General features: G+C 42.0%; 5 protein-coding genes and 1 long non-coding RNA gene across 20 annotated transcripts; 4 read left to right on the top strand and 2 right to left on the bottom strand.

Annotated features, from left to right (window-relative positions):
* Positions 1-9,678: 9,678 nt before the first annotated feature.
* Positions 9,679-11,695, bottom strand: LOC106034024 (beta-microseminoprotein-like). Its single transcript, XM_048069184.2, has 3 exons — positions 11,557-11,695; positions 10,924-11,026; positions 9,679-10,034 (listed from the first exon to the last, which is right to left on the bottom strand). The coding sequence occupies exons 1-3, from the start codon at positions 11,678-11,680 to the stop codon at positions 9,905-9,907; spliced, it is 357 nt and encodes a 118-aa protein (XP_047925141.1). The 5' UTR covers positions 11,681-11,695; the 3' UTR covers positions 9,679-9,904.
* Positions 11,696-22,322: 10,627 nt separating this feature from the next.
* On the top strand, positions 22,323-58,688 carry WASHC2C (WASH complex subunit 2C). Of its 6 annotated transcripts, none has more exons than XM_048069164.2 (31): positions 22,323-22,459; positions 22,533-22,646; positions 22,790-22,954; positions 26,570-26,635; positions 27,187-27,360; positions 27,991-28,084; positions 28,471-28,529; positions 29,314-29,361; positions 30,589-30,678; positions 31,213-31,300; positions 32,546-32,614; positions 32,980-33,092; positions 34,818-34,890; positions 35,681-35,737; positions 37,662-37,823; positions 38,225-38,358; positions 39,817-39,909; positions 40,416-40,520; positions 41,826-41,942; positions 42,748-42,911; positions 43,343-43,454; positions 44,382-44,564; positions 45,558-45,743; positions 47,017-47,145; positions 47,358-47,453; positions 49,494-49,595; positions 51,204-51,266; positions 51,948-52,160; positions 53,683-54,294; positions 54,907-55,081; positions 58,204-58,688. In XM_048069164.2, exons 2-31 carry the CDS (start codon positions 22,533-22,535, stop codon positions 58,338-58,340), a joined length of 3,993 nt encoding a protein of 1,330 aa, XP_047925121.2. In that variant the 5' UTR covers positions 22,323-22,459; the 3' UTR covers positions 58,341-58,688. The 6 variants fall into 6 exon arrangements, with proteins under 6 accessions (XP_047925121.2, XP_047925126.2, XP_047925127.2 ...); XM_048069166.2 differs by having other exon boundaries at positions 22,324-22,459; positions 45,564-45,743; XM_048069169.2 differs by lacking the exon at positions 51,204-51,266.
* A 1,634-nt stretch (positions 58,689-60,322) lies between these two features.
* On the top strand, positions 60,323-82,228 carry ZFAND4 (zinc finger AN1-type containing 4). Of its 5 annotated transcripts, none has more exons than XM_048069173.2 (10): positions 60,323-60,458; positions 60,957-61,259; positions 68,461-68,536; positions 68,632-68,699; positions 70,318-70,504; positions 73,277-73,424; positions 74,299-75,480; positions 76,085-76,139; positions 79,205-79,322; positions 81,329-82,228. In XM_048069173.2, exons 2-10 carry the CDS (start codon positions 61,076-61,078, stop codon positions 81,462-81,464), a joined length of 2,154 nt encoding a protein of 717 aa, XP_047925130.1. In that variant the 5' UTR covers positions 60,323-60,458; positions 60,957-61,075; the 3' UTR covers positions 81,465-82,228. The 5 variants fall into 5 exon arrangements, with proteins under 5 accessions (XP_047925130.1, XP_047925129.1, XP_047925132.1 ...); XM_048069172.2 differs by lacking the exon at positions 60,323-60,458 and adding an exon at positions 60,506-60,664; XM_048069175.2 differs by lacking the exon at positions 60,323-60,458 and adding an exon at positions 60,506-60,664 and having other exon boundaries at positions 79,208-79,322.
* A 12,134-nt stretch (positions 82,229-94,362) lies between these two features.
* Positions 94,363-187,856, top strand: MARCHF8 (membrane associated ring-CH-type finger 8). Of its 6 annotated transcripts, none has more exons than XM_067000862.1 (8): positions 94,364-94,573; positions 116,513-116,691; positions 164,244-164,294; positions 175,116-175,195; positions 175,498-176,343; positions 178,275-178,455; positions 182,375-182,522; positions 185,036-187,856. In XM_067000862.1, exons 2-8 carry the CDS (start codon positions 116,596-116,598, stop codon positions 185,338-185,340), a joined length of 1,707 nt encoding a protein of 568 aa, XP_066856963.1. In that variant the 5' UTR covers positions 94,364-94,573; positions 116,513-116,595; the 3' UTR covers positions 185,341-187,856. The 6 variants fall into 6 exon arrangements, with proteins under 6 accessions (XP_066856965.1, XP_066856963.1, XP_066856966.1 ...); XM_067000863.1 differs by lacking the exon at positions 94,364-94,573 and adding an exon at positions 99,582-99,950; XM_067000864.1 differs by lacking the exon at positions 164,244-164,294 and having other exon boundaries at positions 94,363-94,573.
* LOC136791291 (uncharacterized) lies at positions 178,641-180,277 on the bottom strand. The gene is made up of 3 exons (XR_010832943.1): positions 180,142-180,277; positions 179,394-179,452; positions 178,641-178,773 (listed from the first exon to the last, which is right to left on the bottom strand). It is a non-coding gene; the product is annotated as an uncharacterized lncRNA (long non-coding RNA).
* An 8,112-nt stretch (positions 187,857-195,968) lies between the features above and the next one.
* ALOX5 (arachidonate 5-lipoxygenase) lies at positions 195,969-227,028 on the top strand. Its single transcript, XM_048069179.2, has 14 exons — positions 195,969-196,919; positions 204,365-204,563; positions 206,371-206,452; positions 208,318-208,440; positions 210,413-210,519; positions 213,627-213,799; positions 214,545-214,691; positions 214,789-214,992; positions 215,221-215,307; positions 215,701-215,879; positions 219,746-219,867; positions 222,160-222,260; positions 224,272-224,442; positions 225,703-227,028. Exons 1-14 carry the CDS (start codon positions 196,770-196,772, stop codon positions 225,880-225,882), a joined length of 2,025 nt encoding a protein of 674 aa, XP_047925136.2. The 5' UTR covers positions 195,969-196,769; the 3' UTR covers positions 225,883-227,028.
* The last annotated feature ends 25,487 nt before the right edge of the window (positions 227,029-252,515 follow it).

Below are 252,515 nucleotides of genomic sequence, written 5' to 3' on the forward strand. Positions count from 1 at the left end.
GCATGTCACAGTGTGACAACTCATAGGGGCAGCCTTAGCTGGCTTTCAGCTCCATAAGCTGGGTAAATTGTCACCACAGCATAAGAAGACTGTTTTTGTAACTTCTTTTTTTTTTTTTTTTTCCCCTTCCGAGCCAGGGAGGGGAGGGGGTGTGTGCTTTTCTTTAGTTACCAGACCTTTCTTCAGAATGGGAGAAAAGAGATAAAGAGTTTTCAGGTATTTTTAGGTTTGATAAAACTGCCCAGAATCAGCTTTTAATTAGTAAGTTGGATTTGGCAATGTCAATGTATGCACTGTCATGAAATGGCTAGTACCGCAGCCACATGGTTAACGCCCTTGAGCTCTAATCACTAATAAATCAACAGAACATGTTAGTCTATGAGTATAGGCACTGGAAATTTCTTTACTGACATCAGCAGAGTACAAATATCCCCTTTGGATGTGTCACAAACATATCTGAAACCAATTTCACGGTGTCATTGCGGTTTGGGATAGTTTTTCAGAGAATGTATTCCAGACCAGATGCATTGTTCTATTAAAGGAAATAAAACACTCGGTAGGTTAACACAGTTATATATCCTGATCCTTGGCCAACGCCTTCTTTTGTGTTGGTTACAGTGAGAATGGAGAGAGTTCACACTCTCACTTCCATTGTCCTGTTGCTATGCTGCCTGACCTAATTGCTTACGTCTGAGATGGCTGAAGACAGGTACTTGTTTTGCTTGCCTGTACTTTGCAACTTCTACGTGGTGGGTAAGTAACTATTTCACCTTGGCTGAGAAAGCTGTGGGAGGTACAAAGGTAAAGGAGCAAGTATTCTGTGACAGTTCATAAGAAAAGGACTATCAAATTATATCATCTTGATTCTGTTAGTGTTACCGAGACATTTATATTTTTTCTCCTTCCATGGTGTGGAAGCTTGCACGCAACATTTTGCTTGATGGGTGACCTGCAGCAGGTTTTGTATGTGAACAAAACTCACCGCCAGACACACTGCAAATTGTGATGCAGGTGTGCTGGAGTGAGACCCCTGGAATCTGTTACACCCAGGACCCATTAAACTTGCTAGTTTGGTGCTGAGTGACAGAGAATGTGTTTATTACTCTAGCTCCAAAAAACACAAATCCAACCAACGGGTGTGTGCACTCTCTGTCAACCTTTCAGACAAGCATGGACCGCCCAGCCGTCCCCATTGCAGGGCCCTTCCCTGATTTTTAGGCACAAGCTATGCCAGGAATGGAGAGAGGCTCTTGCAAGCAGCTTTCTTCGGAATGCAGCAGGGACTGATCTGTCTAAGCCTGTGCAATGTCTAGGGACAGTGAAGAAGCTTTTTGCATGATCTGCGTACCTCAGGTGACCCTTAAAATATGCTGTGTTTCTGAGACCACTCAGAACAGCAAATTCTGTGAATAGTCCATTCATATATGTTTACTGAGGTCGTTGTATATGGCCCATACCATGTTGCATTTCTTCTTCACGTTGCTTGTGTGCAGGATGATAGATGCCATGCTTGTGTGGGGAACGAACAGACATCTACAGCAGATATTGCTCTGTTGAAATTTCCTGTTGTCAACTCAACCTGTTTATTTCTTCTCAAAAACATTCAAAGAATATATCTGTGTTCCACCCAGTTCTGTGCCCTCTTTGCACTCATGCTGATGATCAGAGTATCCTGTTTCTTCCTCAGGAAGGGGGGGAAATCTTGGAGACTTTCTTGAAGATCTATCTCACTATTTTAGTTGCTCATTCTTCACCTGGGGTTTCTGGTTATATGTCACTGATGACCACTGAGACAATTAGGGTAATGCAAGGCCACCGGCCTTGCTTTTTTTCTGTATTCTTCAGTGCTAGGCAGTCAACAGAGAAATACAGCATGATTTCAGAGCAATAATGTTCTTAAACAACCAATCAACCAACCAAAAAAAAAAAAGTTAATATCCATGAACAACTTCAAGATAAAAGGAAAGCAGCCCAGGAACACTGTTTCTTAACAGGTCATTTCAGTACTGCCCTCACTTTCTTTAGAATGCCCTGCTTTCTGCAGGGGAGAGAGTATGTGCTGTACTCCTTATGGAAGACGAGTTCACATATCCAGTTGCTAAAAGCAGTAAGTTGACTGGCACTGCCATTCGAAGGGAGAAAGCAAGAGGAAGTGTGAGGCGTGTCAGCTCACAGATCATAAGTAAACACAATTTTACAAATAAATTCGTGGTGATCTTAAATGGACAATGCTAGGTGTAGTGTATGTTGGCTGTACAACTGTTGAATGATGATGATCTTCCACATTTGCATGCGAGACGGGACAATTGTTTAAGGAGAAGCGTAGTTAAACAGCAATAAAGAGTATGGTGCGCTTTTGAAACAGTAAATCTGTTAGAAGGAAGTTTTCTCTTGGTGGGAACATTTTTGTTAACTCTGAGGCTTATACACCCACAAACCTCAAAACCTGTACCCTCAGATCCCTCCTGTTCTAAGCATTGTTAAAGAGCTGTATAAATGTTATAGTCAAAAGACTAATGGTGTGAATGGCTTTACCAGGATGGCATCTGGCAAAGCAGAAATTTCAATTGAGGTCTCAGTTCAAGCTGGAAGGCCTAAGCTGGAGTCAACAACGTCATTTCTTCCCTGACTTGAACACCCCTGTCTCCTTCCATATGTAACAGAGTCTCCACCACTGGGCCAAATTTCAGTTTGAATTCAATGCAGTTTCAGAGAGGTGAGAAACACTTCATTTTCTTCCTGTTTAGTTCTGTGGGAAAGTAAAGATCCCTCTTGCGAAGGCACATGTTTTAAAATGCATGGTAATTCTTCAGCTGGTCCAGAAAATCCTGTCCTGTCATGATCCCAAAAATAAACAATCAGTGCTAGGTAAAGAACATAAGGACAAGAAGATCTAAAGGACCAGCTGTAAAGCCCAGGCTGTGCTTGCAAGAAGGCTACCTCTGTCTCTGCAGTGTGGGCAGCACTGGGGAAGATAACCACAAACACTATGGCAGCAAGGTTAAAAGTCCAGGAGCAGAAAAACAGAATAGTTAAGACTGGCATAGTCAGCCAAAAAAAGAGCTTGAATTTATGGGAAATGCAGTATTTCCTACACAGCTAATTTTCAGCTCAAGCCATGTGGTAACAAAAAGATCATAGAAATCTTCTGCGAACCAGAAAATCAAAGAAAAGCTTATTCCAGAAATGAGAAAACACAGTATTTTCATACACAGATTGTTATCCAAACTCTGCAGTTGATTAAGCAAACGAAGATCATAAGTCTATGAAAAAGCAAAGATTTTTGATGGAGGTGTGACCTAAGCAGTCAGCTATGGGAAGGGTGGCAGTCAAGGTTTATGCTGTCAATTACTTAGTTCAGTGACCTCCGGGTTTGGGCCATTTTGGGAAAAATTAGTTAATTCTGTTTATACTCTACCTACACTACATTTCATCTCTATTTTGAGAGACTTGAGCTTGTTTCCATTTTTTAAATCTGTTAGTCACTGATTCCACGAAGATAAAACTCATTGTTTGGATATTATTGCTGCATGGACTCATAACAGTCTGGGGTGGGGAGGGCAGCCACAGAGTGCTTCAGTCAAATTCATGGGATATCTTGGCTGTCTGGATGTTTTCTCTTTTCTTTCTCTGCTGTTTTCCACTGTAATGGATAAAATCCTGCTTCATCCCATTTCCTGTTCTGCACACTTTCTCTCTGTTTCCAGTGGGTATCAACTAGAAGAGAGTAACCTAAGGAGGGCTGTTGTGGCTCTTGTGGCAATTTTCACCAGAACTGCTCCTGGGCTATTTAGTTCATAATAACAGTATACATTGCATAGGGATGTCAAGTAGCCAAAGGCAAGAAGGAAGCTGAGGAAACATTGCTGTAAAAAAACACATACGGTGTCTGTGACTGTTTCTAGGAAGTATCTTAACAGTGAAAGCATACTTGTGCTAGAAGAATTGTTTTCCCTCTCTTTGACAAAGAAAAGGGGATGCATCTGAAGGGTAGGACTTGGGACACTACTCTAAGCTTGTGAAAGTGATAGTACGATGCATATCTTGCAATGGTAAAGAACAGCGCTCAATGACTCAGGATATCATCTCTTCCAGCCCTGTCTCCATTCACCATCTTGCCACTTCTTACATACACTTTGAACAAAACCTGCTGCCTATCCTGCAAAGCTTGCAGCTTCTGAGATCCATCCATGCTTATGGCTGTAAATATATTGAGAATGTTTTACCTGGCATAAACAACTTCACTGAGAATAATAAAGGAATGCAAGATGAGAAATGGATACTGAAACAACAAAGATATGCGAAGTACTAGTAGTCACGTACAGTGTCCTCCATCAGCAACTTGAGTGCCTGAATCTCAGTACCACTAGTCTGCAGAGTTTTGGCAAAGTTCCCTTTTTCCCAAAAGAGAAAATACCAGTCATCAGAGTCTTTGTTTAAAAACACAGGTGTAAGCAAATGTGTATTTAATGTGTATAAAATAAATAATAAAATGTGTATTTAATAGAGTTTGTGCGTCTGTTTTCACAAACGCACAGTTAGCATTTTATTTTTGTTATTCCTTCAGATGTGAAATGGTTGCAGTTCAAATGCATGTACAGTGTTGGCATCACTGATCACATACATGTTAACAGGTGGAGTGCTATCAAATCTGAAGAATCTGAAATTTAGATTTGGATCTGAAATTTGGAAAAAGGCAAAAATGTATTCTTCAATGTCTTAGCAAATACAGTGAAGTGTTGACTACAAAAATATTTCAGTTTTGGAGAAGTTCTGTTGAGATTTCTGAGGGAGTTACTGAAATTTGACTAGCAGTTTTAGCACTGCAAAGGATAGTAGACTGAAATGGTATCTCTGCATGTTCCTGTCCTACACATATAGTGCTTGTCTTTGGTGGTACACAAATAATAGCAAATATTCAAACCAGAGGGTAAGTGGTGTAACATCTTGCTTTTCTACAGTAGGGTCATCTTATGAATGCAAAAAACATTGTCGGCAGCATGCTGTTAAGCATTTCCCCTCCCAGCAGAAAACCCAATACAATTACATGTTGAAACCAAAAGACTTCTCTTTAAGAAGTCTGGAGGGAATTTGTGGGTTTCAGTGAAGCTGGATGATTCTCTGGCACCTCTAGGTCAGTTTCTACATTTCCTACGTTTCCTTTGCCCAGTAAACTCACCAGAATCCATTTCCTTGCTTCTCTGGTGTCAGTTCTTGTTTGTGCTGATTCAGTTTCTGCCTTGAGTGGATGTGGTGGAGGAGGTGCCCTTGCAGTGGAAGATGGGCCTCCCCACACATGGGGGGCTTCTGGGAAGAGATATACTAATTATGAACCATGTTCATCAAATGTGCTGTTTCTTCCCAGTCCCATAACATTAATGTCTATATTAAGCTGGAGATCCAAAAGGTGTGCTAGGTTTCTTGCTCCAGTCACTCATACTTTTACTGGTATTGTCAAAACATTAGAAATCTTCTTGCAGTGAGAAAGTCATCTTCTTGTGTAAGAAATTTTGCACCTAATTTCTACAGAAACACTTGGGACTTTAGGAGGTAATAAAGCTCCTAATTATAAATAAATAAGGATCCAAAAAAGGTGATATGTAGAATTAAATTCTACTTAATTTCAAAGTAAACTAAACATCTGCAAATCACTTAGAATCTGAGGTCTTGCTGAGGAACTACTCATATTAAGAATATGAATGTGACCTCATGAGATAATAAAATGTTTTTCATATATTTCAGAAGAAAAAATGTAGTCTTACTTTGTAAGACTATGGTAAGGCAAAACTTGAAATTCAGAAATAATTCCTTTATGGTATGGCACAGTTCCCAACCGCGACAAACAGGTTGTTAATGCTGATGTGTACAGTTCTCAGTGATATGAATTAAAAAATAATCCATAAGAAGCTGCCATGTCACTTTTGTTAGCGATGAAAAGATTTTTAAAACTGTCATTTAAAAAAATAATAATATGAAAACTGATTTTTCTCAAGAAACCGTTGTATGAGCTATGTAAGTAGGAAGTCTCTGAATCTCCATGCTCAAAGTATTTCTTCTGCTAAGAAGCAACAGCTGTCTGCTTTTTAAGTGAGAAGGTTCACATAGGTACCAGTTGAGGCTGTGCTCTTTATGATTTTGACATGAGCTGTAAGAAAAAGGAATAAGCCATTCAGGACAAGTTTCAAAACTCTTCTTCTTCTGCAAGATACAAAATCTCTTTGGAGAAAATTTACCTTCAGCAACATGAGAACATTCATTTCCATATGCATATGGTTTTCCTTTATGGGGAAGCAAAAGTTTGAGGAATAACATGCTTAAATCAGTGGATAAAGGTCAGGTTTAAAAAAAAAAAATCATATGCAAATGTACATGCTGGAAAAAGCTGAACTGACTCTATTTCTGGCCCCTCACATTTTCTTCAGCTTCACAGGCAACAATTTTACAGAAACATGGAATTATTGACTGATAACCAGCCCACAGTGCAGAGGACTTTAAAAGGCTAAGAATGTAATACTGATGCTTGCAAAACATTTCGATGTTTTTCCCAAAAAGAGGTATCTCAAATGAAGCCATAAGAAAGCTTAAAACAATGTTCATAGGCAATTTACCAAAAACAAAGCCAGAGAAAACATTCCACATTAAATCCTTCTGATTTTACTAATGGCTGGCAGAGCTTGTCACAGGTTTTCTTGAGAAGCTAATACCTCTGCTGAATGAACATAGGGAGACAATTTATTTTGGGCCAAGTGAGGATCCCTGTCCCACCTAAGAATGCTCATTTTTACAAGACAACAGACTCTCCATGACTGTGAAGTATCATTAAACAATGCACTTACCCTGGAAGATGTGTTTGTTTTCAAACCATACACCGCTTAACCACAGATTTCTTTTTTTTTTTTTTTAATAATCAGTTTTGGAGATAAGAGACTGTGCAGAAGCAGCATTTTATAGGGTATTGTTGCCTGGTCTCCTATTTGTGGGCAGATGTAGGCCATTAATGAGTGGGAGATTCTGTTAGAAGCCCATCAATGGCTGAAATTCTAACCCCAGTGATAGGCAGAATCCAAACTTCTGGATTGCAGAAACACAGGGATTTGGGAGGCCCCAGGCAGGAGCTTTGCATGTAGCAGGAAACTGGGTTTGGGGTGGCCTTGGCAATGGGTTCACAGGCAGGACAGGGGAGCAGAAGCTGGTGTCAGGGCATAGCACAGCTGTTCAAATGAAACAGAGGCAGGAGAACACCTGCTGTCTCGGGAGGGTAAGGCAGTCTCAAGGTCTCATGATAAGAAAAGAAAAAAAGAAGAAAAAGGAACAAGAGAAATGAAGCTATCATTCCAGTACAGAGTGCAAATGGTGGCAAGGCAGAATAGCAGCAATGCCCAGTACTGCCTACACTATACAGGAAAAGGTTGCCCTTGGTGAACCTGTGGTACACAGTGGATTAACTCACCTTGCAGCATGTTTTTCTAGCTATTTCCCTTGTCAAATCCCAGCCAATCCTTGATTTTGTGTTAATTTGTCCATTCACGCAGACAGGAATTTACCTCCCCAAATTCCAGCCAAGTGTAAGTGTCATTCAGCAGAAGTCCAAGTTTGAGTTTTATAGGAGGAGACTCTTATTGTTCCAATGGCTACATTAAAAACCCGGAGAAGACATTCTCAACATGTTACACAGGACTCCAGCACACAGCTGCGTTGGTCTGTAACTTGTCCTTGCAACCTACCCTGTCAGTCAGAAGTTGTTTCCACCTCTCTGCTATTTTGGAGATTCTCCAGTACCAAATTGGTCCTAGCACCTGCAGGCTGACTGAGTGTTTGAATTAACAAGGACTGCTGTGTTTACCATTTTTCCTTCCAGAAGATAGAACATGGAGCAGTGACTGGGAAGACACAATTCATACCTTGTCAGAAGTGGAAAATAAGATTAACTCCACTCTACTTTCCCATCTGAAGGGCACATGATGGATGCCAAGTCTAAATCTATTGCAAATGTGCATGGTGAACATATTTAGGCACACAGATTCACTCTTTTTAGTGGGAACTGTTCAGAAAGAAAATCCTTGTTTCTTATTGGCAAGGAACTACTTGCTCATAGAAGAAACAACTATGTGTGCCCCACCATAGTCATAATGTCTGTTCTGTACACAGCCTACAAAGATCTGCCTTTTATTACTACCTCAGGCTCTCCAGCTGCCATGAGGAAGCTGTGGCTCAGCACGTCTCCAGGCGCTGACCCAGCTCTCTTCCAGTGTGGGCAAGAACCATTAAGCAGCGCAGTGTGTACAGGCTTCAGGAGTGGAGCTTGGAGGAGGACACCTGGCAGCGAGTCAGAGGGGGCTGTGGGGAGGAACAGTGGCTGCTATTGGGCGGTGATGTTGCTGGAGAAAAAAGCAAGAGAGAGAGGGAGGGGGAGAAAAAGGGCAATGATCTGTCATCCTCACTGATTTTTCAGAGGTCATGGGTTTTAGCGGCGTGGGTCTTGCCAAAACTCCTGCAGCAGTGCAAATGACCTCCATGGGCAGTTATTGAATGCTTTAGGGAACTAGGAACTCACAGTGTGTACTTGTCCAAGCTACAAGGTCCATTTTGTTATACAGCTTGTTACTCCCCGGCTAGCCTGGCTGCAGTTCCTGTGAACTGGAACCAGAAAGTAGTTTGTCAAACTGAAGCAGGCCATTGTTGAACACTCACAGCAGCAGACCTAGGTACTAGGTCCCCTCAGAATGAGCAGGGCAGGTGGAAAGGATGTTGCCTTGGCAAGTGAGTACCTGGCTTTGGGCTGATCTGGGAGTTAACTGTCAGAGTAGTGGCAGGTTGTGAAAGAAAACTGGTTGCTTCTCTCTGCAACCTCTTCTATCTCCTTGTGTCCAGAGTCTGGCTGAAATATGGCAACGAGTCAGGGGGAAATGTGTCTCCCTCTACTCAGCAGCCATTCTTAATGCCCCAGAAGAAAGAAGATGTAGTAGGAAGACAATGGCTCAAAAATCAGATGTTTTCTACTTGATCTGTAATCGCTGGTGCTTTGCCTACTACGTAATAGAAAGGCTTGTTAGCTTGGCAGACTGTGACTCCCTCCCAAAGAATTACACTGTAGTTTGAAGGCTTGCACTTCTGGCTGTAGTGGTAGGAGAGTATATGTTTAATTTAGCAAGGTATTTTCTGGATCCTGGCAGTAGATAGTTCATCTGCGTGTCCAGCTCTGGCAAAGACGTGATACAGGCTCTGCATCCCAAGAGCATACCTTGAGACAGCTAAGATTATTCTGGCATTGGGTTCTCTTCAAACTCTGTAGATTCTGAGTGTCTGGCAGGTGGGATCCAGTTGTGCCAGTCACTAACAAGAAGCTATTGAAAGGTTACCACAGAGACTGTGACATGAAGCACACCGAAGGGAATCTGATCCAGTGTCCTTCTCCCTTCCCTAGGCCGCTGTGTGCCTGGAGTAGTAGCTGTGGCAGAGCATACTCCAAACAGTGCTTCCCCTCCAAATTTTGACACCTGGGGAGCTAGTATGGCTGCTCTGATGCTTGGCAAGAACAGAACCTGCAAAGCATGAGAGCAGCTTCTGCCAGGGCACTGGTGTATGGCACATTGGAGTACTGAGATAAATGCGTTCCTCTCTCAAGGAAGGTGATGTTCCCAAGCATTGTAACATAAAAAGAGCCATCAATATGAAGCATTTCTGGATGTTTCATCTGGATTTATTGCATTCAGCAAAGCTCAGTGATACCAACACAAGTAATGACAGAAATAAGACTTTGTATCTGATTATGCATCTCGTTTACTGAATTAGAATAATTGGGAGATTAAAAGTGAGCTGCTGAAGTACTCTCTTTTATAAGATCTCCCATGTCTTTAAGCATCTTTGATGGCAAAGCGTCTGTAGGCTTGGAGCAGGTGCATTGTTAACCCACACGACTGTGGACAAAGCAGTCCTTGGAGGGGTCATTGTTCTCCACAACATCATAGTTGCAGCTTCTCTTGTTGAAAACGATTTTACATTTTTCTTTGTTATAACCAACAGGAGTATGAAAGCTATCATTGATAAACAGAAAAAAAATGTTAGACTGAGAGCAATAAAAGATTCAATAATTCAGTGGTTCAGTGACTATATATTGAACTACCAAACTAGTGCAGAGTGAGAAATCTCTGAAACTGTGACTTAGACCAGCCTAGCTAGCTTGAGCACCCACAGCTACAGCTTCCAGTGCCTCAACAGATGTCCTTCTGCAATGACATGCAGATGTACCAGTACGGGGAATTTTGTAGCACAGCACTCTACAATGTGACATAAGCATGGTCTCAGCATGTTTTATCTCTTTTCCATCAATTTTCATTATTTTCAGTATGCTTAGAGTGTGGTTTCTGTTTCCTGACAGTGGGTGTCACCTGAGAAAAGGCAATGATTGTAATCTAGCCATTTTGGCATTTTGAGAAGGTGGGATAAGAGGAAAAGAGGATGTTGGAAAGAGATACTTCAGAGCAGAGCCATGCCACTCTAGTGTCTGCATGTTCAATGTTCAGTGGAGAAAAGCATCTCTGAAAAGGGATTCAGATCATCCTGAGTTCTTTAGAGGATCTGTACTTAAGCGGCTTGTGGAATGAACTCCTTTCTACTCTCCACTTTCCCTGCCAAGGAATGACTTAACCACAGTGTAAGAGGGGTTCACAAGTTGCTCAGCATTAAAGACAAGCACCAACTGGATGTGCTTGGAAGGGCCTGTCTCCACCCCTAGTCAGCAGAAAGTGAACTAAGGTAAACACAGCCAAGGAGTCAAGTCATCTGAAGCCATGTGAGGCTTTTATCCCTCTGTGAGGGGTGAGGAAAGGCTCTCTTGTGCCTTTAGAGACTCATTTATTCCCAGCAGATGGAAACCTGTGGTCTTCCTATGGGCAATGATGCTGCCAGTGAGTTCAGACTTACAGGGAGCAGCAAGATATTTGGTTTTGGGTGCAGCTGCATCGGTAGCAATCATCTGTCCTTGAGATATGTCCAAAGGGGTACAGTTTTCCATTCAGGACACAGCCTGCATAACACAGCAACAAAACAAAAGATGTTCTTTAAGCCTCCACATTAAAGATGAAAGGTTTAAAAATGCCTATATATTTTCTGAAAATGTTTTTCCTGAGAATGATTAAACAGAAGTCATTTTGCCCTCCTGTCTATTACTTGGACTATTTTGAGAGCCTGAACTTGTTTCTTCTTTACTTCTTAGAGATAGTTTCAGTGTTACAGACCTGGGGTGAAAGTGAGCAACCAAACAGCCAGGTCTGCCATCTAGAACCACACTGCATTCAGAAATGCTCCCAAATCCAGCAGCAGCTCCACATGCTGGCATAGCACTAGCAACCCACCACCAATAGCAATAGTATTGCTGCAACTATACCCAGTCCAGGTGAAAATACTATTTTTCCCTAGTTTTGGTATCTTGGTGCCTCTTATTCAGGTCTTTCTGACAACTTCCACCTCCCTGATATTTTGGGCCCTTCCCAGCAGTTCTGCATAGAGTTGAGCCAACAAAAAAATATCAAATGAGAGCACTTTCCCTGTTCTTACCTTTGTCAGACTCCCCTGGCTTGTTTATTTTTGTAAAGCAATATGCATCACCCAGTGTCACAATGATGCCCATTGCAAGAAGGAAGGCGAGAAAGCTTTTCTGTAAAAGAGACATGGAGCACATGGCATGAATTTAATTCAACTTCGATTATCTTTGTTTTGAACAGATAAGTCACTGAACCTGAAACAAGAGTTAGAAACAACCTTATGTAAACAAGAAAATGTTGGAAAAAGGAAATCCAGATACTTCACTGCATTTTCCTTGCATGGGAAGAGACAAAATGATGTAACATAAATGTGTCTGCAGCATCCCTCCCTGTCAAAATCCAAGCTCTAGAAATCACCAAAAGCTTCCATAGTAGACTTAAAAGCCCTGTCAGATTCTTATTAGTGCTTTATTTATTGCCTTTGAGTCATATTTAGCTATTTCTCCTGTACATCACTGTCTGTGCGGCATCCCAGTGTTTCACTTCTGAGCACAGCAATTGCACCAAAATTTTGGCAATCTTTGGATCGCATAACTAATTAGATTCTGATAAGTTTTGTGAAATAGGTGGCTGGATAGAGAAGAGACACAAATTGGTGCCTTGGGGCAGAATCCCAGTGCTGTATATTCTGCTTAGCAGCGTGTGAAACATCTTGTCAAAACATGCACGCACAGGTCTGGTCATCCTTCTTCTTGCCTAGTGGTGGCAACAGATAAACATCTGCAAGAGCTCTTCAGAGGTGTCAGCTGGGACCTGCTGAACACCCAGGACTTCTCTGAAAAGGCCTGCATAACTTTGTAAGGGTACTTTTACTGGGGTAGAGGGTCTGGAGCCCCAGATTATTTTGATGAGTTCCTCAAGCTGGATAACTTAAGGCAAAAGTTTAGAAGTGGCCAGAGAATGAGAAGCAGTGAGGAACATACTTCAGTTTTCTTGATAGCACTTGCAGATCAACACATAAGGATTGTGAAATGAATAGTTGCTGTTCTGAACTCCAGAGGCTGTTGCAACTTGGAAGTGAGATTGAAAAAAACAATGAGAGGCTTTGCTTTTAGACAGCTCTGCTGCTTACCTTGAACTACTTGAATCATAAATGTCAAAAGAGTGAAAATTTCTGAACATGGAGACCCACGGGGAATCTCCTCTGTCTGTGTTGGAAGACCCTTGCTATTTTAGGTGCTTCTTTCTTACAGGGCCGAGGGGCATTTCTGGTGTTGTGAAAGGGAGGGGAAGGGACTATGGACTGGTCTGGGAAAGGTACAATGCTAATGTCCACAGTGGCTCTGCCATTTGGGTTCCTGAGGCTTTGGGGTAGAATAGAGCCAGCTGCCATGGTGAACACCATAGCCAGAAGGAGAAAAGCAAAGAAGAAAGACTGAAACTCTCAAACTTTAATTCCATGGTTTCCAGTCAAAGGAACATTGTCTAAGTACCTCCTGTTCTGTGAAGTTGTAGGAAAGTATACGTAACATTAAAATTGGTCTCTCATAAGGCTTCTCTTAAGGCATTTGAAGTGGATCTGTGGGGCTACTCATGGTGTGCAGCTGTATGGGGCTATGTGAGTTTGGGGACCTGTAGTTTTCCAGAGAGGATCTCTCTCAATAGGCTTGTGATGCTGCTAGCTTTATATTAGTTGTCCAGAGCATGCTGGTGGTGGTGCTTCCTCCAAACCGGTGCAGAGGTTTGCAGCTGCACAGGCTACTTCTATCAGAGGTCTGAGTGCTATACTCATGTCTTTATAGTAATGACTAAAATTTGTCATTTGCTGTCCTGGGCTGTGTTCTGTGAATGTTTTGTCTTTAGTTTGCTCCAACATCTGTCCTTATCTTGCTATTCAAAGAAATGTCAGTTAGGTGAAACCGGGCACGCTCCTCTCTCTAAAGAGCAAAGTTCTGGACCCTCTATTGGATTTGAACAGAAAGAGAAGGGGAAGTGTGTGGTGTTCAACCACTTCTGAACTGACCTTTTTCTGGAACAATCAATGGGTACACCAGCTAAGTAACAATTAGCTAGCAGCAAAGGTCCAACATATAATCAGGCTGAGCACAGAAGATATCAATGAGCAGTGGCAGAAACAATATCCTTTATTAAAAAATAGGTGACGTTATTACTGTCACACTAATGGCAAGGATTTCTAGTTCAACATAAGGGTTGCGTTGTTCTGGGTTTTCAAGAGCATGGCACCTCAAGGAATATTTTCTGCTTGTTTGCTCTCTTAAAAAGGGAATGCCACCAGCCATCTTGCAGAGCAGGATCTTCTGAACTGGATTTAATGGACTTTGCAACTGGATGAATTAATGTGAAATGAGGTGCCAGATTACCTTGTCCAACAAAGTCTTTTCCAACTGACTACAGACAAGACAAGCCCTAAGGAAAGCTTAAGCAAAGAAATAAGTAGATGATAATTTATCCCTTCATCTCCAAATCTACATATACTAAAGAAACTGCTAACTCTTCTTTAAAACTTATGCCATTCCCTAGATTATCATCAGAAGTAGTAATTGATGTCTGTAGTTTTGGGGACTAGGTGAGCACAAATTAGAGGAAAACTGGGCCATAGGGCTTTGTCTATCTATTTAGCAATACCTAACTGTTGATTCAGATTCTGCAAACAGATTTGGAGGTTTGAAAAGCTGAAACAGGACATGTCTTGATAAATCAAAAGAGAAAAACAGAATGAGTACACTGTATTACACATTTTGTTGTAAAGGGGCTATGTCTTATGCTTTATTTCATATCTATACCTTACAATATTCTGAATATTGTCACAAACAATTCTGAGAAAAGGATAACAGCAGGTGAAATACCTAGAGAGATATATATAGTTTGTTTGGTTTTTTTTTTTCAAATCATTACTAAGCAAAACCCAAATTCACAGTAATCTTCATAAATGTGTCCTTCTTTGAATCTTCTGTCAGTTTTTAACAGAATACATCCATATCTAATAGGGATATAGATATAGGCATAATTAGGTGAATCTTTCAAATACCCTTCTTTTGCAGTTTTAAAACATATAGTGATCTGTACCTTCCTTATAAAAAAAGCTAAGCCTTTACTCACCATTGTGTAATGTGTAGCTCCCAAAGAGCTCCAAGTCCCCAGAAGATCTCCACAAGTGCTTTGTTGTGGAATCTGAAAGCAAATGTTCTATGGTGCCTTTATGTTGAGCAATTTATGTCTAGAAAAATAGCTTGCTCAACTCAAATGCACTTATGTTGAAATTCCTGAAGAAATTGCTGAAGTTTTGCCAGCTGGCAAAGTTTGATTCTGTACAGCACTGACGTGAGTAAAGAGTTGAGATCAGAATCAAGTATTGCTCGGAAGCGTTATGATTAGAAAAAATGCCTTTCTGATAAAATTCAAGTATTGCTAGGTAAGCTGTAGGCAGAACTGTACGGTTAGTCCAGGTAATTTTCAGGAGTGGGAGAAATGCACACTGGTCATTTCTTCTATCAGTGGGCTGGAACATGCTTAGAATAGGAAACAAGGAATTAATAGCTTAGAGATCTCTTGCCAGATATTTGGATATGTATATTTAATGCTACTGTGTGTACTGCAAGATAACCAAAGGTACTTGGAAATAGCACTATTAAAACCTCTTAACATTCAGATGTTAATCAAAGCTGGATCAATTGCAACATTTCTCTTTCTCCTCAACTAAAAGAAGTATTTTCTAACAAATCAAAAGCCACCTGCTGTTCTTGTGGGACTGTTCAGGTTTTGATTTGAGTAACTGTGATAGAGTATGTGACCACTTTCATATGTGCAAAATGCTTTCACAAGTGAAAAATGTCAGAGTGCTAATCAAATACTCTGCTTTCTCTTACTCCTGCAACCTCTTTTCAGAAAGAAATAATAAGCTGTGGCCTATGTTTTAAAATAAATACTTAGCTATGGATGATAGCAAGCAATAGAACATTCATTCCCACATGAGACTGATCACCAGATTAAGGAACTTAGCCTATGATTTTAAGATTACATTTAGAAAGTTTGGAATAGTAAATAAAATTCGGCTGTACTGTAAGCTAAATAATTTGGGGTTTATTTGTTGTAAGAGTCAATTAAACTATTCACAGAGTTTTAGATATTTTGGAGTGGTGGAAAGAGAATTTGTCATTCACATACTTCCATGCACTGTGTATTTCTGAGAACTATTAATAATTAATTTAGCTTTTGGATGTGCTCATTCCAAAGAATTCAGCAGGAAAAACAACAACAAAATTGTAGTACATCACATCATAATTCCACGATCCCGTTGGAGTAAATGCTGAAGTTGAAGTCCATGCAGGTTTAATAATCACTTAGGAAAAAATACATAATTCATGAAAAGTTCATAAGCATTCAATTTTACAGACTACACACCTGTCTCTTCTTTGTTGTTGTTCTGCTATAATCACTACGTGTTTTAAAACTTTCATTTCATGAAAATCCTGTTTATGTCACTGAGAAAAAATGAATAACTTTAATTTTTCATCCTTTGCTTCCTGCATACCTGGTAATAGTCTTTTATCATCAAAATCTTCCTCTTGTCTGTGCTTATAGGCTGTCAAGTCAGCTTATAACTTCTCTTGGATGAGTACACTAGTTTTAGCCGTCAGGTGTGTAGTCCTGATTTCCTTTCATTCCTGTAACCCATTTCTGAACAGTCTCCAATTCGACAGTATCTCATCTCAAAACTGAATAGAGAAAAAGACATGGAAGTTTGCCTGTGCTGTGAAAATAACCCCAGATATTAAGAAAAGACATATTGCCTTTGCTGTATCACCACTGCTATGTTAAGCACCATATTTTTCTAAGTACAGAACTTTGGCTTTCCATCCCTGAATTCTTTTCAGACCCACTGATATTCATGCAAAATTCCCATTTCTACAAACTGTAAAAAATCTCTAAAGCATAGATTAAGCAATGCAGTTTATTTCACCATCAGCACAACTTTAATCAGTATTTGACTCATTAAGCATTGTTTGCAAACTCTCCCAACAATGAGTTTATGTTTTCACCCAGATCACTTGATATAGATGAATCATACAAGTGTAGAGGAACTGTTGAGCATGTGTACCCACCTATGGCTCGCACCAGATTTACATTATTCCCTTCCCTTCACCTACCATGTTCAGGCTTTGCTAACCCCAGGTCACCTTGGGCTTGACAAGAAATTTTATGCCTGTCCTTTTGTGGTTTTTCATAGACAGCTCAAAGCAAGACTGGTTTTGCTTTCAAGGCACTTGTTAGGCAGAACACCTTATTCTTCTGTCAATGAGCTCTTGATAAACACGTTGGAGCCCTGCCAGGCGTGTTGCTCATTGTCTGCTGGTAGGCTGGCATTTCTCTGAGTGTCTTTGAACCTCCCGTTTCAGGACACACAGATCTTGCTTTAAGAGAATTGTTTCCCCAGTCTCTTCCTCAAGTCTTAGATCGCGCTACACTTCCAGTGAGATGATTTTAATACACTTTTTGCAAGAATGATTGTTTCCATAATAACGTGCTGATTTGCTTTTCACCTGTTGTCATACAGGAAGAAGAGAGACAAAACTGCCTTGAAGGTCTGCCCAAGGCATCAGGAAACATTTGTAGGGCTTTGTTGGTATGACAACCACTACTTGGACCTTTCCTAATTTCCCAGTTGAATGCTGCTAAACACGTCTGGTCTCTTTCAGCTTCTCATTTCTCAGCACTTTCTCAGAAGTGTTGACACTTGGAGAAATACCTGAAAAGCTCATCCTGCCCAGCTATCATAGTATTATTTTTCTAGATGTTACAAGTACTTTTCTGGGACCTTCCAGCAGGCAGCCCAGTATGACCCAGTATTTATCCAGCCTGCTGTGAGCCAGCAGCAGATACTCAGACCATCGCTTGCCTTTGCCTGGGCAAACTGAGGCTGGATGAGCAGGTCTCCCTGAGCAGCCAGCCCACCCGAGGGGGCTGGAGCAGCAAGAGACACAAGCCAGCAGCAACAGTGGAAAGCAAGGTGGAAGGGATTCAGTTCAAAGGAGCTGAATTCACCTTCTTTCAGGGGTGTATGAAATCCTACCAGACTGATTTGGGGTGATGGAAAGACGGTGATTTGCCGCTATTGTGCCATTCCTGTGTGCAGGATTGATGTATGCACTGCAACAGCAATCTATTAACAGCAATTAAAAAGTCCTTTAATGATCCTTTAATAGTTTTTCAAGCAGTGTTGCTTATATGCATACACAGAACCTAGCATGAATTCTTTGGTATGCTTCTAAACTATCCTGCAGCTTTATTCCCTTTGTAACTGCTTTCAGCTTCTCATCTAAGTATGTATAGTTTTGATCTATCCAAATTCACTTAAAAAGCAATATGCCTTTCCCTTCTTTTTAAATGTAAGCTGCATGTTCTTACTTTCTATCATCAAAGCTTTCACTTTCAGCTCCTGCCCCACCAGAAGACATCTGTCCCTTGTGATGGGCTAATCCTCGATGGAAGAACAAGGATTTTGCAATGTTCACTGCCGATTCCATCTAAGATACATATACCATACAGACAAATATTTGTACAGAAATCACACAGAGAACTAAAGTTTACATATATTGGAAATAGCAGTTTTAGCTTAACTAAGTTCCAAGTCCACCAAAGAAGGCTGGAAAACATCTGTTAACTTCTGCATTCTTCAGATTAGATCTTAGGGCTTGAATCAAGCAAAGCACTTAAATATGCCCCTGGCTTTAGACGTGTGGGTAATTTCATTGTCTCCAGTGAAGCCACTCCTTGTTCTCAAGCATAGGCTTGGTAAAGGCTTTGCTGGATCAAAACCAGGGTCATATGGTGGGAACATAAACTCACAGTTCTCCTGAATCCTCGTTGCTTTATCAAGTATGATATATCAACTGATATGGGAAGTGTGATTTCTCGACCTATTTACAAAAGTGGGAGGGTAGAAATATTTCACTACTCATGTGAGTTTCTTATTTCCATTTTTTGATAAAGAATGAATGGGACAACCATGGGACTATGATTTGAGCATCTTTTTATTTGTTGATTCTAATATTGACCTGATGCATTACTTCGGGTGGCTCGCTTAAGTGTGTTGGAGGTTACAAGTTTCAGAGCTTACTACCTGACTATAGAGGACTTCAGACCTCGGAGATGGAGCCCGATACTCACCTTCCCCTGCCTCCTCACACACTAGGCAGTCCTGCCCTACTGCAAGGGAATTCCAGGGTAATGGTCATCCTCTAAGACCACGGTTTTATCATTAGAGATTAACTTTTAGGAACAAAAACCACATGGGGTAACTGATGAGCCAGCAAAGTCATGTGTGTCTGAGTCCAGATTCTTTTAGAGGGCTAGCAGTTCTGCTCTTTTTCCTTCTTTAGGACTTTTAGTTACCTGAAATGAGTTTATCAGCCCTGTTTTGTTTTGGTTTGTTTTGGTCTGGTTTTTGGTTATTGTTTTGTTTTTCCTGCTTGTATGACAACTTATTTCAGCAAGAAAAATCCATTTAATTTGACTGAGTACCTGGCAGCAAGGACTTTTAGGTAATGGGTAATCACAGTCTGCTAATTTCTGATACGCAGGTTATAATTAATTATTTTAAAGGAAAGGTCAGCTGATTTTGGATTCCCTGAGATGAATTCTCTGATACACAAGTGGTGTGGTCTGTCATGCATTGACCAGCAGAGGAGGAAGTACCCCTGGGGGCTTCAGGCAGGTCCAGTGCATGTGCTTATTTCTAGCTATAGACACTCCTTTCTACACTGTGCACCAGGCACCGAGGCATACTCCAGCCCTGACTTCAGTAGCCAGCCCCAGGTTCTAGTAATTGCAGGGCTTGGACAGCTGCATCTCAATCCATGTCTGTACCAACCTACACAACACAATATATGCAGAAGAATGAGGAGTGGCAGGAAAAATGAAGAACAATGCATGAACTGTGGTGTTGTTTTTTTTTCCTGGCATGATAAAGGAGCTTATCTTTTTATTGTAAATGAACTGTTTCTTTTGTTTGCATCCTGTTCTAAAATTATAAAAAACATATTTACTTTGTGTTAGGAAAGCTGGTTGTGGTATTCTTTTTTTTTTTTTTTTTTAAATAAAAACACTTTGTAAACATTTGTGAGATTAACCAAATGCTGTGTCTGTTTAAGCTTTTGTTAGCATTTCAAATTTAAGGCAACAGAAAGCAGTACTTCTGCCAAAGGTTTTACCTACAAAAAAAAAAATATCCAGGCTAGCTGTATGGCATATCATTACCCTGGATTCTCAAGAAGAGAGAATTATATTTAAATTGATACCAAATTTCACATCAAGATCCTAAATCTTTGTCTACTGTAAGCTGTAAATTCTTCATGAACAAACACTAATATGAGTTTAGTAAATGCTTCATCCAAAGAGTTTAAAAATAAATGAAAGAGAAAAAAATCAGATGATCCTTCTAATAGCCCTGTACCAACTCAGAATATATGTTTTTTTATTTCATAGTCAGCATATGGGGTTTAGAAATTATTCTGTGCTTAAAATAGTTGCTTATGGTCTAGAAGCAAATAAATACAGCATACACAATATCTCCTTAAAGCTGGCCATGTTGCTTTTGGGATATTTTCTGGACAAAGCAACCTATTACTTGCTTTGAGAGTAGTCAGGATCCATTCCAAATGGAAATGTTTGCCCTCGGCTCTGTAGAAGTTGTGCAGAGGCAATAACTGTGGTCATACATACCAAGTGCACACCACTGGCCTTCAAATGATTTTCAAGGTTCCATTATCTTGTCTTTAGCCTTCTGCAGCCATTCTGCAGCTGTGAAAAGTCCTGTGCAGTTCCATGGGCCTGTGGAAATCATTGTGGATGCTATTGAAGATGAGTTGTCAGCTTGTGCAAGAGTGTAAATACTGGATTTTCTCCTTTGCTTTGCAGTTGCTTTTTGTACCGATGCTTGCAGATGTTTCTTTGTGAACACAAAGAACATGCTTTGTGGTTAGGACAACCGACACTTAAACTGGTGGATTAAGGAGTCTTACTGTGCTCTTTGGTCTGGGTACCTCCAAGCATTTCTCATACTTGTCTCACCCTTTTTTCTCCCCAGCCCATGCCTTAGTTTCCAGAGGAAGGAAGCTTAGGGACCTAAGCCAGGAGAAAGTCATCCAGATTGCTACAGCACAGAATACTAATGTGTGCCAGGATGAACCCTCCACTGCTCAGTCTAAGCTCAGCTAATTTCATTATCATATTGAGGAGGCAAACTCCAGACACATATTTACATCTGTGTCTCAAGCTCAGTTGGGAAATCCCCAGAGCCAGCTGTAATTTCATATTCGTGATGCCAAGTCTCTATGTAAGCAAGCTTCTAGATCAGAACAGCGAACTTTCATTGCTATTGCCTCCAGTCCTAAGTGTTGTTTTACCAGAACCAACCAGAAGATTCATCAGCTGGCAGCAGTCTGGGATAGTATATGTTTAGAGACAAGGCTAACAAGCAGTTTCTGGATGGTCAGTGACTTTTTCTGCCATGGAGCTTCACTACAGAAAACAGACTGAAATAGGACCGGGAAGAGGTCCGTGAAAGTTTGTTTCCTCTTGCATCATGTCTGCGTAAATATAGCAACCCATTATACTGTGCTAGTTCTTCATCAGAAACTGGAGGGATGTAACTTCTGTCCTGGTGGCCATGCAGGAAAGAGCTTGCCCCACAGCCTGATTCCAGAAGCACTCTGCCCTGCTCTGGAAGGTCCTAGGGAATCTGAACTACACAAATACAGATCTCAATGTCACATAGAAATAGCAAGCTATGCCACAGAGCTCAGGCATGCCTGTAAGCATGGGTATCAGGCAGCTCAGCTCTGTGCAGTCTTACATGGTCTGTTTCTTAGCATGCAGATCAGTCCCTGATGATAAATGTGATTATTGGTACATTTACATTGTATACTTATATGTAAAGTTCTGGGGGGAACAGCAAGTGCTTTTTCGTGTTGTCATCTTCTCTTTAACCTCTACAAGGAATATAGCAAAATTCTTCTCCAAAAGGAATTTTGGGATTGAAATGTTCTTTGGGTGCCTGACAATAATGTTTAGGTTGGACCTTCATGAAGGCAGATTTTTATTGTGCTCTTTGTAGCCCCATCTGCTCAGAGATTGGTGTACATGTCTCAAAGAAACAATTTTCCCTAAGGAACATTTAGGTTCCATGTTGCTGTCTTTCTTTTTTCCTACTGGAACCTAATCCACAAGGTCCTCAGACCTGAAGCTGCCTGGTTGCAAGACCTTGAATTTTTCAGCATCACGACACATAGAGCATATAAACCCCACGTTTTGTAACGCACAAAGTTCTGTGCCAAGCAGACAAACACTTTGCATTAACAACCAAGAACTTGTTGGATTTAATCCCACATTTCAATAAATATGGAAACTAACTAAAGGCTTTGCTGCTTTTTGGAATGCTGCAGAGGAAGGAACTATGGCAAAACACTGAGAGCCTGGAGAATAATTTTAGATTAATCCCATCTGTGTAGCATTTTTACAACCTTGCTCAGGATGTTGTTGTGAAACGATCCTGAACAAACATTTGTCTACTTGTACTTTTTTTGATTTTCTGCTTTATTATGTCTATTAAAATACTTTAAATGCGACTAAGGCTGAAGGTTTGAGCCAGCTTAGCGACGGTATCTTCTTATAGAACCGGCACTGAGGAGGGCGGCGGGTGCCCGGAGGGCTGGTTGTTCCCCTCAGCCACAGCCACACACACACACCCCGAGGCCTGCGGCCTGCCTGTTGCCGCCCGCCCCTCACCCTGCTCCCGCGGCGCCGCCGCGCCCCCTGCCGCCCCGGGCCGGCCTCACGCAGGCCTCGCCCCGCTGGGGCGGAGGCTTCGGGGCGGGCCGTGCCGGGCCGGGCCTCACATGACCGCGCTCAGCTGACTGCGGCGCCCGGGGTGCGGCGCGGCCCGGCCCGTGGTCACGGTGAGCGGCGGGGAGGGCCCCGGCCCCGGCCCCTCGCCCGTCTGCCCCTCGCCTCACGGCCCTTCTCCCGCAGATGATGAACGGGGCGCAGGACGCGGCGGAGCCGGCGCCGGTGTGGGAGCGGCCCTGGTCGCTGGAGGAGATCCGTAAGGGCAGCCAGAGCTGGTCCTTGGCCTCGGACGCCGGGGTGAGCAGCGGGACCGGGGGACGGGGATGGAGGGGGCCGGGACCAGGCGTGTGCGTGGCGGTGAGGGCGCGATCGCAGCCGGCTGTGGCGCAGGGGGGCAGAAGGAGCTGCCCCCGAGCGCTGCCTTCCCCTGTCCACAACAGCTGCTGCGGTTTCTGCAAGAGTTCTCCCAGCAAACCATTTCCAGGACGCACGAGATCAAGAAGCAAGTGGACGGGCTGATCAGTGAAACAAAAGCCGCGGACTGTCGCCTCCACAATGTCTTCAACGACTTTCTCATGTTGTCCAACACGCAGTTCATAGAGAACGTGAGTATGTTGGTGTGTGGCGTCAAGCTTGTGCTTCAGACCCTGGCGTGTCCACGCGCTGTAACTGGTAAAAATGCTTTCACTTCGTGGCAAGTGTTGGTTTAGAGACGGAGTGGCGTATAAACACTTTATTTTAAAAGGTCTCCCAAATCCTTCGTGAGTGAGGCACAGTCCAAGATGTGCAGATTCCCTTTTGCCTCTTCTGAGTTACTTACCTCCTTGTTTATGTGTGATGTGGCGATTGGGATTTCCTTTCCAGGATTATGAGTGCGTTGGGATCTCTGGGGTGCCTTGGCACATCTTTACAGGTAGCATGAATGTAGCACTTGGTTGTCTAAATATAAAGAATGCTGTACAGTGCTGTAAGCTTGCTCAGTGCTGTTACACAAACTGCGTTTAACGTAAAATTAGAGGTGCTAGTCTGCAGGTGGTTGTCTATTATATTTGATCAGGGATCGCTGCCTGTTAGTGAATCGTACCATTTTGTGAATGTTGCTGCTTTGGAAAGGTTACAAGAAAGATGTGAAAGCCCCTTATGATACTGTATTGCTAATAACAAGTGTGTAATTAAGATGTAGAGCTTTAATAGTTTTACAGATTTGTGGGTTTTGTTTTTTTCCCTAGCACTGGCCTTTATCAAGTATTTTGTTTTGATCAGCATTCCTTGCAGGCCACATGTATCTCCTCTGAAGCCATGATGCCATTATTGGAAAGATGCTGGCAGAGGACAAGGCAATGAAAATCTGGGTTTCCGTTGTGGGTGTTGCTTTTTTTTTTTTTTTTTTCCTCAGTACAGCAGTGTCTTTACTGGCCTACCTTTGCTGTTCAGCTTAACGATTTTGCTGAGAACAGTTTGTACCAAATGTCTTAAGTCTTGGGTACTTCGAAACGTTTGTGCCCAAATTTAAGCCCACAGAAACGGGTCCTCACTTCTAGTTCTCAATTTAGCAATAGAAAGAGCCATGTCTCTTCCAAGGGGATAACTTTGATCTGTGCTTGAGAGATTTGGATTCAAGTTTGCAGATTCAAGGAGTGTTCTTTATTTCCCTGTGTCTCCTTGTAGCTGTTCCTACAATAGAATACCAAAAGTACTGGATGGAGGGATCATCAGAACAAACTGAAGTCTGAGGGAGGCTAACACTAAGTACTCCACTAAACCATATCCCTAAGCTCTACATCTAAACGTCTTTTAAAGACCTCCAGGGATGGTGACTCCACCACCTCCCTGGGCAGCCCGTTCCAATGCTTAATAACCCTTTCGGTAAAGAAGTACTTCCTAACATCCAACCTAAAACTCCCCTGTCGCAACTTTAGCCCATTCCCCCTCGTCCTGTCACTAGGCACGTGGGAGAATAGACCAACCCCCACCTCTCTACAGCCTCCTTTCAGGTAACTGTAGAGAGCGATGAGGTCGCCCCTGAGCCTCCTCTTCTCCAGGCTGAACAAGCCCAGCTCCCTCAGCCGCTCCTCGTAAGACTTGTTCTCCAGACCCCTCACCAGCTTGGTCGCCCTTCTCTGGACTCGCTCGAGCACGTCCATGTCCTTCCTGTAGCGAGGGGCCCAAAACTGAACACAGTACTCGAGGTGCGGCCTCACCAGAGCCGAGTACAGGGGCACAATCACTTCCCTCGACCTGCTGGCCACACTGCTTCTTATACAGGCCAGGATGCCGTTGGCCTTCTTGGCCACCTGAGCACACTGCTGGCTCATATTCAGCCGACTATCCACCAATACTCCCAGGTCCTTCTCGGCCAGGCAGCTTTCCAGCCACTCATCTCCCAGCCTGTAGCTCTGCTTGGGGTTGTTGCAGCCCAGGTGCAGGACCCGGCACTTGGCCTTGTTGAACTTCATGCAGTTGACCTCAGCCCATCGCTCCAGCCTATCCAGATCCTCCTGCAGAGCCTTCCTGCCCTCAAGCAGATCGACACACGCACTTAGCTTGGTGTCATCTGCAAACTTACTGAGGGTGCACTGGACGCCCTCATCCAGATCATCGATAAAGATATTAAAGAGGACCGGCCCCAGTACCGAGCCCTGGGGGACTCCACTAGTGACCGGCCTCCAACCAGATTTGACTCCATTCACCACAACTCTCTGGGCCCGGCCATCCAGCCAGTTTCTAACCCAGCGAAGCGTACGCCAGTCCAAGCCACGAGCAGCCAGTTTCTTGAGGAGAATGTTGTGGGGAACGGTGTCAAAAGCCTTACTTAGGTCAAGGTAGACCACGTCCACAGCCTTTCCCTCATCCACCAAGCGCGTCACTTGGTCATAGAAGGAGATCAGGTTCGTCAAGCAGGACCTGCCTTTCATAAACCCATGCTGACTGGGCCTGATCGCCTGCTTGCCCTGCAAGTGCCGCGTGATGACCCTCAAGATAATCTGCTCCATGAGCTTCCCCGGCACTGAGGTCAAACTGACAGGCCTATAGTTCCCCGGGTCTGCCCTCCGGCCCTTCTTATAGATGGGCGTCACATTGGCTAGCCGCCAGTCAACCGGGACCTCCCCCGATAGCCAGGACTGCCGATAAATGATGGAAAGCGGCTCGGCCAGCTCCTCCGCCAGTTCTCGCAGTACCCTTGGGTGGATCCCATCCGGCCCCATCGACTTGCGCACATCCAAGCTCCGTAGCAGGTCGCCAACCATTTCCTCATGGATAGCGAAGGCCACATCCTGCTCCCCATCCCCTTCCACCAGCTCAGGGCACTGGGTGTCCGGAGAACAACCGGTATTGCCGCTAAAGACTGAGGCAAAGGCGGCATTAAGCACCTCAGCCTTTTCCTCATCCTTAGTAACTAGGTTTCCCCTCGCATCCAGTAAAGGATGGAGATTCTCCCTAGTCCTCCGTTTCGCGTTGATGTATTTGTAAAAGGATTTTTTGTTGTCTTTAACGGCAGTAGCCAGATTGAGCTCCAGATGAGCTTTGGCCTTTCTAATTTTCTCCCTGCACAGCCTCGCTACATCCTTGTAGTCCTCCTCAGTGGCCCGCCCTTTTTTCCAAAGATTATAAACCCTCTTTTTTCTGCTAAGCTCCAGCCGCAACTCTCTGTTGAGCCAGGCCGGTCTTCTTCCACGCCGGCTCATCTTTGGGCACGTGGGGACGGACCGCTCCTGTGCCATCACGATTTCCTTCATGTGACCCTTCTCTGTAAGAACAAGAGAAGGATAGATAGAAAAGAAGGGGAAAAGCTGCTAGATGACAAAACCTGACACATCATAAGTAAATCTATGCTTGATTTTGAAGGCTTCTAGAACAGCTTAATAGAGGGTTAAATAGTGTTGTGTGTATTTTATTTTAAATGTATTTAGGTCAATCTGTGAATGGAATTAAATGGCCAACTTGTCTTCTACTGCAGTGACATTTGCAGTCTTGAATCACCTCAGTTGGCTTGAGAGGCTGCATGATAGGAACTTGATAATGACTGCAATGCATGAAGGAGGCTATGAAGATGCCTGGCATCATCTGTGTTTTGTTTCGTGTTTTAGTATTTCATGAATTAATGTATAGTTTAATCATACATGAACAGTGTATTTTTTGTTGTTGTTGGCAGTGCTCATGATTTAGCCCTTGCAGCAGTATGTTGTTCTTACTTCAGTTATTTGTGCTTGAATTTTTAGCGAGTATATGATGAAGAAGTGGAAGAGCCTATTCCCAAAGCTGATGTTGGAGACAAAACAGAGCAGGTAGTTACCTTAAGCTTCCATGAGTACTTACTTCCATGAGCTTAAAAATCAAACTGTTTAATTTCTCCTTGAAGTCTTTCTGCTTTATAAGCTTATGTCATTCAAACATAACATTGAAAAGTAGTATTGAAGCTTGTGATAACCCGTTAGAGCCTCCCCAAACTCAATATTGTAATCTAGTAGACAAGACTTGTGTTGATTTTTCAACAGCTGTGCATATTTTTTCAGCAAGAGAATTGAGGCCTCAGGCCTTATTGGATTCAGAAGTAGTGAATTAAGGAAGCAGAATCTGACTACAATTCCCAGGGATAAAAACTCAGAGCTTTTTTATATATCTTATAGTTATGGTGTATTATACCACAAAGGTTCCTTTGATGAGCTGGAAGCACAAGTAGGATAGTGCTGTGCTGGTAGGGGTGTTTAGAACATCTCTGTTCACCGCGTTGATAAAGGTGAATTAAGGAAAAAAAGTTAGATTTTCTCATGCATGTTGCAGTGAGATTGAGTCTTTAATAAGATGCAATGACAATGTGTTTTTTTTCTTGTTGAAGGAAAGGACACGGGAACAGAAAGAAGCTGATCTGATCCCCAAAATCCAAGAAGCAGTGAATTATGGGTTGCAAGTACTAGACAGTGCTTTTGAACAGCTAGACATCAAAGCAGGCAACTCTGACTCTGAAGAGGAAGAAAGTAATGAAAGGGTGGAACTGATACTTGAGCCAAAGGTAGAGAGACCTGTTCTTGCTGGGAGCACTGCGTTTGTGTTTGGTTTTGTTGGATTTGCTCTTCACTTCTGCAAGCAGTGTCACTGTGTTGGTATAAAATTGATGTTCTTTATCTAAAAAGAGGATTTGGTGACTGTATCTAAAGCAGAAATGCTCCTTGCTGAGCTATTTTGTGTAGCCTGCTTGTCTTGCAGTTGGGCTTATCGTTAAGGAATGGCACCCCTTAAGGGATTAGTTCAGTGGTAGTGAACTTGGAAATGGAAGTCTGAGTTCTGGGTGGAAGGGCACCTTTAAATGTCATGCTTTTTAGGTACAAACAGTATCTTCATAGTCAGTTTTTACTGTACCAGTAATGAAAAACCCTAGATGTAGGAATTGCAAGGATGTTTTTATGTTATTGTGACATCTAGAAAATGTGCTGGGACCACGCAAATAGAAGTAGCCCATGTTGTTTGACAGTGTTGAAAGGCATAAATCTCAGTTGGCCCACCCCACTTGAAGTGTATGTCTGGTGGGATTCACATGAAACTAGTTTGTATCGTCCTTGCCTTAAAATAAGGATTGTAGGGCTCATTAGCAATGTAGAGCTGTTCCTAGATGTCAGAAAGACTTCATGTTGTCTCTTTCTAGGATCTCTATATTGACAGGCCTTTACCTTACTTGATTGGCTCTCAGCAGTTCATGGAACAAGATGATGTTGGCCTTGGAGATCTGACTAGTGAAGGTATGTGCTAGCATGACCTTTTATTTCTATGGGAGTAACTAGCTCCTAATTTGAGACTTTGGTCTTAATTGTAATAGCTTGTGTGATAGTGCGTAGTGGTTTTGCACATTTAGTTGCATACTGCAGTTAGCTGGGGAAACGTGCACTATGCTGTAACAACCAGCTTTCCAAATATGAGTTGTCAGTACCTTGTGCTCTGTGTATTGGAAACACAAAATGCTAGAATTTCAGCAGACTACAAATCACTTTCAAACCATTCTTTTTTACCTGATATTTAGTTCTCATCACAAAGCCTTTAAAGTCGCAGTAGGTATGTCTGCTGACCAGCAAGCTCTGTGTGCAGATGTCATGTCTGATTTTAACTTTTCTATTTTCATTTAAAATAGAAGGTTCGGTAGATAGTGATCGTGGAAGTGTGATTGACAGCGAAGAAAAGGATGAAGAGGTAAGCAACAGAGTACTAGCTACTTTGCATAAGTATTCGTGAGTTCTTGTTTACCTGCGAGGCCGTTACCTACGTTGGTTTTCCATGTGTGGTATCAAGACAGTATTGCAATGTATGCTCCCTGTGTCAGTTGTAAATGTATTTTCCTGTTCTTACACTATAATTTCCTCTGCAGCCTTTCAGAAGAGCAGTAAAGTGGTGTTGGCTCTAACTGCTGTTATAGTAGAATATTTCAGACTGAAATTTTTTATTCCAGTTTAGTCTTCACATTGTGAAGCAAAATCAGCTTGAAGCTTTTGCAATGAACAATTGAATTGATGGAGGGCAAATTTGTTGTAAGTTACAGTGACAAAGAATGGAGTGGAAACTAACAGGAATAAATTTAAACAGGTTTCAGTGATGTACCTCCAGGCTTTGCCTTATGAATCCACTGCATTGGAATAACAATTTCCGATATTTTGTCTGCCTTAGCTGGAATGTCTCTGGTTTATGGCTGTGTTGTAGAAGCACTCCCTTTTTCCTCAGGAATTTGGTTTTGGTATCTTTGTTCAATTAAAGTTTAATCCCTTTTGAGTTACTGAAATGGAGCTTGCTCTCTTTGCTAACTCAGTGATGCTTTACTGAGCTCCTTTCATGAAGATGGTCAATGGTGGGCAAACAATCGTGTGTTTGCAGTGAGGAGATGTGAATACCCAAACCTAAGCAAGTCTGGAGTTTGAGCCCTATCCCTTAGCCACTGAATGAAGCAATGTGTGATGCTTGTCTTTGGTCTCTTATGTTCCAGGAATCAGATGATGAATTTGGAAACCCTAGTGAAGATGACCAAAAGACGGTACGGTTATACACCTTGGTACCACCTGAAACTCTTTCTGCTTGAGACAGAGTGAGAATGTAATAAAGAGGAAGGAGATCAGAGCTCTAGACAGTTAACTATTAAAAGCCTTATTTAAGCCTGGTTTGTATAACTTTGTATGGGGAGGTTGTCCTGACTAGGGGGCACTGTATTGTGCAATTGAACCTCTACTGGGGTTAAAGACATGCTTGCAAGCCATCATTAGATGAAAAGCATATGTGCAATAGCATTGCCTGATGTGTGTTTTCCTCAGGAATAACTTCAGAGCCAAGAGAGGTGAAAGAATCAACCCTAGGAGAGCTAGGTTCCTGAGAGATTATTGTGTCTGATCAAAATTCTAAACTTGCAAAGCAGGAAGTAAGGAACAATGCAGTCTGGGTATGACAGGAAATCAAAGATAAGAATAGTATGAAACATTTGGAAAGTGTGACTATTTGGGTAACAATGGAAAGAGAAAAATAAACGTTTACGTTTAGAAATTCAAGCCTGATTTCAACTGTTGGTGCTAGGGGAAGGAATCTTATCCATGTTAAATGTATCAGTGAAAAAGGGACTTATAGTGGGGACCCTCTGGCTGAGAAGATGAGGGCCAAAAGAACAGTGTTTCAAAAAGCAACCCTTTTTTAAAATTGTAAAAGCAATCTTACAAAAGCACTCAGATGTTAGTTATGTGAAGTTGTATTGGTCTTCATAGGGTAACTTTGTATGCATGATGTATTTTAAGTACTTAGTAACTTTTAGTACTGTATTTAAGATACTGCTATCTACATTTGGAATAGCTCAAAATGGCAAAATTTTGTAGTAGCTAATCTCAGCGTTCCAGAAATAAGGCATAATTACTAGGTCTTTGGTGGAGAGCAGTTAGTAAACTAAGGGAAGGCAGACAAAGCAGTTCAGGCTTGTGTATGGTAGCAGTACACTCCTTGTGAGGACAGCCTTATTGTCCTCAGTTGCCCCTGATCCAGAAATGTTTGGTGATGCACCACAGAGGTGTACTAGAGAATACAGCAAGTTACTTGCAGCTAGAGGCACTCTGTTTGTACCTCTAAAAAGTTGTGCAGTACCTCAAACTGGCTGAATGTTTCCATCCTTTCAGTAAATCTGCTTTGAATATTTTATCTAAGGAGGTGGATTTTTTTCTTTTTTGCATGTCCTTTTGTATGCCAACTTCAGGAGAACACAACAGGGTATTATTTTTTTTCTTAGAGGACAGCACAGATGAGTGATGAAGACGATTATGATGGTGGTGATCTCTTTGACTCTGAAAAAGAGGAAGATGAGGATGGAGACATAGAGGTAAGCACAAGGATTGTAAGTAAATGTTGACACTCTGTGGGGATAGATTTTTGACTTCCCTCATGAAAAATCTGAAAAGTGTGATTATAACAGTAACTCTTGGTTACGTGAGATGGGATCCTGTAGAGAGGGCCTGTAAGAATCCTGTATGGTCTTTCAACATGATTGTTCCAGTCTTGCTTCTTTAAACTGGTGGAATCCTGCACCCTAAATTAGCATCAAAGCTGTCTTTAAATGTCATTAAGAAATTGTTGCATTTGTGTGCGGTAAATGCTTCTTGCTGGTCATGTTCCCAAAATGAGGTGATATTAAAAACTGTATTATCATGGAGGACTAAAAACGGCTTTTCCTTGATGCACGCATGATCTCCTAATTGCCTTCTTAATAGAAAGCTGCATTGCCTCTTATGAGTGCTTCAATCAAAGTGTAGATAGGAAACTGTACAAATGAGGCTGTAGAATACAATGCAACTGCATCAAACTGGTAACAGAATTGCGTATAAGGAATATGCTGTTATTTTTCCCTACTCCTCAGAAAAAGAAAAGACCGACATCGTTTGCTGATGAGCTTGCAGCCCGAATCAAAGGAGAAGTACTGGTCAAAGAGGATGAAGACCGTTCGTGTAAGATAACTCTCAAGTTTTTATACATGATTGTGAAATAGTGGGAAACTCCTGAGAGTGTTGGACAGGAAACTTTGTGTAACAGTATCTGAAATTACACAGATCTATTTTTTGAGCACGTATTGGGTGAAAACCTGACAGGAGGAATTAAAGACACTGTTATAATGGTTTTGTGCTCTGAGAAACTTTTTGGTCATTACTTACAGGAATGAACCAAAATCTACTGAGTGTTATAGTGGTAAACTTACTGCTTTTGGGTGAGACAGGTCATTCCCCAGGTGCATATATTATAGTACAGGTTTTCTCTCTAATCTGATTCTCCACTGGTATGCAAAACTGCGTGTTTGACCACATGTGCTTTCCCCCCCCTGCTTAAGATAGGTTTGTGGAAGCTGTGGTCTCTATAGTCATTTGGTCTCTATAGTCTTCCTTAAAGCTCTACAGTGGAAAATCCCTCAAGCAACAGTTTGGTGTTTTCATGGGGTCTGGGTGCTTTTTATCTCCCTGTTTGTGGCTTAAATATGCTGTGTTTTCAGGAGCTTGTCCTTACAGCTGTTTTCAGTGATAGAATAAGTGCTACAGTTACTTCTGCTACAATTTCAAATGGAGAGGTATCTCTCTAGTTATTCTTGCAGCAAAGCGGCAATTGAATATAGCTGAGTGAAACTGAGTTGTAGAGTGCTTGTGAGCCTGGTTTTGGCTTGTAATTTTGAGAGCATAAACAGACAAATACAAAATGTATTTGTTCTTACTTGGTTCAAATGATCTAGCTAGGATTTTGGATGGAGTACTAAAAACTATCAGGTTAACTTCTTATTGAGTTACAGGCAGGTCTTCTGTTCATTGAAATAACCTTGTCGAGGGATGAGAGAGGGGATAAAACTTCTGGATTGGTAACCGAATCAGGGCATAGTGTATGTCTGGAGCCATTTGAGGTGCTCAAAGCTTCTGCACGCCCTGTGTGAGAGCTGTACCATCAGAAATGCTGCATTGCTCTCTGGCATCTCAGGTGACACTAGTCACTGTGTGGGCAACCACGTTGAACCTATAGTGTCTCCCAGAATGATGCCATTATGATTTCAAATGTATATTTTAGAACCTGTACTTCATAGAATTGCTTCAGTGGGTTGATTTTATATATATGTGAAGACACACAACTCAGCTTGATTATATTACTTTTTTAAGGTTCTTTTTACCATAAGTTGCAAGTAACATTTCATTCATTTGAACTTTTCTTCTTAAAAGCCCTGCCACCAGAGACCAAAACAAGGAAAACCCCAAAAGAGAAGAAGGAAGCTAGAGTTCCATCGGATGGTAGGATTTCCTCTTCTTGTTTTTTCAGTCACTGGCTGGATTGTAAGACACTGCTTCAGAAAATGTGGTATCTGCTGTAGAAACTGGGTGGGATATCAGTGAACATCCTTCAGGGTGAGTGTGTACACAAATCTAGGTTGTGCTGTGTGTGCAAAACAGGACCAGAAATAGGCCTAGTGAGAGTTTCTGCTTAAATGGGGCATTGTGGAGGAACCAGATACAACCTGATCCATCTACAGCAGCTTCTCTGTATGTATCATCTTTATAAGAGGGAGGGGCTGGAATTATACCAGTTTTTGTTTTGGCTGTCCCTTTATCCCATTTCCTGAAATTAGGTCACAGCTCTTGGCTCTTGTGCTTTCTAGATGATGATGACGACATCTTCAAGCCTCCTAAGCTGACCGATGAAGACTTCACACCCTTTGGTTCTAGGGGTGGACTCTTCAGTGGTGGGACAGGTCTCTTCGATGATGATGAGGTGAGAATGCAAGAGAGGATAGAGATAGAGATGTGTGTGTGTCTTACAAAAAAATCACAACCCCAGAGCTCCATCTCTGGACAGCAGTGAGAAGAAACAACATTTTGTTGCTTGGTAACATTCAGGCATAATAGGACAGTGTTATCTTTCTAGTGGAGAAAGAAAACCACACAAGTACGATGCTTGTGTTCCCCTTGGCGCAAAGCCCTTTCTTCTGCAGTGGTGCTGATAGAAATTCAAATGTTGTCCTGGCATTATGCTAGAGTGGTTCTGATTCCAGCAGAGTATGCTCAGTACCTCACTTCTGTCTGTGGAAGTAAACCATACACCATACAGTTTGTTCATCTTAAAACAAAAGATTTATATTAAAATTAATAAGGTTTAAGAATCTTACAGTAAAGCTGTGTAAAATAAATTATTGCTTCTGATTCTATCGTGCAGCTGATACTGCTAACACTTCAGCTTTGTCCAAAATGGTAGGTAAATCACTGCATTTGCAGCGTGTTATATTTCTAGTTATAACTAGAGGAACAAAAGTTATGTTTTCCTTGGAGCCAAGGAGGCTATTGGACTGAAATTTGGGAGGAGACCTCATGTACAGCTGACTTCAAGCTTACCATGCTAATCTGCTGGAATATATCCAACAAGCACTGGTCAAGGGTGTTGTGTGAGGGGAAAAAGGATAGTTCTGTGCAATGCTTTCCACTCAGATGTGGCCTTTATTTGGAAAACAAAACAACTAGTGGGCTTTCTTTTTAAGTGGCAGCTGACAGCTTTAAAAAAATAATAATTTAAATCTGGTACTGTTAGCCAGCTTTATGTCAGTGCAAATTCAGATGAAGGTATCGTTAAACTCTATTGCTTACTTATTATCAAGACTGTTTTCTTTATCCTGCTAGATAAAGGACAGCCAAGTAGACTTGTCTGAGTGTTGCCTGCCCACATATAAATATTATTTTTCTGTTAGCTGAAAAATGATCATCTAGGAAGGGTAACATATCTTCATTTACCTTATATAATGGAGGAGGCCTCACTGAACCAGAAGGCAGACACAGGTTTCTTCTGGGTTTGGATGTACTAAAAATGGGTTTGTTTCAGTTTAGCTGCTGTTCTGTGTGCTGTAAGAGTTTGCTCCCCTGGGTTGTGAGGAGAGAAGGGGAGTGACCTGTGATGTGTGCTGCTCCTCAAAGACTCTTGTGCGAGGGTCTTGCAATGCTCTTGAGCTATAACGTATATATCTGCACCAAATCAGTGTTTTGGAGACTCATTGGCAACAATATAAATCATTCATCTTATGCACATGAAATTTAGGAGTATTTTTATGTGTGTCCTGACCTGAATTCTTCCTTTAAACCTTACTGTATAAGCCTTTATAGGAAAGCTTGGAGGAGTGTAACCAGGACCTAAACAGCTGTAGTTTAATTAGTGTAAGCCCTTGAAGAGGTGCAGATGAAAGTTCATTCTTTCTCTTCGGTAAACAGATTGATAATCAAAGTGAATTGTAGTGTAAATTAAACTTTAGAAGGCAGAAAGCTACCTTTCTGAATGTCTGTGCTCAGGTTAACTCTTGAGTAGCTAGGTTTAAGTCTGTATGTGCAGACATACCTTTGGGAAGGGAGTGGTGGTTACCTCTGTCTTGGCTCAGAAGTGGATATTCTGCGTGGAAAAGTTGACGTCTGTCTTCTACAACAGACAAATTCACCACTCATTTTTGTCTATTACTAGAGTGATCTTTTTGCTGAGGTACCACAAGGAGAAGAATCAAAACAGCAAGAGGAGCAAGTCCTGATAAATGAAGGTAAGAACCAACTCTGTAGTCCTGTCTATGCTGGGATTTATCACAGCTAGCGGGTAGTGTTTTGTTCTTTCTGAATTGGAAAGTCTGAAGTAGCAATTGTTGGCAGCTCTCTTGCCCAATCTTAATAGAGAACAGCTATATTTTCTTTGAATTTTACACATTTGTTCACTGTGATCGTTTGCACACTCCTGTTCTCCTGGAGCTAAAAATGAGGTCTTTGCTGGTGTTGGCAGAACTCACTGCATACAACGGGTTCTTGTTGCTGAAGAGTACTTCGCAGTGTCCAGTGGTGGGTTTGAGTGGGGTCAGGATTGATCCTCACAGACGGATGAACACTTAAGTTTCACATTAGCTATATAGCCAGACTCTTCAGGAATCTGATGAGCATGCATTCTGTACTAGAGTAGGTTTTGTTGAAGCATTGTATTTGTTGAATTTTCATACATGGCTTTGGAGACTAAGCCATTTTGGTTTAGGCGTTTTGTGTTGAAGTGGTTTCAAATGTGTGAATGTCAACCCTTGTAAATAATTCTGTGTGTAGCTGTATGCCATATTTGTAAGCTTCAGTTTCATAGGCAAGTTTCAATGGACCACAAAAAGCTAGACTGTTCTTATACATATCTGCAAAAAGAAAGAGGTTCAAGGAGAAATGTCTAAAGACTTCTGGGCCGTTGAGGAAAAACTGGAGCTCAGACGACTTCTCAGATTCCTATTTCTATGGTAGAGTTCTAAAAGCTTTGACAGTGTAAAGCAAGTGCATCCATTTGTATTGTACTTCCTATGATTTCAGCATCCTCTACAAAGTCCTTAAAGAAAGTTCCTGCAGGTGCAGTGTCTCTGTTCCCAGGTATGACCCATTCAATAGCAAATTGCTTCATGCACAAAATGCTCTTTTCTTTAAACCATACTAGGGAGCTTTTAAAGAAGAAAGCTATGAAAATACAGCAACACTGCATTGCTTGATCATGTGCTTAATGACAAATACAGGCGCTTCTACCATGCTAAGCCTAACTTGCAGCATGCTTTGTTTAATCCATATTCTGTAGGAGCTCTGAAGGTAGGTGTCAGTGATGGGAGAGAACTCTGGAAGCTGACAGCTGCTGCTATGCTAGCTTACTCTTAAGGATGTGTGTTACTTTAACTAGTAATATGCTGTTTAAATCTGCAGTACACAGTTACACCTTCCCTCTATACTCTGTGAAGGAGAAGCATTTTGATTTTTCAGACTTGTTCATATTCCCTGAGATTAGCAGAAGGACAGTTTAAATACAGTATTCAAGTTCCTCTTTTTGTGACACAAGTAAAAAAAGCATTCATTTTTCTTCAGTTTTGATTGTGAGGATCTGCATACATGGAGAAGGAGCAGATCTGTAGCTCAGAGCTTTCCAAAACCAATCAAACAAAAAAAAAAAACAGAAAAACAACAACAACAAAAGGCTAAGATGCATGTTGCATATACAACTTCAGTCTGAGCCATGAAAAGAAACATGTCCTCAGTCTTTCTGAATCAACTGAGTTACAGTAATTTCTGTCTCTGCGCAGGGTCTTTGCCTGAGTTACCTCAGCTTTAAGTTTTGCACGTTACTAAGAAAGGCCTGGTTTAATATAACAACTTCAGCTAACTGAGCCCTCAGCACACTTTAGAGTAGGAAATATACAAATACAGCCTTTTTACTCCAAGATCAAATGTACATTTCAGCAGTGGTCATTCTACATAATTGTAAGACTTGATAGCCAAGCTCAAAACAGCAAATAGCAATTTTCTTTATCCTTTGTTCTTTCTTGGAGGTACTATTGTATAAGCAGTGAATTTGCCATCATTCTAATCGTGTTCTGTTCATTAAGTGATATGCAGCATTTATTCAAAGTGTTCTGTTGCATCTTTTCAGTACCTTGTAGACAGGCTAAAGTCACCAGCTCATTTGCTCTTCAAAATCACTTCATGAACACACTCCCAGTGAACAGCCCATTTAGGAATGGGAGAATGAATAATAACTACCTAAACAAGTTCTCTGACTGTATTCCTGTAAATCCCGTGGCACTTTCTAATTGTGATTTATTTATTTCTTAAATGATGAACTGCTGCTGTGATTCTAAATTCATGCAATCAGCAGAGTTTTAACCAGATAGCAGTTCTACTCTTTTTACCAGGCTTTCAGTTAGTCTCTTTTCTTCACTGTTTCCAAATATCTGTATTTAAGTAGCAAAAAGATGGCTTAGAACCAGACTGCTTATTTTACCAGAAAGGCTTAAAGTGTTCGCAGACAGTTTGTCTAAAGTATTCGGAGATCTTGGGACCAAACTCATCCTCATAGTGCAGTGGTATTAATGATTTTTGCATGACAAGATCTGCTCCTTAGGAGAGCTCAGTCATCTGCCCTCCCCTCTCCCCAGGTACCTTATCACTTCTGTTTGTCCACTGTTTTGTAGCTTACTGGTTTGTAAAGTAGGATTCTGGTTTGGGAAGTCCATGCAGACAACAGAGTGGGACTGATGGGTTTGCTACCTTTAACATAGGAGCTGACTGCTGTTTTAGGGGAGATGAGCAGGTGTTAGGAAGAAGTGCTTGCAGTGTGAGTGAGAGGCCATCAGTCTGCAACTTGATTTTACCATGAAATTTCTAGTTAATGCTTTTTGATGAGACACTGTTGCAGGAATGCATCAAAAGTTGTTGTGATGGAAACTGTCAGCCTGGCTTCACTTAGGAAGGAGTAGCTTTTCAGTAACTCTGGTAATAATTGTGTGTGTTTTTTCTCCTATCTGACCTGCAGGAGGGAGTGATGTCTTTAGTTCCCCTGTAATTGTAGAAAAAAACAAGAAACCTGCAGCACGGAGCACAGAGAAATCTCCTAAACAGCCTGGGAAAGTTGTTCTGTTTGATGATGATGACGATGACTTCTTTGGGGGAGCAAGTAAAAAGCCTCCAGATCCAGGTATCTCTGTATGTGTGCAGTGGCAGGTTATACATTAAGGGTCATCAAAATTCAAACTGATAGGAACCCAGTGAGTTCAGTGCTCAGCTCCTGTGCTCACCACTACCTGTTAGCAGACTCTGTGCCTTTAGAGGTGCCAAGCTAATGCCAAACACTGCATTCAGGAATTTAGAAGTGTCTGCTGACTCCAGCTCAATGCATGTTGACTGCATTGTCTGTTACTAGTGCTCTCAGGTAAATGATGTTTCATTTTGAGAGCATGCCTAGTTTTTTCTCAAGATCTCTGGTGTTGGTCAGCTTTAAAAAGGGAGCATGGTATATTTTATGACTGCTGTCTCCTCTTGTTCAATAGTGGTTGTTCTGTTCTATTCATTCCCTTTTTGTTTTGTCTCTTAATGCAGTCAAGTCTACAGCTGACCTATTTGATGATGATGATGAAGGTGACTTGTTCAAAGAAAAACCTGCCATTCCTCCTGTGGCTGCCAGCACAACTAAAGAAACAGAAAGTCACAGGGAGACAGTCACAGCAAAAAAGGTAATGGAATATAAATGGATCATATCCTCAAGGTTTGAGGAAAAAGTTATTACTGCAGCTGAAGTCATCTTTCCATGTAAAATGATATGGAAATGCCATGTCTGTGAGGCAGAACCGCATTCATAGTCTTCTGTGACTGAACTGCTTCAGGTGTCCGTAAACGTATTTTGCTTCTCAAACTTGGGGTTTATTTAGGTTGTTTGCGGGGGGGACAATGATTAGAAGAATATTGTTAAAGCAGGACTGAAGTGAGAGCAAAATGAGAAGCCTCAGTTTAAGGACAAAACAATGACTAAAACAGTTTATGAAGTTCATGGCTGGAAGGAAGCCAGCTTGACTTAAGAACCTTTGGTGTCATGGTTCTGTGTAGAGACTGTGCTTGCACTTATACAGACCACAGATAGGAACTTTACTGGTAACCTGTTGCTTGTATATATTTTAGGATGGGAGTGTGGGTGTCACAGTTTTACCGAAGCATATACAAAACTTTGAGTGTTCAAAAAGCTGCTTTTCAGCTGAAAACTGTAAGTTGTAGAAAGCTTTAAATGCTGTCCTGAGGACACGTGTATGGAATTTTTGAGACCCTCCTAATGCACGCTCCACTTTCCTTTTCAGAGCAGTGTCTTGAGAAAAGCAGTAATGCTCTTTGTTTCCGTAACAAACTGTATGTGTTCACTGAATACATACTGACTGTCTAAGCAGTATACAAACATAATGAGCTACAGTGACTCTTCTCCCCTCCGCACTGAGAAGCATACGGAGCTAGGCGTGTGTGATGCAAATTGCTGTAGGACTCTCTCCATACAGCCTTATAAAAAGCACTTGAGCACAAGGCCCAAGGCCAGCTTCTGTTTCTGGTGCACTGCAACAGTATCCGTGGTCAGTGGAGCAGCAGTGATGATGGGAGGTCATCCATAGCCATTGCTCAGATCTGGTAGCACTTAGCTTTCCTGGAGGGAGAGCATGACAGCTGATTCAGCAGCAGTGTCAGGAAGTGAAGTCTATTTTATCTTCCAGGCTTGCTGACAGTAGTGATTGGGTCTGGAATCATTCTGACTTTAATGGCAATATAGCTGGTAGCAGGCTTGGGCTGCACACTGCTAATACAGGAAATGATGATTGGCAGAAACTGCCATCTTTCTTTGCTAAATATGGCTTTAAAAAATAATTTTCCCTTTAACTCACAATGGGGCCTGATCTGAGTTGCTGCACACATGCTCTGCTGAGAAGTAAGGTGGTGGGAGAGGAGGCCTATGCCAAGATCTGCTTGTCACCTTTGCATAGTTCTGGCTGAGGAAGAGCTGCTCACACAGCACGTGGGACTTGAGCTCGTGGATGGCAAGCTTGTGTCCCTTTGACTGCTGGGATGCTGCCCTGTAGAAAGGGACATATAGGGTGTCTGTCCGTACTGACCTTAAATGGGTGCAGATGAAGCGTGTTTTTCTTTTTGTCTTAAAGAGTCAGCCGTCATCAGGTGATGACTTCAAGCCTTTATCTGAAGCACCTCAAAGGAAACAGAGGGGCCTCTTCTCTGATGAGGAGGATTCTGAAGTGAGTATCTCTTAAATCACTACAGAAATCTTTGGGATCTGGGTCACGCTAACTTCAGTTCACTGGTATCTGGGGGACACCTTGTTTACCCATAAGGTTGAGGACATCCATGCATCTGTTCCTGTTCTTTTTGAAAGTTCGTTCTTGCTCCAAGAGTGAAATCTGTCAGAATTTCTTCCCCAACACTAGAAACCTGAACTTGTGTGGTACAAATAGGCATAAATTAAAAGTCTGATGGGGGACGAGGGGAGCAGCAAGTCAAAAGCAAGAATCACGAAAGACTGCATGTGTTTAACCTTGTGTCCTGGACTTGCAGCTAGCAATTAATCTGCAAGGCTGAAGGAAATCCCTGTGGAGTTTCAGGTTGTTGGCACACCTGAAAAAGTCTTTCCTGACTTCACAGACATACTAAATTTTTTTTTAAAGGAAGAACATAAATGTCATTTTTAGAATTCTTAAATCCTTAGCATTGCTTTGCAAAGTGATGTTTCTTTGTTTTTGTGCAGGACTTGTTTTCATCAAGTAAAACTGTGAAGTCGAAAGCTCCGTCTCTCCCCACCAGCAAGTCCATGACAAAAACTCCACTCTCTTTGTTTGATGATGATGAAGAGGTAAGTGCCACTTCCTGATATCGCCTATGTGTGGGAATCCTCCTGCCCAGCCTTGCAAATGCAGCAGAAAATACTCAGGTGTTCAAAAATGCTAAATTTGGAGCACAAAATTGGTGGTCTTACATTGTGTAACAGTTCTGTGCATGTGGACAGCATCAGGGAGGAGAATTGAGCAGATACTCTTGTGGGTTCTTAGTATTTTAGTCACTGCATATCGTTTCTGGACCTAAACACTAAGGATACTGGCATGCTCATGTGGCTAAGGAGCACTGAGATACAGAACTGTTAAGAGCTTAGAGAAGCTGATTTATCCTGGCCTGTGGTAGCCAGCCACATGGGGACTTCTTGCTTCCTGTGTGTCGTGGCTGGTGATTTTATTTTTTTTTTCTTTTCAGTATGTAAAAATTATGGTTGCTAGTGCAGAGATTGAGATGAGAGCACAGTTTCTGCAAGAAGTTTTTCAAATCTGGATTAGTGTGTGCTTTCCTTACCTTTTGTACCCTCTTCTCCCTCGCAAACGCTCTCCAGAGAGATTTCAACTCTGGGCCTGCAGCCTTCATGGTGACTTTAAGGTTATTGTATAGTTTTAACATGAGGTTAACAGGAGACCTGTTCAGAGCCATAAGACCAGGAATGTCTGCAAACTTGAGGTAACAGTCTCCTATTCAGGAAGGGGCTGCTTGCAGCTCACCTCCTCTTTGACTAGGGGTTGTTCACAGAAGCAGCTGGCAGGGTAATGAAACGTTTTCTAATGCACTGGAGTCTGAGGTGTCTGTCAGGAAGGTTGCATTATGGAACTGATGTTCAAGTTGAGTGGGGCAAAGCATAACTAAGTGTTACGTAATGAAGTCAACGTCTGTTTTTGTATGTTCTGATATCTTTATAAAAATCAGCATGCTTATCTTCAGGTGAAAGTTGTGGTTCTTGCTCAGAGGTAGTGGTTCAGCTTACCTATTGCCCATCCTTGTAGAATGGGATTCATTCTCTATATCACTGAATAGATGTAGAAACTGTGCCCCATTTTTTTTTTTTGCTGTTGTGCAGCAGTATTGCTGTGTGGTGGTTTTTGGGGAACCTGTGGGCCAAAATCAGGCTGTGCATTTGCTAGTTTCTGGCCTATCAAATGCTGTGTGCATGGAATTCCCTTAACTACAATGCTGTGACATGCTTGAGAAAGCCTGCAGAAAAGGTTCATGGAAAAGATGTTTCTTTCATCTGAGGAGTAGGTGGCAACAGTGTCTTGCATGCTTATGACTTCTCAGTGAGCTTTCCATCATGGCTTTGTTTTTTTAATTTTTTTTTAAGGATCTCTTTGGTGTGGTACCTGCCAAGAAGCAACAGGAAAAGCTTCTGGAAGAGAAAGCAAAACAGTCAGAGCCACTCAAGAAAGCTTCCAGCTTACTGTTCAGCAGTGATGAAGAGGTAGTGAAGAGTGAGATTTGGATGAAAGGGCTTACAAGGTTTTATTAATGGACAAAGCATAAAACTGTTAAGATAGGAACCACAGCCAGACTCTGCTTCTGTCCATGTGCCATGGCTACCTCATTCCTCTGACTTGTTTGCAGCCAAGGAAGCTGATTCTTGGCTCAAATTAACTCAGGATCTGGGTAACAGAAGTTATGTGGAAGAGATAATCGGTATTTTCAATGTAATTTATAGTAAGGTCAATAATAAATGGAGGAGGCTGCTGCCTGACTTAAAAATACTGAAAGAGGAAAAAGTGGGTTTGCTTTCACTTACTGACTTAATTTCTGTGAGGAAAGTTTAACAGTTCTAGATAGATAGGGTGGGTTTTTTTTGTTTGTTTTGAAATGTGGGGATGGGAAAAATGAAACAAATGACCAGCACTCTATTAGGGATAGATTAAGTGTAGTCCTAAAACTTAATTGAAAATCAGAGGCACTAAGTAACTAAAAAATTGTCTGGAAAGCCTCTGAATTTACTCACATGAATAGTGTAACTGCAGTTTGCACCGATCTCACTTCTTGAGAGCAACTATAACAGTAAAGTGTGTACACTGTTGTGCTGGCAAATACCGTATGCCGAAAGGTGGCCGGGCCCTCTGCAAAGCCTGAACAACGTCAGTGGCTAACACAAAGGCACAAAAAGAAACTGGTAAAGAGATACAAGGAGACTGCCAAGATGCTGAACTGTTTCTGTTTGTAGAGAAGATGTGAAAGTGGCTTTGACCAAGACAAAAGAAACTTAAAGGTTCCTTATTTTTCAGGAACACTGGAATGTCTCCAAGCCACCTAAACTTCCTTCAGAAGATAACCGAAAAGAGGGACCTACAAAATCAGCTAGCACCATCAGTCAAGCTAAAGCTGTGAAGAAGACAAGCCTCTTTGAGGAAGAGGATGAGGAGGATTTATTTGCAATCACTAAAGAGAGGTGAAAATCCTTTGGGGGGAAATGGGAATGCTTTTTCAGAACAATTCAGCACTGTCCTCAAAACCTGACAGAGTCAGGCATATTGAGTGTTGTCTCCTGTTAGTGTTGTTGAGGAGGAAGTAGAGTTGCTTGAGTGGGCTGGGCTGGGCTCTTTCACCTCATTTATGTCTATGATGGATTGTTTTCCTCCCTAGCACTAAACTGGGCACCCCATTTCCCTGCCTTTGATACCTTTCTGACCTCTCTTGTCTTCACTCCTGCAGAAAGCTGTGCAGATGAGAGGGGTGGTGGTAGAATTGTTGACGTGGTGAGGAAACATAGTCCTAGATCTGGGACAAGACCCTGCAAATGAAGTCATACTTAAACAGATGCAGTACGTGGGCCCTGAAACTTTTGCATTGATCTTCAACTTTTCTCTTCCTCACCTGCAGCCAAAGAAAGCCACAGAAAGTATCGCTGCTATTTGAAGATGATGTTGTTAATGGAGAATCACTCTTCAGTTCCCAATCAACACTACTTCCTTCAGCTGCAAAGGCCACAGCGGTACCTTCTCTTTCTTTTAAAAATAACACAGAACACTTGCACAGTGTTTTCATAGGATATCTTCCTTGATAGGTAATGTAAACCCAAAATGTTCTAGACAACAGTAGTTCTAGCAAACTTGGAAGGGGATCAGGGCAGACTGAATTCACACATGTAAAATTTCTAACATCAGCCTAAAAGATTTCAAAATTGTCTTGATCGTCAACCGTACACTTGTCTAATTTATGTTAAATGTGTGCATGTGTAAAGAGCTTTCAGCTGAAAGGTACCACTAACAGGAACAGATGGCTTACTGCTGACTGCGAAGCTGGGATTTCATCCTTTGTGCCACCTCGGCCCAAGCTGACTGACCCTCTGTGGAGAGCACTTATGCTGTCCTTTGTCTTGTGAGCTTAACCCATAGTGTGCTGTCTGGTTGTGCTTTGGAATTGTAAGTAGGAATTGCAGAAGTTGAATTCAGCTGTATCTGTAGGACTCCCTGCACTTGTGTGCCCTCACTCCCCAGTTTTGCCTTTCTGGTTACCAGGAAAACAGTTGCCATAAACATAATTATAATTCCAGACCTTGTCTTTTTCAGTTTGGGTTCAGTGTAGGCTTGGGAATAGAAAAAGAAACAGGCAAGCCGTAGTCTGGCTGCTGGCAGTCTCAGGAACCAGTGCAGTAATTAAACAGGTTTCCCACAGCATCTACTCTAAGCTTGCAGCTGCTTCCTGGCACTCTTCATTCAGTCTTAAGAGCCTATAGTAATAGAAATCAAAAGTCACAAATCAGAAAGCCCCATGGGAAGAAAGTAGGAGGCATCAAGCATGTTGCCAGTGTCCACATAGATCCCTGTAGATAACATACTGTGAGTCTGCTATCCCACAGCATAAGTACTTCCTGTATACCAAGCAATTTTGTGTCAGTGACATTCTCTTAATTTTGCAGGAGAAAGTAAAACCAGCACAAGCACCACCTTTGTTTAGTGACGAAGAAAAGGAGGAAAAGGGAGATCTGCCAGATAAGGCAAAGTCTAACCAGGTAGAAGATACGTTGTGGTCTTTAGAAGAGCCTGCAGCAGTTCCGGTGCCTAGAGGAACAGATGTTGCAGGGCAGCATACAAAGGAAAAAGTGAGCGATTTTCTTACATTAATATGAAGTTTGGCAAAGGTTCAGTTTAAAAATGTAGCGGCGCTGCTTTGGGACAGTTATTTTTCTGGATTGTCTGCTATTGCTAAAGAAAGAATAATTCAATCTTTCTATAGCAGAATCACTTGGTCAAACCAACAGCAAACTGATTACATGACATTTAAATTTGTTTTCCAGCTGGCATACGTGAGAGGTTTCTGTTTTGGGTTTGTTTCTTTCCACCTCCATACTGACCAGGGCAACCTTTATTTGCATTCGCAGAGCTCTCCTTTCAAAAAGCAGGCTATACTAACGCATAGGTTTTGTAAAGCTCAGTAACTTTATTGTTTGAGCATACTGTTTGGTGAATTATAAATGGTTTTGGTAGCTGTAGAAATGTCTCTCAGGATTGTGAGTTTCTTCTGGGCTGCATTGTTTACAAAATGAGATTTGAGTGCATTATTGAAGAAGCTTCAGCAGAACTTACTCTTGGGCATTCTCCTGCTGAGTGATTGTTGGAGAAATACCAGCTGATGGGTTTCCAGGGTGCTATTATCACACTGTTTTCCTGATCACATTCGGTGTTCAGGTAGTGCTGAGATTCTACAAGGAATCTCAGGTTGCATGAACTGGGTGCCTCATAGATAATGTCAAAACAGCTGTATACACTCTTCTGGAGCAGAGACAGCCTGACTTATAGATGGGGAGGAAACCTTATGCAGAAAGCTGTTTATCAACAGCACTGTGGTGTTAGGGTGCCAGGAGGAAGCCTTTGTTCCTTTCAGAGCGATAAAGTGTGATCTTTATACTGAAATCTGTCTTGATAATCTGCATATTGCTATTCTGTCTGCTTAGGAAAAATGAATTGAAATTAGTTGTCTGCAATGGTACCAGATTACAGAACTCTGACCGCTGCTGGCATTTAAACAGTAAAGTTTAGTGGTTTTGGGGGGCAAACCTGAACTAAATAACAGCTTGATGTATTTATTTATTTTGGTGGAGCCTTTTGCAGCAACATCCTTGGAGCCAGACAGCAATTCAGATTTGTTTGCAACGTCACCACCAGCTCTGGAAAAAGATGTCAAGACCCAAGCTAAGAAAGTGTTAAGCTTGTTTGATGAGGAGGAAGAGGAGAGACTGGAAGATGATGGCACTAAAAATGCACAGAAAGAAATTGGTGTGGTGAGTCTAGAGACGTTCTTGAACACAGAAATAATACTTCTGCCTCTATACCTCTTCTGTTCTAGGCAAGGTTTTGTTTTTACCCTCCCTTCTCTGCAAGTCGTGAAGTTTAATCTTTTTCAAATTTTAAACTTCCAAATTCTTGGCTGAGAAATGATTCCTATTCTTCCCTATGATCCCAAATCCCTCAAAGCTTTTCTGGAAAGCATTCAGCAGTCAGCATCTAACATCCATGGAGTGATTAAGGTGCTGAAATGTATGATAATGCAAAAACCACAATAGATGATTTAGGAACCTTATCTTTTTAGTAGGGAAATCTGAAAGGTGAGACTATTTTGAGTGCTTGTCTCAGTCTAGTATGTGTTTTGTGTATGGATGCTACTAGACCTATATCAGGTCTACACGTGTCTAGGCATACACAGCACATCTAGCTCTCTAAAAAATTGACCTTGCTTTTGATGTGAAGTTAAAACTGATGCATGGAAAGGTTGAGAACAGAGCAGTAATAAAAAATGTAGAACAGGAAGAGCAGACCAAATATGATGTGCTGGAAACTGCTTAGATAGCAGCTTTACCGGTTGGCTTGCTGGATTATGGAGGGCTGATAAGGTGCTCTGTTTGACTGTCAACCTTCCCTACCACTCAGCAGCGAAGTTGTAAGTACATAATTTTGCCGAAGGCAGACATTATGTTATTTTCTTATTTATGGGGGTGCTTTTGCTTTAAAGGGAGGAGAATGGGAACACTGTCAACAATAACAGCTTTACAGGACTTTGTCTTTTGTCTGTCTTTTCCTTTTTTTTCCTTTATTTTTCTGAGCTACCTTTAATTAAAAAAAAATTACCCAGATTCTCTTCTTTTCACTTCTGTCCTGCACCTTCATCTGAACAATCCAAGGCATAAAAGTGTCTTGCTAAAATACAAACCTTCCTGTACACTCACGATACCATACTGAAGAACTTTTCTTCCTCCTAGGGACATGTAATGAGTAGGTAATAGAAGCTGGCTCTCAGGTCAGCAGACAGGTATATTTTGGTTAATGTCTTCTCATAAAAATGAACTGTTAATACATGTATTTACTTTGTAGGTTTTGCAAATTTAGTCAAAGTGAAAAATGCAACTGATAGTTAAAGTTGTATTTTTGTTACCAAGGCTGTAGTGTAGCCTTGGGTGAATTATAACCTGCCTTATTACTAGGCAAGTAAACCCATGAACTAGATGCCCTCCGTAAGGAGGGTTTTTTTCATTGTGTGGACCTTTCTCCTCCTCTCAGCCTTCCAAGAAAAGCACTCGTCCCAAAAGCACTGGGGTCTTTCAAGATGAAGAGCTTCTTTTCAGTCACAAACTTCAGAAGGACAATGATCCAGACGTCGACCTCTTTGCCAGCCCCAAGAAGTCGGTGGTGAGTTCAAAGCCCTCCTCTGAACCTTCTGCTTAAAAATGGTCTTTGAAGTGTGCAACCTATGAATGTTGCTTGTTTGTACATAACTTAAAAGTCCCTTATCTCCAGGGATGGCCAAATGCTAAAATCAGTTCAGGCATCACAGGCAGGAGGAGACATGCTTTTGATCAGTGACACTTTTATTTATTTATTTTTATCATCTCTCTCTTCAGTCTGCAAACCGTATCCTGAAACCATCATCTGGAGGTGGGCTTTTTGGGGATGATGATGAAGATGATCTCTTCAGTACTGCTAAAACAAACCCTCCGGTATATGGTCCTCTACTATAAATGACTATTGTAAAAGACTTTGGAAAGAAGTGTATAGAAGGGATTTTTTTTCCATACGTGTTCCCACAAGAAATGAAATGAATTAATCTTTTTTAAGAGAATAGAAATGGCTCATGTGACCCTGAAGACCTAAGGAACAAATAGATGCAGTAGACTTGCAAAACTGGGATGTGAGGAGTGGATTATTTTCCTCTTTGCATGCCACTGGGATTTGTTTAAGTGTTAGAGAATACAACTGAGCAGAAATCGGAGTAGTGGAGTTACATTTCTATTATTCAGGGTCTGACTGGTTTAACAGGTAGGGGGATGGTAGAACTTCAGCTAACAGCTTCTCTGCTCCAAAGGGCAATGAGGTTCTTTAGGCTCAGCATGCTTTGTGGGAGAGCTAGCACAGATGGCCAACCTCAAATCTGCCTTTCCAGGTTACAGATTGCCTACAGATACAGCTTCACAACCAAGCTGTGGAAAAGAGATTAAAAAATTACACTTCCTTCCCTGAGGCATTCACTATTTATATGACAGTATTTGTCTACTGCAATAAGAAGCAGCTTGAGCCACTTCTATAGTAGTTCAGATGAACCTGTTTTAATTTGCACTGTAGTGGACTAGCTGTATAGTTACCCTTATAGATGGATAAGGGCTGTAACCCTATTCTGGTCTATCTTCCTGTGACCAGCTACTTCTTCAAGGTATAGCTACACTTTCAACAAAAAATACTGAGATTAACATACTTGCATATCACTGAGAGGTCTCTTCGAGTAGACTTAATTTTTTTGTTAGTTTCTGACAGAGCGTTTAGATAGAACTAAGTGGTTTTACTAACTTTATAAAGGTAACAAGGGGAAACATCTGTTACTTCAAAATAACCTTTTAAATGTGCAAGAATAGATGTGATTATGTTTTTCTTTTCAATAGGCTTAACAGTTCGGTTAATCATGATTGAATATCTAGTGCAGGAACCGCAGATCATTAGTACAGTGGCAGATTGTTGATCTTAAACTATTAATTGCCTGGCAGCATTGTTCTGGGGAAAAAATAAGCTGACTTTCTTACCCTGAAGAATGCAGACTGTAGAGAGCTCGTGTTCCTTTTTATCTTTACTATTTTGTCTAATAAGTGCAAGAACCCACATTCAATAACTACTGCAAATGCCCTGGTTTTAGAAACAGGCTATTTAACAGAACAAAACTAGATCTCTACCTTAAGACTTTACATCTTTCATTGTGTTTGTCTACCTAATGATATTCTAGTTCTTGCCAACTTGTAATATTAGCAACTGAAGTCTCACTTTCTTCCCTGTGATTCATGCATGACTGAGCCTTACTTGATAACTTTTGTTAAAGACTGCAGATTGGTTTCATTTGAGGTAATGAATGTATTAAAATGTTCTTGATCACTGGATTTTTTTTAGAGTGCAAGCAGCTGCAGTAATGAACTGGACTGTGTTACAGGTGGTTTGAGGTCAAAGTCCTAACATGCATTCTAAACTGCTACTCTAAATGTATTTACAGCTTAATTAAATGAAGCCAACTCTTACTTTAATCTATTTTCAGGTCGTTAGCTGGAAGTTAGGCTAGAAAACTGGCAATATTTCCTGGAAACTGTTTCTCTGAGGACTGTAGAAGGGGTGGTCTTAGCTAATTAGTGCTTGGCAGCTATGTACAGAGCCTGCTTGCTTGAAACCATAAAAATAGTAGTGTTGCTTAGCTATCTTTGTACCTTTATTTTCCCCGCTGTCCTGTGTATGAGGACAGCATACGTATGCATTCAGAAGCTTATCCAAACTCACTTTATTTTTTAGTATAGACAACAAAGCCATGGGTAGGTTAAAAGTATGGTGGAGTGGAAGGCCCTTGCCATTGCAGACCAAAAAGCAATGCCTATGCATTGCAGACTCAAAAGATGTTGGTAGTTTTCTTTGCAAATGGAACTGAGATCCTAAAAGCTTTGCTTACTTCGTTGTTCTGCTGACTGTGCTTTTTACCAATTCATGTGGACTTGTGCTCTTAATGTTTTCAGAAAATAGTGGAGAAGAAAACAGTGAAAGCCAGTTCAAGCCCTCCCTTGGAAAATGCTTTAAGTGCCAAACAAGATGACGCTCTGAAGACAGTAACTACAGAGGCAAGTACTGAAATCTTGTGTCTTGAACAATATGCACAGGAAAAAGAGATGTTTTAAAGTCTCCTGAAAAGATCAAAACTAATGCCTGAATTCACTGACTGCAAAGCTGCAGAAATGCAGTAATACATGGCCATATTTATCTCTGCTTATCTACAGCAGCACTGTTGATAAGCAGAAATTTAAGTTAACTGCAAGAAATTCAAATGCTGTTGATAGTATTTTGTTCTTTATCCACATGCTTATGAGGGCGAAGTGCAAAGCAGTGAAGATCTAGGCTTCAGATGCAGTTTGATACAAAACCGTGCGATTTGATCACTTGCTCATTCTTCAAATTGCCAGTGTCTGATGGAGTGAATGTTATCTTTAAAGTATAAGTAGGCTTTCTCAGATAGGAGATCATGGCACATGGCACAAATCTGTGGCTGTTGAGAATCTTTTCTTGGAGGCTTTATGAGGAGCAAACAAGACTCCTACTCCTGTTCTTAATCTTGCAGAAACAGCGTATCGCAGAGAGGCAGTCTGGATCTGAAGTCTGTCTTGTCTCATCAGAGCTGCTTGTTTGACTTCCAGCTGTAGGAAATGAGCTTTTCATCTTCCGGGAAGGGGGGAGGCTGTTTTTTGCCTCCTGGGTTGAGGAACACAGAGCAAGCTTGTCTTCCCTTTTGGTGAAGTACTCTTTGATGTGGAGAACCACACTTGTCTTCCCTTTTTTTGGAGCTACTGGTAGCCTAGAATGATCTTAGCCTGTGTAAGGTTCAGCCAAATCCCATGTGCATTTAAATGGAGAATAATCTCAGGCAGCAGGGTTCTTCTGTCATGCTATCAAGTCCCCCAAAACAGTGTTCAAATCCTTAGTGACTGCCCACTCACACCAATGGCAGTATGGCCCAGCTCATAGAACCAAGTTAGATCAGACGCTTGCAGTGAGCAAACCCCGGACAAACACCTCTGTTGATCTGGTTTATCCCCGAGTCCTAGAATTGATTCAAATCTTCAGACCACAAAGCTGCTCTTGCTCATTTAGTCTGCTGGTCTTATTTCTGGTACTGACGGTCTGCTTTCTGTAGAGGAGCACTCCCTTCTCAGAAGCTGTTTTCCTTGTGAGCTAAGAGGTTCTATTTTGTAACCCTCTTGGCTTCTATGTGTGCTGCATTAAAGCCTGTGGCCCTATTATAGCTGGTTACAAAGAGAAGTTCATTATATCGTGATCTGGCAGCATGGCCTCAGAGGATCTTAGGGGAGGGAACAAGCAAGGAATAAGGGTGGATGTCAGAATTTGATTTGACAAGAGTCATGTGTGACATGGAGAAGATGGAAGTTGTAGAGTTACTATGGCAAAGCATAATATTGGATAGAAGGAGGGTGAAACAGATGTCATAATGAAGATAAGGCTATGATGTTGGGAACTGAGAAGTTGAAAATTGAATGACTATAGCTCAGGTACTGGAATGTAATGAGATGCCTTGATAACAAAGTATTCCAGAAAAAGCTGGTAAGGAGTGAGCTGGTCCCTTTCTTTAGTTGTATTAAAACGTAAGCTATAGTCTGGTTGAAGATGTTGATATTAACTTGTCCAGCTGTTGTTTAATCCAGTGTAATTTTGTGCAGAAATCTACAGGTCCTGTTCCCATTAAAACCAAAGAGCCCTCATCTCGGATTGGAAAGTTACAAGTAATTACTTTATTGGCATTTTGACTTTCAAAAAAAATTAAAAGAATCTTCCTTGCCTTACTGATGGCTCTCCCTGAAACAAAATCTTTTTGCTTCCCTACCTTACTCTTGCAATTTTTTTCAGATTACATTCTATATTGTTACTTTTTTCTGTATTGCATGTTTAACATTATTTCCCCCTTCTCACCTTTCAGAGCTGACTATGAGCAATGCTATTTAACTCTATTTGGGGGCAGAGGGTGGGCTGCTCGTTGGCCTGCTAATCTACTCAGCACTATTTTAAGTATGTTCAGAGACTCTTAGGGTTTTTGAGTTTTGGTTGCTTCCCTCTCTGATATGAAAAATCTAGTAACTATCTATATGACAATATCACTTTAATGTCAGAACCAGTCTTTTCCTCAGACAGGATACTGAGCTACATAGGTTTTTGCCTGATGCAGAGTGGCCATGCTGTTCTTGAAGCTCTTATACAGGACAATAGTGTTGAGCACTCGACAGATTTAGTGAGACAGATGATGTGGGATATACAGAAGTGAGTAGATGTGAGAGAGGCCAGGTACTCTTAGGAGTAGAATTTGAATGCCTAAACACGCTTGCTGCTTCTCTGGAGCCATGCCTGCTCTTGAGCAGTATTAACGTGACTTCTTTGTGTGTGTTTGTATGTTTTTCTCTATTTTGTAGGCTAACTTAGCTATTAACCCTGCAGCCTTACTTCCTGGTGCAATGCCTAAGGTCTCCAATGTAAAGTCCCCCTTGCCAGTTTTGGACACCCCACTGAATGAACCCAACGATGTACAGAACAGTGAAGCCTTCCCTGCTGCCGGAAGCAATGAGGAACTGGGTGTAAGCTTCGAGCAGCCTATGCAAGCGGATACCTTGCACAGTGCCAATAAGGTAACCTTGGTATTTAACAGGATAGAAAAGGGGATTAAAAACAGTCTCTGTTCTCTTTCAGAAACTTATGTTTTGCCGTGCAAATTCTGCTAACAGTGTAGTCTATCTGAATAAAGGTGTGGAAATCTAATCCACTATACCAGGCTAATGAAGAGAAGGTCAAGTTCACTGCATTCTTAGCTCTGTAAGGGGCTTACGCATATGCCCAATTCAGTCCCTTTTTAAGGCACATGCATACAGCACCCAAATACATTGTTTTTCCCTATAGGTTGGAGGTATTTTAGTCTAACACCTTGTACTGTCTTGAAAGGTGCCAGCCTGAAAAACATAAAGAAGGCATTTCTCTAGGCTAACTATAAAATATGTTATAGACAGCTGCTGTAGCAAGATGTCAAGGACATGTCACTACTGGAGGTTGAGCTTTATCCCTTCTGTGGATAAACACGTCATGCTGTCCTGAACTGTCAGTCATAATTCTTTTTCAGACAAAAGCTCAAAAAAAAGCCCTTAAAAACAAAACTCAAAAGAAAACAAACAAACAAAAAAACGCAACACACAACCCCCCTAAACAAACAAAAAACACAAAAACCAAAAAACAAACAAACCCAGCCACAAGCAAAAAAGTTACAGCTTTTGAAATGGCAGATCTGTCTCCTGGCTCACTTGTTTTTCATTCCTACCTTTTTCTTAATGGACTGCAAAAGACATTCTACTTAAGGATTTAATGGTTCTTTAAAAAAAATCTTGAATCATACAGTTAAGACTTGGTCTGGGTGTTAATAACAGGGAAGATGAGGTTGAACTGATAAGTTTACTACTTGTGTGCCCATGTTGTATATGGTAGAGGCTATAATGGAAACTTGTGGGAGGATGTGCTGTCTTTAAAAGCAATGAAATTAAATGGAAAACGTAATTAGTCATGACCTAGACTAACTGTGCACCACAGAAGTTTCTGGATTAGCAAAGTGTCAGATAAAAGTAGTGCCTAAAGTCAGAGGGTTAGTGTGATTTGCTGACCTGTGTTGTGACTCTCTACCTGCAAGTGCTATTGCTTTTGCACCTCAGTTCTACCTGCTGTGGAATGACTAGCAAAGCAAAAGTCCTGAGTTATTTTCTGAATATTTTCTTGCTGCAAGCTACTCCAAGCTTGAATGTCCAGACCCCTTTCTGCAAAAAACAGGGAGAGTGAATAATGCCGAGATGATGATGGTTCTTGCTACTTCTCTCTCTGAGCAGATAACGATTTAGTTTCATCATTCCTTGCTCAGAATTCACAACTGAACACTTGCTTAAATGTACAGGTAGCTGCTGAAGTTACTTAAACCAGCATTATAAGCAAAACTTTGAGTTAATTTGGTTTCAGTGTGCTAGTGTGAAATGGGTACTGTGTTGATTGGTGGTGTTATGAAGGCAGATGATGTTATAAGGGAACAAAATGTGAATCCTAACCTCTCTTCCATAAATTTGTTATTGTTGCTGGGTTTTTTTCCCCTTTATATATAACCCTGCTCTTTTCTTGCAGACCAGGATCAAGGTTACAGGAAAACGAAGACCTCCTAGCAGAATGGCCCGCCGTCTAGCTGCACAACAGTCTGGTGAGAGTGAGGAGGTGGACAGTGCTAAAGAACTGCAATTCTCGCTACCAAAACAGAGGTCACCAATAGAGAATGTAAAGGAGCCTGTTGTTACTGAAGGAGAGTCCAAGGAAAACGGCTTTCTGTCTGGCTTGTCACTACCGGCTCATGGCAGTGTTCTTTCTGCTGGGACAAACAAAATTGTTCCTCCAGAATCCACAGATGAAGGAGATGATATATTTGAATCAGAAGACCTTTTTGCAAGCAGCTCAGCATCCAGAACAGCTGCACAGTCAAAGCTGAAGAAGGAAATTCCAGACAATGTGGCTAACGTACCCATTAAGGGCAGAGAGAAAAAGCCTGATCTGTCTGTTCTGGGTAATCAGGACAGCAATGATCTCTTCCAGTCTGTACAGAAAAAATCATCATCGAAAAGCAGCCCTATACCTTTTTTGGAGGAGGAGGAAGATTCTCTTTTCACCAGTCAGAAAACTGGAAAGAAGGAGTTGAGATCTTCTGTCCGGCAAGCTGTTGATCCTATTGCACAAGACATCTTTGAGGTAACGGTTGAAGCTTGCTGGAAAGAGTAGGGGTGGAAAGCCTACCATGTTGGCCTTTTTGGTCCCCAGGGCCTTATGCAGAAGTTTCTACTTAAACACAGGCTGAATGGTAGCTGTTGTAGGACTGGGGGTGTGCAGGAGAATGAGTGAAGTAAATTGTCAATTATACTTTGATATTGGGCAACAGAAACCCTTTCTTTGGATGTTCAGCTGTTTATTAGCAAATGTGGATTAAAAGGTGGATTCTTAACACAGAGCAGATGCATCAATGAATGTGCTGTGATGACGTCCCTATGTTTATGACTGTTTTCAAAGTAGTGAAATATTTGGTTCCTTTTTGTTACTTGCCTGTTCAATGCACAGTAGCTCAAATAGATCTTTAAAGGAGGAATGAATTTGGCAGGCTGGAGAGGTGATACAAGCATCTCTGTGTTGTACTTGACCTGTGCACAATCCCACACAAGGGCACTTTTGCTTGGGGACAAGGGACTGAAAATTCTCAGGTTTGTCAAGGCTGTCAGTCTTCTAAACACCTTAGCTGCTGTGTACAGGTAGTGACTATTCTTTTGAAGTGTATTGTGTATTGATGATCTCTCTGTACTTTGCTCTAAGGATGATATATTTGCTACTGAGGCAATTAAACCAATGACGAAAACAAAAGAGAAGATGCCAGAGACTAACCTGTTTGATGATAACATTGATATCTTTGCGGATCTCACCATAAAACCAAAAGAAAAGAACACCAAGAAAAAGGTGGAACAAAAATCCATATTTGATGATGATATGGGTAAGTGCCAAATGTCTTGTTACTAATCTCATAATATTGTCCTGAGTTGTGTTTGTCAGAGATGTTTTAGAACCCTTTGCTTTCCTTAACTATGAACTGCTCTCAAGTCTCTGGATATCTTTGGATTTTACCCCTGGATGAGAACTTCTTAGATCTGTAGAAACAGCACAGAATCTAAATGGCTTAGGAAAGTGTATAAAAGTCCTCTTTTGAGACAAGGAATAGTTCAGTTTCTGTAGAGATTTTCTCATCTGTGGGAATTAGAAAATTTCTCGTCTGGAGTAAGAGAGTAATCTCATCCTGTTACAGCACTAAGAGATACGTTCTCTGTTTAATTTGCACAGCTTCTTGTATCCTGTTTTCAGATGAATCACTAATGGTGTGAAGAGATCGGCATCTTTCCCCACATCCCACCTCAGCCCCCTTCAGTATTGCACAGACTGTCTTGGAGCCCATAAGATTTTGTTTATGTCTATGTGTACCCAAAGCATTTTTGCATATACTACACCTAAGAGCAAAGATTGCCCTGTATAATTAGTTGAGAAAGCAACATATAGTAATATAAAATGGAGCAAAGCATGCTCCTTTCTTGTTCTGTCAGTGGAGGTATCAGAAGTCATTTGATCCCTGACTGCATCTGTTCTCAGTCTTCGTGTTTACAGCTCTCCTTTGGAATTGCACTTATTTCTTTTCCTCTAACAGGAAGAAAAAGAAGTCCCTTCACCTTTAGCTCTGATTCCTGTCAGCTGTCCTTCATTCTGTTCTGCCTATTCAAATCGAATCTGATTTATCACAGTTTTGCTTGTGCTGCTCTTAAGCACTCAAACGTGATGGAATGACCTGGCTGAAGTCTCTAAAGATGTTAGAAAACTTGCCAGAGAATGAAAACGTTGAGATTTCAAAATCTTCTCAATTGATTAAAAAAAAAAATAACCCTTACAGATTTGCAAGTAAGGTATTTGAAATATGGATGGGATCAACAAAAACATGTCTAGTTTTTTTTTCTAGATATAGCCTATATCAAACGAAAGGACTTCTGAAGCAGCTATCCCTTCTAAATACTTTTGCACAAAAAATCAGAACCTCGTGGAAAAACAATTATTGTCATTTGAAAGTAACTTGGAAAATTAGTCACAACAGAGCCTGTTTGTGCTTCTGCTTTTGACATCTACTCTGGTCCTAGAGCTTGTCGTCTCTTACATGTGATGGTGATGCCTACAAGCAGCTACAGCATCCTGTTATCTGATAGACTTTGTTTTCCTCTAGAGTATTGGCTGTTTAGCAGTGCAGCTATAGGTATGCAGCTTCTTAGTGCCCAAAGGTATGGAGTTTCAGAAGCCCAACAGGAGTGTAGGGAAGATAGTTGATAGTGAGGATGCTCTCTTGGATGTAGAACTAGGCTAGTAGAACTGGCACTTTCCTACCAGGTAGGTTAAGGATTGGCTTCAGGGATTGTGGTAGCACTTTATTTAGGCTGAATGTTGCTGTCCTAGGAAATCCTTTCTACTGCAAATAACTGGATGCAGTTTGGAGGAGGCAGGCTACTTGCTTTCTTTGTCCTACCACAACTTTGAGTCATTATTTGGTACATTTGTGGTAAGCTTGTGGTTAGACATTAGGAGGAATTTTATCTCACATCTTTATTCTTCTAGCCTCCTCAGTGACCTTATGGCTGATGACACAAATAGCTTAATCAACAGCCATCTCTGCCAATCTCGGACAGTCCAAGAAAAATGGAGATTGAGCTTTTTTTGTGCACTGACAAATGCTGTTTTCCATGGCCAAAACTCTCTCCTCTTTCCTAAACCTTGTTATAAAATGTGAGTGATACCTCTACTGCTGATGTCACTCACTGTACGTCCCAGCTGGCTGTGAATCTAATCCATGTGATAGGTTTTTGCTCTGGAGTGATGCCAATAGGGGATTATTTATTTTACTGCTGTTCTAAACTGCTCTTGTGCTGAGATGTTGTCCTGGATTATTCCTGTGTAATCCTTTATGATAAGCACAGTAGCAAATGTACCAGAGAGGAAGAAGCAGTGAGGACAGAAAGGAGAGTGTGCTGTGATAGGCCACTTCTTGCTTGGCCTTTGCTCATGGTTAAGATATATGTTGAAGTCTGGAATACTAATGTTCATCCTCTGGACCAGTAAATAGCTACGAACCTCAGTGTAAGGCGTGTTTTCTAAATAGGGATTCATGACTAGCAATGTAAGGGTCTTGTGAATTGCTAGTGACTCAGATACCTCACAGCAACACTTCAGTGTTTTGTACTGGAGAAACGGCCTTCTTCCCTGAGTGTAACCTAGACACCAGCAGCCCTAGCCCCAGCAAGAACTGCAGGCCTGTGGGCTCTGCTGATACAGGGTATCTCTGTCGGAGGGTTTCCTCTCACCTGTTGTTGTCCTTTGGGAAAGAACTCTTTCTTAATAGCAGCGTGAGATTTTTCTACCTTGAGGTCCCATTTATTCATAGCAGAAATGCTAATACTAAGGAAGGTGGGGGAAGATATTGACTGAGGACTGTAGACAGACCTTTTGAATATTCAGCAGGATGGCAGCCTGAGGCAGTCAGAGCAGTCTGCCTCCTTGCATCTTAGCTGTGCCCTATTCTCAAGTGATGTATGCTGTGTTTTTATTCTGCCGTAGGTTAAAGATTCTCTCTTATGGCTAGCAGATGCCACAATAGTCCCTAGCAAGTGCTGTTTTTCTCTTATGATTTTCTTTGACACCAATCTTGGCTGGTCTTGGAGTCTCTCAAGTTCTTCAGACACTCATGTTCTAGATAAGCGGAATGTTATCTGGAACTTGCAAGATGAAACTTATTGTGGAGGTTTAACTTATATTTCTCAAATGCTTCTGAGAGTTCAGACATGTTATAAAATACAAGTATTATTTTGCTTTACTGAGGAGAAAAATTGTTCTTGATTTGACTTACAGCTAACAGCTCCCACGTATGTCCTTACAAATAGATGTAGAATTGCAAGCAGCAGGAAAGCATTTGTTTATCACAGAATGTCCTTGGCAGTCCCTGTTGTGTGCTGGGGACTTTTCTGTACAATGTTACTTCTGTTTAGCAGTCACTTCCCATTAAAAGCATCTTTTTTTTTTCTTCCCCTCTAGATGATATCTTCTCTAGCAGCCAAACCAAGATACCCACTCCCAAAAGTAGATCTTCCCAGACAGCCTCGGAAGTGAAGTCTGAAAGCAAGGCACTGAGCACATTTGATGACCCACTGAATGCCTTTGGAGGCCAGTAGCCAAGGGGAATGTGTTGCAGAGAGGAGGCCTTCCTTATGCTCTGTCTAATACGCTGGATTCCCTAATCCAGTAGAGCTGAAATGAGATAGCTGTGGATATGTAAATGACAGATTACTCATTATAAATAGTTACTATGCTCTTGTACTGGGTTTAATTACTCTTAATGATATATTAAAAAAGGATGGTAACCTCCTGCTATTTTTTTCCATGGTGGCCAGATGAATATAGCCTGTGCAATACCTGCGATGAAGTAATCTAATATACAAAGTATAGTTTGTTTTATTGAACAGATCTATAGAGAAAATCATTGATATTGTTAAATAGTAAATGGAGTCTGTTAAATGAGATCCGTCTGTACGTTTTGCTTTCTGCTTTACCACTTGTTAAGGACATCTGCACTGGGACTGGAAAATAACCCAAACCACTACTATGCTTTGTGTGGGCCAACTGTCAATCTCCTGAGCTAATGTTAGTGTAAGGTGGGATTCTGTCTGTTGTTAAGTATAGCTCTTATATATATAATCCTGCACGTAGAGCAGGAATTGATACCAGGTAGAGACCAGTTATTTCATACCGGCAGCTAATATGGTCTATAAAAATAAATGCTTAAAACTTCTCTGCCATTGTGTATTACAGAAGAGTACCTAGTGTTCTATGAGAACAATAGAAACCTAACGTTGTCTTCTATTCAAGTTGTAAGCCACTAAATGAGACTCTGGCCTGCTTGGATTTGTCAAAGTTTTGCAAATAACACTTTCCAAGCAGTCCATCTATACTGAGCATGGTTGGTCACTTCTGTGTTGACAAGCCTATGTGCATTCCTTAATGCAGCGGCTCACTTGTGCCAAAGGCTTGGATCACCTCTTACTATCTGCTTTTCTTTCTCATCCGTAACACATCGTAGGCTGTTTACAGGAACTTGTTATTTTGTGTAAGCTGTCTAACTCTCTACTGCATTTGGCTTAACCTTCTTGGTTCCCTTATTTTCTAGATTATCCTTGTGGAACGGATGTGATTAACCATATTTCATGTCCAAGCAGAGCAAATGTATAAATTTTACTAGTGACTGCCTGAATTTCTAACTTTTAAACTAGGTGTGCTGTTTTTATGATAGGAATGCCCTACCTTAGCTCTTAGACTGTTCTGTTTTCTGTGAGTTTAAAGCAGGTGCTCAGAAGATCTCTCTAAGAGCAATTCCTACTGTCACTGAAGCCCTTGTTCTGAGACACGTGCTTCCATCTGTCATTACTCAGGTTGGGTCTACTTTATGGGGCACAGAAGCTACTACAGATGGAGCATCTAGCATTAATGAGGGTAAAGCAGAAGGGAAGGGTGGAAGAGGTAAGAATGGAGAAGTATCACGTATTGACTTGCACCATAGGTGAGCCTGGTACTGACTCACGTTAAGTGGGGGGTAAGCTGGGAGTAGCAGCTTGGAGAAGACTGGGGGAGATGTCTGCAAACGGTGCCTACAGTGAAAGCGCTCACAATTTATTTATAGGCACTGCATCTGCTGCATATGCCTCATACGTGCCTCATGCATATGTTTGGACAGCCTCTTTACTCCTTTCTTTTGTGCTTATAGCGGACTCAATGACAGCCCGGGCGGAGAAAGGAGAAAGATGGTGGATTCTTTTCTTTCTTTTCTGCTCCCTTTGCATTAATAATTGACATTAGCATGGCAGAGAGTGATGCTCATGAGCTGAGCACCCTAGGGGCTAAGAGCAGTTGGAGTAGGAGGTAAAAACACGCGTGGCAGGGGCTTGAAGGTTCAGGGGAGAGAAACCTTTGATGGAGCCTGGCACTACGGCCCCGCTCACAGCCTGTCCAACCCCCCCACAGCCTGAGGCATCCCCCTGAGGCGTGGGACTACACTACCCAGGAGCCTCTGCGCTCCTCCCCCCCGCAGCCTGTCACGTGTCCGCCACTAGCAGCGGAGTCGCTGCATCCGGGCCCTTCCCGCGCAGGCCCCGCCCCTTAACGACCACAACAAGCGCCTCGAACGCTCTCGGCCCCGCCTTCCCCCGCCGGTACCGGGAGCACCGCCCCCGGAGAGAGCCGATTGGGCGAGCCGCCGCCGAGCGGCCTCCTCATTGGCCGGAAGCTCCCCGGGGGAGGTGATAAAGGCTGCACCCAGGCGGCGCGGGGGCTGCCGGGCGGCGGGCGGGCGGCGGCGCGGGCGGCTCCTGGCTGCCACCCCGCGGCGGCGGCGGCGGCTCCGTGACGGTGCCCGTCCCCGCGCAGCCGCCGGGCGGGCGGGCGAGCAGCGCGGGGGGAGAGGGGCCGGGTCGCTACCCCTCTGAGGGCCCGGCGGCGGCCGCAGGTAGGTGGGCAGGGAGCGGGCCCCGCCCTGGTGCCCCGGGAGAGCGGCGGGGCCGCGGGGAGAGGCCGGCGTGAGGTGAGGGGCGGCGGGGGCGGGCGGCTGCTGCCCTCCTTTGTTCGCGGCCGGGCCCTGCCGCCGCAGCCCGGAAGGTGCCCGGTTGCCGGCACCGTTTGTTGCGCGATCCAGGTGCTGACTGACTGACCGCCTGCTATCGGCTGCTGGGTTTTTCTTCTCGAACGAACCGGGCCGGCTGTGCTCGGGCGTTGTTAGAGCTGTGCTCGTTTCTTCGTAGGTGGAGGACCCCAAAGATGAGCAGCGACACACCGCACCTGTCCTCCGAGCTGACCTGGCTAGGAGCAGAGCGTAGTTTCCTGACGGATCGTCTTGCGAGGAAGTTATAAATCCTTTGTGATGGCCAACAAGAAGGAGCCTCCCTTTTTCAATGAAGATAACATGGGGCCGTTTCACTACAAACTTCCTTTCTATGAAACTATGGAGCTCTTCATCGAAACGCTCACGGGAACCTGCTTCGAACTGCGAGTTTCTCCCTTCGAAACAGTTATTTCTGTGAAAGCGAAAATTCAAAGATTGGAAGGTACTCCTCTCTGTTATTTCAGCTTAAACTTTACCACTTTAGGGGAAGTCTTGTTCTACAAACGATAATTCCTGAAATCAGAGCAGAAAATTTAAATTACTTATTTAATAATAGGCAAAGTAAGGTGCTCATTTTATGGCTTTGGTTTAAATGGATTTTTTTTTCTATTGTTTCGTTTTCCTATCAGCTCATATCTTAGGCTTCATCGGAATGGGTGTTTTCCCATTTTTTCCTCTTTGTGTGTGTTGTTAGTAAGATAAAGCATAAGAAATTTATGACAAATCATGAATTGTCTTCATATTATACGGCATGTAATCTTTTTGTTGTTCAGTGGATTATGTGACAAAATTTGCTTGTTAACCAGCAAGGGTTTTCAAAACTGAGGTTATAAGCTTGAGTCTCGCAGTATGTCTTTACTGCAGCTCCGAGCACACTTTAAACTTGGTGCTGTAGCTGTTGCTTCTTAGGTTCGTTGGTTTGTGGTAGTTTGGATTGTCCATGATACCGTAATCCCAAGAGTAATTGCTGTGCAGGCCAACCGCAAAGACAGCTTTAAGTTTCTGATTTGAGTTTTGTTCAGGTGACTGATGCTTTGCTGGCAGGTGTCTGGCTGAGTACTGCTTTGTCTTAATGTGATGAACTTGGCACGCGTCTTGTAAAGTGATAATCTCCTTTAATTTATGAGGCTGGTCTGTTGGTCTGGCTAATGAAAGCAGAAAATATGTGTTGAATTAGTCTTCTCTCACCCCTTTCTCAGCCTGCATGGAAGAACATGATTGCGTCTTCTCGCTCTGTAAGCCTAACAGAACTGTGTGACTGCATGAGCTGCCAGTTGCTTATTTCAAAACAAGGGTTCCTGTTTACTCAGTACTTGTCCATGGGTTTTAATGCTTCTGTCTGTGGAAGCCACCTTTTGGGAGACGTAAATACGATGCTTTAGATTAAATTGAGGATACTCTCCTCCTCTTATGGAAATCTGTGCTAATGAACTGAAACATAAGAGTTGCAACAGTAAGGGTGATATTTTGCTAGAGAGATTACATACTAGAAGCTCCGCTATGCGCATAACACCAACTGTACAAGGTTCAACAAGGCCAAGTGCTGGGTCCTGCTGGGGCACAACAATCCCATGCAATGCTACAGGCTGGGGGAAGAATGGCTGGAAAGCTGCCTGGAGGAAAGGGACCTGGGGGGATTGGTCAACAGCTGGCTGAATATGAGCCAGCAGTGTGCTCAGGTGGCCAAGAAGGCCAACAGCATCCTGGCTTGTGTCAGAAATAGCATGGCCAGCAAGGAAGTGATTGTTCCCGTGTACCCAGCTCTGGTGAGGCTGCACCTCGAGTACTGTGTTCAGTTTTAGGCCCCTCGCTACAAGAAGGACGTCGAGGTGCTGGAATGTGTCCACAGAAGGGCAACAAAACTGATGAAGGGCCTAGAGAACAAGTCTGATGAGGAGCAGCAGAGGGAGCTGGGGTTGTTTAGCTTGGAGAAAAGGGGGCTCAGGGAAGACCTTATCTCTCTATAGTTACCTTAAAGGAGGCCACAGTGAGGTGGGGATCAGTCTCTTCTCCCAAACACCAAGTGATAAGATGAGGAAATGGCCTCAAGTTGCGTGGGGGGAGGTTTAGGTTACATATTAGGGAAAATGTCTTTACCGAAAGGGTTGTAAAGCATTGGAACAGGCTGCCCAGGGGAGTAGTTGAGTTGCTGTCCCTGAAGGTATTTAAAAGACACGTAGATGTGGTGCTTAGTGACGTGGTTTACTGGTGGACTTGGCAGTGCTAGGTTTATGGTTAGACTAGATGATCTCAGAGGTCTTTTCCAACCTAAATGATTCTCTTCTACTCTATTCTATAACTAGAGTTTACATTAGGGTAGCGATGTGGACATGCTTTTGTTTCCTGTGGACAAGGCCATAATTAAACATGAGTCAGAGAACGTGTTGAGGAACTCCTGGAGGCTAGAGGTGAAACAGGACAAGGAAAGGTGTTTTTTTTTTTTCTTTTTCTTCCGTGGTTGAGTATAACACCGGGAGAGGTGTGAGCAGATACACGATACAGTGATACAGTCAAGTGAATTGAAAGGGAGCATAGGCAATAGAGTACAGGAAAAGGTAGGCTATAGAGACCATACAGAAGAAGGAAAGAGCTTTAAAGGCTGCATGAAAATACCAGTGGGAAATGTGAGAGAAGAATTTGAATTTCCTGTAGTTCAAAACAGAAGACTGCAAATTGGCACACTGAACTATATCTACAGCCTATTGTTGTGGGCTGGGTGAGCCTAGCTTAAAAAAGCATCACAATTACATGAGATCAGTACTAAGGTTGTAGCTTTGTTTATTAGGAATTTGGTTTACATGTTGTAGTTCTTAGGATGATAAAGCAGTTAGTGACTTAGCTGCCTGCTGTGTTGAATTAATTATTAATAAGTAAATTTCATTAAAACACAGAAGAGTTTGCTGGTGCTTACCACTGAATTGTTAGAAGTCAGATGAAATACTGTAATACTCCAGAATACAATTAAAAGATCTGCAACTTCCCAAGTCATAAGTCACTATACCTTGGAGGGGAGAAGGCAGAAAAAACTGGTTATGTGTGTAACTGTGAAGGGAACAGAGGCTATGACAAATCCATTTTATATTGCATTTGAGGCTACCATTGCATGATTTTAAAAAAACAAACAAAAAACCAGCAGCTTCTCGGTACCGAAGTTCTGCTGTAATGTACAAGTTGAAACAATGAATCACCCATGTGAAGGGAAAATCCTGAAGTAATTTTGTGGTTGTGGTCTAGCACGGGAAGCGGAATGCTTACTTCTGTTCCCGTTGCAGCAGCGATTTTTCACTTTTTATTGCTGTATCGTTTCAACGTTCATGGGCTGTGAACCTCTCTGGGCATATCTGCCTGCAGAATGCCTCCTACGTATACTGCTAGGAGACACTACGGGGCCCTGGGCGTGCGTGTTGTCTCCATGGACTGATCTATGTGTGAGGAGGATGGTAGAAAAGCATGCAAAATAAGTTCTGGAAAATGATTAGTCTTGCTGACGTCTCCAAGCACAAAATTTTAAATCATATCAGAAGTTAACAGAATTGTTCAGTTGTCATCAGCGTCTCTAATTGTATGAGGCTAATGCTAAAACTAAATCAAGAGGTGACCTCTGTCAACAACTGGGATATTGATAGCTGCAGACTGTAATAAGAATGGATAGTATGGGTGTCATGTAAGGAATTTTCAATACTTCTGATACCGTCTGTCATTCTTGGTACCTTTTTAATGATCTGATGGGAAAGGGTTTGTTTAGACAGCTGCAGTAGACGTCGGTATCCTACTAAAAAAGAGCTCCATTACCTCCAGCTGTCTCATTCCAGTTGGTTTTAGCCAGTGGATATGGGTTAAAATGCATTGATGGGTTCTAGCACATCTGAAAACTTCAGTGCAAATCAACTTGTAAATTGGAGTTAAAGCAGACTCAATGTGTGTGTTTGGATGCCATCCAGGCATTTGTCTCAAATATGTTCCATGCAAAGTGAGCACTCGGTTCCCAAAACTTTGGTTTGTTATAATGATGACTTTGGAGCTACCAGTCATCTCTAGTCTCAGATTCACTGAATGAGCCTTTTTAGGTGGTGTACTAGAGAAGAACTAGCTCCCTTTGTCTCTGCTGGTGGCATAAAAGCCAGAATACTCTCAGCCAGCAGCAGGATGTGGTATTGTGAGCAGTGCTGCCTGCTCCCTTGGTTCTACTCAGTATTTTAAATCAGGACCATGTGTTGATGATCATAGGTAGGACGCTACCTGGGTTTCAAGGCGATGAGAGAGTCTGAGATTTAACATAGGAATCGTGATTAAAAATAGCAGGAGTTCACTAGAAGAGGAAATAGCATTTATTTAAATGAGAAGCACTGGTCACTCCCTCAGGTGATCTTTCCTTGCTTCCTCCATTGCACAAGTCTTTGTGGCTGCTGAGCTGGTCAAGGTTTAGTATTCTTCATTCAGAAACACAAGTTATTATATTGAATTTTAAGGAGCATTTAGACAGCACATGCCTAGTGGTGATTAATTTTTTGATCTGTAAAATAATTGTAGATAATACCTGGAAATATGTACGCTAATGTAGGTTACCGTCATGTAAATGACAGCTGGGGATTTTGACAGTTATAAAACCAGTACCTGCTGCTGTTAGTTGTTGGAAACCTTTGCAGCTCTTCCATAATGTAGCTAGGTAATGGGGCAAAATGAAGACCGTCGACCCAGCCTTGCTGTAGGAGGAACACAAAGTAAATGTTTAAGAAAGTCTCCAGCAATTTCAACATTAGATGAAAGATAAGTACACTGAGTTTGAACTTTGACTTTGAAATATTTGTGTTTTTAAGTGTAGTAACCTTCCACCCACAACATAAAATCAAGCTTGCTCTGAAATCTATGGGGTTTTTTGGGGGGTTCAGCCCACATCAGTTTCTATGAGCTTACTTGGCGTGCCAGAAAGAAAAGCAAAGGAGTGAACCTTAAGGGTGTGACTGACAGGATGATTCAGAGACAGAATCAAATCCCTACTTCCCTCTTCTGTGCCCCCCTTGCCACCATTTTAGTAAGTCGTATTTTCTATTGAAATGGCTGCAGATGTGCTGACAGCCTGAAGGAACTTCTTTTCTCCCACAGCATCATTTGGCTTGCCCACTTCCATTTGAGTGTTGAGCTTTAGCTTTTTGCCCTGTTTTCCTTTCTGCTCAGGACCGATTTAGAGCAGACCAGTGATACAGTCATGTGCTGCTTCGGGAGGAGGGGGTAGCAGATGATTATCTTGCAGTTGTCATTATGGTTGCCAATTCCATGCACTGATCCCCTGTGCAAATGTCTCTTCAAGAAAGGCTTACTATAATCCAGAAAAGGAACAGCTGATGCATATTTTCTTGCACTTGAACCTATAAAGCACATACCGTTTCATTTGTGTATAAGTACAGAATTCTTAGAAAGCAGCATAAAATGGAATTAGTAATAAAGACTCGTCTGTTTCCCATTACACCAGAGTATAGTGTTTTCATCTGTTCATCAAAATTACATTGTCATTGTTGGATGAACAAAACCATGCTTCACTGCAGCACTGCCAGTTGCGAGGCAGCCTTTTTAACATAGACTCTCTCAGTTTATCAAAGTAATTGGAAATTGCTCCTTGGAGGCTGCTGAAACCATAACAAATGCAGACAGTAATGACTGTTTGTAATCAGAGGACTACAAAACAACAAAGAAAAGAACTTCACTGCAGACTTGCTGGCTCTTGCCAGCATGTTCTTGTTTTGCTTATGCTGCAGACTTGAAACATAACCAATAACCAGTTATTCAATAGCTGGCAGGGTAACAGCTATTATGTTAGTCTACTATATGAATACATTCCCCTCATAAAAGTCTTGTGTACTTCGGAGGATACAAGACTCGTTCTGACTGCCTTCCAAGTGCAGTAATGGTGTGTCGGTCATTCATAAAAGACAAAATCTAGATGCTAGCTGTGGTGAGAAAAGGACATGACGATCTTCTCTAAAACTTATTAAAAACTATGATAGTTGCACCAAAATGCAATCCGTCTTTTCCATGGGGGTGTCCACTTAGCAGGTTTTCTGCTTGTCTCTTGAATCTGCTTGGACTTTCACCAGAATTTGGCCCCCTTTTCTTCCTTGCTGGTGGTGGGTGTTGGTAGCCTTGTGCCTTTTCTCCGGTGTTAGAAGGGGCTACTGAACTGACCTTTTGCTGCTGCTTGCCAAGCACAGTTGCAAGCCTTGGGAAGCTGAGGTGTTTTTGGCGAAACAACTGGAAGACTCTGATCTTTGGATTCCCCTTTCCCCAGGTGCATTTTGAGAAGTCTGTGTAGTACTGCTACTTACATCTCCTTTTATGTATCTGAGCATGCAAATAAGCAGTGAATGGCACAATCTGACACTAAAGCATCCAAGATGAAAGTATATGATGAGATTACTTTAATGTAACCTTTTGGAAAATGTATTTATAATTTTTGGTGCTTAAGCTGAAGAGTGGTGTTTGGGCCATTTTCAACAAATAGTTCTTGGCCTCTATAGATTCCAGTTTAATTACATTTTTTCAGGAACGCACAGTGAAATCTTAATTACCTGGGTTTCACTAAGCAGGCTGAACAGAATTTACTTCCTTTTGATGCCGAAGGGAAGATTTTATTTACTTTTTTCAAAGGCAGAAAAAGCTGTTCATCTTTGCAGTAGCCCTCATGGTTTTTGGTGGTCAGAAATGTGTCATCCTTTCATAACTGTCCTGGTTGGTACTCTATTCAAAATATGGAAAGTGGCAGCATCCTAATAAAACTGTGTGAAGACCTTGGGTTCTACCTGCTCGTGCTTATTTTCTTTAATGTGTGTTAGATTTGTATTTAAATTACTTGACTGTATAGGTAAGAGGAAATAGTCCTTGTGTAGACTGTAGATCCTTAATAAGGAACAAATATTTTGTATGCTTGCCTCTTTTTAACAGAAGTCATTCTAAATCTGTCCCAGAACTTGAGCTGGAAATGAGTATTACTGGATATAAACAATAAAGCATTCTGATGGCTTAAAAGAACACCTAAAGCAAGTAAAAGTTTTCTAGTATGAAGTTTACTGTATTGTACATGTGAACTTTCAGGTTCCAAGTCAAACAGTAATAAAAACACCTTTATTGCTGTCACCTGAGCTGTTAACCGAGCTGCCACCAGTTACTTAATGCGACCTTGTCTTTACTGTCAGTAACACAGAATGTCAGTCTGATAAACTATTCAGCAGCTCTGTAGTTAGAAATTTTATCCCATTTTTCCTGTAAGTAAACAGAAGACTCTGAGGTACAGATTAACATTTGTATGGGAAGAACACAAACCAACCCTCCCTTGACCAGTGACTGGAAAAGAGCAGGTATTCAATAAGTCTGAAGCAACTGAATGCTTCTACAGACCTCTTGAGCCAAGTGATTGAGCTCCATTTGCAAGCACAAACTTACTGAAAACCCTAACTTTGTTCTTAATAATTATTCGGTAGGTTGGACATCATGACTCGGCTGCAGTCCAAGTGCATGTCCTTGCCCTGCTTCGTTTCTTCTCTTATCTCCTTTCTCACCTCTTTTCTATATACCCCCGTGTTCTTCCAAAAGCAAAACTCCCCCAAAACCCTCCCATCAAACTCTACTTTTAATCTTTTTTCCCCCTTTAGGTATTCCTGTCTCTCAGCAGCACTTAATTTGGAATAATATGGAACTGAAGGATGACTGTTGTTTGAATGATTATAAGTAAGTATAGAATAAATTTGCAATGAATGTTTCTATATGATTGTTAGTATAGGCAATGGAAAATGCTATAAAAATGTATTTATTGTTATTTACAGCATTTCAGAAGGCTGCACTCTGAAGTTAGTTCTGGCTATGCGAGGTGGACCTATTAACACTAGAAGAGGTAGGTGTTAACTTTGTTAAAAATGATTGTTTTCATGTAACATAACTGTAAACAGCTTGCAGCTAGCTGAATTAAAATTTTAAGTTGTATTACTGCAGGAGAATTATGTTAGTCTTTGTTTCAAGAGAACTCAGTGCCATAAGAGGACTGACTGTCACCTAGCAGCAGTTGACAGTAGGATAATTCCATCTCTGAAAGGTTTTCTGTAAATGTTTAGCTGTTCTTCCCGAAAAATACCCTGTTAGGAGTCCTGAGTACTAATAAAAGAATACAGGGATATGACTTAAAGTGACAAACACAATTGGGAAATTACTTTTTTCCATGTAAAATTGAAATGATTGAACTAAAGTACATTTTATTTTATTCTGCAGTGAGAGAATTATCCAAAATTAGGCTCTTCACAGGGAAAAAAAAGGGGGGGGATTCCAGTAATTTTATTTTGGACCCGTTCTTCTGACTCTGAAATAAACTTACCTCTGAAGTAAAAATAATAAATTTAAAAATAATTTGTGGGAGGGGCTGGCCTGCCTCCTCTGTTACTGGTTCTACTTAACTTGATACCTTTGGGTTATACAACTCTAATTGTACCTTATGCTTAATGAACTAGAGGTCTTCCAAGATGTTTTGTGTCATACTTCCCATCTCCTATTTATCTGCAGTAGGGCTTAAGAGAGATGTGTAAAGGTTTGTTCTACAATCACCAATATAGAAAGAATTTCTCCTTTAAGCTTTTGTAAATCAGGGAGGGGCATAATGTGATGATCTTACTGGGCCAGCTATTCAGTAACTTGAGTCGATTTCTTAGGCTATTCGTTCCGTTTTTTCCACACATATCTCAGTGTTGGTGGGACAGATTTTTGTGAAGTGACATCCTATACGTTAATGGAACAAGAAAAGAGAGTGGTAATGTGATAGTAAGGAGGAACAGCTAATTTAACAGAATGAACCGGACTCCTTTAATTCTGAAGTTTAGATTTGTATTTATCAATTCAGCCAGCCTGCTGTATGTGGGAAGTAAAAATACCTCCCAAGCAGTCTCCAGAATATGTGTGGTCATAATAAGGTCGTCTGTTGCTTTTCTGTATGGTTTGGTAGGTGCTGCTACATTTTTTCCTCTTATATCTGTCAGAAAAGCTGAGAGTAGGACAGTTTAGAGTATGTATGAAATGGAATAAATTATAGTTAGGTGATTGAACAGAAAGAAGTTTTCAGAGGATGGATTATTAAAACAATTGGCCTAGTAGTTATCTTCTAAACTAGTTTATTTACAAAGACTTCTTTGTTGTTTCTTAGTCTCTGTTTGCTAATAACTACACTGAAGTGTAGAGTTGCATAACTGGCAGAGAGGGACCTGAGCCAGATGTTTTGTGTGTACCTATTTAAGCATCTAACTTGAATCTAGAGAATGCCACTTACAAAACAGCAGGAATGTTTGAAATTGACTATTTCAAGTTGAATCTTATTGCTGTTGTTTTTCCAGAGGACAGGCCTGTTAAAATGCTTCTGTATCATAACTACAGTTGACTTTAGGCATGGTCTGAAAATGTGAGGGGTTTGCCAGAAATATGGGACTTCAAAGGTGAAATAATTTGGTTTTATTCTGTTTTTCTCTTTGTAGTTCCTGTAGAAGACCCTATAAGGGAAATGGCTGAATACATGGATCCTGGTAGAGATGAGATCTGGGAGAAAGGGCCATCTAACAAACAAGTTACCTTCTTGGTATATCGAGAAGGAGATCAGTTGAATTTCTTCCGTGTGGTAGACCGGGGAGATGGCACTTTAACACCATTATCTGAATCTTTGAGGTAAAGTTGGTTTTAATCTTACTGTTATTCATCAAGATGGGGATGCTGTGTTGACTTTGTCAAAAGAATATCTGGAATTTTGGAAGAATGGTGCCCTAAGGGCTACCAAATTGCAGTAACTGAGAGGCCTAACTACACAGTAGGACTTTATGGTCAGTGGTCATGCTAACTGTTGTCTATTTGTGTGTGTCAGTAAAGTGAGGTAATGCTGACCTTGTGCTTGAGGCAATTCCAGTCCCTTCCCAAAGAGAACTTTACATGAGAGAGTCAACTTGGCCATAGGGATATTAAAAACTTCTGTTAATCAAAAAAAAAAAAAAGCTATAAAAAAACTTTTACATCTTAAGATATTTATTTAGTATTATATTTAGTATTGTATAGATTTCTCTGTTCATGATGTAAATCTTCTTTTCCGTATGGATATGGCTTGACCATAGTTTAAGTCAGGAAGTTTAGTCAGGAAGATAACTGATTAGCAGCGCAAAGACCTGACGGGGTCTGCCTGAAGTTTCAGAAAAACTGTTTTTATTTTTTGTTTTTATATGTACTTAAAGAATTACTAATAGAGCTGGCCCTTGGATGTAACTAGACCTCAGATTAGTTACTGTTGAGACCCCAAACTTGTCTCAGAATGGAAGTACTGATATAATCAAATGAATGAGACTGTCACGTATGCTACCGTGTTACAGTAAACAGACTGCTAGTCTGTTTCTTCCTGAAGCTACCAAAATTGATAAAATCTATTGGAAAAATATTAGATTGTCTTTATACTGCAGCTTTTGGTCAGGTTTCTTAATCTCCTGAAGAACTTAATATTTGTACAGGTGTAAGAAAAGGAGTTGTACCGTTGTAGGGACTATCTGCATTTTCTCCAAGACTAAGGTTTGCAGTGTTTTAAGTAACTCTTCTTGCTCCTGTTTGAAAGCAATGAAAGCAAGGTCAGCTTGTCTCACATTAGCAGAATTCAGTGACTACAATTTATAAATGGTTTTGTTTTATAGTTCTCCAGATCATTTTACTTTGCCTGCATTTACGTTAACGGTTAAAACTTGACAAGGTGTAAATACATTGATTATTGTCTCTGGGTTAAAATAAAATACCTGAAATTGTGGTAGAGCACTGGTGGCAAGAAAAAAGTGTTTTAACAAGATATGGATCATCTTTGAAGCACACGTTTTACAAGCAAGATCTCAGGAACGTTGATACCTGTGGACAAAGTCAATTAAAAAATGGACTATAAGAGCAAAGATCCCTGTCCCAACTCTCATAACTTTACAATCATGTTAAAGGAAAAACTCCTTTATTAGCCCTTTTTTGGTGTTTTTTCTCTTATTTAGTCAGAAAATGCAAGAAAAAGAGTAGCAGTTTTTTTGCATAAAGGGGAAGAAAGGAAACATGACTGTTGCATCCCTTTTCTTTCTATCCTTTTCTTGAATGAAGGGGAGTTCAAAGAATGGGTCTGAGTAGACAGCTGAAGTCTTTGCAGATTTAAAATTCTGAAATAATTCTATAGTGTTGGTTCTTTACCAGGAGAGGTATGTAATGTTTATACTGACCGTTCCCATACAGAGCTGTTCAGTTTCTAGTAAGAAATGACTGGGCTGTTCTGCTGCCATCTTGTTCTTAAAAATCTGTCTCCCAGCTGTGTTGCCTTCTGAATTTTGCTACATTTTAGGAAATGGATTGGGAGAGTCAGTACAAACACACTGGCTCTTGACTAAAGCCAACAGAGTATTTCCAAGAATCAGGTAAGATGCCAGCTTTAATTAGTGGAAAATTTTTTGGTACTGACTTTCCCACGACCCTTAATTCTTCCTTGGTCTTATTTAGAGAGAAGAAACTTTTGTTATATCTCCTAAGACATTTGTATGAACACAAGGGAATTGTCTGATTGTCACCATTTCTAGTTGTTGACAGCCTAATGGAAAAATTAAAACATTCTAAGATGTACTATATACAGTGTTGAAAATGCATCAATTTGTAGTGAATAGACACTCCTAATCGTTCTTTTATTTCTCTGTCAAATGTTGGATGTGTGTTGGTGATTAATGCTTCATAGGAAAAACAATTCAGATAATGACTTTAAAACATTGTCTTTTTCCATTCTGTATTCTAACAGAATGCAAAACTTCAATGTGATGCTGTAAATTTCCAGTGACTGAGTTAAAATATTTTGTCTTAGGTCTAGCAATTCTAATCTGTATAATTTTTTTTTCCAAATGTGAGACTTTTTGGAAACCTAAACTGATCCTTTTTTATTTTTTGTTTTTATTTTGAAAAGGAGAAATAGAATATCACATCCACATGGGTGACCCCTCCATTTCCATTTATGGTGAGAACACCCCTCAGGATGGATAGAAATTTGGACTTTCCTTCCATGCCAGTGTCTGATTAATTGGAAAACTGATCAGCTTGTTGTCTGAATCACACTGTTAACAGCTTTGGCCATACCTTCAGGAGACACTTGTGGAACTGGATATTCCCTCTGTGGGGAAAATATATAGTGAGTGTGAACCAACTGTATATGGTATAAAAACTTCCCAGAAGTGGGGCTATGTTCTGGTTTCAGCATCAGCACTTTGTGTGAGCAGTCTAATAAGGAATGCTTATTTTCTAAAATAAATGGATTTGAAATGTCTCTGCAAACGATTTTACGTAATGCTTTGTCAACAGATCACCTACGGATTTGACTTTCTAGTTGTGAGAATACTCTACATTGAAAACAATTAAATTACTTAGAGGGTGAAAACAAATTTCTTTTATTACTTTCAGTGGTGGTTCAGTGTATAACTTATATGCTGATGATGAAGATGAGACGGAGGCATCACCTTCTGGCCAACAGATTATTGAGAATTCAATTACTATGAATAAAATGAAACTGCTTAAGGCAAAGATGGAGAATATGAATCTAAGTAAAAAGGTAAAGCTATGATTTCAATTCTTTTATCATTAAATGGTTTGTACTTTCCCAATACTGGCTTTTCTAAAAAGCAGGTCAGATACTTTACTGTCTTGGGAAGTAGAGTGATAAAAGGGTATATGGCTTAATATCTGATTAAGAAAGAAGAATGCTATTTTATTAAAGTTCTTCTGTTGTGGGGCATAGCCTTTACCTGGATCAACCTGTCAGGATTCGAAGAATTCACTACTGGTCCTGGATATGTGTTTGTTTTGGTGTTCTTTTTGTGTGTGTGGTTTTTTGTTTGTTTTATATATATTATGTTTTAAGTAGTGTTGTTTTACATCAATCCTCTGGTAGAAAACAGTGTTTCTCTTAAATGGAACTTCTGAACTTGTTCTTAAGTGGAACTTAATTTTAAAATTGCGATTAGAAATACTGTAACTAAAAGGCCTATAAAACTAAATACAAGAATGAGATTGCCTGGCAGATAAAAATACAGGTGGCGTTCAGGAGATCTGGATTAGTAAAATTATTTAATATCTGTCTTGGTTCCCTAGATGTAAGATGAAAATATTACACTTTTTCTTTCGTTGTTGGTCTTGGCTGAGACCCTAAGCTCTTCTGGATAACTTTGATGGCATTCTGGTTTCCCTTTTCTTATTCCTCTGACACGTGGCCTTTTCTGATTGTAATCTTTGATTTTAATATTGTGATGTTACTGTGAAATTTTGGTGGTTAGCAATACATAAGAGAGTAGAGTGAATGATTGGGTGGTCATCTCTGGCCGTATACTGTCAGAATTCGTGGGAATATGATTTCAGCAAGGTCTTTGAATGCTTCCATAATTTAAATACTAACTGTTGTTGTGTGTTTTTTCCTTGTTTTTTAATAGCCTAAAAAAACTGTCAAAGTGAAACCTCGTCCTCCAACAGCTCCTCGACCGTCTAGTGGCTCAGCAGCTGCTGCTCGTCACCGGTTTTTAAGAGTGCTCCCCCATATTGGACAGTCCTGCCTACCTCCTCCTGGGAATTCATATCCTTCGGAGTCTTCCCAAAATGCACTTTCAGCGTTGGCTTCTTTGGCCACTGCTGGTAGAACAATGCCATCCACAACTAATGACTTTCTTAAGGAAGATGACACTTGGCAGAGTGCCTCTTGGTCTCATTCGGTTAGTAGCATCAGGTTACCACCAAAAATATCTCGTGTTGAACTAGAAAATGCAAAAGTACCTACAAATAGTATTCTGACTCCCGTTTCATCTCTGTCTGCAAACTTGGAAAAAGTATCTGAAAATGTGACCTCAGCAAGTGAGGAAGATTCTGTTTTGTATCCGAATCTAACAAATGTAGAACTGTATGGAACAGAAGAAAAACTTCTATCTGAAGCAGATGCTTTTGCTTTGTTAACAGAAGCAAGCACCACCGAGCAGTGTAGTGAGATATATGATATAGGAAAAGTGAACCCAGAACTTGAACTGTCTGATGGAGATGAAGAATCTAAGGTTTTAGAACAGCATAGAAAACCTATTAGTAAAGTGCTGAGCACTGCAGCAATGGGGACTGGACTTCTCAGTACTCATGAACTAAGTCCTCGGAAAAATTCGCTTTTGTCACCTCTTCGTTATTCAGCACAAGTGACACATCACAGTTCTCTGAAACCACAAACACAACCCAAATGCTTTGAGGCTGATAACTTGAGATCTACAGCCTCCCCAAATGTGCTTCGATCTTTGGAAGTCCGTAGTATAGCAGACTCCTCTTTTTCTAGGACTACTAGATTTCATAGCATGAAAGTAGATTCACTTGGCAAGAGACCTGATGTAACTGCTAAAGCAGAAGCTAGGGACATCACAGATGTGACTAACAAGGCATCCAAAGAACCTGTGAGTTCTGTAAATAACTTAGGATTTCTAGCTTCGCTGGCCCGAAGCGCAAACAGGGAAAGTTTACAGAGTTCCTGTGGGACAGGCAGGTTTCGGACTTCTGGTATTGCACTACCTACAAATCTTCAACATTTTCAGGAAGAAAGCTTTAGGAAAACTACTCCTCCAAATGAAGCTGCTGAATATATTCTAGTGAGTACTAATACCCCTAAAGGAGTTGGGGTCTTCCTGTCCCTTCTGGTGTTGGCATTATCTAAGCCGTACTTTGTGTATGTCTATGTGTCTTTTCAGGGAACGCAGATGGGGTGGGGTGCATACATAAATCTCTACTAGTCTAAAACTGTTTTCTAAATTCCTGTTGGTATATTAACTGCATGCTTATCTAAATGGGTCCTAGAAGTAATTTTTCTTAAGAATTAAAGTGGTTGTTTAGTTCACAACTAAAATTATTAGCTATTGTAATGATAAAATTGTGACTGAAGTGTCATCTTACTTCTCCTGCTGCTCGCTAATTGCCACTTAATCCAAAGTTTTCCCTGTGACTGGCACCATATGCTCCTAGCTTCAGATCTCTAATGTACTTTATTGTTTTGTATGTTGTGAAGTACAGGGAGATTATTAATTTGAGTAAGGCTTTATATTGTAGAATTTTAATTTCTTCGTATGGAAGTGTTGGACTGTTTTTGTAAGTCTATTGATTGATACAGCATTGGTTTCAAACAATTTGATACCAGACTGCCTAATCTTTCATTTAATTTCCATCTGCTAGTAATTTCCTTGTGGAATTTTTTTTTAGTCTGCTCATGCGCTTGGAATGAATGGAATTAACGCAGCTGTAGGGAAAAGAGTAGGTAAGTAATATGACTTCAATAATAATTAAAGATGACTCCCCGATATTTTCTGATTTATTACATATTTAGAGGGCAAGGATCATATTTTTGTAAGGCATACGTCTTTGAAAGTCCTTGCTGTGTTATACTTCTGTAGCATGGTATAACCTTAAATATTTTAAGCAATTCTTTAATATACAGATGTCATTCTGATCTTGGATAGATATGGCTGTGACTCTTCCCTAGCATTTTTTAATACTTAATGAGTGCTGCTTGTCGTCGTTAGAAATAAAACATGACTTTCTGCTCTGAAGTTTCCAAAAGACCAGTTCTGCGAATACTTCTGAGTGTACTAGAATCAGAGGGACTATATTCATTGGTAGCATTTGCTCTAGGACTACAGCCTTAGCCAAAACAATTCTGCAAAAGGAAAGCGGGGAAGACATGGATACCGAAGACCGTTGATATGCTGATTTTTTTATAATTTTGCTCTTTCTACCCTAGTCTTGTTAACTGTATTGTGTTTAATGCTTAACATCTACTGAAAAAGGATATTATTTGCCTAAATGTGAACTTATGTGATTATTTCTCTCAGGAGGAATGAAGTTGTCTAGAGGAGCACTAAAAAACTCTTAATCCATATGAGTTGGTCTCTAGCCTGAAGCATCCAGGCTGTATGTCTTGGGTAGAAGAATGGTCGTGAGCCTAGACCGTATTATCTCTTTAGGAGTGTAAAACAGTTCAGGGGATGTATCTCCTGACTTCTCTGTGGAAAAATGCTTGGCCAAGAAAATAATTGTCCTGGGTGTGTTCAAATGCCTATGTAGGTAAAACTGTACTTGCTGAATCTTGTGGTGTTTTTATCCTCTCCCCATGGATATGTTAAACTGGTAAATACAATGATTTGCTTCCACATCTTCTGCAGTCAAAATTAATAAACACATCTGTCCATAAATTCTCCGTGGCCAAAGAGGTGATGCCCTAACAGGCAAATCTGCAGGATGGGGAAGCCTACCTTTTTGTCACCTGCTCCATTTTGGATAGAACAGTGATGAAGAGATTACTCTGGACTATTTTGTCAGACAAAAGTGTATTTTCCAAAAGGTTTCAGGCTTGTGAAAGACTAAGTGGGTGTCATTATGTCCAGTGGAAAGGGACCTGGGGGGATTGGTCAACAGCTGGCTGAATACGAGCCAGCAGTGTGCTCAGGTGGCCAAGAAGGCCAACAGCATCCTGGCTTGTGTCAGAAATAGTGTGGCCAGCAAGGAAGTTACTGTTGCCCTGTACTCAGCTCTGATGAGACCGCACCTCGAGTACTGTGTTCGGTTTTGGACTCCTCGATACAAGAAGGACATCAAGGTGCTGGAGCGTGTCTGGTGAAGGGCCTGGAACACAAGTCCTGTGAGGAGTGCCTGAGGGAGCTGGGGTTGTTTAGCCTGGAGAAAAGGGGGCTCAGGGAAGACCTTATCACTCTCTAGTCACCTCAGAGGAGGCTACAGTGAGGTGGGGATCAGTCTCTTCTCCCAAGCAACAAGCGGTGAGAAAATGGCCTCAAGTTGTGCCAGGGGAGGTTTAGATTAGAGATTAGGAAAAATATCTTCACTGAAAGGGCTGTGACGGGAACAGGCTGCCCAGGGGAGTAGTTGAGTCGCTGTCCCTGAAGGTATTTAAAAGACACGTAGATGTGGTGCTTAGTGACGTGGTTTACTGGTGGACTTGGCAGTGCTAGGTTTATGGTTGGACTAGATGATCTCAGAGGTCTTTTCCAACCTAAATGATTCTGTGATTCAATATCATGCATGCTCTTGGGAGAAAGGTTATTGGTAATAATCACTTATGTAACTGGCCAAAGAACAGGTTTAGTTTGTTATCTTAAGGCCTTGATTTTATTTATAGTTACTTCCTGTTATAATTGCTGTGGGACTGTAAATTAGAGAACAGGTGTAGCATTTTTCTGTTTTGGTATGGCTCACCATGAGGACTGTCTTCAAGCTCTGTCTTTTTCACAAACTGGGCTAACTGATGCTTCTGGGATAGTATGCTTTTAGATGATGAAGTAGATGGCACTGACAAATGTTGCCTGGAAATTGCTATACTGGATAGCAGTGGGATGATAGCACTGTTTGGGAAATAGGACTGCAATGTGTAGTGACTACCTGGTGTTAACTGTTGCATGCAGCTACTGCACCTCAGCTGAGAAACGACTGTTGGGATTAAGGTGCACTGCACAAGGACCACTTCTCAGCTCATGAGGTCATTTTTTGGGCAGCATCCTGACAATATAGTGATTCAAGTACTGAAAAATGTTTGAGAGACTGTGTTGCATGTGTTCATTATCCTAGCATACGGTAAGCATGCATGAGTAAGAGCTTATTTCTGCAGAAGGAAGAAAGATGATTTTTCTTTATGTGCTCACCAGTTCTGAAGCAACAGCCAAGAATTATAGGACAAAAAAGAGAAAAATAAGCTTCTAAGTACAGAAGTCTAAGGAACATCCACAAAGTGCCTTATGAAACCTTAAAGCTAAATGGAGGTCTGTAGTCTAATAATGCACTTTTGTTGCAATCATGGAGTACCGGCAAGGTTTTAAAATGTTGCTATATTTATTTGACAAACTTAGATACTTAGATTGTTAGATACTGCATATACTAGATGCTATGTACTTGAGCGTCCAGTTGATTCTTCGGAAAGCTGTTGTGTGGGGTATTTTCCCAATTGCATTATGTATTTTCATTTTTGCATTTGGGAATAGTATTAGGAATTGTTTGACTTCTGTAACTTTTTGCTTATGTGAATTTTTAACGTATAAAAAATAGTGCATTGGACACCTGCATTGCACTGCCTTTTCCAAAGGTTATCCCGAGTTGGAAGGGACCCATAAGGATCATCACCATAAGGTTCATAGGCTTGAAGTGTGTTCACTGTTCTCGCTTTTGTGGTTTTGCTCCCTGTTTAGGCTTGGGGGTCCCACCTGAAGTATCCTAAGAAATGCAGATTGAATTTGGATTTCAGAAGAACGTTTAAGTAGTTTGTGGTCAGGAATAAATAAAATTAAAATGTCTTTGCTGTTTCTCTACTTCTGAAAGCAGGTGAAGCAACCCATCTTCCACCTGTGAATGGCTCAGTTCAAGCAAAAAAGAAAATTACAAAGCATTGCTTTCTTTGTGGCAAGAAAACTGGATTGGCAACCAGCTATGAGTGCAGGTAGGCTGCGTATATAACCAGCTGTTGTTTAAAATGGATAGCTGGGTAAACCAAAAGGTTTTCTGGGCTGCACGATACTCCTTGAACATAGGAAATCAAAAGAGAATTTACAAAAGAAGTTGAAAGAACTGTTTGCAATTCTCAGTTCAGCAAAACTCCAAGAAATAAAGCTCAGGAATGTTGTACTCGTTCTGCTGTTGAGGTGTACGTTCTTTGAGGAAAATCAAGAAATGCAAGTTATCAGGAAATAATGAAAATAATGAACATGTCATCATTCTTTTTTTTTTGTGATCATATAATACAGAAGACTGGTGAGGGGAGAACTTCCTGCAGATTTATGTCCTGAATACTTTATCAACAATAATTATTAACAACTTGAGGAAAAACTTTTTTTTTTTACAATTTAAGAAAATCTCCCTCAGATTTGGCCCTACTTGTAACACATCTGCACCGTTTGATTGCCTCGTACAAATTTCTATTTGACAACTTGAAAATTCATACGTGTTCAAATTCTTGTGAAACTTCAGTCATCTTTAAGTGCCTCAAAAGCAGAATATAAGAGTGCTGCTCCCCCACGTCATGGTTTGTAGGCAACGTAATGAGATTTGGCGCTTGGTGGTGGGCACTGAGATTAAAAAAAAAAAAGGCAAAAAGCACTCATTTGCTCTCAGTTCTCAAAGCTGTGTTTTTCCTAAGATACTCTTTTCTAAGTGTCATTTCCCATGACCTAGAAAAAGTTAGAAACTGCTGCACTGAGGGCTGCATTTGAAGATGATCTTGGTTCATGCCAAACAGCAGCAAAATAAAAGACTTCTGCCATTGGGGAATTGTGATGGGGAGTTTCAGGGTGAGGAACTACCTTCTTACTGACTCTTCAGTTTTTATGTTTGAAACAGTTTTGGACAATATAAAACTTATTACTGAGCAAATAGATGTAAGTTCTTCTAGAAGTAACTAAGCAGCTTGCTAAGGTTAAAAATGAAGTACATCTCCAGCCATACGACCTCTTACTAGAATGGAACATCAACCAAATGGAGAATATAGTCATATGAGAGAACTGGTGATTACAGGACCAAGAACCAAAGAAAAACAAGTTTGTTACCAGGCACACAAGCCTCAGGAACAGCTGCAAAGTTTATTGTGAACCCAGATAGGTAGATAAATAGAGAAGTGCAGTCTAATAGTGTGATATGTTAAGGTGGATAAGTAATGCTCAGTCTGTTTAAAGAGCATTCTGATTTTGGATGATGTCATTGCTTTACTGTCAAGAAGCAACTTAGTCAAGTACGTCAGGCAACAGGACGCTAATATTGATTTCCAAGCTCAGATTAGGTACAGCATATATGGTACCATTTTTCCTGCTAAGAGTCTTAGCTGGTGAGCTGTCAAAGCAAAATTATCATCTTAACTCATTCAATTTGCAACTGATTCTGGAATGATGCATGCTTAGCCGATCATATAGGAAGCTATGTTCCCTATAGTTCATCTGTCATCTTTACAGCTGACTAAATTGGTAATTACTAATCTGAGTTTATGCCAGGCAGAAATCATGCTGAACTAAACATCTATTTTGGTGGTCTCAATGATGTGGTGTTTTTTATTTGAAATACATTGTGGCTTTCACCTAATGCCATTATTTTAGTTCCACGTTTTTGTCCTCTGAAGTCTACCTACTGATGTTGTGTGAGGTCTTTAAAAAGAAAAGAAGGAAAATAAATGAGAGCCCATCGTTCTTAACTTATGTATTTGTGATCCTTGCTATAGCTGATTCCTGGTATACTGCTATGGTTTAATTTACCAGCTGAAGAGATCGTTGGGTCAAAACTGCAGCATTCAGTGACAACAATGTCATTTTGATTACCAGTTAATGTTATCAGTCAAGGATAATCGGAATCTAAGCAGTTACGTCAAACAAACAAGACGTGATTAAGCCAAAGGGTTCCCAGCATGTCAGAGAGTTAAAAGCTTCTAAAAGCTTGTAACTTCTAATATTCTTGATTCTTCAGATGTGGAAACAACTTCTGTGCAACTCACCGCTATGCAGAGACTCACACCTGCACCTACGACTATAAGAGTGCAGGAAGAAGGTATTTGCAGGAGACCAATCCCGTCGTTAGTGCACCAAAGCTTCCCAAAATCTAACATGGTTTTGCTGCATGTGGCCGTTCTGCCATTGAAGAATTATTACATTGAGAGAAGCACTTGCTTAAACTGCGTAATTTTGCCATGCTCCATATCTAAAGATTTGCCAAGTAACAAAAGCACATGAGGATGCATCCTATCGAAGAATAATGTGAACACTACTGCAGTTAAAACTTTTCTTCTTTAGTGAATGAAAAGTTAGTTTTTAAAAACTTACACTATGAATTAACTGTTACTGCACGTCTTGTGTTGTGTTTTATATTTGGAAAAGCTATTTCACTAGACAAGTCTTTAAAAGATGCACTTTACTAACTTCATTTACTGTATAACCAGACTTGAGGGGGTGTTGTAATGAGGGTGTCATGTAATGTCTTCTGTACTCTTGCGTTTTTTGTCCATTGCGTGGTATCTAAGTTATTTCACTAGAATGATCCTCCTCCCTCCCCTTTCTTCGAAGAGCCTGTTTTGAGATATCCGAGGTGGTAGTGCATTCTGCCCCCTGTTCCATTCAGATTGGTATTCATACACTGTGTATTCATTCTGAAAATAACATATCATGTTAATCACATTTTCTTAAAATAATACTGTTTATATGACAAATTTGTTTTTAAATAGAAAATCTTCCCCGTTGTTGACATTAAATATAAGGAACAACTTATTTTAACTTTTTTTGTAATCCTAGATTTTTTTAAGACTTCACAGCCTGGTTTGTTAAGATGTCGAATGCTGTTACTGGAAGAAATTCTAATAAATATTAAATTTTATTCTGGTTTATGATCTTATAGATGCACAAAATAACTCGTCCTGTTTCAAAGCACATTCCTAAATTAAAAGTTGGGCCTTGTTGGGGTGGGGAGAAGGGGATATTTTTACATCTGTATTTTTCAGAAGCACTGGCTCATCTCTGTTCCCACTGAAGCCACTGAAGTGGCAAAATTCACACCCACTTCATTAGAAACAATGTGACCAACATTGTGTGCTTTAAATGAATTAAATAAACCTCCTGGATGTGGCAGTAAAGGCAAAACGGGTATTCAACAAGTGGCATATTTTAATCTTGCGCATTTATCACCTCCTGCTGATACTGTAAAAAAAGGCAATTCAGTACTTACTTGCATGAGGCACCCCTAATGAGCATGTAGCTACTTCAGCAAGTGGCGTTTGGAGCTGTACCTGCTGAAAGCCTGACCTAAAGACTGTTCTCTTTCATTCCCTTAACATGTCTAGAGTCTTTATGAGCTTATGTTGCCCAAGGTGTTACAGTATGAACGCACATGAACCTCCACATTGCATCTAGACGCTTAAATGTCATGGTCCCTTTTTTAAAAGTTTTCTCAGCTATTTGGTTGTTTCAGGATTTCAAATGCTCTATGCTGCTTTGTAGTCAAACAGTAGCATCTGAGGAGCACAGATGTTAAAAGTTTGGCCAATAAAGATAAGTAGATCAATGAAAGAGAAATAACTTGAAGAATTCTCATCCTTGGAGAAATGCTTTTACATCTGGTCCACCTGCAACTTCTTCCTTTGGAATTTTCAGAAATCAATGTCCTTGGAACACAATTTTCAAATGTATTCTTCTGAGCAGTCACAAGGTAAAATGGTCATTCTGCATGTGATCTCAGGGCTTTTTTCTTATTAGAAAAAGCTGCACTGGGTACAAAAAACTGCATGTAGTTTTTCTTCTTTCCAACACAGGGTAATATTTCACGCTAAAGCAAAAGAATAAGAAACTGGGCAAATATAGTGTTTTCCTAGCAATTTGTTATTTGTGGCTCAGCATCTTTAAGACAGTGGTATTGTTCTCTTGTAGATAAAGTAGAGCTCTGGTAGGAAGTGGAATTAAAATAATGTAGGCTGTTATCACCTAAACGTAATCTGATATTGTTCAAGTATAGTGGCAGGATATTTTTTTGCAGTGCATTAGGATGGCCATACTCAAATTTTACAAAGAGTGTACAACTGAAAGTTGGATCAGGAAGTTTGAATAAAGTCTCAGTTGTGACTCTCACTTTCTACATATGCATAATGACATTCTGAAGTGCATAACCATTCTTTTCAGAAAATATAGTGTAGTAATAATACGTAAATTCTGTATTTGTATCCTGTTATCATTTTTATTATACCTCATTTTAATTATACCTGATAAAGGCTTTTCTTGAGCCTGGTCAACAATACTATGTTATAGGCAGTCCTTATTTCCAACCAGTAGTACAGCCATAAGAGCACTAACATTTATAATTAATTGTTTTACTTGCTAATGTATGATATCAGGTTTTACCAAATCCTGTATTGGACTGTGCTTTTGATTAATTACTGTTTACTGTGTAAACTTGCCTGAATGGTTTGGTTTTCTGAACATTAGTCAGTGCTCTGTGGTGCTGTGCATCTGCTGTACACAACCATTTGGTTTTTGTGTACTTGTTCATGTAACTAGATTGTATCATAAGGCTTTCACACAATGGGAGTTGAACAATGACTTTGTGAGCTCCTCTACTTTCTTTTTGTATTGTTTTTTTCTTTTAATGTGAGGACCTTTGAGGCATAACCAGGCTGGTCTCTTGTTGAATGACCTTCAGAATTCTTGTGTCAAATTATTACATTCTACAGAGGTGTCAGAAGTGTTTCTGAATCTTGAATGAAAGATTTCCTTTCTCTGAAATCTCCTGTGGTGATAAAAGTCTGCCTGCTCGCAATTCCCATCTCTACTCAGCTGGTATTCCCTTGAGATGTAATTGCACTGATGCCTTGCGCTAACAATCTTGTCATAGACAAGGCTGGAATTGTTAATGCTTTATATTATCCAAATGAAGTCTTTCTAGCTTTTTTACACATGAGGAATTAGAATTCTTCTCAAACACTTTCAACTTTTGTAATGGGGCACTATCTCCTGGGTGTAAACTGTGGGTTTGGAGTTGCTTCTACCTCTAGGAATTTGCTTTCACCTACAGCCTTTGTGTTGGTCAAGTTTTTCTAATTTTTATGTAACTCAGATTCATCTTGAAATGCATTTCTTGTTTTCTCTGGCATATCTGTTGGCGCTGAGTCACAGTTACTCATGTGAGAACATTCTTGTGACTAAGACAGACATTTGCAGCTATGGAATAGTTGTGTGAGCTTCCGCTGCTTCTGAATACTGTAGTTCTTAACCTGATTTTAGTTTGGGGTGAGCTTGCAATGTTTGCAGTGGATGGAGTGTTGGAGAGAAAACAACGAAAGAAAGCAATTTCCTTTGTGTGGTTATTCTGTTTAAGATTCTTGCCTATTAAAGTCACAAGATGTGCTCAATAGAAAGATGAACTCTAGGATTTTCCTTGTGAAGCAAGTGTGTTCAGGGCCATTGTGATTTTTTTGGGTAGCAATGCTTGCTTTTTAATACATAGAACTGTAATTTTTTAAATTTTCTTAGGTGAAGTTTCCCAAAACAGTCTCCTGTTTAGCCGTTTTCAATTCCTGTTTTGTATTTTATGTTCCTAAGGTTACTTGAGTACCATTGAGTATTACAAGCATATCTGTACATGAGTAAAGGGATATTCCTTTTTGCAGTATTGGTTTCAATTCCACTTTTCTCTACGCACGCTGAGCAAATATAGAAATGAACAGTTTTGCATGCAAAACTTGACAGCTAGTCAGAAATGCTTTTCCACTCATTTAGCCAAAACAAAAAAGAGCAATTGCTTGAAAAGATAACAAGGGTTGTGTTTCTACTAAGGAATGTCATGCAAAGCCCCTAGGTGTCAGTGGAGATGCCAGTTTGAGCAGATTCAGGATAAACTATTCAAACATGCCTTCAAAATTGGACAGAATCAGGTATTTCTAATAATGCGTAGGTGCTTGCTGTTTTGACCTATTTTATATTCATAGCCTATCTTTATTTCCTCATCAGTGAAGCTTAGATTCTTTTATTTGTTAGCTGACCTTCTTGGGCCAAGCATTTCAGCAAGCTGTTTTTTGTCCTCTCCTTGCTCTGTTTACAGTAGGGTGGATGCTTGCCTTAATTTTTCCTCTTGAGGGAAGTCCACCACTCCCTTTTTGTCACGAGTTTACAGCCGTGGGTTAAAGAAGCAGGTCCTCTACTGTAGTTGTTCTTGTTAGCTCTGGGGACCTGCTGAGATCCTGTAGGGTTATTCCTGATGAATCCTGCCATCCAATAAGAGTTCCACTAAGAAAGTTGTGTGGTTAAAGAACAAGCTACACTTAAAGCCTTTCCAGTTTTTCAAGATTGACGTGCCAGATTTTGTGTATTTCTCTCAAAAGATGTAGCCATGTAATCTCATGTGTGGATTGGCTCCTTGGGCCAAGTCCTTTCCCGCAGCTAATTCCATGAATAAGAAACCCAGTTGTAACCAGTTTATCTTGGGACCACTAGATATGTCTTATTTAGAGTGAATCGAAGGTGATTGTTTCAAAACCATCAAATATGTCAAAAAAAGAATGCACCTTTTAAGAAAAGTGCAGAATCCAATGTACATCATGCTATACCAGTATGTGAAACTCTGTAGCTTAGGTAGGTTCTGTCTATTCCAGCCATTCCTTCTCCCAGCCATAAAACTCTTGGTGACATGGAAGTTTTGTGTTTTCAGCTCTACTGTATTTCAAACTTGGTCATCTTAATCTTTTAAATCATATCAAGTCCATAAATAAGCCAGTATGTTTGGGCTTCTTTATCACTCTTGTCAATGCAACCTTGTATTTTTTCTCTATTTTTAGGGCTATTTTGTGCATATATTACGGAAAATAGGTTATTGCTTAAAGTTTCCCATTGAACAGTTCTTTAGCAAAGAAAAAGAATATGCTTGCATCAGCAGCAATTTAATAGCATATCTGCAGAAGTTTTCAGAAAAGAGGAAACCAGCTATTTCCCTGCTTACTCTTAAGTCATCTTCAGTGCAGTCCGGGTTGGTCTACTGGAACTCCGGATAATTTGGAATGATTTGGTCTGGAAATGTTCAGCATAGGACACTGGTTTTGTTTGTTCTTCGGTATCTTATTAGAATGAAGCTTGCTTAGTAATTTGTTCTTTTTCAGAAGTAATTATAAGCATGCAAAAAAAACTTAGTGTCTAAAAGTGTGGTCAACTGTTTTGCAGCCTAATTTTCCTCTGGAATACAGCCTTTCTGGCAAAGAACTACGTGAGGTGTTAACTTTCTGTATGAAGCTGCAGAAAGGAGACACCAGGGGGCAGCGGAGGATTTAAGAATGGGGGAAATTTTTGGTTTTATCCAATGAGTTTTACAAAAGAAAACCATAGATAAGACAGCATTTCTTTATGACCTTTATTCAGCCCATTCTGAACAGATTTGAGGAGCGTACCTTGCCTTTGCCTAAATCTGAAGCATTTCAAAAAGCTTTAAAAAGAACAGAATGACACAAAAATGTGCTTGAACACTGTTGTTTTTTCTTATGACGAAAACTGTTACCTAATTTTAGTATACTGCAGAATAGAGAGGTTTCTTCTGTTCCTCCCCACTAACCATGCAAATGTGTATTTCAGCAGTGTCTGCTAGCTAAGTTATACAGGATGCTGTATACATAGTAAAAAATATTACCTGTGCCCATAATTTCATACTGTAAGGAGACAAATATTGTTGTCTTATGGATACAGAATAAGAATATGAAAGAATAAATTCAGTGGTATGTGAGGAGTGTACACCAATAACAGTTCAAACAAGCTCTGACTGCCCCTTTCTACTTGTCATTTCTGCCCCTGCAATTTGAGAAGTTTTACAGGTCTTCAGCAACAAGAATTCATTCCTAATCCACGCTTTCAGGTTGTTTTCAATCCTTTTTAAGCCAGTCTTCTGTAGGGTTGATGACTATGTATCTTTAGATAAGGATTATGCATTCTGATCGCAACTAGATGGTGAATTGTTACTGAAATTAGGCATTCTTGCCGGCATCAGAAATTTAAAACAATACCTAATCACTAAAATAGTATGATTTACATGGTATATCATTAAGAGGGTTAATGGGTTGGAAATAAAACCAAAAAGGTTTTCAAAAAAGAAAAATCAAGGGTTTCAAAACACCCTTTTCTTTCTCCCCTGTTTTTTTAATTACAACTTTTTAAAAAAAGTTTTTTTTCTCTCCATAAACTTTGTGCAGACAGTCTTTTTTTTTTTTTTTACTTGAAAATAAGTTGTTTGAACACCACCAGATTTTAGATTTATTTTGCATGAACCTATTTTATACTTAACATCAAGTGCTAGAACTGTTGCCTGTAATGGGCCACAATGGTTTGCTTAAACTCCTGTGCTGGCCAGTGCAACATTACAGTACAGGCATTTGTAATGAAATATCTTTGATTTTAGATGTGATTGAGAGTTGAGTGACAGTATTTCTTCCTAGCATTGCTGGTTTTGCCAATCATCCTAGGTAGTTTGCTTCAGTGGAAACGTAGGACTCATCAAAATAGACTGGATCAGCTTGAGATCAGTCCAGCACGTGTCTCCGGGAGTAGGAGGTAACAGCCACCTTCAGAAGAAGGTGCAAAAATTCTTCAGTAACTAATGTGCAGGAACCTGTTTTCAACACTGGATCTTAATCTCCTGTGCTAGTGACTGGTGAAGAATTTACTGTCTATATCTGCAGTATGATATTAATTTGGAGGTCTATAAAAATCCAAAACTATCTTTGAATCTTAGTACTAATTGTGTGTACTGTGAAAAGCATTTTCTTTCACTGCAGTTTTTACTTTCCTACATTTTTTTAATTGAAATTAATTTGGTCTATTGCTGTGAGAAAGCATGAACAGTGTCTCCTAAACAATTCAATTTGTTCTATGTTTGTATAGCATCTCTTACTCATTTTTTTTTTTTGTGGTACCAATTCACTGTCTTTGCTTTTCCAGGGCCTTAATTGTGCTTGCTGTCTGCTGAATCTCTCTAATTTTGGAGTACACTTTCAGAGATCCTTCTGTCTTCTTCAGTTCCCTGTTTCCAATTTTCCTGTCTTGTATATTAAGCTTCAAGTTGCTCAAGGTAGTGACTGTCAGCTACTAGGTACAATGGAAACCTTTAAAATCATGATTCAAATGGTAAAATATACCCAGGGTTCTTCAAAGGGAGGTCCTATAGAAATGCTTAGTATTAATCTGTCCTCTCTGGACAGGATATAAATAGCAATACAGTATGAGGAGAAAATGTAAGGGGAACATCTAGCTGAGAAGCTCAGCACAATAGCTGTGCTTAAGAGGAAGATGATGTCTGGGTTTTGTTACACAGAAACGGGCTGTCTATTTTTATGTCTTCACCGCATGCATGTGTTGGATGTATGCAAGCTGTTCGTTACAGTAGGAGAGCCAAATCTGAAATACGGATTGCTAAGAGAGGCTTAGCACGGACAAATGTCTTTCCTCTTCATGTTTGAGGTTGGGAAGGGTGAGTTTGCATAACTTTGTACACTCCTCAGGAGTCTGAGTAACAAACCTGGAAGTGCAGCAGACCAGTCAGATCCTTTTTCCAAGTTCCGATCAGCAGAGCATGGAACTTTTTTTGCTTGTTGCAAAGTAGAGGAGAAGAATGGTGAGCCGTAGGCCTAGCTGCAGCACCGTCTGACCTCTGGAGATACATCAGTTCCCACTGAGCTTCCTTTTTTTTTTTTTTTCCTCCCCCCTAGGTGGTGTGTATTCTACCTTGAACAAGCATTAAATTTATTGGGGTGCAAAGAAGGGACCAAGGAGCAGACTTTTTCCTTTCTTTTTTTTTTTTTTCCAGATACCAGATGGCTTGTAGTGCTATAAGCCTTAATCAAGTGTGATGCCTTAATGTTGTGGTTTGGATTGCCCTAGAGCCGGTTCACCCCTACCTAGACTTTATCTAGAGAAATTGCCTTAAAGGTCAATTTGTTGCATTTGCCAACCTTTTCCTTAGTTTTGAGGTTCAGTAATGAGAAAATCCTTGTTAATACTTCTACAGAGGTTAGCATTTATGAGGCCTGGGTTAGGCTTTATGACTGCAGAAGCTTATCTGCTCTGAGACAGATTCAAAGCTGTATCCCATCTCGCCAGTCTTCAAAGGCACCCTCACATGACTGTAAGGCCTTGCTGAAGCCTGCTGGAGTGTGTAGCTGTACGCCTGTTTGTCACGCACCACGCCAGATTAAACCTGCTGCGTGTAGGGCTGGCTGCAGTCATTGTCTGCTGACTGCACAACGTACCAGGGTCTTTCATCCCTGTACTGGGAGAAAGCTTACGATTTGGTTTGCAGGCAGGAATGCTTTTTCTTCTGGTTGCTTTCCAAGTGAAACTTTAAGGGCAGATGCCACTCAGTCTCAGAGATGGATGTCAAATGATCTCATCCTAGTGATTTTCCAAGGCCGGGTTTTACTGAAATGTATTACTGTACTGCTAATTTATATCTGGCATCCAAGACAGAAGAAAATCTGATAAGTGCCTGAAATTTAGGAATACACTGATTAAGATGTCTGCAAATCACCTACTTGGAGCTCTGGCGGTGTTTTTATTAAAGGTGATACAAGCTTTGAAATCTGGTGCCTCACTGGCTAAAGCTGTAAAGCAGTCTTTAAACAGGCTTTGGTGCATTCTGCTGGGTGCAAGTCACATAGACAAATGTTGCTCCCAGACAATCTAAGAAAGTGAAGTGGTTTACTTTACAGTGACTGCAGCTCTGGATATGTTGCCTGTATATATTTGATGAGTAACCTCACTTCTGGACTTCCTTTCTTAGCTCTTTTCTTACAAACAGAGTCAGTGCTTTAACACTGTGTGGTTCAGTATGCAGTATCTTTCACGTGCCTGCCATGCAATTCTCATGCATCATCTAAATTCTTTCGTTTCTAAGCTGTTACCCTTTACTGGAGCAGAACAGTTTTCAGACAGTGAGCGTCTTTCAGTCATCGTGTGTCTGAGCACTGCTGGTTATAACATTGATGTTCTGGGCTGGTGAAGAAGGGGAATGGTACTTGTTCCTTTCCTATTCTTGAAGGAATTAGGAAAACACCAACTTCCTACATTCTTGAAAAAATGTCAGCAAATAATATTCATCTTAAAATTGTCAAGAAAGGTGCATCTAGCTTTCTTGATGTTCTAGGGGAGAGAATGGCAAAAAGCATTCCTATTTATCCCACAGAGCAGACTGAAATGTTGCTGTGTGAAGCACACGGGTAACAGGTGTTAAGGAATTCCAGATGTTAGAGAGGTAAGTAAGGTGGTGTTTCGTTGTTTGTTTTTCCTCCTTTTTCTTTCAGAACCGGAAATCATCTTTGCATGGATAAAAAGATGGTCAGAAAGGACATAAATGTTATTTTTATTTCCTTCAATCCTTCCACTTAGATTTGTCATTCTTCTTACCTTCATACTTTTTCCTTCTTTTACCAGAATCTGTTTTATTCACCTAGCACAGGCAGATAATGCAGAGACAGCAGTGCAGGAAGGAGTCAATCCTGGGTTCATCTGCACCAAGGGCCTTCAGAGAACTGAAGAAATTCCTCTTTTCTCTGCAAGTAGTGTGCATAGGCGAGAGCAAACAAATGGGGGAACACAGCACAGGATATGCAGGTGGAAGGAAGTAGAGGAACTGAGCTGACTTGGAGAAAAGCTAGCAAAGCAGGTTTGGGAAGACATCCTGTCTCATCTGCATGCTTGCATTTGTACATACAAGCACATACACCGAGGGAGGCTTGCATGTTTCTAGCAGCCTGACAGGGCACTGTCTAAATTTAAGGCTTCCAGGGCACACATTCTTTTCTTTTAGTTGTTATTATCCAGTCTAATAGATCTGCTGCTTTACATTTTTCGTTAATACCCACAGACGGGAGAGGTGATTCACATGCATGTGAAATGAATGAGCATGTGTGTACTGGAGTGCATGAAGGTACTTACACCTGCCTATTCTTTTCCAAAGGGTCTTTTGGGGATGAGGTGACCAGAAGGATTTATGGGAATTAGTCCCCCATCTGCCCCTCGCATTTGTGTGATCTCCTGCAAGACGTCTGGGGCTGCTTCCAGTCCTGAGCTCCTAATAGCTGTAACACTAATTAATTACAGTATTAACATATTGCATGCTTTTGTGTAGAAAGCTGCAAGAAAATGTTTCAGTTTCTTAAGATAACATAGACTGGTATAGCTCATTAAATATGTGGTAGCAATAATTTCAATTTATATCAGGAAACAGATTTTACCCGGAAAATCTGAATAACTTTGGAGACCCAAACCACAGTGGAATTCTGAAGTAATCCCCTAAAGTCTTGTGCAGTTGCTATGGAAACCTGCAGGTGCTCAGGCTGAGTTTGTGGAATAAAATGATCAGTTATAATTATTTGGGAAAAATGATTCTTTTCCACATAAGAACTGCTGTATGTGTTCTCATAACTGAAGACAAAGAGGAGTGCACAGTTGTCCAATGCATATTTTTTAGAATTCAGCGTTTCTGCCCCACAAGACTTATCAGGCCTTCCCACTGAAAGGAGCAAAAGTATTTCTGGAAAGAATAGTCTTAACAACTATGTTAAGTCTGTGCTGCACCTGCAGAGAATTGGAGTCTCATGGGCACAGGGATAATTCTGTTATTGTGACTTTAAACAAATTGTATTTATTGTTAATGGCAAGTATATAAAGGCCACATCAGTATGCTCACAGTCCACATCCCATCTGCAGGGCATCGGGACAGCCCTTTTCTCCAGACCCATCAGTATCTTCAGCTAAGCGTGACATGCATTTCTAGGAATATGTTGCCCAGCTACAGTTTCCCCTAAACTTTGAGCCAGTGGTATCCAATTAACGAGGTGGAGATGTTTCCGTGTTTTGTTGTGTGGTGGTGTTTAAAATGTGGGATCATCAACAGCAATGCTAGCTGGAAGAATTTAAGTTTTCCACTTGACTAATGGCCTTAAGTTTATAGTTTCTTCCTTATTTTTTAAATTAGTTGCAAATTTTGAGGGAAAACATTTGCAAGGGCTCGGGTTTGCATTTTCTACTGAGGGTCTGTCAGGCATTGAGGGAGGATGTTCCAAATAGTGCTCCTCAGGACCAAAGCCTTGGTGCTGGCTCTGCAGTACTGCACGCGGGGTGCTGCAGGGACTTTTAACTCCAGAACAACAACACATTTAAAATACTAGACAAGCATTCTGGGGAAACAAAAAGACTATGGTGTAATAGTTGCAAAACACTGGGAAGGCTTAGATCTGCAAAGGAATTTAGGCACCTTGCTCTTCTTTGGAATTAAGGGTGTTGTACTGGTGGTTTATGGTGGCTTCTTTCAATTCAGGCCTTAACTTTTGTTTTTCTTTATCCAGTTTGTCTGGAAAATCTGCCCTCTATGCACTGGGTTTCTGTGTAATTTCTATTTAGCTGTGTCAACACTCACCCTTCCTAGTCTGGCACACTGAGTACTGGGTGGTGAGCTGTGCTGAACCCACAGTGAGATACAATCCTACCCTGAAAAGTAATTAAAAAACAAAAGGACTGGAAGTATGAAGGAAGAAAACAGCCTCCTTTGAGATTTCCCTGTGGCCTCAAGGTAAGCCAGCAGCACATCTGAGAACAGAAACTGGTTCTCTTTACAAGCTGGTGTCATACTACACTGTCTACTAACAGGACACGGTTATCATCACACAGACATCATTACCCCCTGTCTCCTAAAGGGATATAAACTAAGTCTGTTTTTTTGATTTCAGTCAATGTAGGACTAAATGGGAGCTGTAGACACGCTCTCCTTCTCCCAGGAAGATGCCCTGTGTACTTGTAGGTGGTGCTTCTCACTCCTTCACTACATGGGTGTGCTGGGTCCTAGCTCTGAAGCGTAATGACAGAATTTCAGCCTGGCATCATTGGTCTCTGAAAAACCTATCGTGGCAGATTTTTATGTAGGGGGTGGTTGTGCTCTGCATGAAACAGGGTTGCCTTACTCAACTTATTCTTTCTCACTGTACTCTAAGGGTAAATGTAATCTCCCAGGAGCCCTGTAAATTATTGACGTGAAAAAGTGCAGACTCGGGAGATGAAAAACTTTGACCAGATTCAGTGAATGAACTTGCATGTCAAGTCGGGAGCTCTCCTTGTTTTCTGTCTGGTTTGTCTCTTACCACCTGCTTTCCTGTCTGGGCTGCACTGATGGGAACAGTTTAGCAGCGCTGCCCATATTCCTGTTCTTTTTCACTTATTCCCGAGTGTGATACGTGCTATGCCTGGACAGAGGAAGTCTCTCCCTTGGCATTTTCTCATAAAACTCTCATTTTTTTTCTCTGCATAGCTCACCTCTGTAGCATATACAGTTCACCTGCTCCTGCATATAACAAGCAGATGTTTATACCCAGTTTCTTCTTTGGGAGGAAACGACTAAACTTGCAGCATGGAAGCGTAAAATAGCTACAGCGTCTGGCACCCAGACAGAGCTCTGGGGCAAGTTTCATTAGTACTTGAACCTTTTCATTTACATAATCTTGTAAACGATAAACTTACAAGATAAATTAGGAAGTCCCCGTTAATAATTAGCAACACCGTCAAGGTGGCTATAAGCCGTCGTCAGGCTTATAGCATACGTAAAATAAAAGTTATACGGCAGCTCGTGAAGGCTCGTGAAGGCGGCGTAACGCCTTGGAGCCCTGCCGGAGCCCCGGCCGAGCCGCGCTGCCCTGAGGCAACGCCCTCAGCACCTCCGCTGGTGGCCGGGGCAGGCGAGGCCCCCCGCGCCCACCCCGCGGCTCCAGGTGAGGCTTCCCCCGCCTGCCCCCGGCCTCCCCGCCGCCCCTGCTCCGCTCCGCGCCCGGCGGTGAAGCTTTCTGCGGGCCGGGGCGAGGGGGCAGAGGGAAGCCGAATACAGAGAGCTCCTCCCGGTCCCTGCCTCCCCCGGGAGGGCTCCCCGCCGCCCCTGCCCGGCCTCGCTTCCCCGTCCTCCCCCGGGCCATGGCGGCGGGGGCGGGCCGGGGCGGGGCGGGGCGGTGCGCTGACAGGCAGCCCGGCCGCCCGCCGTAAACAGCAGCCGGGCGAGGGAGCTGGGGCTGCCCCAGCCCAGCCCAGCCGGAGCCTCGCAGCCCCCCCGGCCCGTCGGCAACGACCGCGGCTCGGAAGCCTCCCAGGGGCATGGGCGCGGGCACGGGCAGCAGCCGCAGCCGGAGGAGGAGCCGCCGGGCCGGGCCCTGCGCGGGGCACCGAGGTAGGCTCGGCCGCCGCCCCGGCCGCGGGGAGCCGCCGCCGCTTTCTCCGCGGGGGCCCAGCGAGCCCCGCCGCCCCCTTAGGGCTCGGGGAGGCCGGGCCGGGCGCTGTGGGGCTGCCCCCCGGCCGCCGCTCGTCCCGGCCGGCCCCGCGGGGCCCCGGGGAGGCGGCGAGCAACAGGCGGCCGGGCCGGGGGCTGCGCCGAGCCCGGGGGTGCGGGCGCCAGGTGCAGCGCTAAGAGGCTTTGCCCGCTGCCGCCGGCTTTGTCTGCGCAGCCCGACCTCGTCCTGCGGCGGGGGAGGGCGCCGGGGGTGTTAGCGCTGCTCAGGGGGAGCGGGGAGCCCGGCAGCCGAGGGGGAGAGGCGCTGGCTTTGGGCTGCGTGCTCGGTTCCGAGGAGGACCCCCGTTCCCGTCCGGCTGGCGGTGGGGAACGGAGGCGGTCGGGGAGAAAACTTTGTGCGAGGTGCGCTGGTCGCGGCGTGACCGTGACGAGCCGGCAGGCAGAGAAATGGGGTTCTCTGGCGGCTGCAGGAGCTGGCTGGTGGGTGTCATCCTCCGGTTGTCTCCCAAGTGTAACGCTAACTCCAGCGTGCTGGAAGCGCGAGCAAAGCCAGACGTGTAAGATGCCCGTCTTCCACGCAGCAGTGTGAGACAGCACGCCTCTGGCTCTGCAACTGGCACAGTCTGTGCGTGGTCCTGAGCAAAGCAAACCTGCGGAGCTACCGGCGGCGTAAACGGCCGGGGACGCTCAGGGTCGGGCCCGGTGGGTGTGCAAAGAGGTCGTGGAAGGAAGGAAGGAAGGTGGGGCTGGCAGAGGAGCCCTGGTCTGACAGGAGCACTTCACTCGAAGCAGCAGCACTCTTTAAGAGCTTTTGCTGCTGACTTCAGTTCTGGAGCAGTGTCAGGTCAGGCTGGGCTTGAACCAGTAACAGCCCTAAAATAGCCAGAAAATTTTCAGATGAAAGAAGTTTTCTTTGGAAAATGCTTGTTTATCAAGGCCAAGATGTTTGTTTTGTTTTTTTTTTTGAAACCTGTCAATGCCGATGAATTTCTGCTGACATAGAGTTCAGCTAAGTTCGTCTCTGGACCGGGATTGCTGGAAGCATCAAGGGTCCTGGCTCAGAGATGTGCCCAGGATAACAAGATGTGCCCAGGATAACAATACCTGCTGAGGGGTGCTGCAGGCTGCTCGGCTGTGACCCACGCTGTTGGTGCCAGACTCCCTGGAGCAACCCTGTAGCTGCACTGCGAGAGCGAGACCTTCCCCAGCATTTAGCGCTGCTGCAGCTGCTGACACTGCTGCTGGAGGCCCAGCAACTGTCTCTTCGCTGGGGGCTTCGCGTAACTTTGGTTACTGTCGGCTGTGAACCTGATAAATCCAGAATTCGCTGACTATTTGGTGTTGTGGTGGTGTTTGTGGATTTTTCTTTGATTTGGCTTTCTGCTAGCACTAGTCAGTAGTCTTGCTTACAGAGGTAAACTAGTTGAAACGAAGCAGTTTTCTGTCTTGGGGTGTCAGGTTGGAAGAAAAGCTATAACCTTTTTCATAACTCAGTGTACGGATATATAGTCAGAGCTGGCGGAGGTGTCCAAATGAAGCAGTTATTATTCTAGCACCAGGAAATCCACCTGTTCTCTGGCTGGTTTTGCCTAGTCTTAAGTGTCACAAGTATGTATTAATTCAGCAGGCTGGCTGAACCTCCTATATTTTCAGAAAGTTTTTCTGCTCTTATAGCCCTAACCCTTTGGACAAACAACCCTCCCATGTTCAAGGGTGAAAGGACTCAATCTTCCCAGCTGCTGGAGCTGTCAACACATGCCAAAGTCTCTTCTCTGCCAGCCTGGTTTCCTTATTGCTCTTCCAAGCACTTTTATTAGTGAAGGAAGCAGATCATTGCGGCTCTTAGTAGCAATACCGCTCGAGGAAGGAGCGGTAGGTTCTTGTAACAAGTCCTAAATTGATTCCGCATCCTGAGAAAAAAGAGTTTCCTGCTCTGGGTCTTTCCCGTCATGCCTGTCAGAAGTAGTCAGGCCTAAGGTGACAGAGTGATAGCCAACCTCATAAATAGTTACTGAAGACTAGAGCGAGAAGGGTCATTTGCCAGGAAGAATGCAAACAGGAATTAAGTGTCCTCTTCTTTATTCTTTTTAAAATTTTGCTTTATATTTTCTTTTGCTATTGTGTCTGTACCCTCCTTGTCCCCAGTTAGACATAAGGAACTCTTGAGCCTTGGAAGTGTCTAATGAGTATTGTGTAAGAGCTCAAAGCTCTGCAGTGCTTTGGATGCGGTTGGAAAGATGGGGAGGTGCTTCCACTCTGTTTGCTGTAGAAAGAGGTGGAGTAGAGGCAGAACTTTCACTTTTTATTTGTAACCAGAGAGCTATTGTTTCAAGTTGTATTTTCATCATGGCACTTTTTGGAAAAAGTCTTTTCTGCCTTTTTTTTGTCTGAATTTTACTTTACGTTCTCAAATGAACAGTATGTTTATACAGTGTGTTCTGAAGAAATGCATAGGAAATAGTTCAAGTGCCTGACTTCCATTAGATGTCAAGGCAAGTTAATGTCATCCATGTCCCTGGAAATCTACCCCAAAACTTTAATTGCATTATCTGTTTATGTATAAAGGTTTGGATATCCAGAACTTGTGTAAGCAGCAAAGCAGAATTTAAGACATTCAGCAATCCAGTCAAATCCCCTTGTGGGAATGCTGTCCTGTTTTCTTAATTATGGTTGTTCTGGCCTCTGAGACCCTTGAACTGCTCATCCTCTTTTGAAACACTGCTTAGGAAAATAGGTCATCTCTGGTCTTGCATTTGATTTGGTTGGTTCATAGGACCCAAAGATGTTTGTTGTTCATGGAGTGCTGCCTTTCCTGGGTGCTCTCATGGGTTTGCATACCGGAGAGTAAGAACACTTGTAATTCTAAGCAGTTGCTCTTGTCTAGGTTTTGCATCCACTGCTTCCTCCCCTGTTTCTAAAACCAATGGGAGGCTCGTTTGTCACTTTGGGTAGCATGGGCTGAGCAACATAAGGTTTTTCTGAGTAAGACTTGGTCATGCAAAATTTTTAGAAACAATGTGCATTGAGCTTGAGAGGTCAAAGACTGTCACTTCTATGGAAATGGCATTTTATTCGCTTTAGAATATGCTGAATTAATTTAATACATCTTATTTATGCATACAAATAGTGAATAGCAAAGCTGTAGAAGGCTCTAAAGAACAGAAAATTAAAAGTCTGGGAAAACTTCAAATCTAGGACAGATTAAAGGGGCAGTTTTCCTAGAGATCAAGCGATGTTGTTACTGCCTACTCCAGCGCTTCCTTCTCTGAAGGATCTAGGCTGGCTGCTGCAGGAACGGTACCAGGGAACCACATAAACCACACGTCTAATTCACTGTATGAATTCTTACAGCGAGATACGGAAATAGCAGTATTCATGGAACTTGTGCAGCGTTTGCTGTGACTTCTGTTTCGCTAACTTGTGCATTGGCTGTAAAGATCTGGTGGCAGCTTATTTTGGCATTGCAGAGCTGCATTCAGCTTGCTGGATGGGTTTTGTTAGTAGTGAAGTTCCACAGCTCCAGGTCCTTGAAACCGTCTTCGCAAAGCTGGGGCCAGTTTTACTATTTCTGTTGTGTGGCCTTTCCTGAAAACACCAGCTGGCTAAAGAACTTGTAATTTCCAAAGCAGATTCTCTTTCACTGCTTACCACTGTGTTTTTGTGGGTCTTTTATCAAGGAATCTAACCACATCGCTGCGAAGCACTAAACAAGCATTTAACAGATTACATTGTGTTTATTGATTCTGGGTTAGGTAAATGGACAAGATGCCTTTGCGCAGTCTTTGTAAGCACTGTTTTTTTTTTTCCACTTGTTCAATGCAATTAACAGTACGCTTTAAAAACTGCGTTATTCTTAAATGTAACTCATCACCAGACAGCTCACAAACAGCAGCAGAGATCTATCTCAACCATCAACGGTTTCTAGTGCTTGCAGTTTCTTTCCCCAGGGACCAGGGGGAAAACCGGCCTTTATTCTGTGCCCAGCTGGTTATCAGGTTTGGGCTGGCGTAAATAAAAGGTGCATGTAAATGACTGTTCAGTTTCTATGTCATTTAAAGTAGGTGCCTGTCTGGAGTTCACCTGGGAGACCTCCAGGCGAGTAGGGGATCTTGGCAGCACGTCTCGCGTTTAACCAGAGACCTGACAGAAAGTCATGGTTGATTGAACTCAACTGAAAACAGTGCTGGGATTTTTGACGCCAGGTATCTCTCTCATAAGTTACAAAATATTAACAGATCCTGGAAACTGTGGTTGAGATTTTCCAGTGTTGGATGAAATGAGGTGCTTAGTCAACTAGTAGGTGAGCACTTTGCTCCTTGAGGCTCATGTAAGGGTCCCAGTTTTAAACCTTGCAGAGCAAGTGGCCAGAATCAATACAGAACACGAATATCATATATGTAAGGGTGGGTAAATCCTGTGTTTTAGTTAGGCATACGTTGATACCTGCCCCTAAAAGTTTCTGTCCATAAGGAGTACAGAATATATTTCAGTGTATTCAAGGGCAACTTTGGCCCCTTCTTTGGCCCCAGCTTCAACAAGATCCTGCTTTTACACACCATGAAGGGTAAGAGATTCATTACAAAGAACAAAAATATTCCCATCTGTTCTTCCCTACCTGAGCAGGTATCTTGACTTCTGTCATGTTCTGGACGTGCAATGAGAAACTGACCCTCTGAACCAGGAGGGGCAGCTGAATCGAACAGAGGAGAACAAAAGAAGGAACTAGGGTGCCAGGCCAAAAATACCTATATATGGATAGAAGCTCACACACGCGGTTGCCACTTTTTAGAAAAGCAAACCAACCCCTTCCTCTCAAACATACTTTATTTTTAAAAAGCCTTTTGGTTCCTCTCTATCGTGTGTGCTGCTCCTGCAAGGAAGAATATCTGGAGGGGGTGGGGTGGGAGGGGAAGGCATTTCTTAATAAACTGTCAGGCTTCCCTTGGGTCTGATCAGCTGGTTCCGATGACCAGAATAATCTGTCACTCTGACTTACTGCTAATAACTCTGTGCCATGGGTGTAGCTTGAGGATGGGAAACATGCTTCTGTTCTTATCAGCAGTTTGTTTATAACTTCTAGTCTTTTGTTATCCAAGAATTTTTGGGGGTGCAACCGTGGGGGGTCCAGGCATTGCCATGACGCCTAGTACCGAAGGCTGTTCCTTCTTCACAGGTGAATTTTTCGATAGGTGATTTTTGCCTGTAGAGGGTCATTTGAGTAATGTCAGCTGAAGAGGAAGCAGCAGCCTCCCTGTGTATGATCCACCTTGCAGCACCAATTAAACACTGAGGAAGTGTTCAGGCAAATCTTACTACGGTAAGTGCTTCGCGTGGCAGCACGCATGGGCCTCTACCTTCCTGTGAGGACGAAGGAGATGTTATGCAGGTTATTAATGGGAGTGCCTCCTCTCCCGATTACTGCAGGGATTCCTTTATTTATTTTAATTCTTAATGGCCTCTTAAAGCATGTCATGCTGACAGAGCCTCCTTCCGAACCAACTGGGGGGGGGGGGGCTGTAGCAAGGCGAAGAACCTTCTTTGACTATTTCTATTTGCTTTCTCTGTCCCTGCTCCTCGTGTCAGCCAGGACAGAGGATTAATCTCTCTGATCCCTCTATTTCTAGTTGTAAAAGTGCAGTGTGCTGTTGAGGGTGATTTGCTACTAGGCCAATCCTTGTTATAATCTATTGTAACTATGAACGCATCAGTCAGAACAGGAAGGCTAATGGAAAAATGTGGCATACTTCTGTGTAGACTATATTTGTGTGTGGGAAGATGGATGGTTTGAAACTCAGAGTCATGCGATGCAGGCTCTGCCATGCTTTCATACCATGGGCCATGTTACAGCATAAAATTCCTGCAGATGCCTCATCTTGCCCTGTTTGTGATTTTGTCTCCTCCTCACCTGTTTTCCGTGGCTGCCTTCAGCAGGCTGTTCTTAAGGGACTTGTGCTGAACGGCCGGACAAACTCTGCTACAACAGAGAGAAAGTGAAAGTTCGCAGTGGCTTTGCTGTTCTTAATGAGCCCGGTAAAGTCTGACATATCAGAGCAATGTGAAGAGCACTAGGTAATAGTTTACCGTAGTGACAACAGAGTGCAAAATACACATGGGAACAGTCTGGGGGGTTATCAGTAGAATTCAGTTTTTCCTTCCTTTCTGGTAAATGAAGAGAATTTCCCTTTTAGTTTTGCATCCAAAAGGTTGTCCTTTTAAATGTGATTATCGTCATCGTAGCTTTCAGGGTCATTTTCATATGCAGTCTGCCTGCCAGATCTGAACTGGAGGTGCCAGAACAATGAAGGACAGTAATCATCAGTGTTTTTTCTCTAGCTCAGTCCATAACAAGTCATTTACATTGCAGCTGCTTCTGTAAAGTGTATATGTGTATATTCATAAATATGTACACATCATAGATAAAAACCAAGGAGACTGAAAGCTTCCAGGGGAGCTGCAGCTCTTTGACGTTGAAAATGATCTCTAGGTGAGAGAGTTTTCTTATTCCACACAGCATAAATGTGTAAAGAAATAAATACTGTCTTGTTGCATAGAAAAAAAAAGTCTGCTTAGCTCTATAAAAAAGAGGAAGTGCATTTGCAGCTAAAGGTTTGTTGTGAAAGACAGGAAATCTGAGTCTTGTTCTGCTTCTGCCCTCTATTTTTCTGGTGTAAGCTACCTCACCTATGCATACATTCACTTTCTGCAGCTCATTTGTCATCTGTCCCGTGTGTTTTTTAATGTTCTTGGATTGTTTTTTAGTCTGCTTTCCAATGGGAAGTGTGCTTATGCAATTGCACTGCAAGTAACTTCTGAACCTGTCAGCCAAATGTCAGATATTTGCTGAAACTGTAGATGTAACAGGAGGAAGGGAATGTAAACTGCAATGTCATGACCCAGAGCTGTAGCCTCACCCTGCGCTGAAGCTCATGGAGATAGATAGCACTTTTTTAGACACCAGATATTTCACATGGGTGGATGACACTTAGGAACACTGCAACCACAAGATAGCAAAATGTATGCTCTCGCTGTGCTGATCCTTTTGTCCATTGGATGCCCTTCTTGCTTTGCAAGGTGTTTTGAGAGTGTAAGGGAGGGAAAAGGTTAAGAATTGTTACTAAATTAGAATTGGCACTGTGCATCAGACTCTTCACAAAATTAATGTTTGATGACATAAGGGGGTGGAGGGAGGAGAGATTTAGTTGTAAAATTACAGGAGTCTTGTCAGACTGGCTTGATCTTGGGAGTTAACAAAAAAAAGTAGCATGTTTGATTAAAAGATAGAAGGGGATTTTAACTTAGCACTTGGCATGACAAAGCAGAAGCCAGTAAAAATGAGATAAGATTTCAGCCTTCTAAAAGTGTTTGTGTTCTTATGCAGTGTGTTAACACTGTATTGTTGAAATATCTCTGCTTTTGGGTATGAAAACTCTATAATTGCTGTTTAGCAGTTACTTTGCATGAGAAGTGTACTTTGTTTCTGTGATTCCCGTGACAGTAGCGTTCAGCTATTTTGTACCCTTTGCCCTGGGGTCAGACCTGAAAGGAGATGATAACCTCCGAGTGAGACCCCTGGAGTTAAATCTTTCAAATGTTGTGGAAAATATTCACTGAGTTGTTTTCGTTGTAAAATGGCAAGGCTTGAAAGATCTCTGTGTTGTTCTATACAAGCTGCTACATGTTTTGGCAGGTGGGTGAGAAAGAGCCATGCTCGGGTACACCTGAAGAGCTCTGCAGCTCCAAGGCATTTTAGAGATGAGGTTCTTTTTATATACCTTCCTGGGAGTGTAGGAAAACTGCAGTGTGGTGTTTTCCAGGTGAATTGCTGAGAAGGTGAGGTTTGCAAGGTCCTGTTGTATTTTCTAAATATCTAGGGTTTCAAAATTATTCCTCTTTGAGCTTTCCTAATCTAATTACTTTTTTTTTTTTTAAATGAAGTGCATGGCTTTGTTTCTAGCTGGACATTGTGCAAGTGAAAGATGAGAACTTCAGCTTCAAGGCTCTGTGTTCAAAGCAGCAGGAGACAGCCCCGCCAGAGCCCTGTGGCTTGTACCAGCATTGTCTAAGTGCTTCTTGCATTTTGTTTCTCCTCACTGCAGATGCTTGTAGCGAATAGTGGAAGCATCTCCTCTACTTACCTACATGCCGCATGCAGTTGGTTAATCTGATGTATGCTTTGCAGTCTCTTGGTGGTTTTATTCTTCCCAGGATCTGAGTCTCCCCTGGTAAACATCTGGTATGTGGGGAGCCCTGAGACACTTGTATCTGCACCAAGCCCAGGCTTTTATTCACTGCTGGTGTTGATATCAGTTTTCTCACTCATTTTCCTTCATTCAGTGATACCCTGGCAAGAAGCAAGTGCAGCATTGTGTGGTTCAGCTGACAGAGATCCTGAGTGCAAGGAAGCTGAGTCAGGATCAGTTCCTTACATAGAAAGGGAATTAAATACATCATGCATTTGACTCTTGGCTGTGATCTTCCATTGTGTGTGCATTAGACATTTGTTATGGTTGCTTGCTTACTCTGTGTACTTGAGCTCTGCTTGTCAGCTGGGACACATGCTCCATCTCTGAATGCCCCCTGGGAAGTATACCTGTGCAGTATTACAGGTGCTGTGCTCAGACTTGGCAATGAGCCCGTGCTGCCATCAGGGCATCCTGCTGGTTAGGCTGCTGGCTGGCTGCTGTCAGCACTCTTTTCAGGTCCTCCCTAGCTGCTGTATTTAGGCTCTCAGCTCTGCAAATCCTGCATGGGTTTGGCTGAGCCTGTCTTAACCGGCTGAGCCTGTGCAGGGGTTGTGGGAGGAAGCTGCAGGGATGGCTCTGCTCCAGGGTGCATGCCTAGCTTGGGGGAGGTGTGCTTATGGGTTGTACCCTCATACTTCAGTATTGCTGTGCTTTCCATGAGACCCCACAAACCATATACTCATCCCATGTCACACAGCTGTAACTGGCATTATTTCTTGTGTGAGTAAGGGAAGGAGAAACTGCAGGTTGATCATCCGGACTCTGACTGGCCTCCTTTGAGCTGTGTCGTGTGAGCCTCATTTACAGCTCTTTGTGACTGATGTAATCTAACTAATGCATATGAGAGACATCTGAGCCAGAATAGGGAATTTAGTGAGATGAAGAAACTGTTGGGTTTCATGTCTGGAAGCAGCTCTTGCCAGCAGAGGATGGGGTGGAAGGCAGCATGGCTGCGCGTAGCACGTCCCGCCAAGGCCAGTGGCATGGACGTGCTAGAGCACAGGCCTGCTTTTCCTGGGTGCTGTTTGTCCTCCGTCTCCAGCAACCCCCGTGAGTCAAGGGAGAGCTGGCAAGTTTCTGTGCTGAGCCTTTCCTCTGCTGGAATGCGCCAAAAAAAAGGTGGCAGTGTGGGGAGAGAAAATCACTGGCAAACCAAGTCATGCTTTAACCCAGCGAACAAGAACACAGTGCAGCGTGCTGTCACTGGGCCTCATAAGACCCCTTGTGTAGAAGATGCCACTCCAGCACGACAGCTGTCAGGGATAGGTTACTCGAGCTTGTAACTGTCTTCAGCACAGCTGTGAAGACGGCTGTGCCTTTGCAGAGCTCTTTATCTCCCCTTGCGCTTCTTTCTAGGTTTTGAACGAGAATCCTGGGGATTTTAAGAAGTCTCTTCTGGGCTGAATGATAGCTGCTTTCTCTTTTCTCTGTTCCCAGCAAAGACGACTGATAGATGATGGCTTTTGAAGAGCTACTAAATGTTGCATTGGAAGTTGGGGCGTAAAACGTAGTTCTAGGAAGGGCAGTGACTCATAACTGACTGTGATACTGGCTCAATCAGAGGGCTGCTAAAAATAATCCACCTTCTAATCCCATCATTGATCTCTAATTGAAGAGGTATTCTAATTTACAGCCTGCAGATGGAACAAGATCGGAGACTGAAGTGAAATCTCGCATTTGTCAGTCAGGAAGAAAGTCAGGGCAGAATCAGTGCACGGAGAGGGAATTTTGAGGGGACACCAGCTAAGGGTGATGGTGCTGACTTTGCACTGAGCTCCTGCTGAATCTTGTCCCCAGCTATGTGCTGTAGGGTACTGTTTTGTCAGCAGTGCCTTTTTTCAGGCAGAGGAGATGCCCTCCTTGGTGTGCTGTTCTGGAGAAAATTCTTTGTTTCCCCCAAAACACTGAGCACGCAAACGAACCTTTCCACGTTGTGTGTCCATGGTATCCTTTTTGTTTCCCGCTTCAAACTGTTACATAACGTTGGTTTAGCGTTAACAAGAAAGCTGCCTGGTTTTGCTGCAGAAACAGCATGTTTTGGCAACAAGGGAAAAAGGAGCCTTTTCCACTGGGTTATTTAACATCTCATAAGATTGGGCTTTGAATACTTGCTAGCCTCTTTTTTGTTTAGTTTGTAAGTTAGATAGTCCCTGTCCTCTATAAGGGTGCAGTGAGAGTTGAGCTGACCTCACCAAATTGTGAAACTTCTGTTAACTTTGCAGAAAATGCAGGGAATGTGGGATTGCACCGAATTACTTCTTCGACAGAGGATGGTAAAGGGAGCTTGCAAAAGAGGAGCTTTTGCCATTGCCAGCTGATACTCTTCAGCAAATAGCTTGTGTCCCTGTGAAACAGAAGTGTGACTTCCCGTGGGACCAAGGTTTAGTGCCTTGTTCAGAGAGCACAGCTAATGCAGAAGTGTGCGAGGCACTGGGTGCCTTGTGACACTGAGGCCTCAATGCCCGAGGTGCTTCCTCCTGCACCCGGGCGCTGAAGGAAGATGATTGGGTTCTCCGAGGAGAAATCGGAGGTGTTTTGGTCACTTGCGGGCTCCTGCCACTTCAGAACTAACAGAATCCGTACCCTTCAGCATGAAGTGCTTTATGGCTGCCTTGGTGCCGATGTGAGCCTGTAATGAAGCTGGGGCTGTCTCTGGGGTGGAACAGGCCAGCTGGCCTGAGCGAGCAGAAAACTGAGGGGATTTTGTCTGGGTTCTCTGACATCATCTGTTGCACTTGGAATAGAGAGTAGTTTTCTTTTTTTTTTTCAATTACAAAAAAAAAAAGAATCTTACATTTGTCATTTAAAGCTGCTTAATAAAGAAATATGTCCTTATTGCTCTATTAGGCCAGTTTGGCAGACATTCATGTCATTTGTTGGTAGTAATTTTTTATCTAATTTTTGGAAGAGCGGATATGCCTGGATACTGTTTTAATTCTGACTACTTAGAGAAGGAAACCACATGAGCACCAGGTGTAGGTCCTGGAAAATATGAAGGAAAGCAGGATGGGCTCTTTTTCTTCTTAACTGCAGCTTTGGATGCAGCTGATGTAAAATTCTGATGCAACCTCAACAGGTTCAATGCTCCCCTCTTTCCAACAGGATGTTTTCTTCCAGGACTGATGAAATTTCAGTTAAAAAAAAAAAAAAAGACCTTTTTCTTCTTGCCTTCAATTTCGGTAGATGCCTGATGGAAACTGCTGTTCCTTCCAATTTTTGTCCTCATAAATGTTTCAGGTTTTATAATAGTGCGCACGTGCACCAGAATTACATGGGCTCTATTCAGCACACTTGTCTTATCTCGATGGCTCCTGTCTAAACTAATTTAAAGGAAAGCACATCTATTAGGCAAGAAGACAGAAAAACCACTTATAAACGTGATAGAGTTGCAAAGTGTGACCAGTTGGTATCAGTGCTTTGGTCATGATCCTGAATTTTATTTTAAGCCTTTCCCTGTATGGACAGCTTCCCATATTGACTTCCTTTGCTTGCCCTGTGGATATGCAACTGCATCCCAGAATCCATTCCACTGCATTGCCCTGGCTACTACCAGCTTCATCTAAAACATGTTTTGTCTGACAATTCGTTGCTCTCTAATGGCCTGGGTTTCTCCCTACCTTTACAAGATACCTGAAGATTGGTTGGAGCATCTCCTGGGTGAAAAAACAGAAGTCATTTTGGCACTGTGAGTCAGCCTCTTCTCAAGCAGCAAGAAACAGACCTGTGCAATTCTCATGGTTTGTCATGAACAGGCACAGTTTCCGTTCACCTGCACGCTTGCTGTCTTAGCAGCCTTCTGCATCTGCCCGTGGTAGACAGATGGGCTTAGAAATCCTGTTTTAGTCCTGGTAGATAGCTGCAATAGATTTTTTTCATAAGATTTTATATAGAGCTTGTATGTGCATAGGAATGGATTGATGGAGTTTTGTAGTGTTTCTCTAAACTTCTTGTAAACCATTTCTCCAAGCATCTAAATATTTGTGGAAGTGAAGGGACAAATACGGGATGGGACAGAAAGGGTGAACGCTCGGTTGCAGAACAAAGAACAAGGACAGAGGGTGAGGAAGTAAGCAGTGGACACTAGGTTTCTTGTAAATGTAAGAAAGGAATCCACAGTCGTGTATTCATCTCGTGACCGCATCTAGCAGCTATTTTAGGTACAGTGGGGATGAATGGCCTTTTATAGACCGTGGTGAGGAGTGCCTTGTCTGGGGGGCTCAGTAACGCCAGTTCCTTCTTTTCTGGTGGCACAGAGCACGGTTGAGGGGGGAGGACACGCAGACCTGACATACGCCTTCCAGCACACTTGCATGAACCAGCTCGCTAGTGAAAGGAAATTGTTTTTGCTGACACTTCTCTGCTGCCAGTGCGCGTTGGTGTCAGCAATGTGTCGCGTGGGGAGCTGGGATGCGGGGAGCCCGGCTGCCTGTCAGCCCTCTGAAATCACTTGCCTGGGCTTTAAGCTACAGTATGGATGCTTGAGATAAGAAGAGAAGGTGCAGGGTTTTAATCTCGCTGGGTGCACTGTGACGAGCTTGCAGCTGGGAGAGACTGTCTTGTTCTGGCACTGGAGGGGAATTAATTCTGTTCAGACCTGGACCCTGTCTGTAGGCTTTATGCTATTTAATGATAATGCTGTTACACAGAGGTTCTTAAACTCTTCATAGCGCAATTTCCATGTTGAAATTGATGAGAAATACCATATTTGCCTCGATAGCAACTGTGTCAAATCAAGAATCGCAATTGTGACTGTGCAGGTGTGAACCTTGCAGGAGTGGTTAACACACATCCTGCTGTTATTGCGGGTCTTACATAGCGTCTGGGATTTGGTTGTGCCAGATACTGTGTATTGCCACAGTAAGGAGCAGTGCCAGTCCTATAAGTTTTTTGTGTGGATGAAGCAGCCAGGAGGTAGGGAAGTTGGAAGTATCATTATCCAGTCATAAAGTAGACGTGCTATCCCTGAATATATCTGTAATAAAAAGTAGTGACTTGTAGCATTCCCTTAGATTTAAAATGTATTTAAAATTTAACACTCTTAACTTCAGGGCATAGCAAATGACTTCATGTAGCTAATTTTGTATCAGAAGGTCATTTTATTCTAAAGCATGGGGAAATATGGTTGAAAATGATGCTATGTCATGCAAGTTTGTGGAATAATCAGGTACAAAATGCTAGGCACATTGACAGTCTTGTTTCATGCTTGAGCTTTTGAATAAACTGGTTTGGGGCTCTCCAATTCCTGCACAGTGCAGGTTCTAAGGATCTTTTATAGCTATTTCCTTAGAAAGAGCCTAATGGTTAGGCATAATGATGCAGAAATCTAGATTTGTTTGCTTGTTTGTTTTAAAGATTTCCAGAGAAAAGATATGTTGTAACTTAAGCCTATAAATAGTGATCTGAGATTTAACTCATGAATCATTCAAAAGAAATGCATTCTGATATGCACCAGTTTGGAAGCTTCTTATTCACCCAGCAATAAAGAAACAACGATTTCATACTTCTCCAAAATGCAGAATCGTTTAGTCAATACTATATTCTTTTTACTCTGGCTTAGGATGAACAGTTTGCCTGGTAGCAATTAAACAATGGTGAAAAACGTTGCTTAGGCGCCTGTTGTTCTTAAATAGCTTTCACAAACGTTGTCTTCTGATGTACTGGAAAATAAGTGATGTAGTACAGGATTACCCTAAAAATGCATCATTGTTATCCATGCATAATACAGAATGTGAGCAATGTCCTCACTGAACAATAATGAGATTGTTTTGTTTCTTCGCTATCTTGTGCTGTAAATATTTACATTGTTTGAGAAAAACAGACTTTCATTATCTTCGATGTAAATTTATGTATTTGTTTTTAATAGTCTTTATTAATTTTGAAGATAAAAATATAAAGCAATTTTTCTTTGGATTTCAGAACTGATTAAGTTTCATGAACCTCAAAATGATTGCGGCAGAGAATGGGAGGTGATCATAAATTATAGGGGTTGCTTTATATCACGTGGACTTCTATCCTAGACTAGAAGCTTGCCTACAAATATATTTTGATGCAGACTTCTCTCACTGGTCCGTACATGTGTTAGTGTGTCCCTCTTTCCATTTGACTGCAACCTTCAACAAAATTTTCTTTCAAAAATCATCAATCGTCATAGGGAATGCTTTGCCTAATCGTGCAGATCATGTGGATGTTTTGCCTAAGAGACTGCCTGTTACTCTACGGGCCTGCGTTATTGCGCTGCACTTGATATCACTTGGTCTTTGCCTGCATGTCACAGTTCTGTGGGCTTTGGCTTTTGTCTAGTAGTAGGGGAAAGGATGCGTTTGTTGTATCCAACAGATGTGCTGTGGACCCTTCTGTGCTGATCGCAGGGTGATGGACGATTGCAGAGGACTGACTGTGGTGCTCTTTGCCATTCCCAAACTATGTTTGCAGTAATCTTTTTTTTTTTTTCCCCACTTCATTTAAGAAGTTCAAATGGTATGAAACCTCACCACTGCACTCTCTAGCCATTCCTATGGGTTAGTAAGGAAAAGATGCATTGGCCATCACCAGCAAGAGCAAGCAGCCACCCGTGTGGCATGGTGTAGATTAACGCTGTGCAGTGATTTTGGACACACAATGAAGATGTAAAAGCTTTTCTTAAAAACTGTAGGAACAGTTGTGGTGCTGTTGCATGTTGTTATCTGACTGAATATGGTAAAGAAGCAAGTCGTCATCCCTGTCTTTAAGAAATATTAATTTGAGCCATGTGATCAAAACAGGTGAATTCTTGCTCTCAAGTGTGCATTCAGTGCCAGATCAGAGGGAGGAATGTCTTCCCTGGAGGAGGGCATTAATTTCTCAGAAAGCTGACCTCTACTTGTTGTGGGAGTTGATGGGATCGTGGCTAAGAGTGGTAACAAGGCACACCCCACAAATGCTGCGATATTACATCCTGCTCGGAGCAAAGCCATGAAGAGAGGTTTCTGCACGATCCGTGTGCTTGACTTGCTCTATTCGAAAGCACGTTGGAGCAGGAAGGTGTTTGATGTGAAGGGATGAAGTGAAATGGTGATGGTCTAGGCACAAAAATGGGTGGTACTCCCTAATGCAAATGGGTGTGGAAATTCAGTGGTGCAGTTAGAGACCTCTGCATGCTGGCTTAGAAAACAGCATCCTTCTGGCTCTTGACCTCTCCCCCCTCCATCCTTAGGGGTTCCCAGTGTGGAGAATGAAACTGAGGCTTTGCCTCTGTTTCTTTTTGCTTGTGATAGTTAGAGACTGTCCCAGGGATTATTGGTGATGTTACAGGCAGTTTCATCAACACATATGCAAGGGGAATTCTTAAAAATATGTTCTACCTAGCAGACCATGGATGTAGTCAGTGAAGTTGGGCCTCTGTAGCAGGAGCTGCTCCCTGTACATGCACCGGGTGCTTGGATGGTTCTGCAGGGTGTGATGATGCTTGTGATGCAGGTAAGTCACTACTAGGATAAGCGGAAAATAGTAATTTCTATGTTCTTTTTTTTTTTCCTCAAGGGAACATAACGGCTATGTTATTTTGTTACGGGAACAGGGAGAAGTGACGTTTTCTTCTCAGTGCTGCCAAGCTAGTTCGTAATTGCACGTAGCAACTGATTGGATTTGAAGGGGACAGCTGAAGGAATCTGTTTATGAGGTGCAGACCATGCTCGGCTTCCATTGAAGTCAAGGGAGGGGATTTCTGAGAGCTCTGGGACCATAATTTACTGATCCTGTAGTTTAGCAGCTTGCTTGTCTAGTTCCATTATGTAGAAATGTTTGTAAAACCAATCATTTTTGTATTTAGAGAGGAGTCAGCCAGAGCTGGCAGATACCTCTGTTTTTCTATGTGGTGTGTGTAGTCTGCAGCTGTATGTTCCTGTATCCTGGGAAGCTTTTAAAGGGAACATGGAGAATGTGCAGAAGGATCTCTTGTCCCCTTTCTAACTTTCATTTCAACTACATAATGTAATTCAAAAATATTAAAAGAAAAATATTTTTAAGTCTTGAAGTTGATTATTTTTAGTACACTTGCAGGTGGAGGAAAGGAGGAACTGAGATAACAAAGTGAGAAGTTGCAGCTGAGTTAGTAAACAATGCAAGATAATGTGTATAGAGGCATAGCTGTAAATAGCAATAATTCAGAATTATCTCTGCATAGAGCAAGGTCCGACTCTGGCAGCTCTTTTCATGTACAGCATTGAATGAACCCTAAAATGTGAAAGGTACTGCAGGGAAGAAGTGCCAGTTTTTCTTCCCTCTCAGCTTAAGCTCTCTTCATTAGATTTGTTTGTCAAGTTAACAAAAGCATGTGAAGTGCATAAACCATGATGACATCTCTTAAATGATGCTGTTAACAAAATACTGATTGAACTACAGTAAAACAAAATGAAACGCAGATGCAGGATCCTCTTTTTGAAAATGCACATCTGTCATCTCTGGAAAAGAATTATGTAAGCCACATTAGTAGGGGAGGAGTCCTGACAAGCTCAAAATAAAATAAATAAAAGCTTCAAACTAGAGCCAACACAAGCTAATAGGATTGGAAGTATTTGTAAATATGGAATATACAGTGTACAGAAAGTAGATATAAGCCATATCCAGTTCAAATGTCAAGGTAGGTAAGCAAAGTAAGATGCACACAGGAATTTGCTAAATTCACTGGATGAGTGCTTCTGCTAACTTCTGGGGGAAAAAAATAAAATTTTATGCTTATGGGACTTCATCAAGACCTTCAGTAGAAAAACAGATTCCAAAGCTGCATTAATAGATTATTTCCAGTCTCACTTAAAGTAAGCGTTATACTGTCTTGCAGTAGTCAGAGGGTGTTTTTCAGAGGGTTTCCATTCCTGTTTGAGTTGGTTGGTTTTCATGCTGTGTAGAGGGGAAGTTTTAGAAGATCACAGTTCACATCAGTGTTCCACCAAGCCTCAGGGCAGCACTTTACACCCTGCAGCTGGTGCATCCCTTGAACTCTACGGACTTGAGCAGCTTTGAGGCAGGGTATTCGTGGCATTGCACAGTGCTGCGCAGTGTCTGGATTATCTGGACAGCAGTGATCTGTTTCTTTATTTTTAACTTGCCCATCCTCCCAAAGATTATCAGACCACTGACCTGTGTGATACAACTCACAACCATCAACAGGGGCTAAGGGAATTGATGAAAAGCATCAGAAGCCTTGGAGCAGACAGTCAGGAACAACTCACAGGTGAAATTCCTTCTAGTTCCCTCTTTTAGCAACTATTATCTTGCTTATACTGCAGATTACAGGGTTTATCTTTCATGCACAGGAAGTAGGTGTATTTTTTTTTTGTAATGCTGAGCGTCTTTTATACTTCAAATAGTAAAACAACAGAAATGTGAGGCTCTTTTTCTCCTCCTGTGGTCAATGTAAAGCATGTGCGCACACCTACATACATCCACATTTTGGTACGGCCTGTGTACATCTGCAGCCACTGCCACTAAAGCTGTAGAGTTTCTGTTGGAGTTCTCCAACATAGGCTGTGTAACAAGGGAACGTGGTGGGCTTTGAAGTTTAAATGACCTAATAAAACCTGCAGTTCATACTGCAGATTTTTAGATTCTGCTAGATACTAAACCACGAACAGGAAACCAGCATTTGTGTTCGCTTGCCCCAGTCTAGCTGGGAATCTTTGGCAAGGAGCTGTTGAGCCTTTATTTCGGAACATGTAATGGACAGAAAACTTGCAGTTGTTGGTGGGTGGGGGACAGCAGAACATCTTCCTCTGCCTTGGTTCTTCCAATGGCACTTCTGGCCGTGGCAGGCCAACAATTTGCAGAGCATTAGGCTCACCTCATGGCCGATGTGTTCTTGTCTCGTCAGCAAGGTCCTGATGGGGTGGATAATGGAAGTGGGGTTTTAAATGGTCTCCCAGCTGCTTTTGCCACGGTGAGGATACCTGTTGCTGTCAGTTGTCCCCTCTCATGTACTTAATGCTGGTGACCCAAGGGAATGTAATGTTGTGTTGCTGTCAGGAGACTGAACTGCCCCGGGGCGTGCCCAGCCACCAGGCCTTTCTTTCTTTCTTCTTCTTGAGTACCTTAAAAGACTTCATCTCATTCCCTTTGCATCTTACTGATCTTGCCATGGTTCTAGCAAGGTAAGGAGGGTCCGAGCGTTACAACTGAAGTGGTTCCAGGTGTTTGCTGGCATTTTTAGTTATTGTCTGCGTGCCCTGCAGAGAGCAGAACTGGGCTACCTGAGTGAAATCTTTGCTCCGCTGAGGGCTCTCCTGTGGGCTCTGAGGCCAGGATTTTCTCTGTTGAAATGATTCTGGTTTCTGAAGGCTCTCTGCAGTTGGCAGCATTGCTGGAATCCATTTTGCAGGAACCAGTGTGGCTGTAGATGGGGGGACAGTAGGGCTTCCCATGTGTCCCGGACAGGTTGGTGGGAAGCCTGGGGCACGAGCAGCAGTCTGTGGCTTACAGGCTGTTGGCAGCATCAGTAAGGAAATCTCTCGTGGCTACAGCTATGAAAACAGAATTAGCTCATTATTGTTTGCTGAATGCCCAAACTCCTTAGAGGTGTTCTTTAAGTATTTTCCTAGAGTGAATGATATGTTATCAGCCCTGGGGGCAGGAGAACAGGATCCCTCATCCTTTGCAGGCAAATGACTGCGCTGGTTACGGGACCTGGCTCGTGCATGTGCCCTCTCTCTCCCTTTCCTGCCATTCCATGATTAATTCAGCTTTCCAGGCAAGACGGAGCTGTGACAGAGCTTCTGCCACAAACAGGACAACACCTACACCAGTGGTCATGGGGCTTCCCTCGCATGTGGGGTTTGTGAGCCGGATCCTGCACAAGGAGGAGGAAGTGGAGCTGTTATCAGCCACCCCCTGGGTGTGTGTGCTCGGCTGTTCAGTAGGTGGGGAGAGGTGCTGCAGCAATAAAGGATTGCTCAGGCTGTACGAGAGAGGGCTTACACAGCTATCTGCACAGTACTACTTACAGCTGCAAATCCTGAATAGAAGGGAGCAACTAGGAGCAGTCCCCTAGCCATAGCATTGCCTGCTTGGGGAACCTTTCTGGCAGGTCCCCCATTTGACATGCCTGAAGCTTAAATCCTTGTTCCCAGGTGCACAGCTCCTCGCCCCCCTGGGTCAGGGAGCCCATGGTGTTAATTTAGCCGGGGGAAAAGGTCCCGCGGAGCTTGCCTCAGTTGGTTGTGTTTTTTGAGTGGTGTTACGTTTCTGGCACCTGGTCTGTTTGCACTTGGTTACTGAAGATGGTCTCTTGACTTGTGTAACTTTATCCTTTAATTAGCACCGCGGAGCTAAGGTGCTTCGGGTTGAGACCAACAGGCTTTGAGTGTGTGTGTTGTTAGAGACCTTCCTGGCTGGAGATGTTACTGTGTGGCATCTGGGGTAAGTTTAGAGCTTTTTCTAAGCTGCACTTGAACAAAGGCAGGCTTTATTGAGTGTCTGCCAGGCTACTTTACCAGAGGAGGGCTGTTTCACATCGTCTTTGAATATCTAATTGGATTATATCTGCTGGTTGGGTTCTGGCAAAGAATTCTAACACACGCCATCCTTGAAGTACCTGCAGAAAAACTGGTCTGATGTGTTTGTCGTAATCAGAGGGGTTTGGCTGTGTTTTCTAATAATTTTCCTTATTCTCTTTATGGTAATAAAATGCCCTTGCTTGCAAGGCCAGAACCCTTCTGGGGGGGGCACAGAGCAGGGTCTGTCTCCTTGCCCTCCTCCCCCTTGGTTCAGCCGTTGCTGGCAGTAGTACAGAACACATTACCTGACATATTTTTGTTGGAGCATGACGCTCTCTGGATTTCATTTCCTTATGTTTTCTTGGGAAAATACCTTCCATTCCTGCTTTGTTTACTGCAGTTTGCTATTCCTGATTCAGCCCATGATTATCTCTCCTCCTGCCACTTATGGATTGGCTCCTTTAGAGGATGAAACTAAACAGTTGTGGAGGACCCAGTGAGGTTCAGGGTTTTTCTCTTTTTTCTAGAGCTGATTTACAGCAGTGCTGATAAGTCCCATGTTTCCCTCTGTCCTCCAGTAAGGAAGTGTCCTTGCTGTTGCCTATTCATGCATATAGATGTGTTTTATTGTTAAGATCGGTGGTGTCTAGAAGTTATGGAGGCATTGCCTTCAGGGCTTCCATGAATGCGTTATGATGTGCTGCCTTGGCATTGAAAGTAATAAAAATTCTGACCAGGTGTCAGGAACGCTCTTGAATTTGGCTGAGTGCTCTAATGGGCAAATGGAGTGTGTGATTGGGAAGCAGCAGGCATTACCTTTGCTTTTGCTGGTGACCTCCTGTATGAACTCTGGTTACTCTTTTCCCCCTCAGTGGAAAGAGGATGCTGAACTATCATTCTCTGCATAAAGTGCCTTGCAATATCTAGTTGTTTTTTTTTTTCCCCTATTTAATCAAAAGCAGTCAAAGATCCTACAGGACTCCTGTGGAGCCTAATGGTAATAGGACTGGACCAGACCAGCATCTTTCACAGAATCAAAAACCCAGGAAGTTTGGCCTATCTTTAAAACTTACAGCTAAGTAAATATTCAATAAGAAATGTGTGCACTATACGCTAAGGGTATACATTAAGTGCTGAGTTATACCTCTCCTAAATTGTTTAGCAGCGTAATATATAGGCTATCTATCTAGTCCTTGTTTTCTGCTGGGACAGATTCATGAACAAACAAAAAGTTGATATGTTACGGAAACACAAGAACAATGCGTCATCCTTTTGCCCCACTTACATAGTCCCTGCTGCGTTAATTCCTCTCTAATCCTTTCCTTAAACACAATTGATTGTTTCTAATTTGTAACAGGTTAGGTTCCAATTAAACACTCCATGATCCTACATGTTTCAGAAGGCTTTTTATTTAATGCAACTTTGCTAATTTAATAAAAGGTATGGCTAATTATGCATGCCTTTCAGATTACAGCTGCCAAATTTGGCTAATTTATGTCTATTACTGTCTTTCCTGTGTGTAATGCTCCTCTGTGTACAGTTGTATTAGTGAGGGAAGGAAAAATATGTAATCCAATGGATTCTGATTCCTAGCAAGGGATTTGGATTATAATATTCTCCAATGACCCTAAGAAAGCACAAGCTCACATAATGTGTCTTCCTGTTGTTGGTACATCTTTGAATGAATGTCGGGAGCCAAATGCAGACCAGAGTGTTTTTAAATAAAGCCATGGCACTCAGCCTCATTCAGGATTGTTTCTGAGGCACTTTGATCTGGTGTGGTGAAGCTGGCAGCCCAAGAAACTGCCCACGCCAGCTTTGCTTTCTGTACCTCCAGGTAGCATGCTCCGGCTGCTCAGCAGGGAGAGCTGCTCATTCTCCTCCTCTCTATCTGCGCATGCTCAAGCTTGAGCCTTGCCCTATGTCCTGCTCTAGGACCGCTTCCAGAACTGTTGATAACTTATTTATTTGCATAAACCGTGCTCTGACCTGTCAGGTACTGGCTCCTGAAAAGTCCTGTGTCTTTTCTCACCCAGCCAGTGCACTGGACTATTTCCTGCTCAGAAACCAGAGGGAAAGAGGTGCACCTTGGTTTAATTGATGGGTTAGCTTTGGTTTAGAAATAATTGCATTTCAAGCTACTTTAACATCAAGTTTTTTGGTTGTTGTTTTAGGTGCCATGCCTGACAATGGCACTGAATGAGTGCGGTCTTCAAGCCTCCTTCCTGTAAATGATTGGACCAAACAAGGCGGTGTGATGAACATGCCACTGCATCAAATCTCTGTCATTCCAGCTCAGGATGTTACCTCTTCCAGAGTCTCCAGGAGCAAGACCAAAGAAAAAGAAGAACAGGTAATGTCAGATAACTTCCTGTAAAAGTTGTATACATCTGAACATAAAATGCTGGGAGTTAGGAAATCAGACCTGATTCTGATCCAGAGATCCAACTCCTTGCATGGTTACTGCTCTTAGCGAAAACGAATGTTACCTAATTATCTCTTCGTTCTAATATTTGCCATTTCAAAGCAGCTGGCTGCAAAAAACTAGAACTCGTTGCTGAATAACTTCAGCAAAACAGAAGCTGACTTTTGGTTTTGCATAACAGTTCAAGGCACACAGGAATTCTGTGTAACAGGTCTAGTAAGGTTGTCGTGAAAGCTGTAACAGGTGTATTTTACCTTTCAAAGAGAAAAATAGTATAGGGTATGAGCCCCTACATGCAGCCATGCATTCTGTTTTTCTTTGCAGCATCTAGTAGCCATGTCGTGGTTTGTATTGACTAGAGTATTACAAGGAAGGAAATATACACCTCTATGTATATTTGCTGTGCTGTTTCCTGAAGATATGATTTGTATTCTTAACTTGAGAGCATATGTGAGTGAAATCATTTTGAGGTCTTGTGTTGCTAGAGAGAAACTGAATGCAAGAATATCTGAAGTCTACTAGAATTTAATTAATAGGCTACTTAAAAAAATAATGATGGCATATTGTGTCTGATCTTTCTGTGTTAACCTTATTTAACCCCTGGGCTGTGTCTTTGGTCAAGCCCAAAGATCTTGGTGTGCATCATGCTTTAGTTTACACTGAAGATACATTGAATTTTACATTATCTGTCAGTTCCATATAAACTTTGTTATGTTTTTATAGCTCTATTCTAGCATAAAAACAGGCCAAGAGATATTCATGTTATGGAAGAACTGCAGGGACTGGACTTGTTCTGTGGTGTAGGAACACATTTCAGCAGTGGTCAGATTCTGAGGAGACCTAGACCAACACTGGTACAGATTTGGCATAACTGAAGTATAAGGGACTGCAAAGTCACGTTACAGAAAGGGATTAATTAAGACTAACTTCAGATAGAATTTTTTAAAAAGTTGCTTTCTGATGTGTTAAGGTCATCTATTCTGACTACCACTTTCACTTGTCAGTTGTCCGAATTTCACCTACCAAAGTCTGTGGTGGGTCAGTAAAAAAATAAATTATTGCATGGTTGTTTTTTGGAGTTGTCATTTTAGTAACAACTTAAAATGGATTCTAGCCCTTCAGATTCTTAGACAAGTAATTAGTTACCTGGACTCCTGAATCCAGGTAGGCTGGTGCAGTGCTGCTTTTGAAAGGAGTTGTCTTCAAAGCAGAGGTGCTTTAACTCAGTGAGGCATCTTTTCTCAGGTGTCTGCTGGATCTCTCACTTTCAACTTAGAGCACTAATGGCAGTCTGTGACTGTGCTGGGAAGCTCTCTGGGTAAGAGGGGTTTTTTTGTTTGTTCGTTTTTGTTCCCTCCCATATGGAAACGCTGTGTGCTGAGAGAGCGTGAAACAGTCCCTCTGCAAATACACGGCAGTTCTGTGAACTGGCTTTCCTCCAGCAGGGTCATGCGAACTGAGAGGCCAATGGGATGAGAACAACTCGCGTTGACTATTTCACCATGCCCCGAGCCCAGAAGTGAGAGTCCCAAGTCTCTTTCTAAACCCGTTCGTTTCTGACACAGCAACCTCAGTGTTAACAAACCTTCCATATGTTTTCTTGGAGGTAACTAATTGAAGGGTTGATTGTTGTTTTCCTCACCAGGCCACCATTGTAGTTTCACCTGTGACATCTAAAACAGAACAGAGTATTACAGTCAGGACTGGAAAAAGCTGCTGCTTTAAATATGTGAAATATTGTGGAGAAGATACTAGAGATTGAGACTATACAAGCAATAAATGAGACTAACCTGGAAACGCTTTGTGTTTCCCAAATCTTGTCTTTCCTGTCTCCATCAGCGTATTCGTTCATCCCCCAAGTGTCCATTCTTCTGCCAGACCCACTGCAGGAGCTCAGGGTGAGCAGCCCGCCGCCCTCGGCACGCAACAGGCACTGCAGGCAACGTGCTGTGTCCCCTCTCCATTCTTCCCCTCTCCTGCAAACTGCCTTGCTTCTGGTGTTAACCTTTAACATTGGATCTAATGAATGAGCTGGAGGGCAGTCAGGTTGTTAATGTGTTGACTTTGACCAATCCAGTTAAATTTTGATATTGCATCGGTTAGCACATCCAAGGCCACTTGCTAGGGAGAGTCGCTGTCAGCTCTTGGATGCTATCAGGACCTGCTGGCCATGACTGTGAGTTTTGCTTATAGTTAAGGTAAAGGGGAGATACGGTGTAAGAAAAAGAAATTGTAGATCATTGTTGACATATTTTTTAAAAAGCACTTCAAAATGTCTATGTTTGAGGTAGAAACCACTGCAAGATAAAGAGCATGATCCTGTACTGAGCAAACTGTACTGAGCAGTTGTAGATGATTTTTTGTGCCCTGGGTAACATCTGCAGATGATGCAGAGAGTTGATGCAAGAGAAAAGACACAGGTAAAACTGAGAAAGAAGGCATTTTCACTTCAGTTTTGTAAGTTTAGTGCAAATTCAGTGTAACATCAATACTCTCCGATTTCAGTTGTGCAACTTTTTATTATGTAGCACAACTTTCAACTATTTCTCCATGTTGTGGCTGGCCTAGACAGAGTTTTCACATGAATTTCTATGAAAATATATCATGTTTTTTTGGGGAGTGAGTAAAACATTTAACAGTTTGTTTTCCAGTACCATAACTTTCTTACCTTACCTTTTCTATGTAATAGAAATACCTTTCAATGTAGGAATAGCAGTGAGCACCTCAAACCATTGTGTACACATTGTGTACACTGTGGTCTTAAGAAGTTATGAGTTGTACAAAGCCACTTGCCAATCTGAGCAAAATCAAACAAACCTCAAATCACAATCAAAAGCAATATTACTTTTTCGCAGATAATATGGAGGTTTGCTTTATTATACCAGGTTCTTAGACCATGTGCGTTTCCAGGTAATGTGCTCTGTAGTCTGAGCAGACTCTGTGCATATTTGCCTTGTCTATTACCAAGCTCTGGCTAAAACCGAAGTGTATAAAGGTATAATGTCAGGTAGCAGATCAAAAGTTTTTCTTGCTTTTATTCTTGTTTTGGTTTACTTTTCCTTTGGGAACTTGATATATCAAACCAGACCATTAGCTTGTCTGTACCTGCATTGTAGTGAGCCTGTCAGAAAAAAGGCTGAAGAAGTACAACAGCAGAAAATGAAGCACCAATGTGTCTAGAGAGGAAAAATTGCCGGTATTAGAAAAATCAGTGTTAGAAGAATAGGATATAAAGCATCTTCCTTCTGGGGAATAAGTCTATTTTTTGTGAATATGGATGTGTTTAATTTTCCATATTACATCTGTAACAGAAGTGCAGAGGAACTTTTCTCAAGCTGAATAGTTCAGATCTTTTAGTGTTTCTTCTCTCTCTCTTGCTTCTGGTCAAGATATAGCTCTGATATTTCAGGTTAAGGCTTGACTGGTTTTAGTAATAGTTTTCCTTGCTACAAGGACAAGTTTTCTGGACTAATGATTTGGGACTAACAGTGAAGAAAACCAAGAAATCCTCACCACCATTATTACACAACAGTTTTTAAACTGGATAATCTGTAGTCGCTGGGCATGTCTCCTATATGTTCAATACCTGTGAAAGTCTGTGGCAAAAATCCTATTGTATTTGAAGATGTGGTAAAATGCAAAGCACCTGCCTACCATTTCTGCGTTAAGACCTCAGAAGTCAGGGATATTTATTAATAGTGGAGCCTGGTAGAATCTTATTCCAATTAGTGTAATTTTCAAGGTTTAGAATAGTTGAAAACTGGTTAACAATCTTGGATGAAACTTTGTCCATTTTCATAGTAAAAATGGAGAAGGTCATTAAGGGATTATTATTCTTGCATTTAACTCAGATGAACTGTTTGCTTTAAGAGCTATTAATAACAACCATTAGCTTCTTACTTATCCTTCACTGGGAATAACTTCATACCTACCTGATTTAAGGGAGAGTTGCTCTATTGTTTGTGAGGTGCAACAGACCCTGCCCATTTGGTGAGTATTGTGCTGGCAGCGATTTGCCTAACCCAAAGCCAACAGCCCTTAGCATTTGGAATGAAAACAAGGCACTGATGCTGGCATACGATTAAGGTGTTGCTCTTGTATTGTCTTGTGATGGAGCATTACCTGTTTGAGAGTTCGGTACAACACAAGATGTTGGTAAAAGTTACTGTGGTGAATGAAGCTCCTTGACCAATAGCTTTTATATGGCTCTTCTAAAAATGTGTGAGTAACTTCACAACAGTGACCTTGTGTGCTGTGATCTCCGCAGATCTCGTAAGCAGATTGGGGTGGACTGGGTCGGTGTCCAAGTGGGAGATGCTGGTGCAAATCACTTTGGGTGCACAATGGCCTGGACTTGTGAAGCAATACTGAATTGCTCTCAAAGGTCATGTAGCAAAGATAGAGCACAAAAGTGGATAAATATTCTAGTCAAATTTAAACTTAACTAATTCCGTTTGAATGACTGAAACTCCCTTCTGTCCTCTGTTCTTAGAGGAGCTACCTTCTTGTCTTTGAGTGCTGTGAAATAATTATTGGCTGCTATGTGCTCAGCAGAGATTTTCTGACAATCTCAAATATCTCCAGGTGCTTCTCAAAGCTGCTGTCTTGCAGGTACTATGACTACCCAATTTGTCTGGCTGAAATTATAATGAAAGAAGTGCATTGTGCTGTGTCTTGCTAAATCTGTTCTGTCTTCTTAATGATCTCTTGCATTCTATAACAGGAAAAGCACTATAGCCTAATAACTCACATAAGCCATGTCTTACTGGAAAAGGACTTTTTTTTTTTTTTTTTTAAAAAAAAAGGCAATAGATGCATTTGCAAGAATTTTTAGTTGTAGATTAGTAGTGTAATAAAAGGTGAATGTGTTGTTGAGTCTAGTGTGATGCTTTGTGAGCTCTTAGATTGTTCTCAAGGTACAGAGGCACTCTTTGGACTTTGCGTATGTGGGCTCTGACTGCTTGAACTTAATTCAAATACTTTCCATTTGTAAGGCAGTGTGTGTTTAGTTTTGCATCTCCATTGAATCAAACCAGTTATTAAGCAGCCAGGCTGTGAATCCTTTGAGAATTTCCCCCCTCATTATTCTTATACCGAGATCTGCGTGTTTATGTATAGCTGTGTACTGTATTAACATTGTCTCTGGCATTTTTCTTTTATTAAATTCACTTTGTGTAGAAACCAGTTAACTACAGAAGATTTTTTTGTTCAAGTATCTTTTAACTCTTCTGTGGGAAGCAAAACGTCTCTCTTGCTGTAGAGAGGCTTATGAACTTAGCCTCAAAGGGAGAATTGCAAAATCCTTTCCTGGCAATACAAACCTTGGCTCTTACTTAGCATGTTTTTCAGTGGATCCCAAAGCTTTTCTTGGAAGAAGCTAATATCACACTTCCTATCACATTTCCTTTTTAAAAAGTTGCAGATAAACACATTTTATCTGGCATAACAGCCAACCTGTGACGGAAGCATACCTGAGGAGCTGCAGTGAAAATGCTTTTTTTTTTTTTCTGCAGTCTGTGAGCAGGTAGGAACACTTTCCAGACCTCATGCTTTGAGAGCACATCAGATGACGGAGGCAGTTGTTCAGGCAGCCGTCCGAATTGTACCCCTGCAGTGATACTGTTGTGTCAAGAGTGGGATTTCCACGGCTGATTTCTGTGCTAACACAGACTGACTTCTTCTGACATCTTAGTACCTGTTTGCATAGAAGCACGTGCTGAATGTACTCCCACTCAGCAGGTAAACACTCTGCTGAGGAGCACTGTAGAAAAATTGTTTGAGAGACTGCTTGACACCAAACACGTCTCTTTTCTCCATGGGAGCACTGGTAAATACTTCAACACCCCACTGCCTGAGATCTCTCTTCAGCCGTTAGGAGAGTCCTTGTGCTTGTCACAACAGCCGAGCCATTGCTTGCATCAAACCCGTTTTTGCATTAAACCTGAAGACGTTGGGACGTAGGGTATTTCCTTACTGCTACAAGCATCTTGGTGTCTGGAGGTGGTGCTTCTGCCCTCTCCTGCCTTCCTTCTCCCCATGGGCGCTTGCCACTATTCCCGTCCTTTGCCAGCTTCAGGGCTTCCTTCTCACCCCTGTGTTGCTGGCAGGAGCACCGCTGGCCTCCCCCTTCAGCATGGTACCTGGAAAGCTGGCAGGAAGTGCACCGAGTGCAGCCAGGCCTGGATTAAACCACTGGTCTGGAATTTGGGATTTAATTAGTCTCTTCCCACCCTGCTAGGTGGAACTGGGCAAGTCCCTTTGGTGCTGACGCTATGCTTCCTGCCATCTGTGAAAGAGGGCTGGCACTGCTGACTGAAGCCTAGGAAAGGGCGTCAGGATTACAGATAAAAGCTGAGGAGCCAGAAGTAATTGTCCTCTGAGATGGCTGTGTTGCAAGAGAGACACTTTGCAGTCGGTTGACTGTGACCTTCTGAAATCCCTGTAAGTGCCCTCTGCTCTCGTTGTGCTGAGTGCAGGATGAGCAGCTTGTCTTTGCAGGCCTGCTCTCAGGAGCCGAATGCAGGAGCACGCGGCTTCCCAGAAAATTTGACAGCAGAGGAGGAAGAGAGGAAGCGGAAAGTGGGAGGGAGCTGCTCTCGCTCGAGCAGTCATAACAAAAAAAAGTGAGATCACGCAGTTTGATTCTGCATTGTGTTCGTCTTGGAGTGTGCGTAGCGTGTGTGTGAGGAAAGGAGCAGATGGCTTCTGAGTGGAGCTGAATTATGAAAGGCGAACTGTGGGAAGTGGTTTCTGAAAGGGATTTGGGAGAAGAGGAGAAAACTATTTTAAAAATTCAGTAGACATTACAGAAACTAGAAGCAGTTGATACAGCAGAGTTTTATGTAGTGATACTTCAGAGGAGACACTCTTGAAGTTTCAGGTTTCACTGTTTGCTTGTAATTAGATTCATTTATCCACAGCCTCAGTTTTGATTTATTTTGTCTGCTTATTGCAGATGAACTCCTTGCTTTGGTGTCTCAGGACCAGAAACTTATAGTTAATTGTTATCATCTGTAGCTGTTGCATTAACCTGAATCCTTAAACCAGCTCTCTGATATTAACACAATCTCTGTCTAGTTTTCATTAGCAGATCATGTCAACAAGCTGAGCGTCATTTTAGAAACAGAAAATTTGATAGAAGGAGCGTTTAATTGTGCGGTAGTCTGGTGCATTTTGTCAGTGGTTTGTAGGTGTGTTGCTGTTTCATGATCCTGGAGTTTTTCTTCTTCCCTGGCAAAAAAGCATGCTTGCGTTTTCGCTTTCCATGAAATGTGTGTCAGCCATGATGCCACACTGAGCTGTATCTGCATATAAATGCCTGTGTTGAGGCAGAGTACTACTGAAACCATTGCAGTTCCACAAAGGCGTGGGTCAAGGCCCTAAACATACTTTACAGTGATTTTTTTATTATCCAGGAGCTATACTGTTTATTGAAAGTGATGCTGTCAAGCAAGCTTCCTGCAAAATGATTTTTAAAGCTCTTTGTTTATTATAGGTAATTTTTGTAAATGGGAGAACCAGAAATGCAGGGACTTCTTTTTTTTCCCTGTAACATGTTTTGCCTCATGCATTGATAGGTAATGAGTGTCTGGTTTTGCTTTTTCAGACAGGTCTGTTTCTTTACTTGGTGAAGTACTTAAAGTAGGTTGGGTTTTGTGTTTTAAGCTTTTTTTTGAGAGAGAACAAAGCCTAAAAATTGTGCCAGGGAGGCATGAAGTGGTAGAGTATCCTTAAAGTATTTGTACTTCGGAGTTTTCAAAGCTGCATTTGGCATTCAAGTTGCTGATTTTTCCTTTAAACTCCCCACCCCACTTCTCTGAAAAGTTATATGTGGCCTTAGATTTGCACTTCTGAATTTAAGTAATTCTGCATAGCCTTTATGCTATTTATGAAGAATTCTTGCTGGCAGGGAAGGGAGGGACAAAAAAATCCACTTCATTTTTTCAGAAATTGCTTCTCTGCTCTTTGCAGAAGTCTAATCTGTGAGGACTACAGCCTTCTGAGTCAGTAGTCCTCACACCTGGAAACAAAATCCACCTTTGGGATCCATTCAGCTTCTCATGTCCCAGAAGTGATGGTCTCTCATCTGCCACTAAAACCACAGGTTTCTCTTTGCTAGTTTACATTGCTGCTGTTTTAGGAAGTCACCTAAGGAGATTTTTCATGACAGCCACAAGTCAATGGAATTTTATTATTATTACTGAGCAATCCCAAATGTGTTTTTATGAGGTTAGTGGCTGAAATTCAGAATTTCATTTTCTGTCAGTTGAGAACTGAATTCTGATTTCTTCAGAGACAAGGGAAGAATGGGATCATGTACTTGCGGAGGTTTAAATTAATTTACAATCCAGTTCTCTCTTTTTGGAAATGAGCACTACTTTGATGTTAATGCAAATGAGTGGAAGTAGCCCTTTTATATTTTTTTTTCATCTTCTTGAATGTAGGATGTATCAGTTTCCTCATGGACCTGACGACAGGTGGCTTTGTGGATCAGGGAGGGGATTGTCCTCATGCCTGCAGAATTTGGCTTAGCCTTTGTGCTACGTGCATGCTGTGCGCTCCTGGCACGTTCTTCAAGGGTGCAGCATGTGCGTGGTGTTCCTGGAGGCAATAGTAGGAGACTGTGACTAAACACACTGCGCACACATTATGCACCTGTCAGTGTAACCACAAGTGTGTGCATGTAGCTTAGATATTCACGTCCTTAGATTCTGAGAGCATTTGGAAGCAGGTTTGGGTATAGCGTTCACATTAGAACATTTTCAGTATTAAGTTTCTATCTTACGTTTCAGGTTTTTCAGGGAGCTTGTAGCAAAGAAATGTCACATACATCTTAATTTTTGTATAACTTACTTGAGTATATATCAAAGGTGGGTTTGGAGATGCAGATTTCCAGTGTGCCCAGCTACCCGGAAGGAAAATGTGCATCACTTGGCATGTTAGCTAATTACAGTTATCTTAACCATATTTCTCTGGGTTTGTTTGTAGCAGTGCTGTGTTTATCCTTCATTGCAACCTTCTTGGATAAGCTTCAGTACAGCCAGGAAGCCAGGCAACACATAATTAAATACCTCCCCCTCACACACGCACTTAATTTATCCCCAGGATTTTCTGCTGCTCCGGGATGTACCAGATTTCTGGCCTGCCTGAGGATGCAAACAGAGGTGGGTGACAGCCAGTAGACAGGAAGCTCGCAGAACGGGTGATACATGGGAAAAAATCCTTGAGATGCTATTCTTAGCTCAGGTGCACTTTTTATTGTATAGTTTTGGAGTCACAGTATTGAACTGAGCAGATGCTGAGGGCTGAGTTCTGAGTGCCGCGCAGCCTCAAGGCTAGCTCAGGAGGGAGGTGATCTCAAGTGGCAAGGCCAGTCCAGGAGGCATTTCAGCAACAGAAGTAGCAGGCTTGATCATAAGGGGAAGTGAGAATGCAGGATGAACATTAGAAACACCTCCGCGTACCTGAGATCACGGCTTCTGGGGATGCTGATCCCCGTGAGCGTGGTTAAAGCTGACCTGATTCATGAGGCGGGTGAGGAAGTGAGTCTGGGAAGGAGAGGTCGTGTGCAGTAGAACGATGTACACTCACTGGCAGGCAGGTGTGGATGTTTTTTCCTTGACTTTCTATTAGTCATGGAAATCTTTTTGCAACGAAGTAATTGACCTTTCTGCTGGTGGAGCTTTTTATGAGCTGTTATGTTAATAGATAAGTTTCTGTAGAGCTGGCAAATATGGACATTAAGAGCTTGCCCCACATTATACCACAAATCTGTGTAGAAGCTGGTTATTTTTTTGAACAACAGTTTTCTGAGCCAATGTATTAGTCTTTCATAGAATCACAGAATGGTTTGGGCTGGAAGGGACCTTAAAGACCATCTGGTTCCAACCCCCCTGCCATGGGCAGGGACACCTCCCACCAGGCCAGGCTGCTCCAAGCCCCATCCAGCCTGGCCTTGAGAACTAGGTCTTAGTTTCTTCTGTACTTAGTTACTAGGAAAATAAGAAGTGACTTAAATGAATGACGTGCCATGCTGTCCCTTTTTATTTTCATGCTATTTCAGGATAGCTTTTCAGCTAGTACCAGGACTCCTTTCAGAGGTGGCCACCAAGTTTGACTTTTGCTTCTCTGTGGGGGATGTTGACCTCTCTTAAACAGAGACAAAGATGCTTGCCAGAAACCAGAGGCAGATAAATATCTCAAGTGTATCTTCTAGCATTTGAGGAGTGGTTGTATAGAACAAAAAGTTGTAATTCCCACAGTTCAGTGCTGTCTTTCCAGGGCAGATGTAAGCAGGCATGTCTGTAAGTCCTCCGAGGCCCCACGGGAATGTTGATATCAGATTTGACTGTACAGCCCATGGAAATTATCAGTCTGCAATATTTTGTTTAGCTTTTCTTTCTTCTTCCTAAATTATAGTTTAAATCCCACGACCTCGTTGTTCAGAATTAGGGATTGGCACTGAATTCTTAAAGGAAATACAAGATCATCCTTTTCCTAGGAACTGGAGACAGGAGCCCCCCCAAAAAGTCAATTGATTATTATTATTATTTTTCCCTTTAAAGTGCTCAAGGGAGCAGCCTTTTAACATAGATTGATAGCTTTTCCATAATGGAAAGTTTCAGAGCAGGAAACTTATTAGTCAGTTCTGACTGGATGCACAAAACCCACACCAGTTGTAAAGTTTTTTACTGGCAATTGTCTGCCTGCCTATTTCTGATAACTATTCCCAACCAGTAGATGCCAGAGGAATAGGTTTCTGGATTGATCAGTTTGAAAAATCACTACATTTTTCCTCAGCAAGTAGCTACATTGATGGTTTTTGGTTTCAGTTTTTATGCACAACAGTGGAAACTTTTGACTGACTCCAGAGAATAGGAAATATGGGGGCTCCCCCCTCCCTCCCAGTTTCCAGTCCTCTTTAGCTGTGTTTACTGTAATGTGGATGGCAGAAAGCACATTATTTGGGTAAAGATTGCAAGGCAGGCTTGTAGTCAACCAAGTGAAATGTTCGCTAATTTTTGCATCTTAATTTCTATGAGCTGATGAATATAACAGCAGTTAAATAGATTTATAACACATGAAATCCTATGCAACTTCCCTTTTGGCTGCAGACAAGCATCAGGTACTGTAGAGCCACTGGAGTTACTGAAACATCCACAGGCAGAAATGTTGAAGTGACCCCCTAAATAGGATGCTCTGTTTTCAGATACCCAGGTTAGGATACTTGGGAAAAGAGAAGCACAGCTACCGAGTACCTGTAAGCTTTAAACCAAAGCTGTTTTAAGTTAAGCACTTAAAAGGGGAGCGTTAGGGTACATCGCAGAAACATTTGCAAATTAGGGCCACTGGGTACTTGCAGTGTTATGTTGTGCTTAAACGAATACAAGGTACCCTCTCCCATTACAGTTGGGAATAGAACAGAACTGGTTCTTTTCTGTGATTAATATGAAAACCTTGTTTATTGGGCTTACATTGTGTCAAGTCACCAAGTAAAAAATCTTTATTGTCATAAACAATAGTAATAGATGCTGACTTACACAAAAGAGAGAAAGGCATGCTGGAGTACAGATTTTTATTTTAAAATCTATTTTAGGTGAATTTTTTATGATGTAAAGTAGAACAAAAATATATTTATGTCCTTCTAGGCGTTGGTAGTAAAGGACAGATTGTCCTCTAAACTGAAGTCTGCAGCACAAAAGCAGCACCTTCCACCACCAAACCCTTTCCCATAGTCAGGTTGAGAATGCCTTGTTTTATTTTAATGACTTCTTTGAAGTTTTTGATGTTGAAGGCCAGCAGGGGTGGTCACATCTGATTTGCAATGACCTCTGTTACAGCACTAACCAGATGCAATGTACATTAAGCCCTTAACTCTTGGTGAGAAGATGCACTTTAGCCAAGCCTCCAGCCTTGAGTCGAAGACAAGTGGTAGATCTAGTTTAGTTGGCAGTTTGTCTCCATGCCAACCACCATCACAGTTTACAGAAACCATACCTGACTTGTATTTTCTATGTTTTTAATTCTGATTTTATCTGTCTCCAGCTCTAGCTAGTTGTTGGTGCCTCTTTCTCCATTAATTGAAACAGGCTTTAAATTGTGCTCTTGGACCTATTGGTTGTTGCAAACAAGTTAGGTCATCCTCTTTTTAGAAAAACTTACAGATAAAGTTCTTAAATCTCTCCTAGTTGGGTGTTTCCTACAGCCTTGAAAATGCTTGGGGGCAGGAAAAGTAATCCTTTTCTTGTCCCCTCTCCTATTTGAAAGGAAAGGTTGGAAGGCTGGAGTTGTATATGCAAGAGTCTCAACTACAAGGCAAGCCACACTTCTTTGCTGTTAGTGCTTTGCTGCTGCTGCTGTCCTCCCTTTGTTCTTGAGCACCTTTCTTTGGCAGTGCTGTATTTCAGAGGAAAAACTGATCCCTCCTTGCTCTAACGCAGTGGTGAATCACATTGTTCTTGTCCTTAAACTCAATTCCGGTTCTCATCTCCAGTTCTTACTTCACTGCAACTTCCTAAATCCTTCACTGTACAGGAGCTTTATGGGTTGCAGCCTGTGTAGTTGCAGTTGCAGTTTGGTGTCACTGACTTGCTGAAAGTAAAACACAGTTTTGAGTTCTTTTCTTCCCTCCCCAAATCAATTTCAGTTGGTCAGTGTCTCTGAAGTGGCAGACAGACTCATCCTCATCATTTTTGTCATCCTGCGAAGGTTTGTGTCACCTGTAAATGTAGTTGTCAGTGACTTTTCTACATTTTTTATTAATTTCCACACAATTATTGAAAATATTGACTGATGTCTGGCTTGGCACTGATCTTGTGGAGCCAGTAGGAATATCTTTATTTGATTGTATATTACCAAGGCCAACTTCAGATTTGCCAGCAGCCATCTCTTAACCATTTAGCATATTTCCCCTCATGTTCCTTCTCTGATGACAGATAAGCCTGTGAATAGCGAGTGTCCCTTTCTGTCACTCAGATGCAGAATGACATCTTATGCTAAGTCAGAGCTTTGCTGTCTTGTGCCCTTTACAAAGTGTCATCGGGCACCACAGAAGGCTTCTAGGAAATCAAGTCAAAGTCTCTCACAAAATCCTGACCTGGACTGAACAGTTTTAATGAATACAAATCCAGGCAGACTTACGGGTAAGTTAATAGTTTCATAAACACCTTGGACAGAATTGCTCCTCTTCTTAAGGAGATATTTTTTCTGTTGAACACAGCAAATCAAATCCTCATTGTTTCTATTAATCTACCATGGAAAATACTTCTAATAACATATGGCTTCCTTACAGCTTTTGTCAAATGGAATCTTGTTAGTTCATGCTGGTAATTGGAAAAGACACTGTTCTGTTTCTATCTCCTAATATTTGCATGTTTCTAGGGATAGCAACTAGTTAATGCAAAGACTGCAAAAAAAATGATGCTTTGCTGTACACTGGGCAGCATCTGATCTTAGACTGCTGTAACTTGTGGAGTGTGATGGAGAGGGAGCACTCTGTCGTTGCAGGCATAGTAAAGGTGGGAGTTTCGGTGGACTAAAGTATGCTACCAGGGAAATGTTAATAGGAGATGATAGGTTAGCAAAAAAACAGATGGGGAGAGCACGTTTCCATCAAGACATCCCTCCCTCCCTTAAAGTGTCCACGGAGTTTCCATGGGAAATTGGTACATGTCCTGTGTGGTTGGGCTGTGTTGTCCCACTCCAGGTTTTGGTTCCTACTCTTTCATGTCCATGTCCTGCTGTTTTGTTCTTTTTTTTTTTAACCCTTTATCTATAAACCTGTTTCCTTCTGAATGCAGATACAGCAAAGATCATGAATCAGTGCCGTTGCTCCTGGGCTTATGAACATTTTCACAGCCCCCTCTGTGTCAGGATTGGTATCAGCTGCTTATCGGCAGAAGGCATTCCTTGTTGTAGTCCTCAGTTCTGCCCCTGAACTGCCAGCAGTCCTCCTGCTGTCCCCACGCTCCTGCCAGAGCTGTATTTAGGTCTCTGGCATTATTCAGGCTTTCAGGATGCCAGGGAAGCTTTCCTCATGTGTCTCCAAGTTACTGCATGACTGTAACTCTTGTTTGTGTTTGCGTGGTGTAACCCTGAGTTCACTGAGACCCTGAGGCTACCATGACATTAAATACTTACTTAAATAAATAAAATAAAAATGTAGTGAAGCCACTGGAAGCTTGTCCTGCTGTGAGGTGAGTAGAACTGGTGAGAGTGAAATGCTCAGGCAAGTTGTCTGGCATTGCAAGATGAGGACCAAACCGTGGCCCCAGCACCCTCTGGGAGCAGCACAGATGCAGTCAGCTGCTGGGGAAGGGGCTCAAAGCGTGCTGTGCCATCATCAAAGCGCCCAGTGTTTTTGCTTGGCTCTGGTCTGATCTGTTTTGGGTCACTGACTTATGTGGAGAGAGCAGAAGTATGTATTGAATGTGCTAGGCATGCTCTCCAGATCCAAATATTTGCTTTCAAGAGCTCCGATATCTGGGTCTGAGTGTTTTGGCAACTTTGTTGGTTTCAGTGTGACCCTTGCAATATAAGCCCATCTGTAAAAACAGATAGAAGATAGCTATCCATTAGGAAAAGCCCTTAAAGACTTCCCTTTGACCTCTCCCTAACTCTAGTGCTACAGCTGCTACTTTAAAGGAATTGCTTTAAAAGTGCTGTTCCCCAAGCCCTAACCCAGCCAAACCCAGATGTGTTTTCTCTGCCTGCCTCTGAAATGCACTCTTACTGTTCATCCTCTTCCAGCAAAGATCTTGCTGTGCCTTTCTACTCGTGTCCGCCATCGATGAGTCGGCTGCAGGCTCTGGTGCCCCTGCAAAGCCCACCAGGATGGTGTGGGGTAACCAACTGGAACACAAAAAGTCGATCACTGGAGGGCCTGAAGACTTGCTTCAGCCTTGCTGCCTGCAGTAAACCTGGCTGAGGCATGCACACAAGTCTCCATGGATTACAGGGTGAAGGAAAGCAGACGAGATCAACTGATTTCGTGGCCCTGCTGTTTTTCAGTTCAGTTATTAAGACAAATAACTTGAAGTCTGAAGTTCTGGTTTATAACCAGAACTTTAGGAGGTGTTCAGTGCAGAGCCCTGACCCCAAGTCTGTTGCATCTTCTCTGTTAAAATCTTGTGCAATATTTAGGTGGGTTTCAGCTGTTGCTAGGTTTGAATCTGATCTCATTTATTTATTTATTTTTGGAAGAAGTTCTGAGGAAGCTCTTGCAGTTCCTCTTTATTATAAAGTTCTGTTTTTTACTTTTTCCTTAGATTTCTCAAATGTTTGTGAAAGTGTCTTAACTAGTTCCTGCATGTGTAGTTACGTTGGGCAGAACTTGTGTACAATCCGTTATTCTGAACTCAGCACGGTTTTCTGAGGCCAAAAAGCAGAACAAGGAGCCAAAACTGTAGATGTGAGGGGAAATAAAACCATTCAGGAAGCTCAATATGCCCTTTAGTTGTTTGGCCTTTTCATTTCATGTTCAGTCACCAGATTTTCTCTAGTGTGAAGTGCTTTTAGTGTGTGTGTTTTTTTTTCCTTCAATCTTCTAACACTTTTTGGGGAAAAAAAAATCTGCAGACTGTATTGTTGCATCCCACTCTTGTTTGGTAGGTGCATTAGTGACACCCACAGCCCTTGGAAAGCAGCATTAAATTGCTCTGCAGAAGTGTAATTTTACTGTGGCAGTGACAAGCACTTGAACTGGGCACAGGCAGCAGCCAAAAGTTAGCTCCTACCCGCAGGTGCTGCTATCTTTCTGCCTGCTGCATGGAAGTGTGGGGTTTTATGTGGTGTTTGTTAATGCTCGGTAGAGAGTTTGAACACTGGTGCTAATTTCATTAAAAATAGATACAAACCCCTCACTTTTTAACACTGTGAGACACACACAGGCTGGGAGAAACATCTGCTGGATCAAAGTGTGTTAGCTCCTTCGGTGGCTGCTGCAGCTCCCTCCTGCCTTGTTTGTTTGGAAATGGTCTCAGGTAGCATGGCCCCTGCCGCGGCCTGCAGCGCCGCACGAAGCAGGGAAGCAGGTGGCCTTGCACAAGCAAGGTCATGCAAATTCACAGATAAGAAACAGTGATATTTGCCATCTCCTTATCTCCTCTTTCCTTCCTTACCCTTGTGCCATCCAAATTGGTTCTTCCTTCCCTCTACCCACCTTTGGGTTTGGACGTGGGTGACATTACATCCATCAGCTGGAAGCCCCTCTCCCACTGCACTGGGGTAGTCTGGGGTCAGATCATGTGTGGCAGCAGCCAAAAAGCTGAAGAGATGCTTGTGGGCAACCCCTGCACTGCCCTGCGAGGCTGTGCAGACTCTCGGGTAAAAATATATTCAGATAAAGATGCAAGGTATGTTGCCCCTGGATCATGACCGTCCTCTCCTAGCCTGTGGCCAGGAAGGACCAGAAATGCTTGTCTTACTGAGGACGTATCTGCTGCAGAGAAATGACTGGACTTGCTGTCATTATTTTGCTGATCAGGTGATAGCTTTTTGTACTGCAGGCTTCACTTCACAGTACTTTTAATCTTTTTCTTATTTCCTCACTACCACCGAAACATCAAAGAAGTTCTGATTGGCAGCTTGGAAATTTGCGTAAGGTCTGAAAAGGAGATTTATAGGAAACGAGCAGATGGTCTACGAGAGAATTTCCCCAGGAGGTTGCAGTTATTTAAAAATGGGAGAAACTAAATAGACTGTACAAAATTTGACTGTAAAATTAACTGTCCAGCCAGTAGCTAAGTACTTAACCAAAATGATTCAACTTGGCCCCTAGCATAAGCATATAATGAAGTGATGTGTCTCTGAGCTGACACTGCACACGTTATTTCAAGTTTCACCTGCTAAGTGCGCATGAATGAAGGATGATTGTGCTCTGCACAGCTCTTGTTGGGGTGAGGCCTCTCCTGCATCTCTTCTTCTCACGGTGGCAACATCACTGTTCAGGCATGCAGGAGAATGCTACGAAATGCTCCTCAGTTTAAATGAAATGTAAAACTGCTCAACTGAACCCATTTACTTTTTAAACTGCCCTTTCTAGCCTCATAAACATAAGAATGAATATACTGGTTAAGTTCCAATTAGAAGCCTAGTAATACCTGATTAAAAAATAAATTGCTTTATTTTGGGGGCATGACTCAAGAAAATGTGAACTCTAACCAGTCAGAAATCACAAGTCACTTCAAAAATCCATGAGCTCCTGTCACTTTGAAGTTGCTTGCCATGTGGCATTAGACTTTCAATGTTCATGTTTCCTTTTTTTTTTTTTATTCTCCCCCCAGTGCTGTGGTACATGGATGACGTATAGAAATTAGGGCGTTTGTGTATGGGTGTGTGTTCTTAAATGGAAGATGAGATTTTTAGTTAAATGAAATGATGGGTTCAGGAAAAAAAAAAAAGTGTTCATTATTCTTTAGAAGGTTAGGAAAATTATATTTTTTTAATTTAAATCTCTGTGATAAAGTACCCTTTTGAGCAGGAAGATAGGGTAGAATTCTCTCATGCTACATTTTAAATTGAAATACCCAACTGAGAGAACTGTCTGGAATAATAAACAGCATTTAATTACTCTTATGTTCATCTGTCTGTGTTCTGGTTTCTCTCTCCCAGAATTGTACTCCTAGCAGCCAGTGCCGTGGGAGCAGCCCTGTGGGACACGTGCAGACAGCTCTGGGATAGTCCTTTGGCATAACGCTGGTGCATTGGGTGGTTAAACTGCATTTCTCTTCCAGCTTGCCATGTTTGCACAATTCTTCGTAATGGTAGTAAGATACCAATTAAGTTTAGAAACCGACCTTCATAACCTTTGACCTAACCTCCTGGAGTAGTTAGAGGAAGAGGGCAAATATCCAAGGGATTATGTGGAAAAAAAAAAAGGCAAATTCCTAACTAAGCCTGGATGATGTATACTTCCCTCTATACAAAGCCTGACAACTGTATGTTTATGACAGATTTTTTTCCCTCCCCTCCAGTAATCCCATTAGCCCCAGTAAGTCAGAGCCTCTGAAAAACAATCTCAGAACTCAGTGGAAAACAATCTCAGAGCTCAACTCTAGTTTCCATGTCGTATGCACAGATATTAAAGAAAACATCTAGAGAGTGAAATGATGACAGTGCAGATGTCCAGGCTTAGCCAAGGCAGAAATTTTGTTTGCAAAGTTCTTGTTAGCACTGGTGCTGCGAGGACCAAATCCAGGTATTGCTCTGCATGCACGCAGGAGTCTGCAAGGCTGGCCCTGAGTGGGAGGAGGTTTCTGTTGTTTAACTGAAATGTGGTATGAAAATAGATGGGTTTTGAACCCTGCCATTGATAGAGCAGTCTTGCAGTTTGTTTACTACTTGCTGCGGTATATGAAATCAAGTCAGATATATAGAAACAAATATAACATACCCTGTTTCAAAACTAGGAAGCGTATTGCACTCAGAATGATTAATTTCAGTTGTTTAATTTGCTACTGTTTGTTTGTAGTGCAGGCTCTGAGAATGCCATATGATTGTGTTTTCCCTAGTAAGGTGTATTCTTTTTGGCTTCCTTTGCAGAAACAGAAGATCTCTCTATAAAGTACTCTTCCTGTACCTGTCATATTCAGCACAATTGCTTACCTGATAGGATGTAATGTACAGGTCTGGACTCATGCACAGACACTGCCTTCTGGCTTGGGCAGCCCTGCTAATTCTCTGGAATCTTCTTGGTTCCCTTTTTTAAAATAGTTACGGAAGACCTTGAGGAGACAGTTAGGGCCCTAGCTTTTAAGTGTTTAAAACCTTAGCATCCTTGAGGTTTATCTGTAGGATTTTGATAAGTATTTTCATAACCTTTGTTATGGATTTGGTAAATTTTTACGTGGGTTTGATTTTGCATTGGACTTTTCCTTTTTAAAAAGGAAAAGCTGAAGAGATCCTTCAGCTTTCTCTACCTGGGGGGGGGAAGAGAGAGAGAGTTAAAGGGAAAAATCCTCACCTCACCTCTGAGGAGGTGAAAGAAGAGTCCCTTTTAAAGTGAATAACCAGTCACAACTGAGCACTAGGTGACTCTTGAATGCGTTGAGTATCATTTTCTCTTTGGTCCTTCTCAGTTGTCTTCAACTTCGGTCTCTCACTTTCTGCCTAACTTGTACCTGGGGCACTGAGAGAAAGCAAGGACTGCTCTGAGTTTCAGTATGACCTGAGAGATGTCTGTGACCTGTGAGTTACGTCCCAAATGAAGAGCCATGGTGCAGGGGTTAGGAAGTTGCAAGTACTCTCTCACTGTAAATAATGCATTAAAGCTGCATTTCCTTTGCAGGAAGCTAAACATTTGTGAGAGCCTTGACAGTTGTGTTTGGATGGCTCTGTCGTTTGGATTGCAGCAGGTAACTGATAAACAGATGCCAGATAAATTGTGTATCTAACAGAAATCAAAACAAAACAGTTCTGAGAAATAGTACAGAACCTGCAAGTGGCATTTATTGATATTTGCCTGTTGCAGTAACTGCACTCGCAAATAAAGTACTTGCAAATTAGTCCTGTATTTGTTCACTCTTCGGAAGAATATCCAAAAGTAAGTTATTTTTGTGGTCAGTTTGCAAAGTTGTAGTAGATAGTGGAATTGATTGCTCAGGAGAAGAACCATGTGAATTTATACTCCATATTCTTCCACCCACTAAATTCCCCTAATCTCTCTTTTCTGTAAACAGTCAACTGAACTCGCCAGCTAGAGCAAGTATTTATTTTCCACCTTCTTTTTGTTGTATTGTTTTCTGACTTGTCCCACTCTTCCTGTCTTCAATGTTCATCTTTACATGGCTTCTCTTATTCCCTTAGGAATAAGAAAAAAATAATTTCAAAGGAACTGACTGAACTTGCTGATACTGTACAGTCCAGAGATATGGCCCTGTGCTTATCATTCTTTCTTTCACTTCTACCTGCATGGACTTGTAATATTTGAAAAGAAAAGAGATCACCACATTTATTGGTTTCACTAAGTAAAGGAAAGAAACTGGAGCTGGGAGGGGCATCCTCCTTGCTCTTTGAACACAGGGAAACCTGCCGTGCTTCATAGCACAAAAATGTTAGGGATCCCTTTTGGGAAGGGGGAAGAGGTGGACATCAGCTGCAGCAAGGAATGGAGCGTGTTCATGGGAGCTCTCATGCATTATTCATCACAAGCTCCTTTCACTTGATCAGCTGGAGGACATAGTTAGTCTAGTTTGAGCTCCACTAGTATTATATTTAGGGGGCTTAAACAAGCCCGGGCAAGTACAGTACCAACTCTTTCTCTTCATCTGCAGGCAAATGTAGGGCAGTCAGCAGCTTTGCTTACACAGCTCCATCTCTTTAGTCTGCCTAACAGGAGTCATGCAGTCAGGGGATGCAACACTGAGGATGCACGCATGCATTCGTGCTGGAAAATGAAGCTTCAGGTAGGCGAACACCTTGTCAGCAGAGTATTGTGGCTTGCAGTTTGTTGTAGGGATGCTGTTAAACCTTGCAGAATAAATATGTACGTTAGGGCAGCTGGTGGAGAGACTGCTGTAGAGGCTCCTCATTAGGGTGCTACATGAGCGATCCCTTGTTGTGTGGTACTTTGTTCAGTCCTAATTGTGAAGCTGCATTTTGTTGTTGTTATTAAGCACCTTTCTTGCATGCACACTAACATTCTTCTGAAGGTGCTGGTTGTTAAAAGTAGAGAGGTAGCTTGCTGGGTTTTGTTGTTTTTTTCTCTTGCTGGTTTTGGTCTTTTTTTTTTATCTTTTTTTTAAACTCGCTTTCTAATTGTACTGGTATTAGCACTTTTATTCGGGGGGAGGTAAGCATAAGAGGTTCTGCTAAAACACAGCTGGGTGTGATAAGCCTTAAGCTTCAATTGTGTCCTTTCAGAGTGTGTGCATTTGAATGGCTGCAGTATTTACTACTTTTTTTTTTTTCTTTTAATTTTCCTGAATAAAGATGCTCGGAGATTTGGGCTTGCGTTCTCAAAAGCTTGTCTATATTTTCTAATGTTATCAGTTCTAAAAGTAGTCTATATTCCTTTTCCGTACATGCTTTGTGTATTTAGATCATCATGGCTCAAGCAACACCACTAGTTCGGTTTAGACAAAGAGGGGGATTTTGCAAAACCTTATGGAACAATAACAAAGGGTCTTTGTTCGGTTCTGTGAGCATTATTTGCTCTGTAACGTGTGGGTTTGTGCATGTGTGAGAAAGGGAAGAATGCAAACGCGTAATGTCATTTGGCAAGAATGTTCAAATGTTTTTTGTTTTGTGTGTCTTAAGTATGGATGCTGCTTCTGGCTGCTAACTGCACGGGTGCATGTGTGTGTCCTGCCTGCCTGCCTTCCCTGTTTAGGGGGGTGGTTTGCTTTGCGGAGGGGCTTTTCGTTGTTTTTGTTGTTCATGTTGTTTTTGTTTTTTTGTTTTTTTGTTTTTTTTGAGAGAGAGGGGTGGGCTGCTGAAAACTCCAAACTTGAGAGTGCAAAGATTGAGTCCTTGCCGGACAACTAGAGTGAAATGGTGTGCTGTGCAGTGCAGTGCAGACAAGTTGCTTTCTTTTAAAAATGGTAGCTTTAAGTCTGATTCAGTGTTTAGTAAATAAGCATTACTAGTGGAAGCAGAAATTGTCAGCTTTAAGTGAAATCCCCCAGGAGGAGATTAATGATCACATGCTTTTGGTGAAGCTTAAATGTACGCTGCCTGGCAGTATGTTTTCTTTCAAGATTACTTGATCACCTAAATAGAACTTGCATGTACACAAGAGCATGATATTTAGTGATTTTTCTGTTTTCCTTTTGCTAGCAACTAGAAGTGACTGTATTTTGTCACACACTACCACCTGTGGTTTTGTGGGGTGGGGCACATCAGTACTTTTGGGAGTAAAATACTCCCAAAAGTTTTACTTCAAGTAAATAACTTGAAATCTCTACTTTTTAAAAACTTTCAGCTCCTTTGCACTGAGTATGTTAAAGTTCTGTAAATTATATGCTGTACATACAGTAAGAATTGATCTGTCACTTGAATTATGCAGATGTTTCATTATTTTTGTAAGGTAAGGAGAGGACAGTCTAATGCTCTTTTGAAAATAGACTGTGAAAACTTTCAGTGTGTAAGGTCCTTGTTTCATGGAAACTCACTACCAGGGCTCTTTCTCTGATTTCCTGAGACTTAGGAGGTTCCAGGCATTCAATTATTTCATTGAAGTCAGTGGAATGAAGAGGTAGGTTTGGGATTCTGTTATTTAAACTTTAAGGTTTTGTTTTGTTTTTACGTTACTAGCATATTTTTCTGCTGCACTACTTGGTTACACCTGTAGTCTGGAGCCCTGTTGTCTGTCATCAGGGGATAGAGAAGGAAGTTATTTCTGCACTTTCATATTTAATGCAGTGGGTTGATGTGGTTGTTGATAGTTTCCAAAAGCATCTCTGTGTTGTTCTTTTTCAACTATCAACATCCAGGTTTTGCATAATTTTTATTTTTTTAATAATCAGATACTGATTTAATACTGTCACTGTAGAACAAAATGGCAATTACAGACTTACCGGTACAGAGGGGAGTCAAGCATGCTTATCTCTGGTGTAAACCAGTTTGGGCCCAGACAGGAGAGTCGTCTTTGACGTGCCATCTGAAGGTGCTCAGGCTTATGCCTGTGCTGCAGAAATTTCTCAAAATCCTTGTGCAGCTGAGGCATAAGGAATCTGGGCGGACTATGACACTGCAGATCATAAAATCTCACTCCTGGGGAGAGGAGGTTGCCTTATTTAGGTGCTTGCAATTCACTTGTTATCAGTAATAACAAAAAAAAAAAAAAAAGGAATTTTCCCATGTCTGGATCAAAATATCTGCAAAAGTTCACAAAGATTTGCTCCATCATCTAAGAATGAGGAAAATATTCAGACTGAGGAAGAGTACTTCAGGCATTACCTACAATCCAGGAAAGTGAGAGCTTGCACTGAAGAAAAAAGTTAACTAACAAGGGGGAAAAAGGGTATGACTCCAGTTTTTGCTAATTCTTTCATGGATCAGAGTAAAGAGTTGGAATCAAACCAGAAAGGGAAACGTGATACTCTGTGTTCAGACTGAGGTGAGGAGACTAATACTTACTTGATAAAACTCCTTACCAGTTTTATCTCCAATCTCAGCACTATCTCTGTAATGGAATATAACAATTCCTAATGCTACAGTAAGAAATACAGTGAAAATATACAAAATTTGGCAGCAGCAATAAACAACACAAACTAAAATGAAAAGTATGTTTATGTCAGTAGTAAAGTAGTGAATGTAAGAGGTGTTATTAACCAATTCTGTCATACAGGGGCAACATCTTATTGTAACAGCACCTAAATGAAACAGTTGCAGCTATGATGTCCTTGGGAAAAGAGGGAAAAAAGATCAGGCCAAGTGTGGAGTGGCCTCTTTGTTGGACCTGTCAAGCAGTGGAGAAACTTTGGTTTTATATTTCTCAGCTGACAAGGAATCTTAAAGGTAGATGAACAGATGTACCTTTGTTTTGTTGTTGTTTCATTGTTTCTTAATTTTAAAAGACATGAAGAATAAGCTTAGATTGAAAATCAAGTTTTCAGTAGCGCAGAATAAAACAGCTTCTTCCCTCTGAAGTGCTGGAGCTGCCCCCCAGGCGGGCTGCAGAAGGGAGGCTCATTTGCACAGGGTTAGTAAGAGTAGGGACAGAGGCTGTTTGTCCCAAACAACACTTCCCCAGACCTCTGTGTCTCATTGTCCTAAATGCTTACTACAACCACAGGATGTGCTGATACCATGAAAACAGAGTAGTAAGGAATGAAACCATGTTGTCAATCCTTTTACTGCTTTCCAACTCTGAAAGCTTTGGAGTTTTGTTAGGAACTGCAAATCTGTGTTTCTTGTTTGTGAACGACATGAGTGTATGTTTCTGGTTCAGAGTAGCAGGTTTTGTCCTAAGGCCAAAGGGTGTTGTGGTCTGGCCATCCCCATGACCGCTAGGAAAATAAATCATACTCAACCCAGACCAGCTCTCTTCTTGTTACTGGTGCAATGGATTTAGTCTAAGACATCAGTAGAAGGATGCTGATGTCTTAATATGGTTACTGTTGTGAGGAGGAGTGGTTTCAATAACAGCAAAATATTACTCAGTGTTCTCAGGAAGAATCGATATCAGCTGAGGGAAAAGTGGGCACGTGGCATGACAGTGATGGGACTAGAGGTCCTGGGTGGAGAAGATTTTTATAGTAAATACACCACTTGCTTGTGATCTAATGGTAGTGTACAGTGGTAGAAGAACTTGGTGAACAGTAGAGCAAGATGTCAGTGATTGCCACAGCAGGATGGGAATGACTGACTGCAATGTGGGCACAAATACAGAGGTTACAGTAGGATACTGACCATGTGTAAGGTGTGGTGAGACAACCATGTGCACCTCTGTGGACTGACTGCAAGTCAGGCAAGTCAGGGCTTGACTGCTGATGCAAGCAAACTCCAATCCAAAAGCTGTGGAAGCATATCAGTGCAGAGCTTTGCCTAGCCATGTAGTCTCTCTGAGCAAGTCCCGGGCACAGTGCACAGTGATATGCTATCTTGGCTGCACAGCTCTGGTTTGGTCTGACGTATTTGTGCATTCCTATTAAAGTAAGGCAGAATTAAGAGGTTGGAGGTAAAGTAGAGTTTTGATGCTTTGCAAGGTTTTGTGTACAATAAATGGTAATGTGGCATTGCAGTTGTGCTTTGGAGCTCCCCAGTCTTGCATTTGCCTCTCAGTGGAGTTAGGAGACCAATCTTGTGGTGAGGTGACTGTATACCAGCACAGCATCCATGCTGAAAGCTAACAGAAAGACGTTGCAACACGGTTGGCAAATGTTGGTATAGGGATGTTTACGACCTTGGGTTTAGGTCCAAAATCATGAAGACAGGCCAGTTAGAGCTGCAAACCTCTCCAAGTTGGACCACCTCCATGTCGAACTTTGGGAGCTTTGTCCGTTGTGCCTTTCCTGTGTTTCTGGACGAGTTTGTGTGAAGATAGTGAACGCTGGCTTGAAAGGTACTGAGAAAATGGAGGTCAGGAAGGAACTGACAGCAGCTATTGCGGTTTGGGATTTGGGGAATCCATTTTTGTTTTATCTTCCTGCAGTGGAGAGCACAGTTCTCTTTATAGGATTGTCCCAGGGTATTTTTATCTAAGGGGGTACCTGGACCACATGTATCTAAGTCACTGCTGGTGGCATTTATTTTCCTACTTGCTTCCTGTTATGCATTGTTGGTTTTCTGATTTCTGTATTGGTTTTTTTGTTTCTTTGTTTTGTTTTTTCTCCTAAGGTCCTAAATTTCATTGCTGGGCAGATTTGTCTCCCATATGGGAGTAGAGAGTAGTGTTCTCTTGAATCCTTCAGGACTCAATGCATATCTCATGAATGATTATTGCAGAGAACCGACACAAAGAACAAAATTGTGCCTTACGTTCACAATATCAGGAATCCTGAAGTTGTCAACAAAGTTGAAATCGCAGATAGAATTGAGAACATAACTGCTGTACCGGGTTGGACCAAAGCACTTTTTGTCAGTATGCAAAGTAAGTGCTTGGGGACTAGAATAAAAACAGGCATATAATTATGTAATATGTCTAAAAGTAGTTATATCATAAAGCATATGCTTTTCCCCAGAAAGTTCTCCCGGCCTCCACTGATTTATAGCTCAAGGACTTTTCTGTATTTGTATTTAATAGTTCTTACTAGATTCCTCTTCCACTAATCTATCCAACAGGTTTTTGAACCCAAATAAAATGCTGAGCATCCACAGCCACATGGGGCAAAGGGTCTCACCATTAAATATGGATTGTGCAAAAAATTGTCTCTTTTGTTCTGAATAGCTCATTTCGTTGGCTGCCTCCTGGTTCTTTTATGGGAGAAAAGCGTGGTAGTTTCCTAGTTGTTTTCTCCATGACTGTCATGATTCTCTGTGTGCTCTATCACATACAGCCTCTCAGTTATCACTTTTCCATGTTGAAGAGCCCCAGTCTCTCTAGTCATTTCTTCAGTGGAAAACATTCACGCAGACATTTAGTCACCCCATTACCCATTTCGTATCCTTTTCAGTCTTACTAACTCTTGTTTGATTTCTGTGGGATTAGAACGGCACGTGGTATTTAAGGTGATATTTCTGAAGAACATGGGGATTCCCTGTTTTATTTTCCATCCTTTCCTTAATAATTACAAATACTTGCGGAGTTTTTTGTTCTTGTTGTTGTTTGGTTTTTTGTTGTTGTTGATTTGTCCACTACTAAGCACTCAGCTGATGTTTCTCTAAAATTTATTTTAAAACCTGAAGATTGTATTCCTAAGTTCCTGGACCCCAGCCTTGAATATGTAAAATTCAAATTGTCACTTCACATTTATCCATCCTGCATTTCATCTGCTGTTTTAGCAACTGGTAAAATTGTTTTTTTCTGCACCTTGTCTTTGTTAAAGACAGGAAGCTCTACAGGAAGACAACTTTGCAACCTCAGTATCTTGCTTTTCAGACTGTTTTGTATTAAGTAGCACGGGCCCTGGCATGGATGCCTGTGACACTCTACTTCATGACTCCCTTTTGCTGTGAAAACTTTTGTTTTCTTTATTTGTAGTAAAACAACAACAACCACAACAACCAACACCTCTTTTTTACTTTAGTCCATTATTTGCCATGTAAAAGCCTTTCCTTTTGCCTGTGGTAGCATAGAAAACCCAGAACTAGTCAACCTACATTACCTGGATTATAGAAAGAATTTGACAAGATTTCAACCCTAAATATCTTGTAGTCTATGTGTTTATTGAGGTGCTTTCAAAGGAAGTGGGGAAGGATGCCAAACTACTTAATCTGTGAAAATAACTTTCTTTTACAAAAGCAGTAATGTGTAAGATTTATTTGCTAGGTTGCTGGTGCTTTATTCACTGATCTTGTGCAGTACAGAGGTTGGCCTTCCTACTCTGTACTCCAGTACCTCATGGGACCTTTGTTAGAAACTAGTATGGCTAAAACAGTTTTAGTCAGGAGGCTTGAGGAATATTCTGACTTGGTACAAAGCTTGTCTTATACTAAGGTTGTTTTTGCTGGGGTATCACTGTAGAGCTACCTAACACTGTGCTTCTTTATAAATATTAAACCTTGGCATCAGTCGTGGCAAGGTAATTCATATTGCTGTTGATTTATCAAGAAATATTTTTTTTACCCTATATGTTTTTAACTTTTCCAGATATTCCTTTGGACTTCTAAGAGCTGAACTTGGCTGTCAGTATGGTCCTTGCTCGTGTCACCTCCAGTTTCTGGTGGCATTTAGAGTCCCTATGGTGTTTATAGCAAGACTTCAGTTAAAGTAGCTTTTGGGAACATGTACTTTCACTCTTAAAGCATTATTTTTTGGTACTGTGGTGTGATATTTTCACTGAAGATCACTCATATGTCTTGTTTTACTAGGTATTGTAGATATGTAGGTAAAGACCACCTTTGTTCTCAAAACGTTCAATCTCATAAAGTGAGTCCACAGGGCAAGAGAAGAAAGCTTTGCTTGCTCCGTTTTACGTTTAAAGAACTAAATTATAAACTGAAATGGCTTACCCAAGGAGCATACAAAAACAGTGACAAAACCATGAACTGAAAGTACGTCTCCCGACTCAAAAATCAGCAATATATCTGTGACTGCTTCTTTCACGGAAACTTCACAATGTTTTCAGTTGGGCCATTTCCTTCTGAAGCCTAAACTCTTTCAGCAGAGGAGATGCTAGGAGTACCTGGAAATGGAGGGAAGGGCTTATCTCCGGGTTTGTTTGTTTTGTTCTTCTGTTAAAAGCTTTCTGTTAAATGGTCATATGTGATTACTGTAATTCTCAAAGCTTACGTACAGGCAGTATGTTGATTTCTTAGTGGCATCAGTGAATTTTAACTGCACCAGGTAAAGGCAGCCTGGCACTAACTAGTATTGGTGATTCCGATTAGCGTAAATTGTCATTTCTTCATGACGATTACTCAGCTATACTGCCTTCTGGCAACACTTTTTTTTTCAGGAGTTAGATTTGTCTCCCTGGTTTGAAAGAAGGGTGTCTAGCAGTACCCTTTTTTAAAGATAATAGAGCTTTTGCGATATGTGTGGTGTGACAGAGTTGTCTTTCTCTCTCGTACACATCATGACCATAAGTTTTGTAACTGCCAAGTCATATCTTTTGTGCTTGTTGATAATGCTTTGAGGGCCACATTGAATCTTTCCTTCTGAGATGTATCAAAAGGACTACAGAGGTTTTAGAAGAGTAGAAATCCTATCAGCTACGATAGAAATCAGTCAGCCCCAGTGGGGAAACCCTACTTGACAAAGTTAGAAGAGCATTTGGAGAAGAACAAAGATAGTCAAAACTATTCAGTTGAAGCTACAGAACAGGCCTAAACTTTGCAAAGTTACTATAGTGTTGATTTGCTGAGAAAAGCAAGACCAGGGGAAAGAAAAACAACTTCTTTCTGGTCTTTAACAATCATAAATCTGTAAGGAACAGAGAATTTCAGATTATGTTGTTCTTGCTGCCACCTCTCCTTTTTGATGTCTTTTTGTGGCTTGCTCTCCTTCCCTTTCATGTCTTTTATTGATACGCTTTTGACATCAGCATTGAATTTTTGTTAAGCATCACTTCTTCTAGATATGTTGTTTTCACTTATGGATTTTTTTCACTTGTTGCTAAACTATACACTTCTTTCCTACAGTTGCATTTGCTAAAACTATTCTTTTGTAATGTTTCTTAGAATCCATGTATTTTTTAGTTAGCAACATCCCTTTCTCATCTGTCTGCTATATATGGATGAAGGACAAAGATCATGATTAGGGGCTTTTCTGCTTCTGCTTTATTACCTTGATTACAAGCTCACCAGTTAACTAATGTTGCTAGATAAATATGCTTGGTGACTTACAGGTGTGTAGAAACCTTACACGCCTTAAACACAGATAATCAAGAACAGCGAAGCCATCAATGTCTCGCCAGTGTTCTTAGAAACTAGGATTTAATGAGTCAGAGGAGCTCAAGTAGCAGTCTAAAGACATTTGTTCTGAAGTTCCTCTACTGCCCTTAGGAGCAAAACCTGTGAGATTCATATCACCTTTTACTCTCGTTTTAGTCATTTAGTTTCATGCAAGACCGGTTCCACAATGGGTTTGAAAGAAGTAGCACTTGTCTCTCCCAGTATGGCTTCCCGGTGCTTTTTTTCTGAGGATTACCTGTGAGGAAATCAGAAGGGCCCAGCTCAAGCCTTTTGTCATACAGCCAGACATGCATATCCCCAGATGTTTCTTCCAAGTTTTCTTTTTTGTTATTATCTGCAGACAGCAGAAGGGTGCTGTACAGATGGGCCTAAAGACATAGGATGCACTTCAGTGATCTTATTGTCTCAGTGAAGGTGAGATAATGAAGAAGAGTTTTCCAAGAGGGTGATTTTTCCATTTCTTCAGTTAAGCAGTTCAGGACTGAAAGACTACACAGGTTTGTTCTTTTTTTTTTTTTTTTTTTTTTCCCCTCTGTCTTATCCGTCATCTCTCCATATTCCATTGTTGAGGGACTGCATGCAAAGGACATAATGACTTGAACCCATTTGCTATGTAGTAACCTTAAACAGACAGCCTTGCCTCTATGAATGGCAGCCTTATTTGGAAAAAATAAAAATTAAAAAAAAAAAAATCCAGAATTTGAGTACTAGAAAAGAAAATGATGATATTTGCCTAAAACCAAAAACCATATATATTCTTGCTTCTGAGATTCAACACTTTTGAAAGTATAGTCTAAACAGGGTTACTGAAATATTAAAGAAATATATATATTTCAGGAGCATGGAAGCACCATACTTATGCATCTGTTCTGCATGTAACTGAAAGAAAGGCGCTGAAGCTAAAAGTACATTTTTTTAACCTTATTCAAATTCTTTTTTTTCCGTCAGATGCTTAAAACTTGCATTTTTTCATGTCTTTTGCAGTTACTAGGCAGTGTTGCAGACTTATTTTTATCATGTGTATTTTGGTGTACTCGGCCTCTGTGATTGGGGATGTGCACACTCATACTTGTTTTTATGAATTTAGAGCTAATCTCATCACTTTGAAACTTGAGTCATGTTTTGTGTGTATCAGAGGTTGACAACGTTGAATTGTAGTTGTTTAAAAAAAAGTGGGGAACAGTTTAGCTTCTGAGTAATACATCCAGTAGTGCTTCAGTGGCACTTGGGTGGCTTGAATTGGCATATTACTAGACCAACCTTATCCTAGTCCTAGTCTGGACTGTGAAGATGCCATAATCTTTCACTTTATTTTAGTGAATCTGAAGCTTGTCAGTGATAGATTTGTAGTTCAAAAGAGAAGGCACTGTGGTAGCAGGGAATCGCTGGGAAGAGGAAGAAATGTCGTTAAAATGTTCTTCCAGGGCCTGATTCTTGTACTTTCTGTCGGGCAGCTAGGTTGCTGTCAACATGGGGTTTTGCGTTTCTCTTGTTTGAGTGTTTTCTTTGTTTTCCCTCTGGATAATTTAATGTCAGCTTAACCTAGCGTAACAGGAAGCTATCTCAGAACCAACCAATTTAAGCTCCCTTATGTTGACCTTGATGGTTGGTTGGTCTTTGTATTGTGACGTCTTGTGGTTACTACACCCTGTTACTTCTTTCTCTTGATATTAGGTTAATAGTTTTCTTTGAATAGTTTTTGCCATTCCATCTGGTTTCTGTTAATAGCTAATTTTGTTGTTTCTTGTCATCAGATTCTCTCTTGCTGTCTAATGGAAAATTAATGTTTTATGACTCATTGGGGTGCTTGTTTTATCTTGATTGCCATTCACTGGTTAGCATTATGACTTTGAAAGAACGATGCTCTTCCCCAAGGAAGCGTTTGTCTGTCTCAGAGGGGTCAGACTAGTTTGAAGAACCAGATGTAATACCTTAGGCTATTTGAGGCACCAGCTCTGCTTTCAAATCCAGGCTGGGCCGTTGTGGTTAGGGTAATAATCCATGTGTTTTCTCTGTCTGCTTTGTCAAGGAGCTAGTGTTTCTGCTAATTTTTTTTGTAATACTTTCTCCTCACGTAATTGTGGCCCTGCACCCCCTCTAGTCTCCATGAGAGCACTGACTATGCATTGTTCTCCCTAAAAATATCCTTTGTTTGAAGTCAAGTTAATATCCTGACTTCTGTTGAATCCCGGTTTCCAGGGTTATGGTCAGAGTCCATAGTAGGAGTTGACTAGCTGATTGTCTGTCTTGTAGCCTGATGTAGGTATCACAGTTGGACAGAAGCTCTTAAATATAGAAATGGTGAGCCTAACTGCAGTCATCATCCCTGAAATGACTTATTGAATGGAAAAGCTTGGAAGCTACTGGCCTCAATGGTGAAACAGTTCGCAACTGTGCGTGTTGATATTCATCAACCCTGAAGTATGAACTTTTGGTGATGTGCAATTGTTACTATACCCCGTCCTGCTACATAAGCATTTAGCAAAAGGGGGCTTGCTCCCATCTGACTAGCTGGTTCAGGCTGCCTGTGTATTTCGACTGGAAGTATTTTTGCAATGAAAAGGCTTATTACCAATTTTTTCTTATAGCTGCAAGGGTAACAGAGATAAAAATTTGTACTTCTAAAGGTTCACAATTTAGCACAATACCTGCAGACAAGTGGCAAATACACAAGAAAAATGGCAAGAAATAAAAAGTCTGTCCATAAAGCTTATTTTGATTGGAGAACTAACACTGGCTGCACAGGACAGGGAGTTTTGTGTGGGTATAAGTTCCTGTTGCACCACATTTTTTTCCTGGCATACCTGCATTTATACAAAACAAATAGAACAAAGGCCAAATTCATATAATGCCATAGAAAAATCAAGCTAAGTACATGCAGTGATATTCTAACCCAAAAGCAGACCTGCCTCTTTCCCTCCCTCTGTCCATCCTTCCCCAAAAGGCATTTTAAAGGCATTTTGAGAAACTTTGCGTATTCTGCAAACTCAGCCTGGAAGAGTGGTGGGAGCTGGTGTTGGTTTCCCAAAGTATTCCTGAGAAGCAGCAGCTGTAGAATGGATGTTAATGTTCTCATTTCTGTAGTCCATTAACTTGAAAGTAAGCAAGGTACAACAGGGATAAGGCCATTTCTTGGATGGGAACAGCTGGAAAGGGAAATCCTCATTGACCTTTATTAGATATTTCCCCCTATCCCATGAAGAATAGTATGAAGCATGCCCTTCAGTCTACTTTTTCTTGATGCTTCAAACCATTAAGTTTCTGCAACTTGACTTTCATCAGAAGATGTACATTTCTCATCCTGAATTCAACAAATAAATGTAAGAGTTACCTTGCCATTTAAAAAGAAAAAAAGAGGAGATTGTTTCTTTTTGTTTGTTTTACTACTCGTCAATTGTATTGTAGGCTATATTGCTTGCTGCATCCTCCTTTCACCTTTTGCTCTTCTTTTTTTTATTTAAGAGATTTCACTTCTGCCATGCCGTGCCATGTAGCAGCTGCTTTTGATTTGTGGAAGCACAAGCGGAAACCTTCTCACATGTCTGACTGCAGGGAAGATGTTAACATACTTTTCACTGAGAGGAAAAGAAAGGTGAACACAGATTATTTGAAATGAAAACAGAACATCTGCAATATCAAGAAGTGTGAATTTAACAAGGAGGAAATTGTGAGGTCATGAACAGCAGTGGAAAGAGAATTTAAGTACACTTACTGTAACGCTAGCATTTTTGCAAGTTGTCCTCCATAAGAGAGGCTTCTTTACCATTTATAGGCAAGAACTAGTTTCACCGTCTGCACTTTTCTGAGGTGAGGTCTGAATATTCTATGCGATTCTTTTCAAGTGGCAAAACTGAGATTCAGGAAGGTTTAGTATCCAAGGTCATAAAGGTCTGACCACAGAAAGTGCATCTCCTGGTTCCAAAGCCTGTGGCTTGCTCAGTGGTCATCCTGAGCCTTGCTCTTATTCTAGGATGCTGTCTGGGATGCGATCAAATGAGATCAACTGCCCTGTCATTGTAAATCAGCAGACAATTCAGAACTTCTCTTTTGAGATAGTTTCTTTGACTTATATTTTACTGTATCCGTTGGGATTTGGCCAGGTTTAGAGCATTTTTTTCCATTAAATGAAACAAAAATATAGTTTGTAAGTTTATACATGCAATATACATATAAACAAATGCATGTACATGTGTATATTCATATATATGTATTTATTTTAATGCACTTGACATTAAATATGCCTAGCTGCTTTTCCTTATACCTAATACACCAGTGTCCATCCTTCTTAATGTTTGTTGTCTGGGTGTTGTAGTCATCTTTATATTTTCTTGTATTGGCATATAAGCTTTCTGAAGCAATTGAACCTTTTGCCATGTTTTATAATACCTAGCACCACAGAGTTCTGCTCTTGAATTCTGTTCTTACTTGAAAGCATCAGTTGAATTTGGCACTGTTTTCTGATTTCTAAATTGCATCCAGATAGGGTGTTCCAGTCCTGCTAGGCCCTCTGGCATTTGTAACTCTTGTTAGTGATTTTAATTCCGTATCATTCAAAGAGCAAAACTCCTGCTTCTGTAAGTATTTGTTAGAAAAGCATATTTAACTGGAAGCTAATTCTAATGCTTCACCTTTGAGGAGTGTTAGCTAGCATAAAAATAAAGTCCTCTTGGATTTAAAAATGATTACAGTCATTTTTGCTAAAGCTTACAGGAGTTTCCTTGTACCCAGGATTAGATCTTATGAAGACAGCTACATTTCTGTCCATTAAAGTTACTTGTTACAGAAGTTGCACTCCTTTATATAGTATTCCTATACCCTTTTCTTGCGTGGAATTGAAAAGTATTTCCAATTTGTTTACCAGTGGTGACAGGAAATGACACAGGATAAACCAATGTAGGTAATACAGAGATAGGAGAAAATGTCTGGTTCACGTGGTTGGAGCTGCAGCTAAGCAGAAATAAGGGTAATAAAAGGCACAAAGAAACAGAGAAAATTCAAGTGTGATATGAGCTAAGATGGTGCTGGGGCCAGTGGAGGTGCCTGAAGATGCAGCTGGTGTGGTCACGGGTTCATTTGCTTTTCTGCTTGATATATCTCATTGCTGCTGAAGAATACAAAGCAATGCTTACTTTCAGGCAGTGTTTGTGTGGGCTTTGCTGTTTCTCACCCTGTCACTATCAGAAGCAGCTCCTATCTTTTAATCCCCTTAAGCCTCTAGTCTCTCACCAAAACATGTCCCCCCTGGAATGTAATCCTCTTACTTCAGTTCCACAGTTACACTGGTTATGTATGCGTGCGTGGGAGTGTGGGCAGCAAGGCTTCTGTTCGCCAAAGGCTGAAAAAAACAAAATATCAGTATACCTAGATGAGGATTTACAATAGAGCTGTTGTCCAAAGTACTGTCTTGAATCCCAAGATCCCAAATTCCATCTTTTTTTGGAAAAGCCTGTAGATACCTTGTGTTGTGGTACCATGATAGTTTTACAGCTTTAACAAAAAGAAGGCATCTTTTGAATGTTAGTTTATTATCTATCTGTATTAACCTCAGTTTGCTTGCTTCTATGCATGGGAATGAGGGCATGGAGTACCACCACCTGCATTCTCAAGAGCTACCATGCTTAGAGATCCGAAGGCCATTGTTCAGCAAGGGAAGTGCAAGAAGAATTTGGGATCACATTTACAAGTGAATGGGACAAGCAGTGTAAAGTTTCAAGGAGGAAGACTGGTGGGATGATTGAGACCATTATTCTGACTTCAAGGAAGAGCTTAATAAAGTGTAGTTGTTCTTTACCAGGTGGCAGCTCTTTGGGTAAATCCCAAAGTCTGATACTCCACGTGAAAATCAATGCCCTGACGAGTTCCAGGTTGGAGACTTGTGTTCTGCTACTGAGAAAAATGAAAGAGAAATCTCAGTGACAGTCTTCTTGCTTTGGCACGGTTTCAGTATACGTAAAAGTCACCCCGTGCAAAAGTACTGTGCAAAATACATGCAGTGTTGAGCCCCACACCTATTACTGGATATAGCTGCTGCCTGTGACACTAAGAATCATTGTGTGTAGGTGTAGGACAAGGAAGGGCAAATTTCAGAGGGCAGCAAAATTTCCCTGTGTCTCGGGTTTGTCATCTACCAAGTGACCATCACATTTGCCTTCTTCAAGATAGTCGTGTAGAGCGCAAGGGCCTGTAAATTGCAAACTGGCTTCAGCTTCCCTCTTACAGTTTATCAAGTTGTTCAGTTCTTATTTTGAGCTGCTCCCTACTGCTGTTCAGCACTAACCAACTGCAGTATTTCACTTTGGACAATAGTATTTCGTAAGAAAGGTGTTAAACATACGGTTTAGTGGAGGAGTTGTTAGTGTTAGGTCAGAGGTTGTACTAGGTGATCTTGGAGGTCTCTTCCAACCTAAATGATTCTGTGATTCTGTAAACAAAAAGCACATGCTGAAGTTTCAGCCCGGTGATCCAGCCTGATTTTTGTTGATGATTTGGGTGTGTTACTTCAATGCATACTTGCATTATGAGAGGTTCTTCCAGTTTTACACCCTCTTCTTGGTATCATCCATTTTGTCCTCCATGGTGCTACCAGCAGCTGTTATTGACAAACCCCGCAAGAAAAGTATTAAGTTGCGTGTTTTTTTTTTCTGATTGCGTTCTTAGAGAAAAAGACATTTGTCCCTTTGAACTCTTGCTTTTGTAATTTACCGTTCTGCTCTACTACGTTGTTCTTAGCTGAAGGACAACACTGCCTGTTTCACTGCTTTTAGGAGCTTTGAATTTTGTCCAGCTGTTTTCTTCCCTTCCATGTGCTGAATGAGAGGTCACAAGGGAGGCTTATTTAGAGCCTACAGGGAGCATTTCAAAGGAGCCACAGGCTTTTTCCAGACCTTGTATTTATATATCCCCATCTCCCTAATTTGAGGGTTATTAAAAATTCATCGGTTAAGTTTTGCAGATAGATGTCATAACTACAAGGCCAAGCTGTACCGTGTGACCTTCCTCTGATCTGTTTTTCAATGGGTTCCCTTTCAAGGTGCCCATCCTTCCTGCCTTTGTCTCAGAGTAGGTTTCAGTTGTTTGTGCTGCTTGTTTTGTTCCTGGAATCCCTGCTCGCTAGTCTCAGGTCTTGCCTGACCTAACGAATAATTTAATTTAATTAATGAATTTCCTCCTGGATGCCTGTGAGAAAACAATTTCTTCAAAACAAAGCGCTTAGGTATAGGATTGTGATAGAGAAGTAGAGGGTTAAAATGCAAAGGACCCAGCGTAAACAATATCTAACCCTTAGTCTTTCCTTGTAAATTTAGATCAGTCTTATTCACCTTTTCTAACTGTCTGTGTTTAGAAACACAGAACTGGGAATCTCCAATATGGAAGCCTGAATTTGGACCAGGATGTTCTTGAGTCTTCATGCTTTTAGGTCTTTGTATTTTGGAACAGAGTCCAGTTGTTCTTGCAGGTTGCATCCACATCCCATGCTGCTGTTTCATCAGTCTAACTGCCTGCACTGCAAGATGCAGCTCAGCAGCATCTAATACTTCGCCCTGCTCTTTATCCTCTCCCTGAGGTGGTAATCTGGCCAAATCATCTATTTCATCTTTTAAAGAATGACTGTACATGATCTAATTTCTCTTTTTCACTGTGTGTCTGCTGAAAGACCCATTTAAAACTAAAATCTCAGGAAGAATTTTGACATCTTGTTGACGTCTAGATAGGCAATATTGTTTGTCTGTGTTTTGGCCTTTAAGGAACATAAATTTCCAAATCAGCAGTTACTTATTCTTCGACCTCCTGGAAAATACTTCATTGCAAACCAGAAGGATAGTATTCTCATTCTGGGATAATTTTATCTTTTGTATCTTTAAAAGAGATGTTTTATATATATATATATATGAAAGTTTTCAATCAGAACTTAGTTGTAATGGAATCAGCAAACACTGTCAGTGTGATCCCTGGGGCATAAAAGCTTACAATCCGAGGATCCTACCCCAAGCGTGAATCCTCTCTGTTGGATTCTAGAGCCCATGGTGAGCCCCTTTTATTGTTTCAGTTTCTCATTAGCTCAATTACAAGCATAGATCCTAACAGAAAACTTTACATCCTTAGCAGTCGGACTTTATGTATTTTCAGAAGGTACACAGAAATGCCTTTAGCCATTTAGCAGTTCTTTGTACCCTTACAAAGAAGTTACTTCTAAAAACTACAAAAGGTATTTTAATAAAATCTATTATCTTCTACAGCAACTGCAGATTTCATAGATGTACAATATGATTTCCACAGATAACAAATGCGTACAGCAGAGAACAAAGAGAGTTTGAAACTAGTTTTTAAAACCTAGCTTTGGTGGGGGTAAATTTAAAGGCAGCTTGACAAAAGCAAATCATATAAGCTAATACACTTTTTCTGAAAACTTTGCTGCAATTTCCTGTGACAAAAACTGCCCTAGCTCAAAGCTCTCGGGAATGAAGGACAGGAGATTTACTATGAATATGAGACTTATTTATAACCCTTTCCCCTTAGGAAATAAACTTTAGAAAACGCTCTGTCAGCGCCTGTGCAAGAATGCGGTACGGTCCCCGATAGGTCAGGCAGCACTCTGACAGCTGCAGCTCATTTTCTGTTTCATGTGAATAAATGCGAGAGGCAGAGGAGCCCAGTGAAGTGAATTGTTTAATACTGCTCACATAACATCAGGATTTTTGAGCTGATGCGCATGTGTTTCCATAAAATAAATTTTGAAACCAAGCAGGATTTTACTGGAACTGGAGCATGAGAGCTGAGGAATAAAATGAGTAAATGTCTTCAGTTAAGTGGAAAAGCTTCTATTTCAATAGGCTAATGGCCCTGAGATTTTATTTTAGCAGAAAATGCAGGCGTTCCTGGGACTGCGGTGATAAATTTAGTTCTTACGCAGCTGCTGGCATTCAGCTCATTCAGCAGGCACACAAAAACCTCAGCCCTCCTCATTAGTCTGTGACGGCTCTGAAGTTTCCCAACTGGGTGAAGAGCAGTGCTCTTTTGGAGGGCTTCCTCTGCAGCCGGCAAGTTTTGCTCATCTCTCGTCTGATTGCCTCAGACAGTCTTCCGCTGTAATCTGACACGATGATTTTAGGATGACAGTGATGGGAAACGAGGACGCCTACACGGAGCGTCCCTTTCTCAGTTACGACAGCCCTGCACAGGAGTGGTACTTAGAGAAGCTCTGAGCACCATGCTGCCTGTTCACACCACCTGCTCATACAACTTCATTCCTTTGCTTCCTGTTTGCTGGCCTTTAGGTTATCTGCTCTGCTGTGCTGGGTCACTGGGCTCGTCCCTGCTTTATTTAGCTCCGTTGGCTGCAGTACTACTCAGTGTTAGCAGTGCACAGGCGTACGTTCCTGTGTGGGGTTCCTGTTTCTACCAGCTGAACGTCAAGCAAATGTAGATTTCCATGTGCAAGGTAAACACGTTTTTCTAGCTAGCTCCCGCTGCAGTTTCTTTCTCTGTTCCTCATGCTGTAAGGCAAGTCAGTATTTATGAAGTACTCTAGGTCCCAATGTGCTAGGGTGTGCCTAACGCCAGTTGCAGTTTCTGAAATACTTTGTTTCGGATCAGGATGTTGGTCATGGCTCAGTCCAAGTCTCCCTGAAACCAGCGGGATTTCTTGTTGGCTTCAGTGGGACCACTACATCTACATGGAGAGTTGGTTTGTTGCATCTTCCAGGAAATAATGCTCGATAAGCCACGACAAGTGTATGTGTCTTAGTCTGCAATAACTGGCTTGCATCACCTGCTTTCTGGTGTTCTTCTGAAGGTGTGGGATACAGCTGTGATGTCTAGTTACTTAGCGGCATGTATTTTCTTCATCTTATTTATTTAATTTCTTTTTCAATAATACATTGGTTCAGCTGTCCTCATATAAAGGCTTGTCTATACTGTTGTTCACCCCAATTGTTTGTTGCTCTGAATTCTGCGTTTCTGCCATAATATCTCTCTGTTGATACCTGCTCATATCAACAGAGGCTGATCTCCAGACCTGATCGCATTATTGGTGGAATTTCCATCAACTTCCATAAAGCCATGATTTAATCTCTAGTGACCATACACAAGTTGGCTTGCCTTGTTTTTTATACTGGTTTTAATATTCATTTCCACTCATTCTTTCTCTGTGCTGGCATTTTGTTGTCTGTGTTGACTGCTGCTACATTTTGAAGAGAGGGAAGATCTGGTAAGGTCTCCTTTTTCAAGAAGCACTACTGCTGAATACAGAACGAAAAAAAGATGTCCCTGACAGAATGGGGCTGATCATTTTGCTTTCCGTGCCTTCATGGAAGAATATCATTTTATTCTGTATGACAATACCACCTCTTTTTTCTTCAGTAACATCTTTAAACAAAAAGTTGACCTTCCTAAGCAAACATAAGTCTCCTGTAGGATTTTTTTCATCCCGTTTTCCTACTCAGAAATGATAAGCATAACTCGGAGGCAAAGTATCAAGAATTTAGAGAATCTAAATCTCCTGAGTGCTTGTCTTCCTCCCAAAAGACTTCTGTAATCAATTTTCATTTGTGGGCATAAGCTGTTGAGGCAGATGTAGAAGAAAAAGTGGGAACATGACGTATGCATATCCCAGTGATCAATACCAGTAAACTGGATAGCATCGGCTGTTAGGTAGGCACAGATCTAGGTGATGTTAGCTGATCTGCAGATAGACGCTGAATTCTTGTCCTGCTCCTATATCAGGGACCAGTTTAATGAGTGTTATATATAGGAAAGAAAAACAGAACACATCAAAATTCTGCTTCTGCCCTTTTCTTTCCCTTCATTTTTGTTATTTTTCCCCTTGATATCTTGGATGTGTGGTGTGTGTGTGTACTTTGCCTATCCCTGCTGTATGATTGGAAGGTAACCAGAATCGGCCGGATTTTCTCCTGTGAATCACAGGTCCTGAGCATCCTTTGCATGACAAAGTGCCAGAATATCTGCTTGCAGATGAACAATGAAGTATTTCTCAGCGCAACCCACATTTACCAATTTCTGAAACTTGTTTATTTGTGACTCCTGGGAACTCAGCACTCTGAATTCCCTTAATGTTGCTAAATATGTTGATGTTTCAAGTGCAGCACCCTGACTGTTGGTCTGAAGTAAATGAGTACAGATTTTTAGGCTACAGAAGGAGTAAGTACATTTACAGCATGTTATATCTTCTGGGTTTAGGGAGAGACTGCTGTGTAGCTTTCTCTGGGCATGTACTGCTTGCCTGCATCCCAAAGCATCAGGCTAGTCCCATGCAAGACCAACTGTGATTGCCTGACAATGTGATGGGTATGAAGTGCTCTTGGGTTACTGGCTGAAGTAGTCTGCTGCACCTAAACAGTTATTTGCTTTGTTCCTTGTATACAGCGGCTGTGCTTTCAGGAAGGAGAGGGTAGTTGGCTGTGCGTGTGTGCTTGGTGTAGGTCTTTTTAGTTATTATTAAGTCTTAACATGAAAACCTTAATGTGTGTGTGCATTCACAGGTGCACGTGTATGTTCTTAAAATGATTGGGGGTAAATAATCAGTTGCACCTCAATTTCTGGCATGATTAGCTAGGAGCTCTGAACTGGTCGCTTGATACAACTTTTATTAGCACAATTTTATTTTGAGGTTATTGTTCTGCAGTTTGAATGTGCTACCATTTCAATGATGAGCATACCTTTTCTCTCAGCTTAGTCTAGACATCTTTCCTTCCAGAGAGTCGTTTTCCTTAACTAGTTGTGATTTATTTATATAAGGATGGTTAAATGTGTTTGTTTGTTTGTTTTCTCTTAGATGATATTATATGTGTACTCTTTCACCTTACAAACTACTGTTAAAAACAATTTGCTTAAAACTCTCCAAAACATTACAGGTCAGATTTTTACAATGATTTCACTGTACCAGTGTTTGGCTAAATAACTTTAGTGGGCTCTGTAGGGCCCAGTTCCTCATTTAGCTAAATTTGTGTGGTTGTTTAACACTGAGTTTGAAATGCTGTGGTTCAGAATATTTTGCAAACTGCACTGATAAAAATGGGAAGATGAAATTTCAGGCAAAACCAAGCTGGTATGTAATGAGTAGGTATTACTAAATAGGGCTGATACCTACAAGTTCTCTTTCAAGAGCTTTTTGTTGCATGTTTTTGGCCGTATCATGTTAAATATTACCAAAAATATCCTAAATGCTTTCTCAATGTCATTTTTGGGAGGTTCCACAGGATTAGCAAACTGTGCAACCGAGCATGGGGAACGTGTGGTATCATGCACGTAAACAACTGAATGTGCAAAGTTAAGTAGACACTGAGAAAGTCCAGCTCTTCTGAGAGTTGATGTGGGCTGCAGTCTCCCTATGTCTGTTGGCAGCTTAAGAAATTAGAAATTATCAGTTGCCTAGAGGGTTTTTTAATTTGTGAATGTTTAAAATTGTCGATTGCTTTGGCATATTGACATGTTTAGTGTATCATGAGAATTCCAGTAGTTGCATTAAGTGCATTTACTCTACAAAAGACAGTATGTTATCCCTTTTAATCTGTTCATAATTGCTGGCTTCTTGTGTTTGTATCCCTCTTTCTGCTGTTAAATACATGAAATTGTTTGAAATGGCATTTTCACGCAGGTAAGTTTAATGCGTATTGTTTCCATTACCACGAAAGGTATATATTTTTGGGTCAGGTCTTTTGTAGTTCATATAACTTGTTCCCTGAGGGAAGGATTCATTTTTATGCATTGTATCCCATAGACATGCATCCATTTTAGACAGGTTGTCTGGCAACAGCAAGATAAGAACATCCATAAACATCTTGGATGCCAAACACTTTGCAGTTTACTTTTTGTTACAAATGGGGCACATGGCATATGAATGCGCAAATGGATGCGATGTTAGTGAAACGTACCAGGCTGATGGTCTCGTGCAGAAATGAAAATTTGTGCTTCCAGGCCAGACAGCCTCAGCTCAGCAGAGGTAATGTCCAGAGGTAAATACTACACAGGAGCAGAGATGCAAGGCTCAGATGCCATTATTTTAATAGCTGCATGCAAAATCATTGATGAACCTTGATGATATCTGATTGTATTTTATAGATAAAAAAAATTGAAAGGAGCAAGGCCTAAGAAGTTTGTCAAGCACTGGCTTTATATAAACTGTTATTAAGTTTATTGCTTTTCCATGTTGGCCTGGTGACTGCCAAAGAAATAAAAGCCACGTTCATTTGATATGATGCAAAATACCATTTCCTGCAGAAATAATTAAATGTTAGATTCTGTCAGTCACAAGATCTAGTGCTGACAGATCTTTTGTCATTTAACAATCCATCAGCTCTGACAAACGAAGAAAGTAATTCATAAAGCCATCTCCCATTTCTTTCCTCTCATCATAGGCACTTCGGACAATTAAGTGCATGTGCTGATACAGTCGACAACAATAACACCCCCCTGCGTGAACTAAAAGCACATGTTCTTTGTACTTCCTATATCCCAGGTATAGGATTGCAGTGCAAGATTGCATAAACACTGGAAGAGGTTGCTTAGAAATCCGGTCACAGTTATGAAACCTGAAACAATACCTGGGTGTGTATAGCTGCGTGCTTACAGGACAGCTGAGCATTCATGCTCTCGTCACGGGGCTTGATAGAAGAACTGAGTTTCACTCCTGGCTGACTGGCAGCTTGACTGTGGAAGGGGTCATTCAGCAGCTCAGTCCTGAGTAGTTTTGGAACACAAAATCCAAACCATTTCACTATTTTCTCCTTCTATCCTGGCAAGGGACATCCAAAGCATTTTTCTTCAGGGTACCCACTTGCTAAGGCTGCATTGAGTCTACAGCTGAGTTTGGAGAAAGGGTGGTGTAACACGTGGGTGTTGTGAGTGCACGAGAGCACCTCTGGCTGCTTGAACTGCTGTGAAGGAGTGGACAACCCTCCTGGCTCACGCAATAGGAACGAGTGCTTTGAGGTTCACGTAGCTGTGTGAGTTACATAGCTGTTGCTCTTATTGGAAAATGGGTGCATTATAGTTGGGAAGCAAGGGTAAAATAACTTAAAGTGACAAGTATGGGAGACAGGTGGATAGGAGGTGAGTGGCGGCTTTGAGATCTCTGAAGAGAGGCGAGCCATTTATGCGAGAGTAACTGAGGAGTGGTGGCAGAAGGGAAAAGGAGCCATCCAGGTGGAGAAGGCAAGGTGAAGAGAAGAGTCCTACAGGGGGACAGATGTGAGCTGAAGCAGCTGCGGGAGGAAGGAGACAGCTCTGCCGCCACAGTAGGGAGTAGATTCAAGGAGGAGAGAAAGAAAGGGAAGTTGGGAGGGCAATTCAAGCAATGGCAAGCAACTCTATCCAGAATTTAGAAAATCATGTGCCACAGTAGGAGCTGGTAGCAGTTTTCCTGTTTTTAAGTCTTGTCCTCCCATCCTGCCTTCTACTTTGTTTCCCTAAAGCCCGGCTGTGATGGGGACCTCAGCGCAGCAGTGGGCAGTGAGTGACTTGTAAGAAGTTAAGTCCTTGCTGCACTATCTGGATGATGATTTTTTTTAAGTGCCTGCCAGGTAATTCTATTTGAGTAGGATGAATTTTGAAAGGCAGGTTTGCCATTATCCCATGCAGAAAGACTGATCTGCTAAAGGAGAACCACACTTGCTTTAAGTGGTGATAATTGTGTGGTCCATGGTGGCAGATGTTACATTTGTCCTGACCTTTCTATTCAAGTGCAAAGACTAGTGTTTCTGCAAGAGGGAAGGAGAGCCTGTTTGGAGCTGTAATTACTGGACTAGAATGTGTCTTACTGTGCAATGAGAACATACTAGAAATAGTCTCTGAGCACCTTTATTTGTTGGATAGTGAGAGGAGTAATGTAATAATCTGAAAGATCCCAGGATGAATGTACTGGTGATGGTTATAGTGTGAAAAGTGAGCTTTTGTTTGTTTGTATTGTTCCTGCCATTAAAATCCATCTATTCCAAAAGCTCCTTCCATGGCTTTTCAGCTCTTTTCTAGCTTAATGACTGGAAAGCGTATACTGTATCCTTAATGTATTGCAGCCTGAAAAACACCATCAAGTGCTGTCTGTATGTAATGTCTTCCACAGTATTTTTTTTTTTTCCTTAAGGATAGATTTTTATTATTTTATTTATAAAAGAGAACTAAATGGTATAGCTAGACCTCGTGAAATATATTATTTAGAGGTGTTTCTGTTGCTGTTTTTTTTATTAAAAAATAATCTTTTTGGTTCTTTGCAGAAGTTGGAAAAAAAACAGTGCATTCAGTGGAGATGCTATTTGAGTGGTCATAGTAAACTGGAAATTGCTGTTACACAATGAAACTCAGTTATTTATCTGTTTTCAGCTCACCACATTTTATAGTCTGTGTGCATGTAAACTGGGAGAGTTGGAGCAGTTGTTTCAAAAAAATGTCTCTGATTAGAAGGTGGAAGAAAGCAGGGTTAATTGGTGACCGAAGGCTGAAGCAATTTTAACCAGGTGAGGGAGTTGCTTGGTCATTGATAGGCCAACCTAACTGAAAAAAATGTGTGTGGGTATTTGCAAATCTGTGTTGGATCTGGTAGTGGCTGTCGTGTCAGTTGTCACTCCTTGAGCATATGCCTGAGTTGGTGCTCCTCCTGTTTGTCAGTACAAGTAGCCCTTAAGAGGACAGAATTTGGCCAATCTGGGCTAAGATTCAGTGAATTTCCTGTTGACTTTATGGACATACCAATTTTATGTGGTAAAGGAAGAGAACCATAAAAAAGTATTTATGTAGCTGAGTCCTTTAGAAATATCACAGATACTTAAATATGTGTATGTGTACTCTCTCTATAGAGGAATATTTTATAAGCCCACTTTTTGTTTAGAAATGATTACGCATGCAATAACAATACCAGCTGTTCACAGTCATGTACTGACTGGAACCTCTGGTAGGTATATTTCCAACAGTAGATCAATAAAGATGATGGGAGCATCTCTCTCTCACACTGCTGGCATCTATCAGATAAAATCACAGTCCTGGGAGCAGAGCAGAAAGACTAGTTTCTGTGGCACAGCTAAGAGTATGTTTGCTCTGCATCACTCACTGTGTTGTGCAAATACAGCTCTTGTCCTCCAGCCTCTTCAGAGTTACTGAGTTTTAGCACATCCTTTTCAACACAGGTGTTTGTGTAAGCTCAGCCATGCTCCCTTGCAGGCATTATCTTCAGCTAGACAGCAGTATTTGGGGAGTGTTGAGTTAATGCGAAGAGCTCGGCTCTGTTTGATTTTGTCTCCAGGAATTTCACCTGCAAGTCTTTGATGTCTAGGGCTGGATTTGAGACTGTCATCTGCGTAGGGCTCTGTGCGTTGCTTCAGGCAGAGACTTCTTGGCCGCAGGTCTCACTCTTCATTACCATTTCGTCTTGTCCCACATAGCTGAGCTTTGTTTACCTCCCACACATCCCTGCAAGGCCAAGCACGGCCTGCTTCCCTCCGCACCTCACACGCAGGCAGTGACAAATCTCCCTGCTTGCCAACTTGCGTTGCTCTCTCGTCGTCATAGCTTGAGAAGATGTCCCTGCCCCCTTTCTTTCTCCTGCATTCTGTAGCTTCAATGAACTTTTTTTCTGTTGCTATAGTTACAATGTCTTTGATGAAATTAGCTGGGTCCTTCCCTTACAGTTGGAGTCAGTTCCTAGCCATGCTTCTTCTGGCAGGAGCCCAGTCCAGCGTTAGTCATCACAGAAGCATCATGTCTGTATTCTTTGGGGGTCTTTAGCTGTTTGTTTCTGTTCCAGGGATACTGATATCCACATAATATAAGCTCATAGTCGTCTCTCAAATCAAGTTCAGCCTTGCAGGATGCAGATCTGGCATTCAGGTCGACGGTAATTTAGGCCACAGCTACTCCAGACCTTACATTGGTCCTTGCTGATTTTTGATTTGGCTATCAGTCAAAATTTGTCACTTCTCCTCTGTTCTTCTGAAAGACTATTTTGCTGCCATTTAGGTACTCAAACTCCTACAGATAGAGGATTTCAGAACACCTTGTCTGCTTCCTCAAATTTTTAAAGGAGGAAGTGCAATTTATATCTGTCAACCAAGGCAGTGCCCATGACCGTGTGGAGAGGCAACCAGTGTTGTAAGATGGAGCATCCTGCTGTTGTAAGCATATGCTGATATTTTTGCTTTGCTTTCTTGTTTCTCAGCGCAGAGCTCTCAAGCTGCTCAGGGAGTACGCTGTTAGGAGAAATGTCTGGGAGTGATCCCAGATCCCAAAGTGTGGGGGTAGCATCTGGGTGCCCAGCCACCCAGGCGGGCTTGGTGCAGGCTTTAGTCACTGAAGATCACTTGAATTGTGACAAATTACAGGCATAAGATCTGAAACCAAGTGCATTATATCTGAGCTGACCTAGAAGCAAGTGTGGTTGGCTGCTTTTTTTTTTTTTTTAATGCCCCCATTTGTATGTATGCAGGACTTCTGTTCTCAGTCTCTGTCTGATCATTTGGTGCCAGAGCGAACTGGAAGACGGTGCTGTCAAAGCGCCTCTGTTAGGTTCCTGAAATACCAGATGGAAGGGTGCACTTCTAGAAGCTCTTAGCCAGCACAGAGCCCATAGGAGAAAGTAGTAAATATGCCCTGTTTTGGGAGGTTTAAGTCTCAAACAGCTTTGCCTCCCAGCTTCCCAGAATTAGAAAAGCATTGATACAGATCAGTAATGAAATGTTATGACTGGCTCTGTTTGTAATATATTTAGGAGAATGTTTTTGTTGTTGGATTTTATTCAGAAAATCGAGCAACAAGCCTTTGCAGATCAGTTTCTAGGTTCGTACCTGTGGAACAATCACATCCATTTACACTGATGGTAAATTGATGTTCAGAAAGCAGGAAGCCGTAAAGGATGAAATATCTTGGTGAAACCTGCAGTTTATTTTGGTAGGAGATGTTTGTCATTCATATCCGTGAGGGCTTGCATGCTGAAAAGTAACAGATACATTCGTCACCGACTTCAGTTTTAAGAATTGCGGCTTTTGATTTCCATCTTGTATAACGTTTCCAGTTTAATTCTGAGTTCTGTGGTAGATAAGAAGTTCCTCAGTAATTCTGCTTCGTCTTCTGAAATGACATGCATGTGGTTATTCAGAATTGTTTCCGGGCACCACTGGGATACTTCTGTTTACATCACTGGAATGTTTTCTTTAAGCAAGAGCTTTCAGTTTTAGTGGTTGGATGTTTGCCTTTAGATCTCGATGAGGCAGGGCTGAAAAATATCCTTTCCAAATCAGGTGGCATCTGGGGAAGGGGCTCTGCAGTACAGATAGAAGAGGTCATTGTTCTAGTGATTCTCAGTTTGTATTTGTCTTGTCTATTTGATTTTCAGCAGCATAATAGCTTGTTAAGCAAACAAAACAGCTTAGTAAATGCAGCAAATCAGGCTGATGTCAATAGAAGCAACATCCTTAAAAGTCACAGCTGTAAGACTTTCTCCATGATACTTGGTTTCTAATACTAGTTTTAAAATATCCTCATAACTGTAATTTGTTCCTGTAATGATCTTCTTCCTCTTTCAGAATGAGAAAGCTTTGGGCCATTCTGTGAGCCGCTCCAGTAACATCTCTAAGGTATGTTCCTCGATATAGCTGTCTTTGATAAATTTGGGGATACTGGGTTTTCTTTCATTTCAAAATTGGGGTGGTATATTTTAGAGTGTGACCAGTAGAAAATGCTGCTCGTGACTATCTGTAGTTGACAGTCACTCTCTTGAAACATTAGAATTCTCTGGTGTTGTGCAGATTGTCTTTACAGGTCAAATGAAATGGAAGCTACAGTAGGTTTTCTCTTTCACACAGTCAGCCTGCTTAGCTCAGCAGGAGCAAGATAGATGACACATGCCTGAGACTTTATCTTGGGGAAAAAATGCTCCAAAACCATCACTTGAGTATGTTCTCTTTTTTTCCATAAGCTGTCCAGTGTAAGATCCATATAGCCATATACCCCATAATATGTATTGGATACATTCTTAAGAATTATTTTATTGTCACTTCAACATTGAATTATATTGCTAGTGTCATGATGTGCATTGCTATCAGGTCATGGCTATGTAAGTATTTTAAATTGTTTGCTATTACAACCTTGGTCTTGTGAGGGAAACATAATGCACTACCCCTTGTAGTCAAACTTCAATATAACAAATGGAGACCTCAAAAGCACAGTTGTTTTGTGTTTTCATCAGGAAAAAAAAAATCTTCTGCCCAAGACAACCTATGGCAATAACACACCCTATTCCCACTTCTGCTTTACGAATAAGAGGATTTTTAATTAGCTGAAATCTAATTTGCTTTCAGTTTACCTTTTTGCTTGCATGAATACAGTTGTTTAAAGCCTTCGTGCAAACAACATTGTTCTGGCTGACCAGTATTTTTCACAGGGTGCATAAACCTTAACCCCTCTGTTTCACCATTGTTGTTGCTGGTAGTAGTGACTTCTAATGACAGACTCAAGTCACTTCATGCCATTTTGGGTACTTTGGGATACACGAAGCTATTCTTGCCTATCTGCAGCAAAGGAAACAGTGGCTGTACTTAATTTACGGTTTATATGGGCACAGACAACTTTCACTTTGGAATAGAAAGGCAGGATTACTGGATGTCTTAAATAACAAGCAGGGCAACTGGCCAAGTGCATAACAGTGACCAAGCCAAAGGTGTTGTTATTGTGGAGTGATGTAGGACTGTGTTTTGCATTCAGCTTCAGAAAAGGTGTATTCACAGGATTTTGAAGTAAATATCAGGTGAGTATAACTTTTGATTTGTACTTTTCTGAAACAGCACTGTTGCTATTCCTCCTTGCCCTTGCTGTTCTCTTTTTAGGGATCCTTACTGTTCGTTTTTTTTTTTTCCAGGCATTTTTCATCAGAAATGGCAGTTTTTATCAAGTATCACTATACTTTTCTTGGTGTGTGTGAAATTCAGCACAACAGGCCTTTTGGCAGCAGCAGTTTCATTCCCATTAAGTTGTTCTCACAGAGGAGGCCAGTCCCTGCAGAAGCAGCATACGCAAAGCTGGCTGCACAGTTCGTTCTTAATTCATCAAGAGCTGATGGTGTGGTAGTGCGATGGGAAGGACCTGGCACTCTGGCAAAGCTCTCTTTGGCGAATGAGACACTAATGTTTGCATTCTTCTTGGAACACTAAAACGTTCAAAATAATTGCTGCATGTTGCAAAAGCTAAAGTTCTCAAGGGGATCTAAAGTCAGCTTTGCCAGTTCAACTTGTGAGAATTTTTGTTTCCAAACATGAGCCTCCCAGAGGCACAAACATTCTTACTGACCCTCTGTTGTCTGTGTCTGATCCACAACCACTTCACTCTGGAGGTAGCTCCTAGCAAGGGCAAGAGTTGAAAGTCCCGCTGCTGAAATCAGTCACCTGATTTTGCCTCTTTCATCTGAATGCTGCCTTGTGCATCCAGACAATTCAGTGCTAAGCTGCAGTAATTTATTTTGCAGTCCACCACTGGGATGGCTGTCACAAGCAATTTGTGGGGCAAACCAGGAAGGATTATAGTAGCAGGATGCTATGGGGAATCTTGAGTGCATGAAACATTTTTCATTAGTTCCGAGGTTTAATATGAAAGCGCTTTTTATTTTTGTTTAGAATAGCGTAACAACCTAGCTAGTGATGCAGGTTGAATACATGTAGAGGAAAACGTCAGGCAATGCTTGGCTGCCTATATAGCCCTTTCTAGAATCCTCTGAGCTTGCTGACACTGCACTATTTTAAGAAGAGCTATTTAACTAAAGTTGAGTTTCATCAATTATATGCTGCTTTACCAGATATGTTGTGTGTGTGTGTGTGTGTGTATTTGTGTGTGTACAGAAATAATGATCACACTTTCTGCAAATGACTGTTTCAGCTGTTATTTCTTCCATCCAAATCTAGCATACAGTATAGCAGAGCTGCTACAAATGCTTGGTGCTGGCACTTGATTCAAAGCCCTTTCTGGTGCTGCTATGTCATTATGAACCTGCTGTGATTATTACTGTGTGTCTTTCCACTGTTCTCAGTTGCACAGTACAACCTGAGTGGAAAGGATTGAGTCAGAACTCAGCCTCTAGCCAAGAGAGGATGCTGTGTTACTCAGTGCGACCAAGTAAAGGAGTCAGTGCCCTTGGGCTAAAAGTGATCAAGGAGGGAGGCAGACAGATGGTGCCACTGAAAATAAGATCAGCTGGTGAAGGTAGCAGGACCGCCCCAAACATAGACCTCTAGCGTTGGGGCCAGGTGGAGCCCTCCCTTGGGAGGAAGGGGCAAAGGGCAGTCCTCCAAGGACTCCAAGGATGCTAAGAGAGGCTGAAGAGACGCTGGTACATGTGTCCAGGCCAAGTGAAAAGAAGAACCTGAACGTTTGGCTGGGGATGGAGGCCAGAAGCAGCAGAAAAAGAAGTAGGGGATAAGATGTAGGAGGATCTTCATATGGTGCTATTAGGTTTTAGGCAGTCTGTTGCACGCTGGGGGATGTGGCATTCCTCCAGGCCCTTCTTTGCTTTTCTGGTGTGTATATTTCAAACATTCTTTTTAAATCTGCTCCACAAGAAATGTTTGAATTTGTGGAATCTCTTCTATGTTTGTTTTGAAATTTAAAAAAAAAAAAAAGAAGTGTTGGAGGGAGGTTGAATTGATTCAGTCGTGGGACTCAGGCAAGGCACAATTCCAAACTTGCCCTGTTCAGGAGCAGTGACTGATTGAAACATTGCTGGTTGGCACACAACTACACAGGCCAGGTTCAAATCTCAGCTGCGTACCCTAAGCCAGCGTTTTTGTGGAGAAGCCACCATTCATTAGTAAGTACCTTCATCATACAAGCCACGCAGAAATAATTAAGCGTAATAGAAGCTTCATCCTCTAAATATAGATAAAATTGACCCTAAAACACAGTTAGTCATAGAGTAGCTAAAAAAAGGATTTGCACAGCATTGGTAATTCACATCCTCTGCTCTTAAATAAAGAAATTGTGCTAACGAGCACAACTGGGGTCAATAACAAAGCTGGTCTGTAAACAGTTATCCTGATATTAGTGATATTGTTTACCTTTAAAGTGTCTGATAGACCCTGAAACTGATGACGTGATATAGTTCCTGTCACCTGATTGCTGTGGAGGGCTGATTTTAGTGTAGTGGGGAAGCACTTTCTAGTCTTATTTTCATAGCCCTCTGAGAGGTAAACTTTGAAAATACTAATACTGGGATCACAGCAAAGGAATCAAAAGTACACTCCTTAAAAATGTAAATGTAAATTGTCTTTTCTGAAGGCCTGCACAGCTTTATCTTTTGAGCAGAAGCATGCTGTAAAGTATTAAATTATTCTTGGGCTGAATGGCAGCCAGTGCAGATGCAAAGTGGTAGCCTAAGCTTGCTATGAAATTTAAAATCCATTTAGGCTGTTCATCAGCTTGGAACAGATTTAGGAAAGCATATGAATACACACGTCCACTGTTGCCTGCAGCTTAGATGGATTCAGTGGGCGTTTGCCCGTAGAAAAGCAGTCCAGGTTTTTCAGTAACTGGGCTTAGCTGTCCTGTAGTCTTATCAGATGACCAGGGCTAGCTGAAAGGTCTGCTGCTCCAGAGGTGTTTTGTTCAGGTATGTCAATTTGGGGGGAAGGAGGAATAGGGAAAAAAGAAGTTGCTTAAACAAAAGAAATCCTGATTCTTCTGAGCTACTAGGGATAGGATAAGAGAGGAAAAAGTGCCTGATGTGAAGGTAAAGGTATGTATGCTCTTTTCCCCACTCAGAAGAGAAGTAAGCTTGTGCTGGGGCACAGTGCAGTAGTGTTGGTAGGGATGTAACAGTCTCCCTCTGCTGTGATGCCTGTCCAGGCTCCGGGTTCTTACTTCATATAGGTGTGGAGGGAACCCTGTGAAGGAGAAACCTGCAGGAGATTTCTTTCCCCAGTCTATTCAAGGTATTTTGAGGAAGATTTTATAGTTGATGGGCTATTTTTTTTTTCTCTCTGCAGAATCTGTGTAGTTGTTACTGTTTTCAGTCAACTTTAATCCTGTGCTATAGGCAGGGTGAATTATGCCTGGGGAGATTTTGAAAGGATAAATAGCCTGCTTTGTGTTTCCTACAGCTCTGATATCTCTAGGAAAAGTTCCTGCCAGAATTCACCTTTAGAGTTCTAGGGGAAATGTGAGGAGAAGCTGACTGCACCTTTACTCCTAGTTTCTAGATGTAATTTTAGCTTGTGTAGACCAGAAGTTACTGATGTTTGATCCTGACATGCTGGTATTTAGAAAAAGCTTTCAAAAACAACACGCCATCTAGGGCTGCCCACCTTCCACAATGCCCAGCCTGCATGTAGGTGGCCTGTTCTGGCCACCTCAAGTGCCAGGTTGGTTGCACAACTAGTTGTCTCTGCCCCGTTGCACTGCTGCATGGGTGTGCTGGTTCAGCTGGAGGCCTCCTTTATCACACGTGCAGCAAAGCTGCCACATCTGTTCCACAAATACACGTCGGAGACTACAGCTGCAGTGCACTTCTGCAGGAGCCCTCGGCCAGTGAGTACAGGGAATGCAGCGCTTGCTGAAAATGTACAAACACAAATGTATTGCATCCCTGTGAAGGCGAATGGCTCCAGCAAAGCAATTATTTCTGCAGTGACTCTGATGTAACAATGGATGCATCCCTTGGGTTTAACTGAGACCTTCCTGCCTGCCCTCAGCCCAGGCTCAGGACTTCTCAGGCAAAGCTAAATTTTGCCGCTTTGGTTGAGATGGGGCTGGGGCAAAGGAACAAGCAGAGAATGGTACAGAAGTGGCCCACAAACATGGAGGATTGGGAGGGTGTGGTGGAGGAACAGTTAGACTAGTTGCTCCTGCTGTTTCCCTGTTAACACAGGAGAAAAAAAAAAAAAAGGGAAAGGTAGCTGACAGGTTAATGCGGAGGTGAGAGCTGGGTGTTTGAGCAATGGCTGTATTGCAGAGCCTAGATCATAGGTAGCTGCAGTCTTTCTTGGCATGTGGTACAGTTGCGTAATGTACAAACTGGCGTCCCCTTCTTGAAGAACAACAGTCTTGGCCCTGCATCTTTTCGTAGATGTCATTCAAGTACCTGAAGAATAGCCAGGTTAGCTATGGAGTGTGTTGCAGTGGCGCTTGGGGCCTCTTTTCACAAGGTCCCCATCACTGTGTACTGACTGTACCTAGATCCTGCCAGGGAACAGATATGGGTGGTTGTTTCTGGTTTCCATGGTCAAAGTTAAGGAGGCAGCAGAGCCTGGGGCTTTCACTGCCTCTGGAGATGTACAATGCGAGATGAATGTCTGTCATGTCCATGTCTAGCAGCAGCCTTGCATTTTTAATACATGTTTAAATGGGATCTGTGCAAGAGAGATAAAACAGCTTTTCAGTAATGAGTTCTTCTAAAATACAGCGCATGATGACCATCCCTCTGATTCTGTCTTTCTTGTGTGTTTCTACCACATTGATCACTGCGATGTGTTAATGCCAGCGGAGATGAATCTGATTCAGACAACAGTCCTGGTGGCTCACTGCAGCACTGTGATGTCCGGGCTGAAAAAGCATCACAGTGCAGAGGCTGTGTGTGGTGGGGAGTAATATGGTGGGGCTAGGTCTCTGTTGTACCTGGGGCACTGACAACTCCAATGCAGTGGTCATGTCTCCCCTTAGCCAGCACCTACCCTGATTATCTGTGTCTCCTTAAGCCCCCAGAGGACCTGGTGGTCATTGGAGTTGTATCAGTGGAGATAACTATTGCTGTGCTCCTGTTTTTTTTACAGGGAAGAGGCAGACAGAAACAGCTGCAATGGTCTGGTGGCACTTGACACATCTTGTAGCACCAGCCTTTTTGACAGCAGGTGCAAGCTACCTTTTTAAGCTTTTTATTCCTTTTTTTTTTTTTTTTTTAGCTCGGCAGAAGAGAGTAGTTTAGAAATGGGTTATTCGCAGTGTAAAATAAAGGCAAACCTATAATCAAAACGCCAGGTTGAGATTTGGGTTGCGGAGTGTTGGGCTGCTTGCTCTATTGTTACATTTATATTTTTCTGAAGCTTCTTGTGCTGCAGTTCCTCGTGAGCAAAAGATTTAAGATTGTGCTGCTTTTCTCTAACTCTTTGTCTGCCTTAACATCATCCGTACACTGCAGGAGAGGTATGATCCATTTTAAAATGTGTGTAGTGCTTAGTATGTTAATTGCCAGGTCGTTAGCTAAGCCTTCTAGATGATTTTGTAGCACAAATACTAGGGGCACAATGTTATTCCTATTCATGTGGCACCAAGAAATGATAAGGTTTGCAGGTATGGGGGAAACCCCTTTCTTTGCTTCAGACTTCTCAGTGGAGAAAAATATACTGGACTGAAGTTGTTTTTTAACTTTCTATCATCAATAAATAATGTAATTACATTGTTAAAATGTGTCATGCCCTGCTCTTTAAAATGAGGTATAACTACTAGTACAAAAGCACAGCTCAGAGTGAGATGACAGCAACTATACCCAGAAGTGGCATCTCAGGTAAGCAGGTTGTTTGGGAATGTACCCAAGCCCTTGACGTGTTCACTGTGGCTCACTTCAAAGATGACATTTTTTCTGAGACAGGGTGGGGTGCGTTTCTTGTTTTTCGTGTGCTGCATGGGGTCACAAGTAGGTAATAAGAAAAGACCAAGTTATTTCACCAAGAGATCACAGGTTGTGGAATAGGGTGACAATGAGAACAACCAGCTGTGGCTGCACACACACATATGCATATGTATTTTTTATATATATATATATGCACATATATTATGTATCTTATACATGTACGATATAAATATTTATATAAGATATGTAAGATGTGTATATATATATATCTTCTTGATGGCAACAGTATAGAGAGCTGTTGTCTTCCAGGGATTGCTGCCTTCAGAATTATTGTGGTTATCCAAATACCAGTGCAGAGGACCACACTGTGACCTCACTGAATTGCATTAAATGGGAATGTCAATATACACAATTAACTATCTATTGACCTTTATTTCTGAGCTATTTTAGGCCACCAGTCTGGCTGTACTGGATAACTCTCTAGCACATAGCTCCTAGGGCTTGTTGTTGGAGGTGATATTCACCCAGAGTGAAGGGCATGAAAGTCCACAGTGATTCAGCAAGTGATTCTGGGGTTAGACGGGTAGAATTCAGGCTTAGGATACCTGTCAGATAATGAGCATGGCAGAAACCCCCTATCATAAGGAGTGCTTTAAAACCCATTACTGCTGTCCACATCATAAGTAGCTAGTTTACCCAAAGGTGCTACCACTTGGGAGGATGCTTCTGATGCATAAAGGATGATGGTAAAGGCTTTGATTGCTTATTTTCTCAACCTCTTTAGAGCTAAGCCTTGCATGGGAGAGCTGTCAGTACTACAAGCTAGCTGGATCCACCTCTCTGCTGCATTCTCCCATAACATCACCTCTTCTTTGTCCTGTTCTGATCCAGGGCTGCTGGTATTTCTTCCTTTATTCTTTACTGTGGCTTTCTTACTTCTTGGGCAGCAGCTTGTAAATTTCTGTGTTCTTCTCACCGTTAGAGACTCATTGCTGTAACCAACTAATGTTCCTCTGGCAAATGAAGCTGGGGAAGTCACTGACGTTAAACAAGCTCAGCAAAGTAAGTGGTTAGTTTGGCTTTACCTCAGTATCCTAATCTGATCTGCAGTGCAGCTGTGTAAATAGTTTCACAAGCAAAAAGTATGGGAGGAAAGGAGGGTGGGAGGTATGAGAGACTGGAGGTGCACTGAACCGTGGCTGTTAGCGGTAGCCACAGCTTACATCAGCTTCAGCTGAGGGTGGGTATAACTTCCTCCAGTATTTTGTTCCAATTTGTGGTGCCTTTCCATGAGTGTTATCTTACGTTTGTTTTTTGGTTGCATTTGCATTTTTGTCTGAAGATGGAGTAAAAGACCTCCTGTATAAGAGAAGCAGGAAGATAAGAGGAAAAGGAAAGTTGCTTCACACGTGTTTGTGTATGGGTGGTTTTTTGGTATGTTTGTTGCTGTTTTGGTGTGGATTTGTGGTTTTAGCTTTTGTTTGTTTGCAAGCTATTGTGAGCAGTGCTTGGCATCTAGACACAGAATAATGATCTTGAAATGCAAACAAAATTTCATAATTTCTTGCTTGTCCCAGCCTTTTGATTTCCCAAGCAGTGTGACTTTGACACTCTATCTTGGTGCCAGGCGTTTGGATCAAGAAACCGATAATATGGGTTCAGAAGTGAAATTTTGGATCACTCAATCTAGTCATCTGCCATTAGACTGTCACATTGTATACACATCTCGTGTTTGTTTTTTTTTTTTTTAATGCTTCATTTCTAAAATGAAGGAGTAAAGAGAGTGGACTCTTTATAAGCAGGTTACCTTCCATGATATATTCATAACAAAAAAAGACAGATTTATTAATTGATTTGTCACTGCAGTTCCAGCAATATATGACTCTGTTTCCATGGCAGAATGCAATGTGCTGTTTTACTGGTTCAATATTTTGTTTTTAGAAGATTGCTAAATATGTCTTTTTAAATAATTCATTACTTAAGTCATATTAATTTTCATTTGCATAATTATCGCACCAGATTATAGAGTGTCGGCTCTTTTGCTACTCGTCTTTCATTAAAAAAAAAGTAATTACTGCACTCTTTTTAAGAGATAGGAGTTGACTATTTGTAGAATAGGTTAGACACTAACTAGAAAAATTCCAAATAATAGCTGAATTCACTTCCCTGTATGATCAACATCCTATATCATTAGCATGTACAAGTGGTGTAAAATATAAGAACCATAGTTTCCAGGTTAAAGTCCAGACTGATCTTTACATGTTTAATTTGTTTTGTCACAGTCATGACATTGTTCAGTTTGCCTTCTAGAACAAGGTTATCCCCTTTTTAATTATTTTTCTCTATACATACCTATCTGGGTAGGATGGGAAACAAGTTGAGGTGCCTCGCTACAGATCAAGAGATGTGTGTTTGAGCCTTGCTCCTGATTCTTGCAGACCCATCTGTAAATGGATACCCGTTTTTTCAGGCCTTGTGCACCTGAGACATCCTGATGCGATGCTAGGCACATTGCTCTCTTCACTGCTGTGGGCTAGAGAAACAAAACTTTGACAAATGAGTCATGTAACATGGAAGATGAAGGTTGTGTTTGTATTTATAAAGTAGCATAAGTCTCCCAGCATACCCACCTTCTCACAGAAAGAAAGAAGAAAATATTGTTCGACAAGTATATTGTAAAAGCCCGCAGTGGTCCTGTATAAATACACCATGGGGTTTTTTAACGAGTTAAATACAGAATTGAAGAGACCCGAGAGAGGTGATAGTGTATGCTTGTGTACCAAGAACAGATGCAATGCAGTGGTGTGGTCTAAACAGTTTTGTTGTGCTGAATGCATTCCTCTGTCGTAGTTTTCAGGCTTCGCTTGGGCAGATCAAGAGAGCTATAAACCGTTGTTTGAATTGGGATATGACAGCACAGTTTTGCAGCAGTGGGTAAGCTGCACAGCATATCCAGCAGCTGTGGAACATGGGAAAAACTGCTTCAGAGATTCTCTGCCCATTAAGGGAGTTATCAACACTGGTCTTGTTCTCACCAAAACCTTTGGGAAGCATCCTGAATTTTCAGCTAGTGACCCACAGCATATAGCAGCAAAAAAAGGCCGGTAATAATAGGCCATCAAGTTCCAACTCTGAAACAGGATGCTTCTTACTCTGAATTCTTTGCTTATTCTATTTCACACTGTGATCTTGTCAGGTCCCTTGAGCGTGGCTGCTGACACACCTTTTCTGCAAGTAGGTGGAAGACCCTGTCAGAGTAGGAGCAGGATGAAAGGCCTCGTGAAGTACAAAGAGTACTTCAGGGAATGGTCTGTTTTGGCAGATGGTGCTCGTGTACATATGCTAGTACTGAAAATACGTCCCCAAATAGTGCCTGGGTTGTTGAATTACTGATGGTGACGTCTTGTGGGGAGAAAAAAAAATAACAAGTCACTAATCTCTTGTATTCGTTGTGAGTGGAAGGATTAGCTATTATGTGGTAGCTCAATTACGACTAGTCTATGTACACACCTCCGTCTAATTATGCTAATTACTGTAGCATTGCTCATTTCCTGAGCTATTGTTCTGTGCAATGTCTGACAGCTGGCAGGTTCTGCTCCAGAGATGGCTGAATTTGACCTTGGGGAGAAATGTTTCTGTTCTGATTTCTTTTCTCCCAAGGATGAGGCTGTGTGACCTCCCTTCTTAGCACTTGACAATGAAGCCTCACTTTCTTGCAGCTCGCCCTTGAGTGTGGTGTAGAGTGATATCTGGCTCTATATGCTGTGTTTAACCCTGAAGGCGACTGCTGTGCCTACCAAACTCTTCCAGTTTCTGACTTTTTTTTTCCCTTTGATTTATTTCACTGCAGGCTGGAAGTCCAACCTCTATCTCTGCTCCTCATGGCTTCTCTCGGACTTCTGTTACACCATCCAATCAGGACATCTGCAGGTAAAGTGTGATATTTGCATGGCTACAGCGAGGCTCGTGCAAGATTCAAGTTGAGAAAAAACAAAACTGAAAAAGCATGTGTATGGGGAAGTAAGCAACACGGGGTTCTGATCTGAAGCGTCCCATTTGTTTGACTCAGCTGCTTTCTAACACTGCTTCATTGAATCCCACTGACTGTTTGGCCCGCTGTGTATGACATTCCCACACTAGCTGTAATTCTCATTTCTTCACTTTTAATTACATGTTCTCTTACGTAATTGTGTTTTACTTTCTGTGCTTTTATTCCACTGTTCTGCATGCAGTTCCAGTGCAGTGTTTTCTGAATGTTGTCATCACAGTCCAGTGCAGTCTGCTGTTGTCTTGAAAAATCCTCACTGCCAGAGCTCTCTGACACAAGGGGTCACTGTGACAGTAATCTGTCAGGACACGTTACATGCAGCAAAGAGAAACTCCCGTGGGCAGGATCGGGGCCAGGCACTCAAGTCTGCTAAGAATGTAAAGCCCACCTGCACTCTGAAATTCTCCAAGTCCCTCAATGACGTGGACCAGAAGGCACAGAGCACCAGCGAGTGCTTTGACTATGTGGAGCGAACATGCTCAGAAGGCAAATTGACCCCGACTCAAGAGCAGTATTTGAGGATTAACAAATTTCATCTTAAAGAGAGGAAATCGCTGAATCTCAGGCCTCTTTCTTTTAGCAATTATAAGCACTCCTACATCCCTTCACTTTCCAACTATTCGAGTGCATCGGGAGGAGCGGAGAACCGCAGCGCTGTACACATCCCCTTGCTGGAGGACAAAGTGGACCATGACACCTCAAGAAGCAAAAAACTGTTGCGTTACCTTTTTTCCTTCTCCCACAACTCCAGCACCAGCAGCCTGCATAAGTTCCATGAACTGGAGAGCTATTCCAGTCACTTTCAAGCTGAGAAATCCTCCAGCATGCTGGTGGAAAGCACGGACTTCTGCTCTGATGATATGGGAGATGATGACGTCTTTGAGGACAGCACCTCAGTGAAACTGAAAACAAAAGAGCAGCGGGCGCCGCTCTGTTCGGTTGAGAAGGATAGTGACCTTGACTGCCCTTCCCCTCTCTCAGAAAAATTCCCCCCTCTCTCCCCTGTGTCTACATCGGGGGATACCTGCAGGTTGGTTTATTGGAGAACCGCCTACCTTCGAGCCCTCCCATGTGCGGTGGTGACCATTCTGCTTTCCCTGCCTTTGTGTTGTCTCTTCCTTCACCCTGTCACCTTGCTTTAATTTGTGCATTTTGAAGCATGCAACCTTCTCTCTGCTTCCCTTAACCCCTCTGATGCACTTAACAAGTCTACTAAACAAAAGAATTTCCTTGGGAGTCAAATAAATTGTCTTCAGTTTGTTTCAGGTTCTGGGTTCTGAGGCTGTATTTTTCTCTCATCAGTGCCCAAACTGGGAATATCATGAGAGAATCAGCTACACATACTAAAAGCCAAGCTGAAAATCGTTGGCTTTTAATGAGCAATGTGTTTTCCTGACAGCCACTGCTGGTTTGTGTCAGAGGGTGGGGAATAAGAAGGAAAAGAGGCTGCTTGAACATTGGTTCTGAGATCTGGTCCATATATCTTAGGATTGTTTTTTAACCTTTACGTCCCAGTTTGTATCCCACCATGTTGTTTTATTCGTGAAGAGCTTTCTGGTTGCCTTAGTTGAAGGGGAGACCTAAGCACTGGGTGTTAGTGATGAGCCCATGTGATGTCTGTAGTATGGGGTCCAAAAAGGATGGGGTGTCCTTGTTCCAGCTACAAAGGATTAATCATATACGCAGGTGGTAGGAGCGTGCTGCTCTGGACTGTCTTCATGGTGAATTGTCTGCAGGTCTGCCCCATCTCAGTTCCAAGATGTGTCTGAGGAGCAGGAGACACCAAGTACAGGAGTAACTGTCAGGTCCTTCTACCTAGTATTTTACTGTCCTAATCTTTCTCCTCCCTGACACCACTTTCTGGAGCTGGCTGTGTTACTACCTGCCAGTTTTTGGTTCCCCCCCCCACTACAATCCGTTACCAGCAATATCTAGTTCCTTACTGGCTTGTCATCAACAAGATGCTCTTGTAATCCACCCACTCCTTCAGTCCCACTTGCTAGCTATCAGCAAGGTCGTGAGAGGCAAGATGCTACACATCAGTAAGAGATTTCAGTAATAGACAAGGATGGCAGCATGCCAGGATGTACTTCGCATATGCGTAGTAACTTATTTTCATTCCCTGAGCTTCTTACCATCCCCCTTTTAATTCATGACCTCTTCCACATGGCTAGAAGGAGTTAGTGGTGTTTGATGCAGCCCAAGTGCTGTGTATAAATTAAAGCTGGAAATCAAATGCCATCAGCTGGCAGTAGCACTGTATCAGGTGCCCCTTCTGTCTGCACAGTTAGGCAGTAAGGGAAACTGGGAATTTTGCAGAGCTGTTCCTTAGCAGCTCTTGCAAGGCAGGAATTGAAGAGCAAAGCCATTAGTCCTTTTAGAGTAGGTGTATTTGAGGAAAATCGATGCTATAGCTTTGCAGCATGGTTCTGTTTCTTAGCAATTGGCACCAGAAATAATCATTTCCCTTGTGCAAAATCCAGGCTAAATTAACTCTTCATGTTACTGGGGTGGGCTGTTTCATAATCCGTTTGGGAATTTTGTTTTATCCTCTGTGTTAGATCGTAATCCGTGAGTAGCTGTACCTCTGCATATTTTGTCTTGGGCAGTGCTGTCTGATTTGTTTAAATGCTATTTTCAGTTAAGTGCTATTGTTCTAGTAGATGAAAGGTTGTCGTTTTGTACACTTTTTTTTTTCTTTAGGATACCAAATTTCTGTTAGGCTCTGTGTGTCCGCCTCATCTATTAGTTAGCAGTGTCTGCACTCAATTATTTTGCGTGCATGTGTGTGCTTGTGCAGCAAGGGAGTTCTCTAGTTTTAGCTCCTTTATGAAAGACATTCCTTTGATATGTATGTCTTCGGATCCTCAACGGACAGCCGTGTGTGATCATAGATATTACATGCCTCTTTCACATCCTTTCTGGTTCCTCTTCTAATGAGCAGCTTTGCTTCTGATTCAGGATATGTCACTGTGAAGGAGATGACGAGAGCCCTTTGATTACCCCCTGTCACTGCACGGGAAGTCTTCATTTTGTGCACCAAGCCTGCCTGCAGCAATGGATCAAGAGCTCAGATACGCGATGCTGTGAACTGTGCAAGTACGAGTTCATCATGGAGACAAAACTGAAGCCTTTGCGAAAGGTAGGCTTTGTTACACATACATCCATGCTGAAAGAAGGCTGTTCTTGCCCACAGTCTCACAGAACCAACGTATTTATCACATTTCTATGGCTCCTTAGTAAGTCCGGTCAGTTTTGTATAGTTGCAGAAGAATTTAAATTGCTTAACACTCAGCCTCGCAAATTCAACATCGATGGAATCCAGCTCTGAGAGGCAGCATTTTTCTGCTTTAACCTTTGTCATAATAATTCTGCTTTGAGAGTTCAAGGTGGGAATCCTGTTCAACTGCCCAACCTGAAGACGAGTTCCAGTCCTTTCTCTCGTTGCATTGCCCCACATCTAACAGGAAAAAAATAGTTGAGATTTATTATAGCCCTGCAGCTCTCTCTGTATAAGTGTACATACATACATGCTTGCTCATGCATATGTGCATGCAGCAACCTGTTTTTTCACTTCACATTTGCATTTCTGAGCTAATGCACAAAGGCATTTGCTTTGCAGTTATCCGTATTGGGTTTTGGTGGCTTTTTTTTTTTTTTTTTTTAAGACTGAGCTTTGTATTACTGTTACCTGCTTCGGTTTGCTGTACTGAGGTCTACATGGCTTTTAAATTCTTTTGAAAATATGAAGATCTCAGTTTAAACTTGTTTTAAATCATAAGTTCTGAATATAATTCAGTTGAAATTTGTAGCATTTTTTATCAAGAAAACCTATTTTAGTATAAGTAGAAGAAGGTTCACTGATAAATGTTTTATCTTTTCCTTGTGCATGACTAAGTTTTAGTACTTCAGGTTGCTAGAACCTCTGTTTTTGTTTTATAAAATAGGAATACCTTTAATAAATCCGGTGATTTAAAGTATAGGTGCTTAAACACTACTTGTATTGTAAGACCAGTTTTGTGCTTGAATTCTTTTTGTTCTCCCACATCCGCCAAGCTTTCAAATTCAGTTAATCCTTACCGTCGGGATTTTGAGGTGGAAGTCACTGGTATTCTTAGCACAGACAAATCTTGCCACATCTACCAAAGTGAAAGAGGTTAATAGAAATAACCTTAGTCTGGAGCTCAAATAAATGAGAAACGTCACAATCAAATATGATGATCTTAAATCATGTAGGGTCTGCAGTCTAGACTGCAGCCATCTGAAAGCTACTGTGAGAACTTGTCCAGTTTCCACAACTAACTCCTAACAGAAAATGGAGCGTAATTCAAACACTTCATTTTTTTTGTTGTTGTTTTTTAAAAGGAGATGTGCAGTTTGCAATATATATAGCATAGCATCTCCTGTTGATAGGACGACCTCTGCTTATGACTGCAGCAAATCGTTGCCTTTGAAGAACTGTAGCTTCTTCCTTGGTAGCCCCTTAGCACAGAGCATTGTAGCTCTGAGCTGCCAGTACTGGCTGCCATAGGTTCTGTTATCTCAACAGACGACTATTTGCGCAGCCCATTCATAGGACACGAAAGAAATTATTCTAGAGAAGCCCAAGTGAAAAGAGGTGCTATAGGTGCCAATTAGCTGCTCATTCTTCTATGCTTACTCTGCCTGGAGTGGGCAGGGGAAGCATTTTCTGCGTATTTGTGAGAAAAAGCTGTTGGGCACCTTCAGAAATGAGTCATCTGGCATCATTAGTTATATCTGAACAGGTCATCCATGGAAGAGAGACCAGATGCCAGAAGGATAAGTAGAAGGATAAGAAGGAATTTACCTTTCAAACATGTCTAAAGAGTCCTTTAGAGGTTCAGCTGCAGCCAGAAGACAAGCTGCTTCTGTATCTTCAACTCACTCTCAATGGTATTCTATCAGTGGGGAGAAAACAGTCTGAAACTGGTGATTATGAACAGGATGGGACAAATAATAGGGCTTGTGCTTATTTGTAGGGTAGAAATGGAATCTAACATCCTCACCATCTTAAGGCTGTATTGCATCACTGTATATTGGCCTGTGACGTGTTCAAACAGTAAGTTACGAAGGGAAGAGAATGAGGAACAAACCACGTCATGGTACAAGTGAAAGTGAGGGGAGAGAGAGGGAAGCTTTATTTTTAAATTTAAATGAAAAAAAAAAGAAGACAACTAGACTTGATTTTTCTGTGGATTTTTTTTGTTTGTTCCAGCAACACTTAAAAAAAAAAAAAGTCAGAAATGTTGAGTGTTGTAATTGTGAAATGCCATTTGCTCTGTCATCAGAACAGTGCACCAGGGGCCTCCAGATTCTAGTTTCCAGTTGGGGATGGGGCAGAATACATAATTTGCAGAACAGCTTCTCTGATGTGGACTTGCATCGATGGAAGAGATGAAGTGATGTGGGTTGGTTTGGTGGCTCTCATGGCAGCAGTTCACAGGAGATATAGTCCAGCAGAGGAGCTCTAGCTGCAGAACTGAAAAGAGGAGCATTAGCTAGTCAAAACGCAAGACCTTGTGACTCTGTAAGAGTCTGTAGAAACTAAACATCTTTGTTTAGATACAAAATCCAGTTCTTATTTAAAACATAGCATCCAAAGGGAATGTTTTCTCCAGTCTTTTTCTAAGGAAGTTGAAAGAATATAATTTCCTAGCATGACCCAAATCTTTAATGTCATTGCTAGAAGTCTTCAGTTCTTGTGCCACGATGAGACTTGGATGCCCACTGATCTAGAAATATGGCTTGAACTGGCCAAAGACATTATTTATTGGTAAGACAGAGGATCACAAAGTCTCTGTTTTGTGGTTCAACCATTCTTGTATTTGAAGCAGTGGTAACAATAATTCAACATGATGGGTGATTTCAGTCATACCAGTAAGGTCATCCTCATTATCTTCCACACTTTCCCTCCTTTTCAAAGTCAACTTTTTCTATGAGTTATCTCAGGAGACATCAAATGCAGCTCTCTATAACACATGGGTATGTATGAGAAGCTTAAGTGCCCTGGTATATATTTTATGGAAGTGTGAGGGGAAAAAAAACAAAACACCTTAACACTTTGTTCCAAGCAAATACACTGAAGGATGCGTAATAAACCTGCAAAAGCTTTCATCATATAGAGAAAATGCATTTAAAAACAAACAAACAAAAAACTTCCAGGTGCCATTGGTTAATAAATAAATAAAAGGTGTTTTTGAAAATTTCCGTGTATGTTATGTTAGAAGCATCTATAATAATTGTCTACATTCTTTCTATCCTTCCTAAATGTCAGTGACCTGACTTTATGGTTTCTATTACGGCTGTAAAGACATTGCTGAAAGATGCAGGTCTGGGGGTTTAACTTAATGCATAATCTCACTTTCTAAAGCTGTTATCCCAGTTCTGCTGTATATTCTTAGGGCACGTGTTTAAGTGCACTTGAAACACTGAAAATAAAATATGGGTGTTGCTACTGTAAGTAGCGTTAAATATACGTGAAGATTGAATGAAGCCTCCAGAGGTAGGAGGTGAGAACTAAACAGCCTCGAGCTGAGAGCTAAACAGCCTTGACTGTGCACCGGGGGACTCTAACAGCACAAAGTGAGATATCTTACACGTACTGGACGATTGGATCATGTACTACTCTTACTGCAGTGTGTTATTGAATGCCTGCCTGAGCAAGGCAGCCCTTTTGTCCTTCAAGATGTTCATTTCTGAGTGTGGGTGCCTGCTGCTCAGTTACGAACGCACTAAGAAGCAGCCTTACTTGTGGATCCCTCTGTGCTGGAGCCTGTGTGGGTGGGCAGGGTGCGACGACTTTGTGCTGAGGCTCGGGGTGAGAGCTGAGCCCTGACGTTCCCGGACTGAACCGATTGTTCCTGTCACAGCAGAGCAAGCTGCCAGCCATCACGCGCATGTTGTGGTCAGGGCAGTCGTTGTGTGACTTCTAAAACTGGTCTGCTGTCTGGTTTTTGTTCTTATCAGTGTTTGGTTTTTGTACTCTCTGTTAACTGTGATAAACACTTAATCTTTTGCTCTGCTTCTGGATTTCTTGACAGTGGGAGAAGTTACAGATGACAGCCAGCGAGAGGAGGAAGATCATGTGCTCTGTAACATTCCATATCATTGCCATCACCTGCGTTGTGTGGTCTCTGTATGTCCTCATAGACAGGACTGCTGAAGAGATTAAACAGGGACAGACTACTGGTATGTTACCTGATTATCTTCCCACTTATTCCCTTGGAATAATTATTGATCCTGAATGCAGAGAGGGTGCAAAACATGAGTGTGCAGGTACTGCTTTTACTTAGACCAGGCAGCTTTAGCCTGGGGTTGGCTTGGGTTAAAAGCAGTTTTTAAATGATTTAGTTAAATTGGTGTAAATTTGTCTGTGGGTGCTTTTAAGTCTATTTCATAGCAATTTATTTTGCACTTATGAAATGCACAGATATGGGAACCAATCCACTGTGGCAGACACAAAATTGCATTGGCTTAGCTAATTTAGTTTTCAACTGCAACACTTACTGAGCAGATAGGGATGTAAGCATTTGTTTGCTGCTATGGCTACCTTTAGCTGAGCAAAATGAGAACAGTTCAAAAAAGAGAAGAAGAAAGAGGAACCTAAATCCAAATCTTTGAGCCAAACTAACAGGATTATTCTTTCTGTTCAGCCATCTGTGAGATGGGTTAGCACAGGTTTCCTGTGAGGGACATGTTCAGCTGGAGAAATTGTAATTAGTGGTTGTACATGAAGCAGAAGAAATTCAGGTTGATTCTTAGGACTCCAATTCATGCAACTGAGATGAGACACACTGCAATTCATCTAGAGGTTGCCACGCCACTGCAAGGATATCTTAACTTCTTGAATAGGTTTTCTTCAGAATGTAAACTTACCAAATTGACATCTTATTTACCTTGGTGTGCTGGGCCATGATTTCCATCTGTTGTAGAATGGTTTCTCAGGCAGCTGAGCTCCCCCTGAAGGCGGGGATAGCAGGGACAGGGTGTGTAACAAGGCTGGGAGCCATTGTGGCCGTTTCAAAGTAAGCTGTACTGGCTTGCAGAGCATTGGATGCCAACTTGATAAGCAGCTGGAGAATGTTTAGCTTGTGGTTGAAGAGCATCACCTGTGGATGTAGCTGAGCATCAATAAACCTCCAAATCCACAGAGCTGTTATTCTCTTCCGAGCAGAATCACACTTCAAACAGAACTGTTTTGCAGTAACTTTTCATTTTAGCTGTAGTTTGATTGTTCATAGCTTCAGTCAGGAAGCTGCTTTGAATGAAAGCTTGTAGTTTTTGTTCTATCCAACACTCTTTTCTGTGTATGGTGAAAATTGTTGTTCTTTCAATGTAAGGTTTCCATATAATAATGAAAAGCATACGCTGTCAAAGATTTATAGTCTCCAGGTTATTTTAGTAAAAAAAAAACAAACAAAAAAATATTAGATGAACATGACTAGGAAGAATAGTGGAGTATTTAGTACTTGTTACAGTGCTTTCTTTGCTCCCTTGATTTGGATTCTAAATCTGAGTGCTCAGGGAGTGCTCAGAGGAGCTGGGGTGCCTGTGGAGAGTGTGCATACATTTATGAATTCATGTCTGCACAGTGGCAGGCGTAGGCTATTGCTGCCCACAGATAGCATCGGATAGCTCACCTGTGAATCAGAGGTTCAGATATTAATCCCTGGTGGGATTTCATCAGTAGTCATGTTGCAGTGCCCTTTGGGTTTGGGGACTAAAATATTTTCTTTCTTCCCACACTACCATGCATTTCCAAAAGAACAGTGGCCTGTATGTCAGTTAAAAACATTGAAGACTTGGCTGTGATTTTGCTATGCTGCTGCTGATTCTGTGAGAAACCTGGAAGTGTGTGATTCAGTACGGTTTCATATCCGTCTTGTGATGCTTATCTTTCAAGAGGAGAGAGACTGAGTGTATGCAGGACCTGTAAAAGCAGAAGATGTATAAAATAAGTAATCTCTCATTTAAAAGTAGGTGATAGAGATGTAACAAGATCCAATGGCTGAGTGTTCAAGCCAGACAAATTCAGGAAAAGTGCAGGTGGTTGTTCTTAATATGGCAGATAAGCTTGCTAGAACGCTTCAGTATCTTCAACACTTCCCATTTTGCACCAGAAGAGATGCTGTAGTTCAACTAGAAGTTACTGGGTCTGATGAGGATAAAATTGTCTGCTCTGCATAAAGAATACGTCAAGCTAAATGGTATCAGTGGTTCCATTTTGAGTTCGAAAACTATGACTGTATACTGTGTGATGACAGTGGAACAGACTTCTTAAGTCACTGAGTATCTTGCTGTCAAGAGGAAAACATGTCATAGAATTCTTTTCATAATCTGTTCCAATTTTCTTGTAAAAACAGGTGTAAAAGGACCTGAAGTTATTACTGGCTGTTGCCTTGATAGTGCTGTACAAGAGCTCAGTCACAGAGGATTAATTGTTCTGTTGTTGTTTTTCTTTTTTTCCTCTGGTGGGTGAAAATAAACATGTTATGTGAACTCAACAAGCTTAGAAGCCTGCATGCCTTTAACTTAAAGGGAGAAAAAAGGCAAAACAAAACAACAAAAAAAAAAGGCAAAATAGGAACTCTGTGACAGTCTCCTTAAGGAATGTTTTTGAGAGATGCAATGTCGTCTACCCAATATTGACCTGGTCCTTTTTATTTATTCCTTTTTTTTTTTTTTTTTTTCCTTTCTTCCAGGGATTCTAGAATGGCCATTTTGGACTAAGTTGGTGGTTGTGGCTATTGGTTTCACTGGAGGACTTCTGTTCATGTATGTACAATGCAAAGTGTACGTACAGCTATGGAAGAGACTTAAAGCTTATAACCGAGTAATATATGTACAAAACTGTCCGGAAACTAGCAAAAAGAATATTTTTGAAAAACCTGCACTAATGGAGCCAAACTTTGAAAGTAAAGAAATGCTTGGGGTTCACCATTCAGATACAAACTCTTCACATTACACAGAGCCAGAAGACTGTGCTGCAGAAATCCTTCACGTCTGACTGCTGGGTGGGAGGGGTGTTTCTGTATGTCCTTGAAGATTTAAAATATCATTGTTTACTGCAAACTGCTCTACCTTTTTAAAATTGGCTAACAGCCGAGGGCTGGCAGATGAAGTTTTTTACATTTGCGTTTTGTGGGAATTTTTTTAAATCCCTTTGGCGTATCCATCAGCGTTATCATGGTTGCATACCTCTCAACATTTCGTCTCACGTACTGGGCTGATCAAAGAGCCACAGGTTACTGAGTAGAATGAGCCTTGGTTGTGGTATTAAGCAAGCCACTAGTGAACTGTCATCAACTTCATGGAGTCTGTTACTTTAGAAGATGACTCTAAATGATTCTGGAAGATGTGTAGAGTGTTGGTTGTTGTCTTTTTTTTTCCTGTCTTGTGTTTTTTTTCTAAGCAGGATGAAGGAGGCTGTCCCAGACACTGAGGGAAATGAGAAAGCTAGAGTCTAATCTACTGCTAACACTGCCACTAACATTTTGTCTTAGGCAGCAGGTGTAAAATTATGCTTTGCATATTGTGATGAGACTCATAAAGCATATAGCACTTTTAAAAATCTTTATTTTGTAATATGTATGTCCAATGTGAATGAAACTTGAAAGAATGTGTCATTTTCAGAACATTTCTTCATTCTCTATCCCACTCATTTTACTGAAACGTAAACCTCTTGCCTTATTTAAAAAAAAAAAATTAAAATTCCAACCTGTGATTTCTAACACATGCACACATTATCTTACTAAACATAACACTAAAAAACTGCCTCTTTGGGTTTCCTTTGAGGAACAATTTTTTTTTTCAAAGGATGTTGCACTTGTGACTTGTGTTTGGGGAGTAGTGGGTGTGTACAGTGTTTGTTTTCAATGCGTAATGGTTTCAATGCTCTGGGGATTGGTTTTGCTTTTTTTTTTTTTTAAACAGGTTAGGTCATCAACGGACCTGCACTTATATACCTGATGTAACTTTCATTCCAAACCATTGGTTAAGGTTTTGTTAGTATATTGGTAAAAACATGAGCTGTTGTGGAAAAAAGATACTTAGTCAATACAGCTGAAATTGGTTTTCCTTCTTTAGTGCTGTGTCATGTGTGAATTACCCGAGAATTTGGCATTGTGAGAGGAGGTACTAAGTTCAAAGTTGAGGAAGTAAATATTGCACAAAGTGTATGAGTTTAAAAATGGTTTTAGTCCTGATGTGATAAATTACATGGTCAGAGAATTGCTTCGGCTATTGCTTTGAATTTGGGACTTCTTAATCAGTCAGCTTTAATGAAAAGAGGGACAGTGTTAAAATTTGTTTGCAGAGCTTTAGACAGACTTACCCACTTACTTGACCGTTCTGCTTCACTGAACCACTGTCCATCTTCAAGTCATTTAACCAAAGTCTCACATCAGTGTGACTGGGGCAGGCCTGAAGCCCCGCTAAAACTCAGCACATGAGGCTTCTACATCTGAAAGCTAACTTTCTCTACCAGAGCCCAGTCTAAATCTCTGTAAAGTCAATGATAATTTTCTGACTGGTGTTATTAGGAGTTGCCTGGACTTCTCAGTTAGGTAAAAGCTTCTGTTTGCTTATTGAGATACTGAATTAAATCCTGAGGTCCAGTTCAGGTTTTACTTTGTCCTTTTCAAGTACAACTTTCATTGGGCATAATCTTTTCATATTAAAATTAGTTGCATTAACATATCCCAAAGAATAAGAGATCAGTGATTTTTTTCTTAAAATGTAATATTAATTTATTTCTAAATTAGTCTTTAAAAAAAAATGCCTGAGAGGGGTCTATGGTAAGAGAACACACACTAAGAGCTGTTAGAAGTGTGTGTGTGTGCCTCTGTATGATCTCACGCTTGAAGTTTACTGGCTGTGATCTTCATGAACAACACAGTACTTTGTTCTTGATGTTTTAAAATATACAGACTTCTAGACAGTTCTAGCAAAGCTGCACTGGCACGGGTTTGCATACTGTGCGAGGTGTCAGGATGTCCCATGCTTATGTGATAAAGGCAGACAAGCCCTGCCAGTACCTGGGCAGCAATCTTCATGGCCATGTGCATGTAGAGTTTGTTGCCTACACCTGCCATATTTTAAAGTGCAATTACTTGGACCCTTTCCCAAACTCTGCTGTGGATGATCCTGCTCTGAAAACCCAGATAGATAACAGTCTTGGTTTGGTTTGTTTTTTGTTCTGTGAAAAGGTTTACTGGATAAACACAGGTGGGTTAATCACGTCTTACACACCTTCATCATTTTCTTCTGAAATGCCCAAGTGCACATGGCTTTCATGTCTGCAAGATGCACAGAATCAGCTGCAGACTGATGCTGTGTGTGTTCTCATCTGATCTGTGGCCAGTAGGGGAAATGAAAATGGATGAGTTCTGGTATGAAACCTGTGTGTGCTCCAGCTCACATCTGAGGCAAAAGTGTCTGACTGATGTTCTGACAAGCACCAGTATGGCATACTGTAAAATGCTGGTCCTGTTTCAATCACTGTCATAAATGATTCTTGGTGAAGCATTGTGAAATCTCATTTGGCGTTTTGGAAGCTCCATGCAACGTATGCCAGTTCAGTGTATTCAGGATGCTGAAGTTTTGTTTTGTTTTGTTTGTTTGTTTTTGCTGTAACCCTATGTATCTTCAACTTGGGAAGAAAAACCATCCCCAGTAAAATCATCTGGAGAAAAATAATTGCAGATAAAATTGTTTTAGCCAGTGTTGCTGCTTACCGTTCCCTTTCCACAGTAGCTTTTTTTCTGAAAGAAAGGCATAGTATTTAATCCTCTATGCTACTGAGGATTGCTTAAACCAGCAGGGGCTGGTTTGAGCTGGTTTGAACCAGAAGAGATCCATCTGTCAGGATTTTTTGTTTCTGCCAATCACACTTGTGCTAATTCTTGCCTGATGTTAACAGGGGGCTTCTGGAGCTGCAGTTCTCTGCTTCTGCATGGTGCTATCAAGTGGTATAAGAAGGCTGAGTGGTGCTTTTTCTTTTCTTTCTCCTTAAGGAGATTCTGTTGACTTGTTTTCAGCTTCTAGCTGTGAGGCACTGATGCTAGCTCAGGTGAGCACCGTCCTTTCTGCCCGGATGTTGGTAAGGGAAACAATCACACCCCCATCACACCAGGCATTCCAAAACTTCCTTTTGGCAGCTTTTGAAATGACAAATAAAGTCTTTTCTGGTCCTTGTCCTTTCCCCAACATTAGTTCAGATTACCTGTGACTTCCCTGAGATGAGATTTAAATAGGAGGGAGTAAAGGCTTAATACCATCTACCACAGCCCCTTCACTAAATTGCCAGAGCCTTTACTGATATGGCTTAGACATCTGACCAGACTCCCATGCTATTGACTCTTAAGTCCTGTCCAAAAAATCACTGGCTATTCCAAGGAAATCTCCCTGCTACGTCGTGTTCAGTGCATCTGCCAGGTCATGAACATGCATTATGTTAGAAATACAGGCATATGCTGCAGAAGATTGCTTCACTTTATGAGATCGTGAGATCTTAAATTCATTCCTATGATTTCTCAGGACTTTCTTCAGTTGTAATCCAGTATTCTGGGGAGGGGGTCAGTGTTTAAAATGTTTCCCTGGGCTCTGAAGATGTGGCCAGTCCTGGCACCATTACCTGGTGAATGTCATTGAGGTTGGCTTTGCTTCAGCAGGAGGGATTCAACAGAGGTTACACCAAGCCTGCAAGGAGCTAGACAAGTGCTGGGCCTCTGTCCCACAGCCTGAGAAGTCCTGGGAATCAATAGTAACTCCCTGTCCAGCCCTTCTACTGTGTCCCCTGTACTGATCAGGGCATCCAGCCTACTTGTGCTGGTGCTGTATCAGGAGCAGATTCCTTCTGCCCTGTGCTTGGCTGGGTAAGTATCTATTACAAACTGGGACTCGGATCGCCTAAAGCTGAGGCGTGTTAAGATACAGATTTCCAGTGTAGTCTGCTGTGGAGGTTGTGGCCAGCCATGAAAGGGAGGTCTGTGTTTCTGGTTGGGTCCCTCTCAAATATGGGTGAAACAGGGCAAATACAAAAGCAAGGATATTGCTGGCTGGATTTTCACAGCATTATATTAGATATGCAAAGAAAACTTCTGAACAGGACCTTTTTTGTGATTATTTTCTAGTTTTGAGATATTGCAGTGTCTGTATATTCCAATGAAGTACGGAAAGCACTTGTCTTTGTATAGAAGATAACTGTTTAAAAATTGCAGCTGATCTTGTACTTAGGTAAAACATTTGTAGATAGGTAATTGTATAACATTAAACAACTTTACACTGGCATGTGTTGTATAGTTTATACAAGACACTTCACAGTTCTGCAGAATTTTTTAGTTAGTAAATTTCTAGTAACTTAAATGTATAGTTTTGTATCCTTTCATGTATGTTCATTTTCTCCGTATTGACACTTGCAGAATTATTTTTAGTTTCTTAAACTGTAATTGGTTATTGTTGTGTGATACACAGGGTTATTGACTGCAACAATAAAGTGTTTCTATAAAAAAAAAAAAAAGAAACAGAACAAAACAAAATCAGCATAGTATCCGTTTTGTTTCAAACAGCATTAGCGGCCCAGCCTGGAGAAAAGTTGAGCTTCCCAGTAGTGAGATGATCAAAAAAAGTGAGTTAATTTCACCAGAGTGAACCCAGGACCTCATAGCTCTTCAGCGTAGGAGGCCAACACGCAGTAGGATCCATGACAATATGATGTATGATGTTGTGGATCATAAAAGGTTAGTTAATCATCAGAATAAGTGGGTGACCCCTTCATTGTAGTGAGAAGATAAAACTTTGTATAGGTGCTTTGGGGTCAGGCGCAGGAATTGTGGGAAGAGTTTTCTGGCTTGTGCCATGCAGGAGGTGGAAAGAGGATTCCTGTGGGCAGTAAAATCTGTGGAGCTTCTTGAGTCAACGCTGAGTGTTGCTATGAGTGCTTGATGTCTGATGTCGGCATTCTCACGTGCATTGGTGCTGAACAGATGATGCTCATTACACTGATTCATGTCTAAGAAGAAAATAAGTTTGCGTAAGCAAGGAGTGGTGGACAACTGCGATAGCCTTTTATTGCATGAAGCACAACTGCAGTGCTGTATGTCCTTTCATTGCAAGACCACGCCTCAGACACGAAGTCTTCAGCAGTTTTTCTAGAATAGGTTTCTAGCACCGGTAGATCAAGGAAAACTGCTATCTGCGCCACTGTGAGACAGCTTGTAACAAAAGCGTAAATGCCAAAGAGGAAGTAAGATCTGGAAAATTGTCAGTAACAGACATGGGGGTCTCAAAGAGACTCTTAGTTAATCACCCCTTAAAAAGAAGGATAAGTTTTGAATTTTATTTAAGGTAAGAAATGGGAGGGCACCTTAATACTGCAGAGGAGTTTTTTGTTTGTTTGTTTGCTTTGCATGAAAAAAAAAAAACAAAAGTGTCTATGTCCTGTATTCCTTAGTGAAGCAAGTCTGGTTATGGTACATGAAACTATTTGTATAAAGCTTACTAAAATGCACCAGCAAGTCTTATATACAAAAATACCTTGCTGGAGATATGGTAAGTAAGATACAGGGCTTGCCGTTTGATTGACAGTCTCTGGGCTGAAAAGCTGATGGGCTTTTCTAAGGAGCAGAGCCTGTAGAGCTGTTTGGACTCTGGTTTAAAAGTGTTCTTCATCTTGGGGTCAGACACCTCAAATTAATTACAAAATGACTTCTTCCCTCTTGCAAACCTCGCTTTGATCTGAGATCCTTGCTGTCACCGTGTGAAGCGTGCCCATCTCCAAGGCAGAGCAGAGCAGTGGCACAGCTGTGCCTCCAGGGACTGAACTTTTCAGCTGACCTCAGGAGCTGAAGCCATGTGGTGAGTAGTTACTGTCAGCTGGTGGGCAGTATCGGTGTGACCTGCCTCTTGCACCAGGACGGAGCGAGGCCGTGTGAGGCAGGAGGGCAGCAGCAGGGGTTGGGAAGATCCACCTGAGTGTCTTCTGGAGGCTGTGGAGGTGTCAAATGGAGACTGCAGCTGCTGTCTCCCAGCTCCTCAAAAAAACAAGCCCCAAGGGCCTTGAGAGCCAGACTTGTGCCTGCTAACCTGCTCTGGTGGGACCCCTTGGAAAGAGGGCTGAGGGAAGCAGAGGGATGAGGTGCAGAAAGGGGGTTCACAGGACGCCCTGGCTGGGGAGGAGATCACCTCTCTGCAAGGGTTTTGTCAGGAAGCCAGGGGAGGGAAAACAGCTGTGGTGGCTGTGGCCGGGAGTTTGGGGCCCACAATGTCTGAGGAGGAAGCAGGTGAGCTCTTGGAGAGGCTGGTAACAGCAGAGCGGGCTGGGAGGCTGAGCTGAGGCCTGCTGCAGGCACAGGACACGTATAGCCAGTAGCAGGAGAAAGGCCATGCCCTGCTGTTCTGCCCAACATGCAGGGACTGTACGTCCTCCAGCACGTCTCCACACAGCTGCCCTGTGGGCCACTGTCCAGATTTCCCCATCCTCAGCCTGTTTACCCATATCATAGCGTGTTTGCCCTTCCCGTTCATTCTATTCATGCAACCCAAATTTCCTTTGTCTTCCTTCCAGCCCTTCCTCTTTCACCAATGTCATTATTTTCTCAGTCTTCAGCTCGCCTCTTGGCCAAGTAAGGCAGAGAGGGTTATGTCAGGAGGAGCCAAATTACATCAGCATGTGATTCATAAGGATGACTGTTGGAAGTACTCAAAACTGGCACTGTGCATATAAAGCTCAATGTCAGCCTGCCTTCCCAGTTTTTCCTGTAAATCATGTATTTGGATCCTTTCTCTGATGTGTAGGATGCTCTCTGATGTTTTGGGATTGATGGGGTATGGTGTTACCACAATCCAGACAGTGAGAAGAGGATGCTTTTTCACAGCCTTAGGATGGATGAATGATATCAGAAAATCAGGCAAAAATATCTCATAGAATAAGAAACAGAGGTTTTAAAAAAAATCATCCTGGCCACACAGAGAGGAGAAAGTAATTCAGAAGGGAGGCAGGGAAGGTTTTAAAAATTAAAAAAAAATAAAAAATAAAAAATCATAGAGCCCTGGGTAAAGGAAAAGGGAGTAAGTTCAGTGCATTACTCAGGATAGAATAATTGAAAAAGTAATATTGCTCAGAAAGGGTCGAGTGATGGCAAACTTTAAGAATACTCCTTTAAAGTGTGTTCTAGAGAAAAGGCAAGATTGGTGACAGAGGAATTGGTAGCTGAAAATAGAGAGGAGACCTTGGCTGGCAGTGTTAAGGGGCTGAATGAAGTTGTCTCAAAGGCTTTAACATCAGAGGAGGGTTTGAAGTAACTGAATAAAACAACCCCGAGGCTGCACAGAGCAGAGGAGGGAGATCACCACTGAGGGTGTGCTTGTTAAATCCCCAAACTTCAAGAAATCTGGCTTGCAATTCCTAACATTTTTAGACTTCACTAAAATTAACCTCCCAACCATTTTTGCTGGGAGCCTGTTGGTGTGCTGATTTGCTCTGATGCTCTCTTCCTCAAAGGCCACCTGCAAATAGGGCAGACCATGCAAGCTTAGGAGAATTCATCACTATTAGAGCTGTAGGGTCTGGTGCTGGGGACACCGTGTTCCTTTGTCAAGGGAAATGGTTATCCTTGTGGTTTGGAAAGAATAGGAAATGTCTCTGACTGAAGGCTTGATTCCAACTAAGAAAACAGCTGTCTTAGGCAACATATGTAGTACTTCATATGGGCTTTTTACCCCTCTGCATCCTAAATTAACTAATAAAGTACCATTGCTCCCTTCCTGAGGATGAACAGAGGTCTTTCTGGAGTCTGTCTTGCCACTTGTCTTGTTCTCATGCTTTACTTCTTCGTCTTGAAAGTGCTGTTACAGGAGGATTGATTTTTTTTTTTCCAGGACCACAGAATTACCTAAGTCATTCTCCTGCCAGCAAGATGATGGTTAATTTTATCCCAACAGAGCACTTTCTCATGAAAATTAAATCCAACTGTTGAGCTTTCTGGTAGCACTGGGCCAAAGTGGAGGCAGAAGTCAAAGGTATTATTTGAGGGATGAATTTGGACCTGCTTGCCTTCAAATTAGAGCTGATATTGCACGTGCCTCTGTTGGGACTGTCACCAGGGCTTGGGACATTTGCACCAGACTTCAGTCCCCCACTGCTATTCCAGTTTTGTGATTCTCAGATCCCAAAAGGGTGGCCCCAAATGCTGCTGCATTCCTTGTCTGTCTGCCTCCTTTCCTCTCTCTTCTTGCAAAATGCCAGAGCAGCACGGCTACATCTGCAGGGGCAGCGAGAGGATTTGCAGATTTCAGGTAAGTGTTTAAGGATACACAGACTGTTTAAGGATATTGTGGTAAGCGTTGGTATAGCAACCCTGCTTCGGGTTTGTGATGGACTCAACTGGTGTCAGCGTCGCCACCACCTGGATAGCAGAGCAAGGACACCCTGTGCTGAGCCTTGCTCTCGTAGAGTTGATTTCTGGCCCCTCTGAGCTGGGACAGAAGCAGGCCTGCGAACAAGGAGCTGCTGCTTTCTGGTCTGGTGGAGCAGTGCAGATTTAGCACCCGTGTGTTCTCAGCTACTAAGCCAATGCCCCCTAGATTACTTATGTAGCTTGTAAATTTCTGCAGGCTCTGCTGATCACCTCCATCATTTGGTAATTACCATGTTGCATCATTCCTCCCCATCCCCAGCCCTTTATTAGCATACTTCAGGAGCCATCTGCTGATCCAAATTATCTGTAGCCTCAGGGGAGCTATAAGAGATGTGACATCTTCACAGTACAACCCTGTTTCTCATTGGCATTGCAAGGAGATTGAGAGGGGCAGCAACTGCCTTCTGCTGGAAAGTTCGACACAGTGAATCTGAGCAGCACTTAGAGGAACAGGACCCATGAATAACCCTCCTGTCCCTGCAGCGGGCTCGTGCCCTGCTTCCAAAAAGGGGCAGGGAGTTTTATTTCACCATTCTGGGTGTTTTCCCCTACTGCAGGAACAAGGCTACCAGGCAGAGGCAGCACATCCCAGGCCTGGCCAGAGGAAAGCAGGCTGCCTCTGTCTGCGTGCCTGAGCAGCAGGCTCGCTCGTCCCTTGTCCTCGTCTTTAGGACACTCGCCTTGGATGCAGCCAGGTGATCTAACTGCCTTTTCCAAGTATGGTTTCCTTGTCCAATGTCAAGCAACCATCGGATAAAACGCAAAAGAGAACCATGCAGGGGTCTCATATGGTGTGGTCTCCTCAGGGGTGAAATAAGGTAGTCACTTGATAAAAGGGCTGGTTTTGCTCTTTGCACGCAGGAAAATGATCTAGTTTGTTTGGCAGGATCTTGATATGAAGCATGTGCAATTCTACCAATAGTAAACGCTATCATCAATAAATCATTGCAGGTGGAAATCGAGATAAAATTGAAAGGTTCTAAAAGACTAAAAAGAGTGAGTTGTGAAGGGGCTGGAGGGAGAGAACAACGCGCTCCTATGGATTTCAGGTACAGGCCAAGTTTATCAAGTATTTTCTTTACTGTGTTGATAAGGGAAGTTGCAGCACTGTAGGGAGACTCCCCAGGCATATCTGTGCAGAAGAAGCCAGAACAGTCTGAAAACAAAACCTAACACCCAGGGGAATGGGATGGGTTCAAACGCTGCTTGGGAACTGAAATGCAAAGAAACGTGGAAACCCACCAAACAAGGTTTGGACAACACTTTGCTCTGTATTTGCAGCAAAACCAAAGGTGCCCAGAAGGTGGCCTCGTGTCTGACAAAAGCGGGTTCTGAGGCACCGACGTGTGAAAAGGTTTTCAGGTAACTCTGAGTGAAAGCTGACTGTCAGCCTAAATTTAAGAACTTCAGTACTGTTAGCACCTGTGCAAAAAATGATGTGTGATTTCTTTGAAATCTGTTATGAAGGGAAAATCAAAAGCAAGGAAAGACTTAGGAGTTTGTGGTGCACTTTCATGGGGTCACAGTGTCCTCTGAAGGGATCACGGTGTAGCGGGAAGGATCCCTTGCTGATTAAACCTCGGGAGGAGAGATCAGAGCTCTGGGCTGGGGTTCTGCAGCTACCTTGGGTGTGCGATGTGACCATTGCCAATGTTGCACTTCTGGGTGCTATTTAAAAAGCAGCAGCAGACGAGAGACTCACGCTGAGCAATTCCATATAGCCAAGGAAGGCACAGTGATTTTTTTTGTGCCTACATGTAAATACATACTCTCAGTGTGGGAGAGCCTTGATATCTGATGGCGTCACAGTATAGCAAGTGGCTGAGTCTCTCTGTACAGAAGAGATGTAGGAGACCTCCAACTCATTTGGAGCTTAGCCCAGTGCCGTCACACTTCCTAGATGGAAGAACAGGGCATTGCAGGCTGTCCACAATGCTCTGTGGCCACCACTGACTACAGTGGGTAAGCAAGCAAGCAAGCCACAACCTACGTGGATAGCTTCAGTTTTAGAAGCTGAAGCAGAGTCTCAGTAAGTGTATCTGCAGTGGTGCCCAGCAGCCCAAGCTGCCGCAGCTCCCTGTCCTTGCTGGAGGGGGGCACGAGGCACTTTGCAGCCAGACTTGCCAGACCAGAAGCAGGCAGAGCCAGGGCTAACTTCAAACTGCTGATGTCTGTCACTTCTGTCATCTGTATGTGACGGCTGGGGGCTGATAATGAGTGCCTTAGGCTGTGAGGAGTGGGTTAATGCGTGTGAGCGCAGCAGCTGAGGTGCAAGTGTGCCATGAGCAAAGCTGATTTTAATTTATCACTCCTCAGCTGATTTTAATTGATCTTGCTCTGCTTGCCTGCCACAGAAATTCACAGCAGCAGAGAAACCTGGCTGGCAGCGATGAAGCAAGGTGCTTGGTTTGACCACAGAGCAACGGAGGCAGGACACTGGGATTTGCAAAAGCCCAGCCTTGCTCCTTTCGGCAGGGCATCGGGCGGCTGGGTTACAGCATGTGGTTTTGGGTGAAAACACAGGAGAATAGCTTCGAAGGTTTTGGTGCCTAAGGGCCAAGTGTACAGCATCAGACAGCTCCACTCGTCCTAATGTTAGCATCTTCATTGTAGCAGAAATTTGGTGCTCGCTATAGGCAGGGTGCAGACTGCGGAATTACGGGATTTTTACCGTGGAAGTGGTGTGGGGGTGCGTGTGTGTACAGCTCTGATGCGCTGATAGGCAGCTGTGCCGGGACAAGAGGGATTTTGACAAGACCGAGGAGTTCCTTGCACAACGCCTACCAGCGCACGGCTGCCGGGAGCCGAGAGCAGGGTGCCCTGCGGGGACCTGCGGCTTTTGGGTGCGCGCAGCGAGGGCCAGAGGGCGAGGAACGTGTCCCCGTGTCCCCCCCCGGAGCGGGGCCGGGGGGGCGGGCAGGGCAGGGCCGGGCTGCGGGGAGGAGGCGGCGCTGAGCGGGGAGCGGGCAGGAGGCGGCTGGGCTCGGCTCGGCTCGGCTCGGCTGGGCTCGGCGGGACCATGCCGTCCTACACCGTCACGGTGGCCACGGGCAGCCAGTGGTTCGCGGGCACGGACGACTACGTGTACCTGAGCCTGGAGGGCACGGCGGGCTGCAGCGAGAGGCACCTCCTGGACAAGCCCTTCTACAACGACTTCGAGCGCGGCGCGGTGAGTGCGCGGCCCCGGACGCGCTGCCCGGGGCAGGTGGAGCCCCTCGGGGGGCTCCGGTGCTTCCTTGGGAAAGCTGCTTTCGTGCTGCCTGCTAGCGGGTGATGCTCAGGGGCGGCAGCCAGGGCAGTGCCGCCCCCGAGGCACCTCCTGGCGGGAGCTTCGGGGGGGCGGCGGGATGCCTGCCAGGAGAAATGTCCCCCCAGCCCCAGGGAAAGCTGGAAAACAGCGAGGACGTGCAGGGGTGAGGGGGGCTGGGCTGCTCTTGCTGCCCTTGGCTACTGCAGCGTGTGTCCTGTCCTCTCAGGGGTCTTGGCACCTTGTCGCAGCGTCCCAGCTATCCGTCTGCAACCTCACATGCTTTAGTTTATCCTCACCGTTTTAGCATGCTATTTATTTGTTTATTGTCTGCTGTCAAAATAATAGATGTGTCTCTTTTCCTTTTTTTTTTTTTAAACGTGTCTTTTATTTGTAAACCTAACTCACAGCTTACAAAAGATCTAACAAGATTTAAGTGGCTTTGAAAGTTTTAGCATAACTCACTTTGGAAATGAGACCTACAGATGCGTATACAAGTGGGACTTTGCTGTCACGGTGCTGCCTTGCATTGAGGCTTATTTCTACCCATGAGGTTCACAGCCTAAGTCAGCTATCCAGCCTCTTCTGCGTTAGACACCTCAGGTATGGTTAACAGAAGTCAGCATTTTGAGGAAGGGTTGATGGTGTATGTAGATACGGTCCCCCAATGTTTTTAGTTGAAAGTTCTGAGGTAAGTGGTCTAGAAGGTTCGGAGGTGTGGGCACTTACCAGCTGCTGCTCTTGCAATTACTTTCCTTTATGATTAAACATTCATTTGCATAGAGGTCTTGCTATCCTCATCTCCCAAATGGGTATCCTCTCATTCTTCTTCCTTTATCCAGTGAATAGTCACATACTTAACAAAGTAAGCAATGTTAAGCAAAGCTTAGCATTAGTGAGAGAGGTTGAAGAAGACCTCAGAGTATCCTGCAGACTCAGAGTTAGTGTGCTTTGCCCAGGAGTGAGCCCTTCCTGGCTGAGGAGATGAGCACTGAGGGACTCCTGCCACCAGGCAGTCTGCTCTTATCCCGAGGCTCCAAAAGAGGGCTTCAGGATCTTTGAGAAGTGGCTGACAGTGCTTTGAACATCTAGGGGGGACTGGATCCTGTCACAGGAAGAAAATGCCATGATGTGAGCATCAAGTGTCTGCCCGGCAGCTGCCTGGGAACTGCTTTGGGACCAGGTCTGGCAGGGGCAGAGATGTGTGAGCACTGGGATCTGCAGGGCGAGGAGCGGAGGTTGGTGGAGCTTGGTAGTTCTAGGGCAGATGTGTGCACCTAGAAGAAGCACTTACATTCACCTCAGGAATGTAGCTTTTAGGTAGATTTGAAAGTTTTTTGTCTGGGTAAAGTGTTTACCTAGCATTTTATAAAAAATATTTTGTTAGCTAAGTAAGCTTTCTGAGAGGGTCCAACTGAACTTGTTTCCAACTTGCAAAGGTCCTTGACAGAAACCTTTACTTTTCCTAGTATCCAAATTAATTATTTCCATTCATTGTTATAAGTTTGTCTGATATGAGAAATATGCAGTCCTTTCTTAATGTGATCTGTAGTATGCCTGGTTTATGGGATGTTTGCAGTATGATGTGCTAAGTTTTGTTGCTGCAGGCATTTTCTTGGAAAGCGCTGTGGAGTTCTCCAGGCACCTATTCAGTTAACGTTGTGCCCAAAACACTGTGAGTCTTACTAATACATTGTGCAAAGAAAGAAGAAAAGAAAAAATACAGATACACAACAACAGAAAACCCCTCCTCCCTCCCCCCCCCCCAAAAAAAAAAAAAAAAACACCACCACCAAACAAACAAACAAAAACACAAAGAAGGCAAAAAAAAGTTTCGGGTTGATTGGTTTGTAAAATGCAGCAATTGAAACCAGTCCTGGCTTGGTGTTTCACTAGTATCCCTATAACTTTCTTTTTCTGGCAAGCAATTTAAATGTGATCACAAAAAGAAAAAAGGGGGCACTTTTCCTGTGGATAACCACAGTTCTGCAGTACTATCTTGTAAGGCTTTGTCCACTTTACAGTTTTGTTGCTAAATGTTGGGCCAGTCTCAGTAGTTCCGTTATTCTGGTAATGGCTTCATTTAAATTAATGCAAATTGTGGGTTTTACTGGATACAGTGGATGAGGGGCTCCAACCACTCCTGAACAGAAGATTTGTGTGCCAGATGTTGATAGAGGGAGAGGGGTGGGGAGAAAACTGGGGGGGCTTGCATAAAGGCAGCTCAGTTTTAGTTTTAGTCTGACTTACTCCAAGTGCTGGACACGGGTAATTTAGAAAGCCATAGCTGCTCTTCTTCACTCACTGTTTTTTGAGTAAGTTCCTGTTGGTGCAGAGCAATTTCAGCATGAGTGTCATCGTGTCCCTCAGTTCTGTTTTCTTCCTGTTACCCCTTCATCTGCTTTTTGCTGAAACTCACTTAACTATTTCCAGAAGGGAAGTACAGCTCTGTCCGCTTTGAGCTTACAGAAGGGGTGCTGGTCTGCGTCATCCCTGCTGCAGTATTAGGCTGGTCAGCAGGAGGCTCCCCTTAATCAGAAAGAGCTCAGGTTTTACAGAGAGTAAATTGCTGGACAGGATGCTACGGGAGTTTGGAGAGTCCAGCAGCCGTCACTAATTCTGTTCTTTCACTCTGAGGTCAGCTGTATAAAAGCTCCAGTCACCACTGGCTCACTGCACAGACATCAAGGGTACCATGTGTTTACCAGGAGACCTCATGTAATGGATACAATAAAAACCTTGAACAACTAACCTTCAGCATTTATCAGGACCTTGCACCATTTCTGTCGTCCGATGTACTTTTACTGCATTAGCAAAATTGCATTAGTTAATCTCAGTTATTCCTTAGCCTCCCTGGCTTGGACGTAAAGGAAGCTGAGTGAGGAGGGAACCCTTGCTTCCAGAATTGCCATTGACATGGAACCATGATGGTCATAAAATGGCTAAAAACCCTCAGCAACATTTAGGCTGATTGAATGGCTAATTTCTGTGTTACATTGACAATGACTTATGCAACTATTTTAGGGCTCTTGTAATATTCTCAAAGAGATTTTTACCAGAGGAATGGGTTTATGCCAAAGTCTTGTCTGTCAAATTAACATTTCTATCAACAGATTGGGTCTGGTTCACATTGCTGTTTCCTTTTTAATCCTAGATGTATTTATATAAGTGTGAAATTATCGAAACTATAGTCATAAATATATGAGGATTCTTTATTAATGTAAGCTAGCTAAATATTTAAAGAAGAGAAATTTTAAAAAGAGTAGCCGGGCCTTGGGCAACAAGGATTTGGGGAAATAGTTTCAGACTTTCTGTGCTATACTGAACACTTGACAGCAAGAGGTTTTCATGAGGACTTGAGCTAAAAATAGTCCAGTATGTTTCCCCTGTCCAGACACTGTCTTTGTTCAGCCTGTGTTTCCTCTGTACGTGACTAGCTCTGGAACTGGAAATGAGTGAAAAGATGGAGAAAAAAAAATCCCAAATAGCAAAATACAAAGCAGTTCTGATCCAGATGTAGTTTACTATTGCTCTATAGGTTATTGCATTAGTCTTGATGTGTTTAAATTCCTTTTGCAGTGATGAACACAAGCTATTCACATAGCTTTGTGGTTTCATTGGGTCTGTGTTTCTGAAAGGTGGTTACTTCCAGCTGTGGACTGCCAAATGCAACAGGATCATGTTGAAATTGAAAAGAGAATTAATTTTGTGTTGTAATTGCGTAAAGAGGTACATGAGCAGGAAGTGACCGAGTTTGAGATAAATGGTATGATAGCCTGAGACTAGCAGCACTTTTGCAAGGTGCTGTATGGTCTTAGAAAAGACATACGGAATTGCAGAAATACTGACTCAATGCGAAACCTGAGCCTGGTGAAGAGTTTGTTGTTACAAGCTTACGGTCACTCCTCTTATTGAGAAAATGAGAAGTTGCAGGGAAATTAGCCTGAATTAGAAACAGTTTGAGTACTGCATTCTGGAAAGATTTGACGAATGGGAAATAATCTGAGCCTATTACCTATGTTTTCTAGGCATCATCCAGAATTGCTTGTGCTGATTGACAAGTGAAGCTGAGGATGTTGGACGGGGGGGATAGGCAAAGATCAGGGTGGTATTTGCAATCTGCATTTGTGGGAGGAAGGCATATCCATCCATTTAGCCAGGAGCACAGGTCCTGCAGTCACAGATCACCATAGTGGTGGCTCAAGTCACTGTTATGGTGATTTCTGAGAAAAGCTGCTTAACTTTTTTCAGTCTCCACATCTGGTTCAAAATCTTGAATCATCAAGAGAATGGATTTACCTGTACACATTATGCTTCTAGCTGGTCTGGGACAGTGTGTGTGAGAGGGGTGAAAGGGCTCAAGATCCGGCAACATAAGCTTTCAAAAATGTTTACAACTAGTGTATTTATTAGCTCTACGAAAAGAGCTGTTTCTGTTCTGCTTGGATATGCAAGAAGAAAGAGAGGCATCATTTTAATATGCCGGCTGAAATCTTAGCTCTGTGATTTTCATCTCTCAGCTCCAGTCCTGGCAGGCAGATGCTGTCATTCCAGGCTTGCCAAGGACTGCCGTGCTGTTTGTGAAGCACAGTTCCCCCATTTGCTATCACCTTGTTTGTATGGGTGCACTGTTAACAAAAACATTGCAAATTCTGATTTAAGACATGATAAGCCTGCTTTTAAAAGAAACTGTTTAATGTCTTTAGCTTTAGTAGGAAAGGGGGAATATAGCTCAAACTGATATTAGTCTGTTAAGTCTCAGCATATCAAAATACGTGATGCCAATACTGATTTTAAATATTGGAGTTTAAAGTGAAATTAGGCTGCTTGTTAGAAGAAATTCCAATATCTTTGTTGGTGTGAAACAACTTCATAAGAGTTGTAGTGTAGCAATCTGGCTTGAACAGTTTCGAAGCATATTGAAGAACATCTTTTGGGGAAGACAGACAGGCAATCTTTCACTGTCTGCAGCTTGGACTTCAAAGCCTAAAGGGTTTGGTTGTTTATTTTTCTCTCACTTTTGTGAGTCAATTAGATGCGATGAACTTTATGAAAGCTGGTAATTTCATGTAGCAAGTTGTGAGAGAACTAAAGTCTGTCATCCCAAATTTTTGGTGGACAGGTAGATGTCTTCATCCTGAAGTGATTATCACAGATAGTAATTCATGCACAGCTCACAGAAAAGGGTATTTGGCATCAGTAATGTGGGAAACTTGGGTTGAAATGAGAAAGAGAAGGATACTGAGGGGTCCTTCTTAGCATGTGTGTTCTTCTAACTGTATGGGTGCTATGAATCTTATTTTTGTAAGAGTTGAAATAACAGGTGCTGGAGACATTTATAAATTACTTTTTTTTTTTTTCCCTGTCTGGAATTTAAACTTGCTTCACATTTCAGTTTTGGTCCTTATGTGAAATAGCTGCTTTTTTTTTTTAAGCAAATAAGACAGTAATAGTGGGTATATATCAAATGCCTGCCGGGAGAGGGCTTAGAAAGTCCTCCTGAAAGGAACAAGCAGAGCATGGTGTCTAGGCAAGGAGCCAAATGACAAAGCACATGCAGGCAGGTGAGTGCCTACAAGACTGCAGCTTATAGAGGAAGAGTGCTTCACCCTTTCAATATCAGCAACTGATTTGTTTCTAAGATTATTGTCCGCATTTAGAAGAAACACGACAGAATGCAGTCTCCACTTGTAACCACATTGTGCTTAGCAGATATCTGTGCAGAGCGGGGTTTGGCTGCTGCTCTCCTGACTGCTGTAGCAAATTCAGCAAAACTACAATGCAAACTACAATGAGCACTTGGCTGCTCCTATCTGCCCTGAACTGTTTATGCTGTTGGAAAGTGAGAGTCAGTTTTCATTCTCCAGAACTGCCTAGCACCATGCCTTTCCTTACTGGTCATACTGGAAACGATTACTCATTTCTTTCTGTTCTGGTAGTTCAAGTGCCACCAAAACTACAGTTTGCTCGGTGCTGTCCCGGCATGCAGTAAGAGACTGCATGCATCTCATGAGTGGACTGAAGCAGCTGTCTTTGGGGTAAGAGTCCACCATCCTAAATACACTAGCCCATTTAGTGAGGTGCTTAATCCTCATTCATCACAGCCATTGCTCTGGGTTGGAGGTGCTTAGCACGGGCAAGAAGTGCTGAGGGGAGCAGCACGTTCACAGCCAGCTTTCTCCCAGGCCTGGCCATGCTGCAACACTGAAAGCAGCGTTGTGGGAAAGAGGATTTTCACAGTAAACTGGTGCCTGACCTTGGTGGCCAGAGGTATCTTGTTCTGTCTGGGTGACTACCTCTCCGTGGTCCTCAGTTCAGCCACTCATCACACCTCAGTAGCTAGAGCACTTGGCTACTTAGGTTTGCTATTGCACATGGCCAGAAATACACACTTCCTGGCAAGGCCGAGCAAGGTTTCTTGCCTTTCCTGGCAAGGTCTACAGGGACAGGCCCAAGGTTTCTGGGGCCTGTCCCCATAGGCGGCTGGTGAGGACACAGCTGAAGGGGGAGGTGTGTGTGGCCCAAGCCATCAGTACCCACTCGGTGGAAAGCTCCTGTGACCCTTAGCATGGGAAAGGACTAACCAGACTAGCTACTGTGCCACTCTGAGGTCTCTCCTCATTGTGGGAGTTGAGCCTTTGAGCTAACTCTAAACTAAGGAAGGAACTAAGCCATGTTTCCACATGCTGACTTGTTTTCTGTGAAAGACTGAGTGCCTGAAGATGCTGAAGTACCTACAGAGCTAGATGGGGTTCTTGTGAACCTTGCTTTCAGTTAGCTGCTTACATTCCTTTGTGAATCTGAGTGATAAAGACAAAAAATGCATCATTGTCCTCATTTTTAAAATGGAGAACTGAAGCAGATCAGCCACAAGCATGAGGCAAAGGGAATTCAGGTGATCTGGATTCTGTCCTGAGTCTGAAGACTGTCTGAATAATACACAATGATCTTTTGATTCTTAATTTAGTGTGTTGATCTCATGGTCATCCTTCCAGTCCAGTTGCATGAATAGACTTGCCCAACCAATCTCTCTTTTGGTTATTGCTAGGGCAGTAGCAAAAGCTTTCATGGTCTGTAGATTTTTCTCAGACTTGCAAATGTTTCAAGGAGTAATACCATTTTTGCTTTGCATACAAAATGTTTCTTCATTTCTCAAGTGCTCTACATGTTCTTGTTTGTTCTTTTATTCATCTTTCTGTTGCATTGCAATCCCATAATGGTCCTTCCTTTTCTCAACCAGTGGAAGTGAGAAAGTTTTGCTGTACCCATCCCATACCGGGCCACCGGGAAGGCCAGGTATGCTGGTGTAGTGCTGGTTGTGCTCCCTATGTATGCAGTGGACCATTGACTGTATTTCTGCTCTGTAGGTTGACTCCTATGATGTGACAGTGGAAGAAGACCTTGGAGAAATTCAACTAATAAAAATTGAGAAACGAAAATATTGGTACCAAGATGATTGGTACCTTAAGTATGTCACTGTAAAAACACCACTGGGTGATTATCTGGAATTTCCATGTTACCGTTGGATTACAGATGAAAAAGAGATTGTCCTTCGAGATGGAAGAGGTGAGCACCTTAAGAAACCAGATTTCCTGTGGAGTTCCCAGAATTCTCCCACCTCTCCTTCCTTTTTCCTGATGTACATCCCAGTCTTCTCTATCATGTGGAGAACCAGTGCCAGAACCCTTCTGCATCCAAGGGAACGGGCTGTCCCTGCTGACTAGGACCACTTTCTTTGTCAGGCTGGACACTGGCAGTTGAGTTGGATGTTTTGGGAAACACATGCAAGGGAGTGCTCTTTCCCTTGCTTAGTATGCTGGTCTTGAAATTGAAGGCTGACCCTAATGCCAAATTTTTGTCTGTTCCACATCTCCATAGCCCTCTTGAGCTAATATAATTAATGTCCCATCTTTGTTGCATGCTAAGCCCGTAAATGGCCCATGATTAGTTGATTGGAAATTGCCTCATTTTCTTGAGAGTAAAATAAAATCTCAAAGTAGGTTGCTCAGCAGGTGAAACAACATGAAACAACAGCTCCACTTTTGGCCCCTTCTCTTTGCATGTTATCAAGTCCAGGAGAAAGCAGGGTGAGATAGATATGTCTGCTGTGAGTAGCGGAGACCAACTGAGAGAAGTGTTACGGCACTTCTGTGCTCTGTTCAAAGTAGCCTACTGGTCCTGAAATTTGTGTTTTAAGTCTTCAATTACCCACTTACCGTGATCAGGGTTGGGGCAGGTGTTTTTCACCAGTGTTTCCTTGTTCCCCTCTGTGTTTTCCTAATATTGGTAGTTGTAGAGGTCTGCAGCATGAATGCCTGAAAACAGATGACAATATATGAAGTGATAGAAATAAATGCTTGTCTCCCCATTAATCTGTTGGCTTCCTGGTTAGACATGCTGCATGCTGAAGAACTGTATGTTTAAAGCCTTTTGTCATGTCATGACAACTATGTGTCAGTTTCCTTAGTTTTGGTCTTCAGAGGGGACTTTTCATACTTAATAGTTTGATTTGTAACAACTGCAACCTTTCCATAAAAAAACAGCTTTTCATGGCATTCAGAGTACGGTGAAGTAGAGGACAAAATCAAGTGAAACCCTGTTGGTAACTTAAACATAACCACCTGGAAATTGTTAGCCATATATGTTAACAGTTGTATTACCTTTGAAGTGTCCAACCCCAAATAGGTATTTCGATGGAACTCCTACGGGCTTTATCTGCCTTTCCATTTGCATATGTAAAGTAAGCCATATACCTTGCCCTTTCTCCTGATCACTAAGGAAGTTTCTGTGTTATTTAGTGGTATAGTGAATATGCAGCCAGAAGAGCAAGCTGTCAGGGAATGAAGCCCCCCTGGTTTTCTTTCTGTTTTCATGATACAAAAGTGTGCTCATTGCACAAGGAGAGTGCAGTGTAAGGAGAGAGGGTAGGACATGTTTCCCAGTGTTATATTTTAACTTAGAAGATTTGCTAGAATAATTGTGGTTGTGATTTCTTTGATCAGTGAAAACACCCTTAGATGCTGAAATATAAAATTAATTCCAATGATCCTATTCAGACCATATAACACCAGATAAGTGCAGCAAGTGTCTATGTTAGGAATCCAGGTTTTATATAGAGTTAAGACAGATGTTCTTAGCTTATCCAAATTTCCTATGGGAGGCACCAAGTTAGGAGATTATCTCCTTCCACAGACTTTCTAGGGACCTGCATTTCTACTTGAGGTACTCAATTGGATCATGTGAGCATTTCCCACAGAAACTTTGTAAAGGTATAGGTCAGAAGTTTGAAGGTTTGGAAACATTGCTGTCCTCCTCAAGACCTGTGTGGGGATAGAGAAACCTCATAACCCTGTCTTTTTTCCCTGGTTCACAGCAAAGCTCCCCCGGGATGACAAGACCCAGATTCTCAAGCAGCACAGACGCAAAGAGCTCGAGAACCGTCAAAAAACATATCGGTGAGTCTCTCATAGCTCCCCAGAAAGTCCAGGCCCTGTTCTCATCAGGTGTCAGGGGCTGGCAGAATATATTCAGATCATCATATTCCTCTAAATACTGAATTGCTGGGTAAAAAAAAAAAAAAAAAGTAAGTTCACATGTTGGCCATTTATGCTCTTTTACTTTAGATGGAATTCATGTAAATAATGGCCATGCTGCAGCAAGTGGCATTACGAGATACTTGAATCCCAGATAAGCCTGTCTGGAAGATTTAAGGTGGAATTCAGTGGTACAGTCTCTGCATGTGTACAGCCTCTGACCCACAGTTGTTCTTTCAAGAATGGTCAAAGACAGATTTAATTTTGCAAGTAGTACTCCAGTTTTGGAACATCATCTAAGCTTGTCATCTCTTAGCAGAACTTCCTTGGCTGCTCTAGCAAGTTAGTTTTAATTGCTTCTTGCACAAGGTGCAGTGGAAGATCTGGCCCTGTTTGAGTGGTCTGGAATGGGCCATCAAAACACAGTTGTATGACCCACCTCTATACTGTCATGGACCTTTGTTCCTAATCAAGAGAAGGTCACAACAGGAAAATGCTATCTTTTATCAGTGGGTAATTCCAGAAGACATGCATTTCCTTTCTGTAGAAACATACTCTCTGTTAAAAGAACAAAAGTTTCTCTCACTTGCCCCTCCTTATCAGTAGAGAAGAATAACAGTGGGTCCATTCAGAACTGCTGGATTGAGGTTTGGCATATGTGTTGTTGATATCATTTGACTAAGAAAAGATCTTGAATACAAATGATGGGAAACAGAGCAGAGGAAAAGCTAGATCAAAAAATGGGTGGCACAAAAATTTATTTATATATGCAAAAAGGAAGGCAAAACCACTTTTAGTTCCAGGAAAATAGCAATTTGCAGTTCATGTGCATTAACTGACAGTGCCCAATGCAGTCTATGTGCAGCAGGAAATTTGGAAATACCATTGAAACCTTCTTTACAAATTGCCCGCTTTCTTTTGAAGTAAAAATGGGGCACAGTGCAAGATCCTACATTGCAGAAGATGAGTGCTATGAAGGTGAGTCTCTTCTGAGGAGTTGAGGCAAGACTGTGTGTGTCTCTGGCAGAGTTGCCTTTTGGAGGAAACTAAATACATGTCTGAGTACTTTTAGCTGCTAGTCATTTCACAGTATTTTTTGCAAATTTAGAGCAGATAATATTGCTGCTCAGTGACTTCTGCAATGCCAGTTGGGTAAAGCATTATTTTTGTCTTATGGAGGTAGCTGTCTGAGCATGCCTTTGGTCACCAGAGACTTGTGGTGCAAGTTAGTTACAACTCCTGTGTGTTTCTGTGTCTGTCTTTCTGTGTCTTTCCACTACGCAGATACAATTAACAAAACATTATCGAGTCACTGCTTACTCCAAATCTCAGGTTATTTGTTTCACCCTGCTCCACCTGTATTTCAGTTCTGCAAAACTGTAGCACCAAGAATTAGGATAATGTGATCAAACCGTGGGCATTACGCAGCCATCTTTCTCTCTGCCGCCTCCGCTCCCAGTAAATTTGTAGCTACTGCCAATTTCAGCCAAATGTGACAGGCGTTTGGAAATATATAACATATATATACACATAACATATATAAATATATAACAGATACTTCAGGTTTTGTGAAGGTAGGTGGCCAAGTAGATGGCTTCTATTGTACTTCAGGTTTCTGTAGGTTACTGGTAGGTATTAATGTAGTGTAAGTCACTATTTTTGTCCCAAATGAGTCTGCAGCAAGTTTTCTTTATAGCTGAGTCACAGAAGCAGTGCAGGTGAATGAATGATACAGCTCTTGTGCTGGTAACGTTAAGTAGTTAATTCAATCTCTCCTGTTTTCTCAGCTGGAAGGAGTGGCATCCTGGCTTTCCACTGAGCATTGATGCCCATTCTCACAGTGAACTGCCCCGTGACATCCAGTTTGACAATGAGAAAGGAATTGACTTCGTCCTGAACTACTCTAAAGCGTAAGTGTGGAATTTTGCAAAAAAATTTATTTTTTTTTTTTTTTAGTGCAGGGTAAGGACGTGTTCACCTTTTATGTTTCATTGAATCTCAACATTTGATTCTTTTCTCCCAGCTGGACCTGCAGTCAAACAAAGTAGGAAAAAAACGAAGGAAAAAATGTCTTGTTTTAAATCCATATTTTAAGCTTTTCACACTTGGAACTGGCTACACCTCTGCATCCTTGCTAGACTGTTTTGGTTGTAGAGAGGAGGCTCTGATGAAAGGCACAGGAAGGAGAATTATTGTCATGTGCTACCTTAGGCATCTGACTTAGTGCTCAGTGTCACCCACTGAAGATACTCTCTCCTCTGGCTATTTGGGAAAATTAGGCCTTTCAGTCAGATAGCAAAAGATGGTGTCAGGGTGCCCTTGACACCCTGCTGAAGAAAAGCTGTTCCCAGCAGCTCCTCACTGAAGTGATGGTAGGTGTGGTTAGCTGCATTGGAGTGTGTTCTGCCTGTGGCAATAAAGTCACTGCCCACCCACTTGCACTTCTCATGTCATTGAAAAAACAGAGTCCGAGCTGTTGGGTGAGCCTGAAAAATTCTGATGAGTTCTTTGAAATAATACAGGGTTAATGAGGAAAATAGGAACCCTCTGGCCTGTGAGTCCACTTCAGAGCTGTCTCACAAGGCCAAGCTGCATCGTGCTGTATCAAATGGTGAGATAGTCTGAGATGAGACCAGGCTGCTCTAAGATCACCCACTATTTCTACATCTGTGATTCTGATAACATGCTGGTCCCTCCATATTTTGGAAAGATGTGCCTCCCAGGAGATCAGATGGGGGTTTTGTCATCAAGCGTAGTTCGATAAGAGAAGTAGGGAGCTTAGCAGCCCATCTAGCCATCCTTTCCTACCAGTCTGCAATATATTGTCAGAGATCCTGACTCACAGCCAAGTAAAACTTGCAGAATGTTTAACAGAGTGCAGGGACTTTTGTTGTTGTTGTTGTCTTTGGCTGTAAGGGCACATCGCTGTGAAATAGAAAACTGAAGCTTTATTGCAGATAGCCAGCTGTTCTGGAGAACCGGTGTGACACAAAAGACATTTTTCCAAGGAACAGCAACGTACTTGCCTGGCATGTTGGGTTGAAAATCTACGCTTACGTTTTTGGCTGGTTAGACTGAAAAGCTCTGGGGAATTAGTTTGATAGCTCCTATCTAGCTACCCTGTTGTGTTCTGGGATCTTGGGATAGCTATCTGCACAACTGAGGTGAAGGCATGAGGTCTTCCTTTAGGTTGGATGCAATAGGAAGGAAGACACCTGAGGCGTGTTTGAAAACCCAAAGGCAGGCACAGTGTAACAGTGGACAGGGTACAAACTTAAGGAAAAATATGAGAGTTGTGAGAGTTATATGGAACTTGGGAATAGTGGAAGAAAGGAAGGAAAGTTCTGTTTCTTGAGACATGCAAAACTGAACTTAGAAAGAAGATATGGCTGGGAGATTCCTTTGTCTGTTGCAGGGCTGGATCTTAAGATGCTGTTGGCAGTGTATAGTTCCTTAGATATGCAGGATTAATCATGTGTAGGTGGGGATAATCCTGAAGATTTAAGGTGCTTATGTGACCTACACTATCAGCAAGCAGAAACCCTCACTCAGGCTTTTTGCCCTCTTCGGCCATTTCTAATGCAGTTCGTTTTAATGTCCTTCAGTCTTAGTTTACTGTTTATAACTCCAGACTTCTGGAGTTGTTCGTCCCTCAAATTCTGTTTGGGAGGATTTCCTGTGACACTGTGGTCTTCCTTTGCTCTGTTATCTTCCCCACCCATCTTTGTACAGTGAATGTGCTTTTCTTTGCACATTTGAAGTGTTAGTGGAAAGCCAACCTTATTCTATATCCACTGTCATCTAATCAAAATAAGTCCTTTCTATTTAATAACAGCAAGTTTAGCATTTATGTAACAGTTCAGGACTTTGTTTTGTTTTTAGAATGGAGAATCTTTATATCAACCGGTTTATGCACATGTTCCAGTCCTCCTGGAGTGACTTCGCGGATTTTGAGAAGATCTTCGTGAGAATCAGCAACACAATCTCTGGTGGGTTTATCAGCATTTGCTTGTGTTTGCGTCGTCAAATGACTAATTTGTTGTTGTGAATATATCTGATTAGGATGGAAGTGGCTGATCTACACTTCTGCTCTCACATTATTTATCGTAAACAGCGTCTAATGTTAGACTGCTGATCATAGTAACAGCCTGCAAGACCAAAAGATGAAGTTACCATAGAATCATGGAACTGTTTGGGTTGGAAGGGACCTTAAAGGTCATCCAGTTTCAACCCCCCCCTGCCATGGGCAGAGACACCTCCCACTAGATCAGGTTGCCCAAAGCCCCATCCAACCTGGCCTTGAACACTTCCAGGGATGGGGCATCCACAACTTCTCTAATTTACAACGTCATACAAGCTAAAACTGCTGGGGATTGCTCAGTGATGTTCTCTGTCCTGAGTTATACTGGAGATCAAGTCAGTTGGGCATCATAGTCTCTTTTGGCTTTTAGAAACCTATTTTTCAGATATGTGCAAGTCCCATTGAACAAATTTTCAAATGTGTTTAGCATTTAAACCTAAAGATAGTTTAGTGGGGTTTTCAGAGCATATTAACTGTTAAGGCCTTTTTTGAAAGTTTGCTCACGTATCTCCCGCTTCAGTCATAAAAATACATGAACAATCTGCTAAGAGCTCTGTTTGGAAATGTTCTCCACTAAAAGTTAGTGCTAGAATCAGCCCTCTGGCCTCTTGCATAGTCCAAATTAAAGTCTGTTGCCTAACATCCCAGCCATGTGCCTGGTCCTGGTTACACCGTTGCTAAAGCTCCCGGCTCCTCATTCCTGTTCTGGCATGGGGAGGTAACCATGCCTCAATTCTGCTGTAGCTCCCCTCTGTCAGTTCTTGTGGGCCATCTGTGCCAATTGTGAGGTGCAACTCAAATGCTTTTGGTGGTAAGTTGTTCCTAACAGGGGTCATTTTGACAGAACTTGTTTCAAGCATGAAAATGCATGCCATCAGTCCAGCAGGTCAGGGGAGAGGTTGCACAGAGCTGAGAATGACCTGGGAGCTGTAGCTTCTTTACCTGGTTCTGCTGCAGACAAAATAGGCCATCAGACCACAACCAGAGGAACCATAATTCTTACTGGAAATTAGTGCAAGTTAGTGCTTAAAAAGGCTTGCGGCATCTACCCAAAATGTTACCTCTCTTCAAAAATGTGTCAGAATTACTGGTGCATACTGCATTAAATGTGGTGCTGCATTTACCGTTTCATGCTCGCATCTTCTTACTAGAAAAAAAAATAACACTGTAAGAGCCTGAGTTTCACTTTTGTATTCATGCTTATTTGGTTTCTGGAGTATCTTTGGTACTGCTAAAACTTCCACTGATGCAGTATTCAGATACAAAGAGAAAATTCTTCTTTAATCTTTCTCAGTATGAAATCTTAGCAGTCATTTGAAAGCTGAGTAAAGGTATTGCAGACACAATGAGCTGGTGGTGTCACTTCTGTACAGCAGGGCTGGAAAGCCTTTGATTTGTGAGCCAAACCCAACCTGATACTATGACTGGCGGTTATATTACTTGGTTTAATTTTACTGTGTTACTGGATATAATAGATACACAGATACTATTCAGTAGTTACTGTGTGGCTCCTCAAGTGCGTGTAAATGGCCTGTTCTGACTCTGCAAAAGAATATACTTTTCCCTCCTGCCCTGAAGTATTTCCTCTCTTCAGGCTGGCTAAAGACCAGTTAACAAAAATAGGAGGAATTTCTACGGTCTCAGGTATAAAATAAACCACACAAGGAGTCCAGAGCTATTAAAAGCTAATTACAGCAATTTGTTACATTTAATAAGATTGCTTCCCAAAGTACTTTTAACACAAGGCTTAGATATAATTTACATTTAATTTAATTGATAATATTTCCATGTCCATGAGGAATACTCCAATTTTGCAAGTTTTAAATTTTTAAGAATCAGTCTCAATTATATTAACGTAACCAAATATGATTATTTGCAAGCCCTACCCCGGCAGAAACAGGTTCAAGACATTTTTCAGTCATGCAGTTTCTGTCCAAGGAGATGAGTCATTTTTTACTCCCTATAGACTTCAGATACAGCTCCAAACTCACTGTGCAGTTGACAGAGATGATGTAAATATAAACTTTAAGTAAACTCAACTTTTCCTCCTCTGTTAGAAAAAAATGTGAGATTTTTTTTTTTTTAATTATCACTGCATTCCTCCAGGTCTCTCTTTTTCATCCTTTCACCTTTCCTGGAAAAACAAATTGAGTTCAGGAAAAGTTTTTCTGATTTTTTTTTTTCTGAAAATTTTTTTGAATGAAAAATGAATTTTTTTTTCTGAAAACAGGCCATAGTGGGAAATGTTACTTGGTTAAGTCGTTTGTTTTTCCCTTGAAGATACCGATGGAATTTTTAATATTAATCATGTTTTTTCTGACTTTGAAGTTGTAGGCTGAAGTGGCAATATATTAGGAAACTGAGAACTGCAAGTTTGGAAACATGCAGTATTACTACACATGTAATAGTAAGAAGATGGAGTACCTAAAACTACCATTTTATTCAGAAGAGTTGTTAATTTAGGTTTATATTAACAATTGAAAAATAAACAGGAAAAAAAAAAAAACAAACATTAAAACAGCCAATGAGGAGCCTTAGTGAGAAGCCCACAGCCAAAACCCTTCCCCAGGAAGCCCTCACCCAGCTCCAGCCAAGTGAACTGCTCCATCCGCTGCTGTTCTTTCCCTTCCCATGTTGAATATTTCCCTTCCCCTGCCAGTGTCATCAGTCTGTACAGCACACCCTGAGAATTTGAAGAGTGAGATTTAAAAATGCTGTGGAAGACCTGAGAAGGTGGTCTGCAGATGGAGAGAGTATTTTTCCTTGGAATGGAATATTTTACTCTTCATAGCTGCTGTATATGAAGAAACAAATTATTATCAATTCCATTCTAGTCAAAGAGAAAAGCAAAGATTGCATTGTCTAAGTGATTTAAAAAAAAAAAAATCCACTGTTGGAATTCCTTTCTTGCAACTTTCTTTAGTCAAAGTTGCAGTGGAGTATAACAAAAGGTGGGGAGGAAGGGAGAAATCCAAAATGCGCTGATATTGATGCTGCAGACTCATTTTCCTTTAGAATATGTGATGCAGCACTGGAAGGAAGATTTTATGTTTGGATACCAGTTCCTGAATGGGTGCAATCCCGTGCTGATCCGGAGATGCACAGAGATACCCAAGAAGTTGCCAGTGACTATGGATATGGTAGAATGCAGTCTGGAGAGGAACCTGACCCTGGAGGAGGAAGTAAAGGTGAGGCTCCAAGTGAGGTTGGACTCCATCTGCTCCTTCTCATGTTCTCTAACATTCCAACCCTGTTCTAGCTGCTTTCAGCTACATCTCCTCTCTTCGGCTGCAGGCCAGGTTGCAGAGGTGTCACCAGGAGGTGAAGGGTCCTTTTCAGTGGCTTTGTCTAAAAGGTTAGGGAGCTTCAGAGGGACAAAATGTCCTACCTAGAATCATCTTAACCTCTGTCACCTGCAGAGCTGAACTAACCTTCTGAAGAAGGGTTGGCAGGGATGGTGTCTTCCTTTTGTCTGTACAATCAGCATGGGGGATGAAACAGCACAAAATTTGTTTGCGCCTTAGTGTCACTGCATGAATACCAAATATATATCCACTCTTTGCTGAAAGGTTTGCCGTCAGGCTTAGTAGACACAAGTCAGGTAGTCTGTGTAAAGGTGCTTGCTGTGCCAGTGGCAAACATCACCCCTGGGTCACCATGAGCAAGGGTGGGCCTGCAGCCACTCGTAACTGCAGGGCACTAGCCAGCCTCTGGCCAAGACTTCCCAACTTTTGTTCTGAGCCTTGCGGCTTCTGCCTTTCTGCTTTTCTTTCTTATCCTCCCCGTGTGCTTTCTTTTTCCTTTCTCATCTGCCTTCCAGCTGCTGCCCTGCCCTATTTCTGTCCTTCCCACCAGGAACACTTTGCTGTGTTCTTTCCTCTTGCCCGTATCTGTTAAAACACATCAGGCTTTCTTTATTATTTTTTTTTCCAGCAAGGAAACATTTTCATTGTGGACTATGAACTGCTGGATGGTGTGGACGCCAATAAAACAGACCCATGCACAGTACAGTACTTGGCTGCACCCATCTGTTTGCTGTACAAGAATCTGGAGAATAAAATTGTACCCATTGCAATCCAGGTGGGCTTGCTGTCAGGGTCTTTAAAGGAGCACATTTCTTATTGTCTCATCTTAAATGTGGATGACTTCGGTTTTGTATTCTTTTCATGTCTTTCAGCTTGGTCAAAAGCCTGGGCCAGAAAATCCAATATTCCTTCCTTCAGATGCCACGTATGACTGGCTGCTGGCCAAAATTTGGGTTCGCTCATCTGATTTCCACATCCACCAGACAGTGACCCATCTGTTACGGACACATTTAGTCTCAGAGGTGTTCAGCATAGCTATGTTCCGGCAGCTGCCTGCTGTGCATCCCCTCTTCAAGGTTGGTTCTTGCATGAGGGATATGTGGAGGTCAGGGAGGTTTTCACATTACCTTTAACAAACCAAAAGTTAAGTCCTGGTAATTGCTCGGTTGAGATGATTCAACTAGCTGCCTTGCAAGGCAGCATACAGCTAGCTGCTGTCATCCAGGACATCAAACTCTATACATGGTTGCTGTTAAATTCGGTCAGAGAATTTGCTTTCTTTCATTGTTCATCCCATTTTACAGCTCTTGGTGCCACACATGCGGTTCACAATAGCCATCAATACCAAAGCCCGAGAACAGCTTATTTGTGAATGTGGCCTTTTTGACAAGGTAAGTAATCCCCTTTGCATATTTTCATTATTCTTCATAGTACCCTATGTGTTTCAACTCTCTAACCATCACATACCACGTTGTTTCTTGACCTTTCTACTAAAAGGGAAACATAACCAGCATCATCTGAGACACAGAGATAGTGAATTCATTTCCTGTTGTGCTGAAGATGGTATCTTTCACCTCAGAGTCACCAGTTCAGAACTGTGTGAAATCTCCATGTCCAAACCTGGAACTCTGCAGTTTGGTGCTTTTTGTGTGTGGAGATGTGCTTTTCTGCTGGTAAAAACAGACTCACCAACATGTTGACTGCCATCTCCTGGGCATTTGGAAAGCCAATCTCAACATGAAGAAAACATTATCTATGTTCATGTCTTGCCATTCTTCCTGCAGGCAAATGCTACAGGTGGAGGAGGACATGTACAAATGGTTCAGAAAGCAATGAAGGATCTGACTTACAGCTCACTCTGCTTCCCTGATGAGATCAAAGCTAAAGGGATGGACGGCAAAGAGGATATCCCCTACTACTATTACCGGGATGATGGCATTAAAGTCTGGGAGGCTATAAAGAGGTAAGAGATTGTAGTTCTGAAAAGAGCCAATAAAGTCACTGTCCCACAGGGACAACTCTGTTTTCTCACTGCACGCTTTGCTCTTCATCACAGCCTTGTGAACATGGCACCAGCATGTCTTGGTAATGCCTGCACTGGGCAGTAAAGGTGCAACAGGAGATCAGTAGGTCATACTAGCTGCTGCCTTGCACTCCTCTCTGGTGCATTTGATTTGAACGTTTTCTTTGGAATAGATGTGTAATGCTATCTTGTGTAATGCACATCTTATGTGTCTGCTGTACATGTGGATTGTAACTTGTCTGTGGTGGTTCTTCCCTTCAGATTTTGTTTCCTCAGGTATAGACCTTTGCTAGGAAACACCAGTTTGTCCTTTCACGTGACCCACAGAGTCGTTAACACATCAGTGCCCACATCGCCACTGCTCACATACAACCTCACAGGCCAAAGGCTGTCACTATCCCTCCCTTTTCTGTTCTTGAGTGACATGCTGGTACCACCACTCCGCACTGAATTTGGTCATCAGGAACTGTGCATGGTTGGAAGAGTGTTGACTCAATCCTGCCATAGCAGAGCTGGGAGGACCTGCAAACACAGTGTGCCTTCCCTCACAGACAGACGTCTGTCCCCTGAGGAAGTGGAGAGGCAAAACCAGCAGTATGTCAAACAGTAGCAGTGGCGTGGCAGCAACAAGACCAAACCACAAAGTGAGCAGTGTGGTTTTGGAAAGTTTGGGGCTGATGGTACAGAGTCCGGAGGGGAAAAATGAGAAATTCAAAGAGTTAGCATTGTTTAAGTCTAGAGGAGAGAAGATTGAGGGAGGACTATTCAGAAGGGTTAAATGTTTCTAGAAAGAATTTTTGCCTGTGTCTGTAGTGGAAAAGAAATTAAAGGCTAAAATTACAACAAAGATGATGTTGGCTAGACTTTGGACAAATCACAGTTTGATTGAGAGGAGCACTGGAAGAGCTCATCTGGAGAGCCTGTGAAGTCCTCAAATGTGGGGGCTTCCAATACCATTTTAAATAAATAATTTGGAGGAGTGGTGTAGGTAAAGATGATCCTGCACCAGGGCACGGAATAAATGACATCGCTTGGGGTGTTGTGAACCCATCTCGAAAAACACTTATTAGTTCACAGCTCCTGCTGGGTTTCCTATTCAGTGTTTGCTGCTTCTCTCAGATTTACTTTTGTGAGGCACAGCTGAGCAACTGACTAACAGTCTCTTACCTGCAAAGTACAGTCTGCCTTCTGCCTAATTTTGAGCTTGGACTGTGATGGAGTCTGACAGCCATACCTGTAGCTTACCTCTCATCTGAAGAAAAAATATATAATGAAGCACACACTCCTGAAAGACTTTTTATTCCTGCTCTTTTCAGCCCTGTTTTCTTGTATTCTGTATTTCAGAAGCCCTGAAATAGGAATTCTATGGGATTTAACAGGGTTTAGTGAGTTGGAGTTTTGCCTTGCAAAGGGAATTTAACTAGTATTTTTTTTAGCTGTGCACAAGCCAGGAGAAAACCCAGTGGTCTGTCTGAGCTAACCACATGAGCTCATCAGGGTTCTTGTGGAAGCGGAAATGTAAGTGTGGCTTGCATGAGAGAGTTGTGTTTTGAAACCCAGTAGACTATCCATTAACCAATTTGAACAACTTTCTTAAAATGCCTTAAAATTGCAAGACCCAGGTTTTGCCAGGAAGGGCAGCAATTCTGAATCTGGAGAGGTCCTGCAAGGCTGCCATACAAACATAGCTCCTTTTTGGAACTGAAATCCTGAATCAGAATGGACTGCTCCTTTTTTTTTTTTTAAAGTTATTCTTCAATGGCATTTCATTTAACAAACAATGTATTTTTGCACCATATATGTTGCTTGCTAACTATGCAGCTGTTTCTGATCCTGTGGCCTTTGAAAAGCATGTTCAGTAAAAACCAGATCATTTGTGCACACGAAGTAGAGTGTTGGTTATATCTTTGCCTCATATGCTTTTTCTGTGTCTTGGCAAGGTGTTATCTTGTGATATTTCCTGCAATTGTTAAGTGCCCATTTGAGAGAAAAGGAAATTATAACTTTTCTGTGGTTGTTTTCTTGATGTAGTTTCCCTGCCTGTGTGTGTTTGTTCCTGCCCCTCTTCTCTTTCCTGTGTTTTCTTGTGCTAACTGAGATATGATGCCTTTTCAAATACCAGATAGTGCTTAGCTCAATTTAGTTTGATTGTTTGTATGATTTAATTTAGCTGGAGGAAGGTATTACTCTGCCTCAGACATGATTGAGAGATTCTTCATAAGTATTTGGTTTATAAATGGTGTGAGTAGTGCCCTTTAGAGTGCATGATGTCCGGACCCCTGAATCCACAGTCATGCATCTAGTCACCACAAATCTGCCTGAGCAGTGCCCTTTAGAGTGTGTGATGCCCTTGAAGACACTCTGAAGGGGTGTCAGTCTCCACTCTTTTGATTAAATAACTTCTGTCTCCACCATTGTTTCATAGGAGGTAGGTGGCTTAGGCTTAAGAAAACTGATAAGTGTGTTCCTCTAGAAAAACTGAAGGTCAGGCGGCAAATTTTTAAATCTCTGATAGTCAGCTTTTTTTTTTCTGATCTAACTGCAGATCTTGGCAAAAATATTCCATCCCAAAGACCTTATCTACACTTCATATCCTAATTTGTGTTTGCATGGAAAGAGGGCTAAAATGTTGCTGCTGTGTAAGAGAAGGATTACCTTCTGTAATCATTTGGCACAGGTGCTAGGTGACGGAGGTAGAGGTCAGGCAGGGCAGCTTTATCTCTGCATGTTGCAGGATTTTTCTTTTTATTTGGTTTCCAATGGAAGCAAAAATTACTAAAATCCTTGCTGTTTGTGCAGTTATTTGTCTGTCTGCCTCCATAACAATTTTTGATTTGGTTGGCTAACAGAAACCACATACAGATTCGTGAAGGTCTCCAAATTGCTATAAAGTGATGGCTTATTAGAGGAGAAGTCTGGATTAGGTAACAATTCTTAATCCCGTCAGTAAGCTTCTGCAGTCAAATGTTTCACCCTATGGGTTGTTGTCAAAATATTTAGAAAGAGATTATAGGTACCTGCAGAGCTAACAGAATTTCTCAGCACAGCTCAGTTAATCATGAGACGCACATCTGCAGGAAACTGGGCTTTTCTATTTTCACTGCTTCCAGAACCGTTTCTGTTATCTTAGTGTTTTCAGAGCTTTTCTCCCTGAGATGAGTTAGCCTGGGCAGGCTGTATAGAAGGAGGGATTGTGAGAAGAGGAACTGAACAGCGAGGAGATGTCTGATGTGTGCTGTGGGCATGGGAAGAAGCTCTAGCCCCTGTTTTGTCCCCAGCAGTAGTATCCTGGGCTGCCCTCACTTCAGAGTGTGCCACCTGGCTTTTGTGAGAAGTACGTGTGGTAGGAGGAGATGAGCTGTCTGAACAGTATTCAGGAGCAGCTTTGGCATGTCCCACATAGAAGGGACAGTGCCCCTGTCACAGTCTGGGAACCCCTGCTCTCAGTGCAAGAGCCACGTGTACGATGCACAGATGGAGTCTGTGCTAAGGGAAGGATATGGATGTGAGGAAGAGGTTTGGGCAGGAGCAAAGCTCAAGTAAGAGAGTAAGGAGCACAGGGAAGCACTGGGTCTGGTCAGGGGATGGAGTGTGGTCTAGAGTCTTTTTGGTGGAGCAGGAGTGATGCTGTAATTAGAATGATTGCACTCCCACTGCTTTTGGGAGCATGTTGAGCCCTGCTCTTCCCTCCCTTCTTCCTCATGCGGTGTCCGTCCTCTCTGCAAGCTCAGCAGAAGGCCTTTGGGAGTGGCAGGCTTTCTTTCCGCTTTTCGTTTCGTCTTGTTCATTTGTTCCTCTGTCCGCAGTTTTGCAGAGGATGTGATTCACATCTACTACGAGACCGACGAGGTGGTGTGTGAGGATGTGGAACTCCAGGCCTTCGTCAAGGACATTTACATGTACGGGATGAGGGGCGTGAAGGCCGCAGGTAAAGTACCTGGCCAGGTCTGCAGCTTGTCAGGTCCCTAGTGACAGCGAGGCAGTGTGCACAGCACGTCTTGAACTGTTGGAGGGCCTCTCCCTTGGCCCAAAGACTCGCAGTTTTATGGGTGAGACCCTGGGTCATGCCCTCCTTCCCTCCCGTGGGAGACTACTCCTTCCTCTTCCGCAGATTCTCATCATATGTTTGGGCAACTCATAAAATCTCTCTTTACATGGGGGATTGGACCTTTGATCTTCTCTGTTGAGGCTGTAAGCTTGTCAGGGGAGAGGCTGTCTTTGTGTTGTTGGCACCACCAGACAGATAGTGACAGAAATCCCGGGGAGCAGTGACACCCCCTTGAATCCTGCCCTCCAAAGCTTGCATCAAATGACAAGTAAGAACCTCCCCAGAACTGCCAAGCTGCACTTCGCATTTATTTAGCATACTAGTCATGGTCAAGCTGTTCTGCTCCCTTCAAGAGAAGGTACTCATAATTCATTAGAAGTGTTTTCCTTTGCTCTGTCTCCTCTTGCTGCCTCTCATTTCTTGCAAACCATTACTTGACTGTAGGAGCTCTCACCTCTAATATGGTCCTGTTCTTCCACATAAGTTAATGCTCTCCAGCCTTTTCCTAAACATGTTATTTTCTTCCACTCACATATTTTTTCCAAGAGGGTCTTCAGGAGCTAATACATGTGGGTGGGGATTTTTCTTACTGTCCTGACTGATTTAAATCTGGAAGCACCTTTTGGCTGGTGATCTGTGTCAGATTGCTTTGGCATTAGTGAGAGTGAGAACTCCAAGCAAAACTGTGATGTTCCCACTCATTTTAACAACCTCCTGGAGCCTACGTGCCTGGACAAGCAAAGGATTGAAAGATACCTAGTTATTATCATTTTAATTTCTCTAGCTGTCTCTTAGGGCTTAAAAATAGCCTGCTTGTAGGAACTTTATGCTTGACGTTAGCATCTTGACAGGGGACAAGTAGCAAGCCTGTCCAGGGCTACAGCTGGAGTGGGACCATACAAGCACCACTGGTGGCAGGACTGCCACTATAGGTAGTAGGAAAATTTCCAGACCTGCACCATCACCTGTCTGCACAGCTGCCACCTGAAGGGTTGGGTGAGAGAGAGCAGGGTAACCTGTCTGGGTTTGTAAAAACCAGGACAGTCATAAATGGGGGGTGCTGTTGCACCCTAGGCTCCCTCTCCAGTCTCCACTCGTGCCCAGGGAGCACTGCTCTGACTGGGATCATGCTGAGCCCCTTTGGAAGATGAGCACAATGTGCTGAGGATAGGAGGGTGCAAGAAGCAATGGTACATCCTCTCCTCTTTGGGTTTGGTGGCTGGCCAGAGTTATCATGTCTTCTTGCCCCTGGCAGGTTAAGTTCACATCTGCATCTGGTTCATGATGGAGATGTGGCAGCAGCTGGCACAGGCAGCCTGGGCAGAGGCAGCTCACCCCAGGATGCTGTCAGCTCTCTAGGTATCCCATGGCCTGTGGTCATGCTGGGCTGGGACAGGGAGAGGAACACAGGACCATGGTGTAATGAGGACAGGAGAGACGCAGGCTTGGTTGTGCTTTGATAACAAAATATTTCCCTTGTCCCTGCCTATTCCTTTCTTCCTTTTTGTATAGCTACGTTTGATTATTCATCTCTCAAAGACACCTTGATGCAATTATTTCTGTTCCTCATTCTGCTGTTTCTGTTTCAGAAGTTCTCATTTCCTCACTTCCCTTTCCAGCAAATAAGCTCTCCCTGTGCTCGTTCTCAGTACGCTTGGTCACTGAGCCTTGGACCTTTACAAACACAAGCATACACAGAGTTGCTCCTTGGCATGAACTTTCCCTGCTTGCATTGCAGATGGAAGAAAAAGTGAGCTTGGGAAGAAAAAGGGACCTGAGGCCCCTGCCCTGTAGACTCTCTGGGTTCCTTGCTGCAGGGTAGGTAGGGTGAGAGGACAGGGGATACCATATGTTCTAAAGGTATAATTGTGCTTTGCCTTTCCCTTAAGGAATGCCCCATGCTTTGCAAGCAGTAGTGATGCCTCACAAACCTGAATGGGGTAAGGCAGGATCACTCTGGTTTTTATGGCTGCGCAGCCAGGACACAGAGATGTTGAATTAACTCCTGTTAGAACACGTGGCAGAACCATAACAGAGTCAGAGAGAGAATGCCCTGCTTTTCAGTGACTGTTGTGTGGTCCTCTAACTCACGTCTTTGACTCACTGATTGCTACTGGGAAACTGGATTATTTCATGGCTGGGTTACTTCAGCTTTTCTTCTCTCTCATTCAGGCTTTCCTAAGATGATCAAGACACGAGAGAAGCTAGCAGAGTATCTCACAGTGATAATATTCACCACATCAGCCCAGCATGCAGCTGTGAATTTTGGTCAGGTAGGAATTTCTGGGAAGACTGTTCTTCTTTCTGGTCTGGGAGATGCATCGACTGGGGCAAGGTCTGAGAAGTGCTTTTTAGTAGACGAACAGATTTACATTGTTCTTTCTGGCCAAAATAACTGCAGGGCCATCTGCACATCCCTGTGAAGGTTGTGGAAACAATTGTTTTGGAGGCTTTTGAAATTATTTTGAGAAAGACATTTTGAGTCCTAAGTAGGTACCAAAGCTCAAGTTTGGGGGTTATAATTTCTATATTTTATTTATATTTCTATATTATTTTATATTTATATTTTATTATGGGGAACAGGTTTGTTGTTCTTGTTTTTAAAGCATTTAAACAGGTTGCTAAGACCCGTTTCAGAAATGCAGAAGGGTTCAGGTGCACAATCTTGCTATCACAGCCCCATACCTTCCAGACATCTCCTGAACTGCCTGGATGTGTGCTGGTAGTCTGTGGGTCATGCTGCAACAAAATGCAAAGAGTAACACTAAGTGGCTTTGCTTTGCATTTTCTGTGAGGGCATGTATAGGTGACTACCATGAGTAGTTCTTGTAAGCAGTATATCCCTATATCCCTGAGGATCTTGGCTTTTTTTGATCGTTTGTGGTCAGGTTTTTAAAAGCAGCTACATGCTTAATATTCCCAATGCATGGATAGGGCATTGCTGTTCATTTCTCATGTTTGTGATCCAACTGGCAATTTCTCTGTGATGTTTAATGTGTCATATATTGATACTCTGTGTTATCCCTTCACTGACACACATCCACCCTGAAATTATAGTGGCAGTCTGCTTTTCAAATGCTGTTTCTCCCAGCATCAAAGCGTTTTGGGAAACAGACTTCACAGCCAGAAGCAAATTTCTTTGTCAATCTCTTTTGCACAGAGCTTTCTTTGGTACATGTTCTGGCTTCAGGCACAGATGATCTCACAGATAAGCAGGGAGACCCTTTTTCCCAAACATATCCTACATCACTCTCCAATGCTGACCCTCCTGTCCTCCCCTACAGCTCAGAAGCCCCCGGAGCAGGTCTAGAGGCAGGTGTTGAACGAACCCATGCTGTTCCAACAGTGACTGGGGATCTCTGCAACTGTTTGCTTCTAATCCATCGTTACATGAGATTCTCTTTCCAGAGAATGAGAGGGGGAGTTCGGCATGCAGAGGTTATTCAGCTTGTCAGCAAAAGGGTCTTCAGCCATAGGAACATATGGCAGGGAGAGAGGTTGTGCAGTGTGGAGAACAGACTGAGAACAGTGTAAGTGTGGCCCACAGCTGAAATGGGACTTAGCATCAGGCATGGCAGGGAATATGTATGAAAGTAATGAAAAACTACTTGGAAAAGAAAGGGTAATGGTAACTGCTGCATTTCAGATGGCGGCAAAACTCAGGGTCATATCTCAGGCAAAATAAAATGAGGCACCACCATTCCACAACATTGAAGCAGCCCAGGAGTGATTCTGTGTTCCTAGTCTGATGCTCAGTGTGTCCACATCCACATGCCGTATTTTGGGGGGTTGGACCCAATGATCTCTTGAGGTCCCTTCCAACCCCTACAATTGTGTGATTCTGTGATATTCACCATCAGCTGCCTCTCCGACCCTCTTCCCCCAGTAGCCTGGCAAGGAAATGCTGGTTTGTGGCCATGGCTCACTCTGAGTGGGTGCCTGTCGGGGAACCAGAGCCCTGGGGGACTTTGACAGTGCCCCAGCACCAAGTGCACATGTAAGCTCAGAGATGTGGCACTGGAATCACAACCCCAATAACAAGGATTGTTAGCAAATCTGGGGATCTAAGAATGATGCATTATGACTGGAGGAAAAAAAATCTCCTCAAAACACAATAAAAACTGCAGGCTTGTTTTACCACAGTACTAAGTGTCTTCTCTTTTTTGAAGGGCTCATATTACAGAAACAAAATCCCCAGGGCAAAGACTTGTCATTTTCTTTGCAGTGTTCCTAAATGGCTACCAGCCACTGTAGCTTTTCAATGTGCTCTCTCGCCTTGTGCAGTATGACTGGTGTTCCTGGATTCCAAACGCCCCACCAACAATGCGCTGCCCTCCTCCGACACAAAAGGGAACAGTCACTATTGAGCAGATTGTGGAGAGTCTGCCAGACAGGGGACGTTCTTGTTGGCATCTTGGAGCTGTCTGGGCCTTGAGCCAATTCCAGGACAATGAAGTAAGTCGACCTCCCTTCTCCTGGTGGACGTAGGGGGATGTAGGTGAGACCACAGGGGCCATGGCAAGACCCCGTGTCTGCATGAGATTGTAATGCTGCTCCTGGCTCTGTGATTGAATTGAACATGTGGAGATGTGTGGGTTTGCCCTTGTTCAGCGAGATACAAGCCAGCTCTGAGCAATAAGTCATTTTTATTCTGTAGCTGCGTTTCAGCCAAGATGAAAGTTTCTGAACTTGGGCATGGGGTTACTGAGTAACGATGCTGGTGTGGGAGGAAAAGAGTTGCTGGGGCACAAGAGTTTTCTCCAGTCCTTGCCCCAGTAGAGCTGGTAAAGAAGCTGGGGCACTCTTTGTCCCTTCATGTCCTGTCCATTTGGAAAATCTGCCCCAGTGCCATGTGCAATAGAGCTGTGGCTTGTGCCTGGCTGGGTGGACTGCAAAAAAAAAAAAAAGCCTATAGGAAGCTTCGTAGGCATGGTCTACAGACATTTCCCTCATGTAAAATGGGATTGTAGGTTGTCTCACCCAAAGGCTGTACCTGGAGATCATGTTTTGAAGTCCTTAAGTGGAAGATGCAGGCAAGAGGGTACTTCAAATGAAGTTTCTCTCTAAGGGCGAGGCAGATCTCAGCTGAGAAGCTAGTAGTATGGGTAGTCTTATGGGAAATAGTTACCTTGAGCAGGTAATATGCCAACAAGTACATTGGCAACGTGGTGTTCAGTGCACCTTTAAAATCCAAGTTAACAAAAGCAGCTGTAAGTTTGAACTTCAAAGGACAGTCAGAAGAAACTTCCACTGTCGCTGGAAGAAGCAGTCATCCTTTCTCATCCCTGGCTGTTCATTCCCCTCCCATGCTGCTCCTTCCTTTAGCAGCACAAATGTTTGAGTGGCTCTGCAGAGATCAGGCTTGGGAAACTGGTCTGGCTGACCACTAGCCTGAAAAAAGTGCTAATTTTTTAGTGGATCATCTTTTTGCAGGTGGAGGTGGTTCCAAATAGGTACTTGTACCAGTACTGCAGAAAGGCACATGCAGGGATGAGAAGCAGCAACTAGGGTGGGAGGGAATACACGACAGCATCTTTCACTGTCAGTACTACGGTAGGCTACCTTAATATTGGTTGTATGTAACAGTAACGTTCCTGAAGCTCAGGGTGTTTGTTCTACTGGGTGAGTGAACATTAAGACAGAACAGTATTTTGCTTGTTTGTTTTGTTTGTTTTTTAAATCTCAGAGCATGATTTCTTGGTATTTTTCGATTAGCTGTTTCTGGGCATGTACCCGGATGAACACTTCGTGGAGAAGCCAGTGAAAGAGGCTATGGCAAAATTCCGCAAGAATCTGGATGAGATCGTCAGCACCATCACCGAGCGCAACAAGAGCAAAAAGCTCCCTTACTACTACCTTTCCCCAGACCGCATTCCCAACAGTGTTGCTGTTTGAGCGGATACCCAGGAGAGCTCAGAGGAACATAAAGCTAATGTATGCTTTCCTGTTACACATGCTTCTTTCTCACCGTGACCTTTTAGAAATGGGTAATATCACAAACATACCCTCTCCATTGGAGCTGACCCATAGTCTATTTTGGGTTTCAAAACAAGTTTAATTATGACTGATCTTACTGAAAGGCTAGTTGGCAGCTCCTTAGGTCAAATTTATTATAAGCTTATTTTTCCAAGATTTTTATACTGTTTAGAAACATGTTTCTGTTAGTTTTCCCTTTTCCAGTCAAAACAATGAAATCACAGAAATTGTTGCTTTCAAGCTGAGCACCGCCACATTACATGTGAGAATTGAACATAACAGTAAAAACTGAATGAAGATGAGTGTCTTCATATTCCTCATGTCGCTCATCTTACTCAATGAAAATAGTACCAGGAGCAATAAGCAAGTCATGTTTTTAAAATCCATCCTATTTTTAATAGATGACACTTGTTACATAATATCATAAACTTCAAAGTTTATGTATTGTTTTTAATCTGATTAAAAGGCAAATGTTTAATATTTTCACTACAACTTTGAATGCCCCCATCAAGATGAAGGTAGAAGCAGGACATTTTGATAACATAGCTGAGGGGTTTTTTATCACTTTCTTACTGAGTTCATGTGAAATTATAAAACCTGATTCATAAGAGATGAAAACCTTTTACCTGTATGGACATACGTATTTTCTACATAAAACTAGCAAGGTTTGTTTCAGCCTCTGCCAGCAGAGTTTACTGTCATTGATACATATGGACAAATATTTTGCTTAGTACAATAACAAGTACAGACTGAACAGTGCTTATGCTCAATTTCTATTTTGTTGCTGAGGCAGCTGGGTTTTGTGGATAGTTTCTTTTGTTTTGTGGGGAAAAAAAGGCTACATGTATAATAATAAAAAATATGGAGAAGGCTTAAGTGACAGTTTCTAAGAGGAATCTTTGGATTTGTCCAAGTAATCATTATCTCTTTCACCTGAGAAAAAGTCATTTTTATTTCATATTTTTCAAAGAAATTATTCATTGTACTGGTGTCGTAAGCCTGCGGTGTGTTTTTTCAATAAATAAGAAAGCTTCATATGCTAATAAAACTGAACAAGAAAATCTAGCTTTTACTTCTTTGCTCAATTTCTAATGCTGTATGTTTTGAAAATCTTGCAGGAATATGCACAATGTGCTGTGTAGAGAAATGAAACTTCTGCACTTCAAGAAATGCAGTTATTTCTGTCCCTCGTGTGAGTTTCAGAAAAGGGTGTTACTAAAGTGAATTTTCTTTCTGTTTCACAGCTGATTTTAGACTCTTTACAGTAGTCTGATTCCCTTTTTCTCCCACTAGCTGAAGAGTTACAGCAAAAATGTGGAAGGTGAGACCACTTCCTTTTCTTGAGGAAGTACATATTCCTTTTACCACAACACGTAAGAAGTGATGACTGCAGACACCAAGGCATGCAATTGCTTAGTGATGCTGAAATAGTACCAGGGGATCAGAGAACATAACGTGAGCCAAAAAAAAAAAAAAAAAAACCAAACAACAACAAAAAAACACCACTGAGTTTCACAACAAACTGATGCAATATATCCAACTTACTAGTCCTTACACGTGTTCTTTGCCTGTGTAAAGTGAATGTCCTCTTGCCTCAGCTTTTTTTATGATAATGATCTGTACAGTCAAGCACCTGTCTAGGAAAAATATCAGAAGAGAGGCTGATGGTTGTTCTCTTGTATCTGTTCCCTTGCATTCCAGCCTGTGGACCTGGGGGACACAAGTACAGCATGGGGAATTGATTGTAAAGCTTTGAAGGCTGATATTAGCAGCCTAATTCAACTGCAGCAGAGGCTGCGGAAAGAGGGGAGGAGGTTAAAAATAACACTTGCTGTAACGAAGCAAATAACAAGCAAAAAGTAAAGTGCTCACTCTTCAGAGGGGTGTGGGTCGTGCACTCAATGTAATAGACAAGGAATGATGCACGTTGAACGGTAGTATCTAACAGGATTTGAAAATCAATGGTAAGTGTCTTGGCTAGATGGCTGTTTTTGCTGGCCCAACCAAGCAAATTTAACCCAGCTTTTCAGCTTGAACTTCCTTGCTGTCTTTTCCAATTGTGGTGACTCTCAGTTGACTGGGAGCCATCCCCTGCAAATGTCCTGGCAGAAAGTTGGGAGGCTCAGTTGTCTCTGCCCTTCCTCTTGGCATTTGGTCACAGAAGAGTATGCTCCAGCTGTAAAACATGATTAGTGCTAGTGAGAAAGGGATGGGGAAGTGTTGTTGGAAGCTTTCCCCCTTAGGCAGAGTGAGACTCTGGTTCATTTATCCAGCTTTCTTCTGTGTTGCATGAGAGAGGCCTCTCCCAGTCACCAGCCCCGTCAGGTAGCCATCACTCTGTCACGTTCCTCTGCCCAAGGGGAGTGCCTGATCCCTGCTTACACTAACACTTTGGTTCCAGAGGGCAGACATCGTGTTCAAGGCTGGGCACGCAGAATTATTTGCTCTGTTTCACATAGGGCAGAGCATGGAATAGCCCCCAAAAGACCTGTTCATCTTACTCAATGAAAATAGTACCAGGAGCAATAAGCAAGTCATGTTTTTGACTTGTTCTTGAACAGCAAGACCAGGTCTTTTGACCTGTTCATGAACAGCAACTTGTAATCAGCAGTTGACATTTCCAGCCACAGTAGCAGCTAAGTGGTACCTTAGGAAATAATTGCACATGCTAAGATGGTAGCTCAGAGTGCTTGGTTTGTTTTATTTGTACTATAAACAAGCGTAAATACTACACAAACAGACAAGGCTGGTAAGTTTGGATGTTAACTGAGTCATGGGCTTTTATGGCCAGAAGATGTATTTATGATTGCTTAGGCTGATTTCAGTATAACACAGGTCTTTGTATTTCCCTGAAGGATTTTTCTCTTCAAATTCAATAGGGGTGCTTTAACTAGGAAACTGTCTTCACTGAAAACTCATGATTTACCAAAGTACAAGGTTCACCTTTTATTCGCTTGTCTCACTAGTGATTCCCTCTTGCTGTTAAAGTTACGTGACATGTTTCTAGTGTGCACGCATTCAGTTTTTCCTTCTTGCAACAGACAGCTTCTTGCAGTAGCTTTGTGTGACTGAAGATCCTTCTCTGACTTGTTCCCTTCTACATCCTTCCCCTTTCCTTTGCTACACTGAGTAGATTTAATTTCCTGGAGCCTTTTGTTGTAAGACTTTCCTTAAATCTCTTATCAATTCACATCGTATCTTTATTAACACTCTGGACAGCTACCAGCTGCCATGATTTAATGGTTATTTCAGTTATTATTTCCTAGGTTGGAATTCCCCGTTTGTAACTATGTGTCTGCAGTTTGTCCCTGGATTTAAGTCTCTGATATGTCAAATAAAAACCACAGGTTGCTTGCTTACAGCCAGCAGCTCGAGAGATCCAGACTGGATGCAGATCTCAGTGGCCCAGCCTTGCCAATTCCAGTTATGAGGGCACTGTTGTGTTCCTGTGGTTTATCAGCAACCTCTTCCATGCATCAGCTTCAACACTCAAATCCAGCTGCTGCTGCCTCCCCTAGCCTGTGATCTCTGCTAAGCTGGTAGGTGGTAGGAACCAAACTTGAACACTGCAGCTAGCACAAGCTGCAGACTCTTAGTGCAGAGGACACGGAAAGGCAGTGTCGATGCATTGCATCAAGGAAGCCTTGCCTCCAGGACCTTGGCTGGGGCAGGGACACATGCACTCAAACACTCTGCAATAACAGGTGCCATCAGCATGCAGGGGAATGGAGGGACTATCTGCTTACCAGCTTGTCTTCACATATGTGCAGTTGCATACATACAGGCACATAAATATAAGGATACCGGCAGGTGACTTGAGAGGAAGTGCAGGGTGATGAGAAAATCATCACAGACACAGGAGGAACTTCAGGCGAGCAGAAAGTTGCCACTCACATTTGGGTTTTGCCATCTCAGAGGTTTTATAAAAGGTTAGACAGGCCCTCTCACAACTGTGAGAAATTTCATGCCATCTTGAAAGGTGGTGCACATCACAGAATGTATGTCAGCTATGCAGGCAGAGGGAAAAATATCTGGAGATTTGCCTATAGCCTCCCAAAAAATTAGAGGCAGAACTCAGAAAAACAAGGGTGCTAGTTCTATGATCTTACCACAAGGTCTGAATTTCCTTCCTGTATTGAGAGAGTATCCTTACAAAGCTAAAGGTGATGCTTTGGTTGTCTGTATGCATGGACAAAATAATGGATAAAGTACTGCTTGTCTTCAGTAGTGGCAGGAGAGAATAGGTTTGCTAGTTGAAAAATTAATCTCCAGCCTGAATATTCCTTTATCTGGCAAATACTGGGAAGGGTGATTGTCCTATGCGGTGACATGGGAATGCTGAAGAAAGTATTGTCGCTACTTACAGAGCTCCCCAGATACCAGAGATGTACAGTTTCAGTTTCTGTGAGCTCTAACACAACTATATAAACATAAATTTCTTTATTTCTTTTCATATTGAATGGATATGCAATAAATTGCTTTGAAAGGGAGAGTGCAGGGAAAGGCAGCTGAAGTAGTCATTTTGGGCTGCTTTTCACAGATCTGTGCTATCACTTCTAAAGCCAAAAGCAAGAGAGTGGTTTAAGTGTTTTTTTGTTGTTGTTGTTTGTTTTGTTTTTGTTTTTTTTTTTAAGCAGAAGTGAGTAGAGATTATTTTAGACATATTGTGTCTTAATGGACTCTCTGTAGCCATAGAACAACACAGCAAACACAGAGGTGTGTGTGGAGAGTATTTTGGAGGCTATGAGGAATGTTATGACAGCTGACCTGAAGTTATCATTGTGGTCAGAAAATACTTCAATGTTTATGGCTAGTAGTTGTGGGCAGATTCTTTCCCAAAGCACAAGAGGGTGGCAAGAATATGTTAAAAATTAATCTTTTTCCAGCCCTGGACAATACTCGTGCCACCAAAATAAGCCCTCCTGGCTCCTTCTAGTCCTATTCTTCAGTGGAGCTGGTAATCTGGTTCATCACAATTCTGACCACTAGGGCCAACACCCTCTCACTGAAGTGTCTTCGTTTGTTTCACTGCAACAACCAGTCCTCATTCACTCTTTGCTGTACATGCAGTCTGCTAATTGGATCTGGTGTGGTGGCTTGTGCTCAGTACTTCTGCCTTTGCATTGGACCATCTCTTGGTTGAAATACATGCTTAGATGGAATGGCATGAAGAAGCTCCTTGGTGTGCAAGTCACAGTACAGAAGATCTACTTGTCTGAAGCTTTCTCACTGTTCCTTCCTGGCCTCCTCCTGGTACATAGGCTGTCCCAACAGCACTGCTAAAGGACAGCCCTTACTGATACTGAGTGGGAATATCATTACTGAGCTGTTGCCATCTATTTAGCCATATCTGATATGAATGTTGCCTCATCACACTCAGTACTTGTGGTTTTGCATGCTGGGTTCCCTTCTGCTTGAAGCAGATGGTAACAAACAAACCTGTGGGGGATTCTGAACAGGGTATTCAAGTCAGCCCTCAGTGTGGAGGGAATATCATTTTACTCAGCGCCTCACCTGCTCTTGAGATTTTCCAGGTGGAAACTAGGTACTTTTCAGGTTATCTGGCATTAATGTCCAGAAACCAGAACTTTGAGAGTGTCATCTTTTTCTTCTTCATATAAAACAAAGAAAGATCTCTTTGACTCAGACAAGGTGAAAATAGTCAGAGTTTAACATTTCAGGTGACAGAGAAATGTGTAAGTAGCTAAAGTTCCTAAACACTGCGTGGGTCTGAGGGTAGTTGTAGTAGGTTTCATAATGCTTACATCACAGTCAGTGAGAGCAGGAAAAGTCAAGTTGGATTAAGTCTTTTCCATGTCAACAGAGCACTGAATGTCTCTACTAGTATACCTAGCTACAGCCTTAGATTCAGTAGGATAAAAATGTATCCTTTCTTCGGTATTCAGTGCCTCCTGTGGAGCTCTCCTCTAGTTTTCACCTCAGGGGTTGCATCCTGCACTAGAAAGGCTGTCAGTTTTGCTACACAATCAACACAGCAATATTCTGTGGTGGGTTATTTTTTTTGTTGTTTTTATTTTGTTTTTTCTCTAACATTAAATTTCCTAGTTGAATATATGCAAGTGGTGAACAATGCTTGAACGCCTTCAGTGCAGTGGGAGAAATAGTAGGTAAGCTGTTGTCTACATAATTTGCTGTAAGAGTTGAGCTGGAATTTGATATCCTAGTTTTAACATCTGTGCTCTGGTAGGTTTCTGTCCAGTTCCAAATTCAGCTTATCTGGTGAGCACAACTAAAACATACATGCAGCAGCCTTTTAACTTCAGTTCAGCGGTGTTTAAAATCCACTACTTGGTGATTAGGCCAACTCTGTAATAATTTATTGAATTAACACCTCAGAAAGCCAAGAAAAATATGAGAAGTCAATAAAATTAACTTGTTAATAAGCTGTCCAGTTCTTGGAAGACCTCTGTCAAAACTAAGGTAGCTCCATGAGATGGCAAGTGAACCTGCCATGTTTTGCTTATCTATTGCAGGAAGAAACAAGATACCAAATTTCTTGATAAGTGAGTGCAAAGTTCATATCTCCACCTTTTCCAGTACTTAGCTGGACTGAAGTCAAGTCTGGGTGAAAAAATAATAAATAAAAATAAACTAAGAACAAAGCCATGCCCCAAATCAGACATATGCCCTGAACACTTTACCACACTTCCCAGGAGCTAAATCTCAGGTGGATTTGCTATCAGACACCAGCATTTTCCACTGTTTTCCCAGGCAGCTCCTGACAAAAGGGATTTGGCTTTGTGCAGAGAGGAGGAAAAGAAAAGGAATTGGCAATGGGAAGAGCCAGGGAGGATGTTTCTTTCTGTCTATAAAATCCACATTCGAGATATAAGAATGTGAAGGAGCAGACATTCTGATGGGGCTTGTGGTAAATAATATACCTTTATTTCTTGTGGAGGCAGTGAAATATATACAGCTGTCCTAATCACTGAACTCCTCGGTGATTTTACAGAATAGATGAATTTATCTTGTTTCTGGCTTTTTCCCTCCTTCCTTTCTGACATGCTACCTGCAGGTTGAACTGCACTGTTTGGCTCACCTCCCTGAATCCAATCTGCTTGTACTCTTTGGTGTTTAGGAACTGCAAGACAAATGTGCTTGGGAAGAACATCACTCAGTAAGACTAGTTGGCAAGTTCAGCCAGAGATCCCACTGCAAGCAGATAGGTATTGGTTGTTACCAGCTCTGCTTTTCCTTCCTTTTAAACCACTTAGCTGCAGATGGGTTATCAGTGTATTCACCTACTCAGACTGCTGCTAGATCTGTTTTACAGGTTTTGCTCCTGCAGTTTATTTGCCTTTCCATAAAGAGCAGGCCTTGTGACTGTAGATTTCTTTCCTTTTTGCTTACTTGACTCATGACAACATTGAGAAACAGAAAGCCATATGAAAGAGTAATTAGTGATCCCTCAAGTTACCTGTGTTTCCAGGCCAATAATGAAATCAGGTTGTCTAGGAGAAGGTGAGGAATGAGCTCCACTGTGGTAAGAGATACTCTGGAACTCATGGGGTCGTCTTGATGCTGTCACGGTCTCCACCGTTATTAATAACTTTTCATTCCAGGCTGGGCTCACTGAGAAAAGACACAGGAAACCACCAAGGTTTGGGTTTGAAGTCTTTATTCTCAGAAGTCATGTGGGTATCCATGGTCACATACCACGGTTATCTTTCAAATATGCCTAAACAAACACACACAACTGTAGAAACAGCCATCTCATATATAATGTTCTTAATTTGACTATGGCAGAAAAAGATCTCTACCTGGCCTTTTTACATTGCCAAGTCAGAGCATTTGCATGAGGACTGGCAGGCTGCTTAGGCCAGGGGTATATGTGGTGGTTAGGACCAGAACCTGTGTCTGACAGGATATTCTCCAAAAGTCAGGGTTATCTGGATGCATATTGTTGCTCAGGGACAGGAGATTTGTATGGAGTACAAGGATACAATACATTGCTTGTATTCAAAAACTGGACTACAAAATGTGTCCTTTTTGGAGGCTACCCATGGTTTATGTCCACTGGCTTTTCACAGATTCTGTGGTGGGAACTAGTAGCAATTATTTGTGTAGTGTTGGCTCCTGAGCAGAACTTTTTCTTCATCTACTGGCAGAGAAGGATTGTTTCATCTGCCGAAGGACATTAAGCATTCAAGACCCACCAAGAACTAGTGGGAGATGAAATTTGGTAAATTCTACATTTAAGGACTTGTGGTAAGTTCCCATAGATGCAAAGAGAACCCATGCTAACACCCTGAGAAGAATGAATATCAACAACGATACAGAAACCTGTCAGCAGTGTAGACAAAAAAAAAATTGTAGTGTAAGGGTCTCCAAAACCAGTCCACCTAGGTTGCAACCTGCAGCTGGTCTGCTGGCTCAGAGCATTGTTTTCTTGACTGGAAACATCCCTCAAACCCACTATTAAAAGGTCAATATTGTCCCAGTCTGTGGGGGTAGATCTGAGAAGGCAGGGAAAGGGAAACACTTGAAAATGATCAGTCTCTCAGAAGAAATCATCAGTAGGGAACTTCAGAGCAAACCTGGGTTACTCAAGTCTCAGAGTCTTGATGGCACAATATGTAAATTTTACCATTACTTTACAAATGTGGTAAGTCTAATTTTCAACAAGAACCAAATGCAAGAGGAACTTAAAGTAAAACCTCACCCTGAAATACATTTCTGTTTTCTTCCAGTGCTGGAGTTGTGCAGAACCTTAGCTTCACTCAAGGCTGTTTTGAACTGCAGTGTCACTGCTAGTTTTTCTAGTAATTACATCAACATCTCTTGGGTCAATGATTAGTGAAGGTACTGGCTATTTTTACTTCACTTATTGTACCTTTAAGATTAGTTCTTCAGAGCCTCAACTTAAAGCACCAAGGGGAAATAGTTTTTCTCTCACAGATCTTTAGCTCACTTTCAGGCTATCGTATTGAATAAAATGGGAAGAAAAGACAATGACCTGCTTCATCAGAATCAGATCTTGCTCCATACTCAACCTTTTTTGCTAAGCTAAAACTTCAGACTATCCTGAAGAGAAATGCAAGAACCCAAAACACTTATTCAGAGACTGCAATCGTAAACTAATCTAATAGGCATCTTTTCCTTTCATACAAAGTAGATGCTTCCACTCAGACTCTAATACCTGTTTATACACTGCCCAAGTGCATCTCCAGTAAGCAAAACTAATGCTCTTCTTCCTAGTGAAGAAACAGTCATTGGACTGTAAAGTTAACTGGATTTCTTGGAAGGATGTGCCCACGTGGAACCAATATTCCCAGCTGAGTGGAATGAGCTGTATGATTGGTGATCTTGTAGCATTTCAGGTCACCTCATTTTTCATAAGTTGTATTGCTACAACCTCTAAAACCCATCTGCACCTGCATCATGGAACAAGGAGCAGACGGATGTTGACAGCTTTATTAACAAGAAGATTGTTGAAGTCCTGGAAAATTATGATTACTGCTGTTACCATAGTTGCAGGAATTTTGTTGGTGGAGATACCATCATACAGGCCATGCAGAAAACCATGAAGATTGTCCCTGTTACATGTATATCAGTCTTCAAAGACCAATGCATCCTAACTCTTTTAGACATGCTCATAAATGGTTTCTAAGATGGACATAGCTCAGGTTGCATCAGCTAGAAATACAGACAGAACAAGGTCACATTGTCTGCACTTGGTGATAATGCTTGATAGTCTTACCAACACACACCTATAGCAGTTTAAAAAACAAACAAACAAACAAAAATTTCTAACTGATTAGATCTTTTTTCACAGAGGGAGGGGAAAAACTGTGCTTAAAAGTAAAAGGCCTCTAATGCAACCTGAGGGTTGCATTTAGGTCTTTAGTTGACCTAAAATGTCTTGTCTAAAGAATTCCAAGAAATCTTACTGCTCCAGTGACATTTGTGTATCTTGAGAAGATAAAGTGTTTTCTTTCCAATAATATGAAATATATTTCCAATAATATGAAATAACTCTTTATATTTCTAAATAGCCAATGGAATGTAGGATATGCAAGCTACCACTGTGTAGAACTGATCTTGAATTTCTGGCCATCAGTTTGATATTCAGATAAAGGACACATTTCTTATTTTCATTACCTAACTTGGTTTGGGGAGTAAACTCAGCAGTAGTCACCAAATGAGCAATGGCCATGGACTGATTTCCTGTGCATAGAGCACTGGTGGGGGGTGGCTGTGCATGCAGACCTGGAGGGGAGATGATGTGGAGAGGACAGATGTGATGCAGCTGCATCAGGGTTCTGGTTTGGGGGGGGGTTGGACTGGTGAGTCAATGAAGAAAACCAGAGAGAAATATCTGACATTAGTACGATGTGAAAACTGATGAATCTTACACCTTTAATGCTGTGGTTCTGCCATTGCTTGTCACTGCTATTCTATTGCATTCCTGAAACAGCTCATTTCTGGTGGAAAGTTGTTTGGTTTGGAGGTAGCTTTGTGACTGTGTTTAGATAGATAGCCCATTGTGCTCTGGGAGAACATCAGGAAAAAGAAACTTCCTTCACAGAAAAATGATGAGAGAGAGAGAGTCTGATGACAGATTCAAAAAAATGCGAGTTCCAGTGGCAGTGACCTCTCAAATTCTTGTTATAGATAGATCATTGCTCAGGATGGGAGGGTGTGGTGGGTGGCCTAGTGTGGGGGTAGTGGGGCAGTCGCTGGGGAAGCATTTCATGTCTTTTGCCAACACTAGATCTTCACCACTTGGTAAAGAGAATGCTCTGGCATCCCGCTACAGTATTCCTAAGAGAGCATGTGTAAGCAGCTATATGGGATTTTCCTCTCTGATAGAGTTTTACTGCTGACAGCATAAAGGTCTCCTCCTCTCTTGACTCCCAGCAAGTCAAGAGTCCTCTCATGACTCTCAGAAAGGCATCGGGTGGTCCCTAGTGATCTCTGCTTGTCCGATTTCCCTTGGAATCAGCCCTGGGCTCAGGTTCAGTGTGTCCAGAAGGTCACGTATTTGCCTAGACTTGTCTGACATTCCCCTGGTACAGTGATTTTTCCAGTTATAAACATGCAGACATAGCTTTCCATGGCTGATTACCAGATCATTATCATCTCTTATTCCATGGTTATCAGTATAAAAACACGGAGTCATTTTGCGTAGACAGCATTCCCATTCTTTGGGTAGGTGCAACATTTATTTTATCTCAGTGAAACACGTTCACTCCTTATTGCCTGAAATCTTAAAATATGTTGCTAACATTTGTTGAAATTGTCCTTCAGGTGCAATCACACAAAAGGCTTTCTTCCTTTCTCAGACACAGCAGAAACATCAGACGAGTCGTTTCTGGAGTGAGTTAGCACAACGAGATCCCGCGGGTAATGGTAAAAGCTGTCCCACAGCAGCAGAGATGTGGCCATGAGGTGCAGGGACCAGCACAGGGCCTTCAGGTCTATCCCAAGCTCTGGGACTGTAGGAGTGCTCTCCTATTACCAAACGCAGGCAGAGAAAGGTCATTTTCCTTCTCTCTGAAAGCAGAGATGGAAGCTTCAGAAAGGAGTATTCACAGTGGTAATAGGGAGCTACTGAATATGTGTGCTTTTTATTTTTCCTGTAAGCAAGGAAAGTGGAGGTGTAACTCCACAGCATAATGATTTTCAGCCTGTCATCAATGGACTTGTTTCTCTCTAATTAACAGATGTTCATAATTACCTGAGAACTAGATCATAGAGTGTCCTTTCCCAGGTGTCCACCAGGCCACTGTTGAAAATCTATTTGTATCATGGAGAGGTCTTTGGGCAGATGATGAAGACATTACTGGATAATTCTTCTCTTATTCATTCCCATGTTAATCTGGAGTGATTCTTCTGAATTTTAGAGAAATTCTGCATATTTATACCAGTGGGATGGAGCAAAGAGTCCTTTCTCTCTACAGAGATTTTCCTTGACTTATTACCTGGCATCTGGGTTTGTTGTGTCTTGATGTGGGATCCCAGGTAGTTCCTCTAGGTTGACAGAGGAATGAGATCTGGGGCCAAAGTGTTTTGTTATTCACTCCTGGAGGGTGGAAAGCTGGTGGGTGGGACACATATGGAGGCAGAGTTCTGCTTTGTGATAACTTGCTAACAAGCATTTGCTCTTTGACAACACTTCCTAATTTTCTCATGTCTCTTTTTTTGTAGATCTCTGAGCCTCTCCATGGCAATCCAAGGTCCCTGATAGAAACTGCTGCACGTCTTAGCATGAATGATGAAAACTTCTCACTTGCCTGGAGCAGGTTGCTTCTGCCATGGCCTGTCTTCATTCTAGGAAGGTCATACACTGCAATCTGTAGTGCAGTTGCATCTGCTTTAACTCTGGTCATGGTTGCCTGGAGGTATTTGTGCTTTCTACTCATGCAGTCTTGTTTCAGATTATTACCTAGCTTCTTTTCCTGCCTCCACTTGGCCCACTGCTGCCTGCAGCTGCAATCCACTTCCACAAAGGTAGATCCCTGTTCAAAGTGAACCCTCAGCAAATGGGCAGGAAAGTACATGAGGGACATTAAGGAGCACAGCACTATAACTATAGTCATAGATGGGTTGTCACATGTTGAATGATACATTTTTAGCTGTGCTGGAACAGAGAAGTTTGCAAAATGTTTAGTTGTTTTTCTTAATCAGATGGTAATGCAATGAGGAATGCCATCCCAGGCAGAGATTCATCATAAGCTAAGGTAGGCTTCCAAGACAGAGTTGTCTAACTGTTTTCTGGAGGTGCTCAGCTCTGTCCTGTGAGGTAAGCTGTATAAAAAGCTTGTATTGACTATCTTAACTTCTGAAAGGTTAATTTGGATGAATATCAAGGCCAGGTCAATCCATCACTACTCATCCTTGTACTGAGAAGCACTGGGGCTTGTTGCTGTTAACTGAATATAGAAAAACTGTCTAGCAAGTCCTGCACTGTTGTAATGCTGTTTTTCCTAAAGAGTGGATAAATGCCATGGATTTAAATCCCCCCCTACCCCAACCCTTTCTGTTCTCTTTTGAAAGGTGGTGGCAAAAGTTGGTCACTGGGGAAGAGCAGCCTCATCCAGGGACAGAAGACAACCTGTTCGAGCCTTACATGAGCAAGCTCAAAGTTAAAGATTCAGCCAAATGATAGGTGCATTTTTATGTTTTACTTCCCCTCTTTTCTACCCATTTTCCCACCACAAACTCTATCTCATTCATCCACAACTTTAGCACTAACTTGTTTTACAATATCCATGTCTGTCTAATTGCTCCTATGGAAAATGGGGAAAATGCTGAGTGTTTTCTTTTAAAGATGTGTTTTCCATATTCTACATTTTACCTGTCCAAACAGAAGAATGTAGTTTTTTCTTTCTTCAGAGATACTGTCTTGTAGCTGACCAGCAGAAAACTTGGACATTATGGCAATATAAAATATCTATAGCTATAGCTATAGATACAGATAAAAATGCCGCTGTGCCTTTTGCCCACATTTGTCTTCAGTATCTTAGGTATGTGTCCCATGATACACCTTTGTCACCCATTCCTCTTCTCTTAGCCAATTAGCCATAGCCACTAATGCAAAGTGTGAACTCAAGTCTCTGGACCCACAGCAAAACCCATGGACCACTTTGCTTTGCCTTGCCCTCAGCTCTATAATATACAGAAATATATTGGATAAATAACCTGTTCATTTCTTCAGTAGGGCCGCCCCAGAAGTGAGAAATAATAGGCTCTATTTCTCAGTATCAGACATCTTTAATTTGGGGATTATGATATGGGAAGACCTAACAGCACAGTTGACCAACCCGCACATGTTCAAGCCACGACGCTACGCAGTATCAGCTTCTTTGTAACCTGGGCATTGCTAGGAATGGGAACACCCATTTTTCATTTTTACTCTTTCCTGTGTGAAAAAAAAAAAAAAAAACAAAAAAAAAACTTCCCCCACTCCAAGTATGGATGTTGCCATTTATCAGTGGGTTATTATTTTCTCCATAATACAGTCAATATTTGAGAAATATTCCACCGTATTCTCAGTGTAGCACCTGTAATGCTGGTCATGGGATTCCCTTCTTAGACAAGAATGTGCATTTCACTTATAATCTGTTCTTCTCTTCATCTACATTTTCCCATGTGTAAACTGTATTCAGGCTTCATGGGAACCTCTCTCCTTCCTTGCTGATATGTTTAACCCAGGCCTGAGAGTAGCAGGTCTATCTGATTGTGCCGCAGCTGTCTGTCCATCAGTTCGTCAGCACCCTTGCCACTTCTTTCACCACAGTGACTTTTCAACCTGTTGACCTGGTGTAATGGCTGGGCACAGATCTCAGTGCAACTCCTGCAACATTTTTGGAGATAATTCCCTCTGCAGAGGTAAGAAATGGATTATTGCCCTCAGTAATAAAAGGCTACAGTGTAAACTCACACGTATTGCTAAAGGATTTACATAGCAACTACGCAAAACCTCTTTTCAAGGAACTATTTATTCCTACTAACTTCAATTAACACATAAAAATTACTCTTTCTTACGCAATTATTATGCAATGCAGTGCAAGCTAGTCTTTTTTTGTTACTAACATGTTTCTGGTGGGGCCAAATTCTGCATCCAGGCACCAGTTCTCAGAAAGCTGATGTGGCTTTGTTGTTGTTGTTGTTACTGTCTACATAAATGAAAACAGGATCTAAAATTCATAGAGTTAAGAAATATCCCTGGTGATTTAAGCTTTCCAATGTTTGCTAGTCTGATTGCGTGCATGAAGTCCTGCTGGATTCACAACCCCGCCAGTAGACCTGCATTTTCTGCCATACTAGAGGTGATCAAAAAGGAAAACAATCAAGTAATAATATTCAATTGCACTTCTATTTTCTGCACAGTCTTGTGACTGGATGTTTAGTTCCAATAGTGGGTGGTTAGTAATATCCACAGGGGTTGCTCTTTCCCCAGGGAAGTCTCACAGCCTTAAAGTCCAATGCTGATATCTTTGTCGGAACAATTGTGTTGCTAAAAACCTAACTTATGCAGGAGGAGGAGGCAAAGAAAAAAGGGGAGACAATTTTACACAAATGCCCTTATGTTTTGGCTGGCATTTCTGGTCCCTCAGGCACTGCTGTGCTGTCTCATGAGGATTCAGCACTATAGCAGGAGAGCAGCATGCAGGGAGCCTGGCTTGTGGAGATCTCCACATAGGTCTTGGTAAAGTGGGCCCAGAATGGTGAGAGACCTGTGCTGTCCTACCTGCACATCTGCAGCACACTCTGCCTACTCATAAATTCTGGAAAAAAAAATAAAAAAATAAAAAAATAAAACACTTGGATAAAGAATTCTCAAGTTATCTGCCCAAAACTTGTTCCAAATTCCCAGTGGGAGGAGGAGGAGCAGGAGAGTTGTTCAGATACCAACGATATAATAACACTTTCCTGCTGAAGAAGTTGTTCTGGAACTGCTCCATTTGCTGCATTTACCTTTAGCAAATTCCCCTGGGCATAGAAACTTGCCTTCTGCTTCTTTGGAAGTTCATATTTGTTTGTTTGTTTTCTCATTATCTTATGTACAAATAGTGTAAAGCAACAGAAAAACAGGTACCTGTCTGCGCCACTTGCAAGCTCACCAAGTCGCTGCAAAAGAGGGAAATGGCTCCCCTCTGTTGGGCAAACCCAGCCTAAGCAGCCTCATGGGGATTTCTGACATACAGCTTAATGGGAAAGAGATCTTGTGTCCGTGTAGGTACACTGTAAGGGCTCTCATTAAATGTTTTAAATGCTAAAGTATGGTAAATTTCAGCATGTATTTTTTAAGGCATGGTCATGAAACACTGTCCCACAGGGTTGCCTTCCTGAGGCAGTCTTTAACCTAAGGGACAGCAATAAAGATTTTTGCTTGTCTCTGTGCTTTTCATAGAAAGTACCTCCCAAAATTTGAGTGCAGGGTATGGAAAGCAGATGTAGGGACTTGCCTCCAGCAGAATATCACTGATCTTAAGAAAAAAGCCCTGAACTAGGAGACTATAAGGCTGCTGCAGTGAGGCTAGCACGGCTCCGTGTTACCGCACGCTGTGTGTGACACCCACATCAGCACAGCTGCTCGCTGCCACTGGAACAGCACCAAGGCACATGCTGCTGCCAGAGCACCCCATGGCTTTCCAAAATGAGAGGAAATCCTGCAGTGCTCTGTGCTAGTGGAGGGTATGCGCTGATGCTGAATGCTCCTGACCAACGCTGTGAGCTAGCCATGGGTCTAGCAGAGATGTTCCTTTCAGGTTTCTGGAGGGACAGGGCCAGTGGTTAGCCAAATCACACTCCAGCAACAGGATGTGGGTGCCGCTTTTTCTCTCCTCTCACCAGAGGAACTCGGAGGCTGCCAGGCTTGCAGCAGTGTCTGCTGGTGCTGACATGGAGGGCCACAACGGTTCACTTCAGGAGTGGCACCTCAGAGGAGGGCTCCTGCAGCTGTATTTATGGTGTAGCTGCAGAGTCTGGCCCTGGTCTTCTGCAGGCCACTGGCAACCTGCTGGACCCTTCTATTTCCCCAGGTCCAGCTGCTAGAAGGGAATGTTATTTATTTCTCCAGACAAGACAAATGGGGATGGCATGGTTAATGTGTTTGAGGCAAAAAGAGGAATAGAGAGGAGCACAGCCACTGCCAAGGAGACTGGGTGGTATGGTGATACTGGCATTATCTGTCACTAAAAAAAAAAAAAAAAAAAAAAAAAGGTGTGAAATCAAGATATTGTACTTCTGCAAATCCCTGGTTCGTAGCACCAGAAAATGCCAGCGTGACCAGTACCAGCCAGCAGAGGGCTCTGGGATCTCAAAACACTGGGAGCAGCCTGAACCCCTTCGACAGTCGCTGGTGGGATGGAAAAGAAATGGGACATCCTCCCTCCTGCATCCTTCTGGTCTGCTCAAAAATTAACGACCTAGCCAAGCAGCAGCACTTGTTCTTTTCTCAGAATAACACCATATCAGTTATCATAGAGGGTCCTTCTCTCTCTCTCTCTCTCTCTGTCTCTCTCTCTCTCTTTTCCATAGTAAATCCTACCAGCCTTTCAAACGGCCGTTTAACAATGACACTATTTCCAAACACTGTTTCAAACGATTTCTCCTGGCAAGGAGAAAGCATCAGAGGCAGGAAGAAATCCAGCCACTTCCACAAACTACCTCTGTGACTGTACTAAACGGACTTTGCTTCTGCTTGACTTTAATTACATTTAAAAATAGACAAACAAACAAAAACAAACAAACAAAAACCACATCACAGTTTTAATGATAATGTATGAGTACATGTCCTTGGGGAATAAAATTAGGTGTATTTTGTTTACTGAAATACAACTGTGGTAGCAAACAAGGTTTGTTTGTTTTCCAAAGATTGTTGGTGGATATGCATGAAAACAAGAAAACAACAAAATAAACTGCTGCCTGCTGAAGAGTTACACTTCTGCCCCCGTTCCCTCTCAGGTCTGTCATTAGGTGAATTAAACACAGCCCACATTGTACAGCAACACGAAGCTGGAAATGTGTGCAGAGGAGTGTAAGAAGAGCCAGTGGACAAGCCTGGATTAGGCTAATGCTCCATCTGTGCCAAAGGCTGTCTGACAGCAGCTGGGAATGCATGAGCCTGTTGTGGTTTAACCCCAGCAGGCAGCTCAGCACCACCCAATCACTCGCTCGCTCTCCCCAGCTGGGATGGGGAAGAGAATTGGAAAGGTAAAACTGCACGAATTTATGGGTTGAGGTGAAGACAGCAACCAGGTAAAGCAAAAGCTGTGCATACAAGCAAAGCAAAACGAGGAATCCATTCACTACTTCCCATCGGCAGGCAGGTGTCCAGCCACTTGCAGGAAAGCAGGGCTCATCACACATAACAGTTTCTTGGGAAGACAAACGCCATCACTCCGAACGTCCTTCTCTACCCCAGCTTTTGTTGCTGAACATGACATTTGGGCCAGCTGTCCTGGTTCTGTCCCCTCCCAGCTCCTGGTGCACCCCTAGCCTCCTCAGTGGCAGGGCAGCATGAGAAGCTGAAAAGCCCTTGGCTCTGTGTGCACACAGCTCTGCAACAACTAAAACATTTGTGTGCTATCACCACTTTTTTCATCAAAAATTCAAAAGGCGGCATCGTATGAGCCTCTACAAAGAAAATGAATTCTGTGCCAGCCAAAACCATGACACCTGTGTATATGCATTGAGAACAATTCTATCTGCTTGCAACATGTACTCTGTTGTCTGGCCTGAAAGATCAGTTTCTGTCTGGCCTACTTGTCTTAGGAGCAGCATGTGGGAGAGAAAAAAGAATTTCTAGATGTTAAGTGTTATAATATCTGTGTAGGCATTCAGCTTCAGCGGGAACAAGATGATCAATCTCTTGTTGTGATGTCTCTGGCAAGGAGTATACGATGTTTACCACCAGTGCTAAATGAACATCACACAGATTTGACCTGATTTCTGTAACACTGATGAACATGGTACATACATTGTACTGTTGCAGGCTTGTGTATGTCAGATATAGTCCGTATGACCCTTCTCCATTGATGTAACCTCATTGCATGTGACTGGATAGGTTGTACAGCCTGATGCTGTGAGTGGAGTGAGTAATGTGTTCTGCCAGAGAGCTGGGAGGAAAGGCTCAGCAGAGCGCCTGAGAAGGCAGTGTTTGCAGCACCTCATCCTCACCAGCAGAAACCTTTTCTGGGTGAGCAACAACCTGAAGGGTTCACTTTCTTTATCAAGAGGATTTGAATCCCAGTAGCATTCTTTGGACTTGGACTAGGCCTGCCAGCCTAGAACAAAAGAGGAGGAATGTCCCAGATCAGCTCTAACGATCTCCCCCTCTGTTAGGGACTCCTAAGCAAATGGCCTGCTCACAAATTTTATGTCAACCCAGCTCTCAAAGTGATAGTTACTGGTATCTCTGAGTAGTTAGGAGAATGAGAAGCCATTCCACTCCAGTTATCCCTGTTGCGTGAGGAGCAAGCCTGGTGTGCTGCCTCCACACAGACCTCTTGCTCAGGCTGGGAGGGTTGGGTCACTCTATGATTGCACAACGAAACAGGACCTTCTCACGCAGAGTAAACAAATCTCTAGGGTCATAACCAGTGCAGTGCAGAGTCTAAGAAATTATCCTGTTGTGCTGGAGGCTACCTTGCTGCATCTGCGTGACTACAGGTCTGCAGGTCATTGGGGTTATTTATTCTCTTTTAAGAGGAGAAAAATGTTGTATTGTCCTTATGCAACATCACCTGTCACTGAGGCTTCTTATTTATTGTTTTGGTTTGCTTAGAAAGTAAAAAAATATGTTTGGATTTTTTAGGGAACAAAAAGAAGGTTAGGGGAAGCAAATATTTGTAACATGACTGATTGGTCTCACGTTGATGCTCTGCAAGGATGGCCTTTCTTTGTGCAGGTAGAAATAGAAGAAGGACAGCAGCCTGCTAACATCACTCCAAACTCTTCCACACAACTAACAGACAATATTGGAAAAAAATTCCTGTGCAGGCTTCCTTAAAGATTTTTTTTTTCTGATGTGTATCATTGGCTGTGGGTGTATGACTAGCACTACCTTAGGGCTTACTCCCAGCAGCAGCATTCTGCTGACAGACAGTAAAATGAGGTGAGAAAAAAAGTTTAACCTCAAAGTAACATCGTCACTTGGTGCCTATTTGGTTTTGAACTCTACCTTTAGAATCAAAAATGTCTCCGTGCAAATATGTTTCTGGCTTTGTGGTCGTCAGTGGAGTGACCATAAATAATCATTGCAAGGGTGTAGTTCATCTCACCTGTGATTCCCAAGTTGCGAAAACTCAATTCAGACTTAGAAAAAACACCTCATTATGTAAAATGAAGGTGGTGATGCTCTTATTTTATTTTATTTTATTTTATTTTATTTTATTTTATTTATTTTTTATTTTATTTTATTTTATTTTATTTTATTTTATTTTATTTTATTTTATTTTATTTTATTTTATTTTATTTTATTTTTATTTTATTTTATTTTTATTTTATTTTATTTTATTTTATTTTACTATCCTTTATAAAGTGTGAAGTACTGTTAGGCAGGCCTTCAGCTTCACCTAATTTTTAGGTGCCCTCAAGTACACCTGAGTTAAATATTGGTAAGAGTCCTTCCTTAATAGCTTTTAGTCTGAGGAGTCAATGTACCTTACACTGAAAGGTACAACGCAAGATGTTAGGGTAGATTGAAAGGTAGATTGAAAGAGGTCATGGAAGTTTAGGTTGCTTTTCAATGAGCTATTTAGAAAGTCTGATGTTAGATCTTTTCAGCCAATTCTTAGGTTAACTGAGTTCATCAGGAAACATTTAACCAACATAAGTGCACTGACAAATCAAATATCCTTTTTGCCAAGTCCTTATGAAATAGCAGAGAGGCGGTGCAATATGTCTGATTATTTCCTTGTTCGTACTTCGTTTTACTATATCATGCCAACAGCATATACTGTACTGTACCACATATGGATCGCTGTGTGTCTTTTGCCTTAGCACTACAAGGAGACTTACTTCAGTTAATGACTTGATCTGAAAGTCACATTGGAAGAAAGCACCAGTACATAACCAGATTTTGTTATTTTTATTGACAATTTTTTGTTGAAATGTCGTATTTTTCATACCTCTCCAGTGGGGAAAATAAATAATAGTTGATGTCCTCCTCTTCCACTATTCCAAATGAGCTTAAGCCAAAGGACAGGGGAGATCTGTCGTGTTTGACAGAGAATGCATTAGGCACCATCATTTCCAGAGGACGTGATATGTATGGTAGATGATGCTGGCTAGGAGATGGAGCTGAGCCACCCTTCACACTTAAAGCAGGCAGGAATGACAGCTGCAGAAGAGTCTTTTTCTGGGACTTGCAGCCCTGAGGAGAAGGACTTGGGGGTTCTGGTGGAGGAAAGGCTCAAAACGAGCCAGCCGTGCGTGCTCACAGCCCAGAAGGACAACTGCATCCTGGGCTGTATCACCAGAGGAGTGGCCAGCAGGTCGAGGGAGGTGATTGTGCCCCTCTGCTCTGGCCCTGTGAGGCCGCACCTGGAGTATTGTGTCCAGGCTTGCGACCCCCGGCACTAGAAGGATCTGGGGCTGTTAGAGCGAGTCCAGCGGAGGGCTACGAAGATGATCAGAGGGCTGGAGCACCTCTCCTATGAAAAAAGGCTGATGTTCAGCCTGGAGAATAGAAGGCTCTGGGAAGACCTCATTGTGGCCTTTCAATACTTAAAGGGGTCTTATAAAAAAGGTGGAGAAGGACTCTTTACTCGCGTAAATAATGATAGGACAAAGGGAAATGGTCTCAAATTAAAAGAGGATAGATTTAGACTAGACATTAGGAGGAAATCCTTCACTGTAAAGGTAGTGAGGCTCTGGAACAAGTTGCCAAGAGAAGCTGTGGATGCCCCATCCTTGGTGGTGTTCAAGGCCAGGCTGGATGGGGCCTTGGCCAACCTGATCTAGTGGGTGGCATCCCTGCCTGTGGCAGGGGGGTTGTAGTTAGATCTTTAAGCTTCCTTCCAACCTGAGCTATTCTATGATTCTGTGATTGCTCACCCAGTGGTGCCTTGCATGAAACATAGTGGGGGAGGACTGGAAGAGCTTGTTGCGTGCTTTGGCTGTGGAATGGGGAAAGAGAATCAACATCCAAATGAGGAAAGCTACCACAGAACAGAACAGGCCAATCACTGTCAAACATTAAATGAAACTGAAATACTAAAGTTAGCATAAAAAAATCTCACTTCAGCATGAAGCACACAGATGTTTGCCTTAATCGAGTGAACGCTAGTTTTGGCTCATTCATAAGTTCATCTGGTATCTTATCTTCCAAGCCACTGTTGCTTGTGTCCTGCCAGTACAGCACCGTCTGTCATCTCCTACCCCAGTGAGTTCATGCAAGTTCTTGTTCCTGATGGGATGCAGGTCAAGGACAGTCAGGCTGTGTCAGATCATTCCTTGCCAGATCATTTCATAACAGGCTCCCACCACGATGAGCAGAAAAGATGTCCCAGAAACTCCCAAATTCTCCATTTCCCTCTGTCACCATGCAGCTGGCGTAACCCCTCACATAGGAAACGACTCTGGGTCTTCAGCCAAGGCAGCCACTAGTGCTCCCTGTCTCACCTGCCTCTGTCCTTGTACATTGTGGTCCCACTGCTTGCTCACCAGTTTGGCACTCATTTCTACAGTGAAAGGTCCCGTGTAGGCCATGCCCTCCGCCCTGTCCTGGGCCCTCTACACTGCTCATTGACAGGAAGAATATTAAGTACACCTCCCTCGTTTCCTTCCATTTCCTGACACAGTACTTCTTTCTCAAGTTATTCTACATTTCCTTGGTTACTATTTAAAGTTGGGAAATGTGACAGATATGCATGTCTGTAAACACAGTACTAAAATGTGACTGGTTTCTGCAATATTCTCCATGCAAAAACTGAAGATTCCCAGACAGTAAGAAAGTAAACCCATCTGGGAGAACTTGTCCAGAAGATTAGACTGATGAGAAGAATAACTGGTAGTGTGTTCCCCTACAGACATCTGTGTTGTATCACACTATGGGCTTGTGTGATGTTGTGAATATGTGTGATATTGAAGAAATTGCAGTATCCTGACTTTCTAAACAATTGATGGGAAGACGGTGTCAGCAAAGTGAAGAAGAACTGTCCTCCTGCTATAATGGTCCAGCAATGGCTGTGCCACTGTGGTGGCACCATTTTTAGGGCTGTTCCTTTTCTTTGATTTCCTCTTTTGACATCCCAAACCACTCTGTGCTTCTGTCTCTGGCAGGACTGAAAAGCATAGTGAAGGCGTACATTATATCACTTGGTGTTAGTGTCAGTTAACTTTTCTTCTTTGTGTTTTAAATGAATGATATTTCATCTGTTTTATTTATGATTGTAGTTACTCGATATCTGCAATTATAGCCAAAGGTTTTGTTACTTAATGATTGCTGAAGTTTTCTTGGATTTTAAATTGTCAGCCAGTGAATTTGTCTGTCATCATTTTTCTCATGATATGCACTGTTTGCAGAGCATGTGAACTATTGGTGACATATTTCTCTTATATTTTGTGATGGTGATAAGCAACTTCTTAAAACTGCTGAATGTCCTGGTGAGGGCCTTGAGCAGGTTTCAGCAGATCTGTGTTCAGGTCCTTTTTCTACTGCAGATTCCCTGTTTGGCCTTTGGAAAGGCATGGTGGGCACTCTCCCCATTATGGAGAAACTCTACTAAGCTCAGACCTTCCCTGCAATTCATTAGCCTTCTTTACCAGGTATAACACTGGGACTTACTGTCTTATTTCCTGATATTTTTTTCTGTCTGTATCGGTGAAAGGCCTGTTCTTATTTAATGCTGATCATAATCTAGAGCTAAGCCTCTTGGCTTTATTCAAAGATGATGAGCAACAGGAGCAATACAGTGATTTACTGTTGGAGTCACAGCACAGGTCACACAAAGGCTGATACGACCTCGACTTCCTTGCCCTTTTGGAGACTAAACAAGAGCATTGAAATTTGCTACATATTGCAAATGACTGCTGAACAGAAGCTGTTTCATTGGCTTGGTCCTAAGTCGTCTGAGTTGTGTTTTGGGTCTGATGAGTTCGGATACAAATATTTAACCAAATCTTTTGAGTTGGTTGGTCAAAGGGCATTTCTGTGGTCATCTGAAAAACAATGGTAGGGTTTGTATCTTATCTCAAGCACTGCCTGTGTAGCATGTAGCAAATAAACATGTTATGTAAATTGTTGAATGCTGAACCTTAATATATGCTGGACACATCAGAGCCTTTGTCCAATTCCTGTCAGAAGTAAAGCTGATGTTGACACTGTGATTTTCTACAAGGCGTTAAAGAGAGTCCTACCTGAAAATAGTATTTTAGCAGCAGAGATGTTATTTGCAGTAGAACAGGCAAGATGATTTCCACAGCCTAATCTGCTAAAAGCAAACATTCAGTGAAATGCCAGATTTTAATGTAAGGAGAGAGGAGCCTGGGGATGGATACACTAGATCATGACTATAGGCAAGCCAACCCAGGATCCTGGCTCACATTGACTCAAAATGAGGTCCCAAGGAACAGGATAAGAGTAAGGCAACCACAGACAAATCATTTTCAGATTGCTTTTCAGCCTCTAGTGATTCCTGAGCCATAGCTGGCATCTTTGTGTTTGAGTATCATCAATGGATTTTTCTGCCATGACTTTGCTTGATTACTTTCGAACACATATAAAATTAAATCATCTACATCCTGCCAAATGGTGTTCCACAGCTCAAGAAAGTGATGTGTGAAGATTCACCTTCTTTTGCCTGTTTAAATGTTGCCAGTTGCTATTTTAGTGCTCTGTACAGGAGGAGAATATGAGTAGTTATTCCCTTCTTACATTCTCCAAAACCCTCACAGTTTCACAGATGTCTACTATATCCAATTTTATTTTTATTTTTATTTTTTATTTTTATTTTTTTGGCCTCCAGATTGACATAGAGGCCCCTTAGTATCTGTCCTGCAAAAGAGGAAAAAATAATGAGTAAAATGTTTGGCACAGTCTCATCATCCATGAAATCAATCTGCCAAAAAGCAAAGAGTATGGGACATCATCTAAGGCTTCTGGAAAACTTCCAGACTCCACCACTGGTCGAGCCCCTTGTTTTCGTGTGTCACTGCCGAGGGGCTGCCCCCCACAGCAGCAGGAGCAGGAGGATGCTGCAGTGCACTCCGGATGCAAGCCTCGTTTCTTCCAGTCAACTCCCAGCCTCTGACTAGAAAAGAGAAAGGGCAGAAAGACTTTATCCTTGTAACGGCTAAGGAAAGACAGGAAACTCGGTCTATATGAAGTGCTGCTAATGCAGCTGATAATTTTGTGGATTTTGATATGTAATCTTCATGAGTTCAGGAAGGTCTTTCCCCATCAAAACATGTAATAGCCATCCAGCCTTCTTTGCCCGTTTCTTTCCTTACTAAAGCATGTCAAACACGTGTCTCAGCGCTAAGGGAAGATGCAAATGTTTCATGTCATAGGGTATACAAAAAAGTGTTATCCAGCCTTTGCAAAAAAACTTTGCCTGACTGGAACAGATAGCCCAGCAGACTTTTGCAAGGGGCTGGGGCTTGCACAGTTGGTGATGCTAGAGATGTGGTTGCAAATCCTTGCACCCCAACTTTCCGTACAATACCCCACTGCCTGGGACTCAAGAGTAAAGCTGTCCTTTCCAGAAACTGGATCAAGTGTTTGTGGTATGTATGGAAATATCTAAGGACTAGTCTGTGTAAAACTGTTCTTATATACCCCTTGAAATCCACCACATTCCCCATTGAATGATTAGCCAGAAGGTATATATTCTGAAGTTGTAAATATTTATGTACTGATAGCTTCCTTTGCCGGGCAAGACTTCTAAATTCTGATTCTGAATAATAAAAGGAAAAAAAATCTGAAAATTGTCTCTTTTGTCTATATCTAGGAGTCAGAATGCACTTCTAGGTGGGATGAGCTACCCAGCAAGCACAAAAATGGGGGCTTGTCAGCCCCACTGGGGATCTGGGAACGTAAAAAAAAAAAAAAAAAAAAAAAAAAAGCTTTCCAATGACAGGCACAAAAAGGAAAAAAATTAAAAACTAAAATTAAAAAAAAGGAGAAAAAGAAAAAAGAAAAAAAGAAAAAAAAGAAAAAAGAAAAAAAGAAAAAAGAAAAAAGGAACAAGAAAAAAGGAACAAGAAAAAAGCAAAAAAAAGCAAGAAAAAAGGAAAAAAAAAAAGCAAAAAAAAAGAAAAAAAAAAAGAAAAGGGGAAAAATGAAAAAAAAAAAAAAGAAAAAAGAAAATGGGAAAAAAGAAAGAAAAAAGAAAAAAAGAAAAAAAAAAAAAAAAGAAAAAAAAAAAAGAAAAAAGAAAAAAGAAAAAAGAAAAAAAAAAAAGAAAAAAAAAAAGAAAAAAGAAAAAAAGAGAAAAAAGAAAAAAGAAAAAAGAAAGAAAAAAAAGAAAAAAAAAAAAGAAAAAAGAAAGCTGTTTCAAACAAAGCTGTACATGTAGATCTTACTCCTGAACAACTCCATTTGATGCACTTCTCTCATTTATTTGTTTCACTTCTAAGGCTTTATTGAGCCTGAATTAACTTCACTTAGGACTGTTACATGACTCACACAAGTCAAGTTTAGTAATATTTGTTAACCTTAATAACTAAAGAGCAGCTCACTTTCTTAATATTTATGCTGTGTCAGAAAATCAGTATAATTTTTGCACCTACTAATTCCCCTTTTCTCACCTTGTACACCTGTATACTGCACTGGTTTACAGGAGGTATACAGCAGGTTTACTGAAATCTGAGCTTTTTTTAGGAAAAGGGTACCTGCTATTCAGACTTCTTCCCATACTCACATAGTTTTTGGAAGGCATTGTCCACTCAGCCCTGGCCCACAGAGAGCCTGAGTACCAGTTGGTGTGCAACCTTTTTCACATCCTCTTGTACAGCAGTGTGTCCGCCGTGTTTAAACGTGCTCCAGGACAGCGTCACGTAAAAAGTCACATGAAAAGGAAATACATAGCCTAATGCCATGCCTTGTAGTTGGGGTGGAGTGGGAGGAAGAGGCA

Source organism: Anser cygnoides, chromosome 7 (assembly GCF_040182565.1).
Source record: "Anser cygnoides isolate HZ-2024a breed goose chromosome 7, Taihu_goose_T2T_genome, whole genome shotgun sequence".
Classification (NCBI taxonomy): Eukaryota; Metazoa; Chordata; class Aves; order Anseriformes; family Anatidae; genus Anser; species Anser cygnoides.

Bases quoted from the DNA above. Each gene is read 5' to 3' on its own strand.
- LOC106034024 (XM_048069184.2), bottom strand. From the start codon at position 11,680: ATGTGCTCCATGTCTCTTTTACAGAAAAGCTTTCTCGCCTTCCTTCTT. The intron at 11,027-11,556 runs GTAAGAACAGGG...TGTGTTATGCAG, and splicing joins GCCAGGGGAGTCTGACAAAG to GCTGTGTCCTGAATGGAAAA. The intron at 10,035-10,923 runs GTAAGTCTGAAC...TATCAATGATAG, and splicing joins CAAATATCTTGCTGCTCCCT to CTTTCATACTCCTGTTGGTT.
- MARCHF8 (XM_067000862.1), top strand. From the start codon at position 116,596: ATGAACATGCCACTGCATCAAATCTCTGTCATTCCAGCTCAGGATGTT. The intron at 175,196-175,497 runs GTAAAGTGTGAT...TTCTGCATGCAG, and splicing joins TCCAATCAGGACATCTGCAG to TTCCAGTGCAGTGTTTTCTG. The intron at 178,456-182,374 runs GTAGGCTTTGTT...ATTTCTTGACAG, and splicing joins AACTGAAGCCTTTGCGAAAG to TGGGAGAAGTTACAGATGAC.
- ALOX5 (XM_048069179.2), top strand. From the start codon at position 196,770: ATGCCGTCCTACACCGTCACGGTGGCCACGGGCAGCCAGTGGTTCGCG. The intron at 196,920-204,364 runs GTGAGTGCGCGG...TCTGCTCTGTAG, and splicing joins ACGACTTCGAGCGCGGCGCG to GTTGACTCCTATGATGTGAC. The intron at 224,443-225,702 runs GTAAGTCGACCT...TTTTTCGATTAG, and splicing joins GCCAATTCCAGGACAATGAA to CTGTTTCTGGGCATGTACCC.
- ZFAND4 (XM_048069173.2), top strand. From the start codon at position 61,076: ATGGCCAACAAGAAGGAGCCTCCCTTTTTCAATGAAGATAACATGGGG. The intron at 70,505-73,276 runs GTAAAGTTGGTT...TATTACTTTCAG, and splicing joins CCATTATCTGAATCTTTGAG to TGGTGGTTCAGTGTATAACT. The intron at 75,481-76,084 runs GTGAGTACTAAT...ATTTTTTTTTAG, and splicing joins AAGCTGCTGAATATATTCTA to TCTGCTCATGCGCTTGGAAT.
- WASHC2C (XM_048069164.2), top strand. From the start codon at position 22,533: ATGATGAACGGGGCGCAGGACGCGGCGGAGCCGGCGCCGGTGTGGGAG. The intron at 22,647-22,789 runs GTGAGCAGCGGG...TGTCCACAACAG, and splicing joins CCTTGGCCTCGGACGCCGGG to CTGCTGCGGTTTCTGCAAGA. The intron at 28,085-28,470 runs GTATGTGCTAGC...CATTTAAAATAG, and splicing joins TGGAGATCTGACTAGTGAAG to AAGGTTCGGTAGATAGTGAT.